The 209,064-nt window shown below is 43.2% G+C and overlaps 17 protein-coding genes and 1 long non-coding RNA gene across 18 annotated transcripts in view; 10 read left to right on the plus strand and 8 right to left on the minus strand.

Annotated features, from left to right (window-relative positions):
* Positions 1–9,617, minus strand: part of caskin1 (CASK interacting protein 1) — a 54,198-nt gene extending 44,581 nt beyond the window's left edge. The window contains exon 1 of the mRNA XM_068749863.1: positions 9,524–9,617. Coding sequence (XP_068605964.1) covers positions 9,524–9,617 — 94 coding nt within the window. The remainder of the gene's footprint in view (positions 1–9,523) is intronic.
* A 4,409-nt stretch (positions 9,618–14,026) lies between these two features.
* On the plus strand, positions 14,027–23,902 carry LOC137905286 (phosphoribosyl pyrophosphate synthase-associated protein 2). The gene is made up of 11 exons (XM_068749506.1): positions 14,027–14,053; positions 16,186–16,346; positions 18,096–18,148; positions 19,692–19,758; positions 19,896–20,068; positions 20,192–20,307; positions 20,829–20,884; positions 21,775–21,923; positions 22,019–22,089; positions 22,682–22,828; positions 22,926–23,902. Exons 2-11 carry the CDS (start codon positions 16,264–16,266, stop codon positions 23,082–23,084), a joined length of 1,074 nt encoding a protein of 357 aa, XP_068605607.1. The 5' UTR covers positions 14,027–14,053; positions 16,186–16,263; the 3' UTR covers positions 23,085–23,902.
* A 2,647-nt stretch (positions 23,903–26,549) lies between these two features.
* Positions 26,550–44,611, minus strand: LOC137905276 (neurabin-2-like). The gene is made up of 14 exons (XM_068749495.1): positions 44,290–44,611; positions 43,789–43,985; positions 42,956–43,312; positions 42,200–42,871; positions 36,404–36,536; positions 35,928–36,048; positions 35,220–35,324; positions 34,790–34,925; positions 32,906–33,049; positions 32,766–32,819; positions 32,497–32,628; positions 30,800–30,897; positions 30,525–30,621; positions 26,550–29,619 (listed from the first exon to the last, which is right to left on the minus strand). The coding sequence occupies exons 1-14, from the start codon at positions 44,609–44,611 to the stop codon at positions 29,566–29,568; spliced, it is 2,622 nt and encodes an 873-aa protein (XP_068605596.1). The 3' UTR covers positions 26,550–29,565.
* Positions 44,612–50,923: 6,312 nt separating this feature from the next.
* On the minus strand, positions 50,924–57,559 carry carhsp1 (calcium regulated heat stable protein 1). Its single transcript, XM_068750071.1, has 5 exons — positions 57,459–57,559; positions 54,079–54,197; positions 52,756–52,864; positions 52,334–52,456; positions 50,924–51,107 (listed from the first exon to the last, which is right to left on the minus strand). Exons 2-5 carry the CDS (start codon positions 54,167–54,169, stop codon positions 50,945–50,947), a joined length of 486 nt encoding a protein of 161 aa, XP_068606172.1. The 5' UTR covers positions 54,170–54,197; positions 57,459–57,559; the 3' UTR covers positions 50,924–50,944.
* A 3,708-nt stretch (positions 57,560–61,267) lies between these two features.
* naa60 (N-alpha-acetyltransferase 60, NatF catalytic subunit) lies at positions 61,268–66,421 on the minus strand. Its single transcript, XM_068750256.1, has 6 exons — positions 66,330–66,421; positions 64,781–64,896; positions 63,368–63,497; positions 62,690–62,786; positions 61,538–61,772; positions 61,268–61,424 (listed from the first exon to the last, which is right to left on the minus strand). Exons 2-6 carry the CDS (start codon positions 64,888–64,890, stop codon positions 61,268–61,270), a joined length of 729 nt encoding a protein of 242 aa, XP_068606357.1. The 5' UTR covers positions 64,891–64,896; positions 66,330–66,421.
* A 3,824-nt stretch (positions 66,422–70,245) lies between these two features.
* Positions 70,246–75,600, plus strand: dnase1 (deoxyribonuclease I). Its single transcript, XM_068749866.1, has 8 exons — positions 70,246–70,386; positions 71,012–71,100; positions 71,229–71,315; positions 72,199–72,314; positions 72,808–72,920; positions 73,052–73,206; positions 74,458–74,551; positions 75,514–75,600. The coding sequence occupies exons 1-8, from the start codon at positions 70,246–70,248 to the stop codon at positions 75,598–75,600; spliced, it is 882 nt and encodes a 293-aa protein (XP_068605967.1).
* A 960-nt stretch (positions 75,601–76,560) lies between these two features.
* On the minus strand, positions 76,561–80,239 carry eci1 (enoyl-CoA delta isomerase 1). The gene is made up of 7 exons (XM_068750097.1): positions 80,198–80,239; positions 78,873–78,989; positions 78,472–78,599; positions 78,141–78,287; positions 77,931–78,052; positions 77,642–77,820; positions 76,561–77,084 (listed from the first exon to the last, which is right to left on the minus strand). The coding sequence occupies exons 2-7, from the start codon at positions 78,934–78,936 to the stop codon at positions 76,918–76,920; spliced, it is 807 nt and encodes a 268-aa protein (XP_068606198.1). The 5' UTR covers positions 78,937–78,989; positions 80,198–80,239; the 3' UTR covers positions 76,561–76,917.
* A 1,904-nt stretch (positions 80,240–82,143) lies between these two features.
* Positions 82,144–87,492, plus strand: LOC137905626 (growth hormone secretagogue receptor type 1-like). Its single transcript, XM_068749868.1, has 5 exons — positions 82,144–82,279; positions 83,253–83,428; positions 84,505–85,270; positions 85,931–86,061; positions 87,367–87,492. Exons 1-5 carry the CDS (start codon positions 82,144–82,146, stop codon positions 87,490–87,492), a joined length of 1,335 nt encoding a protein of 444 aa, XP_068605969.1.
* Positions 87,493–96,572: 9,080 nt separating this feature from the next.
* Positions 96,573–99,299, plus strand: LOC137906153 (protachykinin-1-like). The gene is made up of 5 exons (XM_068750461.1): positions 96,573–96,695; positions 98,144–98,240; positions 98,927–98,959; positions 99,064–99,117; positions 99,271–99,299. The coding sequence occupies exons 1-5, from the start codon at positions 96,573–96,575 to the stop codon at positions 99,297–99,299; spliced, it is 336 nt and encodes a 111-aa protein (XP_068606562.1).
* An 8,491-nt stretch (positions 99,300–107,790) lies between these two features.
* LOC137905601 (histone acetyltransferase KAT7-like) lies at positions 107,791–118,118 on the minus strand. The gene is made up of 15 exons (XM_068749843.1): positions 118,028–118,118; positions 116,710–116,854; positions 115,185–115,376; positions 113,361–113,642; positions 113,172–113,254; positions 112,838–112,924; positions 112,572–112,670; positions 112,384–112,494; positions 111,091–111,282; positions 109,954–110,043; positions 109,164–109,304; positions 108,915–109,008; positions 108,432–108,578; positions 107,994–108,100; positions 107,791–107,915 (listed from the first exon to the last, which is right to left on the minus strand). Exons 1-15 carry the CDS (start codon positions 118,040–118,042, stop codon positions 107,817–107,819), a joined length of 1,884 nt encoding a protein of 627 aa, XP_068605944.1. The 5' UTR covers positions 118,043–118,118; the 3' UTR covers positions 107,791–107,816.
* A 510-nt stretch (positions 118,119–118,628) lies between these two features.
* aldh16a1 (aldehyde dehydrogenase 16 family, member A1) lies at positions 118,629–131,038 on the plus strand. The gene is made up of 17 exons (XM_068750084.1): positions 118,629–118,718; positions 119,773–119,872; positions 120,665–120,791; positions 120,868–121,025; positions 121,108–121,185; positions 121,447–121,634; positions 121,725–121,883; positions 122,026–122,184; positions 122,944–123,100; positions 123,356–123,431; positions 125,203–125,308; positions 126,077–126,213; positions 126,357–126,527; positions 128,092–128,296; positions 128,416–128,601; positions 129,283–129,408; positions 130,183–131,038. The coding sequence occupies exons 1-17, from the start codon at positions 118,629–118,631 to the stop codon at positions 130,360–130,362; spliced, it is 2,403 nt and encodes an 800-aa protein (XP_068606185.1). The 3' UTR covers positions 130,363–131,038.
* Positions 131,039–133,128: 2,090 nt separating this feature from the next.
* Positions 133,129–134,919, plus strand: fthl27 (ferritin, heavy polypeptide-like 27). Its single transcript, XM_068749482.1, has 4 exons — positions 133,129–133,392; positions 134,092–134,238; positions 134,332–134,457; positions 134,534–134,919. The coding sequence occupies exons 1-4, from the start codon at positions 133,291–133,293 to the stop codon at positions 134,687–134,689; spliced, it is 531 nt and encodes a 176-aa protein (XP_068605583.1). The 5' UTR covers positions 133,129–133,290; the 3' UTR covers positions 134,690–134,919.
* Positions 134,920–138,957: 4,038 nt separating this feature from the next.
* On the plus strand, positions 138,958–141,672 carry LOC137905354 (ferritin, middle subunit-like). The gene is made up of 4 exons (XM_068749582.1): positions 138,958–139,205; positions 139,357–139,503; positions 141,150–141,275; positions 141,354–141,672. Exons 1-4 carry the CDS (start codon positions 139,053–139,055, stop codon positions 141,546–141,548), a joined length of 621 nt encoding a protein of 206 aa, XP_068605683.1. The 5' UTR covers positions 138,958–139,052; the 3' UTR covers positions 141,549–141,672.
* Positions 141,673–145,347: 3,675 nt separating this feature from the next.
* Positions 145,348–149,813, plus strand: syt5a (synaptotagmin Va). The gene is made up of 9 exons (XM_068749626.1): positions 145,348–145,507; positions 146,215–146,229; positions 146,928–147,109; positions 147,442–147,528; positions 147,636–147,803; positions 148,869–149,036; positions 149,127–149,244; positions 149,320–149,453; positions 149,604–149,813. The coding sequence occupies exons 1-9, from the start codon at positions 145,348–145,350 to the stop codon at positions 149,811–149,813; spliced, it is 1,242 nt and encodes a 413-aa protein (XP_068605727.1).
* Positions 149,814–150,748: 935 nt separating this feature from the next.
* On the minus strand, positions 150,749–153,995 carry LOC137905627 (proline-rich protein 14-like). The gene is made up of 7 exons (XM_068749869.1): positions 153,966–153,995; positions 153,777–153,833; positions 153,413–153,574; positions 153,232–153,320; positions 153,072–153,143; positions 152,860–152,990; positions 150,749–150,828 (listed from the first exon to the last, which is right to left on the minus strand). The coding sequence occupies exons 1-7, from the start codon at positions 153,993–153,995 to the stop codon at positions 150,821–150,823; spliced, it is 549 nt and encodes a 182-aa protein (XP_068605970.1). The 3' UTR covers positions 150,749–150,820.
* A 9,641-nt stretch (positions 153,996–163,636) lies between these two features.
* nbr1b (NBR1 autophagy cargo receptor b) lies at positions 163,637–189,213 on the minus strand. Its single transcript, XM_068750051.1, has 24 exons — positions 189,112–189,213; positions 185,999–186,061; positions 185,852–185,870; positions 185,729–185,751; positions 184,045–184,233; positions 183,612–183,689; positions 183,192–183,453; positions 182,907–182,952; positions 182,521–182,646; positions 179,726–179,929; positions 179,064–179,223; positions 178,325–178,408; positions 178,003–178,188; positions 177,711–177,827; positions 175,815–175,890; positions 175,115–175,225; positions 173,574–173,765; positions 170,970–171,227; positions 169,220–169,400; positions 168,595–168,864; positions 167,900–167,985; positions 167,338–167,416; positions 166,062–166,155; positions 163,637–163,810 (listed from the first exon to the last, which is right to left on the minus strand). Exons 1-24 carry the CDS (start codon positions 189,211–189,213, stop codon positions 163,637–163,639), a joined length of 3,180 nt encoding a protein of 1,059 aa, XP_068606152.1.
* A 1,728-nt stretch (positions 189,214–190,941) lies between these two features.
* Positions 190,942–197,147, plus strand: LOC137905628 (apoptosis regulator BAX-like). Its single transcript, XM_068749870.1, has 6 exons — positions 190,942–190,969; positions 191,243–191,273; positions 192,091–192,234; positions 193,169–193,307; positions 194,168–194,272; positions 196,745–197,147. Exons 1-6 carry the CDS (start codon positions 190,942–190,944, stop codon positions 196,886–196,888), a joined length of 591 nt encoding a protein of 196 aa, XP_068605971.1. The 3' UTR covers positions 196,889–197,147.
* A 7,736-nt stretch (positions 197,148–204,883) lies between these two features.
* On the plus strand, positions 204,884–206,064 carry LOC137905326 (uncharacterized). The gene is made up of 4 exons (XR_011105854.1): positions 204,884–204,961; positions 205,050–205,121; positions 205,203–205,333; positions 205,525–206,064. It is a non-coding gene; the product is annotated as an uncharacterized lncRNA (long non-coding RNA).
* Positions 206,065–209,064: the final 3,000 nt, after the last annotated feature.

A 209,064-nucleotide genomic window follows, 5' to 3' on the forward strand; every position in this document is an offset into this window, starting at 1 on the left:
TTAGCAGTCAACGGGTATGACTCAATACTGTGGGATTATAGCATAATCCCATGCAACAACACGGTGGAGGGTAAAAACATCTGACTGGACCCAGTGGTGCTGATCTTTTCCTGGGCCAGCACAGCATGCTTGTTGCCATGGAGATGACTCCACGAAGAAGGAAGTGGGAAAGTAAGAACAGGACAGTAATGAAAGAGAAGGAGAGGGATGGAAAAAGGTGGAATAAAACTGATGCCAGAACCAGGCATCATCATAAACACATACACATTCAGTGTTTCTGCACACACAAAAGCGCACAGAGCCAAACCCACAAGTCCTGCATGTGTTGGACAGCTGCGCACTACAGACCCATTAGCCAGAACATACAAACACATCGCCCCACTACTGCTCCCTCATTGGCTGATACATCTCAAAACATCCACCTCATTGGCTCAACGTAAAACACTGAAGTGGATGGATCAAAGGAGGCGAGTTCAGAGAGCAGGAAGTTGGTGAGATGCTTTACGAGGACACACATCTGCACAAAGGAGGACACATCAATTTAAGATAAACACGGCACAAACAGAAAGATGTTTTAGGCCTCCTTGCTCATTTGTACATTATATTTTAAAACAAAGGTCTCGTGTATAAATTATTTTCTGTATCTATTTAAAACTAAGATACAATACAAAAAAAAGAATCTGGTTTTGATTATGCTCTCAGTTCAGTTTTTCTGGTTATTTTATTTAACTTTAGTTTTATTACTTGTTTTTTTATTTTTTTTATTTTAAGAAAATGGGAATATTTGTTGTTTTACAAGCTGGGATAACAAGAACAGTTTATAAATGAGTTTTATTCCAAGCTCACCATTAACGAAGTATCAACAAATTATTTGACAAAAGTTTATTTTGCTCATGTTAAATCATTCTAACATAGCATCCATTTTCAAATGAAGCTTTACTAAGGTGGGTCATTTTATTTATTTACCTCAGTCATTGCTTTGGTGATTTTTTCACAATATATCCCCTTTAAGGCGCACGGCGGCCTCAAAGCAAGAAGGTTCAATTCCTTTCCGTGTGGACTTTGTATGTTCTCCCCGTGCCAGCGTGGGTTTTCTCCGGGTTCTACAGTTTCTCCCACCTCGAAAAACATGCAACGTAGGTGAACTGATCACTCCAAATTCTTCGTAGGTGTCTCTGTGTGATTCGCTGGTGACATGTCCGGGGTGTACCCCGACTCTCGCCCATTGTCAGCTGGGATAAGCTCAAGCAACACCTGTGACACACAAGGCCATTAAAGTGGTTGCAGACGAGACGATTGAGGTCTTCTCCTCTACAAGAAATTGAATGTTTGAACGGATGAGTGTTAGTCGTGATCGACATATGCTGAGATAATTTTAGTTTTTACCTGGAAAGGTTTGCACTGTAATGAAAGGATATGAAATGATAATCATAACTAATACTATTTGATTTTTTTAGAATGCAATGATTAATCAAATATTAAAAATACATGTGATACATGTGCTCAGGAAGTTTCATTTTTTTATTGCATTTTATACTTGTATCATTCTTTATTCCTTCATTTTTACAATGTCCCAGCCTATTTGCTGGCTAAGAGGGAAACACTATTCTTCTAGTCTTTTCAGGGACAGATCCTATTACAGACGCTGGACAATCCTTAAGATTCAAGATTCAAGATTCTTTATTGTCATTATGCTAACATTATAAAATTATGTGAAGGCCCACGGCTTAAGGCACACCAAAGAACATCAAACAAATTAAAAAATCTTTTAAAACAAGGAGATATATACACAGCAATGGAATCAAATAACAGTAGTGCAAAGCAGCAAGAGCAGCACAGCGGAACAAGACTCATCTGGATGACTGTTGTGTTGTTGGTAACCCTTCAGGGTCCTTTTCCACTCAAGCTTTATGTCATTCTCCCATCTTATCTTTCTACTGGAAAGGTTGAAATACAACACAAAGAGAGAATAGAGAGAGGGCAGCTATTGCTTTGGTGGAATTTTCCAGAATCCTTCTTTCCTGTTGTGAGCTCATGCAGTCCAAATCCTGGCCCAGTTCGACGTGACTACTTTCGCTCTCTGGTTCCCCGACAGCACACTGTCAGCCGGACTGATTCACCGGGCAGCAGAAAGAAACGGGAGTGTTGCCAGTAGAAAAAAGGAAACAGAGATAGATGGAGGCAGGTAGCATATAAGACAGGTCCTCAAAGAATTTATGATGGGTGCAACCACTCTATAAAATTCATCCTGCAGGATGTGACAACATGCACCTTTTCCATGTGATCTTCTACTTTTCTTCTAGCGTAAATTTCCCCCTAGATTTAAGCACAAGGAATAATCTGACATCTGTCTTGGTCTTCTCACCCATTAAAGGAGACGCTAATGAAGTAGTTTCATATTTATTCAGACATTAAGAATGAACCGGAACAATATTAGAAATTCCCTGTAAATCACTCATCTGGAGCCTCGAGATGTTATTTCTCCAAAACTAAAACTAATGATGTTTCACTCTGGTGCTAATCAGCAAGCAAGAGTGCCAGACCTCCACCAAGCAGCTCATTCCCCTCCTAACTGGATCTACACCGTCCACATGCTGATCTGGATCATCATCAAAAGGTTATAAATTGTTCTTGGTATCTTTGTACACCAACCATGAAAAGTAAAGGTTTTGGTGAGTAAATGGAATGCATGTTTTACAAGATAAGATTTTTTGAAAAAGCCTCCATTATAAGTAAATGGGAAAATCCGGATTTCTTTGTATCGCGACAGTATCCGCAATCTCAATCCAATCCGAATGGAATTCTGTGGTAAGATAGAGGCCCCCACTGTACATGACTGTGTAGAATTTCATAAACATGGTCTGATAATGACTCAAGATATTGAGGAATACATTTTGAAGCTCCATTGACTGCAATGTTAACAAAAAATTCAAAGTGATAGAGAATCCAGGATCTCTTCTGGATCATCACCAAAATTCGTCATCTGTTCCTGGACACATTCCCAACATTTCCTGAAAATTTCATCAAGATCCGTCCATAACCTTTTGAGTTATGTTTCTAACAGACAGACAGACAGACAGACAAACAGGCCGCCGCTGATTAGATAACCTCCTCCTCTGCAGAGGTAATACATTGGTAATAGCAGTAGCTCTGTTAACACCACCAAATGTTAATTTCAGCATGCTAACCTGCTCACAGCAGCAATGCTAACATGGATGGACCCAAAAAGACAGACAGATTTGATATTGTCCAGTCACCAGTCCTCTAATCATCTTCACCAGTCTACATGTATATATGAGCAGAGTTCATGCTTCCTGGAAAATAAATCTGGGCCAGCCCAGATATCTTGCTCCAAACCAGCAGGGGAGGGCTGGAGTCAAGAGGCTTTCATGGATGAATTATTTATGGGCTCGGTGAAGGGGCGGCTTTCATCCCCTGCCTCAGCCTCTGCTTTAAACATCACTGACACAACCAACAGACGTCCTCTGAAGACACAACCTCAAACAGTGGCGCAATAGCAAGTGGGATCATCCTCCAGGTTACACACACACACACTGTAGGCCAGGTTAATCATCTGTCCTACCGGTCTCTGACTGTATTCTCCTGTATGCATGTTTTGAAAGAAGCAGATATTTTGATGCTCCACAGGGTGACACGACTGCAAACAGCAGCGCTATTGGATAGTTTTTTTTTTTTATAGTGATCATGCAATCATTTTCCGAAGCAATTAACTCAAAATCTGTTTGCATTGAAATTTGAATGTTCTCACAAAAAAAAAGCCTGGAACAAGCAATGCCAAGATATCCATAAAATGGTAACTGAGAAAAAAGTAATTAAAAAAGAAAGAAAAAAAAGATGAAAAACTAGAAACATACAGACTTTACAGTCTACATTAAAGGAGGAGGTGCAGTGGAAAGCAGTGAGGAGACAGAGGACACTTTAAAGTGTAAGACAGAGAAATAACGCATGAACCAGATATCCCATGCAGAAAGGCAGAGACAACTTTAAAGCTCCAGATACTCTCACACACACACCTTCAAGTCTGTCAGTGCGTGACGCTTTGCCAAACAGTGGCTCTACTTTGTGTATCGTGGCCTGTTTTGTCAGTCATTTGCAGAGAAAGAGCTCCAGCATTCATTCAGAAGGTCCCAGAGCGACGCTGCCTGTATTTAATGAGGGTAGTTTCTCATGCAGGGGACAGTAGAACCTTGTCCGTACCTTGTTGATTTAAGTGGAATGGTCGAGCATAATTTCCTGTCTTTTTAAGCAGCTCATGCTTTCATTCAGAGCGGTGAGAATACCGTCAAAGTTACGAATTCAGGGTGTGAGTGGAAAACTCCTGCAAAGCAATGCAGAGGCGCCGGCCCACATGGACGGCTACCAGAGCGGATCGGGAGAGCAGCTGGCCTGAGAGAGAAGATCACACTGGGGGAAGTCAGCTACCTCCTTCTTGCAGAGGAAAAGAAAGAAAGTAACATCGAAATCTCTACTGGAGGATGAAAACACAGCAGTGCAAAGTATCCCTACCGCGAACATCACCGAGACCAATCAGCTGATATATGCATGCAGCAGCATCAGTAATCCTCGAGACGCTTGGCTACAGGATGAGCAGCATGAGCAGCAGGAAGGAGCTGGGACCTCCATGGAAAAGCAGGCTAGAGGCAAAACTCATGGCAACACGAACGCCCAATGGCTGGCAGCCTTACGGTCAGAGCATAGCAACATCCCACTGGGTAGTCTTTAAATACCTTACAGAAAAGAGCAATAAGGATCATCCACAAAGCTGGTTGTCAGAATCACACAAATCCATTATTTTTAAAGTCACAATTACTTAAGTTTACTGACATTGTTCAATACAAAAAAAAGCACAGGTAATGTTTAAAGCAAACAATTATTTGTTACCAGCAAATATACAACAATTGTTTAAAAATCATGAAGACTGCTACAATTTATGGAGAAAATGTAATTTAAAGGAACCAAGATTTAACCAGAAAACGTTTTTGTTTATCACCGTGTGGGGTGAGACTTCTAAGGGGATTTAGTGTGGAATTGATGCAAAGTACAAACATGAGGCAGTTTAAACTGCTGTATAAAAATATGATTTTCAAAAGGTATGAGGATGAGGGAGGTGTGGCCAATCACTAGTTGTTTTAGGGGCAAATATCAAGTTATTTTTTTTTTGGTTATTTCTATTTATTTATTTTTCCTTGCTTTGGTTAGTTCGGCTCGTCTCTTTTCTGAAGTTGTGTACTTTTGAGTTATCTTGCAAAGAGGCAGACAAACGCTGGCGATTACAGAACCTCCGCCTTGCCTCGCCGGAGGTAATAACAGAACTACAGCACCAGAAGCATCCTGGACACTTACAGTCCTATAAAGTCCATCCCATAATATAAATGCTCCAGCTCAAAAAGGGCAAAGAACAGGCTTTTTTCTGTCAGCAGACCAGCTGACTAGCAACCAGAGAGCAGTTAGCCGAAATGAAGACTCCTCCCTGCCGGCTCCTTTGTGGATGTGCACTAGTGTGGATGCAATCTCCTGCTCTACTCTGTGGAAATAAACACAGAGCGATGGGGGTGGGGGGGGGCAAAAGCATCCCTCCTGACACTCACACACACACACACACACACTCACACATCATCACTATACACCACGAACGGCAACAGAACCCTTTACAAATTAGCCTAGTTTAAGCTATCATGTATGTAACAACATGGGTAACAATAAGGTTTAGTGGTTACATTTACATTCCTCTTGTTTTGGGGGGGGGGGGGAATTGCCCAACACAAAACCGGTGCGTGTCAGGAAAAAGGTTGTGGACCCCTGCTGTAGGGGGTGCGAGTGAAGAAGAGCTACGGAGGGGCAACAGAGAAGAAGCTGGAGGTCCTGGCCAGCAGGTAAAGACAATGACAAACATTCCATAATTGTTTGATAAAAATCACATTACATAAATAGATTTGTGACAAATTTAAAATTCCATATGTAAAGTGACACTTTTGGAACGTATTACGGAGATCTTGCCCACTTTGAAACACTAAAATTTCTATCTAGTTAGCTAATTAGACTATTTTTAAGCACACGATGGAGCAGACAGTCATGGGCGTGGTAAAGCGGCTCACTGCCGCCCCCTATAGAGCAGACACCTTGGTACGTTCCACTTGCACCTCAGCACCTTTTCACGGTCTCATCTTCATCAGAAATTAAAGACAGCACAGCACGGTGGCGCAGTGGTGAGCGCTGTTGCCTCGCAGCAAGAAGGTCACAGATTCAAATCCTGGTGTGAGTGTGTGTGTGTGTGTGTGTCTCTGTGATGAACTGGCAGCTCGTCCAGGGTGAACCCCGCCTCTCGCTAACCGACAAAGCAGTTCAGAAGATGAATGGGTGAATGAATGCGTTCAGTTTGGCTGTGATCCACCGTCATTTTGTTGGACGTTACCTCGCTGCTAACAAGTATCTGGGGATTCCTAACATGTTCAGCTGCAACAGGAAACCCCAGCGTTAACATCCTAGACCTTTAAACCATGAGAGGATTATTATTAGTACACTTCGGGACAAAAGCCTGAGTGGATTTGTGTATCGCAACAGATGCACACACACACACACACACACACACACACTCACAGATGACAGGTATATAGATAGATAAGTACAAACACTGACGGCTGTTACAACTGAAGCACACAGCGTTTATGATCAAACGGAGGATAATGCCTGACCCCGATGCTGCGTTTAAATACCCACGATGAAGCTAGATGCGCTTCAAACCACGTAAGTGCGCTGTTAAAGGAAAGCCTCAGGACAGAACCATTAAAGGTTGGTCAGCCAAGACAATATGTGAAGCTCATTGAGTGGTGACGGCTGCTGTGTCGTTAGATGCCAGAGGATTGATTGATCACACATCATGTCTGTCTGCATGATGCTGGTTAAAGACGAGCAAGCAGGATGCAGATCACCTCATGCTAATTTACAAGCAACAGCAAAGGTAGCATGTTTATGTATTCACATTTTCAATATTTGATCTATTCATTTTGCGGTTTTCTTCAGCCTCTATTTATTCCGGGGGGGTGGGGGGATGAGAAAACAAACTAAGCTCGAGTGACAGCAGGGAGCTTTGGCGGAGGTTTCGACCGATGACTAATTACAAGGGAAGTCACTCTCCCGCCGAAAACAACAACTCTATTCAGCCTGGCGAACAGAACACATTTTACTGAACCCTTTTGATCTAACATCAGCGCCTATTGCTTGTCCATTTTCAGTCCGAGAACATGACGTAAGGATACTTCTGAGGAGCCTAAATGGTCTGCAATATTGTGCTTTCAAACTTGCTCCTGATTTCACAGATCTTTACAACTGGTCAGTTGTAAAGACACAAATTGTTCCAGGTTGCTTTAAATCTGCTGTAATTGTACCAATAAATCTAACCCAAACTGTTTAAATGACTACAGGCCAGTGGCCTGAACATCGGTCAGTTGAATTGAATTAAAAAGTACACTTATGTGTGTAATTTAGAATTATTAAACATCTGTATTCTCTTTTCTTCCATACAGCAAATCTCAGCCCCGTACTGATGGCTGTTTGATAATGTATTGCGATACTTGATACAGAAAGGATTCTTGTATACTTACATTTAATCTATATATTAATTTTTTTATACACTGTGAGGCTTCACAGTGTATAAAAAAATTAATAAGAATTAAAAAGAAACGCGCTGCTGCAGCTGTGGTCCAGAGCAAACTGTTGCACATACTGTACATTGAGTACTTGCGTATCTCTTTCAGTTCAAATACCACAGGTTGCCACGACAACACATCATTTATTTATTTCTTTGCTGTTGGCATATCGCTGTGCACAGATGTGCTCATGTTAGAGCTATTGATGCAGATCACTGTAATTATGTCAACAGTCGAAATAATCAAAGCTGGTCAGAAGGGGGGGAAAAACTGATTTAAATAAAGAGGAAACAAACACAGCCTAAAGCGATGTTCTAATCTGCTCCGTGACATCATAGTAATCTGTGATATTCCCACAGATATAACCCGAAGCTCTTCTACTCTGGACTCTGCTTTTTCTCATGCAGGTGATTGTAACATAATTTCATCTCCCAGCATGCACCACACCCCACCGGTCCCTCCGAACCGTTCTACACCTGTTTTGCTTTCCGTACCGATCGCAGCCGTACTCTGATTGGCTGTGGCCACCCCAGGCACACCTGACGCTCCTTTGATTCTCTGCTTCCTCTGCTTTCCTTGTCAGATCATTTCCTCCTCTTCCTCGTGCCATGCTGATTCACGCCGCCTCGTCCCAGCTCTTGTCTCTGCTTTTTGAGGTCCCCTTATATTAGTCCATAACAATCTGCTCCTTAACAAGTTAGCATCGTGACGCTTTCTGTGCAGCTGGATTTTCTTCCATTCCGGCAGATTAATTTGACAATTAGACCTATAAATATGTTTAAAGAGAACCAGATCAATACAAGTTTAATAAGTAGACATCAAATCTATTTTTCCTCCCGATCCGATCTTATTCATATTCAATCTTATTGTTTTCTTCATGCCCAGAATATGAATAACGCTCTGAATTTGCCGCATAATTAAAAATCAACTCATCAAAGCCATCATTTTGTTCAATTATTCGTCAGCAACAGCGGCTCATTGAATTCAAACGAGGCCCACTTGCTGCTCGGAGCCTGTCCAGAGTGAGCGCCAGGTCAGACGCTGCCAACCTTCCAGAACTGACCGTGAGGAGAGTGTGATGCCTGGACCCGAGCTCATCCAGCGACCCGCTGGGAATCTTTGTGTATTTTTAATGTCATTTTCCCACTGTGTATGAAAATTCTTAACCGTTTGCAGAAATTGTACTTCATATACTGCCATCCATCCCGATTACCAGCCGGTTATTTATCAGTGAAGTATCAGAAGTGCAGCGAGTGCTCCTCCACAGAATGATCCATCCGCAGCTCGCTCTGTGTTGCCCACACATTGAAGTGGGCTGTGGAAGCGGTGGAAGCTACATCGCCTGCAGACAAGTCATAATTAGAAGAGCACAGTTCTACAGAAGAGAGTAGCGCTTTTACTACACGCGCACACGCACACACACACACACACACACACATGCATGGGACTCAATCTCTGGATGTCCTTGTGTTGCATTTGTCACTGAAGGTGAACCTTCATAAGGCTGCTAGCAAAAGGTCACACAGTGGCCCCATTCAACATAAGAGCCCCCCTGATTCATCCCAGCCCCCCCCCCCTGATTCATCCCAGCCTCTCCCACTCTCCTGCAGTGCACTCAGGTGGGGGGGTCTCCAGCCCACCAACAATCCTCTCTGAAATCCTCCGCTGCATCGTCTCCCTTTCTCCCATCCATTCTCACCCACCCTCTAGCTCAGAGGAAAAACACGCAATACTATAAAGTGTATGCACATGCAGATATCACCATTATATTAGCATATATTAGCATATATTAGCAGCAATACAGCAGACATGTTGGTCGCACTAGAAACGCATTTTGACGGGACGGACTCTCTTACTCGCTTTCCCCGGCCGCGGCCTTTGCAGCAGCTTCTGCACGGCGAGCAGGTCCTCGGTCTTCACCGCCTGCAGCAGCTCCTGGTCCTTCCCCATCTTCCGCTGTGAGCCGCGCTACTCCCGCAGCATCCTCCGACACGCAGAGCGTGCGTGTACCGCGGCCGACAGCGGCCTGTGCCCGCCCCCCCTGGTCCCCTGGTCCCCTGGTCCCCGACTGACTGAGACCCGAGAGCGCGCGTAAAGATGGGAGACACTGAGAGGAGGGGGGGGCAGACAGCCTGGGATTAGAGGGGGTGCTCTCGCGTTCCCCCTGCTACGGCGCCACGGGATGGGGGGGGGGAGGACCGTGCGCTCTGGGCCGCTCCAGATTCCAGCGCCGGCGTCGCGTGCGTGGCGTTTTGACGGCTGAGATGATGAAAGGGCGCCTCTGTCCACGGACACGGCTGCAGGAGACAGCGCCGATCCTCTCCGGAGGAGGACGCGCCAACGGGGCCGATCCAGCGAGACTCACTCGCTCGAAGCGCCTGAAAGATTGCGCGTAAAAAACAATCGCGTGCGTGCGCGCGCGGGGGGGGGGGGGGGCGCGCTTCTCCCGCGGCTCTGCGCCGTAAACACAATCCGGGCCAACGACTGCTGCAGCCGTCGCTCAGCGTGCGGCGCTCGGGTTCTGTATTTGGTAATGATTTTCACCGTGCGCGGGGGGGGGGGGGGGGGGGCAGAGAAGGGGTTTACGCACGCATGCCCGCGCGCGCTACAGCTGGCCCAGCTCTTACTGCTAAATGGCTCCTGCTGCAACGTGGGCGGAGCAGAGCGCGGCGTTGTCCCGCCCACTTTCCCATCTCTGGCTCTTTCCATCGTTCTTTGCGAGAGAGGCTGCAAAGGACGCAGGGAGCCCGATAAAGCCGTGCTGACTGTGAGAAGGCATCACAGGTCTCAGACAGTGACGTCATTTGAGACGGTGACGTCACATTTCCATAACAGGCCTGCTCTGTGTAAAAGGGAGGTGGGTTTAGATCCTTCTGCGTTTTCTTGTGACATTCAGGTCAGCAACAGAAGTGGAAGCTGGAATGAAATAAAAGACACATTTGCAGGACTCACCAGATAGATCCATCTACTACTTCTCCTACGTCTTCTTTCTGAGTAGAAACTGATACGTAAGTAAAATGACACGACAACAAAGGTTTCTCTCTCCAATTAAAAGCATTTCTATGATGTGATACTTTAAAATATTCATCCGATATTGACAGAGATCAATTCTTCTGAATAAAAAAGAACCCAGACTTATTCTCCATTTGCAGTTTGATTAACTTGAGTCACACTTTTATTCATTTATTCATTTATTTTTGTCTACTATAATATTTAAGTGGGTAGATCTTAAACTTATACATAGTCATATTGCTTTGAAAAGCTCCTGTATCTATTTTTAAATGGGTCATTGTTTTATTTCTGAAAGATTTTAAATCAGCGATTCGAAATATTTTACCGTGACACTTTTCACAGTAATTTTAATTTTAATGCAATATTCCATTTAATGAATGGCAAAAAATCCAAGTGACTGTGAATGAGACTATTTTCCAAAATCCTGAACTCAAAATGAAAATGATCAGTGTGCTCAAAGTATTTATAATTTTAAATTTTAAATCTTCGAAAATTCGAGTCTCACACACAAACCTGTAATACCTGTGTATACTGTGTGTACAATATTCCTCCAGTGAATGCGTACATCCTGCTTGCATAGAGAGGATTAAAGACGAAAAAGTGAATATCAGTTCATTTGACCCTGCAACATCTGATTTATCTCTCTCTGTCCAATTCCATCCAGTACAATTTTTTAGCTTCTCTTTCTTCTTCAATTTGTGTGTGTGTGTGTGTGTGTGTGCGCGTGCGGCGGTGTGTCTGTGTGTGTGTGTAATGCTTGGATGAAGCTCTCTGCCTCCTCCAGATATCAGTGAGTTATGCAAGAACACTAAAGAGTAGCCCATATGGTAGTCAGAGTGTATTTATAAATCTGTTTCTGTATATGCAAATGAAGCCCAGAGCTGTGTTAACCCTAACACTCATATGTACTGTAAAATCAGTACACTCTCATGTCCTCCCTCACTACGTCCATGTATCTTCTCCTAGGTCGACCTCTAGTCCTGTTCTCTGGCAGTTACATCCTCAGCATCCTTCTACCGATATAGTCCCTGTCTCTCCTCTGGACATGTCCAAACCATCAAAGTCTGGTCTCTCTGACCTTGTCTCCAAAACCTTGTCTCACCTTATCTGTTCGTCTGTCCATCATCATGGCAAACAAAAAGGGGCTCAGAGCTGACCCCTGGTGCATCCCACCTCTACACGAAACTCCCCTGTTACTCCTACTACACACTTCACTGCCGTCGTACGACTGTCATACATGTCCTGAACTATACTCTGACATACTTCTCTGCCACTCCAGACTTCCTCATGCAGTACCACAGTTCCTCTCTGGGTACCCTGTCCTACAAATATCTACAAAGACACAATGCATTTGTGGTACTCTTCCTCGGCATGAATAAAGCAATACTGCTGCTCACAAATACTTATGTCCTTAGTCTACTCTAGCCTCAACCGTGAATATGAATATGAATACAGGACACACCACAAAATCAGCAACATCTGGAATGGATCCACAGCTGTGTGCCAGCAGCAGTAAAAATTAACACAAATAGAAAGGGCATGTTTCAGGTTGTAAAGTGTTCAGGAGTCCGAGACATAATTATTAAGTGTCCATGAGGCTTATAGCAGAGGGGAAGAAGCTGTTCTTGTGGCGGGAGGTTCTGGTCCGGAAGGACTGTAGCCTCCTGCCTGAGGGGAGAGGGTCAAGCAGTCCGTAGCCAGGGTGAGAAGGTTAAGTTAAATTTTTGTAAAAACATTCTTATATTTAATCTTTTGTAACTTTTGAAATAATTTGTTTATCTATCTATCTATCTATCTATCTATCTATCTATCTATCATCTATCTATCATCTATCTATCATCTATCTATCTATCTATCTATCTATCTATCTATCTATTGTTGCAGTGACTCATATATTATATGATCATGTATAATTTGACAGTCACACCATTTGATAAATGGGAACAAGAATGTTGACACTGTGACAATTAGCAATCGTGAGCTAAATGTTTACTTTTTCGTTGTTTTTGTTTACTTATTAGGGAAAGTAGTTTGGATTAAAATTAACAATCAACCTTTGGGTGTTGTTGAAATTGATTCTGACGATAAATGATTTCTTTTCTGAAAAGTGTTTACAGATTTACAAAGAGACAATGCATCTCAGAACTCATCTTTTCTATTTCCTGCTCTGTGATTGGTCGAGCTTTTACGTCCATCAAACCAGAGCACCGCTCGTTTTCGGAGTGAAAGGAACAGGTTGAAAAAGAAGCGGGAAGCTTTTACGGTCTGATATTGCTGGTTACTAGTGATGGGTTAATGATACCTCAAGGAGCGTATTGACATATTACACAAGCTGTGTCGACACTGTATTAGTTAGTTAGTTAGTTAGTTAGGTAGTTATTTCAGGCAATGGCAAAAAAGCAAAAAAAACAACCTGTGCCACATTTAAACAATAAGTAATATGCCAATTCTGCCTGAAAGGGAGTGGGAAGAAGAAAACTTATTTAATCCCACCCCTATTTCTCATAATATATAAACATAATACGCTCCACAGTTTCAAACTCTAAATCATATCAAACAACAACTATAGACTTTATGATTTCGAAAAATACAATAAAAAATCTGATGAAACTGTAGTTAAATTACAAAATAATAATAATATTAATAATAATATTTATTTATTTTTATTATGGTGTTACCACAGGTAACAGATGGCTGTTTAAACAGTACTGGATTGACACTGTGTTGGTCACTCAACAGTGACCTCTGCCTGCTGTAGATCTAAAATCATTGCAGGTAAACAAAATGAAAAAAAGATGGAAAAACCTGCATGCTGTAAACCCAACATTAGCCCGTGAAATAATATTTAATCTTTATTCCATTGCTAGTCTCTTGCTTACACTATGACCATCTTTGTATAATCATTTTCTCCACTTGTTTGCTGAGTGAAGTTCTTCATGTGAAGGTTCACATTTTGCTTGTTTGTGTAAATGCTCAAGAGTTGGCATGTAAATTATAGTAAATTTGTCTGTAATAAAATTCAGAGTTAAAATGTTTATGTGGGATTTTATTAACCAAAGTGTTCAATCATATGAAATAACACTAAAAATGGATTCATTCACACATTTCCGAGAACGATCCATGAATGGGAGCAAAGCGGAAATCCAAACACGTGATCTCCATCCACGAACCCGCAACAAGTCGATACATTTTGTTTCCGTTTGTCGCGGCGCATCCGGACGACGCAACTCCTGTGTCGGTCACGTGACCTTTTGTTAAAGCGATACGCACCAATCCGGGGTTTCACGCATGCGCACTCGACACAGTGCTGACGCGCCAGTGTTGTTCGTCCCATCCCTGCTGGTTACGCTTTATAGCGGGATATAACAAACCTGGTGAGGAAATTCATGTTGCTTTCTCTAACCTGATAATCGTTGTGATGTTTTTACTTTCTGCGCACAAACACCGGCTTCGTTTCGTCACATATAAAGCATGGAATCCTGCAGGCTGAGCAACACGAGGAAGCTACTGTCGCGACTCTCCGCTGGTTCGGATTCACGGAGTAACGTCGCAATATCTCGGTGTGTGTTTGCGTGTTAAAGTTATTAAACAGATTACAGATGCTAAAATAGTCAGTTATTAGTCAGACATTTGGTTTAAAACGCAAACATTCCGGTTTCACATTGTTCCATATGCGCACATGTGGCGTGCTGCCTCATTCTGGCTCTGTTATGGTTTCACAAGTTTACTCATGGATACATTTACTCCAGCAGATTACTTATAGACTACAAATTACTTAGTTTTAGTCACATTAAAGCCCATTAACTATTCTGATTGGTTTGATCTTGCAGACATAGCATCTATCATTTAAGTAATTATAGGGAATTTGATCTTAGTCCAAATAAATACAGTAAAAATAGCATTAAGAAGCATTAAATTTGACTTGTACATAAAGCCTGGATATGTTGCGTTAATGTTGGTAAACAGTTTTCTATTTGACCACATTTGAGTGCATTGTTTACATTTTTTTTTTGCCCAGTGCAATGTCACTTTGTTTACGGTTTTGAAAAATATGACAATTTTGGAAATGCCTTGAGTTTAATAATTTATTAAACTTACTGAATTTTTTTATTCATTTCTATAAAATAACTACATTGTTCACTTTTATTATCATTGTTAAAAAGAAGATGGAAATGAGTGTAGAGTACATATAAACCTAAAAAACCTAAACCACTGAAACCATCATCTTGACCAGGCAACGCTGAATCCAGATGCATCATGGGAAGTGTTTAAATCAAATCGTATCGATGGCTTTAGCAGATGTTGAACTTGAATTGGAATGCATCTTGAAAGAATCGGATCGTGACGAGTGTATCAAGATACAAATTGACAGAGATTCCGTTCCACTATTCCTCGTCGTGGGCTTCCGTAGCACGCGCAACACAGAAGGTAACAACATCAGTCCAAAGAAATGGATAAGTAATTCGGTCATTTGGAACTGGTTCGGGTTTGATCCCGCTGATGATCAACAGGCGAAGCCGTGCTGCAAAACCTGTTTCAAGAGCTGTTGCTGGAACAGATTTGTTGTTCTCCTGCTGTTGTTAAAGATCAAATGTTTACAATTGTTTACCTTTTGACTAGTAGGATATTTCTACCACAGGCACTTAAGCATGTTTTATGTCTTATTTGCTATTTTTTTTTTTATTGTAATATTAATGTTGTATGTTGTAAGACATATAATAGACATATAACCTTAATCGTTTAAGCTAAAGTTAAGTTACTGTTGCACTTTTGCTGAAACGTGATTTAAAGCTTGAATTTTTGAATGACAAAGCCTAGTTTGAGATTATTTGTATGTATTATAGACTGAGGACAGTCACAGCAATAAACCAATGCACTTTTAACAGTATTTATTTATAAATGCACAGAACAAAATCATCGAATCAAACATTTTTTTTTTTTTTTTTTTGCCAAAATCGCCCATCCCTAATGTAAGGTGATTTCCATGTTCAATTTTGGCACATTTTCCCGCCGGATGCCATTCCTGACGCAGCCTTCTGCATTTATCTGGGCTTCGGACCAGCTCAAGGGAGAAACTGGCAATGCTACATTAGCTCGTGCTAACTGCACTACCCGTGCTCCCTATAAGGCTGCATTCCAGGAAGTATGAGGTAGTCAGTGTGGAAATAGAGCAACCCATGACTATTTCTTCACAATGACGTAAAGTTATTCTGAGCGCCTGATAAACAACATGCTGAATATGATTATTCAGAAGAACAATAATCATTTCTATTTGCGTCACAGTGTGCAGATCACCCTAGAAAGAGTCTACTGCCTGCTTCCAGTAGTAATACTACTGCTACCGTTACTACTGGTACTGCCGAGTGCCAGTAGTGGCGCAATGATATTGCCATTAATACTTGCTTGGAACTACCAATATTAATGTAATGAAACGGAAGTAAAGTTTTATTTTAGAGTTATAATGAAATGTGTAAACCCCCCCCCCCCCCCCCCTCCCAAAATGCAGGCTGGCCTCAGTGGAGCGTGGGTTCCCAGGGATCCACTGCCAGAGTGTGGGGATAGCAACGCCAAACACCCCAGTGACATGAACCACACTAAAGGCGGCCTGGCCATCTTCACGGCCAACTCACACCCCTCCGGCCGGGAGCTGGGCAAGAGGATCGCAGAGTGAGTATACGGATACAGATACGGATGATTTGCCAAAACACACAAACATGAAGAAGTGCAGTAATACAGGCAAAACAGTTTTAGTTCAATTACCCGTGTATTTCCAGGAACCGGTCCAGCATCTTTCAGGAAGTATTCTTCCATTGAGCCACTTTAGGATCCAAGGAGAAAATGTGGAGGCAGGGTAATAAATCTGACACTGTTCAGTTTTACTTACTTTGCAGGCAAAGTCTGGACGGCTTAGAGACAGTGTCTCTGAGGAAAGGACAGGAGGCGGAGCTAGAAGTGGAGGAGATGAAGATGCTGAGGTTCTCCTTGGGAGTGACCAGGTTGGACAGGATTAGAAATGAGACAATGAGAGGGACAGTGAAGGTTAGACGTTTTGGAGACAAGGTCAGAGCAATGTCCGAGCAGTCATTTTGACTGCTCGGACATTATCATTTCGATTATTGTTATAATGCTAAAATAAATAAATAGGTGGAATAGGTAAAAAAAAAAAAACATCAGGCCACTAAATGAAAACTATAATGATTGAGTGTTTTATTTATTTAATTGACACAACATAACGTCTCTGCAATGACAAAAGGCCAACTCGACCTGCAACAATGATCTCTGTGGAAAACAAAACAAATGTTTCCTGCTTTCAAAACAGGTTTGTGCCATCATTAGACCTTAACAATTATAATTATTAACTGTTATGAACATTTCAAAATGCCGGGAGGGGGCGGCCAGCCAACTGAAGACACTCTGCTGTTGCGATGCCAATTTGCTTTGCTTATGGCTCACAATCATTCACAGTGAACACAGGTAACCTGCGTGATGCCGGATTTGAGATAAAAATGCTGTGCAATCCCGCACGATGCGGGACGACTGGTCACCCTCCATCAGAGTCTTCCTCACCAAGGCTCTGAAGCCAGGCTAAAGCCTCCATAACGTTCGTTTTATTTCTACTTGTCATTTTCATCTCTTTTGGGTTCAGTGTGAAGCTCTAACTAAGTTTTAGCTTCACAGAGCCTAAAGAACAAACAGACAATAGAGCAGGAGAAAGAGCAGGACAATGCAGTGACACACGACGCCCCGTAAAAAGTATGCAGTCAATCTGACTGCTATGGTCATTCGAGGGAGTAATAAAACAATGTTATAATAATATATACACATATTTAGGAAAAGTCAGGATCCCATTGGTACATCTCACCGTTAGCCGGTCACTCACTGGCTCACATTGAAAAGTAGCACAGGATGAATTTTTACATGTTTCTTTTATTTTCAATTCAGGTTGGATTTTGTTATTGTGCGCTGCGCAGATTTTCGCTGCGCACACGCGCTGTGCTGACGCGGTGCGCGTGCGCTATCACTGAACGTTGGCTATCACTGAACTTCCTATTCGTAACCTCAAAGGTCTTTTGCATGTTGTCTTCCAACAGTGTCCATATCTGAAGGGTGTCAGATAAAACATTGACAGACTGCAGAATGGACACTGTGCATGCATTCATGGACCCCATGAAACGAGCAGCATTGAGCGCTGCAGATGCCACGAATCAACGTGGAGAGGAGTGACCGACCGTTTACAAGGAGACAGACCACAATTAAGTTTGTTTCAATAGAAACTGAGTATTGAATGTCAGTCACAGGGTCTTATTGTGTGTACTTTCCTCTTTATTGAAAGTATTTCTGTCCTCCGTAGGAATGCCATGCTAGTAATATCTCATCTGAAGCGCCTCCTCCTTTCTTTGATCTTTTTTGACTCAGGCGTTTAGGGGTGGAGCTTGGCAAGGTGCAGGTGTACCAAGAAGCCGACAGAGGTGAGCTAATATCTGGACTCCCCGTGCTTTTGATAAGCCTGATTTCTTTGTGTAATCTTTTTTTTTTACATCGTCTGTTTGCAAGAGAGACCACTGGACGGCAGGACATAGATGAGACACCCGAGTAGCTGCAGGCATCAGAAACCATCTTTGCATGTCATTCACTCAAGGACAGTGTTTTCTTTAATTTAGTTTTATTAGACTTTAAATATCTAGATCGGTCAAATGCTTTTGCTGGCGACTGAGGTGGCTTTTTTCACACTAGTAAACTATTTTCATTATAAAAGTACACAGTTCTCCATAAGAAAATCAATGAAATACAATGAAACTAGGGGGAAACAATCCAGTATTAACTCATTCAGTACCAGGCACTGACGTATGCTGGTTTCCGCTCATTTTGCCCTACATTTTCAAGACCCACAGAATATCATGTCCTATGACTATCCAGACACCGAACCTACCAAATGGAAGATTAAAGTCTCATCTTTCATCGGAAATACAGCGTTTTCCGCTATTGGCCATTGAAAAGAGGCAGATTTCACCAAAATCAGTGTTTTCCAATAGAAAACGGACACACATTTCTAGCTGATCGATGACTTTAACTTAATATTTCTTGCTTTACTGACACATCACGCATCTCAACAGTTGTTTACTTCTAGATAACAATAAAAACAACACTGAAAATGAGCATTTGATGTTGTAATAACTAATGTATTTACAAGCAATATATCATCGTACAACGGCTGCTCCTCGGTGATCCAGACGGGAACCGCTCGTCTGACGAAAACCGGGTCAGGCTCACTAGATCCTTCCAAACCCAAACCGTGGGGAAAGCCTATTAGAAAGGTGACCGGGCCAGTGGTGAACCGTAGCGGGCTTTGGGCTACGCTTCCTCCGAACAGTCACCCAGCCGCCTTGGTGCTGGACGGTTAGCGGCTCGGTCCGCACCGCTAAGGGAGGTCTGGCTAGCTATCAAAGCTACTGCATTCGCGTCTATGGTGCGGAACCGGGTCTCCCAATCCTTTAGCCTCGCCTCCAACATGGCAAATAAACTGCACCTCTACATTTTGTTGTCAGTGAAGCAGTGACGGTCCTCTGTTAGGGGTTAGGCTGGAGCCATTGTGGCTTGACTCTCTCCCAGTTGCTGCCTGTCCACAATGCTAATGTTAGTTCGACAAAACAAACATCAAAGATTGTGCTCTGTGCTTTGGAACCTACTCAGAATGTTATAATATATGTATATGTTCATACTTCAGGGGCAGAATAATGCAAACCTGCTCCTTGAATGTTTCTGAGCTGCATTCACTGGTTCTTGTGGTTCCACCGGACTCTGCTCAGGAAGCCTTTGGGTTTCTAATCTCTGGACTGGGGGGGGAGACACATTTCTGGAATGCGAGTATCTACAAATTCACACCGCGAGGGAGGGAGTGTGTTTGTGGGGAACAATGGGCTCAGATAGCCCTCCGTAGAAACTAGTGTGCCTTGCAGGCTTTGTAACGAGCATGGAGTGTGTGCTCTTCTCACTTTCATCTTGTTTCCATAGAAACGCGGGTACAGATCCAAGAGTCTGTGCGAGGCAAAGATGTCTTTGTGATCCAGACTGTGTCCAAGTAAGAGAACACACACACACACACACACACCTAACTAAATGTTCCAACCCCCTGACATATGTGGCTCAGACCATTCGCTCTGTTGTTGCCTCCTCCCTCTCCTCGTCCTCCTCCTCCCTGCCTCTTGCTTATGTCAGAGACGTGAATACCACCATAATGGAGATGCTGATCATGGTGTACGCCTGCAGGACGTCCTGTGCCAGGAGCATCACAGGCGTCCTCCCTTACTTCCCCTACAGCAAGCAATGTAAGATGAGAAAGAGGGGCTCCATTGTCTCCAAGCTTATTGCCTCCATGATGTGTAAAGCTGGTGAGTAAGAGCCAGTGGTCGTTTCTACAATCCAGCATCAAAGAATCTGTCAAATGAGTCCAGCACTCCACCACTTGTGTAACTGGCAGTGTGAACGCTGTCTGGCTGCTGGTGTATGTGCAGGGCTCACCCACCTGATCACAATGGACCTCCATCAGAAAGAGATCCAAGGCTTCTTCAACATCCCAGTGGACAATCTGAGAGCCTCCCCCTTCCTGCTGCAGTACATCCAGGAAGAGGTTCAAGCCCCGGCAACACGCGCACATAATTACAATATTGTAGGAGATCCACATTTGTTTCCTTTTCACCTCACAGCACTCGGAGTCCTGTTTGGATTTGTCTGCTACAAGATTCTATTTTTTTTTTCTTCTACATTTTAAATTGCAGAAGGGTTTAAGGTTTTTTTCAGTGCTAGTGCTCCCCGCTTCGTAAAGCTTGTGTGTTTGGATGGGGTTGCTTTCCCTAATCTAATAAAGAGGACAACGCTGCTAATGTTAGCCTCCAGACAGTCTGTAAACGCTGTCCAGAATGAATGTGGCTTTTTTCCTATTAAGGTGAACCTCATAGGATAAAACTGTACTGCAGAATCCTTATACGTAATGGTGAGTGAGTAAGGACATGCTAATGCTTGCAGCTAATGCTTGCAGCATGACAGGCCTGTGACCCTTCATTAATATGAAGGGTCACAGGCCTGTCGTGCCCATACAGTTGCCATGCTGCCTGCATCACTGAGGGATTTCTGTTTTCCATCAACCTGCAGATCCCAGACTACAGAAATGCTGTGATCGTGGCCAAATCGCCAGCCTCCGCCAAAAGGTATTTCCTCCACCCAAGTTACTGAATGTCACTTCCAGCTGCAGAGCCGTAGCTCATTATATGGTTGTGTTAGCTGACTGGCTAATCATGAACCCCTGTTCTCTTCTGAAGCTTGGTTTCTGCCGTTTTGTCTGCTGCAGCCTCTTGGCAACACCGCTAGGGGGAGCCAGAGCTGTATTATAGAAATGATGACTGTCAAATGGAAACATTTGGGCATTCAACTTTTAAAGCGTCCTCAATGTTCTTTTTTCTTCTTAAAGAAACAGTTGTCATTATATTCTTACTCCCTTGTTGGTGGGAAGCGTTGAGAGTTTATTTTTGCACAAAACAGCATTCCCCTAAAACACTGAAGATGGTAAAAGTTTAGAAAATAATAATTCAATTCATTTACAATTATTCTTTATTTATATAGTGCCAGATAATGACATAAAGTTATCTCTAGGGCTTGACGGGGGTAGCAGGGAAAGCTAGAACCCAACTTGTCCCACAAGCGCAGGCACTTTGGCAACAGAGGCAAGGGAAAACTTCCCTTTAACAGGCAGAAACCTCGGACAGAACCTGAGACTAATGGTGGGCGGCCATCTGTCATGAATGGTTGGGTTGAGAAAAAGAGAGAGAGGTAGAAAGACAGAGAGACAATCAAATAGAGGGCGAGACAAGAACAGGTAGGAGAGTCAAAAACAAAGCGAGGGGGAGCGAGTGACAGAGAGAGAGAGCAGCAGCCGACCAAAACATAATCTATTTACACATTCAGTGATTCACGACAGCTGAAGCCTAAAATGACTCAAGTCTACGAGCGTTGTGTCACACACTAGCGCCATCACCTCTAAGTTTCAGCTTTAGGTCCTGTGTTACAGGAAGTGATGACAGTCCTCCCTCTCTGCCTGCAGGGCTCAGTCATTCGCCGAGCGGTTGCGCCTGGGCTTGGCGGTGATCCACGGCGAAGCTCAGGATGCAGAGTCAGACCAGGTGGACGGGAGACACTCCCCACCCACCGTCAAGATCACCGGAGCCTTTCACCCCAGCATGGAGATCCCACGTAACGCGAGAACGCACGAGAACAATGAATGGAGTTGACGCCACGCGTCCACAGTGAGATTAATACCAATTTAAATGGACCGCTGTCATTTCCAGTGTTGATCCCCAAAGAGAAGCCTCCCATCACTGTGGTCGGAGATGTAGGAGGACGCATCGCCATCATCGTGGTGAGAGCACGAAGTTTAATGCTGACTGGATACACTTTTTGATCCAGAATGAATTATGGTAACTGTGCATTTTAATATCTTCTGATCTCATCTGCTGAAGACTCTTGTTTGGTGTTGCGTGAAATATTTTATCCTGTGCAGAAATAATCAGCTGAGACCTTCAAATCTGTCTAAATATGTAAATTTTGTCAGCACATTTAAGGGACGAGAATTTCCTGATGATGTGTGGTGGTGTAGTAGTTAGCGCTGTGGCCTCACAGCCAGAAGGTTCCGGGTTTGAATCCTCTCTGTGCTCCGTTTGTATGGGTTTTCTCCAGTTTCCTCCCACCCCCCAAAACATGCAATTTGGAATTGATCATTATTCCAAATCGTCCATATTGTATGAGTGTGTGTGTGCGAATGTTTGTCTGTCTCTATAAATATTCCGAATGTTTAAGATACGAAATCAAATTTAGATATTGAATACTGACAGTTTTATGAGGATGCCCGTAAAACTAAAAGTGTTCCTTCATCAGAGGATGCCGCCGTGGGTTACAGGCTACCAACAGCGCCGAGTCATTCTGAGAGCTGATTAGCATTGGTTGTTCCGCAGGATGACATCATCGATGACGTTGACAGCTTTGTGGCAGCAGCGGAGACATTGAAGGAAAGAGGGGCCTACAAGATCTTCGTCATGGCGACACACGGCCTCCTCTCCTGCGACGCCCCCAGGTTCATAGAGGAGTCAGCCATAGACGAGGTGAAGCCACGCTTTAAAGCTTCCCTCCGGGGTTAGCCTAAACTCCCGTCTCTCTCGCCTCGTACTCCTCCCGCGCTTTCTTTTTCCCCTCCCTCAGGTGGTGGTGACCAACACGGTCCCTCATGAGCTCCAGAAGCTCCAGTGTCCAAAGATCAAAACGGTGGACATCAGCATGATCCTGTCCGAGGCCATCCGTCGGATCCACAACGGAGAGTCCATGTCCTACCTGTTCCGCAACATAGGGCTGGACGACTAAGCGGCCCGCCTCACGCAAACCGTTTTCCTGTTAAGATTTCCTCAGACACACGGGACTGAATGTTTCACACTGAAGTTACTTAAACATCAAAGCCCTCCTCTGAGGGAAACAAACACCAGTCCTGTGTGTTTCCACACCCTGCGTTTTACTACCTGCATCTCGTCCTTTGCCCTGTTTTTGACCAGCTTGTCCACATTTTCCTCCATTTGTGCACCCGTAGCAACATTAAACATGTTAGGACATGTTTGCATTTCAGTACAATCTCAATGAAGCCACTCGACACGCAGGCCTTCAGTACACAGCCGTGTCGAAGCCAAAGGCTCATGCATTATGTATGATGTATGTCAATAGAGAACATCAGACACCTGCCAGCTAGCCATGTACCTGTGCTGTTGCCATAGCATTTATATGCTAATCTGAACCGGAAATGAGTCAGGATTATATTTCCTAATCTGGGCAGGCAGTTCGGGCAGTTCATTATTTGCCTTCATCCATGCCATCATTTCAATGTTGGTTCACGTGAAACGTCTTTACATCAGAAGCTACTAAATAAAGCATTTTCTCCAGCTACCAGTTTAAACCACGTTAAAAGTTGCTGCTGGTTTGTGTTCTGTTCTGAAGCAACATTTGTATAAGTGAGTTTATGATCCTGAATTTCAACACTCATTTCCCAAGTTTCGAGGTTCCAGACGGCATCTGAAGCTCAAGACAGTGAATAGAAACTTCTTCTGATGATTGAAGCAGGTCTGTACTGGATGTGTTCCAAAATGTTTTGTATTTATTTTCACATTTAATATGAATAAATATGAGAAGGTAAAGAGTGGCTTTTCTTTTGGAGTCTGTTTCTGCTTGTACAATTACAATGCGCTAGTTTTTAAAGTGACAATCAGCATCTTCATTTTGCATGCTGGCATACTTGCACATTGTGATTTTATGAAAGGTTGGTTTGATAATGCTCAGGCTGATCTGAACTACCTATGGAGCTGTCCAGTGCTGATCCTGAGCTCCATATGTAGCTGGGGTTAACATTTCAGCACATGCTGGAGAAAAAAAAGTGCAAATAACTTTCAATAGTCACCGCCAGCAGATTATTAATTTCCTGACTGCAGCGTGTTGCTATTGTTATTGCCATGTTGCTGAATTTTTCCATTTGAACTCGGGTCAATTCTTGCCTGAGGGTCAAGATGCCATCAAGTTTCTCAGTGACAAGAAGGAGTTAATCCAAGTAGAGGGCAACATTGTGGACGTCACAAGTCTCCAAAACGAGCTCAGTGGCATCAAAGCCAAATATGAGAAAGGCATGTTGGCCATGGATGAGCTGCAGATTAAACACAAGCAGCTGATGGAGGCCACTGAGCAAAAATGGGTGCGGGCTTCTGAGCAGGCGGAGCAGGTCAGAAGGGAGCTGATCGCCGAGCAGGATGAATATTTCAAAAAGATGCTCGATGACGAGGCTAGTGCTCATAGGAGAGCTCAATGAGACAAGGAAGAAGTTTGAGGAGGAGCTAGTTCAAACGAGAGAGGAGGCACAACGAAATGAGGAGCTCCTGAAACAGGGGCGGAAGAAAAAGAACTGGGCAAAGCACTGGTGGGCTCGACTATTCTCATGCAGAAGAAAGAAACCAGCAAATGAGTGACGATTGTGGCCAACTTGGATGAGGTGCAAATCACTTCCAAGGAGTTTGTACGAATGGTGCTGACTTGTGAGGACAAACAAAAAAAAAGAGGAATTTTGGCACACTGAACAAAAAAAATAAAAATAATAATAAAATAAATTCTCCACTTGGGGCAGGATCTCCTCCCCGACCTGGAGGGTGCCACTCCACCCTTTTCCGGCTGAGAACCATGGCCTCGGATTTAGAGGTGCAGATTCTTGCTCATGAGTGAGGGGAGGATGGAGCGGGAGATCGACAGACGGATCGGTGCAGCGTCTGCAGTGATGCGGACCCTGCACAGATCCGTCATGGTGAAGAGAGAGAGAGCTGAGTCGAAAGGCGAAGCTCTCGATTTACTGGTCGATCTTCGTTCTCCTACCCTCCCACCTATGGTCGACCGAGCTTTGGGTAGTGACCGAAAGAACGAGATCCCGGGTACAAGCGGCTGAAATGAGCTTCCTCCGTAGGGTGGCTGGGCTCTCCCTTAGAGATAGGGTGAGAAGCTCAGTCATCCGGAAGGAGCTCGGAGAAGGAGCAGATGAGGTGGCTCGGGCACCTACTCAGGATGCCTCCTGGACACCTCCCTGGTGAGGTGTTCAGGGCACGTCCCACCGGGAGGAGACCACGGGGAAGACCCAGGACACGCTGGAGAGACTACGTCTCTCGGCTGGCCTGGGAACGCCTCGGGATCCCCCCCGGAAGAGATAGAGGAAGTGGCCGGGGAGAGGGGAAGTCTGGGCTTCCCTGCTTAGGCTGCTGCCCCCGCAACCCGGCCCCGTATAAGCGGTTGAAGATGAAGATTCTCATCCCGGCCGCTTCACATCCGGCAGCGAACCGATCCAGTGAGAGCTGGAGGGCACGGCCTGATGAAGCCAACAGGATCACATCGTCTGCAAAAAGCAGCGACCCAATCCTGAGGTCACCAAACCGAACCCCCTCAACGCCCCGGCTGCACCGAGAAATTCTGTCCGTAAAAGTTACGAACAGAAAGGGCAGCCCTGACGGAGTCCAACCCGCACTGGAAATAGGTCCGACTTATTGCCAGCAATGCGGACCAAGCTCTGGCACCGGTCATATAGGGAGCGGGACACCCCGTATCAGGGGGTCCGACACCCCATACTCCCAGAGCACCCCCCACAGGACTCCCCGAGGGACACGGTCGAATGCCTTCTCCAAATCCACAAAACACATGTGGACTGGTTGGGCAAACTCCCATGCACCCTCAAGGACCCTGCCGAGGGTGTAGAGCTGGTCCACAGTTCCACGGCCCGGACGAAAACCACATTGCTCCTCCTGAATCGGGACCACTACCCCGGTCATCCAATCCAAAGGCACTGCCCCCCCCCCCCCCCCCTGATGTCCATGCAATGTTGCAGAGTCGTGTCAACCATGACGGCCCTACAACATCCAGAGCCTTAAGGAACTCCGGGCGGATCTCACCCACCCCTGGGGCCTTGCCACCAAGAAGCGTTTTAACTACCTCGGCAATCTCAGCCCCAGAGACTGTGTAAAGTGACTTTGAATTTCCAGAAAAGCGCTATATAAATAAAATGTATTATTATTTATTATTAATATCAGTTTCACGGAATTACATTTAAAAATATGTGGTGTTCATGGCTCTCTCAGCCAAAAAGGTTCCCGACCCCTGAAGTAACCAGTAGGACGTCCCGTGGGCGGGAATGGTTGTGAAGTAAACACACGGCATGGTCAGTACAAAACTAGAAATCACTAAATCAGAAAACGCTGACCTCCTCTGTCACATTTAGCAATATGAGCTATATTACATTCTAATTTTCAAACTAGAAACATATTTGTTCAAATTATGTTGCATTTATTAATATGTTAGTAGATTCAACTACCAACGGAAACATGTCACATGTTAGCAAGTAGACATTTGACCATTTTCAACATTTCAGTTTAGCTAGCTGGTATGCCGAAATTAGCTTTCTAGCACTTTTCTCCTGAATTTTATGCAATTCAAATTTTAGATGAGAAGACACTGCAGATGGGACCACGGATATCTGTCATTGCCGTCCGTCTCATGGAAACACCAGGGGCCAAATCTGGATCAAACTGATCCAGATATAGAAATCTCTTTTTCCACTATCCAGGTTCAAACTTTTCAGGATTACAAAATCTGGATTACCTGTGGTCTAAATGGGATCCTCACATCCTCTGAGAACAAAGAATGTTTCAGAAAGGAATTAATCTGATCTGTCAAATAATTGTTCAGACTTTTCACTGGCGAGCTGCTAAATTTTAACTGCTGATCTGGCTACAAAATAAACACCTGAAATCCATGCATCACAAAATGTAGTGCTGATTTTGTAAAATTGTGATATTCAACATCTTACAGACGCAATTCTATGCAGACCTCTCCACTCCACGGTCCTGGTCATATTGGCCATTCTAAGCTTCTGCATGGAAAAAGAGAATCAAATTTGATTGCCTGATGTTTTTAATAGTTTTCTTATTCAATGTTTTCAATGAATGTAACCTAATCAGAGCTTGCCAGCAAGCTGGATGATCTCAATAGACACATGCAGTATATGAACTCATAAAAATACAGGTGATGAAATGAGAGCAGCAAATTACACAGATAGCCTGTTGAACACCTTTTAGAAGTCTTGCATGAACCCTGCCTATGAGCACCATTTTTCAATCCACATGCAAATATGAACGTCATAGTTGGAAGAGCCATCCTCAAACACTGGATAAAAGGTCAAGTTATACGTTTTAAGACATAAAATATGGTTAGTTACATTTGTTTATTCCCTTTCCTTCAAAGGGAATAAACACTTTTATGATTACCACAAGCCAATTATTACAATTGTTCTCCATGCAAGTCAGTTTGACGCCTCAGAGACAATCTATTATAATGACTCTTATTCCCATCTGTAGAAAATATTTGACTCAAAGAGTTGTCCTTTGACTAACGGGCTTTGTTTTAGTTGCCTCAATAGTATTGATCATAAGTGCATTAAGAAACATTCTTTCTTCTTCTTTTTCTTTCCTCTACCGGTGGTTTCCTGAACAGGATCTTTAATGATTATAGTAACACTTTTTATTTAAACTATTTCTAGACCACATCAACTTTGCATCGCTAACTTCACCTTCTATAACTGTTGACATGTATCAATGCTGTAGCTCAGATTCATTCTCTGAGTTAAAATGACCCATCAGCAAGAGAAGACTGATTCTGAATACTGATCAATGTGTGAATAAAATAATAATAAAATAACTGATTCAAGGTTCAATTCATTCCAATCGTATATTATGGGCCAGCTGTTCCCTTTGCTTGACTGTCAGGCGGAGAGGCCTGGCCGTTTCTCACCTCCACCAAGGAGGTGAAGAGAGGGTCGCTTAACACGATCATAATTATCATTATTACAGTGGAACCTCCCTTTCAAAGGAATAACCCTTCCCTCCCTCCACATCCATCCACATGTCATCACACCGCAGCCACAAAGGAATGTCAATGATAGAGAATTGGGTTAAATGCACTTTTTATAATGCCTTTTTTCAGATTATTTATAATTGTATGTATTATCTTTTTCTTTTTTTTCTCTTCGTGATTTATTTGTATTAATGAAGAATTTATGTAAAACGATGAAAAATAAATATTGGCCCCAAAAATCCAATATAGTCCAGGAATCTTTGGCACTTTTGCTCCAACGATTTATTACCTCAGTAACTGAGATTATTTCTGCCTCCAACTAATGCACCTCAGCTGATCTGTTTCTGAACACTGACCACACTCGCATGTTGCCTGAGCTAATCCAAATAAATAGGTAGCCTCAGAAACACAGTAACTAGCACACGACATACTGTTCCTTTAGCGACCCTGGATAAGAGTAAATATCCTAACACCCTGTACCTACTGCATGTAAACCCACAAATACTGCAGTAAACACCAACAAATAAACACCAAACCTCTGTATGCACATGTACGACATTTCACGCCCTGTTTTCCACTGACTCTGAAAGAAAGAGATGAAACAGACTGGATCTGGACTACAAAACTATTTCACCCTCCACAGCAAGACATCATTCACTCATCGCGTTGCCTAACTGTCCACTATCAGAACCAACTCACTTCTTAATTAACACTTTAAATATATGTATAGAATATATACAAACAGTGTGAAACACACTTGCTTGATTCATTCCATCACTTGCGGAGGCTAGAAAAGAGAAAACAAAGAATGAGGACGGAGTTCGGTTTTTTTCACAGTTTTGTCACTCAGAAATTCACCTGCCATCTTGTTCAGCAGGTTTTATTACTTGGATATCAGCAGGCGGTGGCTATTTCCTTTGAAAAGTTATCCTGTTTGGACTTTGTGTTTAGTCTTGAGGTGAAAACATGAGGTGGCGTTTTTCTCTGTGGTCTTTGATTCGGATGAAAAATGGCCTTACGACACAACATGTTAGTCCGGTCCTAAAAGACCCCCCCGCCAAAAAAAGAGAGAGAATGGTTTAGCAAACCTCTAGTTCAGAAATGGTCTTTGCCACTCTATAAAGCACTTTGTGACGAGCCTGTTTAATCAGGGCGCTTTTGAAAATAAACTGGAAACAGAAGCAGAACTCCGATCAGACACTGTTGTTGAAGAGCGGAAACGGCGATACATGTAATCCACAAGGGGGGGGGGCAGACGGGAGGTTGCTTCTTTCCTTGCCATCTTTTTTTTGAATGGCATCCCAGTTACTAATGTGACGAATTGTTTGAGCAGTAAATGATTGATTGGAGTAAATTACAGCCCAGGTCAGAACGAAGGCAGAGCTCCTCCTCTTCCAGTCGCAGACAGAAAGTAGGAAGTGGCAGCAGTCTAGGAGGGCTGGGGGGCCTTCAGGGCGTCCACTTTGGTCTCCAAGTCTGTAATCTGCAGAAACAAGCACAGTAATTCTTCAACATACGAGCGCTTCGACACACGAGTGTTCCGAGACACGAGGAAACCTGCGAGCGGTAAAGATGGCAGTGATAAGAAAAGACGATGATGACGATGCAGAGGAAGCATGAAATTATTAATAAACATGACCGTGGTGTCCGTAAGTGATGGGACACGCCAGTACGAGCGCAGTACATCGACGATATGTACAATCCTCAAACAGAAGGATGCTATCAAGAACACAAAGCATTCCATTATGTCTGTTTATGTAAGTACACGTGTAAGGTACAATTACAATATCAAGTGTCTACAAACCGCCCAACCCCCCCCCCCCCCCCTCCTCTGCACGGCACGCCGCCGTTAGCCGTTACGGTTTGTCTCAAAGGTAAAACGCATAATAAAACCACATTTTATTTTACATTAATACTGTACATAATTTATGATATCATTTTGTGTGTGTATCTATATAGCAATTAAAAACGGTTTTCTCATTTTTATTAACGTTGATTAGGGTGTTTTTAGATGCCAAAATGGATTAAATTGTTTTCAGTTATTTTATATGGGAAAAATGTATTTGACATACGAGTCATTTGCGTTACGAGCTCGGTCCAGGAACAAATTATATTCGTATGTCAAGGTATTACTGAAGTCACAACTTTATTGCACAACAATTTCTCATTAGTCAGTAGGGTTATGTCTTTATTATTATGTTTTTTTGTAATTTGGGTCATTCATCCCTTAAGAAAGCAAAGCAACATTAACCGACCATTAAAAAAACACACATAAAATATCAACAAGGAGGACAGAACTGTGGCTTTTTACTTGTTAAGTAGAATAAAATTGGGAAAAGGCAGAGGTGATGTTTTCTGTGGGAGGAGCTGCGTGAGTGTTTCTCAAACCTTCTCCTGCAGGTTGTCCGTCTCCTCTTTGTGTGTTGCCTCACTTTGTTCTTGAGCTTGACGCTGAATCGTCTCATTCTTCAGGTGCTCGATCTCCCTGCGACACACACACACACACGCATGCACACGCACACGCACACGCACACACACACACACACACACGCATGCACACGCACACGCACACACACACAAACACACACACACAAACACACACATTTAAATGATCAGTCTTAGACTCCTTCTCTTGGACGTTTGATGCATCCCTCCTTCCTTACTTCTGCTGGTACTCTTTAATCAGTCTCTTGGCTTTGCTGTACTTCCTCTCTAGCGTTTGGTACTGAGTCTGGGTTTCTTTCAGGTGTTCATCCACTGCCTGCAAAAACACACACAAACATTTTAGAAAAAGGAAACTAGCTCCTTTGGTATCTGAGCTGTTAAAGTGATCCCTGACTGTTTTGACAAATCGGGCTAAAAACACAAGAATATACATCTACTACGTAAATACATAGACAAAAATATATAATTATGTCTTATAAGCTATAAAATCTGTTTTTTGGGGGGAGTCGCCAGTGTTGTTTATGTCGCAAGGCATTCTGGGTGTGACGTCAAACGGCTGCAGCACCAAGCTCACTGCTGTTGTGTGAACTTCAGTGTGAATGTGAACTTCAGCACTGGACAGCTCCATTATTAGCCGGCTACATATGGTGCTCAGGATCAGCACTGGACAGCTCCATATGTAGTCGGCTACCTATGGAGCTGTCCAGTGCTGATCCTGAAAGTGACGTCTTTTCTGCTGCATTGACTCGGGGAATGTTCTTTATCTTGCCCACTTTGGTTGTTTTTTTTAGTTTCTGCATGTCCATGACAAGACAAGGTGGTGGCTTTTTGGTTTTCCTTTGATTTTGTATCGATTATCTTTGTTCCTGCGTGATGATTGCATTTGAATGGAACTTTTCCACATTATTAGATGTGTTAATTTATTCCCATCACAAACTTTGGTTCATACTTATGATTTTTCTCATTTACAGTTTGGCTTTATCTCTAACAATTTTTAAGTTACAACCTTTTAAAAAAGTGATATCAAAACTGAATATTTTATTGTAATTACTAAAGAGTTAAATAAAAATTAAATAGTTATTTAACAGCATGTTAAGGAGTAGTTACATTTATTTTACATTAGATTACATTACATTTAGTTACATTTTTTACAGTGTTACGGTTTACATTTGGTCTTTGGAGGGCAAACATAATGCTAATGTGGCCCTTGGAGAAAATGAGCTTGACACCCCTGCTTTACAGTCTGAACCACAGAATCAGCAACAACGTGAGACAGACTCCGGCATCTTCCCTGACCTGCTAAAGCGGGGAAAGTGTTATAAAATGAATCTAAGCTATTGAAGAGTAATTAATTTAAGAATGTATGTTACTGATTCTGTCTCTCGTACTCCGGTGACTGTAGGTCCTCCGTAGCTGAAGAAGAATCAGGCATGTTTAGTTTTCTAATGTTTTGTTAATTTGAATGTTTTGTGTTACTGTAATGTCATCTCTTCTGACCTGCCAGGGACTACAGATGGAAAGTAGCCTTTGGCTAATTCTGGCATATTTACATTTATATGTTCATTAATATACATTGACCCTTTTAAAGCAGAGTTCACCTTGGATGCATCCCCGGCGACAAACACTTCACACACACAAACACACTGCGGCCATTAGTTTGCTGCTACGCTCCACAGCAGTGAGCTCGGTGCGGCAACCATTTGACTTCACACCCAGAATGCCTTGCAACGTAAACAACATTGGCGGCCCCCAAACAAAACGGATTTTACACCTTATAAGAAATACTTATATATTTTTGTCTACGTATTCACGTAGTAGAGGTAAATGGTTGTATGTTTAGACCGACAGTCAGGGATCCCGTTAAATGATGACGGGATGTTTTGCCTCCTTGGATGTTTTGTCTGTGATCAGTTACCTTACACAGGGACTGCGCCTCCATCCAATAGCCCTCCAGTTTCTCCATCCTCTCTTTGCTGTCTCTGATATTTTGCTCCAACTGAGCACGCTCCATTCGCCAACGCAACTTATCCTGCTCCGCATGAGCCAGCTGGAAGTAAGGGGGGAGAAGGTGCGTCAGGAGGAGGAGGAAAGTGCGAGTTAGTCAAATGATAGTACAGCGAACCAGTATATAGTGTGTTTTATCTGTTAGCGCTAACTCCAGACTGAAAGCTCAGCAATTCTCACCTTTCTCTTCAGCAACTGGATCTCTGCCTGGGTTACTGCATGTTTGATTTGGAGCTACAGACACACAGGTGGACAGAGTGTAAAAACAAACATGAAAATAGAATAATGTTCAGGATCCACATGATCAAAGTCATAAATACCTCCTTGAATTTGTGGGCCAGCTTCTCCGGATCCAGCTCCACAGGAGACAACATGTCCTGGTTCTCAGCCAGGTCAAAAACCTCAATGCAGTTTGGAAACACTGGACTCATCTCCTCCTCCTCATCGGTTGCATATTCACCTGTCTGCAGGTAAACACAAGGAGATAGAGGAGATCAATTACATGTATAATAGGACTATGTGAGTTGCTAGAGTGAGAGTAGGTTGAAGACACTTGCACGCTTATCCTGTTGCTAAGATTTAGCATGTTACCTTAGAATAATTTCATTTTCAGCTTGCCAAGTTTACCAAATCTTTGCATACCAGCGCCACCAGTTAGTTAAACCACCCTTACGAGCTAAAGGTGGTTTAAAACTATTATATTTAAACATAATTATTATTTGTTCAATATGTATAAATAACTAAATGAAAACTTTTAGTTTAATGGGGGTTGCAACTGCTTTATTTGGACAACTTTATCAAGGCTAAGCTTCTGGTAGCTGTGTAGCATGCTTCCTGTGTCAGGGCTAAGCTGGCTGCTGCAGTTTGAAATCAAAACAGACGAGACTTTGTTATGTTCCCATAACAAAGTCTTTCAAATTTGCGCCTCACAATGACACAAAATTAAATTTCTCTTTCTATTACAAGTTGATGCATAATTTTGATGTCCAGCTACATTATTGTAGAGCAGACCACATAAGTATGAGATTACAAATCTAATGAAGCTCGTCTAAAATATTTTGATGCTCAGAGACATTTTCCCAGGGAAAACTGTAATAAATCAAAAGTATGATAGCGTATAATTTACTCTGACATGATCAAACTTCATCTTCAGCTTTGGTTACGCTAGTTTTCACAGGCTAGCGCTTAGCCGCTGTTTATTATTAGGCTACACCCAAAGGAAATTAATAACAAGAAATCGACTAAACAATATTTGCTGAGTATTTGCAAATTACATATTGACATTTTTTTGAATGTATTTGCTGTTTCTATTTTAAACTACAGTATGATGTCAGGTGAGAAATTAATTCAACTGGAATTGAATGTGTATCTTCTAAAATTGACATTTTAGAATAAATTAAACTCAACCTTTTAAAATCCCAACAAGTTTATGTGTAATGCCTGAACGTACACTCTTCTTCATGTCTTTTTACATTTGTGGATGTACGACCACAAAACACAAAACACAGTCTTGTCATCTCAGTGGGAGCGAGTCTCCTGGTGATGAGGAACGATGGTGACTTTTTAGTCATCACTTTAATCGCACTGGACCACATAATTTACTCATTAGTTATGCTAATGATTTATTGACAGAGACAATAAATCAAGTCTGATTCTCTGCTCAGATCACGTTTGCTTATCTTGACAGCTCCCATAAAAAAAAAACCCAATGATCTGTATCTGGCTTTGAGCATGTCTGTCCAAACGGCACGAGTTATCTGTGAGGTATCACAGAGGTCCATGCCTCTGTAACACGCTGAATCAGGTCTACCTATCTGATCTGGGACCACATATGAAAGAAGACATAGCAAGCTCATCAGATGCTCACATCTGTAAAGTGCCTTATTATCTGGCACTATAGAAATATAATAGAATTAAATTTCCCATAGGTGTGTGTGACTGTCTGCCTGTCTCTGTGTGGCCCTGCAATGAGCTGACGCCTTGTCCAGGGTGTACACCGCCTCTTGCCTGATGACATTTGGGATAGGCTCCAGGACGAGGGACTATGTGGTTCAGAAGATGATTGAATAAATCTTCTATACAGTTCAGATCAGTGCATTACTCTCTCTGGCCACTAGGTGGCGACGCTCTACTGAGTTTCAAACCTTTGGCCATGTGGTGACACACAGACCTACATTGTCCTATCTCTTCATCTAAGGATGTACCTCCTCCTCGTCGTCCATGTACTGCTTGTACCTCTGCTCCATCATCTCTCTCTGCCATCGCTCCTGTTCCAGAGTCTGCTGGATCAGCTGAGCTACTTCACTCTGCTCCCCAGGCTTCTCCCGACCAATCACAAACCTGGAAAATCCGCCAGTAAAGTTCATCAGCTCAAAAAGCACACATTCATAAATCTGAATCAAAACGCACGTCAACTGCACGCCTGAAAACAACACGCCACATGCATAAAACACAAAGGCGGAAGATCCACACCTTTTAAACGGACCCATCAGAAACCTGAACATTTTTAGCACATACCAACCAAAAACCTGCAAAATCTGCAAAGAATTTACAGTTCAAAATCAGAAAATGAACTGTGACTAATAAAAAAGCAGAATAGCGAAGTGTACAGGAGTTAGAGAGTGTGTGTCAGACCTGACAGTGCCGCTGGTGTTGCGGAGGACCGAGGCAGCGAGGCTCTGAGTGACGCCCACCAGACTGGTTCCATCAACCTCCACTATCAGGTCGTTCACCTGGATCCTACACAGTGGAGCAAGCAGAGTTTGCCATGCGTTGCACCAATCACAGCAGCCGCACGCATTCAGCCACACTTACATGTCATCAATGTCACATCCTTGTTTCCGGTCGCATGTGTGCCGACATTAAAATGTCATACCTACCAACATAAATACGAGCTCAGGGCTGTGCAATGTCATTCTCTCTTATTTCACATTGGAGGTAAAAAATGTTTTTAATGAGAAGTACACTCTGGAATTAAGTTGACTGTCAGAACAATTACACTATTGCACTTCATCGTAGACCATAACAACATATTTTATTATAAACACATTACCGCCACAGTTTAAGAGTCTTTTTGACTGTAAGTCAAATGGAACTTTTAATTGTCCTCAGTGAGCAGCAAGGCAGGGTCTTGCTGTGAAATGTGTATTAATCCACAGTTAAAAAATAGTCCCTGCTTTGCCTCAATTTCCCCGTTTGCTTTGGTAAAAAACACCAAAGGCAGCTGTTAAATCGGGAACGGTGCTTGTGTGGTTCTTTGTCATGTGACCTGCTGACAGGAAAACATCCCGTCTGAGGAGTAGAGATGGAGACAGACTGGTGGAGGGCAGGTGAACAGGGTACCTGCCATCTCTCTGTGCGGCTCCACCCTCGGTGACGGTCTTAACAAAGATCCCCAGTTTCTCCAGGCCCATATCAGCTCCTGCCCCCATCCCGATGATGCTGATGCCCAGGCCATCACCGTCTGAGAGGCACACAGACATCGCGTTGATGCTGACAGTCTGACATGTTGGCATTTATTATACACCGAAACTGATCTGGAGTACAAGGTGTTAGTAATACTAGTTCTTATTCTATGCCCTCATCTATTGTATTTTGTATGATGCTGTGCTGGGAGCAGCCACCGTGGATGGTCGCTGGTTCTAATCCATTACCTCCAGAATTATTAGGTGCTAATTAGGCTAATCCGTGCTAACTTTAATCCCATTACAGGATAATAGAGAAGCAGACAGACAGAGTGCATCCACCAGCAGCACCCTGCCAGTTATATCCGGTGAAGACGTGTGCGTGTGTATGTGTGTGTGTGTGTACAGGTATACCTTTCTCCAGCTCTACAGGAAACAGGTCCAGCTTCTCGACTCTTTTCTCCAGCTCGTACTCAGCTGAGGCCGCCATGGGGTCGACATCTTCATTGCGGCGATCGTAGTCTTCGTTGGAATATGTGGTGAACACCTATAAGCAGGGCAAAGGTCAAAAGTCAGAGCCTTCCTCTCTGGTAGCTTAGCTCTTAATTCATTGTTAGCCTCCCATCATGGCCCGAGGAATAAACCATATATATATATATATATAGAGTGTTAGTTAAATGATCCAAAACTTATCCTATGTTATTAAATAGGATCAGTGTCCAAACCTCAAATCAAGAGCTCTCCAGTTTCAACAGGAATATTCACTAGAGTCAGAGTTCCTGTACGAGACGAGACTAGACAAGTTTCATTCAGCTGACTAAACCAATCCTTCGCTCCATATCTACAATAAATAATATATTCTTCATTTAAAGCGGTACAACTTGATTTACCGACCTCCAGGTATCGACGGGAGCAATCTGTCAGATGTCGATATTGCTAACATGTTCATATTTACACCCAAAATTCCATATTATTAAGCTCTAGCCTGTCTCCAACCTCTGGGTGAGAATGTTGGCAGTGACTCAAAACAGCAACGCTGTTAGCCGTGAAACCAGAACGGCGTGCTGACAGAGGCGAGTGAGGCTCAGAACCGAGGGCAGCTACACCGTCTGGCGCCTAATAAGAGGACTTTGTAGCAAACACGGATTCCTCTTCACTTCTGTTCTGCAGCCTTCCGTGGGACACGCGGGACTGGACACACACACACACACACACACACAGGGTCAGAGGGTGTGATTGTTAAACTGCTTCCTGGAGTCACATTTCCTTCCTGTTGAGTAACTTTAAAGCTAAGACGGCGTCAGGCCGCTCTGTGTCAAGAACAGTCTGCTCTCCAGACAGCGACGAACAAACAAAGTAAAGCAACAACCACCGACACATGCTGGTATCCTTAACTTGAGCAGCTGCGTGCTGATTGGATAAACTCAGATTTTGAGATTTAACATGACTTTAAATGGATGTAATTATGATTTCTGTACATTTAGAAAAAAACAAAGGTGAATCAGCAGTGGTCAATAGTGACCTTTAATCCCTAGTTTAGGCCTCGTCCTATTTTCTGGCCTAGACGTCGCTCCGGAGTACAAGTCGCATAAACAATAAATGTGTCTTGAAGAAGAAAAGAAACATGAATAAGTTGCACCTGACTATAAGTCGCAGGCCCAACCAAACTATGAACAAAGTGTGACTTATAGTCCGGAAAATACGATACTTCAAAAATGTTACATCGTAAATAATGCAATTTTACAGCATCTGCCAACATCTGTACTGCTAGTTAAACCCAACCCAACATTTATATTTGTTAATATTTAAATTTGCAGTCTAAACTCTTACCATGACATTTTTAGTATTTTTCATTGTCAACGTGACCAGTACATTTACATAAATCTGTATAATCAAGATAGAGATTCTTTAATCTGGATCCAGCTGTATGTCCACACGTAGAACAATCCTGACCCCACATTCATTATACTGCCATGTATTACATTTCATAAACTATAAAACATTAGTCCAACACAATCAGTTTTCACACTGTATATAGCATTTTAACCTTTTATTACAACACCTCCTTCTCCTTCCTGTTTCGGCTTGTCCTGTCAGGGGTTGCCGGTTTAAAACTGGAAAGGTTTTTCATTGTCAACGTGACCAGGAAAAGTTTTAAACCGGATGCCATTCCTGCCACAACCCTACACCCCACACTTAAACATTAATGTTATTCATGTTTTATTCATGTTTTAGTGTGGGTTGACCAGGAACAAATGCTGCATCCACCTCTCAGACCAATCAAAGGCCACGATCTACTCCATTGCAGTGGTGGACTCAAGCAAAAACAAACACACTGATGCCATTAGTGTTGGTATTCCACGTTAAAGAGTGGAAAACCAAATCCTGGATCAGATCCAGAATTTCAAAGGGTTCTTCATGAAAACCCATCAAGTAAATGGACAGTGACAGAGGTTAAAACTGCCGTTGTTATAGAAGTTCTCTGGTTCTTTATTCTAGAGTACACTTCCTACCATTTTAAAGGGCTGTTCCGAAACACTTCCGGACGTTTCTGCCACCACAGATCCCCAAACACGCTATTGCCACTACTCCTTCTTCTCCTCCACCTCAGCACGAACGACTTAAGTCGGGTTCAGGTACATCCTACACCTGATTGTTCATTTCACACAGACACACACACACTCGGTTCCATGCAGTGATTCTTATCAGCTTCATCTTATCAACACACCCTGTCACATTCCAGCTGCTTTCGCGGACCAGCAGAGGTAGCGTTGTGCACGACTCGATGTAGACGAGTCCAGTGTGGCAGTAAAAGCGAGAGAAAGACTCATTTTATTCTTTTCTATGCCGGCGCTGGAACGCCACCACGTCCTGGAAATACGTCTAATCCATGTTGAAATCGCAGTTTATTCGTTTTTTTTGAAGCGTTTCATGAGGATGAAACTGGACTAACACCCTGAGGCTTCCGGAGCGCTGAGAGGAGGTCTGAACTCTGCTGGCTGACGTCTACATGTTGAGGTAAAGCAGAACAACAACAACCACCAACCGGTTCCGAGACTGAATAACACCCGACATGTCCAGGCAGTGATCCTCTATGCTTAACCCGCCTGAACAAGCTGTTACCGAGTCGTGTCCCAACAAAGCAGGTCAGTGAGAACTCCACCTTCAGCTGCAGGACTCCGTGCACGCCGCAGGCAGGTCATGTTAGATGGATTTGTTGCGGATGTTAGAAGAGCATACCTATCATCCATTAAAATCGCAGGCTTCACTCATGTGCCGAGTAAATAGCCTGATTCTGACCTGAGGAGGCACTGGTGTTCTCGTGTTGGTGTTAAAACCAGTTAACAGAAAACACCATATTGATTATGTCTTCCACTCTAATGCATCCTATGAATAGGAAGTGGTTCGTCGGATGGATGATGCAGACTCTGATTCACTTGTTTGAAGATACCAAGAACAATTTATAACCTTTTGATGATGATCCAGATCACCATGTGGACGGTGTAAATCCAATTACAAGGGGAATGAGCTGTTTGGTGGAGGTCTGCGCTCTCTGAGTGCTTTTCTAGTGTTAATAGTAGAGATGTCCCGATCCGATCGAATCAGATCGTGATCGGAAATGGGGCCCGATCACAAGCTGGCGGACTCGATCGGAATCGGGCTTTAGCTCCCGATCAGGACTCGGATATATGGATAGATATTTTCATTACTTTTTTTTAAATTAGATCTGGAGTTACGCAGTGGCACAAAAAGAGCCCTCTCTACTCCACACAGAGACGGCAGTACGTGCGGCATGACATCACTTCCTGTGACACTGTTGGTTGAATGCTGGCAAAACACGGAAGCCAGCTTGAAGCTCGTCGTGCGAGTACATCTGCGTTGTGGAAGTATTTTTAAGTGGATGACAAAAACCCTGCGATTGAGCTGCTGTTCATTTTATTTTAAGTATTTGTGTTTACTATTTCCTGTTGCACTAGTCCAAGTCCAAAGTGAAGAAAGTATTTTATTTATTACTTGAATGTGCTCTGTTTCAGAGTTAAATGTTGAAATAAGATGATAAAATAAAAAATAAGCGACATCCTGGATCCTCTTCTTCACTCGTCTTTATTTTTATTTATTTTTTATGTATTATAGAGATTATAGTTCAAAATCAAATGACTCGGACTCAGGGGCAAAAAAACCTGATCGGGACATCCCTAGTTAATAGTGTAATAATCAGAATGAAGGACTTTTCTGCTCTTAATTATACTAAGTTTACTTTTTTCAACGCTGTTAAATATGTGTTTTTATGCCAAGATTTCCAATGAAGTGCTAACGTTTTTTTTATTTTTATCTTCATTTAAAGAAATTGGGATTTTGACAGGCCACTGTCTAAGATGATGAAAGCTCAGATGAGCTGTTGCTTAGAAACAGAAACAGCAACAGTAGCCACAATTAGGGGAGGCCAGTGGCCAGTGAACGGATCACCTACCAATCTCCAATCTACATTGCGGTAATGAGCTCAAAGTGAGTCTAAGCTGTACGCTCAGACAAAATATGTACTCTCTGAGCATACACTGCTTCTGCTAGCGTATCTTTATAAGTAATCTAGCTGTTGTGCATCCAAACCTGCTTCAGGACACAGCTCTACATTTAGCTGCACTGTGGCGAAAGAGGTCAGTGGTTAAAGAAGCTGTAAAGAATCCCTTTCTGAACCTCAAATCTGGACTGAAATAGAACATGTTCCTCCTCATAACGCTCCGCAAGACTGAAGAGGGAATCTGTGGTTTCTATCCTGCCTGGTAACACTGAATTCTGAGAAAACATCCAAAACCAAACCTGTAAAATGACACTAAACGTTCTAACTCTCCTCTGTTGCACGGTGAATTCACTCTGTGTTACTCAACTCTCTCTCTCTCTCTCACAGAGGAAGTATACTGTTAAAGCGACAGCTTCATCACGGCGAGCCGTGAAATGTTTCACAATCCACAGGCGACCGTCATGAAATCCAGCAGTGAGGGGGCGGGAGGCTGGTCGAGTTTCAGGAGACAAGCAATCTAGTTCAATCGAGGTCTATGCACACGCACACACACACACACACACACACACACCATTTTGAGCTAGCGTCAGCAGGATATCCTGTGGCGTGACAACGACTTTGTCCCACTTCACTACATTTCAGAGGGACAGCTTTTTATTTGCTAGCGTGTGAAATGCAGCTGTTGAAGGAGAAGATCTGAACGCTTCATCCATGCAATACCAACGTGCAAAAACATCTCGCACAGCAGTGACCTGATAGAGCCCACCGATTACATGTCATGATGCAGGAGCCAGAGCAGGATCAGTTCTAGCATTTTAAACATTTTTCACGATAACACAAAAACTACTCTGCCGGTTTTCCACAAACTCTGTGCATGCGTGTCCATGAATCATGATGGATGGAGATGTGTGCTCTGCCATCACTTAAGCTTTGGCTCTGTTTTGGTCTCCACAGCAGTGAATTAGCGCTCTCTCTGATAGCAGCTGCAGACGCAGAAAGCACGGCTCAAAAAATGAGAGCACCAAACCAAAACAGGAAGTCTGTGAGCAAGAAAACAACAAGCTGAAAGAGGCTGAATAGAGACGTGCAGTTGGGTGACAAAAAGGGGCTTCTCTCATTTTATACAAAGACATTTCATCTATTGTCAGTATCTCAAACACACCACAGCTGCCTTTAATAATAATAATGATAATAATGCGTTGGTTTTATACAGCGCTTTACATTGTGTATTATTCATTCCCTCCATACTTGGTGGTGGTTTCAATAAAGAAAGGAGGAAAAAAGTAACTGGTTTGTCTGTTAATTGCGATTCTTGGTAATCGTGTCAGAAGAAAGGAAAACGCTTTAAAGTTAAAATACATAAATAACTAAAATGGTTAAAAATGACAAAATATCAAAAAGGTACTTATTTTATTATGCTGGAAAAAAATCCCGCCTGAGACAAAACCCGGCCATAGGTTGAACCTAGACTCAAGTCATAACTAAGGAAACACCCTGGCGGCTGAAGCCAAAGAGGAAGTCCCTCACGGACTTCCCGTTGTGGGAACGCTCCAATAAAACGCCTTTACAACACGATTGATTGGCTCCTGATTACTGACGATGAGGTTGATGAAGGCTGCTCGATGGAGGACATCGACGTCTGAGAGCATTTTGAAAAGTAACATCACTTCACACAACAAAATGTGACTCACCTTGATGGGCGCCGTGCTAAACTGGATCTTCCTATTAGCAGGCGGGGGATCCTCTTCTTCAGGTAGACCTAAAATCTCAGAGCAGCTGGTCTCCGGCTGATATACTTCTTCATCTCTGTCATCCTCATCATCATCATCGAGCTGGCTGCCCCCAGAGTCCTCCTCTCCGAGCCCGCTATACGCACTGATGTCTACCACATCCCCCTCTGAGTAATCATCCTTTCTCGAGCCGTCGTCGTCATTCTCCCCCTCTTCTTCCTCATCTCTTCTCTCAGAGTCTGCTTCTTTCTCCTCTGAGGAGGGAGAGGTAGATGAAGGCTCTTTTTCTCCATTTTCCAGTGGGGCATGCACCTTGGCTTGCACCAAGGAGGTGTCCTGCTCCTCAGCCGGCGGCCCCTGCTCGGTAATTGAATCCTTAGCTTCAGTTGTTTGTGGCCGGACCGACAGCTCTGGTTTGACCTCTGAAGAGGAGCAGGAGGAGACAGCCACCGAGGATGAGGAGGAGGTGTTGGAGAGCTGGTCTCCTGATGATCTGGACCCATCCTCCTCATTGGCTGTTACTCCTCCTACACTCCTCTGTGGAGAACCTGTCACCTCTGACTCCTTGGTATTGACACCCTCTGCTGCTGCCAGCTCCTCCTGGTCCTCCCTACCTGGAGGCAACACCTTCATCTAAGAGAGGGCGACATGGAGAGATGTTAGCACTTCCCTTCAACCAGCTTCTTTCCACTCTCAAATGCATCCTATTCTATTCACCTTCCTCCCGACAGCTTCTGTCCTCGCCGGAGGTTTCGGTTTTGGTGCGAGGGCGGGACCAGAGCGGTGCTGGGGGAGGTAGAGGTGGTTTTGCGGTTCGCTCTTCTCAAACACAGCACTGAGCTGACTGACAGTGGGGCTGACGGCATCACCGGGCTCAACCAGAGCTGGGTCAGGGTGAGGAGTAGTAGGAGCAGGAGATAGCGGAGGAGAAGGAGGAGGAGCGGAGGGCTCGTCGAGGCGGTCCAAAGCCTCAGTTGAGCCATTAAAGCGAGCTACAACATCCAGACGGCTGTCCTGGAAGCCCGAGGCCCGCTCCTTCTTCAGCAAGATCCGGTTCGTGGCAGCTTGCTTCTCCTGGAGGAGACAAGTTTTCTAGTCAGATGGTCTTAAACACACCGTCCACATGGTGATCTGGATCATCACCAAAAAGGCTACAAATGGTTCTTGGTATCTTTAAACACCAACCATGAAAAGTAAAAGTCAATCAGAGTCCATGTGTATTTTTAACAGATTTTTTTTAATCCATAAATGGGTTTTTCAATGTTAGCATTTAATATTTCATCCTGACCTCATTCTGGATTCGATCCAGATGAAATTCGGTGGTGAGATAGAGATCCCCAACCTACATAACAGCCCAAAATTCCATAAACATCGGTCATTAATGAACCGAGATATTCAGGAATAAATCTATTCCTGGTAACATTCCCAACATTTCCTGAAAACTTCACGAGTTAGCGTGAGAACAAAGAGACAAACAGACAGACAATCAAAACAAACCAACGCCGGCGAAATCACAACTTCCTCCGCGGCGGTAACAAAGATCCTCCTACCTGCAGAGTTCTTTGTTCGAAGATCCGCCGGGTCTCCTGGAGTTTGGAGAACCCCACGGCATCTCCGCTTGGTTTCGAATCAAAGCGGTTGACCCTCTCTGAGACGGTGGTCCCAAGTTTGAGCAGTGCGCTGTGGTCTACATTCTCGTTAAGGCTGGACGCCCTCGGCAAGGACAGTTTCATCATCTGCTCTTTACCTGCCCACATCAGGAAGATCACAGAAAGACAGGTTAGAGCAAAAAAACACGTGAAGTGGATTGTTGAAGGAAAGACTCGGAGGTCTGTTGGCATGGTCCGTCACAACGCCTTAAAGTACAACCACGGTTTCAGGAGTCTGGCTATTGATTAAGTACTGATAACTGTCCCAAGGTCGATGCAGTTTCCTTGGTGAGCTTCCTACTAAGCTACTGGTGTGAGAATTGTTCTTATCCTTGTGTGTAATCCTATGTTTCTTTAGGCTGATGTAGAAACAGCTAAAAAGAATCAGTTTTGCTGAATTACCGATCATTTTGGCTCCATCCTCTTCATCACCTGGAGACTGCATCTGCATAAACATGTTCTTGATGCGGTGAACGTTTGATCCATATTTCCGACCCCTCCCGGTTGGGCGGGGCAAAAGAACGGGCTTTGAAGTAGGATCAGAGCCTCCTTTGGTCGCATTGTTGAGGTGGTCGGTGGCCTTCTTGAGTGCCGCCAGCCCCGCCTGGTAAGCATTGCGGTGGGGCGAGGGACTCCGCAGATTTGAGTTCCCGCTCCCCCCGCTGCTGCCACCGGGGGTCGTCCCGTTGCCCCCTGTGGCTGGCGGGGGCTCAGTCTTCATCATGTTTGGTAAATCAGATGCCCTTTGGTGAACAGCCGATGAGCAGGGATGAGGACGGTAGCATCCTGGAGCCGTTTGACGTTCACCTCCTGAACCAGAGAGCGGCAGACACATTAGCAAACACTGAAGATGAAGATGTTCAATTTACAAAATAGAAAATGGAGGAAAAACATCAAACCCTCAGATTTAAGAAGTCATTATCAGGCTGTTTGCACTTCAGGTGTTTGGAAAGGTGACAACAGGAAGACATTGGTTTATGATCTTTTTTCCTCTACTGGCTAAAATGCAACAGGATGCATGATTGACAAATAAATGAACATAATCCAGATTAAACCCAGTTGCATTTCACCTTTTATTAAAGGGCACACTGCTCCGGCGTGGGGTTCGTCTCGGCCACCTGGCAGTCACAATAATCCCATTAAAGCGGTGACGCACCGCCGCCTCACGCGTCGCCTGTCTTTCATGTTGCTGCTCTGGATGTCAAACTCACTTTGGGACAATGTCCAGGGACAGACGCAGAGGACTCCTCTGGCCCTCGGAGATCACTCGGTCTAACACGACCAACATCTAATGTCTCCCCTGTCTCCCACCTGCCCAGGCTGTATCTCTGGGACGTCTCGTCAAACGAAGGCTTGTAAGGCCCCAAAAAAACATTCAATAATGGCAAATAGCAGCTTCCATCTGTCAGAGAATGTTGGTACTTCAAATGACTCTGTGTACTGTGAGCTACATGGCTAACTCGCTATTTTTAAATTAGCATTAAACTATGTAGACACTTTATTCCGTAATTGTACCTTACATAAACTTAGGTTTTGTGTTCTTGGTAGCATCCTTCTGTTTGAAGATTCTACATATCGTCGATGTACTCCGCTCCTACTGGCCTGTCCCATCACTTACGGACAACACGGTCATGTTTATTAATAATTTCATGCTTCATCTCCATCGTCATCATCGTCTTTTCTTGTCACTGCCATCCTGACCGCTCGCTTTCTTTGGACCCATCACTGATCAGGAATACTCACAGACACAGCCAAAGTCACGTAAATAATGGAAACACAAAACGGGAGACGAGCAGGAGGCGAGTTCGGAGGCCGGTGAATGCCTGAACTGAAAAATTGGAACATCTGGAAGCTGCTCGTATCTCAAATATATGCTTGTGTCTCAGAGCAAAAATATCGCTCGCAGGTTTGCTCGTGTCTCGGAACACTGATTATTTAAGTAAATGTACATTGAGACAGAGATGCAGCTCATTTGTCCAACAGACTGAGACGGATTTGTGTGAAAGTCCCACCTGAGGTGTGAAGACTGAGAATGTTTAGTCAAGTTTTCCACCACGATTTTGACCAAACAGGCCCGAACGAGTCGTCAGCAGCCATCCAGTCTCGAGAGTTTTTAGTGAGCACTTTCTCTGACTTTAGGAACCGTGTCATTATAGTGACAGTGAAAATCTAGAGCAGCCGTAATATTCATTATAAGCCTCTTCCCTTTCTTTAGCAGTGAAAGATGGGCCTCTTCTCAACATTACTGTCCATCATAAACCACCAGACAGATCTTGGTGAGACGGCAAAAACCAAATCAATGTAAGCGTGGATCTGGATAAAGGGGTGCGTGCATTCAGTATTTAGTTTTTAGCAATGCAAGATAAAGTTTTTTTTCTCCATCTGTGTAGCTTGAGTTTTTGCAAATAACTAAGAAGTTTCTCCTTCGCACGAAAAAAAAAAATCCGCATTCATTACAATATTGTGAAAACCGTCCTCCACTGTTCTCGTTGTTCTGACACAACAGCTCCTGTATGTCACAGTTAACGAGAATTACAGTTTGCTGCTTATATAGTCACACCAAGGCGCGGTCCTTTAAGCAGGAGAGGCCGGGTGGCAGGTCGGGGGAGTTAGCTCCATTGCATATTTGTTTAGAAAAGGAAGCAGGGCCACAATTTGCATTAAGAAGCGAGCTACACGGGGGTAAACGGATGAAAAGCACATTCCCCGTCTTCAGTGTTTTACAGAAACTTGAGTAGCTGAGGCTAGCACCATTAGCAGATTCATATTGATCACCTTCAGTGATTTCAACAGCCCACTGTTTGCGTTGCCATGTCAACGAGCAGAGGAGCGACCGTTGGCAACACGACAGCAACAAGCCGCCGCACGCATCCGAATGGAAAGGAAAGAAACACATTGGGTCCTGCTGCCGCTGTTTGTGTGACGGTTTGCATCCGTTCCCATGACAACCCAAACCCCACTGGATGCTGATCGCTTGCTGTGTTGTTGCAGAATAGAAACCCTCGCTGAATTCAAACTCCTGACACAGCTGACCGCGGTTTGTCTTGTGACGCCGTCATGCCAAATTGTAGTTTCTCTCTCTCTCACACACACGCACACACACACACGCACACACGCACACACGCACACACACACACACTAATCATGTGAAGTTAAGTAAGCAATGCGGGGCAAATAACCTTTACGGGCCCCTCAGACACTCGGCAAACACCGGCCCTGGCCTGTTTCCTGCTATTGTCAGGACGACTGCGCTGGCAGGCTCCTGGTTGCACTGATAAAACCCACACTGACACACAACCCTAGAACACAACACGCACACAAACACAACCCGACTACCGTCTCCAGGAGCCATCGTCTCTACGCTGCAGAAAATAAACAGTCATTTCGACTTCCCGTGGCGCTGCGATGATTTGACGGCGTGCAGGAAGACGACATGAGACTCCCAGAGGCTGCAAAACCTCCAACATGGCTGCTCGTCCTCATGATGACATCACACTGTAAAAGGTGTCCTCTCACGATTGACCCACACAATGTGACTCCGTCATGGAAACCGGGCCCTAGAACCTGAAGCCACACTAATATTAGCTTGTCCAAGTGTTTCAAGCGTTATCCGAGTCAGATGGACAAACACGGCAAATAAAACAAACAAACCAACAAACAGATCACGGATCAGTTTTAAATGTTCCTCTTCACGACAAGAGGACCGAACAGAACAGACATTTGGCTCATTCTGCTCTTTTGAGCCGCCGCCACTGATTCAGCTCCTCAGCGCCCCCTCTGTCCTCCCCCTGCCTCTCAAACACATCTGTCTCCCTCCAGATGTTTCCCACATATAGTGAGAAAATACAGAAGTCACAAGCAGGGATCCTCATCATGTGGACATGAATGACTATTGATTTCCCCCCTGGGGATCGATAAGGCGTGCACGCGCGTACACGCTGCTGATGGGCGGTCTCTGAACAGCCCCCCCCCCCCTTCACTAAAAGCAGCGTCACAGCGCAGCTCCTGCTTATGGTCCGTTTCCCGATGAGAACCGGAACAGCGGCGACTCAGTCTTTGCGCGCCTCCGTCTATGAAACGGAGCCGGTCCCCGTCCCCGTGCCCGTCCCCGTGCCCGTCCCCGTGCGCGTCAGTCTGCGTCACTGTCCAACAGAAGGCGCATTATTGCGACGACAATGACTCCATCTATTCCCATCACAATCCCCGCGTCTGTCGGGGAGCCTCCCGGCCTGGCCTCGGGCAGCGCCGAGCGGGTCCGTCTGGCGCGCTGCGCCCGCTCCGGACTTCTTCCATGCCCAAAAGCCGAGCCTTTGGATGCGGCGTCGCTTTTTGGAGTTGCTGCTACGACGCGTTTGTTACCTCGACTCCACACAGAGCAGCTTTTATTTGTGTTTACGTCCCGTCACAGACACGCCGGAGCGGCAGCTCGACGTCCTAATGAAATTAAAACAAATAAGAACCAAAGGATGCTACTGAAGCCGAACTTTCCCGAATTGCTCCACGTCTCTGAATAAATCTGACGCACCGCGAGCAGCGCCGTTTACTGCAGCCTACATGAACTGAGATTAAATCCAGCGGGATTAGCGCTGGAGTTCTGCGCAGCAGGGCTGAGCGCGACATCCCGGGTGTTGTTTCTGACCAGACGATCACACCGCTGAACCGCAACCCGCGCACGGTTCCCGTCACCGTGTGTGTGTCATCACGGGCCGGCGTGAGAGACGGGAGGACGGCAGGCCCCGCCGGGTGTCCGTGCGCCGCGCCGCGCCGCTTCTCTCTCATGGCGGATTTAAACGCACCTTAAATCGCAGCGGAACAGAAACGATCCGAGGCCCCGCTCCGTACCGACCTTACCCTAAATCCACGCGGGTCGTAGACCTCCCGGCGTCCGTTAGGAGCCGCACCAGAAACACTCCATTGTCCTGCTGCTGCGCGTTCCTGCCTCTCCCCTGCTCCTCCCTCTCCTCCTCCTCCTCCTCCTCCACAGCACTTCATCTTTCTCTCCTTCTCTCTGCGTCCTCATCCCTTCTGCCTTTCCTCGACCCCCCCGCCCCCCCCTGTGATTTTTCCTCCTCTCTCACACCACGTTCCACCTTGTCTCCCACCAGGTGTGTTAGACCTGCGCCCCCCCCCCCGCCATTAGATTCACATCAGCATCTTACATGATGAACTGACCCACTGGACGACGGTCGGATGTCCTTGGATGGGCAGCAGCCCCCCCCCCCCGGAGTCACTGTTGGAACTGACTGGTCAGCCCACCTGCGGAGGTGACTTGCGGGCTCTCCAGGGTGTTTGTCGGAGGTGACGAGTAGCGCCTCACCTCCAACATGGGGATCCAGCGACCTCAGCTGGCCCGAAGCAGAACCATAGGACCCCCCCCCCCCGCCCCGCCCCGCAGCCAGCACAGTGGCAACACACTTGAATTGGCGGGGCGTCAGAAAAGTCCGTCCCTTCACCAAAGCCCAAAAGGTCACTGACATTAAATTGGATCCCAACCCAAATGTGAAACACAGGAGGGTTAGCAGCACCTGCAGCTCGGATGATCTAAATACAGACAGGCCGTCCAGTCCAACCTTAGAGCAGATACCCGATGGGGGAATCGTAGCCCATTCCTCAGACAGAGGCGGTCCTGAATATTCCTCGTTTACCTGCAGCCACCTGGTTCAAATCCCACCAGAGTTACTCTATCAGGTGACTATGAACAAAGCACCGGTGGAGTTTGAAGTCCGTTTGGAATCATTGTCCTTCTGGGATGTCCAGCAACGTCCAGCTTAGCCTTCCTCAGAGGGAGACGTTTCTTCCATGTTCTGATGCTTGATGGAATCCATCCCCCCCTCTTCACGGTAGTCCCGTGTCATGATAACCATCCTCTGAAGGGAACGTTTCATTCACATTCTAAAACTAGAAAGACAATCAGAGATTGCAGAGCCTCGCCTCCAAGTGCCCTGCCTCGCAACGTTAAAGAATCCTTTAAAAAATTATAGAATCTGGACCCAGATCAACTTTTAATTACAGTCCTCGGTTCAGCAACGTCAAGTAATATTTTTGTCTCCTGCGTACTACATCATACCTTCTGGACTCTTTTTCCCCATCATGCCATTCGTGTCCCTCCCTCTTAAAGTGACACTCCCACGTTACAGAACAGGCACAATTCCAGATGAAAAAACAATTCTAGAATCTGGATCCAGATCCGGATCAACGGCATTCTCGGGGAGGACCGAGCCACGGACAGAACCTTGCTTGTGTAAAAATTTCAATTCGATTGGGTTACTAGTTTTTGAGTTATGCGCGCGGACAGACAAACAGACAGACAAACGAACAGACAGACAAACGAACCCAATTGTCAAACACACATTTGTGAATAATAAAGCAACGCACAAATGTAAATAACTCAAATGCCATTTATTGATGAAACATCCCTCTCATCAATAAATGAACGGCCACTGCTTGCCGATTGAGTTCGGTCAACGTTTAAATATATTCATCCAAAAAAAAGAGAAAAACAAAGAAATAAAGAAAAGCCACCGAGGATGAAAATGTTTTAATCCAGGTGTTGGTCCCTGTAGACGCGGACGTCTGAGCAGAAGTAGGCACACAGTTTACCCAGATAACACCCCCCTGCCCCCCCCCCCCCCACACACACACACGGCAGGACGCTACCATCCCACTCTGAAACTCTCCTGCATCTAAAATGTATTTTCTCAGCAAATGAAATGCAGTTTCAAACAATACACGCACCATGTAGTCTCAACTCAGGGATATACGTTTAGGGATATATAGAGTCACTGCTTATATAAACATCAGCTTAAATATACATAAGCCTCTTCTCCCTAGAAATAACAGTTAAACTAAGTGCAGAATTTCTCCCCCTGAACTAAACCCCTCCCGACACGAATGTATCTGACCTGAGCTATGAAGCAAAACAACTAAAAGCAAACCCAGGCTGCCCCCTGCCATCCATGTTTGGGACCAACCCAAATGTGTAAATCTTCCAGTATTCCCTTTTTATACCCCCCCCCCCCCTTCCTCACAGGGCTTGACCCGCCCCACGCCTGAGTGTTCAGCTGCTGACGACGTGTCCCGCCCAGGTCTCATGCTTGCTTCCCGGCTTGAGGTGAGTGATGGTCACCTCCACCGCCTGCACCTTCTCATTTTTGGGAGGGATGGAGCATATTTTGTAGCTCACCTCGTCGCCCTCTACTGGCACGTACTCACCCTCGACGCTGGATGAGAAGGAAGAAAGAAAGACACTGACAAATTAGAGGAGAATGGAAACGATAGAATTCATCCACTATAATTTACTTGCAGACATTTGCGGCTGAAGACAAAGCACTGAACTGCTGATACCTAAAAACATCTGTTCCCGTCTGCGCTGCCTCCACAGATGGAAACAAAGGAATGGCTGCATTTGCCAGCCAATAGCAGCAATGCAAATCAGAGCAGCTGAGCTGAAGTCAAAGTCTGCACACCAAAGATTGGTTTCATGCTTCCTTTGCTAATATTGCGCACGTGTTGAAGCGGACGCTTCTCCAATTCAAGTCAGAGCTTCATCAACATAAATATTCAGTGGTCTTTTGAAAGAGTCCATTATTGGTACTGGTACTTGAACAATCTCTCGTGGTCTGCAGATAAAAGAAATGATTCTTGATACTTGTGTTTCTTTTTAAAAGTCTTTATGATTTCTGAACTGTGACTGTTCAAAACAAATTATGAATAAACTAAACTAAAGGAGTTCAGGCCTCTACAGAGTATTCTATCGGCCTCATTTTGCTGTCAGAGAGGCATTTCTCACAGTAAGGTGAATGAAAATACGCTTCCCTTGGAAGCACCCAACCTCAGAAGACCTGAAGTAAGCCTTTAGGTCAGGGGTGTCAAACTCATTTTCTCCAAGGGCCACATTAGCATTATGTTTGCCCTCCGAAGGCCAAATGTAAACCGTAACACAGTAAAAATGTAAGTAAATGTAATGTCATTTAATGTAAAATAAATGTAACTACTCCTTAACACGCTGTTAAATAACTTAATTTATTTAACTCTTTAGCCGCCACAGTAATTACAATAAAATATTCAGTTTTGATATCACTTTTTTAAAAAGTTGTAACTTGTAAAAATGGACATGCGCAAACCAAAAAAAACAACCGAAGTGAGCAAGATAAAGAACATTCCCCGAGTCAATGCCGCAGAAAAGACGTCACTTTCAGGATCAGCACTGGACAGCTCCATATGTTACTACCTATGGAGCTGTCCAGTGCTGAAGTTCACCTCCAGGATCAGTGTGTGTGTTTAATGTTAAAAACATTTTAATGCATGATGAAATACCTTTTTTTCTGAACACTGCCATCTTCTAAACATGTTGAAGGAGCTTTGTCCCTCTTAAAGACGGCAACAGAAACACACCACTACACACTCCTAGATCAACTTATTGCACACAACACAAACACACACTTACTCTGAGATGTGGACAAAGATGTCGTTGCCCCCGTCGGACGGCGTGATGAAGCCGTGGCCTTTGGAGCGTAAAAAGTATTTGCAAACACCGGTATATGATGGACCCTCTGATGCACGGACCGTCCTACACAGACAGACACACAATAAGGTGGACAGTTGTGTTACTGGCAAAAAATAAACATAAAACCTTGAACTCTGAATATTTACAAACAAACAGAGCTGAAAACCCTGCAATAGTCATTAGTGCAGCACAAAACAAATACCGGTACTTGTGCAGAATTTATAGTCCCTGCAGTTACTGTGAAAAGAACCGCGTCTTTCAGGTTAGCCTTAGAGACACAACGTAAATGAAAAGGTTAATACCTCAGCAGCTAACATTTCCCTCGCCTTGCTAACAGTTTTAGTGCGTGTTTGTGTCCTTACGCCGAGCAGGTCCTGGTCCTGCGTGTGGGCAGTGGGCTGGGGATGAAGTAGCCTCTACTGGGGGAGGGCGAGCGGTCTCTGTGCCTGCAGGCTGGAAGATGCAGGGACTCTGATGGAAGAGAAACGAGCGAGCACCATCACCGCGATCAGCACGCAGCAGTAAGGGTCATTATCGAGAAACCTCGGTCGGTATGGGATCCGAGGCGCCGTCTTTCCCTGGTTTAAAAGTTATGTGGAAAACCATCAACAATATGTTCAATTAAAAACTACAGTATCTGATGTCAAGAACATACAATCTGAAATACCACAATGTTCTGTGATTTTTTTTTATTACCTTTACCAATTATATTTATAATCTATCCTACCTGCGTAAATTCATTATGTTCGCAGACGACAACCATAGTTTGTTCAGGCAAAAGATTAAATGAACTTTTGGTGTTGATAGAAAGGGAATATTGTGGGGCCCATATTGCCCCACCAGAACTCCTACTAATCCTGTGAAGTGCCTTGAGATAACTTTCTGTTGTGATCTGGTGCTATGGAAATACATTTTATTGAATAAATGTTTTAATAATTTATTAAATTCAAGGCATTTTAAAAATAAAGATATTGCTAAACAAGTGACAGAAATTGTAAACAATACATTCAAACAAGGGTTTACTGTCATTAGCAGTAGCATAACCACGGGTTATGCAAGCAGCATCAAGTCAAATTAATGTTTTTATATCAGACCTCTCCTATGCTGTATCAAGAGACGAGTCGGATTCATCAGATGATGTAGGTCCTCATTACAGTACAGGAGATATCTGATTTTCACTGAGGACATGGGCAAGACTGTCCCCTTGCCCCCCTGCGAAAAACCGCAATTGACGTCTTCAGATGTCAACGGCATTGAATGAGTTAATGAAAAATTATGTTCAGGAGGAGCTGCTGGCCGAAGTCTCTAGATTCCAGATGTGGATCATGTCTATAGCAGAAAAACAGCCCCGCTGTGTAAACACTGTATTCATGTTTGAGAAGGCCTATTGGCACTTCTTCCTAAAATGGGGGGACGACAACATAAACAGCTTGGGCTCAGTTGAATAGTGAGACATTTCAGAATCAGAATCAGAAGTGGTTTATTGCCATTGTCAGTGAGGGTCCACAGACTAGGAACGTTTCTCGGTGAAGTCGTGCTACATCTGACATTAATGACAAAATACAAAGACCATACAAGTACCGACACATCAACAGCAGCCGGAGTGGTTACACAGATGTGTACTAGCAGCAGTAAACTAGCGTCATCACGCAGCGCAAATGGAAATTGACGGCAGTCCTGTTTACCTGCTGGCAATGGAGAATGTGGTGATCCTGCAGAGTTCAGCGGTGGGGTCACTGGCCTTGAACCCTGGATGGGTGTGACTTCTGATGACATAATGGAAGGAAGGAAGGAGACCAGACACCTAGGAGGAGAACAGAATCAGAATATTGCAATTGTCAATGAGTGTTCACAGACTTGAAATAATAAAACGCAAGCTACAGTGCTATGCCGTAAAATACACAAAGTTAAAAATGCATAGATAGTTGAGAACACAGGAAACCGTAAGTCTTTTCAAATAGCCTAGTCTCTTTAATCTTCAGAAACCATGATGCCATCGCAACACCAATTTGAGGACAGTGACATCATCTCATTCACTCAGCCCAGGAATTACATGGTCTATTGCATCACCACCCCTGCCAACCAATCAGAAAACTGCAGACAACTTCTGCTGATTTCATCCTTCATGACTGAAAGCGCTTCAAGTCACGGAGAGAGAGAGAGAGAGAGAGCTTTGAGACAAAAACACAAAACAACGATAGAAACTGAACTACCGGTGTCCGTCGATGATAATCACAGTTCAAGCTGAAGGTACGAAATTGTTGCGTTTTCAAAAAAACTAATCTTCCAACTAGGGGTGTCAAATTATCGCATTAATTGCAATGAAATCCAATCCTATTTAGCTCGTTTAAAAAAAATGGTGTCAATCTAATTTTACTGCTTCTGTATTGCCTTTTTATAAAATCCTTTGATGCGTCGGCCTTTTTGTGCTCGGGTTGTTGGGGGACGCAATAGTCAGTGACACCCTGAAGTGGACATTGATTGGCTGTCATTCTTTGTAAGGACTTAGTCTACCACCCAAGCAGCTCAAGTTTAACATCAACGCAAAACACCCAGTCACGAGAGCAGCCAGAGCGAACGTTAACGGTGAAGACTTTAGCAACTTAGCGAGCCACAGCAGAGCTCTTCACCAAACTAAAGTCGAGGAGAACAAGATTTATACCGGTATATAAAAATGATCGCCCAGCCCTATTTTCAATGACCTTGCCGTCCACCCAGGGGCCCTGCTGATGCAGCAAATACCAGACCCCCAAAGACAAATGCACTCTCATCACCTGCACCCGCATGCGCACACATACAATCAGCCCACATCAACTCGTTCCTCCAACAATGGTTTTTACGGGGTGGGGTTGTTAACCCCCCCCCCACCCAACCACCAGCCTAGAGGGGATTTGCCTAGGATCAGCTCAGATATATAACGGCTAACATCCCAGAGGACTAGGGCTGCACGATTATGGCCAAAATGTAAATCACAACTATTTTTAATGGTTTTATTGCACTTCAACATTTAAATCAACAGAGCACCGCTTCCACAGTTCAGTGTTGTGCTACATTCTTGCTCATGTTTAAATATTTCCATCAAAATAAGACTTAAATAACTATATTCTTCACATGAATTCAGTGCATCTCCTAGAGGCAGAATATAAATACAATTGTACAGGCCTCTGGTTTTTATCTCTCTCTCCTGTGATCTGCTCCCACAACATGCAGTAAAGCTTTAGAGTTTTTCACACGTAGGGGTCCAGCGGTTTGAAGACAGTCCCGTAGAGCAGAGGAACTTGGAAGAACTCTAAACCTTTTGTTTGTTTTCAGTAAAATAAGATAGCAGACAATGGGTAAAAGAAACAAGGCGTATAAGTAGCCAGTTCCTCTCAGAGGCAAACGATAAAAGGAAGCTACTACTGCAAGCTTTTGGAGCTTAGCAGGAGGACCTGGACGGGGACACGGAGGCCCCACGGGGGGGCCCCCACAGAGAGGGGACAAGACTTCAAATGGACTGAGGGATCTGAACCCAGAGCCTTCCTGCTGGGAGGTCACGGCGGCGTCCGGCGAGACACGAGGCTGCCACTCGTTTGCAGGTCGAAGATGAAACCAAGTTTCATGTAAGAAGAAGAATCAGGTCAACTTTGGAGAAGTTAGTAAGAATTAAGACGTGCATCGTTTGAATATAAAAACAATTACCAAATATGTCTTTGTAATTTACCGTCATACGTAGCTTCTATTCAATAAAAGAGCTCAAACCCCCCCCCCCCCCCCCCCCCCTCGTGCTCGTGGTTCACCCCTTCATTACCCACGAGAAAGGGTTCGTGTTGACGGGAAACCTTTTAGCGCCCCCCCCCCTCCCCGGGAGGCCCCACACAATTAAATAAATAAATAAATAAATGTAATTGAAAATGAAAGAAAGTCGGTGCGCTTGAATGCAGCCAAACAAATTGACGAGCGCAACCAATAAGCGAGCAGCACGGCGGGCAACGTTAAACAGAGTGAATAACTTAAATGTTGCTTTAAACACAAACCCCACGAGCAGCAACGTCAAACAGAGTGAATAACTTAAATGTTGCTTTAAACACAAACCCCACGAGCAGCAACGTTAAACAGAGTGAATAACTTAAATGTTGCTTTAAACACAAACCCCACGAGCAGCAACGTTAAACAGAGTGAACAACTTAAATGTTGCTTTAAACACAAACCCCACGAGCAGCAACGTTAAACAGAGTGAACAACTTAAATGTTGCTTTAAACACAAACCCCACGAGCAGCAACGTCAAACAGAGTGAATAACTTAAATGTTGCTTTAAACACAAACTCCACGAGCAGCAACGTTAAACAGAGTGAATAACTTAAATGTTGCTTTAAACACAAACCCCACGAGCAGCAACGTTAAACAGAGTGAACAACTTAAATGTTGCTTTAAACACAAACCCCACGAGCAGCAACGTTAAACAGAGTGAATAACTTAAATGTTGCTTTAAACACAAACCCCACGAGCAGCAACGTTAAACAGAGTGAACAACTTAAATGTTGCTTTAAACACAAACCCCACGAGCAGCAACGTTAAACAGAGTGAATAACTTAAATGTTGCTTTAAACGCAAACCCCACGAGCAGCAACGTTAAACAGAGTGAATAACTTAAATGTTGCTTTAAACACAAACCCCACGAGCAGCAACGTTAAACAGAGTGAATAACTTAAATGTTGCTTTAAACACAAACCCCACGAGCAGCAACGTTAAACAGAGTGAATAACTTAAATGTTGCTTTAAACACAAACCCCACGAGCAGCAACGTTAAACAGAGTGAATAACTTAAATGTTGCTTTAAACACAAACCCCACGAGCAGCAACGTTAAACAGAGTGAATAACTTAAATGTTGCTTTAAACACAAACCCCACGAGCAGCAACGTTAAACAGAGTGAATAACTTAAATGTTGCTTTAAACACAAACCCCACGAGCAGCAACGTTAAACAGAGTGAATAACTTAAATGTTGCTTTAAACACAAACCCCACGAGCAGCGGCGTGACTTTAAGTGAAGCGTGTTTCCGGCTGGTTGGAGGAATCACTCACCTCTAACTTCACTGAAGAATGTCCCCCGGTCGAAGCAAAAGCGTCAAAAACAGACACAAATGAAACTTTGCGTTAACAGATGTGCGCGTTTGAAGGCTGACGGGGCGGCGCGTTTGTTCTTGTTTACTCCCTCCGCGGGTTTCTGGGTGCGTGACGTGTGCAACGGTGACGTCACAGTTGAGTATATTACCGTAACAGACGCTTCAATGCGACGGAAAGCACCGTGTGGTATTCTAGTTTTATACAAGCTGATATCTTAGTAGTTTTTCATGTGGAACATGAAATTAGCATGGAGAAATGATTTCTGCTGATTTTAAATACATCTGCACCCCGGAAAACCCACGCACATATTAAGTGTCTTTGTAATTTATTGTCATTCATTGTCATCTTGCATCGGTGGTGTAAAATCATTTTATTTTTCTAATGTTACTTTGCATCAGTTGAGTAACTGAATATTGGTTTTATTTTTATTGTGAAATTTGTACTGTTAAATGTCGATGATTTATGTACGAAGGACTTTCAACGGAAACAAGACCGCAAGGGCTTTTTTGAAATGCTCCTCTTAGACAGGATGTTTGACCTTATTTGTACTGTAATACATGCTACTGTGTGACTGTACTTGTACTGTAATACACACTACTGTGTGACTGTACTTGTACTGTAATACACACTACTGTGTGACTGTACTTGTACTGTAATACACACTACTGTGTGACTGTACTTGTACTCTAACATTCTATCTAATAAATATATTCATCATCATCAATCACATTTGTGTGCAGCATCACACGATAACCGTACCATTGATTAGTGGATTATGTGCAGTAACTACAACAATCATTAAAAACAATCAACAGAGAATAGTAAATAAACATAAGATGATTTTATTGCTAATAAAGCACTGAATACCATTAAATGATGGCTTTTAAAAGCAGATAATGCAGCTTTCTGCATGCTGAAACATGAAATTGGCCGATACTAGTATAGACTTAGTCTATAGGTAGGATATACAGCATTCACACACAGGACTGAAAGATGGTTTCAGCTTGATATCTTAAACTAGGGCTCTTTCAGAAAATGTAAAAGCTGTGTAGAAACGTATAGCTCAATGTTTCTTATAAAAACTATTTGAAACAATAGAAAAGGTTCACATTTAGGAGAGAGATAAAACTATTTTTATTAAAGCATAACTTTTTTTCCAGCAGCAACTGCGGTAGATAATGATCCTTGCTTCTATGAATGTATAATAATTATTATTATTATAAGTCCTTTTTCAAATCGGTGTCTTTCATCACCGCCACAGACGTCGGATCCCTTTTGTACAGCCTATGAGGAAAAAAAAAAGACAAAGCAACAGCAGTAGTAATGGCTGCTGCTGCAGTGCACCGTGAAGGATTGTTCTCTTGGTCTTTTAAAATGTCCAGATTAGAACAGGAAGACAGCAGTCCACTTAAAGGGCTCTCTAACATGCAACCAGTTTAAGAGAACAAAAAACAAGCTGGACATAATGAATGTTTCCAGATGTATGATTTCAACATTTTATTCTGAAGCTGTATATCCCAAAAAAATTATTTCTTTTTTTTATTATTCGCCAAAAGATCCAGAGCCAAAATGTTATCCGTGTAGAATCAATTTTAGAAGTTTTTACAAGACGTCATCAGGTTATGATGGGTTTGTGAAATCTGACTTATTTCGACAAAACAAAAATACAAACAGATCAACAATGGTTTTAGGAGGCGTTCTAGAGCACATGCAGTCACACCCAATCATTTTAGAGACCCATATTTTCTTGCGAATATTAATACCATCATCTGTTACCAATTATCCTGTTTTGGCTCATTGTCTTGAGATACGGTGACATCAAATAAACGAAAGCAACCACTGACATGGATGAGATAACGCATTAGTATATTGTATTTGTGATATTTTCAACCGAGTCCACGCAAAAAAGGGTGACTCCATGTTCACACTCTGTTTTACAGTGTTCCAACTTTATGGAATCCGGGCTGTAAAACAGAGGACCTGTAAGTCTATGCTGCGTTAACGCGGGTCAACCTTCCCCAAACCTACCCGCTCGTGCCCGAGCAAAACAAATATATCCAAATACAAGCCACTTTAAATAAAGATGAAAGCAAGGCTCAGGTTTACAGCAGCGTCATGTGATGCAATGCAAATAGTCACACACCAGGGATCCTCAGACAGACAGAGTCTCTACAATAAGTCAAAAATGAAACACATATTCAATTCACCTGCACAGGTGAACTGAGAAAACATACCTTGAACTCATGGCACAAACATTTTCCACACTTGCCCTCTCATATAACGATGTTATCTCAAGTATAAAATCGAATGCTTGCTTCCATTGGATCAGTTTTATGATCCGTAGCGATATAATGGAGAAACTACATCGTTGCTTATTGACAGTTACCAGTCAGCGCGTTGGTCGAGCCGTGCTCAGCTCATCTTCCAATGACAGGTCAGACCAGCATTTGGCACTTGCTGGTTGCTAAATTGTGACGCCCTGCACACAGAGACACACGCAGACATGCACAACGGTATGTGCATGGACACCCAAGGTGTACCACCCGTGTGTGTGTTTGGGAGCATTACTTTTTCTCATTTCCTCCACCGGCCACGATAAAAATCTGTGCCACGTTTTTACATTTGGACAAATAGACGTTTCTCTACATTAGACGGACGGACAGACGGACACACCGGGCAGAAGCCATGAAAAACCTCTGAGGAACCCCAAGCAGATCCCCCGCACTCCTTTACGAGCCATACATGGGCAGCATTTGGAAACAATGCAGAGCTCGGACCACAGGGTTAAGTAAGACTTTGAAACGGGACGGCGTTATACGTGAGGTGGCTGTAAACGTGTCTTTCAGTGATGTCACTAGTAGAATGACCGCACACAGAAATCATACCATGCGATGACTCTTCAAATCCTTTCCTCCGGTTGCTACAAAAGAGTTCATCCAGCGACACTGTATCTCAAGACTTCTACATATAATTGTTTTTTCCATCCAACTAGCTGGTTAGCACAGCTAGGTTTACAGTCAAATTACAATTTACATCGTCCATTTTACAAACTAGAATTGACTCTGGATTCAGTGTATTCTCAAAAATAGGGAAGAAATGTGTGTTATATTCAACAAGGCCTTCTGACAGCATAGAATATATATATATATAGTATATATATTAGCTTAGTATATATAATATACAAGGAATATACATCGTCTCTGTGATAGTGATAGACAGGATGAACCCCTGGAGGCTTGTGTGTTGACCCTTTTTGTGCCGGGAGCTTTATCTGAACTGGGCCTTTTGCTCCATTCTGTGGCTCAGGCTTAAACCGAGTCTGATTCTGGTTAACCCCATAATGACTGGGTCAGCAGTGGCTGCTGCAGCAACTATGGGATAGCGAACTGTACGTGGGCCAGCCTAAAAACGGAATTATTGTCCCATAGATTTTAACTCGTCAAACCAAATATCACACTGTGTGTGAAGTAAACAACAACGTTTAGCAGTGAGTCCAGAGAAACAGCTGCAGCGTGCACAAACAGGAACAAACAAACGCACTGGAAATGTGTTCCAATGTGTGAATGGTGAAACAGAGTGCTGTGTCAAACAGTATAGGGACATCGATATGAGGTGGAGAATATGATTGCATGTGCACATCTTGTGTTCAGGGGAAGACTGATGAGAAGCGGAAGTTACACTCCTGAAAAAGAAAGAAAAGAGAATCAGACATCCGAAAACACAATCGTGTACGCTCCTGATCACAACTCCTACCCAACCCTGTTGTGTCACATCGTTCGGCTGTACTGTATGCCGGTCTTGGAGGCGATGTTTGACCAGGGCAGCAGAGAGCGCAGCAGGGACTGGGCCTGCCGGTACAGCCGCTGAGGAATGGAGCAGGGGCTCAGGCTGGCCAGGGTTGATCCGATGTGCTGGATATAGTCAGTGGGGAAAGAAGTTAAGGAAAGATTCAGCATGACATCTCAAAATCAAAGATTCTCCTCTCTGCAGGGCAGGTGAATGGATGAATCCTAATTCCCAGTTCCAATAAAGGATATAATATCGTCCAGGGTGGATGACCACCGTTGATGTAGAGCACGTATGTAAATCCATCCTTGAGGACGCCTCGTATGGAATAGTAGTAGGGCAGGTAGTGGTGCTGCCTGAAGTCCCTGTTCTCGTAGAAGTGGATGGCAGTGTTGTTGGTGGTGAGGACGTGTAGATAGATGGCCTTACAGTGGTCCTGGGCTGTGGTTGAGATGTGCTCCTTCAAACTGTCCAGCAGTAGGGAGCCTGAAAGTTGGAGCAATGAGAATACCCAATCACCAAGACGTAATGTGCTCAGCTGTGTGACCTACCGAGATGACCGCTACACTAAAGACAGGAACAAATCAAGCGAGTCACAGGAAGGGGGATTTCCTTTCGGCACTGACAGTGGAGAGAAATCTATCTGAACATAATTTGCTTTGTTTCTAGTGAGTGGCATGCAGGCTCGGTGTGCCGAGCGAGTGTTGTCTCTGGTCAGTGGAGCAGAGATAGTAAGGCAGCGTCCTACTCACCGGCGTCAGCTACTGGTAAAACTCCACATGTGTATTTCTCAGTCAGTTTCACCTGAGCTGTTTACTGTGGATCTTTGTCAAAATCCTTAACTTCATTTTGACTTGTCTTTCTTCTCATGGTTATAAACTACACTACTTTGTGATTGAAGGAAACATAGACTATTTGCTATGAGGTATTACCTTTTTAACTGTGGCTGAAAACATGCAAAACATCGACATCCTTGTCAATAATCTGTTGCTTGTAGCGCCTGTTGAAAACTGAATGAAGTTTTGCTTTTGGAGTCCTGGAATAGGATGCCTAGAATTCATTGTAAGTCATTAACACAGAGAAGTGCTTTTTAGAATCTGCACCCTGGAATTATGCTCTCTTTGCTCCATTAAAGAAGGGATGAAAACCCGAGACAGGCTTTCATTAGATGGTTCTAATTAAGATATCCTCAATATAAAACGAACATTAATCAATACAAAAAGCAAAATAAACAACAAATCTCTTAGTCGTATTGTCATCATGTCTGTCTGTTCTCGCTTTAGTGTGTGTTATGACTCTGATAACTGATGCATGTTGGGGGCAAAGTGCTTTTTAAGGGTTTAAATTGCGTCACCGAGTTGCGTATCACAACCACCTGAGCTAGAGGAACAGGGAAGTAATACCTATGCCATGTTTCCTGAACTCTTTGACCACTCCCAGGCTGAGGATGTAGGCTACCTGTGTGACCACAGGGAAACTGGAAGCCAGGATGTCTCCATCCTAAGCCAGATACACACAAAGAGAAATTCACTAAGAGCGCAGTCCGATGGTACTCCACGCACATAAGCACACTGTTTTACCATGCAGCATGGGTTCAGGAATAATTAACAACATTTGATTTATTACGGATTCAGACAATATCAAATGTTCACTCTGAGCATGCATCATGTGTTCCCCTGAGACTTCGCCATTAAACATCCTTCATCCTAGCTTGGGCAAAGTTCCCCACGCGTTGGCACATTCCAGAACGCTAATAATCAACAGAGAAATGAAAGTCCGGCCAGCAGTTTACAAAAACCACAGCGTAACGTGCTAGAAGCAGATTAATGATACCGGAGTGTCGTCACTTTACATCTTATCGTTTCATGTCGGTAACTCTGCTGAGGACATCCGATAGTCTAATAATCAAGACCAGAAACAGACTGGATTTCGCTTGCTCCATTTCAGATATTTCTAGATGCCAGCGGAGTGATGAAGTGATCCAACACTTGCTGGCACCATTGTCATAAAAGACATTGTCGAATTCAATGTGTGAAGCCCTGTGTTTTGTGTGATCGATGGGGTAATGGTACCAAACATACCTCCTTATGCACTTTGGTCCGGCCTTTGATCTCGGCCACAATCATTCCCACGATGCCTCCACTGAAGGTAGCGGCGAGAGAGAAGAACTTTTTGTTGGAGGTGATGTCCTGATACCACGAGTCTGGGTATCTGCAAAGGACATCAACGTTAGCGCAGATGCAGAGGAATCTGTTTAACGACCGAGCAAAGTCTGCAACATAATGCGATTCCCAACAAGTTTCCGGTTTGTGGCTGACGGGAATTGCTGGAGCCTATCCTATTGCCTACGGACGAGAGGCGGGGAACACCCCGAATGGGTCGCCAGCGCAATGCGGGGCCACACATACATACACGACGAACAATTTAGAGTCGCCAATTCACCCAAATCGCACGTTTTTGGAGGTGCGAAGGAACCTGGTACCTTCTTGCTGTGAGGCGACATCACTAACCACTGCACCACTGTTCCGCCCTTTCGATAAAAATCATTAACATATAATTGTTTTAGTAACATTAGAACATTTATATAAATATTCATCGTAATTGATGAATATAAAAAATTGTTCGAGTAAAAGTAATTCTTGCATAAAATTAGTGTTTGACACCTACTAACAAGCAGGAATTCTCTTTTTTAAGAAGCTTTTTGAGCCTCCACTCGTTACCTGCACTAATGGCACCTGTTTGAACTTGTTATCTGTGTGATCAGGTGTGAACAGGTGTCTGTTCACACCTTCAGACTCCAATCTTGCTTGAAATGCCCATCTGTAATGGTTTTTTTTTTTTTTTTACTGTAGACCCAGCTGCAAATGCTCTATAATTAGAAAATGCATTTAGCATTCTATAAAATGAAGTGGCCACTATGAAAAGCTTTTTTTTATGGTGGCATGTGGAGGACAAGAGTTACAATAAATAAAAAAAATAGAATTTTCTGGATATAATCAACTTTAGGTGCTTTTTGTGGGAATTAGGATAGTTTTTCAGCAATTAGGTGAAACATAAAATACCTTGCAATGTAAAAAAACAAAAAAAGAGTGGGGAAATATGTGCTGGATCTCCTTTATCCAGAGCAGCAGCGCAATTTAATTAGCTCTTTACTGGCTGAGAGACAAATCCTCCACACATTTTCATGAAACCCTGCTACCTAACAAACATATAACAAATGGATATCATTTTTTAAACAAGGTAATAATATTTATATATTGGGCCTATTTAGAGGGGTGGTATCTATGACTGGATAAATATAATATAATGATATATAAATATAACATTTGTTCACATCAGAACACACAACATGAAGAAATGCTAAAAGGTCCTACACATTTTCAGTGACATCCAATTTAAAAGGTACAAATATACCTGAAACATTTTCATCATCATTCAGATTTGATAGAATACTTCAAACCTCAACAGGTCCCATCACTGAATATGATTCTTACTCGATTGGGAACCAATCACTACAGAGCAGCTTGACATTTTCTATGTCATCATGGCAGAGGAAGCGGAGCTGGACTTCACTGAGAGTTGTGGGAGGCACCACGTCACTCATTCACACCTAGACGGAGCAGGAGAAAGCACAGACAGGTTGGGTGAGTAAAACTGACTGACATTTTTGGCCTACGGCAACAAGGCGAATCAAAACACCAGTCTTCAAAAAGTGACAGACCAGCAGGAAGTTCAAAGTTCAGTGAAAAGCAGTATTCACACACTGAAAATAATCAATCATCAGATTTGTGTGCACAGTATAGACGTGCAAAGAACACTTCAGACAGTAACAGCTTTGCCGGAGTAAATCCTTTAATTGATCACCTATTTAACAACATAAGTTAAATTTAATGTTGCCCAAAGAATCCCGAATCACACCACAGGAGCATTGCTTGAAGCAGAGCAAAGTTGGGTTGAATAGTTTGGAGGGAATAAAAGATAACAAGAGAATATTTTCTAAAAAAATATTTAATGATACTAAAATTCACTAGAATGAGAGACAAATTCATGACTTTTCAATTTATGCTGTTGAATTTATTGATTACAGAACATTAACTCTGTATTAATGATGGCATTACTTCTCCTCAAACACTGTGTCTCGGTAAAGGATGTAATTTAGAATAAAGTGTATTCACTTTATTTAGTGATCTAACCCTAACCCCACCCCCCCACCCAATCAAGATTCACCAACAGAATGACATTTTCTTTTATAGATGACACTCGGCTGCATTTTTAAATCAACTGAGTAATTTGACCCGCATAACCACCCAGATCTGTTAATATGGAATTGTTTTTAGCAAAACAGGAATGTTTATTGTGGGTCCTGAGCTCACTCTTTGTCAAAGTGCTCTGCTCTCAACGTGATATCCAGTGTCCAGTTTAAAGTAACTTTACAGAAGAAAGTTGTATGTTTTTTTAACTTGGTGTATTTTGCATACCCTACTGCATAGCACTGTAGTTTTGCATTTTGTTGTTACCTTAATGTTACATGTTGCACGATTGGACCAAAACAAATTCCTGGTCTGTCTAAAAAAAATGTTAATCTTTACTATGCAGGTTCTGTTTTAATTTTACTCCTATTATGATCATTGTCTTATTTTGACACTTGGTATATAACTTCTAACAATCAATTTGCGTTGACATTCTTGCAAAAAGGTGCGACTCAAACAAAGTTTATTATAAATAAAAATGTAAAATGCTTGCTTTGCGATACTGACGTCATCTCAAACGTATCACATTAGCTGTGCTCCAGCGAATACCTCCCGTTAGCCTGCTGACATCATGCCCATCTTAGCTTGCTAATGGCTCATCACGTTACCCATCTGACCTTAGACGTTAGCTAAATTACAGTACATGCTTGAAGTACTCTGGCTTTTTAATGTTGTTAGACCCTGCCCGGACTACGTAATGCTAAATGTTACCAAAACACGAGATTAAAACAAATTTGTAATAGAGAAACCGCTTCCTGCAAATTAGCATGTATGCTAACGCTAGCTAATGTACCTTGATTCAACACTCAGACCGGAGGAAAGTGGAGGATAATCGTTTCCCTTGGGCACCGATCAGCACACTCCCTACGCCGGACACAGCATGACATAAAGCCAGTCTACTCCCAGCTCCGAGGGCCCTTTCATTACTGTTCCACAGCGACCGTTGCACTAGCCCGAGCGCTGCGCTGGTACAGGAGCAGCCTAGCGTCGGGATGTTTTCTTCCGGTTTGTGACGCGATTTACGTCATCCGGAGGGCCATCAGCCGATTGGTAGAAAGTCGAAGCTCCTCGGTGTTCACAATGCGAGGAGTCAATAGGATGATTTTTGTCTATATCTGGAGAAAATCTATCACCAAAAAAAAAAAAAATAATTAAAAGAAGTAGATGACAAAGTAGTCTTGGGGTATTAATGTACTGCATCATTTTAAAGATATATTGAAAATCCTATTATCATGAATATAAAAAGCATCTGGAATATTTTCACAACAAATTGAATTCAGATGATGATAAAAAAAAATGGATATGTATATAGTCTATTGACAAAATCAAATAGATTTTCCTGGTCATAAAGCATAACGTTTTTCCTCAATATTGAAGTAGAAGTTTTTCTCTTTCACACTGCTCAAACAGTATGCCTTTAGTTCTTGAAGAACTTGTCATCTAAAATATATATACAAGATACTGACATTCTGAATATACAGTTCAGACAGATACATTAGACAGGTACTACACTTTATTTTACTCCCTAATGAAAAGTTGACTCAGACAATATGGTTCCAAAGGAAACACAAAAAAAACACTACTAAGATTTACAAAATGGTACAAGTCTTATATTTTATTTGAATTTCAAACATCCACACGCAGTCTTTTCAGAATCAGAAAAAACGTTATTATCCCCATGAGGGGCAATTTGTTTCACAGCCAGTAGAGACACACCGCAATTCAGTCATCGCACAAACAAAACATAAAACGTGCACAAGTGGAATATAGAAGCTGGTCATAACAAGCTGTTGATAAAACCAATGGATGCAGGAAGAAATGACTTTTGTAATCTGTTTGTCCTGCACTTTGGTACCGACGACCGGAAGGCAGCAGCCTGTATTCAGAGGACAGCTTGTGCTTTCTTCTTTACTCTGGCTCTGTACAGGACAGAGAGCTCCTTAAAACTGACCCCCACCATCTTGCTGCACCTCTTAACGATGCTGTTCAGCCTGTTTTTGTCCTTCACAGTAAGGGACCCAAACCAGCAAATAAAAGAGAAGGTTAAAACAGACTCAATAAAACAAGAATAAAACATCTTCATAAAAGAGGTATCCACACTAAAACTTCTCAACTTCCAGTAAAAGTACATGCGCTGGTGGGCCTTAGCACAAACAGCATCTGTGTTTGCCTCAAATGTCAGCTTGTTGTCCACGATGGTACCCAGGTATTTGTACTGCTGTACCGTTTCTACTGCCTGGCCATGAATAAAAACAGGGTGGATTGGTGGGGGCTTCCTCCTAAAATCAATGAACATTTCCTTTGTTTTTGTTTTGTGCTCTTCCTAAACACTGAACATACAAATGTCAATTTCTTTAACTTGTTAGCTCATCTACTGAGGAAGACGAACAGCAGATGTTGAAGATGTAGCTACCACCCAAACCGTATACTGTACATGACTAATTTATAATCACCACAAAAAGAATGAAAAAAAAAAATCTAATAAATGAGACTGTTTGCCATAGTACTTCTTGGTATTGTAGTACTTTGTTCTGTGTTAAATGAAACCCTTAGAGTTTTTGAAGAGCGACTGGCCCGGAGGTGCAGGTTCAAATACTGATAAGAGGTCCTGGTTAGAAATGCCCAAAAACATAAGAAGTCAGTGGGTGCTTGAGATATTACGAGGATTTGTCAATCGCTGGGTTACGGTCTTTTATTAGCTATTAATTTATAAGTCAGCAATATGGCAGCCTGCACAGCTCTCCATTGTTGGAGTCAGTTTCACACACGAGTTAGGCATGCATCAGCTGAAACTTGCCATCCCATCATCAGCACACTTCCTCTATTCAGCCCTCCCCAGATAAATGTGGTCACGTGCACATGCAGATATATAAAACCCGATGAGACACTGCTGGTGGTTCTCTTCAGAAGTTCAGCAGAGCTGCCGTGATTTCACACAGGTGAGTCTTTGTGCTCCGCAGGCCTCTTTGTCCGTCGCTCATAGAAGCAGGAAGACCAGAACAAAGCTTTTGATACAAAGCAAAAGGGAAGAAATATTCTGTATGTTTTGTTCAGATTACCGCCTAACATGTATGTAACACTATACTAAATAATATATTTTGTTAAATGCAACAACAGGATGCTACAATAACACAATGCTATTTTGGTGACTTAATGACTAATAGCGTTGTTTACTGTACCAAACATCCGTACGCTTGAGCTACCGGGGGAGCAGGTTAACATAGTTCCCTACGGGTGTTCCGTTTCATGGAGTGGGTGGTTAAACATAAACTTGCCGTTGGCAAAGGCTAAACTGATGACTGGAGTTAGATAAAGTTTATCCAGAGATGCAGGTGTTACGTTCAGCCCCGGTCCCACGCTGAGGCTGAGCGAGGGTTAACCCCCCCCTACTTGGTCTTGGCACTTGTCCCTATCCATCTAGCACTGTCTTGTGTCCAGATGAAGTATTTTCAGATGCAGACTAAAAACAGGGTAGTAAATAAATCCCTGGATGCTTTGCGAATAGAGGCAAGTAAAAGAAAAATAGTGACCATTCTGGTAAAAGGAATGCATAAATGTTATATGTCATCACAAATGACCAAAAAAGAGAAGAAGAAGTTGGAAGACTATCAGATTGATGTAGACGTGTATTCATGCATTTATTACCTCTGCCGAGATGGAGGTTATGTATTCACCAGCGCTGGTTTGTTTGTCTGTCTTTTACAAGATAGCTCAAAAGGTTGCAGATGAATCTTGATGAACTCTTCAGAAAGTGTTGATAATGTTACCAGGAAGGAACAGACGTTTACATTTGAGTGATTATCCAGGATTATTTTGACATTTTCATTAACATTGCAGTCAATGGAGCTTGAACATTTGTTCCGATTATTGACCGATCTGTCTGGAATTTGACACAGTCGTGTAGGGCGAGGACCTCTGTCCTCCCACCGATCGGATCCAAAATGAGGTCAGGGCTAAAATCTTAAAAAACATTTTAACATTGAAAACACCATTTATGGATTAAGAATCAGTTAAAAATACACATCAACTCCGATTCCCTTTTACTTTTCAGGGTTGGTGTATAAAGATACCAAGAACAATTTATTTAACCTTTTGATGACGATCCACATTACCATGTGGACGGTGTAAATACAATTATGAGGGGAATTAGCTGCTTGATCCGCGCTGTCTGAGTGCTTTTCTAGTTCTAATCTCTATTTAGGTGTCATTTAACACATGATTAATCACTGATCTCAAGCAGTTTTGGACAGTAAACTTGCATATATTACCTGAATCACGAATGAATTAGTGGAATCCCATTTGTCAGGTCATCAGTAGATAGTCAAGGTCAAGGTAATTATCACTGACAAACAAATGCAACCGTCAGGTCACTCCTATAGCAGTTTGGCAGCATATTTCTTCTCTGCTGGAAATGAGATTAGCTATCTGGTTTGTTCAGGTCTCCCAGAACAAAAGAATAGGCAAATATAACATGAAGTGATAACATGAAGTTTTTAGTGTCCAAACCGGCATGAGAATAGCCCGAATAAAGATCCTGATTGCATGTTACAACACTTTGAATAAAAACACATTGTTTGGAAGGCTGTATGGAACAAGAAAGGCACTCAAAAAATGAGGCATAGGGTTAAAAACAGGGACTGGCAATGGCCCTTGGAACTATAAAATTCTTCTATAATCATCTTTTTTGAAGGTCTGACCTTTGACCCAGGATGCGTGTCGTCGTGTGTGCTCTGGGTGCGTGTCTGGCCCTGCTGCATCTTTCCAGCGCTCTGCTGCTGGGAGCCTTTAACATCAAGTCATTCGGAGACAAGAAAGCCTCCAACATCACTCTGATGGACATCATCAGCACGGTCGGAAACGGCTTTTCTGTTACACAGTTCCTTTTCTCTCATGTTGGAACTCATCACAAATGCTTCAACACACAGTTTAAACATATAAAACAACAGCACAAATTCCTAATTCAGACATCCCTTTCATCGTAATCAGTTTGAGATACAATAACAATAAGAGGAAGGTATTACATTTTGTTTGAATCCTGCATTTTTCAGGGGAATTTGGATATTAAATAAATGAAATTCAGGATTTTACATTCACAAAGTTGTGGCACTCAAAAGATATAGATTAAAAAAAAGGAACAGAACCAGCATACCGGAAAATATTTAGAATTGTACTTACTGTTATTCTAACGGTAGAGATCCTACAATGAAGCATCGGTATTTCAGAATTTCAGAAAACTGCTCACGGCTTTCTGTGGTAGTTTGTAATTAAGGGTTCGTGCTTTGAATCCGAAGCTCTTAGCACACCAGTGACATCATCACCACATCATTGGGGTTATTTTGCCCTCCCGATTATTAGCAGACGCTGTTTTCACAGGCACTATAATTTAATGTTGAAACAAACACAAATGTAGTGGAAAACAAGCTTTTGACAATAACTTAATTAGACACTGTCGTACTCTGTGGCGTCATCTTTCAGATTGTTCATCGCTATGACATCATTCTGATCCAGGAGGTGAGAGACAGTGATCTGTCAGCAACCCGAAAACTCATGGAGCACGTCAACAAGTAACATACATCATGCTAAATACAGCAATACTACATCATTAGTGGTTTGTAAACAGTTCACAAAGTCATTTTATGATATTTGATGCAACAATATGATGTCCTCCATCTACATGTGTGTGATTCCTTAGAGGGGCGCCCCAGTTCAGGTACAGTCACATTGTCAGTGAGCCTCTGGGCCGCAGCTCCTACAAGGAGAGATATCTCTTTCTTTACAGGTAAGAAGAAAACACCAACAAAAACATGGCAATGAGAAAAATACTCTGTTAAAATGTTTCTATAGGCGTTATTTACTCGGCAGGATTTTGATTCTGATTGTTGCAATGACAACTAGAAGGAAGGTCCTAGAATATCTGTAACCATGAAACACTGCTAAAGTCCTGCATTTAAAATCTACCAGCAAATAGTGCTTCGTCATACAAATAAGTACTGGGCTGTAATATTTACCAAGATATAAGATTTTAGAATGGATAACTTCATTTGCAGGCCTCTCAACTTGAAAATTAATCTGACAATTATGGAAATGTAGCTTTGAATTTTAATTATTTATTTATGAAAACTGAAAGTTTCAAGGTTCACAGAATAGCATTTTTAATGCAAAATGCATGTGTTGTAAAGTTTTCATATCACTAAAATTCACAGTGCCACATATTTGCATCTTAATGGTGTCAAATGTTTTCAGGCAGAGCAAAATCCACAGATACATCGCTGACGTTATTAAACACGTTATTCATATAAGAGAAAATTCAGTAAACTATAAAATGGAGTATTCCAATTAAAAATTATACACGTATGAATACTATTTTGAAAATAGTTTCAACAAATAAATAATCGTGCAACCCCCCCCCGCTCTGCCCATTATATCCTATTTCTTATTTAATGATCAACATCTGGATCAAGATCTGCCTAAAACACTGTCCTTAGCAGATGTAATGAAAACATCTGCCCCCTAGAGGTCAGACAAGCCAGATATATAATGCTTCTAGTTCTGCAGAGCCATCGGGAAGAAAAAGGAATAACACAAAAATTAGCAACTCCATACGAATACAAAGACAAAGTACAAAAATATTCAGTAAAAACACATGTATCTGTCCTCTCCAGGGAGCAGACAGTGTCCGTGGCTAAAAACTACACCTATAATGATGACCATGGGGTCTGTGGGACGGACACTTTCATGAGAGAACCCTTCGTCGTTATGTTCTCCTCCAAACATACCGGTAAGCGTCGGGAAAAGGCCACTGCTGTTTCAGCAGCAGTCAGAGATGAAGATTTTCTCATTCATTAAGTCGATCAGCTAAAATATAAGGTAAAATTATTATTGTCATAATTTAATTTATTATTGTACAAAGGGCATGCCCACTCAGGATTCATTTAGTCGTTTTCTTGTTTGGGCATGTGATGTATGTGATGGTACCTGACATTTTACCATTCTTTAGCCAACAGCCAACATCCTGGTGGTTATAAGGTTAAAGGGCAAGCCTCAGTTCAGCACTAATTACAACACGAGTTGGATTTTTCTTGTGCAGTTTGAACTTGGTTTGTTATTTCTTTATTTTAAATAGTCTGAAGCTATAGCTCCTAATGAGCATTGAGTGAATTCCTTGTTCCATGTGTGCATAAAGCTCACTATTTTTTAGGTGAGCTACATCTTGAAAATGTGCCTCTCCTCATTCCAAGCATGTCTTCCTTCCTTCCTCTTTTGCCATCCAGTTGTGCAGAACTTTACACTGATCCCTCAGCACACCTCTCCAGACTCAGCTGTGGAGGAAGTGGATGCCCTCTATGACGTGGTCAATGATGTCTTCAGGCGCTGGAAGAACAACGTGAATACACCTATGCAGCCACACCCACACAGTCACATATTCAGTGGAATTACAAAATGCTGCATGCAATGTGAACGTGGTAAAACAGCAGCCGGGGATGAAAATGGCCGACGATTCCAATCGCCATGCAGGACATTGTGTTGCTGGGAGACTTCAATGCCGGCTGCAGTTATGTAACGGACTCAGAATGGGAGAAGATCCGCCTCTTCACTGACAAGAGTTTTCACTGGCTGATCCCTGGTGAAGCAGACACTACAGTGACACACACGGATTGCCCATACGACAGGTACACACACGCACAGTTTGCATGCACGTTAGCTCATTAGGGGATGAAAAGGGACGAACATAAACCGGTTTTAATTGGTTTAGTAAAATGATTTAACACAAATTCAACCTTTAAGTGACAACAAAAGGAACAAAAACTAAGACTTGGGCGGTGGGTGCTGCTCAGAATAAGAAAACAAATGGCTCATTGCTCAAAGGCGGAATAATTTAAGTCAGCACCCGGAGACCTCGTGTTTCTAGACTGAATCAACTCGCTGTAAATGGAAGGGAATCTGGATCTGTCCTCTGCAATATGTTGCCATACGAGCGGAGTACATCGACAATATGTACAATCCTCAAACTGAGAACACAAAGCCTCCCAAAGGCAGAACTATTATGTCTAAGTTTAAGTAAGTGTACGTGTAAAGTACAATTACTCCCTCCTCCTCCTCGCATGGCCCACCGCTGTTAGCGCTGTCATCTGTCTCGATGGTAAAACTCATAATAAAACCACATTTTATATTACAATAATACTGTATATCATTTATTATAATCGTGTGTGTGCATTGTCACACCGCGACATGCAGGGCCCCTAGAATGTGGAGAGGGAATAGGGTGAAGATGATCAACGCACCCGGAGCAGTTTGGGGGGGGACGGTGCCTTGCTCAATGGCACCTCGGCAGTGCTCTGGAAGTAGATTGGCCCCGCTCCACCCACCAGCACATACTCCACAATTAGAGAGAGAGAGACGATGACAGGTAGGAGAAGAGTCAAAAACAAAGAGAGCGTGATAGAGAGCAGGAGCAGACAAAAACAGAACGTAACATACAGGCTGCTGAACAAGATACTGACCAGCGCTGCTTTATAAAACTATAGATGCTAATGTAGCGATAAGGACATCAGTGTTGCGGGTCACAGGTTCAGGTTCTGCAGCATCACGGACAGAAGGACCTGCAGACAGAGACAGAAAGAGGGACAAACAGAGGGAGAGAGAGCACAGGACTATTCACCTTCATTATTCAGTATTGGATCTGTCCTCTGGGCCCAGTTATGTTGCCATAACTCACCAAATAATCAGGACAGGTGGATCCACAACAGAGTACCGCGAAGGCAAGTTACAGATTCAAAATCAGCCGCACCATGAGTGACACAGCAGGAGCTTAAATAGCTTCAGCCGAGTTCCCTCTGATTGGTGGATGAGGGTCCTCACTGTGGGGGCCGCAGCGGCACATAAATGGGCTCTGAACCTCACTCGCCCGCCTGCACTTTCAGGATCGTTGTCACCACCGACATGATGAGGGGAGTGGCGCAAGGCAGCCCGGAGGTCTACAACTACATGGAGGACCTGGGTCTCAGCCACGACCTGGTAGGAGTTTGCGTCTCTCTTGCACACTTCAGGTACAGAAAGGCGGAGCGTGGAACGGGCAACATAGTGGAGATCTCGTTTGTGCTGACAGCTGTGAGTACAGGTGGAAATAATTAAAGGAGCTTCCGGCAGTGTTCCTGAGGAATCTCTGCACGTTCCTCACACATTCCTGGTTTACCTGCTGCATCCACCTTCTCCAGATCCCATTTAACCAGGTGACCGTGACCGTGCCTATGAGAGATGTAGAACTAGTTCTAGAACCAAACCAGCTTAATCTTCCTCGCAGATGAAGATGTTTATCCGAGGCTTGCAGTTTTCCAGAGACCGAAGGAGCAAAAGCAGCTGAACCACCGCCATGTTTCACTGCAGGTCGAGTGTTCTCTACAGGATAGCTTTATTCTTGCTGATCCGAAGGTCCCCAGAGATACGGGTTTGTTTGTAATTTGTCCACAGAACAGCTTAGTGAAACGTCTTTGTCTTGTCTGGATGGTATTGAGCCACCTTTCTTGTACTTCTGTCAGCAGCGGTGGATGTCTCTGAGTTCAGATATGGAGTTTTGATGCGAGTTTAGGTACCTTTGGGCCTTTTCTCCTAAATTAAGTCTCTGTAGGTCCGAGTTTGAAAAACATCTGCTTTATAAATGTGTCCATTATGAGGGATGATGATAAGTTGCAGTAGCCTTAAAGGAAGCGTCTTGCGTAGAACATGATCAGTCATTCATAGACTGACTGAAATGCTCCAGCACCTCTAAAAGCTCTACGTTTGACATGCTCTATTTTTCATCAACAATCCACCATTGTACACGGTTTTCACGATTCTTCATGAATGCTGGTGAACAAATGTATATTAATAAGCTATAGAATTTCACAAGGTGCTGTTTTGTGTTATTGAAAACAAACATTTGTAAACAAAACTAGATGAACAACAACAAGCCTCTACAATAATGTTTCCTTCCCTCTCAGGCTCTGGCTGTTAGTGACCATTTCCCAGTGGAGGTGACGCTGTCTGAGAAGCGACGGTCACGCGTCTTCAACAGGCCTCCATGCTGAGTCATTGTGATCACTATTGTGAGGAACCACACACCAACGTGCATGAATTAACTAAATAAATAAATCTGCCAAATGATGTCATCAAAACTTGTTTCTTGGGAAATGTGTTGAGAGCATTTTGTAAAACTTTTTTTTTTTTATTATGGTAGTAAATCACCACTAAAGGAGAAACCGTGTATCCAGATTACCTGGGATAAGGATTACTTTTTAATTCTTCTTTTTGTTTCCAAGTACTCCTGTTTAATTCCACTCGGCATGAAGCCAGTAAGGGAGAAACCGAATATATATTGACGGTCCATACTAATGACACATTCTGTAATCAATGCGCTGTCTGATGATTTTGTTTTGCAGTTTTAGTAACCTGAAATGAATAATCAACGATGAAAAATGTTAAACTGTTTATAAAGAGGATCGTTATGACTGAATAGTAAAGACTAAAGTCAGCCCGATTACTTTAGTAAGACATTCAAGTGTGCGGCTTTCAGAACCAGCTTGTCCTTTTAGAGTAGAATATTTTTGAATCGGTTATACTGATCGTTGCATTTCAGGCTCTTTGCTCGAAGAAATTTAAAGTTGTGTAGACAATACATTTTGTGCTTTTTACAGTTAATCTTTTTGGGTTTGCTGTGACAAAGTAATTTTACGGTTATTTGCTGCGTTACCCAAAGTGATATCGATAGACCCTTGGGAGTTATTCTCTCCTGGTCCAGCTTTCCTTATGGATTATGCTGAGGAGAACCTCGGGGATCTGGCAATGAGAACGTGATTCTGACCCTTCAACTCATTCTTGAATCACACTAATTCAAAATTGATATGTTGACATATCTGTTTTGCCCACTTTTCAAGTTGGGCAGTCACGGGCTCTTACAATATACACAATAGAACCCGCCCCCAAACACAATGTCCAATCAAGTCAAGCCCTTAGAACTTAAGAGGTGAAGCTTCCAAAAAACAGTTGCTTAAAATAATTTTATTACAAGCTTGAAATGTTTGTCAGGTAATATTATTTCATGAAACAGATACTGCAAGTTAACGTTTGACAAACCCATTCTCTGGTCAGAGGTGAATCTGCACCGCCGTAGTGAGCAGCACACGAGCTGTGCTGGGAAAGAAGCTCAACAAGCATTGCCTCCCTGAAATAAGTGCCCGGCTAGTTTAAAAAATACTTTACTTTACTGATAAATCACTGTTAGAGAATTTTAGTAATTGCCAAGAATGTTAGCACAACAAGCACAAAACACTGAAGGAACCTTCGTTTCACAAATCCTAATCAAGTCCCTTTGATGCGTTTACTTCTTAGGTTTCCAGCTATCCTCTTCAGCTCTTTCTCTTTTTAAGCATCTCCAGATATATTCCAAGAGACTTCTGAATGGAGTCTTTGCTGATGAAGTTGACAAAGTGTTGGATGTCGTCTTCTCGGTTGGAAATGAGCTTGTCGAGCGTTGGCTTCCTCATCATGGACTTGGTTAACTGTCTGGCGTGATCTGGAGGAAGTGGAGAGATGAATTGTTAAAGCACAGAGGGTTTGGATTGCGATCTTTAAATACAAACCGAACATAAAATTCAAGTTCGCCCAAGAAACTAAAAGACCGCATTTGGTCTAAATTATAATAAGTATAAATAACAGTGTGTCTGGGCAGGCACTGAAAGTAGTCTGCTATATTCAATATACAGAATAATCTGCGCCAAGCGAGGGGCCCATGAGCGGATCCAGAGCATCGGCCAAATACATACAGACGGATGAGGCAGAGGTCGAACGAGCTCCATTGTGGAGCCTATCCCAGCAGTCAACGGGCGACTTGCACACCCTGGACAAGTCACCAGTTCACAGAAGGGCGCCTCTTCAATTAGATCTGCTCAAAACTTTCACGAGTAAAGTGCCCGGTGCATTACGGAAATCTATTCTGCGCTTTTTGGCCAATTTTGCTGACAAATAAACCAATCAAATGGGTGAAAACATGGAGGTAATGTCCACCACACAGTACTTCACAGTACTGCAACTGCAGACGGTCTCTATATTTTACTCATCGAGATAGAATACCTGGAATAGCCAACCACTTGGCCATAGTCTCCGTGGCTGCAGTGAGGATCTGGTCTTCAGCTACCAGCTGGTCCACCAATCCAATCTTCAGGGCCTCTGATGAGTTGTAGAGCTTCCCCAGCTGCAGAGCCATCTCCGTATTTCGATGGCCAACTGTGTTGACCATGTTGTCCTTAAACCTGCAGACACAAAACCAGCAGAGCTGCTGACTCATGACGAACCCAACGCCATTATCACCATGAGCCTAACAGCAGCTGCCATTAGTGTTGCCATCGTAATTACTCCTCACCAAAAGGGGGCGACGATGCCGAGCAGCGTCTCATTGAGGCCAATGCTGTAACGAGGGTTGTCTCCCATTATCCTGTAGTCACAAGCAATGCTCAGCAGACAGCCGCCTGCAGGACAGGAACCCTGTGTGTGTGGGGGGGGGAGGGGGGGGTGAAGCGTTACAAACGGGACACGCTGCCAGGATCTGCTTGCGCGTCTGATCAATACGCACATTGATCGCAGCTATAGTGGCCATGCTGCAGCCGTAGAGCTTCAGCCACATCTCCTGAACGGATTTCCAGAACTCTGCGTAGTGTTCTGGACTCTTCCTGTACATCTCCATGATGTCCAGCCCCGCCGAGAACACCTTTGGCTGTTTCTGGATCGGCGCAAAAACAACCACGGTAAGCAAACGAGCACATGCAACGTCAAAAAACGATCCTACAGTCCAGCAGTAAAGTGTTAGCCCCCCCCCCCAATTAAACTACATTCTTAAAAAGGTCCTTATTTGTTTGCGAAAGACAAATGCCTCATCCCTGCCTCTTTAAATAATGCTACTGTACCGAGGTGATGATGAGACCTCTGCAGCTCTTATCCATCTCCAGCTTCTCCAGGGTGATGCAGATCTCTGTAAGGAAATCTAAACTGAGGCTGTTGACCGGTGGACTCTGCAGGTGCATCACGCTCACGCCTACGGGAAGACAGAGGATGAGCCGTCACCCGAAAACCCGGACCTCAAGTCTCAAGAAATCAGAACAATCCTTCAAAGTGGTTTCAAAGTGTAAGGATGGAATGTCTCAACTCTCTGGAAGACCCATGTCAAAGAATTTTTATATGAATGCTGAATTATTGAAACCAAAAACTGAATAAAATAAAAATAAAAAAATCCATCAATTTAGAAACAGATTAGCAGGAGCAACGACAGGAAGAGAAGAGAAATGGTGATGACAACGTTTTACTTTACCCGTGCTTTGGTCAAAATCCAATTTGATTTTTGATGAGGTGGAGCTGTTCCTCTGCATCGCCATGGTGACAGGAGACGCATACACTTTCCCATAACAGCCGCAGGACGAAAGAAGGCCTGTGCACAAGTACAGACAAACACAGGATCAATACTATAATGCTACAATATTTAATTTGCAGGTGAAGTGTTTGGTGACTGATGCAGCAGCAAGAGTAGAGTGGCTCCCAGAGACAACCTGCCAAGTGAATGCCTCAGGCAATCATGGAAGGCCACGCCCCTGCATGGGATGTACCACCGACAAATCGAAGGGGTAGCTGACATGGGAAAAGCATACCAGTGGCTCGAAAAGGCAGAACTGAAAGACAGCAGGGAGGCACGAATCATGCCAGCACAAGAACAGGCCCTCAACACAAGGTCAATAGAGGGCGGGGTCGACCACACCAGACAGCCCCCCCCCCCCCCCCCCAGTGCAGTGCAGTGCAGCACGTCACAGCAGGGTGTCACATGCTGGCAGGCCCTTAAGGCATGCATTGAACAAACATGAATAAGAGTGGGACCGCAGAGTCAACCACAGATTGCAGCGTAATTGTAAAACCTGTCAAGCCCCGCCTCTTCCCAGTTTCAATGAAATCATTCACGTCGTTCTGGAAGAAGTGATGCGAATATGAGCTGAGAATTACATCCAGAAATAAGTTTACTGATGTTTCATTCAAACAAAATCCTGCTGAAGTGGGTCATAACACGAACATCCACCAGGGGAGCTCAGCTTGCCCACTATATGCGCCTGTAATCAATAGTCCAAAATGATTGACCCTATTAATGAGCATGAAAACCTGCCCCTGAAATCTGGAATTAGTGTGGATCAATAAAAGCAATATTTAGGATCCAGATCCACTAACATTTTAAAGACAAATTAGATTTATAATTGAATCAGCCCAGTGACACTGACTGGGTTAAATCCGACTTCAGTCTGCAGCATATAAATATTCTGGATTAGAGCAGGAATATTTCCTACGGATTTGGTAACTTCCGGATTTTTCTGATTAAAGGTCAACAACCAATCGATCACCCTCTGACCCAGCTGCAAACGTGGCGCACCAGCCCGTAACGCAAACACTTTTTAATTTAACAACAACGGAGCGTCATTTCTCTGCCTGGGCGCTCAGATCAACAACAAAGACCCCGACAGTGACCTTTGACCCCACTGGTGACAAACCCCGTTCATCCTGATGAGTAAACAACTTTTCTGGCCTAAACGTCAAATGCCGGCGGATATGACGACAGTAAATAAACTCTTCGTACTATTTCTAAACACGCAAACCTACTCGTTAAGCCGACCTTGCTCCGCAGCACAGCTCGAGCAGACATGATTGACACTGCGGGTTCCTTCTTCGTCTTCTTCGGTGGTTTCTAACCAGTGTGGGAGCGAAGTGCATTGCTGCCACCTCCTGTCCGGAGTGGGGACCAACCAACTTTTAATGTTTGTATGTTTAATACTATGGAGGACCAAAACTTCCTCAATTAAAAATGAATATAAACGGGGAAACAAAAAACGGAAAAAAATATAGACATAAATAAATAAGCAGTTAATATAAATATAAAACAAGATTCAAAAATCAAAAATAGATGTGGAAATAAATACGAAAATAAATATAAGATAAGATAAGATAGAACTTTTAATTAAATATCAAACAATAAATAAAAGCTCTCTGCTCTTATATTTATTTTATTCATGCTGCAGACAAAAAATGCAGCAAAATGTTTTATTCAAATGAGGGGCCGATCGTAAGTCTAGTCTAGCCTCATACACCTTTTCCCATAACGTCATTGTATCTCATCAGCTTTATCCTCCAAAAGTCAACAACTCTGTTTGTCTCCCTTCTTTTTGAATATGGGCACCAGCACACTTCTCTTCCATTCCTCATCTTGACATGCACTAAAACACACTAAAAAATGTCACACCAAGTTAAAACCCAAAGCATGCACCTGTCAATAAACGAACCCCGTCACATATGGATAGCTCTCTGAGGAACAGACAGGAGGCAGAGCTAGAAGTGGAGGAGATGAAGATGTTGAGGTTCTCCTTGAGAGTGACCAGGTTGGACAGGATTAGAAATGAGACAATGAGAGGGACAGTGAAGGTCAGACGTTTTGGAGACAAGGTCAGAGAGACCAGACTTTGATGGTTTGGACATGTCCAGAGGAGAGACGGGGACTATATCGGTAGAAGGATGCTGAGGATGGAGCTGCCAGGGAACAGGACTAGAGGAAGACCCAGGAGAAGAGACATGGACGTAGTGAGGGAGGACATGAGAGTGGCTGGTGTTGGGGAGGACGGTAAGTGGAGAACATTGATTTGCTGTGGCGACCCCTAAGGGGACAAGAAGAAAGTACAGTAGTAGTAGTTCTAGTACTACATAGCCTATTTCCCACCTCAAATTTCAGATTTTAAAATATCTCAAGTGAGCACATAACAGATAGTAAGAGAGGAGAGGAAGACAGAAAAGGAGAGTGAGAAAGGGTTGAGGGAGGGAGTCGTTTAGCTGTGTGTGAGTGAAATCTGAATCAAATGTGTGACTGCAGCAAGAGATACAGCAGGAGAAGCTCCTCCCCAGTAAGTACTACACACATTTGCTTTGACTGAATAAAACTGAGTAATTAATCGTCCACACTTTTGGTACTGTGTAATGATGAATTGACTTGTAAGTGGTCTATCCTCTTTAAAATGTGTAATTTCAGTAAAATAAACTGTTGATATTAAAGACGTGCTCCCGTTTGAGGACAATTGTTGCTTTAAATTCTCACTTCCGTCCCCCAGCACATTTTTCCTGTGGGTGTGCGGAGTTCTTTACAATACTTGGGAGAAAATATTTTGTATTTGCATGTCTAAGTAAGTACGTTCAACTGGAAGATAAAAATATTTAACCACCATTCTTAATTTTGCTTATCTTTAGTGTACAGTATATGCATTAGAATGAATATGTACTATTATTTAAGCTACACTGAACAAAAATATAAGAATTTGGCAGTTCCTGTCGAGACTGCAGTATTCATATCTGCTGCATTGAGCCGTTAAACTTTGGAGGTTTAATACTTTTGTTTTCAAACTGTATGAGTTGTATCTTGAAATCCCTTTTCCACTCCAACCATCCCCTTTGGTGTGAGTTGTGATCCATCGGTGCGCGTCACATCTGTGCTGTAACCTGGAACACGTCTGCCCCGAGCTGGACACGACGCTTTCTCTCTGTGTCCAGCCCCATACTGAGTCACCATGGATTTTCTGGAGTTGGGAGGAATAAGTGGTGGATGTGAAGATGAAAACTGCACCCTAACATCTGCCCCTCTGGAGAGCTGCTTAAATCAAGAGTGCCAGTGGGAGGAACAAGTGTTTGGACGAATCGAGTTAGGTAGGTACCAAACAGCAAAGATGTTCTATTGAATCATGTTTTGTAAATTGAGACAGCAGAATGAAAATGTTGTCATTTCAAAAGAAACAAGTTTTCCCTGTTCTGTCTGATATTAAAGGACTAGTTCAACATTTCTTGAAATATGCTTTCTTTCTGCTAAATGACAAACACTTCCACATATTTTTACCACTGCATGATAAACATAAGGCTACCACCAGCAGCTGCTTAGACTGGCTTTGAATTAAAAGCCCATTAATGATTTAAATATATATATATATATATACACACACAATGCCAGGGTTTGGAATCTTTTGTGTATCCTTTATTTTGCCTTTGTTTTAAAGCTATAAGACCTGGTAGACCGGATATATGGAGATTTGTATAGAGTGATGGAAAGTTCCTGTAAATTCAACTGTTGATGTGATAGAAGTTACTTGAAGGAGAATGAGATAAGTGCGGAGCTGTTTGGTTTTCTTAGCCCAAGATAAATATATGGCCTGTACGCATCATTTGTTTAATGATGATATAATTTAGTGACGTGTTCTTTGGAATGTAACTCCATCGTTAAGTGAGGACAACCTGTACAGGGAAATTTGTTTCCCGTCTGTGCACTTTGAATCCTTAAAGAATATTTTGTGTCCTATGTTTGATCTCTCTTATTTGTTGTACTAGCGATTTTCCCTGATTTCCCCTTTGAGCTAAACTAAGTTTATTGCCTGCTGGTGGTAGATTTAACCATAGAGATATGAGAGAGGCATCAATCAAATCAAATCTCAGCAGAAAAGCAAATTAGTTCACAAAAATTAAAAATAATTGATGTCATTGTTTACAGGGTGGTTATATAAATTATACATGTGTGGTACAGTAAGATTCAAAATAAAATAAATAAATAAATAAAATAAAATAAAAGTGTCCACACTTGTAAAATAAATACAAAGTGTTCCTGATCACTTTGTAATTTGTTCTATTTTAGTGCTTGTGACTGTCATTTACATCCCACTGATGCTGTTCGGCCTTTTGGGAAATACGTTAACAATCCTGGTGGTTTGGCTCCGACCTGACATGAGGAGCTCTACCTACCTCTACCTGAGCAGCATGGCTGTCAGTGATCTGCTGATACTGCTGCTGCTGCCTCTAGATCTCTATAAGGTAACAGCTACATTGTTCATGCATGTTATGGTGCAAATACAATCTCACTAGATCTGATGTCTTGGCACAGCAGAAACAGCTGTGACAAAGACATGATGCTATGAGAAGCGAGATCAAACAAGCCTGTGATGTCTTTGCCTGAGGGAAATCCCTACTGCCAAATTGAGTTTTCAGCTATTTCACTCCAGGGTCATGTCACAACCAGAGGGCTCTTCGATCACTCATATAATTTCCCCGACAGTCACAATGGAAGGTCAGATGATACAATGCATATGAACATACAAACATTATTGTAAATTATACAATTGTTTATTCTTCATTCAACCACTGGTTGATATACCGATCCTATCAAAATATCCTATTAAAAATACTTTTTCGGTCTCAGCTGTGGCAGAAGTGGAGTAAGAAATTGTCAGTTCAAAACTCCAGTGTGTGTGATTTGTGGCAGCAATTGTCAAAGTTTGTAATATATTTTTTACATTTTCCAGATGTTTCCTTATCATTTCCTATCTTGCTTTAACCTGACTCTGAGTCCATGTGCGTTTTATCTTTCAGTAAGTTTGTGAAAATGTTATGGTCCTGCAGTTTTCTTGGTAACTGTTTCTTTCTGTTCCTGTTCTGCTTGTCATCTTTAAATCTTAATCTTTAATCTTGTGTCATTATGCATGCAAATACACTTAGTACAAACGCGCAATAATATTATGTGTACACTCTGTAGTGGGCCCCTGCAAACAGTCCACAAACACACACATGCAAATACGCCGTATGTAGGGGCCCCTTAACATGCAGAGAGGGTATAGGGCACATGTGTCAAACTCAAGGCCCAGGGGCCAAATGTGGCCATCCAAGTCATTTTTTGTGGCCCCCCGAGAGCCACTGGACAGCTCCAAATGTAGCCGACTACATATGTATGTACATTCTGCACAATGTACATACTGTTAATTATTCTGTTTCTTTGTTGAGAGGAGAATTGTTGCTGATATAATTTCCCTATGGAATTATTAAAGTATTCTGATTCTGATATATATAGTCTCCATTGTCTAATTTTAAATCCACACTGTGGTTTGTTCTTGCAGCTCTGGAAGCCAGTCCCCTGGCCCTTAGGAGACCTTGCTTGTAAGGTGACAATGTTCCTCGCAGAGTGCTGCACTTTCTGCACAATCCTCCACATTACATTCCTCTCTCTGGAGAGGTACCTGGCAGTGTGCTGGCCAATCACTGCAAAGACCCTGGTGACACGGGTCCGAACCAAGGCTGTTATTGGCTGTCTCTGGCTAGGTGCAGCCATCAGTGCGGCTCCGGTGCTGGTAATGTTTGGAGTGGAGGAAGTTGGGGGAGAGGAGCAAGGGGTTGGTGAATGGATGGAGGGTGGAGGGTGGACTGCCAGGGAAGGAGAACAGGTACGGTTTATGATAGGAGAAAGAGGATATGAGCATGTGAACTTAAAAAATGTAGGACTGGAGGGAATACAGTGGGAAGAGGAGAAAAGGGGATGGGCTGAGATGGACAGAGAGATAAAGATGGGAATTAGGGAGGGAGAGGAGAGGAAACAAGAAGATGGAACTAAAACACGACAGATGGACAATCATCGAGAAGAAAATAACATGAGAGAAGATGAGGATGAGAGTCACAGAGGAGAGATGGACAGGAGAGAGTGCCGCTGCTCAGATTACGCTGTCTCCTCTGGTCTGTTGAAGGCCATGATGATTCTGTCCAACCTTTACTTCCTGGTACCGCTCTGCATCTTGGGCCTGGTCTACAGCCTGATTGGACGGACACTGTGTCTCCGTCCACAGAGCAGCCGCAAAGACCAGAGTCACCGGCAGACCATCAAAATGCTTGGTGAGAGTCACACTCATAGCAAACACAAAGACATCTTAAGGCACTGGCAGCTTCACACACACTACTGTAATAACACCGTTATAAAGCTAATCCCTGAAGAGAGGAGGAGGATTAAGACACCTATCTATTATCAACATACAAAGCAGTATTGACCTCTGTCCCCAAAATCCACAACCTCCAGCCACACCTGGGTGCAGCAATAATAATGAAGTCCATGAAGGTTGAACTAAGTTTGCGATCCATATCTCCATCAGCTAGCAGGTTAATAGCAGAAGGTCACAGCCACAACACCAGGTAGTTGGGAAACTGTAACTCCAGGGAGAAAACTGGATCATGGCAAAGTAAGAGACTCGAAGTAGAAGCAGAAAAGTAGAGGGGCCAGGATATCATGAGAAATCTATAGCAGCATTACTATGGGCCGGCCTGTGCTGTCCCTAACTGTAGCTTTATCAAAAAGGAAGGTTTTTAAGTCTACTCTTAAATACTGAGAGGGTTTGAACTGGGAGGTTGTTCCAGAGACGAGGGGCCTGATAGTTCAAAGCTCTACCTCTTTTTCTTGTTCCCGTCATTACTGGGCATTCCAAGCTGATTTATTTTAGTTTTAACAATCTCAATTGATGATTCCGTGTTTCTTTCTCCATTCCTTCCCTTCTTCTCCAGGAGTGATTGTCTTGGCGTTTGTTCTGTGCTGGCTGCCCTTCCACGTGGGTCGGACCATCTTCTCTCTTTCTCTGGGTACCGACCAGGAAACAAACACGGACCCAAACTTACACTTAAACACTCGCTCTAATGTCAGTGGAAACACAAATGGCAACAAAAACAATTTCCCCAAAAATCCCATTAGCCATTGGGACTCAGAAGCACACTTCAAGTCTGCAAAAATGTATTTCAACCTGGTGTCTTCTGTTCTCTTTTACCTCAGTGCTGCTGTCAACCCTCTTCTTTACAACCTGATGTCTGCCAGATATAAAAATGCAGTACTCGGCCTCATACACACACACTCTCACACACACTCTAACACACAGTCGCAGACAAACTCGCATACACACTCTCACCATGTACCTACAATCACGGCACGGGATTCCACAACCACTGTGTGAGCAATCAGCTGTGTGAACAGTTATACATTTGGAAGGAAAATCATTTAACTTCATTGTGTATGAGGTTTACTGGCAAAATATGCTATTTATCAACTGTTTTAAATAAGCTCTTTCAATAGCTAAAAAAATATACATTACATGTTGTTTCCAAAAATAACACAAAAGTCTGTTGCTGCAGGTGTGAAACTCATTTTCTCCAAGGGCCACATTAGCATTATGTTTGCCCTCCAAAGGCCAAATGTAAACCGTAACACAGTAAAAATGTAACTAAATGTAATGTAATCTAATGTAAAATAAATGTAACTACTCCTTAACATGCTGTTAAATAACTATTTATTTTTTATTTAACTCTTTAGCCGCCACAGCAATTACAATAAAATATTCAGTTTTGATATCACTTTTTTAAAAGGTTGTAACTTAAAAATTGTTAGAGATAAAGCCACACTGTAAATGAGAAAAATCACAAGTATGAACCAAAGTTTGTGATTGGAATAAATTAACACATCTAATAATGTGGAAAAGTTCCATTCAAATGCAATCATCACGCAGGAACAAAGATAATCGATACAAAATCAAAGCAAAACCAAAAAGCCACCACCTTGTCTTGTCATGGACATGCAGAAACCAAAAAAACCAACCGAAGTGGGCAAGATAAAGAACATTCCCCGAGTCAATGCCGCGGAAAAGACGTCACTTTCAGGATCAGCACTGGACAGCTCCATAGGTAGCCGACTACCTATGGAGCTGTCCAGTGCTGAAGTTCACCTTCAGGATATATTTGTCTAGCAGTATTCCATTGTTTAGCTGCAATGTCACAGCTTCACGTCTCACTTCTCCTTCCAGTGGAATCTTCTTGCTGTCTCGGTTTACAAAAAGAGATGTTCTAAGCTGGTGCTATACTCTACAGAGACCCATCAATCCACAATCTGCCTTTTAACAGACAGAATACTTGAGCAGATCCTTGACTCAAGGTGAATAGTCCTCTCCTTTGACCAGTTTGATGGACAAGAGGGAGTGACAGAAATTATTGAAGATGAGGACATAAGGATAGAGAGAGGGATGGGACAGGGACACAGACGTGGGACCACAGACACGTGGGACGGATCTTCTTCCGGACTTTGACGACATTTTTTCCTCTTTCTCTATTCCTGCTGTTCCTGCTTGCTGCATTTTCTGTCTCGCCTCGTCTGTCTGTGACTGATGTATGTAATACAGGCTATTGTGTTTTTATGTAATATCTGTTCTATTACGTGTACTGATGTGTCAAGATTGATTTACAGGATAATTATTGTCACCTTTTTGAAGGAGGTATTATATGGACCAGTTTGTTTCCATGTCTGTCAACAGTAAAAACCTGAGAATGGTGCCTTGGCAGAACAAGTACAACCAATATGTGGGTGATTGTTTGGTAACTGAGGTAATTTCTGCACTGAGATTAGGTCTGTTTTTTCTACATCTCTGTGCAGTCATTTCTGCACACACAGAAATGCAGCTTCAGACTGTACACTGTAAATACTCCTAATCTTAAATACATATTTGTGGTGTCTCAAACTGTGAATGTTTGACAATATATTGGACAATATTACTACGCATTTATATATTTCTGACTGATTTGTACTTTTGTTGTCAACTATTATGAAATTCTTTATAATGCATTTAAATCTGCCCTTTTTAATTTATAAACAAGGCATGAATATGTTTTTGTATAATATATCGTACAAGTCTTGAATTTAAACACACCTTCTCTTTGACATATTCACTTATATTATAAGGGTTATTTAAATGAATGTAAAATAAATCCACCTTAATAAATACTTTGCATTGCCTCATGTCTTCTGTGAAAAGGTGGACGTGAGCACAAACGCTACGGCTGGCAGCCATCAGGGCAGGTGAGCGTGAATGGGTGTGTTGCCAAAGTGAGCATTACAGGCAGGTTAAGGGCTGTAAATTTAAACCTTGAAAAATATCAAGTTTAAATATTACCTCAGTCTTTGTCCAATGCTGATGGATCATAAATTATTTCATTTTGTTGCCTTTTGCTAAAACATCCAGGCAAGACTCAGGTAAAAATTAAAAGTGAGGTCAGCCTATTATCTGTGCAGTACAGAAACTTTACTACCAAAATACAACAGTATATGTCTTTGAGCATTGTTTTATAAGTATTTATTCGGAGTGAAACTCTCCATAAACTGCAGTGTGCATGCAGTGTTTAAATATAATGCTGGGATTGCTGAAGCTTCCCTAAATGTCTGAATTCACTGATGGCTTTTAATGTTGTGCTTAATGCCATAAAACTCTGCTCCTCTCCAAGGTGAAAAGCATTCAAGCAGGACCCTTTGACCTCTTGATTGTAGGAAGGAAAGAGGAAAACAAACCTGACTTTATAAGCAACACAATTATTTGCCTAATGCCTTAATGTGATCTTGTATACACTAAATATACATTTCTAACATGCATGTTTTATTTTAGTGGAGGAGTTACTCCTTAATTTCCATGAGTATACAACGACCTATGCCTTATTTATTCTCTGAAAGAAATACACTTTTAATTTGTGGTAGAATTAACAAATTCGTTCACCGTTCACCAACAGATCTCCTTCCAGAAGACACACCCAATACTCTCCTAGCTGTCTGCTGTTGTATTCCAGTCTTCAGAAAGCCTCTCTTGCCCACCCAGCTCCTGTCTCACGTCTTCCCTGAAAACCACATAACACGCTTCGTTCTTTAACAGCTGGTTTTCTAATATTACACTTTAAATTTCTCTGTCAGGTTTTTGCTGCAGCCCTCGGACATGATTCTAATTCGTTTTTTCCCAGCAACACTTTTGACAAATGCTTTACAGTGATGTGATGATGACTCTTTTACCTGTTCTTATCCTTTCATCATCTGCCTGTGGCGCAAGGTAAAAGCCAGCAGAGTATGCCCTGAAAATGAAACTACATTCCTGTTTTAAAACAACTGGAGTGAAATGAATGCAGTTTAAGGGGAAGAGATTTCACAACCGTAGATCTGAGAAAAGTAAAAACAAATGTAGGAAGTTTACACCAAGCATTAATTCCTCATGAAAACCACCAGAGGTCAGTATCATGCTGTCTACAGCAGTACAACTTGCAGACGTAACTCTGCAAGGTAGCAGGAATTATGAGATATGACTCCTAATTATTGACCTGATGGGCTATTTGCAGTTGTTCATCAAACGCTGAGTCATACTGTTGGAAAAAAAAATCAATCAGTACTAGAAAAGCACTCCGAGAGCGCAGACCTCCGCCAAGCAGCTTATTCCCCGTGTAATTGGATTTACACCATCCACATGGTGATCCGGGTCATCATCAAAATGTTATAAATTGTTATTGGTATCTTACCAGGAACAGTATACACCAACCATGAAAAGTACATGTGAATCTGAGTTGTGAATAAATGCGAATAAATATTGATAGAAACATTACTCCACATGTTACTGAGTTATAACAGCCCAGCAGTGAGCGATGAAGATGAAATGTTCTGCTCAAGCTGAAACATAGTCTCCTAATATAGACTGATCTTTTGCTAAATATTGTTTTTTTTTTGGGCTGTTCTTGTGTCCTGTCTAAATAGCCCTTCACAGGAAATGTTAACTCACTTTAATCATAACTAGACAGTATTGAGAGTGTAACCCTCTGCCCAGGCAGATCAATTCCCTAAATTATGTCATTATTGCTATTAGCAATACTCCCGCAATAATTTGACCCTAATAATGTGACTCCTGGACCATGAAAACCTTTGGAATCACATCACAATAATCCTTGCGAGAGTTAATATTAATTGTTTTCTCTACAAGACTTGACTTCCTCTGTCTGGTGTGTTTTATCAATTTAAGAGCCACTTTATTTTGTTCCACTATCTGGTACAAAGACACAGTTAGTCATTCTAATCGTGTGCATGCGTGTGTCAATAACTCTCTCCACCTTCCTCTCCTCACTGTTGATACAGCTGTGTGCATTTTAAATTGAGCTAATAAATGTAATCATTCCTCCCAAATGAAGACCTCTTCCGTCAAATATAATTAGTCAACAGGCGAAAGTGCGTGGTGTCGGTGGAGGCCGAACTCCCAGACGCCTCAATTTAAAGAAAGGAAAATGTCGTTTTTTTTGTTCCTTGTTGAAAGATAAGGGGGAAACCAATCTCAAATCAATCAATCAATCAGATTTTGTTTGTGTTGCCCAAATTGAAATTTTGCTTTTTAGTGTACAATCTTGTTAAAGCGTTCCTATTCTTTGTGGACTTTCCTTTTATTTGTAAGTTTGACAGTACCACTTATAGTGATAACTTCTAATTGCTGATGCAGGTTTATTGATTGAGGTGATGCAACACCCAGTATTGCTAAGTGTGTTTCTGTATAATATTTCTCCAGCCGTGGTGTCAAAAATAATGGTAGTATGAGGGGTATTTAAGTCGGACTAAGTAATACATCACTGAAGGCCTAGGTGTGAAATGCATGGCCAGATACTCAGTTAACTCCATATAAAAAGGAGGCAGCAAGCCTGGTTGTCTAAAAAGGAAAGGATTCTAAGAATATTAGCATCTCTAAAGCTCTCTTATAAGCCGGCCTGTTCTTAGCAGCATCTTCATATTTGTACCATAGAGACATTAGAGTAGAATGGATGTTCTCATCCATTATCTTACGAGAAATTTAAAACCATTCCTTAATGTTCAAGCTTATTGGGTGAAACCGCAAATTCTCACACTAATATGTACATGTCAGTTTTAGGCAGGAAGCCAGAGGTTTCTGCAGCAAATGATTGAGAGATCTAATTATGAAGTGGGAGAAAGCACCCAGTTGTATTTAGCAGCAGTATTCATTACAAGTACTTGCTGGTTAACGGGGGATTTCAAGAGACACCTGTAATTTATGGAACAAATTAATGCAATATGGCCTCAGAGTTTCCAGGCTAAAATCCTAAAAACCTTGAAACAAGAGCACTTTGTCACATGCATGCATAAATGTACAAGGGGTTGTACAATATCCAAAAAAAATAGGTGTGTTTACTGCCATTTTATAGCCTCAGAACCAGCTTATATTGCTTTGAAATATAAATTTTTTATGTACCTTTAATTGTAAGAATAGATCTTAAAGAAGATGTTCAGGGTGGACATGAACTAGGATAGAAAAAACAACACTACAATGTAATGTGCACAGGAAAGGCAAAGACACACAATGGTTACATATTAATGACAAAACTGAATTGCGATGTACGTGATGAAGTGAGTGTGATGGGTTTTCCTTAAATACATGGTTATATTATTCTATTTGTTCATTTTCATCATCATTGTAAAAGATGCTATAACTATATATGTATACGTACATATATATATATATATATATAAATAAAGAAAGGTAGATAAATTAAGTAAAGCATAAAGCATTTTATATAATAGTTTACTCTATTTCCCAGAAGGTCACATCAACACTACGGGTGGAGAGGTGTACTCATATCCCCACGACAAATTCACATATTTGGAGGGATTACTACTACTACTGTATTATCGGCTTGTCCTGTGAGGGGTCGTCACAGCAAATCAACTTTCTCTACTTCACCCCGTCCTTTGCATCGTCCTCCCCAACACCAGCCACTCTCATGTCCTCCCTCACTACGTCCATGTATCTTCTCCTGGGTCGTCCTCTAGTCCTGTTCCCTGGCAGCTCCATCCTCAGCATCCTTCTACCGATATAGTCCCTGTCTCTCCTCTGGACATGTCCAAACCATCAAAGTCTGTCCTCTCTGTCCTCGTCTCCAAAACGTCTAACCTTCACTGTCCCTCTTATTGCCTCATTTCAGACAGGGAGAACCCAAAAGTACGACAGGAAAAGGGAATTCAGTAACTTTAGTGTTCCAGCAGACATATCAGAATGGGGTAGGAAGTCCACCAGTTCCAAGAGACAGGCAGAGTTCATAAACCTGATAATCAATTAGGCAGACAAATCCAATAGAGGATCTGGCAGAGGGTAATGTGCTGACCATTATTCCTGCGGCCGCAGTACAGACCTTCTCTGCTGTGTTTTGGTGACTGAACTACTTTGCATGGAGTCATTGCTACATTGTGGGTTTAGCGCCACCCAATACAAACCTGGCAGATGATTTGTTTTCTCCATACCAGGAGAACAATAGGATCAACCAGACATTTCTACTGGATTCTCTTCCCCGTGGAAGTGCTATATCCTACCACACCACAGTGACGCATCAACAAGACAGACGTAAGGAATAGACAGTGTTCTGAGGAGAAAGTGCTGTGGATATATTTGTGCTATTTGTTTCACCCCCTTTCAGTCAACCACAATTCCAGGAGCCATCCCTAAACATCAAATTTGCAAGAGTCTCTAGACGAAAGTCTGGATCAACAAGGTCTCAGGAGATCTGAGGAAGAAGAGGCAGAGCTGAGTGAGGGCCACAGACACTGACCCAGCAACCTCCACTGACTCAGAGACCGGGGGGAAGGACTAGTATTGAGTTTTGATTGGTGCTGGTGTGGTGGATCTGGCATGCATGAATCCTTCACCAAAGGAAAGAGCTGTCACCTCGGGCCCGTCAAGGGCAGCAAGGCCTCCCTAGAACATCCCAAGCCGCAACAACAGCCAGATCACGACCCCCGGTGACCCACGGGAGCCACCCGCCAGCCCAGGGCCTCGGAGCGGAACCTGCAGGTCACGTCCCAATCCCCACCCAAAGTCCTTGAATGCATCTGAGCTAAAATATCAAGAGCACAGCCGGCTAATCCCCAGTTTCTCATCAGGAAACGAGAGCAGGTGTCGGTGACTCACCCTGATGATCCAGCAGAGAGGCCTGCTCAAGGCTCCATCACTTATCTACAACCAGGAGATTAAATGCTAACAGTTAGCAGTTTTTTAAAAAAATGTCAATTTCCCAAACAGTTCATTAATCACAAAGTAGATCTCTATTTTCTTATATTTTCAGATTCAGAACATATCCTTCACTAAGGTTTTGGAGCATGTCAAACTTTCAAATATTCACATAAGTGTCACTGTTTTATATATGAAATTGTTGTTTCCACTCCAGGCACCATGATGAAATGTAGAAAGTTTAAGCTGAGAGTTAATGTAGGACGCCTCAAACTCGCACACACTGGACCCCCCACTATTACTATTATCGGTCACCTAATGTGTTCCTCAATGTCTCTTCCGAGGCCGCTCCCAGCAAGCAGCTGCTGAAAGTGATTGAAATGCAAAATAGCTGAAAGCAGTTTCCACAATATGGACAACCACCAAGTGGGATCAATATGGTCCCCGAGAGAGATGGAGAGAGCTGGAGAGGGAGACAAACAGACTTTTTATTGGTGTGTTAATTCAGAGACGGTCTATAAAATCCAGACTCACACTTTTGGGAGCCTGAGGTCAGTTCAACATGACTATTAAGACATTTTCACTTACGGTGTTTATAAAGGTTGATCATTCTTTTAGTTTGATTGATGACTGGGAAGCCTGATCATTGATAGTCCCCAGGCCCAGAGGATGAACTCTGCTGATTGATTTTTTTTTTTTTTTATGAAATGCCACCAACAGGTTATGATATTTACCTATTATATAATAACATTTCAAACCCTGGTTGATGCTTTATCAAAATCTGTTTTTACAGCAAGTCATGGTCCCCAGGGGATGAGTCTAAAACGTTTTTGTAATTTACAGGGGCCTGCTAAATGATGCAAAGAAAGGTGAGGCTGGAAGACAAGCATCTGACTTGAATGAGCCTAACAAACCAATGAGTCTACTGGTACGCAGATTAAAGTCATGCACCGTAGTAAAGAAGCAACCACATTTAAGTTTAAAGACAGAGAAACAGTTAGTGGTAAAAGTAAATCGGAGTTGATGCGATGTTTGATTGATATTTGTAACAGACTTTTGAATCCGTGAATGAAGTATTCAATGTTAAAATTACATATTTTTTACTGACTACATTTAGTTTTCAATGTTCAAATACATTTTATTTCTATAGCGCCAGATCATAACAGAAAGTTATCTCGAGTCACTTTACAGAAGTAGCAAATAAAATCTTAATAAACAAAGATAATTTATATTTTTAGTAATGAATTTGTCAAGTTTCAAGTTTCTGCATATTATTCTGAATGGTCAGCACATGAAACTGTAGGGAAGGGAAGACAGATGTGTCTGTGACTTGGAGGAGGATGAAATGAGATGATTAGCAAGGATGCAAGTGAAACAGATGATTAGGGGAAATTCTGATTGGATCGTTCACTGAAATCTGTGATCACTGAAATCCCCCATCAATCCATCCATACTAACTCCCAGTGCAACAAGAGGAGCAGATTCTAAAGAAGCCCAGATGTTTCTCTGGTGTTCTCTGGTCCCTCCACAGCTGTTTTTCCAGATAGATTAGGTTGAACAAGGGAAATGGCGAGTTTGTGTTAAATGGATTCAGTCTTGGCAAAATGTTGAAAACAATATAAAAAATATCTTCAACTCTTCTTTCCTGTAATCCATCTTTCATATGTGTTAATATTTAAGAAAACAACAGCAACAAGAAGTGAGTTGATCAAGTATTCTAAAAAAATAAGAACATTTGTTTCCAAGGATGCAAAAATGCTACAAACAAACTAACCAACAGATTAAACCACATTACACAACTTCCTTGGTGGAGTTAAATATTCTTCAGATTAATCCCAGACTCCTTTTGGGGTCTGACCCATTAGAGAAGGAACCATTGTTCGATAATAGTCAGTATCCTCTGGTCATGCAGGACATCGCAGCGATACCAGAGCTGACATGCGCGGCGGTTTTCTACAAAGTCTCACTGAAATGCTAGAAGTGCTGCAGTTTCCCTGCAGCTGCGTGCTGCGGCCAGACTGATGGTGTCAAACACCCCTGTGGCAGTAATTATTTAAAGCATAAATTCATCATGCTGCTGACCAGGAACCTGCAAAGCCACACAAACAGAGAATGAAGGCATCACAGCTGAAATCAGATTGCAGGTGATGAAGGAGATACAAGCCATAAAGATGAGACTGAACAGGAGGTGAATGGACTCAGCGGTGGCGTGATTATGTTCAGCTGCAGTCACTAGTGATGTGCAGATCGATACTGAAATATCGATATCTCCGATACCAGACTTTACAGTCTAGAATCGATTCAAAAACCACAATATCGATACTTTCGATATTTCTGTCATTTCAGTTAATGTGGAAAGTAAGTAAATTATTGGGATCTCGTCCAAATGGTACGCGATTGGTGAGAACTACTTCTTCTTCCGCCTGGATAAGTGTGTACTATGGCAAGCGTCCCAGTCACTCAACTCTGACTGCGCTTGACACTGTACTGATGGAGTTCACATTAATAAATATGATTATAAAATAAGTAACTAAATGAAGAAATGTTTCAACAAATAGCTGCATGTCTCCAATTTGGAGGGCTATGTAACATGTGCATCACTGTGATTGTCTCACATCTACAAAAAAGCCTAGATTTAGTCACGTAAGGTTTCCTGGAGAAGTGAATATAAGTAATATATAAAATGTAGGTATTGACAATCTTATGCAATATTTGTGGCATTTATATAATTAAATATTTTACTGGCAATTTCAATTTGAGACACCCAGTATTATAAAACAGCAAGTGCTTGTACCCCCTTGCATGCTAGTTGGAGAGACTATAGTATAATAAGTATACTAAGTATAATATATATATATATATATATATATACACACCAATAAAAAATATCGGATCGGAAGGGAAATCTATAGTATCGCACATCACTACTGTAAACTAAAGCGTTTACAGCCCTTTGTTTGCGCGTTACGGTTCATCGATTTGATAAACCCACTGGAGTGTCCTGCCTCGGCTTTCACGAGCCACTCTGTTCCTTCACACCACATTTAGCCGCTTAATGAGATCATCAATCAATCATGTGGACAAAATGAAAAGCGTCATCCTTCACAGTCTGGGAAGTGGTCAGATGAATTTAGATAAGGTCAATATCTGAAACTAATTACACACGTCAGGCAGAGATATAAAAAAAAAGTGACCTGCAGGATATATTTACCGTAAAATGAGGTTGGGGGAGGAGCAAGACTTTATAAAGGACCCTAACCCGGGAGCTGCGCGTAAAGTCCAGAACCAGACGAGCTGTTTTTTCTGAAGCTATTTTGTCTCTTGTATGCGTCCACATCAGGGTACTTCTGGACCAGCTACAGCTTTAGATGGTAATGGATATGTTGAGGTTATTACTTGTGCTGCTAGTGGTCGTGCTCGTCCAGGTTTTCGGCGCACTAGATACCCCGCTCTCCAGCGAGGAAGAAGTCTGGACGGTGGAGAACTGGCAGGTAAAAACCCAGGAGACGAGTGCGCGGCTTGATTTATGTCATTACGCTTCGATAATGAGATGAGTCATGATTATGGCTTCTACAAACAAAACAACAGCATATAACAGACATGTTGGTCTTTAACACTTTCAAACAGGTTTCATCTGGACAATGTTAATTATCTAACCCATGTGTGATTCAAGCCTTATTTGTTCGCTTACGTTGGCTAAAAATTGATATGGTTGTGCACCTTATAATCTTGAGATATCAGATAAAATGTCTGAAATAAACATTATTATAAAATCCTGGCTATTTTCTGGAATGACTAAGAGTTACCCGGAAAACGCAGAGGAAATTTCTCACTACATCAAGAACTCAGCTAACTAAACTTTAAGATTGACCATTTCCTGTCAAAACAGATGTTGATTTTCAGCTGAAGAATAATTTTGGCTTGAAACTCAAAAAAGAAAGAGGAATCTCCTCTTCTTGCGTTTCTGCTGCACAGACATGGCAGTCAGGTTTCAGCACCATGGAGAGCTACAGGTCACTTCCTGCTTTGTTACGGAAAGTCAGAGCATTCCCAGATGAATATCAAGTAAGATTAGATAAGCAGTTTATTAAAAATGAATAGAGGCAACAAAACTTTATCCTGTGATGATATATCCACTCTGTGACCCTGCATGAGTGTTTAAAGCAAAGAGGATACAGTAAAAAATCAGTTATGGAATGCGAATAGAATTAAGTGAACATTTCACATATGTGAATTTAGAGAAAGAAATTGTATTATATTCCTTCCACATCAAGGGCAATATAAGAAAAGAAATGCAAAAGTTATTCAATTAGTTTAATCAATAACATTATTATTAATGAACATTATTTAGTTTTTTTCCATGATTTAAAAAAAAAACATTATTTATTCTTTATCTAGCAAATAATTTTAAATGTGCATCAGCTCTTTGTTTAATAATTGATAGGAGTTTTATTCTACCATCTTTATTTGGATGGTGAGTTGAGCGGGCAGCTGAGGATGATCATCCAATTATTGGAAGGTGAGCTCCAGTGCCCCGAGTCTACACACTAATGTATCCTAAACATGCTCCTGGGATAAGAGGAAAATGCATCTCCTCTGAATCAATAAAGTACTAAAACAAATTAAATACATAATTATCACATTCTTTACAGAGCCATGCCGTAAGTCTATCTCTCATGCAGCAGGTGGAACCTCCACATATCAGAGGATCAGTGCAGCAAATAATGCAAATACAGTATTCACACTGTACTTGTCGCTTTGAACACACAGTGAGGATGACCGATGGACAGTGTTTATGTTTTTTTTTAGTTTTTAAACTATAATACATTAGACAGAAAAAAACGTTTTGAAAATGAGGGGCAATATCATTGGACAACACCTGCAGTGACTCACCTGTGTGTGTGTGTGTGTGTGTGTGTGCGTGCGTGCGTGTGTTCAGGACTACCCACAAGGAAGAGGAATAATCATTCGGCTGTCAGACATCACCAAACGATCCAAATCACAGGCGTTTCATGGCCTGATGGGAAGAAGCTCAGGTAAACAACAAACAAATGATTGTACTTGACAATAATAGTAATCATCATAATAATAATAATACTTTTCTTTGTAGAACAGCTTTCAAGAAATGTAGCTCAAATTGGTTTACAATAAAAAATAAATAGAACATTAAATAATAAATAGACAATAAAAACACAGTTATTAATGGTAAAAATATTTTAAAAACCAGTAAGAACTTCAACAGTTCCATAGTTTTGAAGTGTAGCTAAAAATAAAGGAATGCTGTGCTAATATTTTCTTGTGTGCATAATTTTGTGAATTTAAAATGCCGTATTAGAAGATCTCATAGTTTGTGAGTGATTATTAAACTACAGACAATGTGGGGTCGTCCCAAAGCAGGAAGAGCTTTCTAAACTTCTAACAGAAGGTTGGAGTCTTCTCTGAAGGGGACTGGAGAGAACAAAGTGTAGTAATGTGGGCTTTTTGGTTTAAGTTAAAGGCCGAGCAGCACAGTTCTTAATAAATTGTTATTCAGTTGGCTGCTTTGGGGGAACTATAATAATCTAGTAGACTTATGTTTTTACCATCATTATGGGAATTCTATAATTGCTTTATACTAATATAGTAGTCATGCTCTACCTTGTGGCACCTTTTCACCATGTTTTTCCCCAGCTGTACTTTTTTTGATTGTCACGACCACATTTCTATCCCTTCTTAAATGTAGGCACATTGCAACCTGTGAGACTGGGAAGGAAAAGTAAGTATAAGAGCAATGACACCATGAGAGATCTGTGAAGAGTTGTCCTGTCTTTATGCTTCGTCTCCTTCGAGCCTCATGATCTCCTTCTGTCAATTCCTCAGGAAATAAAGGAGACATGTTTGTCGGACTCATGGGGAAAAGGGGTTTAGGTGGAGGTAAAATTTACCAGCGATTATTTGCACAATTATATTACAGGAAATTATTCTTATTAGAAAATCCAACTTTCATTATCGTGAAAAAGTATTTCGTATTTGAGTTTGTGATCTGTGTTAATGCCTGAGCCAGATTTGTATCTCTTTATTCTCCAGATAATGAAGAGGATTGGAAATCGTACTAAAGATGAAGAATGAAACCAAATTCACCTTGATGATTATCATGCAAGCTCTGATTGAACTGTAATGTCCTATTTAACAGGACATATTGTTGCACAGTCTGACCAGACAAATGGTCAACACACCTATTGCTACTAAATGAAATGATTATAAGATGCTGCAAATCACTGAAATCATCACATATCCAAATGTTTTGAACTCTATATTGTATCAATAACATATATTCATGTCTAAATCTGTGTAACCTGTGTTTTAAGAGTTTGCTTATTTCAATTAAATCCATCAAAGTTGAAATTAGTAGTGTATCTTTACTCTGTATTTAGGGAGAGGGACATTAAAATAATTTTATTTGAGATGAATGTATAAATAAATATATACTTGAGACGTCTTCCTTACTGTATTACAGTATGTTGCTGACTTGATGAAACTTGAAAAGCTGGGGCCCACATTTCCCATAGTGCAACATTTAACGTCACGTTAAAATCAAGTTAATATGTTACAAGCAGCACCAATGTAGCAACAGGATACATAATATACATACTGTACAACTAAAAGGGTCTGGGTATGTTGGTACTGATGTAAACGTGTGGTTTCATATGAAGGGGAGGCTTCATTCATTCATTCATTGTCCCAACCGCTTAATCCGTTATCGGGTCGCCGGCCAAGCTGGAGCCAATCCCAGCGGTCAATGGGCGAGAGGCAGGGGACACCCTGGACAAGCCGCCAGTTCACCGCAGGGCAACACGGAAGACATACAACCAGCCACACACACACTCACACCTACGGGCAATCTAGTGTCACCACTAAATTGCATGTTTTTGGTGGTGGGAGGAAGCCGGAGAACCCGGAGAGAACCCACGCAGACACGGGGAGAACATGCAAACTCCTCACAGAAAGGCCACAAGTCGGAGACGAACCCACGACCATCTCGCTGTGAGGCAACAGCGCTTACCACTGCGCCACCGAGGGGGAGGCTTCATATGAATTTGAATTAGGTGTCACGAAGGAGTTATAATTATTAGGGAAATACATACATTAAAAATATTTTATGCAGTGAAACAATATTCATATGTAATAATTTTATAGCACTGTTTAAGGACTGAAATTATTTGCACAAAGGGTAAAACATGATTTTATGTAGGGTGAGAGGGTGGAAAAGATCAGAAAAATTCCTTATTTGTCATTTTATAATCATTCACTCATTCACCTTCTTTTTTTTTTTTTTTTTAATCTTTTTATTATTTTCTTACATTGAAGTACAGCATTTACAAATACTCATACACATACAATGCACACATATCCATACACACTTACATAGATAATTAAAATAATAAAAACTGACTCTCATTCACCTTCTTAACCATTTTGTCCTTTACCTTCCTCAGTCGCTGGAAATGGGATTTTATTCAAATCATGCCTCTAAGAAAGATGGTGGAAATGTCCAGACCAATGTATGTCATGAAGGGGTCCCAAATTCTGTGAAATACTTCATCTCTAATGTGCAACTTGCTAGTTAAATAATCTACGGACACATATTTCGGTGCCATTGATTTTTGCCTGGTGCTTTATCTGTAATCCAATTCAGAAGGACACATTTCTTAGCACAAAATGTCAGTATCCTGTAGAGTTGCCTTTGATGTTTTCCAGTAATAGTGACATTTGACATTTATAGCAACATAGTTAATGGATCGCATACTGTGGCAGTAGAGACAGAGAATATCTTATCCAGTTCACCTCTGCGGACTCAGCGGCACGTTGGAAGGAAGAGTGGAGCTGTCCTGTAAAGAACTCTCTACCTACAGTGAAACATGGCAGTGGTTCAGCGATGCTCTGGAGCTGCTTGGCTTCCTCAGACGCTAGAAACCTCCAGCAGGTAGAGGTGAGCTGGATTCCATCAAGCATCAGGAAATTCATCCGTGACGAAGATGACGCTAGACGTTCCAAAAGACCTCAAGATCCCAAGCAGACCCCAAAGTCCATGATGGATTGGTTCCAGAAGAAGTCCTGGATCTTTAAAGAGGCCACCGCAGTCACCTGATTAAATCCACATAACATCTCTTGTGGGAATTGAAGAAGGTGGATGCAGCAGGTAAACCAGGAATGATCCAGAACTGGAGGATTTTGTCCATGAGGAATGGGCTAAGATTCCTCAGGAATGCTGCCAGAAGCTGGTTTCTGGATGTGTTCTTCACGTTAGCAGCAGGTGATAGCAGCTAAAGGGTCTCTGCAAATAAGCAGAGACCCTTGTTAAGGGTTGAATCATTTAAAAACTCTGTAGTAGTATAAACCGTTGGCAGTCAATTGTGTTTGTTTACTTTTTTGTACCTTATTGCTTTCATACTTTAAAGCTACTTCTGGTTGGAAATGCGTTTCAGCTTTCTCCCAGAAGACCTGTAATATTGGCTTTATTGAGCAATTTAATCAGTTCTTGTGTGCTGTGGTTATTGGAAACACCTGACGTATTCATTTTACCTTTCAGCTGACGTATGTTTAACTTTCATACATTCTTAAAATGAAGTGTGTTGCTGCTGCACTCTGCTGTTATCTGCGCCCAAAATGTGAACCCCTAAATTTAGGATATGACAAATTTATACCTTATAAGATGCGCTTAGGTTCAAAAGTCTGGCTTCCTTTGAAGTCAGCCGTTCGTTAGAAACATTGATATCGGCCTTGTGACTGGTGCCGATCTTTCATTCTGAGTGGATCTTGTGTTGTGGGACAGTTGCACGTTCACCTTATAAACTATTAACCGACCAATGATGTTGCCATGGTAGCACGCAAATAATATAAGGACTGACAGTGAGGTTCAAAGTTTGCATTTATTGAAGAGGAAGGAGAAGGGGAGCAAGTACAAAATCACAATGTTGCTACACAGGGAAGTCACACTAGTTCTGTCTCTGCATTCAACGCTTAGCTTAAGGAGAAAGCAGGTTGCAGTGTTACAAAAGGTCACTGTTGTCTATGGATGGCGATGAAATGCCTCTGGTTTCCCTAAGCAACTGTGACACCAAGACGTGTTCATGACTAGTAAGGAGGTCTAAAGCCGCCCATCTATAGCTGCCACTGGCACAGAGTAAAACTGTAAGAGACCACAATGAAAAACAAGAGTGTGTGGTGGAGAGGATCATTTAAATGAGTGAATCCCTTTGAGATGCTGTTGTATGATATGATAATCAATTTGCTATATCCCAACTTTCCTTTTGGATCAATACAATCTTTTTTCTGTTGTTAATGAACATATTAAATCTTTTTTTTTACAGGTTTGATGTGTTTCATGCAGTAAATAATTATCCCTTTTTGGTCACGTCACATATAGAGCATCATCAAGAGTTATGTCTCGGACAATTCCTTTAAAATAAGAGCACTTTGCTGTAAATAAAGTTGACATGAATGATTTACAGTAGGTCAGCAGACCATTTCAGACAAAGAAAGAAATGTACACCTTGGAAATAATGGCCACTAAAATGAATGTTAGTATTGACTGTAGTCGCTGACATTAGTCGCCTAATGTCCGACCAAGGAATCAAAACAATTAAGAAAAGAGAACCGTGTACAAACTCAGATAAATAATTCCACAAATGGTTAAAAAAAAATCTTTCCAATTAAAAAGGAAAATGAATCACTTGATTAAAAGGCAACAAAGACAATCAAACGTCATTGGAGGCTATTGTCTCCAAGGAAAAAACATTAATCTACAAATTAAATTGTGATTAAAAAGCTGAAGATCTTTGTCTTAAACAATGAAATGGTTGTTTCGATGAGACACTGTGGCCAAACTGCTGTTTGAGCTTACTCACAGCACAAGCACTTATTTGCTGCTTGCATCAATTTAGGTGAGAACACTGGAGCCACTCCTATTTCCTTTCACTAATAACTGAAACTCATTCCTGGTTTCAGTGTAACCTTAATTTTTGTACAGACATGCAAGTGGAATCAGTCGTCTCATCGAACTTTTTCCCCCAATATCCCTTGAATAAATCTTCAAAACTAGTAATCTATGATCAATAAATATGGCGATTGTCAATAAAATGTTTTCAACCAAACATTGCGGGAAACAAAGGTGATACAATCGTCTTACGGTTGGGCTTGGAATTCCCTAATCGTTTGAAGCAGCATTTATGGTGATAACAAGAATGCAAAAGTGATTCATTTGGATTCAGTCATGTGACCTTTGATGACCCTCTGAAATGTAAATAACTTCTGCTACGGTCTTTGTTGGGGGTGGGATTTTGAGAGAATACCTATTTATTAATTTTTATTTTATTGTTAAATGTCGATGATTTATGTACGAAGGACTTTCAACGGAAACAAGACCGCAAGGGCTTTTTTGAAATGCTCCTCTTATACAGGATGTTTGACTGTACTTGTACTGTAATACATGCTACTGTTTGACTGTACTTGTACTCTAACATTCTATCTAATAAATATATTCATCATCATCTCCATTCAAAAGGAAGTCGGTCCCGTTGAATAGACATTCCTCCACCTGACTCTTAAATCATAGGATGTTAACTTATTTCCAGGTAAATAAATAGCATTTTTAAAGAAAATCTATTTAAAAAAACACATCTACATAGCTTCACACGTGAACATACTGGATAAAAAAGAAACACAAATAATGGACTGTTCTAGATTTCATACAGTGACAAAACTTAGAGGTAGAAAAATACAAAATATCTTTGAGAACTTGCTAAACCACCAAAGAGGACAGAAATAAGAGTTTGATATTTCAGACAGTATGGATTCCCAGTGTGCTTTACTGTTCCATCATAAAAGACAGCACAGCCATCACTCATGTGGTTAAAATGTTAAACAAGAAGGGAAGACAAAGCACAGGTAGGTGATGAGGACAAAACACTGTCCAAACAGGGCCAGTGGCAGCTACAGCATCATGGCGTGACGAGTTAAATACGAGAACAAGTGTACGTATTTGTGTTTTGTTTGCTCTGGGTTCAAACAGCTACTGACTGTCGCAAAAATGTCTGTTCATTCAATTCTGTCAGGCTTTTCTTACAACCCCAAAGAGTGTCTTTGTTAGTTGTAAAAGCGCTGACCTGTGGCCAGTCAATGGGATCTACAGAATGATCGACACACTTCACATTCACATTATGTGCCATGATATAGCTAATGCTTGGCAGTACTTTCATTATGATGACAGTTGAATATCAGAATTTTATATTTTCCTAATTTTGTTAGGAACCCTAAAGGAAATTCAGTCCCAAGTCTTTTCCAGAGTGTGTTAGAACTCACTTAGTCTCTCCTCCAGTGTCATATCAAGGGTGGGGCTCTAGTTCTACAAACAGTAAGCCCAGGCCATGTGCTGTCTAATCACAGCCAGCTGGACTGCGTCTGCCTAAATGTGCTGCGTGAGTCAACGCAGTGCTGATCTGCGTAGTGTTATCAGTCTCAAGAGGAGAATGAAGCGTAGCACAGGTTCAATCCTGGCTACGTTTCATCGGATTAGCGATGTGTCTGGTGCTCCGTGCTAATCAAGTGTCAGGGAAGAGGCCAACAACAATGGACCATTACTCTTATTCAGGAAACAGATTGGTTGAGGTGGAGGAAATATCAGCGTGATCATACAAAGACTGACATCACTGGCTAATGTGTGTATGTATATGTATATATAGACACCATATATATACACATACAGTATATACATACATATATATTTTACTGATACTTGAATTAGATTATAAATAATTTCCTGAGTAAAATTTTGATGTGAATGTAAAAGTGGTTATAGCAAAAAATAATTATAATTAGGCCCGAGCGCCTATCCTAGGCGTAAGGGGCTATTGGTTTTGCAACGCAGAAGATAACCTACAACAACAAGCACAGAAATCCGCTGCACTTTCTCCTCAGAACAGTCTATTCCTCGCTTTTTTGTCTGTCCATCTTGTTGGTTCCATGTTTCACAGGCCTTGATGGTGCAAAGTAGGAAACAGGACGGTCACCATCCCGATTTTTAACGGGATGGTGACCGTCACCTGCCCCACTAAAAATTGTCTGCACATGAGGTTGAAAATGACAACGTCTCATCTCATCTGCTTATCCGGGGCCGGGCCGTGGGGGCAGTAGCCTAAGCAGGGAAACCCAGACTTCCCTCTCCCCGGCCACTTCCTCTAGCTCTTCCGGGGGGAACCTCGGATTCAGGAGGAGCAATGTGGTTTTCGTCCGGCCCGTGGAACTGTGGACCAGCTCTACCCCTCAGCAGGGTCCTTGAGGGTGAATGGGAGTTTGCCCAACCAGTCCACATGTGTTTTGTGGATTCGGAGAAGGCATTCGACCGTGTCCCTCGGGGAGTCCTGTGGGGGCGGGTGCGCCGGGAGTATGGGGTGTCGGACCCCCTGATACGGGGTGTCCCGCTCCCTATATGACCGGTGCGCAAAGTCGGACCCATTTCCAGTGCGGGTTGGACTGCCCTTTCTGTTCGTAACTTTTATGGACATAATTTCTAGGTGCAGCCAGGGCGTTGAGGGGGTTCGGTTTGGTGACCTCAGATGACGTGATCCTGTTGGCTTCATCAGGCCGTGCCCTCCAGCTCTCACTGGATCGGTTCGCAGCCGCATGTGAAGCGGCCGGGATGAGAATCAGCACCTCCAAATCCGAGGCCATGGTTCTCAGCCGGAAAAGGGTGGGGAGCACCCTCCAGGTCGGGGAGGAGATCCTGCCCCAAGTGGAGGAGTTCAAGTACCTCGGGGTCTTGTTCACGAGTGAGGGAAGGATGGAGCGGGAGATCGACAGACGGATCGGTGCAGCGTCTGCAGTGATGCGGACCCTGCACAGATCCGTCATGGTGAAGAGAGAGAGAGCTGAGTCGAAAGGCGAAGCTCTCGATTTACCGGTCGATCTTCGTTCTCCTACCCTCCCACCTATGGTCGACCGAGCTTTGGGTAGTGACCGAAAGAACGAGATTGCGGGTACAAGCGGCTGAAATGAGCTTCCTCCGTAGGGTGGCTGGGCTCTCCCTTAGAGATAGGGTGAGAAGCTCAGTCATCCGGGAGGAGCTCGGAGTAGAGCCGCTGCTCCTCCGCGTTGAGAGGAGCCAGATGAGGTGGCTCGGGCACCTATTCAGGATGCCTCCTGGACACCTCCCTGGTGAGGTGTTCAGGGCACGTCCCACCGGGAGGAGACCACGGGGAAGACCCAGGACACGCTGGAGAGACACTCTAGCTCAGACACGGGCAAACTAAGGCCCGGGGGCCACATGCGGCCCGTTAGGCTTGGAAATACGGCCCGCCAAACTTGTCCAAATTATATCATAAAATGTTATTTAATTATAAACCTCATTCATTTTACCTTTTCCCCTGTAATGCTACCTGTAAAAGGCCAAATCCTTTCATGTCATAGCTTTTACATGCCTTTTATATTAGTTCACATAAACACTCCATCCATCTGTTCCCGGCCCGGCCCCTCTGTCAAATTTTAGAACCCATTGTGGCCCGCAAGTAAAAAAAGTTTGCCCACCCCTGCTCTAGCTGCTAGAGGAAGTGGCCGGGGAGAGGGAAGTCTGGGCTTCCCTGCTTAGGCTGCTGCCCCCGCGACCCGGCCCCGGATAAGCAGATGAAGATGGATGGATGGATGGATATTTTTGAGTTGAAAAATAAAAAATATTTTTTTATTTATTCTTTTTCTTCTTCTTTCTTTGTTCTGCACTTTAAACAGCAAATTGACCCCTTTCCCATAATCGAAAATTTTGAACCAAGCTCAGCGGCAGGTCAGCTCATCGAATACAACCTCCCTGACTCTTCAGGAGACACAGATTCAGTCAGCTAGCTCTTGTTAGTTACAGCACAATCAATGTTGAAGTAATTCAACCAACCTGCTGATGTGAATAAGCACAGTACCGATGTTTATCCGAACGTTTTTAAGGCTTACTTTAAAAAGTAAGTGGCTACCTACTGCCGTTAGGATCACTGGAGGCTTTGCAGACAAAGATCGCAGAATTAGCTCGCTTCTGTTTGCTTGAGCGACCACAGAGAAATACTTTTTCTCTCAGGAGTTGTTTAAGATTAAAAACATGACAGAAGTAAATCTAAATCAAAGATTCAATTTGCATGGTGGACAGGGCTCTCTACTCAACAGATTAAAAATCCTTTTAATGTAAACTGGTGAGATTTTTTATTTTTATATTTCTTGGTGCTATCTAGCACGTTTGAGCGTCTTTTGATCAACTTGGACAACGACTTAGAATTTTGCAGAACCAGATTCTTTCAATCTCCATGAAGTGTTAAGCATTTAATACATTTATAATTTATTTCTGGATTATGTATATTTGTTGCATTTTCTATTGTCAGCTAGATCCAAAAACGGACTGGTACTGAACTAATGTTGTATTTCCCGAACAGTTTCGTGAGCGATGAGAGTGGCTGCTGGAACCCAGAGTAAAGGCTGTTAGAGACTGACTGTACTCCAGCTGCATACTGTATATGAGGGTTTACGCTCAGGGTCTAAGCATGCCAGTGCAGCAGAGGATTTGCCTGTGTATGTATGGGGTTGGAGCATAAGAGGACGCTCCTCTATGTTCCTTTAGGTGGTGTCCATTTTAAGGCTGTGGAGTCAATGGTCTTGCCATTACCACGTTTGATCTCCTTGGCCTTCCAGTCATCGATAAGGTCCTAAAGAAAGAAGGTGCACCTTGGTGATCGACAGCTAAACAGACACATGACAATAATTGTGACTTTTTTGTTTCCTACCTGTCTCTTTAAAACAAGGTGCTTTCCCTTCCAGTATTTTAGCATCTGGAGGGATTGAAGTGTGCTGACGATATCCACTGGATTCACTGCGGTCTCCTGGCTAATCTCTGAACACACAGGCGGCACAAGAGGAGATCAGATTGATGGGATCACAACTGAAATGAACTGACAAATGAGGATTTTGCCTCAGTCCTCCGAATGTTTTTGGTGTGACCCAGTTTTGCAGGCGTTTCTCTCGTCCACCCACCTTTATTCATCATGTGAACAGTGACAATGTGGTGACCTCAATGCTCTTTGATTCGCATGAATGCCAGCATGCACACATCAACTCCCACATTTACTTTCAAAATGTGTCAGCCTCTGTGGGGCTTTCAGAATACCTTCTCATCTTTTTCATTTCTCTTTCCTTCCTTTTGGAGAATGTAATCAAGTTCCTACCTTTGATAGAGATCTCCTTGCCCTGAAAGTTGTTCAGATAGCGCAGCAGCACCTCCTTCCAGTAACTTCGGTAGCTGATAAGTCCCAGGTCAGACAAGGGGCGCTCAGGTGAACCCACCTTCTCCTCCACCTTGGACAGCAGGTAACCTTAGAGGACAGATTAGACGGTGTGGCTGCCGGCTGTCACTTAATACTTTCTATTTATTTATTTAAAAGGGACAATGCATATTAATGAACATATAAATGTAAATATGCCAGAATTAGCCAAAGGCTACTTTCCATCGATTACTAAGCAGACAGAGAGGGGTCTAGAAATATGATCCAAAAACTGTAATAAATAAACAAGTCTTTGTGGGGGATCTTTTCCGCAGAAGAGCAGCTGCTTCAGACAGCCTCCTAGATCTGGTGTCACTGTGCTGTGTGAAAGCCCTCGGCTAGTATTTAGAACACTGAATCAAATACACACCGAGTGCCTGTACTCACTAAAGTCTATGAGCATCTTGCCATAGCCCTGCCTCATGTACTGTGGCATGGTGAGGATGCAAGACACGTTGTAGTTCAGGAAAGAGTTTTTCTCCTGCAGAAGAAGCAACAACCTGAAATGTGATCATCTGACAGCCAGGATATTTTTATCAGTACACACATTTGTCAAATATCTTTATTTGAAATTAACTTAATACTCCCTAACTGGAATCCTGCTCTTATCGTAATCCAGGTGCTTTCTCAGATTACCTTAGAGAAGTATCCAACCAGATGGCAGCCCGTGTTGTCAGCTTCCGTCATGACATAAAAGAGGAAGGGTTCAACGTCGTAATACAGAGTCTTGTGGTCCAGGAAGAGTTTTGCCAGCAGACACAAGTTCTGACAGTAAATCTGTGATGAAGAGAATCACAGACGTTGTAGTTTTTAGAGGGAGAAGCTCAGGAGGTAATGCCACCAGTGCTGGCCTATGACAGCATATTGATTACTGTATTGATTAACTATAAGCTTTGTTAAAAAGGAGTCTTTAGTCAGGGAGCTGATTCCACAATAAAGGAGCTTGATAACTGAAAGCTCTGCCCCCCTGTCCGCCTTTGGAAATGTTTGGAACCAACAGCAGGCCAGCATTTTGGGACAGCCGTAGGGGGGCAAACATCCAGGTTATCAATGCCTGTAACAATTTACGCATGTTGAATGTACCACTAGACGTCAAAATGGTCACAGGTTAGAGGATGACAAATCTGGGGAGGACAAGTTGTGATTTAAATGTCCCGATCAGGGCGCGATGGCCGTGACATTACCACTGTCTGCAAAAGTCTGCCGGTGCAAACAAAAACGTAACCCCAGAGTTTTCAAAGGAAATGTCAAATATCTAAATCTTTTTGTCTCCTTGGTCTCTGTGACAGGCATCACATCTTTGGTCCTCCTGTGTGTCTGAATGTGACTACTGACAATGCTGCTCAACGTCATGAGTAGGAAAAGGTTCCTGCTTGGAGCCCAGTTGAACCTTCTGGGACTGGGCTGTTGAGCAGTGCTCCTTCACCTTGTTTTTCTTTCCATCCACCTCAAAGACAGAGATGTTCCCCTTCCTGTAGATCTCATCGCCTGGAGGGTGCTTCCACACACACTTGGCCTTAATGGAACACAAAGAGGAGAAGGCAGCAGCTGTTAGTTTAGATACAAGGGAAAAGCATTTCCCCCATTAACTGCACAAAGTGGCCACTCTGGACTGGGATACATTTCCAAAAGGTCTCTGGTCTCTAAATGAGGAGCTCACAGGACACAGATTCAAAACGTTAATGAGTGTAAGAGATTTTCAGACAAGTAAAGTCTAGAATGAGTGAAGCTGAACACCAACGGATCCCCTCTGACGGCTCGAGGATTGATTCCCAATGACAATGATTGATTCCCAATGACATCAGGTATTGAGCTCGTGATTTAGAGCTTGACCTAAAGTAACAGTCCAGATTATTTGGTGCTACAATCTATTAGCACTTTACTACTACTACTGTACTTTCGTCTTATCCCATCAGGGATCGTCACAGAAAATCAACGTTCTCCACTTCACCCTGTCCTTTTCATCGTCCTCCCTCACTACGTCCATGTATCTTCTCCTGGGTCGTCCTCTAGCCCTGTTCCCTGGCAGTTCCATCATCAGCATCCTTCTACCGATATAGTCCCTGTCTGTCCTCTGGACATGTCCAAACCATGTCCAAGCCGCTCCTCCTCCACGTTGAGAGCAGGCAGATGAGGTGGCGCGGGAGAGAGAAGTCTGGGCTTCCCTGCTTAGGCTGCTGCCCCCGAGACCCTACCCTGGATAACCGGTTTGAAGATGGATGGATGGATGATTCAAAGCATTTTTATTCCATCCTGAGTTTATTCGTGGATCATTGCGCCGTGTGTGTGTGTGTGTGTGAACTGAGTCTCTCCCTTTTGCTACCATTTCTGAGAGAGCTGTCTGAGACAGGAAAGAGGGACACTGTCCTGCACCATCTGTTTGCTATTTTGACCAAAGACTGTCACAGATATTTCATATAAGTGCCTGAGAACTGCGTTAATGTGGAAAAAAGGGTAGAATATGGGACCTTTAAAACACAATGCACCTTAAAGATGATAGGCAACCATTCTCTGATTTGTAAAGACGTGCAGATGCCTCCATAAATAGAAAGGGTTGTCTTACCATGTGCCGGCGGAGAATGGTTTGGCTTTTCATGTACTTCAGGCAGAACTCACACATGTACAGCCTCCCTAGGCGGGCGTACTCCTCTGGGTATGGAGAGTGATACCAGGTGTCCAGCTCGTAGCGCCCAAACACGATGTTTTTTATCATGTTACTGCCTTCTGATACCCGACCGGCCAGACGAAGCTTCTCCTGTACAGATTAGGATAGGAGGGAGAAAAAAATAGGGTAAGGGGAAGAGATTCAAAGAGGAAAGGAGGAGAATAAATAAATAAAAACTTCAGTGGGAGCCACAAACTCAAAAGAGAAAAAGTTAATTAAGTTATTTCAAACAATGAAGTACCGGCACAAAAATAAGATGAGGAACAAATAGGAAAACGCTGGATAGGAAGGAAAAGAAAAATAAAGTTCACTGTGAAAAACGGAACTTAAGACTTCCATCCATCGATTTTACGACTGCTTTTCCACTTTGCGGGTCACGAGAGTTGCTGGAGCCTATCCCAGATGGCTATCGCCGAGAGGTGGGTTACACCCCGAACGCGTTGCCAGCACATCGCAGGGCCACACAGAGACAGACAACCATTCACGCACACACTCGTACACTACAGACAATTTTAGAGTGACCAATTCACTGAAGTGGGAGGAAACCGGAGAACCCGGAGAAAACCCACATGGACATGGGAAAATTCGAACCCGGCGCCTTCCCGCTGTGAGGCAACAGCGCTACACACTACGCCACCGCACCACGATCGATAGATGATGATGACGATTGTCTCATGCATACGGAAAGATTGCCCGGCATGAGACCGGTCCGTGGCAGGAAAAAGGTCGGGGACCGCTGCAGTAAAGTATATCCTTCACGTTGGCCATTTTATTTTTGTCCGACTTACCACCAGGTGTCCGGAACCAATCTCAGTCGTAACTCGGATAGTACCTGTACTTACTTAATATAGTTAAAACCAATCAATCCAAGGAATGCAAATCTGGTGCTCGTTTAGGGGATTGTAGATGGAGTATTTTTAATTAACTGAGATTGCTTAAAGTAAGTCTAATGTAAAATTATCATCTGAATTTGAAACAAATAAACAAAGCAGAAGAAAAAACCAGCAGAAAATAACAGGGAGTGTTTGTAGTTTGGACAACTACCAAAAATGTCTCAGACTCCTGGTGTGGCTGCACGGAGGGTTTGTTCACCTAAACACAGAAGAAAGGGAATAAAGGAAAGGGCAGGAACGGAAACAAAAAGGATAAAGAGAACTCGGGAGGGTGGTGATGATGAGTTTTCTCTCTTACAAGGTCATCCGATGCACGTGCCTGCGCTTTCCTGAACAGCTCGAGGTCGTAGTCGCTGGTGATGTTCTCTAGCAGCGGCTCCCTGCTTGCCCCGTGGCTCTGACGGTGATCCTGGCAGCGAGGGCAGAAAGGCAAATATAACAGGGAGGTACGTGACAGAAGCAGGGACATAAAAGACACACACTCACCATGTACTTTTCCTTCTGCTCCTTATTGAGGCTGGAGTTCCGCGTCCTCCTCAGCTCTGTCACCTTCTCCTTGTAGCGCAGCTGATGCCCTGCCGGGGCCTGAGACCGCACAGATCCAACACTTTCACAGACAGCATTTACAGTCACATGTCACCCATTAACCTTTTGAGTGGTGACAACGGTGGAACGAAACAACACATCACAACCTTAAATGTAAATATCTAATAATATTTTATTTAGCAGTGGATGCCAGATGTTTCTGTCACCTGGTTCCTTGTCGAGTGTCTGTTCTCATCCTGGCGGTGTGACAGCGTCCTTTCCTCAGCATGTTTGTCACGCGTCGATACCTTGCCCTAACAAAACATCGACAACGTCCGCCTCAAACAACTCAAAGACATCCCCTCACAGCAGAAACTTCACAGCAGCCAAAGTTCCTGGTGGCTTCGCAAACTTCACAACTTTGCTTTCAGTCTTCTGGTTTCGCTAGGTTTCATTCAGTAGACACTGAGGCACAGATTTTCACTTTATAAACCGAAATGCAGGATGAAAAACAGACAACCTCCATCACAAGAGACTGCACGTAGTGCTGTGTGTGTGTACCTTGCATTCATCAGCAGAAAGATTGTGGTAAAGAGGGCATCCCGATATGGAGAAATGTCTCTCGTGTCTCCCCGTTAGATGACCTGTAGAAAAGAGATGAAGAAAGATGGAGGGAAAGGGAGGAGTGTAAACCGAGAGCTCGGGGTTGGAACAGCAGAGCAGGAAATGCTGCAGTCTATATGCCCTCACCCAGTGAGTTGCACCCAGGTGTGGGACACTTCATGTTGAAGTTGTAGCTCTCGTGGAATCGTCGGCGTTTGGGTCGATGAGAGAGATCGTGGGCGGCAGCCTCTTTGAGTGACAGCTCTTTAGCCAATCGCTCGTCTTCTTCTTGTGAAACGACTATATCGTTGCTGGAAGACACGAGGTCGTTGCCAGGACTGGAAACCTCAATGTCGGACTCTGAGGACAGGGCGTTCCCTGTTGGGGTGCGAGGAGGGGTCTCGTCCCGGTCCGCCCCCTGCTTTAGGTCTGTTGAGCCAATCAGAACGAAGGGAATGAGACAGAAAATTGGAATAACACTGAAAATTAGCAATCCCAGAATAAAGCAGGTTTATTCATCAGAAAAGCTGCTTATGTATACAACAATATGGATGATGATGAATATATTTATTAGATAGAATGTTGGAGTACAAGTACAGTCACACAGTAGCATGTATTACAGTACAAATACAGTCAAACATCCTGTCTAAGACGAGCATTTTAGACACAGTAACTATAGTAACTATAGTGAGTCCGTATACTTACACTACAAGAAAGCTACAGAAACTACACGTCTGCTACCTGTGAACTCAAGCTTTATTTTGCTTTAACATGTGAAACAGTATTTTTGTTTGGTTTGCAAATTTGATTCATATTAGCTAATTTGTTTTGATGTTTGCTCCTCCCCTTTTGTCCTGAGCTGCACAACTGTTAACAGTGTATGATTATTTCATTTATGTAGGAGTTTCTTAGAATTTTGACTCATTAAATTATACAATTGAATGAGCATACAATATAAACACAGATCCATCTATTTTTAATTGATGCATATGACTGCTTCCTGCTGTGTCTGAAGTTAGACAACAGATTCTTTATTCATCCATCTCTGTGACATAACAGAAGTCCAGGATATCAACTGAGCTACATTTGTCTTTAGGGCTCAGAGAATTCATTATAAATTAATAAATGAAAGTAAGTCCAACTCATCTTTATATCATTCCTTCTCTTCTCTGACCTCAAATTTCCTCCTCAAGATCTATTTGTTGGTTTTTGTTTCCTCTCAATTCGGTGCGCCCCATCATATTGATAAAAACTGTTGAAAGTAGGGATGCATCGATCGATCGGCTGGCTGATCAAACGGCGCTGATTTCCTTGATTTTGCGGGATCGGCCGATTCCTCCATATGAAACCGATCTTATCCACCGATCTTATCTACCTCCGCAAAGTTCTGAAAGTCAGCCACTGTCCCCTTCTGCTCTGCCATGAGATCACTGACAGGCCCGCCTTCTTGCCTGAGCCTCTCCCTTTTGTCCTGTAAACCATTGCAAGTTATTTTTAGATTAAAAACTTTACATTGAAATATTCACAAAGCTTCTGCATTTGGGTATTTTTTTCTTTTTGCACTACAAAAAAGAAAACTTAAAACTCAGGACACCTTATTGGTGGTTGAGGTTGTTTTGTTAGTTTGTCCTGTAGATAGTTAATTTATTTAATTACCTCAAACCTTGTGTTTCCCTTGTATTTGTAAAAGCAAAATACTGCTGTAAACTTTATTTTTGGTGAGAGGCCCAAAGTAGGTCTGTAAGTGTAACCTGTTGCACAAGTTTTGTTTGTCTTCAATAAAATAATTTTTGAACATTGAAGGTGTATGTTGTCAGTTCTTTAAAACAATCGGTATCAGCCAAAATCAGAAAGATTGGTGATCGGCCAGAAAATTGCCATCGGTGCACCCGTAGTTGAAATTCTTCTAAACATGATGGAAAATCTAGGAAAAATAAAAAAAAACAGGAGGCAATACAATACAAGTCTCACCATTTGTCTCATTATCTGAGCCGGAAGACCTGCTCTGACGTGGTGGGTATGTTTTAGCTCTAGTGTTTGCTGCCCCCTGCTGGCTGCGTGTGATCCTGCGACCAGAGGAGAAGACGGACGCTGCTGCTGAATCCAGGCCTTCCTCAGGACCAGGGTCTGCAGGAGAACTACTCTGAACTGGGCTACAGTTATCTGGGGGGGAAGAGAGAGGAAGGGAATAAGAAGAAGAGAAGATCAGAGAAGGGAATACACAAGAGAGAAGAGAAGGGAAGAGCACAATCAGGAGAGGAGAGGTTAAAATTCTAAATTGATTTCCTACAACTGAGCAAGCCTTTAACCGAGCAACTCCAATCAAACAGGTAAGAAGAACATGCTGCTCTTTCTAATTGTTCTGAAGAGGACAATCCTTTTTTGAGGAAACTAAACTCTGTGTTTAGTAAGCCTGCAGCAGCAAAGCGAGCTCCTCCCCATAATAAATCACTGAGTAAACAGCGTCTGTCTCTCTAGCTCTGCTGTAAATCCCGTCTGGCTGCCACAGCAGAAGGACGTCACACATGGAGCGGGAGTATCGAGTGTTGTTTATGTGCAGGGGCGGGTCAGGCTCTCTAAATCTATTCATACTTTGAGGCTAGATAAGTATAATAGCCACACTAAGTGGAGGGGGGGGGGGGGTATAGTCTCTCTGTTGTCCCTGAATACAAGCACCTGTTCTTGTTCAGCCGGCAAATAAAGACAAATTGTATATGCAAGTGTCTGGCTAGACAAGATAAAAAATAGAATAAGAAAAAAGAATAAAATAAAATAAAATAAAAATCAACTAATGGTGAGAAGAGGGCTGGGCGATTCACTGAAAGTGCATCCGAAACGACATTTACAAACATTCCAAAGACTTCATGTTTCTTGTGTCAGTTAAAGGTCACACATTATACTCTTTTTTCCACAAGTTAACGCAGTTCCCCAACACTTACATGAAATAGCTGTGACAGGCTTTGGTCAAAATAGCAAACAGATGCTGCAGGACAGCGTCCGTCTTTTCTGTCTCAAACCGCTCTGTCAGAAACGCCTCTGAAAATGAAACCGAAACTACGTTTATAGCGGGCACACGCGCAACTACACGCTACCATGGTAACTGGTGAGGTGACTGTTTGAGCACACACTGAAACATTTTTGCCAATTTTCGCCAGAACATTACCACCAAAAATAAACGTTATCCACCTCGGTTCTTCTTCTTCGCCTCACGCACGAGCCACATGTAGAGCGTGGATGTACGGAGCGCAGACATGGGGAGAGTGCACACACACCTTGTGGACACCTTACTACGCAGGATTGACTGGATGGTTTAATTCAAAAAAAAATTGGGTTGGTAATGACCCGAAACCATCAAATATGAATGTAGAAACATGGGAAAAGTGATTTTTTTTTTTCATAATATGTCCCCTTTAAATGGCAAAAAAAATTGTAAGATGATCTTTTGCAAAATAAAAGAGGCTACCATGCATATACTGTATAATATATTTATGTTTACCTTGTGAGCTCCGGCTGAGGCGCAGCGACGCGCGAGTCAAGCGAGCGCTGCTGCGCCTGCACACACTCTCCGTACCATTGGCTTGTTCAAGATCAGCAGAAAAGTCTGAATCCTCCGTCCCGTCGGAGCTGCTGCCTGGAGTCCTCTGGAAACATCAAATAGAGGCCCGTTATTTAACTCCCACATGGGAATGATTGGGGCTATAGCGCCGAGGTGCAAGAGCTCTCATACCCCATTGGAGAGCAAAATCTGGCATGGGGTAAGAGGACTCATTGAGGAAAACAAAAGTCTGATCAGGGCCTCTTCCTTCCTCTGGAATAACAGCCCACATATGATATGATATTTATCTTCAATAAAATAATAATAATACGAGAAAATACATTCAAATAAAGCTACATAGTATAAAGGAAGTCAATAAAGACATATACATGTGCAAAGTGTTTTAAAAAAGGCAGAAAGATCATGAATAAATGAAAACGTGATTATACTGATACACGTAATTATTAATGCATAAAAATATGGACATAGCAGATGCAAGATTTAAAAGAGAATTACAACAAAATACAGAATTATAATACATAAGTATGAAGATCACACAATGTTTGTGCATTTTGGTTGTATAGCTTCAATATAATTTTATTTTTAAGGTTGCTTGCCTAAATAATAATAACAACAATAATAACAAACATAATAACAAACGAATGGAATCGATAAAAATATTAATCTACACAAGAGCATGGCCTCCAAGCGCGCCGTAATTGTGTTTGACAACTCTACGAGAGGCTGAGCATGTAATTTACATACATCCAATTACGTTGAAGAGAAGGCGTGGCTTGTAGAAGCTCGACCAATGAAGCCAACGGTGAACGAGGACCTGGCCAATCACTGCGTTGTTTTGGTGCGGAAGCTTCGTCCCATTCTAATACTCAAACATGTACTGCAAAATGTACTGCATAAGTATAACCAAAAATTGAAATGAAATATTTTAACCCTCATGATTTAACTCTTACTGGTTATACCACCAAGTAAAGAAAAGTGAAACTTGATATATATAAAAAAAAAACCCGACTCATTCTTTCAGACAGAAACGAACATTGGCTATCGCAGATTAGCCCATTTACCACAACACAAAACACAGATCGGTGTTTGATTCTGTTCTGTATCTACATCCTTTAGAGTCACAGGTCGCTTATTTTTCCACAACATGCGAATTTTACCTCTACGTCGGCTAACATTAGCTGTGACGATATGTTGTGTGTCCGAACTGCAGTTTGCCGTGACGCGTGAGTCTGCAGACAGCGTGCGCAGACTCGCTTACCTTTCTCCGAGGCATTTTCAACAGCGACGTGCCAAATGTAGCGAATTATTATCAGCTTTTGATTGAGTCAACTCAGCTGAAAAGAAGCACTTCTGTTTGCCTGCACTTCCTTGTTTGTACAGCGCAAACTCGCAGGATGTTAGGGTCCGTTGACTAAATGCCTCCGTGTGAAACATATAGCAATGGTGGAACGCAGTTTTTTGAATCTTGTTTTATATTTTTGTATTTACATTACCTTTGATTTATTTATCCATGTATATATATTATTATTATTATTATTATTATTATTATTATTTACATTTAGATTTATTGTTGGACTTTTTGGTCCTGAGGAAAGAGCGCCTGATCCACACCCCGGATCAGTAGGAGGCGGTAATGCGCCCTCGCAAAGGTGGCCCCGCCGTTAAACACCAAATAGAAGAAGAAGCGCTATCTCGCCGTTTTTGCCTTGGACTGACAGTTCAGTAGCTTTCCTGCCTGTCCTTCATCTTTAACCTCTCCCCTTGATACGTTTATAACTTGTTAGAATAGTTACATTGAAGCCAGAAACGAACGTAAAACGCAGCAGCGATTTGTTTCCTTTTTGGTTTAAATAAATATTATGGCCGGCAGCAACATTAGGACTGTATATGATATTTTTCAAAGCATGGAGTTCGGACCGGCCGCAGCTTCCTCTTACGCCGTTGCACAGGTAAATAGTCTCAACCTAATTCACTGCAAAGTAGATTATTCCACGGTTGTGGTGTCCCCCCCCCCCCCCCCCCCCCAATGGGTAAATGGTAAATCTAACTTGAGTTTGATTGGACCCATGTGAAGTTAATTTACTGTTGGTTAACTAACTCAAGGCCGACATGTGACAGACTCTGTACGGCAAATAGTTCAGCGTGAAGACACAGAGGCTGGAAGAAAACATATTCAATGCGATTCTTTTGCAAAATAAACAATCAGCTCTTCTCAGAATGCATCAAATCACACAAGTTTCACAACGCCACAGACACTGTCATATGTTTTCCACAGTCAACACAAAATGCTGCTGTTATTACTACTTTAAAGGGGACATATTATGAAAAAGTCACTTCCCTTTTTTCTACACCATTATGGTGACTCTGGGTCCTTATCAACCCCAAAACGGCTAAATAAACCATCCAGTCAATCCTTCGTAGTTTGGGTAGGTCTGTAATCAGCTCCTGAAACACGTCTGGAAGAAATTGCGCCCCTTCTGAAGTCAGACGGGGCAAACACTCGTGCGTCCATGTGTCTGCGTTCTGCTCGTCCACGCTCTACGGCATTTTCCCTGCATAAAGTTTATTTTTGGTTGTAAATGTTCTGGCAAAAATGACTTTTTCTGTTTCATTTTCTAGCTAATTTTTACTTTGTTTAGATAGGACAGCTGAGATTGTGACGGGAAATCTGGAGAACGAGTGGGAGGTTGACGCGGCACCACTGCAGCTAACTGGTAGCTTTCAGATGTAGCTGTATTATCTGCCCGTATAAATAACTGCTGCATCTGTAGCAGAGGTTTCAATTTATTTTTTCTTATGTCTTCCATCCTGATGATTGGAATGGGGATATAAAATAACGTTTCTGAAACACTGCTGCTCATTTTGTTTTAAGATGGTGAGAAAATTGGAAATCAAATCTAGCAGGATACCTGACGAGGCAGTCCGGTCATTTTTGCTGAACTTGCTCCTAACAACGATGTCTGGTTGTCTTCATGTTGTCTACTTCTTCTTCTCCTCCATCAGGCCTGGTTGGATCACCATTCTCTTTCTCTGGGTCTGTTCATCGACGGACGATTTGTCTGTCCAGCCGACAGACAGAGTTTCTCTGTGGTTGATTCTAGAGGTGAGAGCAGATGAAATGTTCCGAGGAGCAGAAACATGGATAAGAAATCGGATCTTCCCGTCAGATTAATCACATTCTTAAACTAGAAAAGCACTCGGAGAGGGCAGACCTCCGCCAAGCAGCTCATTCCGTTTGTATTTGGATTTACACCGTCCACATGGTGATCTGGTCATCATGGTCCACATGACACACTGACAATTTTGTGTAATTATAAACACTTATTAATGAACCGGTTACATTTACCAGCTTTGTACTTACTGAAAACCTTCAGTAAACTTGATTCGTTTGATAGATCCTGACTCATTATTGAATAAACACCTCCAACACGAGATATAATAAAAGAACCGGGGGAAAAAGGAGAAACCTAACAGCTGGTGCCGTGACCCGGATCTCAACGGAGGTGGCAGCTCCTGTGCTGGGCCGGGCAACATCTGTAATGCGCATTTTGAAAAAATACTATTGTACTAATACAACCAATAATTACTGCACAGAAATATCCCAAAGTGCTAAAATAATAAGCAGAAAAGACATTTTGGGCCTGTGGCGATGCCAACGCACTTTTAATGGGTTATAAGTATAAACTGAGCAGTGATGCAGGTACTTTAAAAACTGTAATGCTGCATGTAATAGGCTGCATGTGTAGGTCTGCATATCACAGAAGAGTAGATTATTAGTACGTGCTGAACTGCTCCTGATCTGACTGCATTGTCTCATGTCTTCCTCCTCCGGTGCCCCTTGTTCTGCCCGTCTTCTATGTCTGAGGTCTTAACTGCACAGATGTTTTGCTTGCAGGTGACTCTGTGTGCAGCGCAGTCTGCGCTGTGGAGGAGGATGTTTCCCAGTGCGCCTCCTCTGCTGTCAGCGGCTTCAGGGTGTGGAGTGGCCTGAGCTGCCACCAAAGGGCCAGAGTGCTGCTCAGGTACGATAAACCTAACCCTGGCGTCTGAGCCACTGTCTAACGCGGAGATGTTGGTCCGCGTGCTTCCGTCCAATAGGCTGGTGAGTGTTCTCGGGCAGCACGGACAGTGTTTGTCAGAGCTGTGCGAGCTGTTTGGCGCCTCCTGCTCCGCCTCCACCGTCATTAGACTGCTGCAGTACTACAGCGGCTGGGCTCAGCTCAGAGGCACCCTCATCACCAATTGGACACCTCTGGGTGAGGCGAAGAGGGTTGCAAATGAAAAGCATTTGGTTTCATGTTGTTTTTTAAATGTTTTATGTTTTATCCCCCCCCCCAGGTGTGGTTGCAGTAGTAAACTCTGATGACTGCTCTCTCTATTCCCTTCTGCTCAAAGTCCTGCCAGCGCTGGCCATGGGTAACCCACTCGTCTTCCTGCAGTTATTCACCTTGAGTGTTGTACTCTGTGTGTAATACTTTGTGTGTATACAGTTCCTCCAAAGAATGTTGGAGAAAACTACTGCTGCTTTATGTATGGCCCTTAATTTCAAATGTGCTTTTACGTGCATAAACACATGAACACTCGTTCTCATCAACCAGTATGAACATTGCTGATTAAACTTCTTAATTTTTCTGTTTAATAATGTTGTTGTTTTTTTTATAATTGAACATTTTTTAGGAAACTCTGTCATTGTTGTCCCCGGCCGGAGAAGTGCCCCTCCAGCCCTCCTACTGGGTCAACTCTTTATGGAAGCAGGGCTTCCTGCTGGGGCTCTGAATGTTTTAAATGGAGGTGACGTTTTACTAGGTGCTAAAGTGGCTCAGAGCCCCGGCGTCAGCTATGTCACCTACAGCGGAAACAAGCATGTGTGTTTGATCCCTCTGCGTATTTCTGAGCACCTTCCTGTACATTGGAGCTAAAGTTAATGTCCATTTCGATGCTCCTCCCCCTGTCAGGATGCGGCGATGCTTTGTAAAGCCACAGCAGGGATGGGTGTTCCTGTTTCTGTCTCCCCCTGCATCGGAGCTACGTGTCCCTTCATTATCTTTGAGTCAGCTGACCTTGACAGCGCAGTGGGAGGAGTGATAGAGGCCGCCTTCAAAAAGAAGAAAGAGGTGATTTGCACAAATCTAGATAAAGTGGATAAAGGATGCCGTATCAAGCAAGAATGCCACCAGCCCATGACTGGATGGTGTCTCATCTTGTCCAGTCAGCACGCCACTTCTCTCTAACAGCGATCTCCCCTTCTTCCCTCAGATGCACTGGCTGTTGTGTGTGCAGGAGAGTGTGCTGGACGCTGTCCTGGCCCTTCTCAGGCTCCATGTGACCGGTATGAAGTGTGTGACCCTGGACAATGATGAGGACCGGCTTGTGGTGGACGCTGCAGTGCGTGAAGCTCAACAGCAGGGGGCAATGGTTAGTCTGACGTTTATGATGAATGAATGAACTTATTGCATCGAACGCAGTTATAGTAATACCGAATCGGTCGAGGCCCAGGTTAACGGCGACAGCCGGCGGCGTTGTAAACCCACGGGACGCTGCTTATAACGTATCGATGGAAGGATGCTCAGGATGGAACGGCCAGGGAACAGGGCTAGAGGACGACCCAGGAGAAGAGACATGGACGTGGTGAGGGAGGACATGAGAGTGGCTGGTGTTGGGGAGGACGATGCAAAGGACAGGGTGAAGTGGAGAAGGTTGATTTGCTGTGGCAAAGCCTCAGGGGACAAGAAGAAAGTCCAGTAGCAGTAGAACTTACTTCACAATATGGATATATAACCCATATTTACTTTGTCAAACTGTAATCATTCCGTCCATCATACCACAGAACCTTGCCCTCATCCTGATTTGCAGCGAGGGCTACAGCTTGAATTGAAGTGAGTCTCAGTGTTAGCATCGAAGCTGAAGTGATTCAAGTCAAACAGACTCTGACTTGTAGGACAATACTTTTGACCTCTTGTCCAAGATGCGCCTTCAATGAAGAGCTGAGGTTTGTAAATGAAATGTAGATTCTGGAAAAATGGAGTGAAGAATTGGAAAGTTCCAGGAGGTCAAAATGGAGAACAAACGCAGACCAAACGAATGGAAATGGAAATGTTTACGTAATTATCTGTAACCTGCAGCTGTTTAGGACTCTTGCTTATTATTTACATATTTTCTTTCGCTGTCTTCCAGTTGGTACAATCCTGCGCTGCCCCTCCTCCAGGAGCTCAGTACCCTCCAACGGTGGTCTGTGGGGCGGCCCCCTCCTCTCCCTTTGTGGTCAACCCCTCTCCTGGACCTCTGCTGCCTCTCCTGACCTTCCGAAGCAACATAGAAGCAGTGACCCTGGGTAAGAAAGCGTTTTGTGGCTGTAAATGTAGGACTGAAGCTCTGTGGTTTCACTCATCAGCCTGATGAACATAAACAGAAGCATGTTTTTAGTCCTTCAAAGCTTAGTGTGAGACATGTGCAAGACATGATTTGTTGCATTTTATCCTCATTAGTTAATGGCCACAGTGGGGTCTATTCTGTTCCACATCACGGAAGATTTTTCTACATTTTATTGCTAAATTCCATTGAACTTCAGACCGTCTGATCTCCGCAGGAAACCACAGTCCTCATGGCCAGGCAGCTTCCATTTGGACGGAAGACCTCACCCTCGCTCTGGAGACGGCAAAGAGGTCTCTCACATTCACATACTCTGTAACATGTCTTTCTCTCAGCATCCTCATCTTTCTCTTCATCATCTGCCGCAGCTTATAACATAAATTCTTCCTCCTAACCAAAGTGCATTTCATCAATAATGCAGATGACTCATTGTTATCCTCATAAAAGTCAGGGATCTTACTTTTCAAACCCAATTCTTGCGTCCGATGTCCGACGAACTGTTGGAAAAAAAAATTGATTTAGAAGCATCTGATGCCATTGAAGAAAATGGCGTGTGTGTCATTTTGTTACTTTGACATTTGACTATTGGTAGCCAACCACATGTGGCGCTCAGGATCAGCACTGGACAGCTCCATATGTAGTCGGCAATATATGGAGCTGTCCAGTGCTGATCCTGAAAGTGACATATTAGATGTTAATTTATTCCCATCACAAACTTTGGTTCATACTTATCATTTCTCTCATTTACAGTATGGCTTTATCTCTAACAATATTTAAGTTACTTTATTTTACTGTAATTACTGTGGCAGCTAAAGAGTTAAATAAATAAATGGTTATTTAACAGCATGTTAAGGAGTAGTTACATTTGTTTTACATTAGATTACATTACATTTAGTTACATTTTTACTGTGTTACAGTTTACATTTGGCCTTTGGAGGGCAAACATAATGCTAACGTGGCCCTTGGAGAACATGAGTTTGACACCCCTGATCTACATTCTTAACCACAGCATCAGCAACGACGTGAGGACAGTCAGGAAGAAGCCATAGATGAAAATGGAGATTAAAATCGACGGGAGAACTCTAGATTTGGTTGTTTTGTTCTCTGTGGCGTCTGCGTCGCCATGCCTACAGAGAGAGAGAGAGAGAGAGAGCGTCTGCTGTAAAGGGCTCCGCCTCTCGCCAGCAGCAAGCTGAGACAGACTCCGGCAACTTCCCTGATCCGCTAAACCCGAGAAAGCGTTGGAAAATGAATACAAGCTATTGGAAGAGTCATTGATTTAAGAATGTACGGTAAATGACTTTATTCACAGATCTCCCTTCTATCACATCGCATCCACATTCTGATGCTGCTACCTGAGCCGGTCGGTCACAGCACACAGACACACGCATCCGCTCACCGGAGCTGCCAATCCGAAGGCAGCGTCTCCATCGGTGGAACGTGGAAAAAGAAATGAAACTCTTATGCAGGTTTCTACAAAGCGGGACCCTTGGCCATCCCAACTTTATACATCAAATTAACCATAATAAGTAACTATTCCCTTTGACATTTTGAATTCTGTTCAAATTTTGTTATTTGCCTTTTAGCGGTAATTATCATGCAAATCGCATTTTCTGAAAGCTGGTTATTTTCAGTGTTTTTGGGGAACATCAGATTTCTTCTCTGCTGGAAACTGACTTGGATGCCAGTTATGCTCAGCGTTCTTTTGAAAACATGAATGTTTTATAGTTCCATTTAAGCTTGTGGCTGCTGCCATTTATCAAATAGTGAGAAATTTGACCTCATTTACAGGACAGAACAAAATCATTTCTAAAAATAAAACAAATGGTGTGCACTCAAAATGTTCAACATTCTTATGCTTATCTTTTACTTGCGAAGTATTCTGGGATTTATCTACTACGGCTTTTAGTCTGCATCTGAAAACATTTAATCCGGAAGGTCGACTGTGGGGCTATGAGCATTATTCCTCTATCCCCTGACTATCCTTCAGGGGGAATTGGAAACTCTGGTGTGAAAGGATCTTTTACTCCCTACTGATCTGCTCTCTTTCCCCTCTCTCTTCAGCCTGTCCGTTGGCTCAGTGTGGGTGAATTCTCACTCTGTGTCGGATCCCTGCATGCCAGTCTCGGGTCACAAAGACAGCGGCTCCTGCACTGACGGAGGACAGGAGGTACGTTACTTGGGTTAGGGTTGTAAGTAGCATTAGCTCGTTAACGTAGGACATGTCAACTTGTTGACTGTAGTGCTTTAGAAACGGTTACAAGTCAATGAGCAAAGCACTTAACACGTTAAATTTAAAATGTACTCGTTGGTAAAGTTTAGAAAGTCGTTTGCTCTGTTTTAGCCGCTCAGTGCTCTCAATGTTAGAAGAGGGTGGACAGGAAAGCCTTCTAATATTTGTGTTTAATTTTGGTATTTTTAGTATTAAGTGGTGAGATAGAGGAGAAGGAGAAGTTCTTACACTCCACAGGTAGGAGGTGAGTTAGAGGAGAAGGAGAAGTTCTTACGCTCCACAGGTAGGAGGTGAGTTAGAGGAGAAGGAGAAGTTCTTACGCTCCACAGGTAGGAGGTGAGTTAGAGGAGAAGGAGAAGTTCTTACGCTCCACAGGTAGGAGGTGAGTTAGAGGAGAAGGAGAAGTTCTTACGCTCCACAGGTAGGAGGTGAGTTAGAGGAGAAGGAGAAGTTCTTACGCTCCACAGGTAGGAGGTGAGTTAGAGGAGAAGGAGAAGTTCTTACGCTCCACAGGTAGGAGGTGAGTTAGAGGAGAAGAAGTTCTTGCGCTCCACAGGTAGGAGGTGAGTTAGAGGAGAAGGAGAAGTTCTTACGCTCCACAGGTAGGAGGTGAGTTAGAGGAGAAGGAGAAGTTCTTACGCTCCACAGGTAGGAGGTGAGTTAGTTTATTTTCACTTTTATTTTCACCCTTCTCTCATCTCTCAGGGTCTGTACCAGTTCCTGTGCTCGTCTGCTTCCTCCTCTCCTCTTCTACCTCGCTCCTCTCCAGTCTCTATGGACTACTCAACGTTTGGAGCAACAGCAGTCCCGCCTGTCATTCCTATTGGTTCAGGCCATGCCAGGTGGGATTTCGGTGCTTATTGTGCTTTAAGGCATGTCTATCAAGTATTATAAAGGATCATATCTGCATATAATATATTAGTGTTTACATACAACATTTGAGCGGACACCTGTCTCATTCCCTTCCTCTCTCCCGTCCTCTCAGTGCTCCCAAGTCCTACCTGCAGTTGGTCGGGGGTAATGCATGTAAATCAGTGTCTGGTGGCAGTGTGGCTGTGCGGGCCGCAGGTGGAGACAGTGTGCTAGCCTATTGTCCAGATGGAGGCAGGAAAGATGTCCGTAATGCCGTAGAGGCTGCTGTCAAAGTCCAGCCTGGGTGAGCTTTGGCACACCTTCACACACACTACGGAGAAACTTTCCAGCGCAAGCTAGAAAAGCACTCGGAGAGCACAGACCTCCGCCAGGCACCTCCGTCTCCCTATGTGGCCCTACGTCAGGGTTGCCGTGGGTTTGTTAAAGCTAGTAGAGTGGCTCCTCGCTATATTGTTCATCTTTCGCGGCCTCGCTGTTTCGTGGATTCTTTTAATGCGATATTGCATGTTTGTTTTTTTTACAGTGCTTGAACGCGCATCGTGTTTTGCTGTAGCACAGCCACGTCAAATCAGGAGAGGATGGACCTTACAACAGTAAAGATTAACAGTTAACACAACTTTATTGATACACACAAAACAGAACAGGCTGAATAAATGTAACGGCTACGTGTCTTTAGATATTTGGGGCTAATTTCATGTTTTAACGCTATTCGCTAACTTACCAAACATCTGTCCTCTCACACAAACTTCGGGACGGAAGGAAATGGCGCGTCGGGTCGAGGGTTTTGACTGACAGCTCACGTGTCCAATAGCATTCAAGAAAGGGACCAGAAACGTTCCAAGCAATTATGAGAGAGCCAATTAGAGGGCGCAGGGGTGGAAGTCATTCTGGCTTTAACGTGTACAATATAATGTGTGTGGTAAAAGGTTTATTTGATGTGTATTTGTAACAGTTTTTTTCATCCATAAATCGGGTTTTCAATGTTAAAATTAAATATTTTTTTACTGACTCCATTCTGGATCTTATTCCGATGACATTTGGTGGTTAGATAGAGGCCCCCACCTTACATGACGGTGTCAAATTCCATAAACACTGGTCAATAATCAACCGGGATGTTGAGGATAAAATGTTAACGAAAATCTCAAAGTGATCCAGAATCCAGGATCTCTTCTGGATTGCCACCAAAATGTAATCCTTTGTTTCTGGTAACATTCCCAACATTTCCTGAAAAATGCAATCAAGATCCGTCCAGAACCTTTTGAGTTATTTTGCTAACAGACAGACAAACGCCGGCGATTAGATAACCCCCCGCCTCGCCTCGGCGGAGCTAAGCATAAAAAAAGTCACGTTGTGTTTTTTTCATTGAGTGACTCATCAGAATTTGTGTTTTGTGTTGTCAACTAATCGGAATCTTTTGCTTTGCTGGTAAATTTTTTTTTGCAATGATTTGCATGTGGTAATAATTGTGTGGTTAAATAGAGATATTAAACATTCAGAGTAGACGTTTTTTATAAAAATGCTTCGCACTTTGGAATCCATGCGGTGTGTGTTTTATCACCATTCAAAGTTCACTTTGACTCGTTGACCATGTCACATAGAGTATAACAACAAGGTGCTTTGAACATGATATCAGCGGTCTGGCTGTAATAAAATCCCATAAAGATATAACTCTTCTTATCAGTACATATGACCATTAAAATATAAATCCTTTAATGATTAGACTGCAGGGCATTTACAATTGAACTTTTTACTCACATAAGATAATTAAATCTAACTTGACAAAAACATAGAAACTTATCAGCATTTTTCATCAGTTTTATTTCTATTCACATCTTTCTCCCCTTTAGCTGGATTAGAAAGGGCCTCTCTGTGCGGGTTCATTCACTCTATTCTCTGGCTGGAGGCCTGGAGGCAAAGAGGCGGGACATAGCCTTGTCAATCAGTGCTCAGACCGGTGTTTCAAAGGAGGAGGCTGACGAGGAGATGGAGCTCAGCATCAACAGGCTTCGTGACTGGGCAGCTTACTGCGACAAAATCCAAGGAGGAAGTCTGGTGGGGATTTAAAAAATCATGTCTGAAGTTTCTAAAAAAAAAAAACCCATCTCTAATAAACAGATTAGATTGTTAGAGGCTTGGCATCATTTTCTAATTGTTCTATCTCACCCTTTCAGCCTATGCCACAGTCTGGTTCTGCGTTTTCCATCCCTGAAGCCCTGGGAGTTGTGGGAGTGGTCCTCCCTGACAAGAATCCCCTTCTCTCTATGGTAACAGTTCTTGGTGCGGCCATTGCCACTGGCAACGCCGTCATCATGGTCCCCAGTCAGAGATATCCCCTCCCAGCTCTGACATTCATTCAGGTATTTGCTCTGATGGTACATTTGTGACCACACCTATCCAGGTACTCCTTGTTTCACGAGTTTGTTACAACATTCTATGTTTGTTCCACCATCTAGCATTAATTACTACAATGAAAAGGTGAATTCAACAAAACATTACATTTTTTTAGCACTTTCAAAGTATTAAATATTCCTGACAACAGACTCATCATTACTTAGAAGCAGCATGATTGGACAAGTGTCTTAATGTCGGTTAGAACCGAAACCTCCAGACACGAGTCTTTTGTGTGACAAGAATTCTCAGCCAACAGTTCAGTTTTAGTAATATTAACTCTTGATGGCTTCAACTTCATCCTTATTTAAACTGGCACATTCCCAACACTGTCTGTTTCAGTTTTGAAAAACCAAATCGGTAGTAGATGGGGGAAAAAAGCTCACATTCACATTTTCTATAAAAAAAAAAATATATATATATATTTTAAATTGCTATAATTGGATGTAATATTTATATAGCTCATGCCAATCTTTTTGTCAGAACATTTGAGGTTTGACAGTTCAATACAGCTGAGGATTGTCTGAATAGAGGTTGAAAAAATACATTGACTCCACCGCCATGTTCATGGAGATGGCACTGACTTTACCCGTTAACATGTCTAGAAACACTGATTTAGTCTGAACAGCACTTCTCTTCCTCCTCCTCAGGTGATCCAGTCCTCAGACCTCCCACCAGGTTTGGTAAATATTGTAACTGGCAGTCGAGACCAGTTGACAGTTGCTTTGGCTAACCACAGTGTCATCAAGGCCATCTGGTATTGGGGCAGTGCTGAGGTGAGGAGTCTTCCCGAGTAGGTTCTTGTTTTTTTCAGCTTTTTTTTCTGCATATAAGCTCACAAATCACTACATTTATAAAGTCAGTCATTGTTCCAGTTATTATGCAATTTATTTTCAATGTGATTGTGAGCATCAGCTGCCCTCTTGGCAGACGAGCCTATTGTGTTTTTTTAAGTTCTGTTTCTTAGTTTGTGCCATTGAGGGCTGTGCACACCCCGGTGAAACATGAAACCAACAAGACGGTGAGCTAGACGGGAACCGCTCGTCTGACAAATCCCAGTCAGGCTCACTTTATCCATCGAAAAACGGAACCCGAATCCGAACCCAAACCCGTCAGTGTGTGGTGACACCTGGGTTGAGCGGCGGTCGTCGGTCCGCTTCGGTAGCGCCAAATCTTCAGCTCCGTGATTTCACCGTGATCGTTGATGATCGTTTTGAATAACAGAAACATTCGCCATTATCCCTCCTCCTCTCTCCGTCCTTCCTGCTTCGTCTGATTCATTACATTCTAACGACCGACTGCGATCACCCCCCCAAAAAACAGCAGCACTGCCCCCCAACAGGGGTGTAGGTCACCATTACAGTGGACAAATGTCCGCTTTATGTTCGATAAACGAGGTGCCGCTGTATTAATTTCTGATGTCTGACTCTGAAAGCGGGATTCGGTTCATCTTTGGTATTTGGTAAAACTTTGGCCACTTAAGAAACAGACAAAACTCGTATTAGTCCAATCTGCCACAACATTATTATCTGTCTCATTTCCGGCCATAGGGCTGTCAGTACCTCCAGTACACCTGCGCCAACCCCCTCAAAACCCTGTGTCTGGAATGCCAAAGGGACGAGGAGGGCAAGGATGGAGGAATGGACTGGACCCGGTGTCATTCTTCACTCCTGGAAGAGATGTGGAGAAAAGCAGTCCAGTGGAAGAGTGTCTGGATTCCAACAGCATAAGGAGACGGAGGATCCGAGGTGTAGATGCAGAGAGATGCAGATATGTGTTTTTTTAAATGCGAGTACGGGATGTAGAGTTTAACTGACCAGTCGATAGACATGAAGAGAAGTATTGTAAGAAGTAATGGTGAACAAACAACTGATGGAGCCACTTCCTGTTTCTACCTGTTAGTTACTGCTGGTAACTAACAGGTAATTAGAGGTAATTTCAATAGTATGTAAAGGGTTGAATGAGCTATTAGGTGAAGGAAGTCTAATTGCCATTGAGAATCCAATTACAGATGCATTCCTGAATTTTTAGTCACTTTCTACCCCTGTCTTTTTCCATTTTTTTGCATTTGACATCATACCCCTGCTAGCTCTATTGCTAATATTTTTCGCATTATTGTTTTATCCAGGGAGACATGCATCAGAAATTTATTCACATTGTTAAGTGATAAAATGTCAGAGATAGATGGTAGAATCACCGAACTTAAAATGTCTTCTTTTGTCACTGATCTTTAACTTCTTTCCGTGACTTTAACTTTCATTCATGTCAACGAAATTAAAGTGTGCCAACATACTGTACTGTATAACTGTTCACTCTACACCAAGTCTTCTTTTAGCCTTGTTTTGTAAGTAGAAACATTCATTCATGTTTCCACAAAATCAAAGTCTACGAGCCATGATTAAAAAGATTTACAGTACCGGTACTTGTTTGTGTATTTGACCTACATTAAAATAACTTCTTGGATCCTGATTTTTACCCAGGTGTCGTACCTGAACCAATGGCTGGGTGTTGTGACGCCCCTGTAAAAGAAGTCAGGGCCTTGCTTTCCACCTCTTCCATATACAAGTTGGCTACTATCGGAGATACCGGTGAACCCATTGCACAACCGTGTTTCTGCCTGTAGTAGTTTTTCTCTGTACTGGAAGTAGGTGGTGGTCAGCCTACTGACCAAATTCAAGGATTCGAGGACAAATTTCATGACTGCCAGGGAGCATTAGCATTCATAAAGAGAATGCTAATAGTCCTGGGGAGTCTGATTGCCTTGGTGGTTTCGGTCCCTTCGTTGTTCCTTTGTTTTCTGCTCCGACAGGAGTATAAGCATCTGGAGCCTCGGCCAGTCTCAGAACTGAAGAAGCCTCTTGGATGAGAGATGAAACATCTTCAAACAAACTTGAACAAGTCGAGTTGATTCTTCGTTTTTTGCGCTTCGTGATTTACCATGACCTGGATGACTGAGAACCTACAGTCATATCTTATTATTGCCCAGTTTAACCTTGGAGGCAAAGTTATTCAGCTCCCTTATTGGTACAATAAAACCAACACAAACAAGAAGAGTTCAAATGGCTCAGTACAACAGATGGCCCTTTCCCAACATTCAGTACAAAATGTTATTTTCTTGAATACTGCAGCCTCTAAATGACTCAGACATTGAAAACATTTCCAGCACCGTGCTGTTTTTATTACTTCCTCAAAATTAAATTAGGCCGAAAACCGGTTCAAACCAGCAGAGCACTGAAAAAAGCTTCCAGATATTTCCTGTCGAAAAACAAAAAGTAAAGGCGGGGCTGTGGAATGCTGAGTCACAACGACACAGCACAATCTCTAGCTGAGCCTGACACAACTGTTGCACAAGTGAGACTAGCACTAAAGAGATCTCCGCGGGTGCATATTGCTGAGTCACTGGCTACATAGAACATGAGAACGCCAAAAAATACACCTAAACCTGCAAGAGAACAGCAATTAAAACGGATTAAACCGGAGGCCCTTGGGGAAAAGCATATTGTAGGGTGTTCTGGCAAGTGAAGCAGACCTGAGCAATCATCCTGATTTGAGAAGCCTGTTTGTGGAGGGATAATACATGATAAAGTCGTTTTCACTGAAACAGCATTATGTTAGTGAACTAAATAGAAACTAGATAAATGGGAGCGAAAATAAATACACAATAAAATGTAGTGCATAGACTAGATACTTGGTCAAAGTATAGTTAAATGTGAACATCTGTGTATGATGTCTGAGAATTTAACATTTCATGTAAGATTTAATTTGAAAAATGAGGCAGTGGTAGGATTCAGAGGACAGAATCATATGAAGAAAGCTAGTTCAACACACCCTGTGAGTTCACCTGATGGAAAAAACGTGCTTCAGAGTGCTGTGTCATTTTATTATGGTTTGATAAGCTCAATAAAATCAAATATAAGTCATGTGTTTCTCTGAACCCACATCAGAAACAAATGGGCTGTTTGCCACAGAAGCTAATCATTAACATAGCTTGAGATATTATTTTAGGATCAGTCCAACAGGTCATCTGAAAATAATTCAAACTATTCTTTTCAGGAGGCCAAATGACGAAACAACTTGCTCTTTCATTAACAATGTAGAAGTAATAATGGATGACGTTTCCTCAAAGCAGCCTGTTTCGGGCCAAGTAGGAAATTGTTTGTACAGATAAATGAATCTGTATAGGTAGAATTGTTCCTTTTTTTTCTTTTATTACAGATTAAAATACATTTTTAAGGATTTGTTTTTTACTAACTTCACATTTAAATAAATTAGATATTTAAAACTGCGTTTATCCAGCCATGAATATGAACATTGTTAATTCTTGAACTGAAAAAAAACCGTTTCGTCTTTCAATAAATGAATGGAATGGAAAAAACGAAAAAATAATTAATGAATAAATTCATAGCGCCTCCAGTGTCACGTGAAACCTCTGAGCCCAGCGATTGGTGAGAATGCATTACGTAACCCCTGTCACGTGGTGTGCCTGAGACGTATAAACACGCTGAGCCCCCCAGACGCGCTTTAACGGGAAGACAGGCATCGGGAGTTCTTGCTTCAACAGTGTTTGAACGGAACTTCGTCCTTTGCTGTTGTATAGATTTATTTTCCCCGAAAAGATTTATTTTTGTTTAAAAAAAGCGCAACAAACGCCAGCCAAAATGGAGTCCCAAGTCCGCCAGAACTACCACCGCGAGTGCGAGGCCGCGGTCAACCGGATGATCAACATGGAGCTGTTCGCTTCTTACACCTACACCTCCATGGTAAGACGAAGCGCGATCAATATCAATGCGCGTGTTGTGTTCTCCACCCGCAGCGGCAAATAGTTCTGTTTAAACTACTAAAGAATATATTTGGTAAACATGATGATGAATATATTTATTAGATGGAATGTTAGGGTACAATACAGTCACGCAGTATTACAGTAAAAGTACAGTCAAACAGTAGCATGTATTGAAAGTCCTTAGTACGTAAATTATCGACATTTAACAATACCAATAAAACTAATATTAAATTACTCAATTGATGCGAAATGACAATAAAATAAAAATAAATTACACCACAGGTGCAAAATAACTAACTTAAAAGGACACATATTTTGTACGATGTAGGTGGACAAAAAAAAAAGTGTGTGTGTGGGGGGGGGGATTGATCCGGAGAGAGTCGTGATGACTATCTCCGTTTCTGTCCCCCTGGTAATAACGTACTGCATTGTAGTAATTTAATTGCAGAACGAAATTAATTAACCCGTAATATCTTGGACAGATTTATGTGCTAGTAAACGGCGTTGTCTACTTTTTTTTTTTAATGCTGTCATGCCGGTCGTTCGTCTCCCGCGGGTCGCCGACTGTAATCCCTGACTGCTGTCTCTGACCGCTCTCCAGCAGCATAAATGCAGTTCATGCCGAATAATAACGGGTGATGTCCTCTAATCACTGTTTTTACCCTCCCGACCGTCGCAGGCCTTTTACTTCTCCCGCGATGATGTGGCCCTTCCAGGCTTCTCCCATTTCTTCAAGGAGAACAGTGAGGAGGAGCGGGAGCACGCCGATAAGCTGCTGTCCTTCCAGAACAAACGAGGTGGACGCATCTGCCTCCAGGATATCAAGGTTGCTATAAACACTGCTGTTTGGATTATGAGCCGTTGACTCCGAATCTTGTGCCTTGACCGTCCGGTCTTGTGGGGATTTGTTTGTTTGTAGAAGCCAGAGCGTGACGAGTGGGGGAGCGGGCTGGAGGCCATGCAGAACGCCCTGCAGCTGGAAAAGAACGTTAATCAGGCTTTGCTGGATCTCCACAAGCTGGCTTCTCAGCATCAAGATCCTCACGTAAGTCCTCTAACCAGTTGGATTTTGAAAAGTTCACACAAATTATGCTTACTGAACTATACATGTTTGTCTTCAGCTGTGTGACTTCCTGGAGACCCACTACCTGAATGAGCAGGTGGAGGCCATCAAGAAGCTGGGAGACTACATCTCCAACCTCAGCCGTATGGACGCCCAGACGAACAAGATGGCGGAGTACTTGTTCGACAAGCACTCCCTGGGAGGAAAGAGCTAAATGTGCCAAGAGGAATCAGCATTCGGCACATGCTTCTGTTCCAGCTGTCGATCTTTGTAGCTAATCTGTTCAGTCTGAGGTTGGAGATGCTCACGTTTGTGAGGCAGTTTATAAATGTGACCCCAAGTTGTGGTTTCACTTTGTTGCCAAGAAGTGTGTACGTGTGACAATCAACAATTCTGAAAAAAAAATTCTTGCCTGGTTAATTTGAATAAACATTTTGAGCTGGAGTCTGTCTGCATATGTTGCATAACTTGATCAAAATTTATAAAAAGCACTAGCAGCTCACTTGGTGAGACAATTCTCTCACCAATTTAAGATGGGGAAGTGAATGGCAAGTAAGGGGTCATCGGAATCATGTGGACCTTGATCACGGGTTCAAATGCGTTTGCCTAAATAAAAGGCCTTAGTAGACAAAGTGTGGTCACAAGCATTTGATTTGTTAGTGTGAGGGTTTGCTCAGGTTCCAGTTCAGAGGATAACTTTAGTGGCAGAACCTGTTTTACAAGGTGGCTTTTCTGAGTAAAAGCGTGTGGCACTAAGATCTGTCAATCAGATTGATCAACCTCACGCATGTAACGATGCATCTGTCTCGCGCATGACCAAGCAGAGCAGGATCCTGTTAATTCCAAATTAATCAACTTGAAATAGAATTTCAGAGTTTCATACTCCATGGAAGTGGACCTTCGCTTCACTTTAGTCCCTCAGAGGGCAATTTGGTTTGCAAAGGACATAAGGCATGGGATTTGAGCAGTATCATTGTACAAGTGCAGGGTAAATCGTCTACAGCACATGTGTCAAACTCAAGACCCGGGGTCCAAATGCGGCCCTCCAAGTCATTTTCTGTGGCCCCCGAGAGCCGTGTGCAGACATTTGTTTTTGTAAAATGCTGCATCTGGTCTTAACAGCCCACATGAGTGCCAAATGTAGCCGGCTACATTTGGAGCTGTCCAGCGTTGATCCTGAAGGTGAACTTTAGAACTGGACAGCTCCATATGTAGCCGGCTACATATGGAGCTGTCCAGCGCTGATCCTGAAAGTGACGTCTTTTCTGCGGCAAACCCAGCACTATGACGCCAAAAAAAAGTGAACAGCAGGCCTTGACGCCCAGAGAGAGTGTAGCCAGCCAACATAGGCTGGTGGTGAGGAAGATGACTCTAGTGGTGAAGAAGATGAAGAGGACAAAGGCAGAGCAGAGGACAAAGTGGTGGAGGCTGAAGAACGAAGAGTGTTGTGTGGCTTTCAGGGAAGAGGTGCTTCCAGAAGACTGGAATACAACAGCTAAGGTGATCAGGGAGACAGGGAGGAGAGGACTGGGTGTGTCTTCTGGGATGAAAGGAGACCTGGTGGTGGAACCAGGAAGTACAGAAGTGTATACAGGAAACGAGGTTAGCGAAGAAGAAGGGGGACATTGAGAGGACAGAAGAGAGTAAACAGGAGTACATTGAGATGAGACGCAAGGCAAAGGTAGAGGTGGCAAAGGCCAAAGAGCGGGCATATGATGGAATTGGAATTTGTATCCCATTCCTCAGGGATAATGGTCTCCAGTTCTGGAATATTCCTGGTTAATCTGCTGCAGCCACTTTCCAAAGTCCTGTAAGCAAGACTGAGTCGTATCAGTGTATGTTGTAAACTCTTACTAACGTTGGTCCAGCTGCGGGCTTTTCTCATTCTTTTTAAATTTCTTCCCTTTTTAATGTCACGGAGTTTGACATTAAAAAGGGAAGTACTGTGGTATTGAGTAATGCATTTAAGAAACACTCTTTGTTGAAAATGCCCTCCCAACAGTTGTTTTTCCTGTTTCCTGTTTCCTGTTCCTGCTTTGTGATCCAGATTTGGACTTTGATTAACCCTGATATAGTGGATCCTTTATATAGTGGATCATTATAGCTTCTTCCCTGGCAGTTGTATTTCAGTCAAATGGTTTTATATTCTTTCATTGCAATATAGAAATAAGATTTAGTCGTTTGATGAAGGGCAGCTCGAGTTCACAAAGTTGTGTGTTAGTGTTTTACAGAAGTTCTGCGGTATTGAGTAATGCATTAAAAAAAACTCTTGATTGAAAGTGTCATCTCAGCAGTTTTAAGAGTCATGGTTTATTTTGGTAAATATATAGCAGCTATGCAGGCCATATATTTATAGTTAATTTTAGTTAAGACAGTAATACCTACGAGTGTTCAGCAAACCTGCGAGCAATATTTTTGCTTTGAGACATGAACATAAATTTGAGATACGAGCAACTTCCAGATGCTGCCGCTAACTGGCCGAGCGCTGCGCTCACTCCAAGCACGCTTCACTCATTCAGTGATTTTCGCTGTATTTGTAAATATTCCTCATACAGTGATGGGTCCAAAGAAAGCGAATGGTAAAGATGGAGATGAAGCATGCAATCAATCAACATGACCGTGGTGTCCGCTAAGTGTTGTGTGCATCAAAGATATGTACAATCTGAAAACAGAAAGATGCTATTAAGAGCACAAAGCCTTCCAAAGGCATAACTATTATGTCTAAGTTTATCTAAGTGTACATATAAAGGTACAATTACAGTATAAAGTGTCTACGGTAGGGCAACTTCGATATGACTAGAACATATTGCATATAGTCGCTATCTTGGAATGGAACAAAAGGGAATGCTTTTTGTTATTGTCATTGTCATAACAACGAAACATGTTTGCGCCGCCGACGCAAAACTCTCTTCCTCTATTACATTGCAATGTCCTCTTAGAAAAGGTGTGTGCCTGCAGAGCCTTTGTGTCATCGGCTTTCAGTGATGAACATGAAGGAGCCTTCTCCATATAAGCTGTTTCTATATTATGCTCATGGCCAAAATGTTCCTGAAGCAGGTCCAGGGCTCATCTTGGGGGCCCTAAGCAAAAGGGTCCCTTGCTCAAGGGCACCTCAACAGTGCCCTGGAGGTAGACTGGCTTCTCTCCAGGCACCAGTCCACACTCTGTATTTTTTTCTGGGCCGGGACTTGAACCGGCGAACCTCTGGTTGAAGCGCAATGGGCAGACTGTTTTGTTTGTCCCATTTTATCATGAGTTATGTTTTCTTGTTATTTCTACATATTTCATTTGCTGATGCTCTTCTCACTGCCATTTTTTTTATTCTCTGATTGTAAGAGGAATAAGACTTTATGTAGTCGTTTGATGAAGTGCAGCTCGAGTTCACCAAGCTGTGTGGAAGTGTTTTACAGAAGTTCTGCGGTATTGAGTAATGCATAAAAAACACTCTTGATTGAAGGTGTCCTCTCAGCAGTTATGGTTTATTTTGGTAATTAAACAGCAGCTATACAGGCCATATATGTTTATTATATGACTCCCAAAGTTCTATAAATTGCACATATTAACTGTAGAAGAATTGTACAATATACAAATCCATGTTTGTAATTTATAGCTTTAAATACTTATATGTCATGTATTTGGGGGCTTTTAAGAATTTATTTGTAGAGACCAGAATTTCAATTGGAATTTTAGTTAAGACAGTAATACCTCGACTTACAAGTGTTACGAGACACCAGCAAACTTGCGAGCAATATTTTTGCTTTGAGATACGAGCAACTTCCAGATGCTGGTGCTAACTGGCCGAGCGCTGCGAGCGCACTTCACTCATTCAGGTCAGGTATTCACCAGCTTCCGTACTCGCCTCCTGCACGTCTCCTGTGTTGTATTTCCATTATTAAGTGATTTTGGCTGTATCTGTGAGTATTCCTTAGAAATTATGGGTTTATTATATCATTTTGTGTGTGTGTATCTATACAGCAATTTAAAACGGTTTTTTTAGTGTTCATTTGAGCGTTTTTTGACGGCCAGAACAGATTAAATTATTTTCAGTTATTTTATATGGGAAAAATGAATTTGAGTTACGAGCTCGGTCCAGGAATGAATTATATTTGTATGTCAAAGTATTGCTGTATAGAGGTTTTTTTGTAGAATCTTTGAATTATTTACTTTTTTTAAACTAATTCTTTTCAAGAAAAGCTGCATTTCTATTCTACCACCTGCCTTAACATATATCAACTACCTATTTAATGCTGTAGCTATTCTGTTTATATTTCACTTCAAATAAAATGCAGCATATTGATTAATGAAATAAAAACATGCTTCATCATTCCATACGTTCACAATCAATGAATAAAAGTTGAACATCTCATAGTGACTAACAACTAACTCTGAGCTCAGTGATGGGTGGAGTTATGCAACACCTGGCGTGGGGTATAAATACGCAGCGCAGCCCTTCCTACATTTCATATTGGGGTGAAAAGCTCATGAAACTCGTGCTTCAGTAGTATTTCATCCTTCTTTCTCTTTGACTCATCTGCATTTCAGGCACAGAGCATCTTCTTGACCACATAAAAAGAAAAATGAAAATCTTTATTCTTTTACTTGTTTTGTTGCAACAAACGCCAGCCAAAATGGAGTCGGAGGTACGCCAGAACTACCACCTGGACTGCGAGGCCTTAGTCAACCGGATGATCGACATGGAGCTGTTTGCCTTCTACACCTACACCTCTATGGTAAGACATCATTATTTTAATCGTCACGGAAACCGACTATAATTCATGACTGCTGTCTCTGACCACTCTCCAGCAGCATAAGTGCTGTTCATGCCAAATTATGATGGGTGATGTTGTTTAATCACTGTTCTTATCCTCCTGACCGTCGCAGGCCTTGTACTTCTCCCGCGATGACGTGGCCCTTCCAGGCTTCTCCTGTTTCTTTAAACAGAGTAGTGAGGAGGAGCGGGAGAACGCCAACAAGCTGCTGTCCTTCCAGAACAAACGAGGTGGACGCATGTTCCTCCAGAATATCAAGGTTTGTATTTAAATACTGCAGTGTACTGTAAATTAAACATAAAAGTTCTGGTTTGGATGATCCATTTCTTTTAAAAGTGTTAATCCCAATTTAAAGGTGTTTGTAAGAAACTTGTTTGGTCACATCAGAGCCATGTTAGACAAAGGTTTCAAATCCTGTCTGCACCGACAAGTGTCTTCCGGCCTATCTCTAACATAATTGATTGAATAGATTCAAGATTCAAGATTCAAGATACTTTATTGTCATTATGCGAGCATAATAAAATCGTGAGAAGGCCCACGGCTTAAGGCACACATCATAACAAACTAAATTCTCTCTCTTAAGAAACAATATATATACACACACAGAGAGAGTGAGAATCACAGGCAGTAGTGCAAAATAGCAGCAGCAGCAACAGGACCGGCATAAAGTGTCCCAGATCGCTACAAGGGAACGACTGCTTTCACAGCTCGGGGGAAGAAGCTGTTCCTGAGCCTCGTAGTGCTGCTTCTTAGTGTCCTGAACCGCTTCCCTGATGGAAGCGGGACAAACAGTCTGTGGCCCGGGTGGGTGGGGTCTGTGGAGATGCGTCTGGCCCTCCTCTGGACTCTGGAGGTGTAAACAGAGTCCAAATCAGGCAGACGGTGACCCACAATCCCCTGAGCTGTCCTCACCACCCGGGATAGGTCCTTCCTGTCCTGCGCCGTGCAGCTGCCGTACCACACGGTCGCACTGAGACACAGGATGCTCTCTATCGTGGCCCGGTAGAAGTTTGCAAGCAGCACAGAGGAGAGCCCAGCCCGCTTCAGCTTCCTGAGGAAGAAGAGCCGTTGCTGGGCCTTCTTCACCAGGTGTCTGGTGTTGAGTGTCCAGGAGAGGTCAGAGGAGATGTGGATGCCCAGGAATTTAATGTTCTCCACACGCTCCACTGCTTCCCCTCGTATGCACAGGGGGGCGTGTTCAGTCTTTCTGGACCTCCTGTAGTCCACTATGACCTCCTTGGTCTTGCTGGTGTTCAGAACAAGGCTGTTACTCGAGCACCAGAGCATCAGGTTCTGGACCTCCTCTCTGTAGTGGGTCTCATCGTTGTTGGAGATGTGACCCACCACAGTGGTGTTGTCCGCAAACTTCACAACCATGTTTGTGGAGTGGATGGCAGAGCAGTCGTGGGTGAAGAGGGTGAAGAGAGCAGGGCTGAGAACGCAACCCTGGGGGGTCCCAGTGTTCAGGATCAGAGGGGAGGATGTGGTGTCTCCTATCCTCACCACCTGGGGCCGGTTGCTGAGGAAGTCCCTGACCCAGGAGCACAGCGGTGGAGACAGTCCCAGGCTGTGGAGCTTCAGAGCCAGCATGTCCGGTGGAACGGTGTTAAAAGCTGAACTGAAGTCCACAAGGATGAATAATGTTCAGAATTTCAAATGGAATTCAATTTTAGTAACAAATTGTTGAGAAACTGATCCTAATGTTCAAACCTATGTTTACTCACATGGAGCACGAGGAATGACAAAGACACTGCGACATTAAAGTTTGAGCGCAAGCTCATTTGTTCATTTAAGAAGTCTCTTGATGATTTAAGATGAACAACACAGCGATGGCTGGACATTTGCTGCTGACTCAGACTTTTGTGCCATGAGTATTCGGTTGTGTGGTGATTTTTTTGTTTGTAGAAGCCAGAGCATGACGAGTGGGGGAGCGGGCTGGAGGCCATGCAGAATGCCCTGCAGCTGGAAAAGAACGTTAATCAGGCTTTGCTGGATCTCCACAAGCTGGCTTCTGAGCATCAAGATCCTCACGTAAGTCCTCTAACCAGTCGGATTTTGAAAAGTTCACACACAAATTATGCTTACTGAACTATACATGTTTGTCTTCAGCTGTGTGACTTCCTGGAGACCCACTACCTGAATGAGCAGGTGGAGGCCATCAAGAAGCTGGGAGACTACATCTCCAACCTCAGCCGTATGGACGCCCACAAGAACAAGATGGCGGAGTACTTGTTTGACAAACACTCCCTGTGCGTGTCGAACTGTGCTAGCTGTCAATCTTTGTCGGCAATCTGTTCAGTGTGATGTTGGAAACGCTCTTATTTTGGTGAGGCTGATCATAAATGTCGCCTGAGTTGTGGCTTTACTCTGTTGCCTAGAAGTTTGTACCTGTGTGACATTTTCAACAATTGTGACAAAATATTTCTGATCTGGTTAATTGGATTAAACATTTTGAGCAGGTCTCTGGAGTCTGTCTGCTTCTGTCACATTCGTAATTTGAGTTTATATTAAAATGCAATCATCATGCAGGAACAAAGATAATCGATACAAAATCAAAGCAAAACCGAAAAGCCACCACCTTGTCTTGTCATGGACATGCGCAAACCAAAAAAAACAACCGAAGTGGGCTTCGGTTGTTTCTTCGGTAAAGAACATTCCCCGAGTAAATGCCGCGGAAAAGACTCACTTCTAGGATCAGCACTGGACAGCTCCATATGTAGCCGGGATCAACATTTCAGCACATGCTGGAAAAAACAAAAAAGTTCAAATAACTTTCAATAATTCACCGCCAGCAGATTATTGATTCAGTTTGTTGTTAGCGATAGAGCTGACGGGACAGTCAGTAGAGAGAAGGGATATTGTGGAGATTAGCACAGAATGGGGGAGGGGAAGAGAGCGTAAGGGGGGGGACTTTGAGAAAGACTTCTCATCAGTCAGTGGTGGTGGATTCATTCAGAGGACACTCATACAAGTATAAAAAAAGATTGAGATAAATAAAAGGCAAATAACGGAGAGGGCCTGACACCAAACAGGGTGAGTTCTAAACTCTTTTCACTTTGAATAAAAGTTTAGAGGAAAAGCTATGAGTTTAACTGTCATGAATGTTATTATGATTAATTTTCAATATATCAATTAATAGCTAATTTCAGCTTCACCTTATTTATTTATTTTTTGTCACCATGTGTTTCAGCTGCACTGTAAATCTTATAAGACGCAGCTACATTCACTTGCAGCACAAGGTTACTGTTCATTTACTGGATTTTATACCTTGATGCTGAGTATGTGGCATTATTTATAATTTGATGATATGTGTGTCACAGGGAGAAACATTTGATTTTTATTTAGAGGGGAGGTGTATTTCTGTAGTGGAGAGAAGATTAGTTAAGTGGATTATAGGTTGCCAATGCAGCTCTATTTACAGACCGTCTTCACAAGCTTTACCCCGACAGCATGTATGTCACGGATTGTGTGTCTCATAAAACCTTTATCTCACAATGCTTACGTTGGGAATGGACACTGTCTATTTGTTTCCACACAGAAACTGCAGGAGGTTTTACTGGGCTCATGTTGTTGTTTTTATCCCCCAAAATAAGAGCGCCTTAATCGCAATGAGCAAAAAAGGTTTTTTGGAAGTTGTCAGCAAAACCAGTCAGTGGTGTTCACATGTAAATACTTCAGTGATTCAAGCTATTTAAATGATACGTTATACATTTATGTTCAAATATATTTCAAAACTATATTTAGTAAATCGCACAATAAATGTATTGACTGACTGATTGATTGATTGATTGTAAAACAACTTTACCTCTTCCTCTTCATAGAACCAACCGATTTATTTTTAGTCTCTTAATTATTTTTGTGGGGAGTAATTTTTTTTAAATTGTTTTTACTTGCAGCTTTTTGTTTTATTGACTAGCAAACACTGACAGTTTACTCTTATTCATGGTTTATATTGTGTTCTTGTTGATTTTTGTCACCGTATTTTAACTAATCATGATATGACCATTTTTCACTTTATATATTATTAAGTGTCTTAAAATCCTTACAATTTAGGCTAACACCAGACTTTTCTGAGCATTTCACCTCCCAGAAACTAAATTCAATTAGTGTTGGGTTTGAAACCATGTTAATATCTGTCAGATCATTATCCTGTTTCTCAAATGATCTGAAGCAAATTCCACTCTATAATTTAACATTTCGTTACTGAGGCCAAAGTCACAATGTTCAGTTTCAATGAGAACCAGGTAATTCACAATGCCTACTCAAATTTATCTGGTCATCTTTTAAATCTGAAATATTTATTTATTTATTTTCACAAACACACACACACACACACACACACCACTCACTCTCTAATACCCTATCCGAGGGAATGAAAGCGATAAAGGTTAATGAGACACAGCATGGCACTTAGAGATCAGCTTTATGTAATGTGTATGTACGTATGTGTGTGTCTATGTCTGTCACGAGACATTACATGTCATGACAGACCGACAGACAGCAGAGGAAGACTGGAGGAAATGGGATGAGAAAGGGCAGGAGGCCCACAGAGTCAAACTGTCCTTAATTTGTTTAAATTGAAGGATTTAAAGATTACCGTTGGCAATTAGAATGCCTGTGTTTGTGTTTAAATGTCATTATGCGTGAGTGTGCACTGACATACTGGATGCTTACAAGGAACAAATTACTTCGGTTCACAGACAGATTTATGATAGCGGGTAAGCCATGTTTATATCGGCAATCCATAGCATGTACATGATACATGCTCGTATCACGATGATAGGAAGTCATTTTATGTCTCATCGAAGGATAAAATTGATAAAGATGTTTGAATGTGGTGTTTGGAAATAGAAATTCCCATTAATACATTACAGAAGATAAAGAACAGATTGACATCATCAAATGGTTGAATTATATTAAACATTTTACTTAAAGAAAGAACAGAAAAAAGCAGGAAAGGAGGAGTTGAAAAGGAGGGTACAGTAGTATAAATAATATTTTGCCATATGAAAGATGTATAAATTGAGGTTGAAGTTATTGACTTTCAATTGAGAAAAATATATTTTTTCATAAAGATTGCCTTTGTAGCGCAGTAAACTCATCGATCCTTTAATTTTTGGATCAATATTATTATCAGCCTAGAAATGAGTTGTTCAGTGCAGACAGTTCTTGTTGGCCAGCGAGTTCACGTTCCCTATGTTGACCGAGGGAATCGATGTTTTTGAAGCACCTCAGCTTAGCCCCAGCCTTGCATCCGCTGCATCTCCCCCTTAGCTCCGGTGGTATGATGTGGCTCGCGTTGTTGTCCTCATCACCAGGAGCTCCTCTCTTGTTTACACCAGATAACCAGCTCCTGGTTTCGTGGTGAATGTGAATGTTTGTATCAATTGGATATAGTAGGATGAGTTACCCATGGGATATAAAAGAAAGTATAGAAAGAGAAAAAATCTAAAACTAAGCTGAACTAAGTACTGCGGAGCTCCGAGAAGGCAGCCGCCGCTCACAGCGCCGGAAGCCATGAGCCAATTACGCTTCTCCATCTGGCAATCTGATGGAAGAGTCTGGGTTTGGTGGTTGCCATGAGAAATTTACTTGGTCTGATTGGTTTGTGCCAAGCGTGAATTTCTGGAGTTGGGCTTGGCCTTTTACTTCCAACGTAAGGAACAAGACATTTTTGACCATTTCTTCCTCCCAACTTTGTGGAAACATTTTGGAGCTGGCTCCTTCCTGTTCCAACGGGACTGCGGTCCACTGCACAACACAAGGTCCATAAAGACCTGATTGAGTTCGTTTTGTGTTGAAGAACTTGACTGATCTGCACAGAGTGCTGACCTAAATCTCATAGAACAACGGTGAGCCAGGCTTTCTCATTCAACATCACTGGTGACCTTGCAAATGTCCTTCTGGAAGAATGGTACGAAAAAAAGAAAAGAAAAACGCTCCTAAAACTTGCAGAAAGTCTTCCTTTAGAAGAGTTGAAGCTGTAAGACTTGAGTTGAATACTGTAAATATCATGGTTTAAGAACGGGATGCCGCTCAAGTTCATATCAATGTGATCTGAGTGCTGACCATTCTGCTCTTCTTCGCCCTGATCAGAGCGGCGATGCGACTGGTCAGCACTGTGATGACACGGGTCCGCAGGGCGGCCGAGGAGGAGGAAAGGGAGAAGGAGCCTCCACCTGTTCAACCCCCGTCACACCACTCCAACCACCAGTTCAACAGCATGAAGAGCAAGTTCTTCAATGAACTCACACATCTGCCAAGTGAGCACTCTGCGAATACAGAGAAATACATTCGTTCACTGCGGTTGACAAGAAAGTGGTTTTAGTAATACGTTCAGCATTTTATCTTCAGGGTTCGTACACATGGACACAAATGCTCCAATTAAAAAATAAAATAAAAAAGGCAGTTAGTGCCATTGCTTAAACTAGGTTAGTATTTATTGAGGCATTTGGCAAATTCTAAAGGCATAAAGGCAACACAACATGCTTGTGTTTTCATGTTTAGAGCGTTTGATGGGTTTTTGTGTTAAAAAAAAACTGGGCTGTTAACATGTGTCATTTTATCTCCTGAAAGGAGCCCCCTCATTCCGTATTTCCGTGAATGATTTTTAATTAATAAGGGAGACAAATGAACAAACAAGACATTATCTGGTAAGCATAAAATACTTAACTGCATAGAAGTTTAAAAGTCATTAACATTACAAGGAGCTGCCTCGCCCAACATGCTGTCTAGCAGGGCTAGAGGACGACCCAGGAGAAGAGACATGGACGTAGTGAGGGAGGACATGAGAGTGGCTGGTGTTGGGGGGGACGATGCAAAGGACAGGGTGAAGTGGAGAACATTGATTTGCTGTGGCGAAGCCTCAGGGGACAAGCTGAAACCATAACCATTCTGTCCTCTCATTTTTATATCTTGTGTGTTTTATCTCTTCATTACCTCATGTGACCACTCTGCTGCACTCTTCAAGATCATAAACTTGGCAGTAAGTCCATAATCTTCTCCTTTTTTTTCATTTCCATGTCTTCAGTATTTTCATGCATATTGACCTCATGTGATGCTCAGATTTGATTTGAAAATATGTCTCAAATCCATCCAAATAAATGAAATAATTAAACTCCAAAGTGTCACAAATCCACTGGACCGCATTATATGATACTGTTACAGGACTGAAATAAGCATCGTCATCATTTCAATACACAAGTGCTCACTGTATTTTTTCACACAATTTTTATTTATTAAGGCAGTTACTTTAACATGCAGACAAAAAGTTAAAAAAGTTAAGAAGATTATTCTAGATTCAACCCTTTTTTCCAGATCCACACAAAAAGATTATTTGATATATTTTGTTCTGACAAATAAGCATACACATAAACATCTACCGGTAGCCTTGCTAGCAGCTCTGTGAAGAAAGAATGCAAATGTACCTTTGACATTTGTGTTTATTTAGTGCCTTAGCCTTCAAAAAAATCTATTTGCAACAATCACAAAGGACATGTGAGGGCGTGTTAGCCTACATTTGGCCTTGACGTTATCATTGCTCATGGAATATTGGACATCCAAGAAGGTATGGTCGTGGTCTTATACCAGCTCACCTCAGTATGAAACAAACTTTTTACTAAAAGTGGTGACGCTATCTGGGTGACCACACTACAAATTCACAGTTCTCCATCCTTCCTCCAGTGCCCCTTTGGGCCATAGGTGCCATTATAGCTGTGGTTCTTGCCCTCTTCGCCTGTTTGGGATTCTGCATCTACAAGAAGTGCTTCAACAAAACCAAAAAGCCTAAGAAGGCCCGTGAGAGGAAGGCAGGACGAGGGCGCAAGAAGAAGGACAAGGAAGGAGAGGATGGAGAGGAGAAGAAGGTAAGAAGAGATAAGGAAGGCAGGTCCTGTTTATCTACTTCCAGCCTGAGACTGGATAAAATGACAGCGTCTCATAATACCATTAACACAAAGGGTGATATAGCAAAGTGCAATATCCAAATTCCAGGAGTTACACTTCTCTACTATAGGTAAAACATATGAGATGTGTATAAATGCAGCTTAGTGGTTCTCACCATATTCTCCACTCTAAACACATAATCAGCAGTTTTAGATTTGTTTTGTGAAAGTACAATACAAAAATAAATCAATGACATGAATCTGAACATAAAGTTTTTGATTATTCAGCAAGTTTTTCCATGCGTCTCTTCCAGGAAGGTGATGAAGGGAAGGAAGAGGAAGAGAAGGAAAATCTGGGCAGGCTGGAGTACACACTGGACTATAACTTCACTGAAAACCAGGTTCAGACATGCGTGCAGAACCCAAATATTCAGAAACCTACCAGTGATAAATGAATGATTCCCATTGAGGCCATACAGATGAACTCACCTCCCCTTCCATTCTCCAGCTGATAGTCGGCATCCTACAGGCTCAGGACCTCGCAGCCATGGACATGGGCGGGACATCAGATCCTTATGTCAAAGTCTACGTACTGCCCGACAAGAAGAAGAAGTACGAGACAAAAATCCAGCGCAAGAACCTCTGCCCCGTCTTCAATGAGACATTCATATTTAAGGTTTGTCCCTCACGACTCTGCAGTAGTTGAATATAAAACCTTGCAGTTGTTTTAAAGTAGAATTATTCCTTCAGTAACATAGTGAACACACTCATACTGTAGCTATCAAGAGGGGTTGGTCCATTTCTAATTTTCCCACAATGCATTGCGTGCAGCCATACTTGTAGGCTGTGTTTACACACGTTGATCATTTATCCAGCGATAAAGCCGACTATGTGCGCTATTATAAACTGTCACAATCGGTGTGGGAGAGAGAAAAAAGCACTTTTATTACGTTCTTAAGGTGACATATGACTCTCCAGAATCACCGTATGAGCTGAGAGAGCAATAAAAACACAGCTTTCTTAATAAAAGACTAAATAAACAGAAAGATCAACGAAAACCATTCCGCTGCTAAAATGATAACAGAATGCTTTGGATCATTTCAGGCAAGTTATATTATGCAAGATTTGCTAGATGTCGCTGTAATGTCGTAATAAATGAAGCCCACATTCCAAATTAAATTGATGTGTCCGTTTGAAAAGTATTTTGGATTATGTGAGCAGAGCTGGGACCCATCCAAAACAAAACGATTGTAGCTGTCAAGAACGATAATTCCGAGTCCTTCAAAGAGTAAAATGGGCTGGGATGTAGGATTCGGTAATTTATTAAATCCTGGTAGGAAACATCAGGGAACACGAAGTGGTCATTACTCCACTCGGATTTGTCGCTTTTGCAAGGATCTTTGAACCAATCACAGCCGGTTCTCCTTGTAACAAGTTAAAGCCTTCTTGTCTCGTGACTCGGAATACTTCTCATGTTACAAAATCCAACAAAAAGTTAATATCCATGAATACTATGTAAAATATTTGCGGTGTGATTAGCAATTGTGTACGTCTCTATAAATGCTGCCCGCAAATATATATGAAACATCTGTGCCAGTCTTTGGTCAAAATAGCAAACAGATGTTGCATTGTAGGATACTGTTACGAAAGAGACGAACCCCTCTCTTCTTATTGCACATCTGATTTTCTCCAGTGTCAAAAACACTTAAGAGACAACCTCTTTTAAATTCTCACTCTGCAGATACCCTATACTGAGTTGGGAGGGCAGACTCTGGTGATGCATGTGTTTGATTTCGATCGTTTTGGTAAGCATGACCTCATTGGTGAGATAAAGATCCCCATGAACTCTATAGACCTTGGACAGCCAATACACGAGTGGAGGGATTTGATTGGAGGAGAGAAAGAGGAGGTACATCATCTTTTTATGTCTATTAAAGATTGTCGTGAATTTGACCAAAGAGGTAACCGATTATTTCATGTGAATGCTCCGTCCGCACAGCAAGAAAAGCTAGGTGACGTCTGTATCTCCCTTCGTTACGTCCCCACGGCTGGCAAGCTAACTGTTAACATCATGGAAGCCAAGAATCTGAAGAAGATGGATGTTGGAGGACTGTCGGGTAAACACTCAGACGTGAATACCTGAGGCAGGTTCTGATGCTGAATCTCGATCTCTCATTTAATATCTCTCTAAGATCCCTTTGTTAAGGTGGTGCTGCAGCACAACGGGAAGCGGCTGAAGAAGAAGAAGACATCAGTCAAGCAAAACACTTTGAATCCTTACTTCAATGAGAGCTTCAGCTTTGAGATCCCCTTCTCCCAGATCCAGGTGTGTGCATAACACTTCTTAGCGCCGGCGTGCACTTCTTGTTGCTAATTGTTAAAGCTGTATGAATTTAAAACTCTACATCTGTCCTTCGGCTTTAAATTGAAACAACAGAATAACGTGTTCTAGTTATGACTCATCCTCCACCAACAGAAAGTCCAGGTGGTGATTACTGTGTACGACTACGACAAGCTGGGCAGCAACGACCCCATCGGCAAATGTTGGATCGGCTATGGTGCCTCAGGTGTTGGACTACGCCACTGGTCGGACATGCTGGCCAATCCCAGGCGTCCAGTGGCCCAGTGGCACATCCTCCAGCCAGAGGAGGAGGTGGATGCTGCTCTGAAGGCCCCTATCCGCTAAACAAAAATGACTTTTTATAGTTTGTGGGTTATCCCCATTTCATACTCTTTTAATCTCCTCCAGTATTACACTAAATACAAATCTAGCAACCTTACGTGACCTTAATGGCAACCTTAGCAGGATTTGTGACTACTTGTGATTGTGATTACTCTCATATAAGAAATTTCAGGTGTCTTGAATTTTTACCAGGTCATAAGAGCATATTGTTGTAGGTGTGAGAGAGGTTTAGAGTGTGCCAAGTCTCCGCTGTCGCCACAGGGTAAATGTGTGTTCTCTCAAATCCATTAAAGTTAGTGCTGATACAAATATTGTAAGCGCCCATGTTGTTGAGAAGAAGCCAGTCTCCGATGTGCAGCCCAGGAAGCCAGTAATTGTCCGTTATTTTGTCACAAACGTTACATGTTTCCCTCTAAATCCTCCACCAATATCTAAGAGATTCATTTGGAAGCCCAGTAACCTCTGTAAACAAAAAAGCAAACAAAAGGTAAAGATTCAATGTGGTGCTCTCACTTTAGATACTGTCCTGACAAAGTACCGGTACTTTGTTCATCCGAATCTTAAAGCACCAACTCGATGAAGAAAACAGTGCAAGTAACACTTCTTTTAAATTTATTTTTGGCTTGCATGTTGCATTTTTTAAGTACTCCTTTGAATTTCAGCAGTTCATATAATGCAACTGAAAATTTCTTTTTGCAATAAATTGCATTAATAAGTTCACTAGAGTCACCTTGATCCTAATCATCACAACAAAACAGATCAATGGCTAAAACATTTTAATGTACTTTTTATTTCCATGTAAGATGTAAGTCAATGACTTACTGCAATATCAAAGGCATGTCGGGCATCTGCTATCATCTGCTTGAAGACAAAACTGTCAATGCACCCACTGCCAACATGAAAGCTGACGCCAACGACCTCTAAGGCCAGTTCTTTGGCGAGGAATGCGTTGAACAGGAAACCAGGTCACAATCCAGATCTCAGGCTGGTTCAGGAAAGGACTGCACTCACTAAGCACCTTGGGGAGAAAGGGGGAGACAAGTCAGCTTCTTCAGCATCAGCACTGGGATGTCAGTATTTGGGTAAGCTGAATGAGGCCTTGTTTAAGCAGCAAGGGTTTTGCTGGTAAGTGAAAAGTTTTTCTTTTGCATTTCAAAATATTTCTGTGTTCACACGAGGTTTACAAAATCATACCAAAGCTGCTAAAAGCATTAAAATCATTGCAAAGAGCTCGTTGGGGTAGAGGTTGACAATGTGCTCTCAAAATCATAATCATATTTTCAGCTTGCGAGGGGTCGGTACGGTGAGAGTCTGTCCTGGTGCAGCACCACCATGATGCATTGCGCCTCACGTGATCTCGCGCGATCGCTACAATATATATATATTTTTTTGGAAAATTTCTCACGGCACACCTGACGATCTCTCGCGGCACACCGGTTGGGAAAAGCTGAACTAGAGACACACACACTGGAAGCCACATTAACCCATGAACCAAAATCCACACGCAATAATAACTCTCACACCCAAAATCAGTGTCTCTCCAGCATCATCACAAAGTGCAGAGGCGAAGAACGACTGATCCAACACAGCTGCCGAGGACCAAACAACAAACCTCAAATTCTTGTAAAAAAAAAAAACGACACGCTGCACCCCTTGGTTTTGAACCCAGGACCTTCTGGCTGGGAGTCAAGTGTGCTACCCACTGCACCACCAAGAATGCAGTATGGCGTCACATAAGGAAAAAGCACAGCTCCAGTGCAACACACTGTGGTCTGAAATAGCACCTCATCATCCGACAAGTATGGCTTTGTTAATGCCTCGACTTTCCTACCCCGCACTGTGGGGTGGTTGGTATTGCTACCAACCACCGTGTCGGAGGCCCCGGGTTCGAGTCCCGCTGTGGGAGTGGGGTAGAGCGGGGGTAGCAGGGTAGGCCTGGGGCCTTGCCTGGGCGGGGTGAACTGGACCGGTCCACTTCACCCCGCCCAGGCGGCCCTGGGCCTACCCTGCTACCCCCTCTCCATCCCATTCCCGTAGTGGGATCTGAAGCCGGGGCTCTTTGAACTTTTCGACATTGCTACCAACTATCCCCCCACCCCCGCGCACACACCGACGCACGCACTCATACGCTACGGACAATTTGGAGTAATCGATTCCCCTAAATTGCATGTTTTTGGAGGTGGGCGGAGACAGGAGAACCCCGACGCAGACACGATTTGAACCCGGTACCATCTGGCTGTGAGGCCAGCATAAACTCGACCAGCTGATAACCAGCCATTAACAAATTCTCAACACCAATGATGATATCACAGACAATCTGAATGTAAATATACATACTTTAATCTCATGTCCACAAATAATCAACAACAAACCTAACTGCAGGCACAAATTGTATTGATCCAAATATAGACATTTTGCCAGCTGAAATATATTACATTTTAAAAAGGTCCAAATATTTTAGATCTCCAGTACTCACACAATACTGCCGTAGTACTCATTCAGTACTGCCCCAGTACTAATAGAGTATTGATGTTAACAAACCTCTTGAAAATATAAGCTGCCCATTATGGGCTTTTCTTCCGAGCAGATCAGCAATACGAAGAAAATGTACATTTATATTTCTATCCATCTGGTTCACGTTTCACATCCAACACTGTAAAAAATAAAACAGCAAATACACTGCAAAAAAAAACCCATGTGTTCATTTGGCCTTTGGCTTGCTGACTGGATGTGATGTCACAGATCACACATCCAAGCCCCGTTGTATCAGAAAGTCGCTCCACCAGCATCACATCCACGTCCGACTCGTCCCCATGAGGGACGCTGCCATTGCACTGACGGAGAGACGCTTTCCGCTTCCCGGGTCGACAAACATTTTGAAAAAAGAAGTGTGAAGAACAAGATGATGAAAAGAGAAGTGCTACCTCTATGTAGTAATAATGAATACAACTGCGTAGTTAGAAATAAAATACAAAATAACACGAAGGAGGGACATAAATAAGGAGACTACCGTCGCTTTATCATGCTCTCAATACATTTCCCAACCCACCTTGCAGTCTCTTCCTTTTCCGGGGCTGAGTAAAGTCAGGAAAAAGGAGAACCCTCCGTCTTTTCTGCCGTCCAATCAGGAGTAGCGCTCCATTCTTCTCCCGTGGCTCCTCAAATATTGTTTCAAGACTCCTGTGGGGTGAAAAACAAAACATGGTAGAAGACTGGAGATTCAGGGAGATTTGCATTATTCTTTTTAAAGGTTACCATTACCTGTTGCTTGAGGGGGAATTGTAGTTCTTGTTCGTATAAATCCCCTCCAGACTGAACTCTTTCTTCTTTAACCTGAAAAAATGTTTACTGATGATTTTGGAATATGGTCAATGTGTTTGTAAATGACTGTGTTCATTTCCTCCACACCCACGCGACCTACCTTTTGACCTTTGGCAGTCCCATTGGCGTGAGCAACGTTTCACGCGGTGATGCCCGCCGGATTCGAATCTGTGAGACGCGTTTGGCTCGCTGACATAAAATGGACACAGAGATCCAATCAGTGGAAACTATGAGTAAAAATGACTTGACAATAAAAAATAGGAAACAAAAAAAATATCCACCTCTCCATTTGTGCTGAGAAACTCTGGGCCTGCTGTCGATTGGCTCGTGGAAAGCAGAGCAGACAGTCCATTGGCTGAAGAGACCGTCGCCGGGGGAGGCGTAGGCAACGGGAGCTGTGATTGGACCGCTGCTTCTGAAGTCCCCGGGCGGGAGAAGCTGGGCTGTCAGAGATATAAATTACTTAAAATGCACGAACCGCACACCGATTAAAAATGACGCACAAAGAAATAAGACATTAAAAAAGGGTATATTTGCACATAGCTGCAAGGAGAAAGGAAAGTTATAGTTAATGCTCTAAGTGCAATATTATGATGTACTAATACTCATGAATATTAATAAGGGTTAATATTAGAGCCAACCAACCAGTGGTCGTTGTTCAGGCCAGGCGGGGCTGTCCAGTCCTTCAATGGCCTCAGGGGACTCAAACAAGTTACGCCCCTCGCCGACTCAAATATCGTCTCCATGGCAACTGCTGAGAACCGCAGCATGGGGGCACGGCTACAGGAGGCAGTGCTGAGGGAAAGGTAAAAAGCTCTGCGATTGGACGAGCACGCGTTTCAGACGCGCCGCCATCGGCCTCATCGTCAGCCGAAGGCCGAGCCGGATGCGGCGTCGCCGTCGCCGCCCCCAAGCCCTGCCGCCTGCCATCGCTGTCCTTCAGGGTCAGAGGTCGACTCCGCATTTTTGAGGACTGTGAGAGAGACAGAATAACATCTAATGACAAAAACAACAACAAAAAGAGTTCTGGGCCTCCAGCCGAGGAAGGTTGAAGTCACCTGAAAGTTGTTTGTGCCATTTGTTCCACGCACGCGCACACACACACACACGCACACACACACACACACACACACACACACACACACGCTTAAAGAGGAGTTAAAGAAGCCATTTCTGGAGAAACCATCTCTGAACAGAGGAGGAGGATTAAGACACCGTATATTATTATTGGAGAATCTTCCTAACACCAAATCCGTGTACGTAACAAGTGTAAAATCTTTTTAACCTGAATATTTGTCTCGTAATTGCACTTCCGGTTAGATGCTAAACTGCATTTCATTACCCCCCCCAGCCACACCTGGGTGCAGCTCAACAAAAGAGCTCACCTGAGGGTGTCTAATTTCTCTCGCGGCTCAGAATCCCATAAACATTCCTACAAGGTAATTCATCGTCATTTGACGAACAGGAGTTCCTTTTTTTTTTTGGCCTTATTACTTTCTCACATCGGTCTTTTTTATGTGACATGAAACAAAGGGACACTCACAGAAAACGAGCGGTATTTAGGATCGGCGTGAGAACAAAACAGAAAAAAGGGATTTGGAGAAAATACAAAAGCTGCTCGAGCTAGCTGCGCCTAGCTACCGTTAGCATATTATATTGCGCGTGAATCGGCTAAGATGTCATAAATCGGGAAATTCATTTTACCTTTTCAAAGCCTTCGGATTCGTTTGGTCTCCTTTAACTCCTCTTATCTCATTTTAAGCGCTTTCGACGCTAGAAAATGCCAAACCTGGCCGTGCGGTCCGGTGCAAGACACACTCCTGACGTCACTAATGCCCGGCGTTAAATAGCGGAAGTCACAATCACAATGATGGAACTTCCGCTGAAAGTTTCAAAATAAAAGTGTTAGTCTAGCGCAGTGTTTCCCAACCTTTTTTGAGCCGCGGCACATTTTTTACATTTACAAAATCCTGCGGCACACCCCCAACCAAAAATATTTCATATAAGTGTCTGGAAACTGCGTTAATGTGTGGAAAAAGGGTATAATATGGGACCTTTAAATAATTAATTATCATTTCTCTCTCCGGGTTCTCCGGTTTCCTCACACCACCAAAAACATGTAAATTAGGTGAATTAGCTACATAGAATAGAAAGCCTTTATTGTCATTGCATAGTGGATATACAACGAGATGAATGTTTACCTGTCTATGTGTGGCCCTGTGATGAACTGGGGGCTTGTCCAGGGGGTACCCCGCCTCTTTCCCGTTGACGGCTGGGATAGGTTTCAGCACGACCCGCGACCCGGTAGAGGACAAAGCGGTTAAGATGAATCAATTTTTTCATTAAGTCATTCAGATGGGTTGTACTGGAAGTGGAAGCGACAGACTGTGGGCCAGGTGACAGGTGATCACTAGTCAGAGGAGCTGATGGCTGAGGTTGGGAATATATCAGGTTGCTCTATTATCAGATCGGGACGCAGACAGGTGGAGGAAGAAGGTGTGCTTCTAAATAGTCTTGTGCGGCAAGTACAAAATTGTTAGTAAATTTGAGTGTTAAAATATTTAGTTTTGCAGATGTTTCTTTTTTAAATATTCTATATTATTGTTCATGTGACCTAAGATGTAAAAAAAAAAGTCAAATATATTTTTGTTTCCCAGCGAGGATCAGAAAGCGCTACAACAGACGGGAAAATCATCGGGACTGCTGCCCCAGAGATTAGTACCATCTACATTCTACAGCACGCGCTGTCTGAGGAGAGGAAGGAAAATCCTGCGGGACCGCCATCACCCTGCTCATCATCTGTTCCGCCTGCTGCCCTCAGGAAGAAGGTACAGGTCCATCCAGGTTCGTAGTGCAAGAATGTCCAACATTTGTGCGTTTCAAATTATGCAGTGTTGCTACTTGAACATAATTGTGTTGTACTACAATGACAATAAATCTTTTGAAATCTTGAAATCTAGGATATGCAGATGCAGGAAGAGTTTGAATCAGATGATGATGATGAACATGGATCTGTTTTTGTCTCCAGCTGCTGCATATCAGCATGTCAGCTATGCACTGGGAGGCCAGGCGGCGTCAGAGCGCTCTGGACCGAAGGATGGCCCGAGACAAGCAGGTAAATCATAACTAATGAAATTATAATGTCAGAGGGGTGATGGAGGGGTGATGGAATCAAGAACACTTTCTCCATTAGTGTACCTTTCATCATCCTCATTCCAATGAAAGGCAATGCAACAACAATAACAACATTAAAGCCGCAAGCGGCGTTGTAGGCCCTCGCCCGCCGACAGGCCGTTGAGCTGACCCGCCGACGCGCGCCGCTTTTGTCCTGAGTGCTTCGCAAGTGTTTAGATTTGAGCTGCATGAGTAGCTCACAGTTTAGTCAAATCGTTATTTGGATTATATGGCCATCTGCCATCAGGAGTTTCAATCCAATATGGCCGCCTTCCTGTGTGTCTGGGGGCGTGGCCACAATACTTTTTTTTTTTGCCCTGACATGACGCACGTCTGTACCGAATTTCGTGGCTGTCCGACAAAGTTGGCGTCGGACCCCTCCCCATAGGAGGGGTTGCCATCGCCACGGCAACACCGTAAAAACAACAACGTGGTTACAATTGTGTTTTTTGATCGGGACCACGTGAGGGACTTTTCTGGTAAGTTTCAATCATTTCTGGCAAAGTATTTTTTTAATTCCCATTCAATTTATGTTATCGTTCTCTAGGGGGCGCTGTAAGGCTGATTGTCAAAGTGTCCCTTTTAAAGTGTCCAGGTAGGAAGGGTCAATAAGTGTTTAAAATTTGGTTTGGATTGGAGTGTGTGTGTGTGCAAACGCTGACTCTGCAGTTTTTAAAATTATATCCAATATGGCCGCCTTCCTGTGTGTTTGGGGGCGTGGCCATAATTTTTTTTTTTTTTTGCCCTGACTTGACGCATGTGTGTACCAAATTTCGTGGCTGTCCGACAAAGTTGGCGTCGGACCCCCCATAGGCACAATGCATTGTGATTTTTGTAGGTGGCGCTAGCGCGCCACTTTTTCATGCCCAATTTTAAAACACATAAAATAATTAATTTTTCGCCGGTTCTGAGCTTGGTTCAAAGTTTGGTGAGTTTTCGAGCATGTTCAGCGGGTCAAATTGCCGTTTAAACAGCAGAACAAAGAAGAAAAATAAAGAATAAAGATAAAGAAGAATAAAGAATTTTTGCAAAAACAATATAACTTTTTTTCTGAGTGTGCGATTTCTACAAAAAATACATTTTCGGAATGGTCTCGACGAGGGCTACGCGTCTGTGGGGGCACACAAACACGAGTTGACGAGCTTCGCTCGTCAACTCGTGTTTGTGTGTGTGTGTGTGTGTCTGCGTGTCTGTGTTGTTTAGTGTCGGGGTGTGTGTGTGTGTGCTGTTGAGTGTCGTTTGTGTGGGCGTGGGTGTGTTGGTCGCCCGATGGTTGACTCGCTGCGCTCGTCAACCATCGGAAGACAGTTACAAACACGAGTTGACTCGCTGCGCTCGTCAACTCGTGTTTGTGGATCTCTGTGTGTGTGCATTTGTGTTGTTTAGTGTCGGGGTGTGTGTGTGTGCTGTTGAGTGTCGGTGTGTGTGTGCGTGGGTGTGTTGGTCGTCCTCAACAGCATGGCAAAGTTGGATGCTGAGGGTTGACGAGCTGCGCTCGTCAACTTTGTCGAGGGTTGACGAGCTGCGCTCGTCAACTTGTCGTCTTCTGCGTTGCAAAAGCAATAGCCCCTTACGCCTAGAATAGGCGCTCGGGCCTAAAAACCTGCAGGGTAAATATATTTGCAGTTACCCTGCTACTGCTACTGGTCTGATGTAAGCAATCATTTAATGTCTGTAAGAGCCAGAGTCCTGTTCAGTCTTTGGTGGCTAACTGATAGAACAATGCACAGTTAAACGAATTGGTTAACTAAGCGTTCTAAATGAATGGAAGAACTTAATGTATTATAAACTCAGATCATCTGTGGTAGGGCTAGGGTTAATCCTAACCCTGATATAGATCCAGCAGTCTGGACTGTCTACTTCATTATTCAACAGCTGGGCTGATGGAAACCCAGAAGAGACACGTGACTCCCCAGTATGGGGTCTAATTCGTTTCCTGTGTGAACCTGTCAGCTTGTATCCTGTTGTACATTTCTAGACTAGAAATTTGTTTTGGTGTAATTGTGCAGCATGTAACACAAGGCAATGACAATAATAAAAAGCAAACGACAGCGCAATGCTACAGGGTACGCCGTAAAATCACACTAAGTTATAAAATATATGGATAAAGAACCCACCACAGAAACAGCAGCATCAGGAGTGAACCCACAGATGTGTACCAGCAGCAGTAAAACAAACACACACGCAGTGCAGATAGAACAGTGCACGTTACCGGTTGTAAAGTGTTCATGAGTCCGAGACAGAATTATTGATTGTTCATCGATCCGATACAGAATTTGTTCGTGAGTCGTATAGCAGAGGGGAAGAAGCTGTTCTTGTGGCGGGGGGTTTTAGTCCGGATAGACCGTAGCCTCCTGCCTGAGGGGAGAGGGTCAAACAGTCCGTGTCCAGGATGAGAAGGGTCGCCTGTGAAACGACCTGCACGCCTCCGAGTCCTGGAGAGCTGGCAGTTCAGTATCAGCGGCACGTACAATGCACTGCTGTTAATGTCAGCGAATCTCTCTTTACAGCTGCTGCAGACAGATACAGAGACCAGCAGGAATGTGACCAAATCAAATACAACTAAAGAACAAACAGGTATCAGATTCTTAATTAATTGCATTGTTTATTTTTCATTTAATATCTCTGAATTTTCACATTTATGGTTCAAACACTAAGAAGAGACGTGTGGCGAGGTACTGACAGTGTGCTTTTAGTGAATAACTTCTAAACTAATAATGATCTAAATGTGAATCCAATTGCTAAACGTTTGTTTATATGGTTAAGGCATCTTAAAGTATATATAGAATAAATATAGGGCCATTATATTTGGCGTAAATCACAATATCCGGGGACTGAGGTGCTTGGTGGTGGTCTGCGCTCTCTGAGTGCTTTTCTAGTTACTTTCCAGCTTCAATGGTTAGCGTAAACAGACAGTAATCCGCAGCCCTTCCACAGAACTATTGGTTAGTGCTAGTCCAATTTGAACACGATGGAGGTTTGCTAAGTATGCATCATGTTCCTTGTGTTTTTCCAGCTGAAATCTGCTGTCCCCACTGTAAAGGGAAGCTGAAGACACCTGTCCATCACAGTGCCAAGCTGTCCAACCGTTACTCCGTAAGCATCAGCTGGTCCCTTATTCGTTTGAATCTTGTTCAGCACCTCCTCTGTATGCACGGTGCTTGTACTGTCTGCAGTCTGTACTTACATAATCCTGTTTATCTCCAGGGTTTGCAGTACATACAGCAATGGTGAGAAAAAGGAGTCACAGCCCTGTTCATTATATACCTCGCTGGATTACTGGGATCCATCAGTGTGGAAATATCACGAGTCTACCTTAATGGGATGGATGTAGTTAAAAAAAAAGCATTCTGCACACAGCTCTCGCGAGCCACAAAAAACGACGTGGTGGCCCGCACCTGGCCCCCGGGCCTGGAGTTTGACACCTGTGCCCTAAGAGGTCAATTAATCAATTCTATGGTTTTAGTTGAAGAGCTCAGCAAGTAGAGGGTCCAAGAAAAGGTCAACAGGCAGACGAAACCAGACAGAGAATGCAGCAGATGGGGTGCAGGCAGGAGGAGCAGTGAGAAAGAAGTCTGCTCTCGTCAAAGTCCGGAAGACAAGTGTGTCGTTCATGCATGTTTGAAGTCTAACTGATGGGTTTTGTCTGGCTGAACTGACAAGTATAATTGTGCGTCATCTGCAGATGCCATTTTCACCATGAAATAAAAATAATCAGAAATCCTCATGAGTAGAGTGAATTTAATCAGACAGTAATTTGTACATCATAACAATGCTCATAAAGTGCAACACAGGGAAATAAAAGCTTAAGAAAGGCAGCTTTTCCTTTCCTCCTCCAATACTCCATAAAAGAATCCCTCGTAGAACACATCCACATTAGTTTAAAGCAAAACAGCCAAAAGTACAGTGTGTAACACGCTTCAGCAAGTGCACATCAGTCACAGTCCATTCGTCACGCAGGAGTTAGGGTCAGAGAAACAATGGTTTCAGCAAAATAACAGCACAGATAAGATAATGTATACATCATGCAACGGAAATCATTCAAAACAAGATATTCTTGTTAAGTTTCCAATTGTTTTTTAATTTGACAAAATTGAAAGATGAATAAAACTTTAATCTGTCTCATATATTCATTGCCAGTTGCATTTTTTTAGCACATTAGTCTAAACTTTGTGCCTATTTTTAGAAAACTTTAGTAAACTGAGCACGCATGGATGAAAATTTCCAATTAAAATCTCAATCATCATTCTGCCAGAATCAAGTTTGTCAGGAGATTACATATTTGGTTTGTGACAGAGAAGCAAAGATTGAAATCTCTGTTAAACTACCACCTGAAACCGAAAACAATGAGTAATAGATTGACATTGTGGGCTATATGCTGATTGGCGGTGGATGAGTGCTATCAAACTCATCCAACAAAAAGTACAGTAAATTCCAAATATCAAACTTTAAAATGTCATCATAGAGATACTGTTTAATTGTGCAGCCTTTCAGAAAGAAAAGCAGAATTAGAACCTCTCCAGGTTTGGGTGAACCAGTGATTAATGAACTACAAATACACAACATGAATCATAATCCCACAACGAGGGCTGTGTCATTAAATTATGTCTTCAATTCTAACCCCAAATCCACTCATTTACAAACAAAAAGACAATATTCAACCAACACTAACACACATACAGCAGAGCAAATGTAAGCACCACAAAGTAAGCCTAGAAATACAACATCTACAGCTCTAGTTTTCACATTTCCAAACAGCCTTCAAGTACTCAAAGCAAAACATCTTTAATAACCTTAATATAAACCAATGATGTCAAATGATAGTAATTGCTTCCAACTAGGAGGATCTTCATATGTGTAAAAGGAACACAAATATTTTCACATTGTTTTTTCCACTTCTAGTCTGAAATGACCTTGCTGGTACCCTGCTCGATGTGTTCTAAATGTACTTTATGTCCTTTAGGAGCCTCAATCCCTACATTTGACCTCTTAGTCTAGGACGAGTGGAAGCCTCAGTTTTCTTTGGGTTGTAAATGTTTTTCTGTTGCAATTGATTTAAAAAGTTGACCATGTGATGAACTGGCGACTTGTCCAGGATTTGCTGCACCTCTCCCCGAAAGCCAGCTGGGATGGGATAGTGCTCTCTGTATCTTAAAGGTCCCATATTATACCCTTTTCCACAAGTTAACGCAGTTCCCAAACACTTATATGAAATATCTGTGCCAGTCTTTGTTCCAAATAGCAAAAAGCTGCTGCAGGACAGCGTCCCTCATTTCTGTCAGAAACGCTCTAAACCCAGAAGCAAAAGTACGTTCATAGCGAGCACGCCCGCATGCACGCTGCCATGGTAACCAGTGAAGGACGTTTTTAGCACACACTAAAACATATTTGCCAATTTTCGCCGGAACATAAACCCCCAAAATAAACTTTATCCACTCTGCTCTTCTTGTTCGACTCATGCAGGAGACAGAGGGAGAGCTGGACATGCGGAGCACAATCAAGGGGAGAGTGTCTCTACACACACACACACCGTGATGACGCCAATAATCTCAGGATGTAATAAAAATATTTTTAATCATCAAGGCTTTATTTTACTCTTCTCCCTCATCTTCACCAAGACAAAGATCTTACAGATCTGAACTAATACAGCATGCTGTTTCAGCTCGATCTGCCAATGAACCCACACACACACACGGCGCCATGATCCGAATAAACTCAGGATGGAATAAAAATGCCTTGAATCATCCATCCATCCATCTTCAGACAGCTTATCCGGGGTCGGGTCGCGGGGGCAGCAGCCTAAGCAGGGAAGCCCAGACTTCCCTCTCCCCGGCCGCTTCTTCCAGCTCTTCAGAGTTCCCACGACACGCCGAGAGACATCGTCTCTCCAGCGCATCCTGGGCCTTCCCCGTGGGACCGGGTAAATGCTGGTAAACGCAGAGCTTTGGCTCAGCTACCTGGTCACAATGACGGTGGAGAGAGCGCAGACACAGGGACGCATGCACATCTTGTGCACGTCAAGCCGGGAGGGATTTCTTCCAGACCTTTTTTCGGGAGGTGATTACAGACCTACCCAAACTACGAAGGATTGACTGGGTAGTTTATTTAGCTGTTTTTGGCTTGATAACGACCCAAAAGCACCATAAAAGTGAGCTTTTTATAAATATGGAACCTTTAAGAGAGGAACACTGAACCTCGGCTCTGGACCTGAACCAGGTTCGTACCTGTGCCTGGGATGAAAGACCCAAATTTGCTGTGAAAGACTACGGTCCCAGGCAATGTGAAAAAGAAAACATGTTCTTAATGACATTTGAAAATAAATTTAAAATGACTTAAGGTTACTCATGCCTGCATAGCAGAACTTTAATGAAGACCAGGTTTCAAATCATCAAGCGCACACTCAATGCAGAAAATCAAAGACTTCCATCTATGGTTCTGTCTTTTGATCAGCCTCCTGCTGAGCCTACAAGCACATCCTGCTCATGAGCTTTGGATGCAAACAACAAACATCCCAAAGGAACCATCATGCTCACACAAACAGTCAAAAGCAAGTATATCATTGCTGTGTACTGTGTGGTCAAAGCAAATCATAGATTCAGTGGAGCTTTTTTTCACTCAAGCATGTGAACACGTTCGGATTAAATGTTAGATACCAAACCAGCCTGTGATGGTTCAAATGTCAGTACCAAATATTATCTTGTTACTTTTTACGTCTTCACTGTCCAGGACAAAAGGGTCCAACAGGACGATGCTATGTGTAGTATTTAAATGCTAGAAAACCTCAAGCATATTTTGTGGGTACTTTAGTCTGTTCAATTACTTTACAAGAACGTAAGTGGAACTGTTTAGTATCTGAAGCAAAAAGATCTCCTCTTAAATCTTAGCCGTTGCAAGCAGCTTTTATCAGCCTTTCAGAACAAACGGGGCAACGCAGTGAGGCTCATTGGCTATGTGGTCTTCTTTGAGCAAATGCTAAATGCTACAGATAGCTTCTTTGAGCCCGAGGGAACATCTCTCTTTTTACATCTGTCTTAAATCCATCATAAAGGCAGCTGCTTTGGCACACTCGCGGCCTCAGCTGAATGTAATACTGCAGACAGTGGGTGTTGGATGATCTGACAGATATCCCAGAGAGTTTGATGGAATGTCACCTTATATGGTCAGAGACAGGACCATTCGCCTGAACCATTTAGAAGAGAGATAGGTAGGAGGTCAAAAAAGGTTGATGAGCAGAAATTCACTTCTCCCTTTCAGTCTTTCCTCTTTTCTTTCATCTTATTTTCATTCCATCTCCCCCCCCCCTTCCTACACCTCTTCCTCCCTCTCTCCTGTCAGTAGCGTGTGGCGTACCAGTCATTGTCTGTCATCTGAACGAGCTCATTGACCACATCTAGCAGGTTGTAGTTGTATTTGTTTAGTAACTGCTGGTTCAACGGCTGGTCCCCAAAGCCCATCTCCACCAGCACGGCCATCATGGTGTCCTGGGTGGATGCGTCCACTGGAGGCTGCGAAAGAGCAAGACTTCAATACAAGAATCATATTAATCATGACTGCTAATCGAACCCCAGCCGATCTACTTACATCCGGTTCATTCCCTATTAATTCCACTGAACTAACCCTCAGCAATTCACCTATAGAGGCCACTCACAAAGGAGATCTCGATGAATGGGAGTGGCTGACGCTAGACAACTAAAATCACTGTTATTTTGGACTACTTTGGGGCCACAACCTGCTTACCCATAATTTCTGAGAATGGTACTGTATATCCCTCAGCTATTTGGTATATCTCTGATTGGGCCTCGGGCTGGGAAGCGGAGAAGTCCACCGGTTCAAGTCCCAGCCCAGATGGAATGAGGAATGTGTGCTGGTGGCTGGGGCAAGGTTTACCCTCAGAGCACTGCAGAGGTGCCCTTGAGCAAGGCACCGCCCTCCAATTGCTCCAATTGCACCGATCATGGTGGCACCTTCACCCTATGGCCTCTCTGCATGCTCTGGGGCCCCGATGCATAGATGTGCATGATGTGTGTGATTGTATCAAGGGGCGCTAGGGTGTAAATGGAATTTTGTTGTGTTTGCAGTGTAAAAAGTGTAAAAACAAAGTGACAATAAAAGCTAATATTAATCTTAACCTTGAACCACAACATCATAACAATCATAACTAGGCACAAGAGGCCTGGCAGTGAATTCCTCCACCCATTCTCGGAGTGTGTGGCTAGTTAACATGGATTTTATCAGACTGTAGGCTAATGTTCCCAGCCCCATCTTGTGCTGTTGAATTTGGAAATATTTGTCCATCCAATAAACTGGCCGGCTTCTTACCTACAGTCGCAAGGCATGCATAATACAATAATTGGGTTTCAGGTGAAGCATAGCTGTGTATTCTTCAAAGCCTCGGGTAACAATAGCAGCCCTGTACAATTCTATTGGATTTGGACATGTTTAGTCTACAAATAACCCAAACAACTGCTACATGATATAGACAGTGTGGACAGACTGTGTCTTGCTAAGCAGCTCAATGCCCCCTCACTATTAATGTGGAGTGAATTGACTTGAAGTATTTACCGATTCAATTCAATTCAACACAACTTTATGCCTACAGTGTCAGATCACAACAGAAAGTTATCTCAAGGCACTTTACAGGAGTAGCAGGGAAAGACCTGCAGGGAAAGACGTTGTTTTATTAGGCAGAAAGCTTGGACAGAACCTAAGGCTCATAGTGGACGGCCATCTGTCTTGACCGGTTGGGTTGAGAAGGAAGGGAGAGTGAGAGAGACAAGGACAGGTAGGAGGAGAGTCAAAAACAAAGAGAGGGAGAGAGAGGGATAGAGAGACAGAGCGCAGGAGCAGACAAAAACATAATGTAACATATCGGCTGCTGAACAAGATACTGACTAAAGAGCTGCTATATAAAACTATAAATGCTAATGCTAGAGATAGGGACAAGTCCAGGTTCTGCAGCGCCACGGACAGAAGGACCGGCAGACTGAGAGACAGAAAGAGGGACAAACAGAGGGAGAGAGAGCATAAGACTACAGGGAAGAGAGAGGGATTCCTGACATGTATTTATAACACGTAAATAACCAGATGGAGAGGGAGGAGCTCAGTGTGTCATAGGAGGTTATGCCACCAGCCTTCCCCTATGACAGCATATTTGAAAAAGTAGTCTTTAGTCAACTCCTGAACATAGAGATGGTGTCTGAGTCACGAACCGAATGAGGGAGCTTTTTGGGGCCGAGGGCCCTAGTGGGGTAATATGGCATAATAAGATAGGTCATTGGTGACTAATGCTGTCTCTGTGCTATGAGCTCTGAAACCAGACTGAAAAACCTCAAATAACTTATTGTCTTGTAAGAATTCACACGGCTGACTGGCAACTGTTTCCTTTAGAATCTTAGACAGAAATGGAAGGTTTGAAATTGGCCTATGTCAGCACTAACTTCAGTTTTGAATTGTGTTACAGATTATGGAATGTTGGATTTAGTTATATCTAAGCTCCAGAAACCTCCCAAACTAATTTTTGAGTTTGCAACAAAGAAAATACATTCCTTGACTCTGTCTCCTTACAGCAACAGGAAAGGTTTGCATTGAATAACTATTGGATTTAACTAATTGGTAGGTTTCTCATATTGAAGGATTCAGCTTTGTCAAGGACAAAACAAAAATTGGAAAATCCTTAATTTAATAGTGGGAGGACTGTGAGACAGTAGTTCTGAAGATAGTTCAGTGAAATTAGTGAGATATAAAGTGTTTGCTGACCTGTGTGGGGCCGTGTCCAGTAAACAGGGCCTTGTAGGCAGAGGCAGCGACTGACAGCGCTCCTTTCATCAGACCGCTGGTGATGCCTGGGTGCCTGACGAGACACAACAGACGCTACTTTCGAATTGTCAATATTACCTGAATGCAATGGTTGGAATTGAAAAACAAAATAACTCATAAATCCTACAATCTCATAAAAATAAAATATTGTGGGACTTGAGAAAGCTGTAAAACACTGTCCAATCAGGATAATCAAGAAATAGTGATCTGGCTATCTAGTCCATGTCTAAGCTCTACTTTACTCTACTTTAGGCCATGCAGCCATTACATGACAAAATATATTGATATAACTATAGATTTATTTCATAAGAAGAGGCACCATAATTAGTCTAATTCAGGAGATCAGGATTGGAGATTGTTGGATGATTTATGCCTCAAAAAAAACATGTACTCGGAGCACATACTTTGACGAGTAATCCACCACATCCATTTAGCTTGCCTGATCAATGCCCTACTCCTCCATCGTAGGATTCCCTGCTTAGGCTGCTGCCCCCGCAACCCGACCCTGGATAAGTGGATGAAGATGGATGGATCTAGTCTGTGATCCCTCACTGACAATAGCAATAAACTACTTCTGATTCTGATTCTGATTCCGGATGGATGATTCAAAGCATTTTTATTCCGTCCTGAGATTATTGGCATCATTGCGCCGTATGTGTGTGTGTGTGTGTGTGTGCATGTGTGGGGACACTCTCCCCCTGACTGCGCTCCGCGCGTCCAGCTCTCCCTCCGTCTCCTACATGAGTCGAAGAAGAAGAGCAGAATGGATAAAGTTTTTTTTTTGCGGTAATGTTCCGGCGAAAATTGGCAAAAATGTTTTATTGCGTGCTAAAAACGTCGCCTCACGGGTTACCATGGTAGCGCTGCTGTGGGCGTGCTCGCTATGAACATACTTTTGCTTCCGGGTTTAGAGCGTTTCTGGCAGAGCTGTTTGAGACAGACATGAGGGACGCTGTCCTGCAGCATCTGTTTGCTGTTTTGACCAAAGACTGGCACAGATATTTCATACAAGTGTTTGGGAACTGCGTTAACTTGCGGAAAAAAATTGGAATATGGGACCTTTGATGTAATTTTTATGATAGTGCGTCACCTTTAAGCTGCTGACCTTCCGAGAGAATGCTCAACAAAAGTCCCGGTCACAGGTGTATCACTCTCAAATAAACACATTTTAATGAATAGGTTTCAACACAACACAGTTGCTTTGTGCATGTTTGACCTGGGGTCCTCGGTGTTGTCCTCTTCCTTGTCTTCAGTAGCTTCAGGTTTATCTTTGTGTGTCTGCTCAGGACTTGATGCTGTGGGACAACAAATGTCAAATTTTTCTTGACTCCATCACATATCTATCCAGTTTGAAACATGAAACAATCGATCTTCACATCTATAACTCTCAACATCTATGACATGTTTGGCAGAAAGACATTAGTGACAAGAAGCTACAAGCTGCCACGCAGTTCATATCGCTAGCATTAGCATTTATAGTTTCATATAGCAGCTCTTTAGTCAGGATCTTGTTCAGATACATTTTGTTTTTGTCTGCTCTCTCTCTCTCTCTCTCTCTCAACCCATGAGCCTTAGGTTCTGTCCAAGGTTTCTGCCTGTTATAGGACGTTTGTCCTTGCCTCCGTCTCCAAAGTTCTTGCTCTTGTGGGTCAAGTTGGGTTCTGTCTTTCCCTGCTACTCCTGTAAAGTGTCTTGAGATAACGTTCTGTTGTGATCAATAAAATTGAATTGAATTGAATTAACTGAAGACAGTTATTGCAATGTATTGATGAGCTCACCGTCCTCGGTTTCATACAATTCAGGGTCCTTTGCGTCTTCCCCAGATGCAGCTGGGTCATCATCTGCTTCTCCACTGCTCTCTGGACTATTCAACATGAAGGGGAAGATAATTTAAAGTATTTAAAAGTAGTGCAACTCACATTAGGGCACCCAAAAAACCTATTATCCAAAATAGTAAAACAATACTCCCAATGATGTGCAGGTTATAAAATATGTGCATTGACTGATGAGAGCTTTCTCACATGGTGTTATCGAAATCCTCTTAGATTCAATATCAGAAAACCCATGGGCAAGTGGTAGACGACAACACCAAGATATATCGATGAATAGGGGAAGAAGCTCAGAATTCTGAAATGCGGATGCTTCTTAAGCATCTTCATCCTGGATCAGGTCACACATCTGTTCAGCCTGTTCGATCAGCTTGGGATTCAGTAACAGACAGTCTACATTATGATTGACTGCACATCAGTGATTGTACAGCAAGTGGATGTTTTATTTTGAAACAAAGAGTGGATTAGTCATGTTGTTTCAATCAGCAAGAGCGGGATGGCAACAGCATGTCAAATCTAAAAGTACTGAGGCATCTATTTGTACCAAAATAAAATATACCTCAAAAACAGAGATCTAAAGTGAGCAAATAAGGGCCTACAGTTTTTAAGAACATTCAGGATGCTGTCTTTTTAATGCCACTGACCTGGGTGTGAAGATGGATTTGGGCGGTGCCACCACTTCAGGCGTCAGTGGCTCGTCATCCAGCGTCTGAGACGTACAGAGCATGTCGTTGGCGCTGCTGGTGCCTGACATCCCTGCCCCTAGAGCTGATGCCTCTGCTGCTGCTGCTGCTGCTTCATCCGCCGCACTCAGGTCACCGACTGTGATGGTGTTGCCTGAGTGGTCAAGAGATGCAATCTCTTGGCCTGTAAGACTCTTGGCTTGAATGTCACCTGGCTGGGACAGGGCCGAGCTGCAAAGGGAGAAGGGATAATGGATGGTACTGAAGAATCATGTGCAGGCAGGCTGGAACGGGTGGAGGAAAGCATCAGGTGATAGGAGAGTCTCGCCTCATCAACAAAAAGGGGCACAGATTAAATAGCCCAACTATTGTATATATGGCCCACGGGCCTTAGTTTGCCCATGCCTGAGATAACCTATTTTCCTGTCTACACTTCTGCACTTCCTGGTTCCACCACCAGGTCTCCTTATCTCCTTTTCTTCCAGCAGAAAGGCCACAACAATGTATAATTAAATTAGTAATGTCTGCAGTACATATAAAAGGCGACACAATTTACGTGATAACACTAGCTAAACAGGTCATGTACCTGTACATGGACTCCCCCAGGGGTCGACTGGTGTCAAAACAGTCAGGGAGGATAATGATGTAATCCTCTGAAGAGGTGGAGGAAGAACGACTCCTGTTTATTTCTCTCTTCTCTTCTCCCTCTTTCTCCTTCCCCTCCTGTGCACCCTTCTCCCTTTCCTTTCCCGACTCCTCACCTTCATCTGTGATGGGATGAAAGAAATTGATAATAGGATACAATATTAAAAAAAAAGGGAAGAAAGCACCAACAGGGCTACAAAGTGAATCAAAAGAGCTTGAAAATAAAGAGGCTTATTCAGTTCTATTTAGTAACAACACACTGTACTTCCGGCTCTCTCAACTTTATGTCATTAGGAATAGGTGAAGAGTATTTTATTTTCCCAAAGTCTCATGTTGATCCTCTTCTTTAACAGCTGTCTGTATAACAGTCTGTTTGGCTATAAGACACCAAAATGTAATTGACCACTTGTGGGTTATTTGCAGTCCAGAGACAGCCTCATAGGGAGCACGGCAAGCAGGAGCTTGCATAGCACTGCCAGGGTCTCCCTTCAGCCGGTCCCAAGCCCAGATAAATGCAGAGGGTTGCAGCAGGAATAGCATCCAGCATAAAACTTTGCAAGAATAAATCACGCAAAATACCTTAAATAAGAAAGTCAAACCGGATCGGTCGAGGCCCGGGTTAACAACGACCGCCAGCAGCGTTTCCACATTATTAGATGTGTCAATTTATTCCCGTCACAAACTTTGGTTCATACTTTATGAACTTTAGAGCTTTAGCTCTAAAAAAGTGATATCAAAACTGAATATCTTATTGTAATTACTGTGGCGGCTAAAGAGTTAAATAAAAAAAATAATAGTTATTTAACAGCATGTTAAGGAGTAGTTACATTTATTTTACATTAAATGACATTACATTTAGTTACATTTTTTACAGTGTTACGGTTTACATTTGGCCTTTGGAGGGCAAACATAATGCTAATGTGGGCCTTGGAGAAAATGAGTTTGACACCCCTGCTGTAAAGAGATCGGCTTTGAGCAAATAAATAAATAAATAAAACAGCAAATGAGGAACACGTATCTTTTCGTTCTTGTTAATATGGTGAGATTGGATATAATCTGAAAGGATCATTAATTTCTCAAAAAACATTCTTATACACCTCAGTGGGTGTAAATTAAATCAAATCAAACAAACATAGAAGGATAAGTATGAATTTGGATCCAGAGCAGTATCCAGGAAAACGCAAATACAGTAATACCTCGACATACGAGCGTTTCGAGATACAAGCCAGCCTGCGTGCAAAATTTTGCATGGCGATGGAGCATATATTTGAGATACAAGCGCGTGAACCCACTTTCAGATGCTGCCGCTAGATAGCCGAGTGCTGCGAGCGCGCTTCACTCGTTCAGTGGTTCTGGCTGTACCTGTGAGGATTCCTGATCAGTGATGGGTCCAAAGAAAGCGAGCGGTGAGGATGGCAGCGAGGAGAAAAGACGATGATGATGATGGAGATGAAGCATGAAATTATCCATCAACATGACTGCGGTGTCCGTAAGTGATGGGACACGCCAGTACGATCTGAGTACATCGACGATATGTAGAATCCTCAACTAGAAGGATGCCATCAAGAACACAAAGCCTTCCAGAGGTAGAACTACTATGTCTACCGGTAAGTTTGCCAAGATATCTACAACTTTTTCCACAGGAAAATGCTGTAATCATGGACTGAAATTCATCTCATGCACTCTGTCACCTGTAGTTTTGCGCTCCTGCAGAGTGGAGGCCCTTGGCGGAGCATGGAGCAGGGCCGGTACTGAGCTGGGACCAGGACCCAGGGTCAAAGCCACGGACTGGGGAGCAGACAGGGAGGCTTTCAGCGGGGCAGAGAAGGCAGCTTTGAGCATAGCAGGAGGTTTCAGGGATTTTTTAGAGCTGCTGGGGCTGCTCTCTGGGCTCTTCTCTTTCTTCACACAAGATGAGGAGAAGCCTCCCTGAGCAGGCAGACACACAACTGAGAGCAAACAGAGAGTCCACTGTTACAGGCTGTTTTATGAGGCTGATCCATTTCTGTGGCACATTTCAAAGACAGAACACATGGCAGACACAGTCGTTTTGAGTCTTTCTGACAGCCGTTCCCAATGGGAGAATATTTAATCATCTTAAAAAGTCACAGAAAACATTCCAATGACCAAAATCAGAAGAAATTTACGAGCAATGGATCATGGATTTAAGCTAAAACCTTTGTGGTGCCGCAGAGCTTTACAATTTGGCCTCACACTGGACAACCCGCACTACCAACTGAGCCAGAGCCACCCCCATAACATAACAACATTACAACAACATAACAGCATAACCATAACAACAACATAACATAAAACATCACATTCTATGTTCAAGAGTAGAACAATAAATGTGCAACAATACTAAAATAACGAGAAAGACAATCAGAGATTACAGACTCCGCCTCCAATAGACTATTGGATCTTGTGAGACAGTAAACAGCGCTTCCGGATCAGAGGGGCCAAACCTGCTCTAGCTTGCTGCTCCGGAACGTACTACAAGACTCCTTCTGGACTCTTTTTCCCATCATGCCATTCGTGTCCCTCCCTCTCAAAGTGACACTCCCATGTTACAGCACAGGCACAATTCCAGATGTAATAAAAATAATTCTAGAACCTGGATCCAGATCCGGATCAACGCCATTCTCGGGGACAGAACCTTGCTTGTGTAAAAATTTCAAGTCGATTGGGTTACTAGTTTTTGAGTTATGCGCTCAGACAGACAGACAAACAAACAGACAAACAAACCCAATTGCAATACCCTCGCCTCCCCTTCGGCGAGGGTAACAAGCCAGGCTTGCCGAAGACATTATTATCTCACTGCACATTAATACGAGAAGGCCGCTTTTAGCTCGCTAGCTGCCCCGTTCAGAGCACACAGACACACACTACACACACGGGGTGTGCACCTGTAAGCCCTGCACACACTCACGCACTCGCATGCCATCAGATTCACTTTGTCTATTCATGCTGACGCTGCAAACATGATAAAATATTAGAAATTTGCGAGTGAAATATAGTAAACAAAGCGAGCAAACGAAGCGGATTGCCTATACAGATGCCGTCTGACGGCGTCTCCAGTGGTGGTCACGTAACCTGTGGGAACTATGTATAAAACGGTGCTCTTTACAGCAGACGCTCTCTCTCTCTCTCTGTCGGCATGGCGACGCAGCTAACACAGAGACACCGCCAACAATGACCAACTCTAGATTCCTCCCGTCGATTTTCATCTCTGTCTTCTTCCTCACTTTCCTCATGTCTTTGCTGACGCTTCAGCTGAAAATACAAAAGGCTGAACAGAGAAGCTCATTGCTGCTAACCAATCGCTGCTAACCGATCGCTGCTACATTCCACAATAGCAGTGAGCTGGGTGCTGCAACCATTTGACATCACACCCAGAATGCATTGTGATGTAAACAACAATGGCGTCCTACATGCAAAATATGTTAATACAAAAATATAACATATGGAAATTATTTGTGAAATTTTAATTTTATGGAGCTGTCCAGTGCTGATCCTGAAAGTGACGTCTTTTCCGCGGCATTGACTCGGGGAATGTTCTTTATGTTGCCCACTTTGGTTGGTTTTTTTGGTTTCTGCATGTCCATGACAAGACAAGGTGGTGGCTTTTTGGTTTTGCTTTGATTTTGTATCGATTATCTTTGTTCCTGCGTGATGATTGCATTTGAATGGAACTTTTCCACATTATTAGAAGTGTTAATTTATTCCCATCACAAACTTTGGTTCATATTTGTGATTTTTCTCATTTACAGTATGTCTTTATCTCTAACAATTTTTAAGTTACAACCTTTTAAAAAAGTGATATCAAAACTGAATATTTTATTGTAATTACTAAAGAGTTAAATAAAAAAAATTAATAGTTATTTAACAGCATGTTAAGGAGTAGTTACATTTATTTTACATTAAATTACATTACATTTAGTTACATTTTTTACTGTGTTACGGTTTACATTTGGCCTTTGGAGGGCAAACATAATGCTAATGTGGCCCTTGGAGAACATGAGTTTGACACCCCTGCACTGGACCCTGAGGCTGTTTAACATCATGCTTCCCTTGACCGTACAGGGATGTAAAATCACAGACTGGAATGGCATCGTTCCAACCTTATGTTATTCAGTGTGAGCAAAGATGCTGAAGAGATGGGAGTTCATTGGAATGCTGTAGTGTAATCTCTGTGTCAGAGTCTTATGGCTGAAATGTCCAGGTTCGATTAGATAACTGTGTCATGTGACAAAGAAAAACAAATCCCCCTTAAAATACAAATCAAAGTTTCAGACCTGTGGTGCCTGCAGACTGACCTGTCCTGGAGCGGGTCCCTCTTAGAGGGACGTGGTGAGGTGCCTCTTCCGGTGTCATTGAGCGAATGACAGTCTCACAAACAACCTGACTCGCGCTGGTGTCCTCCTCCCCTTCCTCCTGAGCAGGTACTCCATCTGCTTCTGCTCCAGATCCTGCACCATGAGGGGCTTCTAGGGACAAGGAACAAGCAAACCAGGGGCTTCGTTTGTCTTCTTAAGTCTAACCATAAAAAGGGGATGCAACCAGACTCATCACTTTCTCTTCCTGTTCACATTTAGAATCACTGTTGACCAACAAACCTCCAGAGGTGATTTCTGAATACAAGCACAAAAATATCTTTGAGAGGGTAAAGAAGGCTTTAGCGAAATACTCTACCCAAACCAACTGATTTGAAAAGATTATTTACATCCGATTTTAAGATGAAATCCTCACTGAGGCTAAAAAGCCTTACTCTGTGCCTCATAGCAAGAAGGTCGCGGGTTCAAATCTGACTTGAGCCTTTCTGTGTGGGTTCTCTCCAGGTTCTCCCCATGTCTGTGTGGGTTCTCTCTGGGTTCTCCCTGTGTCTGTGTGGGTTGTCTCCGGGTTCTCCCCATGTCTGTGTAGGTTCTCTCCGGGTTCTCTCCGTGTCTGTGTGGATTCTCTCTGGGTTCTCCCTGTGTCTGTGTGGGTTCTCTCTGGGTTCTCCCTGTGTCTGTGTGGGTTGTCTCCGGGTTCTCCCCATGTCTGTGTAGGTTCTCTCCGGGTTCTCTCCGTGTCTGTGTGGATTCTCTCCGGGTTCTCCCTGTGTCTGTGTGGATTCTCTCTGGGTTCTCCCTGTGTCTGTGTGGGTTGTCTCCGGGTTCTCCCTGTGTCTGTGTGGGTTGTCTCCGGGTTCTCCCCGTGTCTGTGTGGGTTCTCTCCGGATTCTCCCCATGTCTGTGTGGGTTCTCTCTGGGTTCTCCCTGTGTCTGTGTGGGTTCTCTCTGGGTTCTCCCTGTGTCTGTGTGGGTTGTCTCCGGGTTCTCCCCATGTCTGTGTGGGTTCTCTCCATGTCTGTGTGGATTCTCTCTGGGTTCTCCCCGTGTCTGTGTGGATTCTCTCCGGGTTCTCCCCGTGTCTGTGTGGGTTCTCGCCGGGTTCTCCGGCTTCCTCCCACCACCAAAAACATGCAACTTGGTTCCAGGTTGTTATTGAAAAAGAGAATTAATTATCAATTAAGTTATCTGGTTAAATAAAGGTTCGCATTAATTCTGTAAATCCCTGTTTGTCTGCATATTTATTCTATTCTTATAAATTTTCTGTTCTTGTGAAGCTTGAAACGTCTGCATTTACTCTACGCTAAATGAAGTTATCTTTATTGCTATTAAGATGTGTTATCTACATGCAAACAGCTGAGATGTATGACCAATCTTTGCAAGAAGATATAAGTACATTCATGTTCAACCTGTCAATTTCTACACAGAGATTTAAACAATGCTCTGAACATGGTTTGTTTTTCGGCTTAAGATGAATCTCATGAATCCAAAGGAACTATTACCCATGATACTATTGATGGCTTCAGTCTCTTCCTGGATGAGACCCAAAGAGGGACTGCTCTTGTCCTGTAGTTGGCTGTCTTGAGGCAGAGGGGACATACATGGCGTCATATCTGCACAAAGAAGAGATTCATTGAAGTCTGTTGATCAGTCAGGCAGTGACCATCACCAACACGTCACAGTAAGCATTTATCTGTGAGTATTTTAATGTATACATTTCACGCAGGCATAGATACCAGCACAAGTCTGCACACGAGGTCTAAGTTAGGGGTGGGCAAACCTTGACTCGCAGGCCACAATGGGTTCTAACATTTGACAGAGGGGCCGGGCCAGGAACAAATGGATGGAGTATTTGTGTGAACTAACATAAATGAATGGGCCAACGGTGGCACAGTTGGTTGAGAATGTCGTCCTATGATCGAGAGACGGTTCGATATAAAACCAATGCATTATTATTATGTACCGTAAAAGCCATTACAGGACAGGATTTGGCCTTTTACAGGAAGCAAAGCATGAATATGCAAAGTTCATTGTACAAATTACAAGAAAAATGTAAAATGAATGAGGTTTAATTAAGATATAATTACATTTAATGATAGAATTTGGACCAGTTCGGCACCGCGGGCCGTAGTTTGCCCATGCCTGGTCTAAGTGATCACGGACCAGCCACCGACAACAGGAAACCAGTGGAGCTCTTCTTACCAGCGGGGGAGTTGTTTGGGACGTTTTCCAACTCTTGAACGATGTTGATGTCCAATAGTTCAAAGGACAGAAGATCCTGCGCAATCAGAAAAAGCTTCGTGAACTCAGGATACTTCCGAGGATCAAAGAGTCAGCTCTTTCTTTTCTTATGAGCACACCAACTTTATGAAAGTGGACAGTAAGTCACACGAGTACCAGGTACACCAATCAAAGGTTTGTGTATTTAGTATCTGGCGTTCTTGTCTGTTAAAACATTTTTGGACCATCGGTTAGAAAAACGAAATAAACGTCTGAAAACCGGGCATTTTTTTACAATATTTGCTGATTTACAGACAATTACTAATTAAATAAATTACAATTATAAGCAAATAGATCTGAGATGGGTCATCAAAAACACTCAAATATTTACAAAAATGACAGGAATGATTTCCTGACAAATGTGAAAATCTGTCCAAGAGCTTTTCTGCAATCCTGCAACGACCCAACCAAGACACGGGGGGTAAAACATCACCCTCTCAGCTGGGGAGACAAGCAGCGTGGGGAGCCTGCGTCAGAACAGAGCTTCTCGTCTGACTGCCAAAGCTGCGTTTGCGTCCTCCAACATGCGGTTAGGCTTTAGTTTGAACATCGACCTTGTGAAATGTCGACTTTCATTACGTCAGCATTACGGCTCATGCCAGTTAGAACAATGCTTTAAAGCAGATGAGTTTTAATGTTTAGTTTATGCATTTAGAACTCTGCATGTTCATATTTCACTTTATTATGAGGATGTTTGTCCATTTCAGTATACTTTGCGTAAAATAAGTAAGTGCACATGGAGTTCACTTTTACTTATGGAAAAGTATTTGCACTGTGTGATACTATAATTTCTACTGAAAAAAAAGTCTGGTCTTAAAATGTGCTCCACATAAAATAAGAACATGATTGTACGGCAGTGACCAGTGAAGCTGATTAATTTTAACCACACAATTTCATTAATAAACAGTACCTACCAACCCAACATTTAAATTGTGTAAGCCTAAGAGGTCCGTCTGTGCAGGGTCTCAGTCGTCCAGTCGAGGTAAATCACCAAGAGCAAACGAAGGGTCACCGGGACGTGTTTACATTTGGTTGAAGACGTTGGTGGTTTTGAACCGATCTTCGTTAGTTTTCTGCTCCAACAGGAGTAGAAGTATCTGGACCCTCCAACAGGAGTAGAAGTACATGGACCCTCCAACAGGAGTAGAAGTACCTGGACCCTCCTACATGAGTAGAAGTACCTGTACCCTCCAACAGGAGGTGAAGTACCTGTACCCTCCAACAGGGGTAGAAGTATCTGGACCCTCCTACATGAGTAGAAGTATCTGGACCCTCCAACAGGAGTAGAAGTACATGGACCCTCCAACAGGAGTAGAAGTACCTGGACCCTCCAACAGGAGTAAAAGTACCTGGATCCTCCAACAAGAGGTGAAGTACCCGGACCCTCCAACAGGAGTAGAAGTATCTGGACCCTCTACCAGTCATTAAGAACTGAAGAAGACGTGAAAAATCTTTAACCAGACTGAAACAAGTTCAGTTGATTCTTCGTTTGCTCTTTGTGATCTAAGAGGCCTGCTTGATGTTGATGTTTAATCATCTTTGCATCTTATGGAGTGAACTGCCATTACAGCCCTCACACATACTTCCATTAGTTCCACACACCAACAACATGAATACATTTACATCTTGCACCTTACCTTGAACCCTTGCGGCGTTGTGCCCTGTAACTTGTAACAAGGGAATTAGACCCATCCTAAATTAATGTCAGTCAGTGCACTTTAGATTGTTTAACCTAAATTATTTAAATGGGCCCCAGAGAGTTCAGGGATTTTACATTTTGTAACAAACAACCCTAGAATACTAATTGGAGATAATTACTTGTGCAGTGAGTAGGTCAACAGAGGGGATGTAGTATTCTTCCTGGTCCGCTGACATTTGTGGCTGCTCTCTGGAAGCTGCACAAGCTTTTCCATCCTTTGCCGCCGGGTTCTTACCCTGCAGGCAAAGTTAATATAATTTATAGTATCTCTCCATGAGTCAGTATGAACTGTGCTCTCATCCAGATAGTTATGTATGAGACATGTTTACTCACAACCATTAATGTATTTATTTTATTATCTATTTTCCACAATAGCAGTGCTGCCATCACTCATCCACCTATTCCTTCTACCTGGGGTGTGACACAAGGAGACACTAGTATCCCATCAGCCATCATGGGTGCTGGGGCAAGAGGGTCGACCACGATGCTGCACCAAACCCTCGGTCCAAACTGCTCTCCGGCATGGGCCAGACGCCAGTGGGAAGTGTAGGAGCCCTCCACAGAGGGGGCACACAGTGCTACGTTCACGATTCCAACCTGGACACAAAGAAAGATTTAAAGATGTAAAAAAAGCAGAAAAGGATCGTGTGGACCATATTCATGTAAGCTAGAGTTAGAGAGAGTGAAAGCTGGCTCAACACATTAAAATAAACTGCTCATGTGGACCTCTCACCTGTCCTGGCTGAAGGAAGGGAACAGACACTTCCCTCCAACGATCCCCGGATCCCACGGCCAGGTTTCCCCACATGAACTTGAGCTGCAGGCGGGAAGCAGGATAAAAAATATGACGCACACTGTGAAACACCTTCTGATGCAAAGCTAGGGCACATCCTTAGAGATGTTTGCTGAGATCAGGGGGTGTTCTGGGTAATCTCAACATGAGACCCCCTCACTCAGCTGGTGCTCAAACAGCACTCGACCATGCAGGGATCTGCTCGCTTCATCCAGAGACACCTTGAGGCTTTCTCTGCTGCAGATGGCCCTGCTCCCCTTCGGCTCCGGCCACATGAGAAGCTGAAGGTTTTTCCTGGGAGTCACCGGTTCCTCCAGTCTGACTGTCGTAATGAAACATCTCCCGATGCAATGGTAGGGCAGATCCATCAGCGATGCACGCAATAAATTATGAACCCATTTGTCCGAGTTCGCATTGTAAATAAAATCCTTTATAAAACAGTGAAAATTGAATACCGTACATGATTCATTATTGACTAGAGTTCTTTCACATGCATTTAACATTATCTTGTAGATCACTAGATCACGGTTACCGGTACTAAGTTCCATCAGTAGAGATGCTGCTACTGAACTGTTAACCCTTTACTGGAGATGTGATGACATGTGTGACCAGGAAGAGATTCACAGATATTTGGCGAGAGCAGAACAGAGTGCGCTCATGCTTCGTTCTTAAACTGTACCTTTGTTTCAGTGCTCCAGCTGATTGTTCCGGTGTTCCTCATTTTCCAGTACTTGATAAACTTGGTCCCGGGACGCAGTCGGGTTCCATCGGGAAGGTTCTCATCCAGAAATGCAGCTGTCATGGCTGGAACCACCAACGGACAGGGACGCTTTGGACGTCTGGAAGCAAAATAATGTCCCGTATCTCGTGTTATTCTTTAATTTATTATTATTATCTGATCAGGTGTTGGATCTGAGCAAATTCAATACACATTTGAAACCTGAAGAGTTAGATTTAAATGTAATGTTATTTGGAATTTCTCTATGTATTACTTGAAGCAAACTATTTCCTTGTTTGATCATTACCTTTGGATGACATTTTTGATTGTGTTTGTGTCAATTTCTCTGTTTATATCTGACTTTAAGTCCATTTCTTAACTATTTCTCAATCACATTTAGCTATTAATTCAACCAATAATCCATTACTTTAAACCGTCTTTTCAACCATTTACCCACAAGAGTTGCAAACACTCTCAAGGTTACAACTGATTCATTCTAAAAATACATTTATATTTTAAGTGAATATGTAAACTAAATTTCATTTCTAATCATATGTATTTTTTTAGATACTTCTTGCTGGCCTGCCATGATGATGACTCACTGTTTAATTAAATTAACTTACTCAGGACTGTGCTGGGTGGCCCGAGGCTGCAGAAGTACAGGGGAGGAGCTTCCATCTGCATGGGAGGAGCTCCACTGTATACCCCGCCTCTCCATCCTTAGCTGTTTCCTGATTTCTTTTACCTCTGCTTTCAGAAGGCGTTTCTCTGCTTTCAGCCGTTGCTTCTCAGCCTTCCGAAAGCTGCGGTCACCTCTCCTGTAAAACCTGGGAGAGATCACACAGAAGTAGAAATAGACAAAGCTGATATCATGATGATATCACAGTGGCCTCACAGCAACAGGTTTCAGAATTGTCTGTAGCGTGAGTGGTTGTCTGTCTCTGTGGGGCCCAGCGATGCACCGGTGACTTGTCTGGGGTGTACCCCACCTCTCACCCATAGCCAGCTGGGATAGGCTCAACTCGAAGATGAATGAAGGAGTGAATAAATGAATGATGAAGATGCTGACCATGCACAGAATGGTGGCCAAGTTCCTTTGAAGTCACCCTAAAACTATGGGATAATATCATAGGAGCCTCTCACCTTTGGTGTCACGTCAGAGGAAAATGTCTGCCACATAGTGACTGTTGATTCTAATAAATTCATGATTTATCATGAATAGATGCGTCTGAAACTTGACTTACAGTGGTACCTCGACTTACGAGTGTCCCTACATCCGAAATTTTCAGGTTACGAAGTTTCTGAATGGGAAAATATTGCCTCTTGTTACGGAAGCATTTCAGGATACGAGGTGAACTCTGGGAGCGGCGAATAGCGCTATTCGCCGCTCCCAGAGTTCCCCGAACGTAAACAAACTTGTAGCTGCTCTGCCATCTGCCTGGCAACCCGTTGCGTATGCGTGTATCTCAGCATGCTATTCGTGTCCCCCTCGTGTCACCCGGAAAAAGTGTTGACAAGTCGGGCTATTGCTCATTATGATGACGTCTGCCTCGCACATTTCCGACGGATTGTCAAAAGCCGGCAAAAGCAGACGTCATCGGATCAGTTTTTCAAGAAACGCGAGGCAGAAAACACCGCAAAGGACCAGTAAACAAAGAGGACAAAAAGTAACAGCTAACAGGTAGATTAATATTTAAAAAAAATATCATAATGTAGCGTCCGTCGGACGCTGGAATAAGCACACGACGGGTAACTCTCTGTGTGTGTGGGTGCCGCGAGGAGGAGGAGAACGGGAGAGCTGCGTAGCTCCCGCAGCTCTCCCGCAGCTCTCCCGTTCCCCTCCTCCTCCCCGCGGCACCCACACACACACACCGCCCCTCCTCCCTGGATGCCTTTGCGGACTCTCTGCAGCGTAGGAATAATGAACACTCCTAAAACATGAACCGTTACAATACTTTTGCGGGGCTTGGAACGGATTAGTGCATTTACATTCAAAATGCGTCTCTACTTACGAAGTTTTCACGTTACGAGGTTAGTCCCGGAACGGATTAAATTCGTAAGCTGAGGTACCACTGTATTTCTAAAGGATATATAGGATAATAGGAAAAGGCATAATCTGAAATGTAAATGTGGCGTTTGGAAGATATTGGCTGACTGTCAGCATAAGCGGAAGGTAGTAGTCTGCCTTCGGGGGTTTCTGTCACAAGGTCAATTGTGGAAGACTTTTGAACATGCGGGTAACATTGCAGAAATGTAAATTTTTTAAACCATGATATGTGCTGAACCTGAGCAAGGAATTTGTTGTCTAAGAATGATCAGATCATAGTCATTTTAAAAACTGAAAACAATAAGCCAGTACAGTAATACCTCAGCATACGAGTGTTCCAAGACACGAGCAACATGCAAGCTAAATTGTGCTTTGAGACACGAGTAACTTGCAGATGCTAACACTAGATGTCTGAGCGCTGCTAGCTAGCTTCACTGGTTCAGGTGTTCTCCACCTTCCGTCCTCGTCTCCTGCCCGTCTCCGTGGTGCGTTTCCAGTATTGGCCTGATTCTGGCTGTACCTGTGAGTATTCCTGATCAGTGATGGGTCCAAAGAAAGCGAGTGGTGAGGATGGCAGTGACAAGAAAAGACGATGATGACGATGGAGATGAAGCATGAAATTATTAATAAACATGACCGTGGTGTCCGTAAGTGATGGGACACGCCAGTACGATCGGAGTACATCGCCGATATGTCCAATCCTCAAACAGAAGGATGCCATCAAGAACACAAAGCCTTCCAGAGGCAGAACTGCTATGTCTAAGTTTATGTACGAGTACCTTACAGGTACTCGTACATAAACTTAGACATAGCAGTACCTGTAAGGTACTCGTAAGGTCCTCTTCACCGCTGTTATCGCTATCGTCTGTCTTGAAGTTAATCTCATAATAAAACCACATTTTATATATAATAATTTATATTATATTACTGTATATTGTTTATTATATCGTTGTGTGTGTATCTATAAAGCAATTAAAAACATTTTTTTTCATTGTTATTAGAGTTGATTTGAGTGTTTTTAGATGCAAGAACGGATCAAAAAATGTCCAGTTATTTTATATGGCAAACATTGATTTAAACTACGATTGATTTGAGTTACGAGCTCTGTCCAGGAACGAGTTATACTTGTAAGGTGTTACTGTATGGGCTTCAAATGAGATTCCGATATCTCCTAACTTCCTAATACCATTACAGAACAACGCTTTCTATAAAATGTAATATTACACTACAGTATAATAAGTAAATACAATAATAATCTGATTTCATGATGTTTAGGAGTGAATGGTTGCAAAAGGTCTGCACAATATATATATATATATATATACACACATAAAAACAAGGCAGCATTAAAGAAGCATTGCGGTGTCATACCTGCTGTGGTCTGGGGCAGGTGATCCATGCTCAGGGATAGACAGAGGAGTCCTGGCTCTCACCAGGTTGTGGCTGGGGTCATGAGAGAAACTGCAGGGCTCACACAGGGTGCATGAAGTACATACGCTGAGCAGAAGCAGAAGAGAAAGAGAACGTAGCTGGAGTCACACGGTTCACACAATTAGAAACTGACTGAAACCTTTCAACTTTCAGCTATCAGAGAAAAAAACCTTTCAGCCAAGGTCCACATAACACCTGAACACTGGATGAGCAAATTCCATGACACCCCAGGAAGATTGCAAGGGCCCTCTGTTTCATGGCCTTGATGGTCATGAGGTTTGAATATAAGCCGGAGCCTCTTTTCCAGCACACTGGAATGCATTGACCTTGGAGGCTGAGAAGTATGACAACCCAATAACTGTAAAACAACCTCTGACCCATTTGGAAGCAAGAACCAAAACCTTAGTCTACCATTTTAAAAAAGGGTTAGTCAATAAAAACAAAGTCTTCACCATCTCATCCAAACACTGATTATCACTGGGGTCTTTGTCAGGGATATGGGTGAGACGCTGAGCCTACACAGGCCCCCTTTCCCTCCAGAGCCATCAAACAGGTGATGTGCTGAATAGGTACTGGAACTAACTAGCCACGTACAATGATTTAGAGTTAGCTGCTGACATACCTACACTGATATCCTCCTCCAGTGGTCTGCCCCCTGCAGGAGGAGCAGGGAGGAGTGGAAGAGGATGGAGCTCCAGGCAGAGCGGAGGAAGAAACCTCAGGGACCTGCTGGGCCTCCGCTCCTCCTACTGCTTCCCCTCCACCTCCACCCCCTCCTCCTGCTCCTCCTCCTAGGGGCTTGTGGATGCAGCACTGTCCAGAGAACTCCCGGCAGATCTTCTCAACTGCCTCACGAACCACCTGGTCCTTAAACTAGAAGGGAGTGGAAGAGAGACACAGGCGGTTGGGAGAGAGTGTTCTCTGTTGTGGCGTTTCTGAACTTTAGTCTCCACTCATCATTTCCTGTATCCGTCACCAAAGGTCTAACTCGTGCTGAAAGATACTCCTTACGTCTATCAGATTGCTCTTACCTTCTCCATATAGGAGGTGAACCAGGCTGGAGGAGTCTTGTCTTCTTCTTTGGTGCCCTTTACCTCTTTCATGATTAGCTGATAAAGAGAGAGAACAAATATTCCTTAAGTAAAACCAGCAGTCCAACATCTAATAAATGCACTTTAACATTTCGCAGAAGCAACCAGTGATTATATCATCACGAGAAAAAAAAGAAAAGGAAAAACAAACTGTGTTTGGATCCCTTCTTCTACAAAATACCTACTGAAAATGCCATAAACAGGTTACCAAAAATATTTTGGAGGCTCTTGACCAAATTACAAGTTCCCAGTAACAACAGCGGTGGAAGATTGATGGATGAATGGATATTGTTTTTGCACTATTTTAAATTGATTGACTAGGATTATCAAATCATTCTGAATGCATGTTTGAAAAATGATGTTGTGGTCTTACCATGCCCTGTTCTGGAACCACAGCCTGGACTTTGCGGCTGACAACCTGGGTCAAAGCAGGGCAGTGCTGTGGGGGTCTGAAGCCCCTCTTGGGCTCTGTTCCACTGGCCTTAGTGGTGGCGACTCGCGCAGGTTGGCCCCGAGTCTCGTACACATTCATGTGAAGCCGGTTCCCTTGCCTTGCTGCACTCTGGAAAACGAACTGACAAGTTAGTCACCCTGAATGGTTCCCACTTTACTTCTTGTAACAACCAAACAGGTTTGTGACCGTTTCCTTCCATAATGACCAGAGACACACTGCGGCATTTAGGATCTCTCGACAGTGTAAACTAAAAGAAAATTACAAGAGGTCAGAAAAAGAGGAAAAACATAGGCAAACTACAAATGTTACCGATCATTTCAAAGTGATCCAAAATCCAGGATGTCTTCTGGATCATCACCAATATTTAATCATCTGTTCCTGGAAACATTCCCAACATTTCCTGAAAATGTCATCAAGATCCGATCCATTTTGAGTTATCTTCCTAACAGACAGACGGACGAACAAACGCCGATGATTACATAACCTCCATATCAGCGGAGCTAACAATGGCTATGCTAACTTTTTAACATGAAGAAAATTGAGGAAAAGACCAGTAGGGAAAAGTATAATTAAGCATACATTTTCCAATGCAAAGGTTATGTGAAGGTCAGTTGGTTGGTTTGACAGCATTACACAAAAACAACACATTTTCGATATAACATAGCAAAAGGATGCGGCGTGGGCGGTGTAAGAGGCCACATCTGTTTACATCTAAAGTGATTCCTCTCTCAGGTTGAGCTGGTCACAGGATAACGTGACCCCTGACCCTGTACTCTAACTCTGATTCAATTTTACTTTTCATGATTGGTGTATAAAAATACCAAGAACAATCTAGAACCTTTTGATGCTGATCCAGAAGAGATCCTGGATTCTGTTCATTTTATTATAAATATTCGTATTTAAATATTTCCTGTTGCACTAGTCCAAGTCCAAAGTGAAAAAAGTATTTTAATTATTACTTGAATGTGCAAGCTACACCACAGAAAAAACGTTGAGTTAAACGTTGACATAAGATGAATAGAATAGAAAATAAGGGACATCCTGGATCCATTTCTTCACTCTTCTTTAATTATTTTTTAAATGTATTATAGAAGTATCGGATCAGGACTCGGTATCGGTTCAAAATCAAATGATAGTCATCACAACTCTCTCCAGATCAATCAATCTCCCCCCCTTACCTTTCCCCCATTCCCCCCTTTTTTTCTCCACCTACGTTGTACATATTAGGTGTCTTTTGTTATTTATTGTTATTTTGAATCAATTGAGTTAAAATTTGTATTGGTATTTTTAAATGTCGATTAATTAAATACGAATGTCTTTCAAAGGAAACAAAATCGCAAGTGCTTTTTTGAAATGCTCCTCTTAGACAGGATGTTTGACTGTACTTGTACTGTAAAATACATACTATTGTTTGACTGTACTTGTACTGTAAAATACATACTATTGTTTGACTGTACTTGTGCTGTAATACATTATATTGCTTTGAATGTGCTTGTACTGTTCTAGTATTCTATCTAATAAATATATTCATCATCATGACTCGGGGGCAACAAAACATGATCACTGAAAATAATAGTGATAACTGAAAATAAAATCAACTTGCCTTCAAAGCCTCCTCATAATCTCCTGTGTAAAGCAGAAACAATTAATTTTTAATACAATTAAAATGTAACTCTCTCTAAATCTTAGATTGTGTCCCATTTAGCAGCTATGGCTGCTTCCTTACCTTGGCTGTTAATGGACACCTGAAGAGGAAAAGGGAAGATTAATCATGTATTTGTATCGTGGCTTGCAATAATCAGTACTACTAAGTATATGAAAACAGATTTTGGCGACGAGGTTATCTACCCAGGATTTGCACTTGGTCCCTCACCTCCTCATTCTCCTCATCAAAATAAGTCAGCTGAAGATTGCAGAGTCCAAACGAGCGCTTGACCTGCACCAAACACACAAAAACACAGCCGAGATCAGGACAAAGGCTGAGCGGCAAGCTGGCATTTCTGGATGAGACATATGAATATCAGACATTACAGCAACACGGATTCACGTGAACTCTGCAACCGCTGTGACTCGGTTTCTCTTGCTTCAACAGGAAATAATAATAATAAGCATTGAATATATCAGTCAGGAACTGACGCCATTGGCAGAACAATAAGTCAAAGTGAGGTCTGCTGTCTCAGCAGCACTCAGACAGATGAAGTCTCTCAAGCCACTGAGGCCAGCAGATGGAACATAAATCCAGTGGTGCAGGTCTCCCAGCCTCTAATTCACCTTTTCCTGACAGCAGCTACTAACAATGTCAAGATTAAAAGATCGTCCTGTTGTTTGCCTTTAGAGCTCTCAGTGGTGCCTCCGTATTCTTTGCCCTTTTCCAAATGCAGGAACCTGGTATAATTCAAGATTTGCTTTATTGTCATTTAAACACCATCCAACAGACACATTGCCGAGCGAAATTCCGTTTCAGCGGCTTGCAATAAAAACAAGAAGTATAAAAACAACTTAGCAGCCAAAAATATGTAGCGGCGCCTGTCAAAGCAATAAGTGAAATGGTAAAGCTAAAATGTGCAGTACATTAAAACCGCAATATAAATATAACAAGTAATAATAAATAGAGAAGTGGTAAAATAATTGCACATAAACCAGCATGGCACTAAAAGGTTATTCCAGAGATCAATTATTTAAAAGTCTGATGGCAGTTGGGAAGAAGCTCTCACAGAAGCGTGCAGACCCGGTTCTCAGGCTGCGGTACCTTCTACCTGAGGGCAAGAGGGAGGACAGGCTGAGTCCTTGATGATGTCGTTGGCCCTTGACAGACAGCGTTGTTTGGCCGGGGCCGCAATAGTGGACAGCGTGACCCCAACGGCCCTCTCGGCTGATCCCAGCACTCTCCTCAGAGCTCTTCTGTTCCTCTGTAGAGGGTGGTGAGCCTTCCTAACCAGCGAGGAGATGTGCAGTGACCAGGTCAGCTTGTTCATCACATGACCCCCCAGGAATGTCCTGTGCTGTACAGACGCCACCGCAGCGATGTAGACCTGTGTGTGTGTGTGTGGGGGGGGGGGGGGGGTCTCTCCTTCCTGAAGCCGATTCCTGGTCGACATTCAAGAACAAGTTGTATGTTATCTGGTCCTGCAGCCTTCCTCAGGGTCTGGAAGATATCAGCTGGGTCAACACACAGCACTTGCTCTCATTATGGAGAGGGGTGGCCTTCACTGCTGGTGTGTTGTTTATTGTGTCAAACCGTCCAAAGTAATGCTGTCGATTCTCCATAAACTCACGTTCAGGTATATTTCACATAATAAAATCCATCCATCCATCTCCTTGTCGACGAGACGACCTCTATTGTCTTGTCTACAGCTGCGTCATCCACCTTGTGAGTGACGGGTGTTGCTGGAGCCTCTCCTGATTCCCTTAAGGCAAAGAGGCGAGGTACACCCTGGATGCATCGCCAGCACATCACAGGGCCACACATAAACGCATGCAGACACGGGAAGAACATACAAACAGCAGTAGCAGCACGACCAACTTGTTTCAGCACCTGAAAAACAATGTTTACGAGTGTTTACCTTTTGACTAGTAGGATATACGTCTACCACAGCGTGTTTTATGTCTTATTTGCACTGTTTTTTTATTGTAATAGTAATGTTGTATGTTACAAGACATACAGTTAGCTTATTTCTTAATCAGAAATTTAAGATAACTTCAAGTTACTGTTGCACTTTTGCTTAAAGCTTGAATTTTTGAATGGCAAAGTTTTGAGATTTTTTTTTTGTATGCATTATAGACTGTCTTCTGTTTTCCTGTTTCATGGAGGACCATTAAATGCATGCAGGTGTAACAGTGGTTGAACCCATTTTATATGGGTTGTGGTCACAGGTAACCGGAAACAGCGGTAGCTAGCCGCTAGCTGCAGCATTTACACATACTTTAAATGGGTTATTACGGTCACAGGTAACCGGAAACAGCGGTAGCTAGCCGCTAGCTGCAGCATTTACACATACTTTAAATGGGCTATTACGGTCACAGGCAACCGGAAACAGCGGTAGCTAGCCGCTAGCTGCAGCATTTACACATACTTTAAATGGGCTATTACGGTCACAGGTAACCGGAAACAGCGGTAGCTAGCCGCTAGCTGCAGCATTTACACATACTTTAAATGGGCTATTACGGTCACAGGTAACCGGAAACAGCGGTAGCTAGCCGCTAGCTGCAGCATTTACACATACTTTAAATGGGCTATTACGGTCACAGGTAACCGGAAACAGCGGTGGCTAGCCGCTAGCTGCAGCATTTACACATACTTTAAATGGGCTATTACGGTCACAGGTAACCGGAAACAGCGGTAGCTAGCCGCTAGCTGCAGCATTTACACATACTTTAAATGGGTTATTACGGTCACAGGTAACCGGAAACAGCGGTAGCTAGCCGCTAGCTGCAGCATTTACACATACTTTAAATGGGCTATTACGGTCACAGGTAACCGGAAACAGCGGTAGCTAGCCGCTAGCTGCAGCATTTACACATACTTTAAATGGGCTATTACGGTCACAGGTAACCGGAAACAGCAGTAGCTAGCCGCTAGCTGCAGCATTTACACATACTTTAAATGGGCTATTACGGTCACAGGTAACCGGAAACAGCAGTAGCTAGCCGCTAGCTGCAGCATTTACACATACTTTAAATGGGTTATTACGGTCACAGGTAACCGGAAACAGCAGTAGCTAGCCGCTAGCTGCAGCATTTACACATACTTTAAATGGGCTATTACGGTCACAGGTAACCGGAAACAGCGGTGGCTAGCCGCTAGCTGCAGCATTTACACATACTTTAAATGGGCTATTACGGTCACAGGTAACCGGAAACAGCGGTACGTCAATAGCAAACCTTCGCATATCAGCAGCGTTTCTGCTGCTCGTGAGGCTGCGCCCCGAACACAGCTCTCCGTGTTCCTCCCTCGGCACCACGCACGGTCACAGCGGCCTCTCTTACCATGGCCTCCATCGACTCCCAGCTCTTGGTCTCGGATCCCGACAGGAGGAAATTTTTGGAATTTCCCCTGAAATTCACCCTCAGGTTAATGTAGAAATCCATGGCGTGGCCTGTGTTCGCCTTAACGCATATTACACTGGACGGGCACGGAGCTCGTTCCCTCCCGATGAAGGCTATTTTGGTTTAATCTCGCCCAATTCGCTCCACTGTAATTTACCCGATTGGAGATGAGGCGTATCTTGTGTTTACATCAGCGCCGCTGGTCACGCCCACCATGCACCACGTGTCCGGAAATAGAGTTGCCTGCTTCCCGCTTGAGAGGAAAATAAAAGCTGAGTGACAGACGCGTTTGTTAACCATCTTGGGATATAAAATGTGTGTTCTGTCTATTTCCACATTATTTTTAAGGTTTGCCACAAAGAGACAAACACATTATAAATGTTTGCATCACAACTATGGCCAATTTAGAGTCATAAATACATCTGCATGTTTCTGTGAGTGGAAATATAGGGAATCTAATTAGAGATTATAGATCACAAATCCTTGTGCAAAAGACAACCAAAATTAATTAATTTTATTACGACGGCTGATCTCTGAAAAAGATAATGAAGCATTTGTGAATGTTGTCAGGCAGTAGTTCACTGTACCTGACCTTCACATCGGAATTGTTTCACAAATATTTCTACCTCCACCGAGGAGGTTATGTTTTTGCCATCATTTATCTATCTGTTTGTCTGTTAGCAACATAAACTCAAAAAGTTACAAATGGATCTTGATGAAATCAGGAAATGTTGGGAATGTTACCAGGAACAGATTATTACATTTTAGTTCTGATCCAGAATAGATCCTGAATTATGAATCACTTTAAAGATTTTGTTAACATTGCAGTAAATCGCCTTGGTTTCGTCGGCTGTGTCAGTGACTGTCGCTTCCGGGCCCTGGGCTGGTTCTTCTACAGGGGAGGCGCTGGTGGGGCTCCGGGGGGGGGGTCGTTCTCGGGGTCCTGTCGCGGCTTGGGGTGATCTGGGGGGGCACGTGCTGCCATTGTTGGTCCCGGGATAACTGCCCTGTCCTTAGGTGGAGGTTTTACGCATGCCAGGTCCACCACTCCAGCACCTATCAAAACTCAACATTAGAGCTAACTCCTCCCACCGGTCCCTGAGTCAGTGGAGGTTGCTGGGTTAGTGTCTGTGGCTCTCACTATGCTCTCCCTCTTCTTCCTCGGATCTCCTGAGACCTTGATGATCCAGACTTTCCTCTAGAGACCGATAAGAACCTGGTGTTCTGGGATAATTCTTGGTTATGGTTGGATGCGAGGGATAGAAACAATAAGCACAAATAAATCCACACTCACTTTGTATTTGCCACTGTTGTTTGTCCATGTTATATGTTTTGTGTTTCACTGTGATGTGCACGTCCTCTACGGCGCAAAGCAGGAAAATAAAACATAATAAAATATAATAGGCTCGTCTGCCAAGAGGGCAGGTGACAGTCACACTCACAATAAAAGTAAAATTGCATAAAACTCTAGCAGTGACTAATGTCATGTACAGTATGTTGTCACTCTTGAGCACAAATGCAGACAAAGAATTAGAGAGAAATAGAAAAAGAAAGAAAGATTTTATGTGTCATGATAATATCTTTGAGAAGTTTCAGTCTGGTTTTAGAGCCCTACACAGTACTGAAACAGCACTACCGGTACTCTAAGTACTACCGACTGAAAATGCATGTTTCTACACGGATGTATTCAAAGTGATGCACCGTGACGCAGCCCCGCCCATCGGCTCGTGGGCGCTGTTTGGTTTCGCTTTGAACTTGTCTGGTCGAACTATGGCGGCTGAAGGGAGCGGGACGTCAGGTCAGTTTGCTGCGTTTTGGTTTACCGACAGAAAAGGGGAGCCGGTTACGACTTCGATTCCTCCAGTCGTGTTTTCTTTACGAATAAATGTACATCGTTTCTTGCTACCGATACAAGCACGGCGCCATCGCTGCCGGTACGTGCGCTGGTTTCCGATTAATTAATTACATCTGCTTATTAAAATAATATGGTGTCACGATTTAAGAAAGCCAGAAGCCGTCTTTAAACGCGTGACGCGCGAAACCCACATTAAAGCTGTGTCTTCCTCCGCAGACGAGAGGATTGGGGAGGAGCTGATCCGTAGGTAAGCCTTCACTTTGTACGTGTTAATAAAGTTTTCCACAATAAAGGCGTTCACATTGTTGAAAAGAGCAACAAGTTCTACAAAAACCTAGATTTGGTCAAAATGGTCAAAATGTCGTAAAATAAGTTTATTTTACGACTTCACTATTTTTTTTTGTCGTAAAATAAACTTATTTTAGTTGGTAAAATTTTTTGCCAGTGTGAAGATGGCACACATTTTATCATTTTAAATGATGTACTGCTACAAATATTACTTGTTACTGGTTTGTTACAGTTTATCTGAAAATCAAGAGTGGGTCATTACCAGGAAGGGAGTGACTCGGAAGAAAATGTTTTGTTTCCTGTTCTAAAAATACATGAGCTTGTCCTTCGTGTTAGCAGTAACACCAAAATGGCTTCGTGTAATATGTACATTTATATTAAAGCTTCCATATTATGAAAAGCTCACTTTGTTTTTTGTGGTAATGTTCTGAAAATTGCCAAAAATGTTTTTGTGTGAGCTGAAACGTCCCTCACGGGTTACCATGGTAGCGTGCCTGTTCTCTCTGAACGTACTTTTGCGTCCGGGTTCAGAGCGTTTTCTGGCAGATCTGTTTGAGACAGAAATGAGGGACGCTGTCCTGCAGCATCTGTTTGCTGTTTGGACCAAAGACTGGCTCGGATATGTCTGGGAACTGCGTTAACTTGTGGAGAAATGGTAGAATATGTGACCTTTAAATAAATTTCACTGACAAGAAGCAGAGTAAATGCAGTTTTGTTGCTTCTTCTTCTGGCACTGAAGGAAAAGGTTTGTATTTTATCGTCCCGCTCTCTTGTAGGGTCATACGGGGGGGGGACTCCCCGCCTCTTATCCCGACAGGAATGGAAGTCAGCACGGTGCACGAGAGGAAAATCGTGGACCAGCTGACCAAAATGGTCCTCATCATCGGTGATCGGGTCAAAGACGATCAGGAGCTAAAAGAGTGAGTCTCTCAGCCACTCCAGAACTGTTTGACAGATGCCCGGCTGGACAGGTGAGACGCGTCCCGCTCACCAGCTGCTGCCGTTCTGCCGTTGAGCAGGAGAAGGAAGACACTTCAGTGAGGACACATCAGGTTTTTATTTCTCAGAGCAACTAAGTTGTCTCCTTTTTTTAAAATTTTAGCATCTACATATGCAGTAAAATAAGATTTCCGTCTGGTTCGACTCGTTATACGACGGTAGTAGCAAGGCTAGCAAGGTATTTTAATTATTCCAATGTGATCAATATTATAGTCAATGCAGCCTCATGGTACTACGGGTAGTGCGGTTAGCAGGAGCTAGCGTAGCTTGGCCAGTTTCTCCGTTGCGCCGGTCTCAAGCCGGATAAATGCAGAGAGCTGCATCAGGAATGGCATCCGGCGTAAAAATGCAATCGATGTAAATGCTTGCATTATGCAAATCAGTGTAAATTATTACAGGCTCAAACAATATATTGATTGATATGTTTGTCTGCTTCCAACCGAGTTCTATAAACACAGCAGTTCATTTCCTGATCTTTACCTTCCGTGTTTGATTATAACTGCTGGCACAGTCTCGCTTTCGGTAGCGTCTACGGTACGACACAAATGATGACGATGAAGAAATTAGGAATATTTCATGTGACGGATTGTTTTCCAAAGAAATGAACGCGTTCTGTTGACAAACCGATCAGGGCTTTCACTATGAAACAGATTTAGGAAGTATTGATTTGTATCAACAAGGAGTGAGACTAACGCTGTGTAGCAGGTGTCCTGAGAGTGACCAAGTCGTCTCTGAGGGAGGGAGCGCTTGGCCCAGGCTCCGTCCACCCACAACTGACTCGTGGCAGTAAAATCTACGTACTTAAAGCCGTTTAAACCTATCAGCAGCTTGCTTACACGTTTTTCTCTGTTGCAGTGCCATTGATGGGGTGGCTGCCTGCCCCAGCGCCGTGAGGGACCGATTTATGGAAGTGGCAAAAAACGTGTTTGAAAAGGAGATCAGCTGGGAGAACATCCTTGTTCTTTTCTACGTTGCTAGCAGGCTGGCGGTCAAGGTGGGTAAGCTTGCTATTTGCTGCTGATCACACTGGAGAGGTGGATCGATCTGTCATCCATTGTCTCGAGAGTTGTGATGTGTAACTACAAGCCGTGTAACGGTACACTAAAACGGAATTTGGGTTCGGTTAATTTTTTCGGTACAAAAACGTCAGAAAAAGAATTACTGACGTGTAAAATAAAGCCATGATTCAAAGTATTTTTTATTATGTCCAGAGAATATTGGCATCATCGTGCCATGCGTGCACACGTATGTGCGTGTGTGTGTGTGTGTGTGTGTGTGTGTAGATACACTCTCCCCCTGATTGCACGCCGCACGTCCAGCTCTCCCTCTGTCTCCTGCATGAGTTGAAGAAGAAGAACGGAGTGGATAAAGTTTACTTTTTCGTTGTACTGTTCACGCGAAAATGTGCAAAATCTTTTTTTGTGTGTGCTGAAACGTCCCTCGCGGTTACCATGGTAGCGCGCGTGTTCGCTATGAATGTGCTTTTGGGTTTAGAGCGTTTGAGACAGAAGAGTTTTGTTAGAGCGGGTCGTCCAGTGATCGGTAGGTCAGTTGTTCGAATCCCAGCTCTGACTGTCCGCATGTCAAAGTGTCCTTGGGCGAGACAGTGAACCCCACATTGGTCCCAAAATTATAAAGCGCTTTGGGTACTGCAAAAGGTGGAACAAGCGCTAGTGCAGTCCATTCACCATCTGAGGAAGCAATTGTTGTTGCTACCACAATTTCTTTCTTGATTTCTTTGAGTGTTTCTTAAAGGCAGAAAGTTTCCATTTTAAATGACTTTATTTTTGTGGAATTTCTGCGACTAAAACTAACAAATAGTAAGTCTGATATCGGTCTTTCTGTGTCCGGCAGGTGGTGCAGGCTCATTTCCCAAATTTGGTCAAGGATATCCTGAAGATGACTTTGGATTTTTTCCGAAGGGATCTCCTGGGCTGGATTCAGGCGCATGGAGGATGGGTATGTTCAGTCGATCATTCTTTCTTGTAGAGCGACTCCCATGTTGGGCCTGAGGTTACAGAAATAATTTAACAACCCTGACGGGTTTGCTCATTTAGCCTCTGTGACTTGCAGAGAAGTTAATAATTTTGTTGTTCTCGTTAAATGGATTGTTACGAAATCAAGAAATTAAGATATTTGTATGTCAGGGGGGAAGAATGCCGACTTTCAAACACTTTTAATGAACTAGATCTCGATGTTCAGTTCCAAGACGAGCCCCCATTTGTGTTGCGTATAAAGTCAAAGAAGCGTGCGTTATAAACGGGGCAGGAAGCGTGTCAGTCAGTTCAGAATGGGCCCCCCCACAAAGTTCAGCTCAGCGGCATCAAAACCAAACGAACAGTAAGTTTCACTCTTCATCGGCACAGTCCAAACCTCCATGCCTCGCGGTGCCGCCGATCCTCACCCAAGAAGAAATGCCTGTAGGCTTTATGTACAAGTCAGCAAAGCTGATCTGCTAGAGTCCAGTTCTCCTAGTAGCAAAGCGGGTGGATCTCCAGTCGCTCCTGTCGTCCACCGTTCAAAACTGCCCCTGCATTTGACCATTTCCCAGAGATTGGCTGTTTGACACCGAGTCTGCATACGTCACAATGGAAACACCGGAAGTCACGTGATTGATTCGAATATTTGCCGCTGCTTCATTCATTATAAGCAGGCATGACCTGCTCGGTGCGTCACCCACCTACATCACGTTTTAAATAATAAGTAGTAGCATGTAAAAAGTTCAAAATGTAGCACTTTAATGTGTCGACAATGATTCTCAGAATGAAGGCGCAGCTGCTTCAGACTAACTTTTTTGCTTTTGTGTTGGAACGGGAATCAAGATGTGTAAATCACTTGTAAATTCATGTCTGCTATAACAGCAGCTGACCACTAGATGTCACCGGTAGGCTCTTCACTTGAGGCTTCGAATGTGTTTTCGGTATAATCAGGAAGAAGCCTCAAATGCTTCACAAGGCTTCATCCAACCATCTCTGCTAATAACCTATGGAGCTGTCCAGTGCTGATCCTGAGCTCCATATGTAGCCGGGATCAACATATGGCGCCCAGGATGGAAAAAAAAAAGTTCAAATAACTTTCAATAGTCACCTCCAGCAGATTATTGATTTCCTGACTGCAGCGTGTTGCTAGTTATTGCCATGTTGCTGAATTATTCCATTTGATCAGTTCACTACTTAAGTTACAAACATTGCATATTCAATTGTATAGTTGTAAAATATATGGATGGATTATTGCTGTTATTATAAAATAAATCCTTTCAATTGATCAGGTTAAGAAAACCACACTACATCGATCAATAATAAATTTGCCTGAAAAAAATAAGTAACATGAAATCCTTATTTAAACTACAAACAAATCTTTGACCAACTGAACCATTTGATACTGGAAAATAAAATAAATAATAATTAAAATTGATCAGCAACATTAACTCGGGAGCACAAAATATAGAACATTTTAACTTGCAAACTCAAAATAAATAAACAGTTTGTACTGAATTTTTTTTGTTTTTATCAAAGTGAAGGAAGTCGGGATTAATGGCTGCAATGAGCACGTTTTGCAGAGCACAGCTTTTCAGGGCGGGTTTGAAGCATGATACTGCACCTCTCAGCCCCTGCTCAACGTTGAGCTGGGACCTAGTCTTCAGTGCAGCAGCAGCAGAGAAGCCAGTTATCAGATAGATTATTGAACAAGTATGATGGCGTTCATAGGTATGAACCAAAGTTTGTGATGAGAATAAATTAACACATGCTATTAAATAACTAATCTAATCTAATAATGTGGAAAAGTTACATTCAAATGCAATCGTCACGCAGGAACAAAGATAATCGATACAAAATCAAAGCAAAACCAAAAAGCCACCACCTTGTCTTGTCATGGACATGCAGAAACCAAAAAAACCAACCAAAGTGGGCAAGATAAAGAACATTCCCCGACGTCACTTTCAGGATCAGCACTGGACAGCTCCATGTACACTCTGACCGTTTTTGCCAGTGCTGATCCTGAAGGCAAACGCCAGCAAATTTCTCTTGTCCCAATTATCAACATATCTGTCAAAACGGGTAAATGTAAAAGGGATTGTTCGCATGAATGAAAGCATCACATGGAGGAAATAATGCTCTAGAATATTTACAGTACATGTTGAAAACAGCAACACAGTCTGATCTAGCAAAAAAAACATGGATGTAATTGTCAGACTTCTGTTGAACCGAAGGTGAGCTGGGCCTGGTTGGATAATGGTGGATAACACTCACCACTAACATGCGTTGCCTTTTATAGTACAATTTTATTCTGGTTATTTATCACAACTCTGTTTCCAAACACGTTTGGATGTTCTATAACATGTGATTGAAAACTGTTTTTAATGATTTGTAAGTAATTGTAAGCCCATCATACAGAGAAAATGTCTCACTGTCGAATCCTTACCGTCCACAGATCAGCAGTTTCTCGGAGCTGGCGGGGGCGTCCATGCGAGGAGTGTCTTCTATTCAGTCTCGCAGCTATGGCCTTGCTCTCACCTTCATTGCTGGCCTCGTTATTGGCAGCTTCGTCTCCTGGAGGATTAGCAAAGGATTCTGAGGCACACAGACACATTCAAACATTCCAGTTTGGTCAGCATTGAGTTTAGCAAACAGGTCTGGGGGTCTCACTTAAATCCAAATTCTTATTACGGTATTACTGTACTGTAGGACGCAGTACGCTGCCCAGCAGGGTTCACGTTAGTGTCTTGGTATTACTGTACTGTAGGACGCAGTACGCTGCCCAGCAGGGTTAGGGTTAGTGTTTTGGTATTACTGTACTGTAGGACGCAGTACGCGGCCATCAAATTCTGACTGTTTACAGGTTCCAGCCGTGAAAAAACTATGCAATAATTTTTACTTTTGTGGAAAAAATGACAGCAGTGGGTCCCTCCTCCACTGTTTCATCACCAAGTGAAATAATGCTGAAGTTTGACACATTTTCCTACCAGAAGAAGTTCTCATCAGCAGCTCTGTTTCTATCTTTCAATCACAAGTCTGTAAAACTGTGCCTTTTAAATTGTGCAAAGAGCGGTGTGACATTCCAGCACACCATGATGACATAACCACGTAAAAGCATACTTCTGTTACCTTTTGTTATACTCAGAAGTAGAAAATAATGTATTTGCTAAGACATTTTGTGCAAAATTTAAAGGAAATATAAAACAATATATTTAATGAAAAGCATGTGAAAGACAAACTGTTATTTCTGTCAGAGTAATGAGACCAAAGATTATCACAAGTCAAGTGTCAAGTAGTTGAACTAAATTGGTGCTCATCATTCTGACCGTTTTATGTAATCGCAGTGAACATTTAGTGACTTGTGGCCATGCAGGTACAGATGTACCATGGGGACAACTCTCGGGGGGGGGGGGGGGGGGACGACAGCTGGAATACTTGCAGGTTGTAAAGCCCCAAACGGCCTCCAAACTAGAAGGGCAATGGAGCGCCATCAGATCAGCTGACACAAGATCTAAGCTCTTACTAGCGCGGGAGAAGCTAAATGCTATCACTAGCTGCAGCTAACAAGCATTATGTGAGCTGATGTCCCTTTGGATTGGCGCGGTTTATGGATCATCAGATGATCAATCGGGAAGTGGTGAGCTGATAATGAATTGTCTCGTTAGCCGTTGTCGCTTGCACTCAGGAACACAACAGCAGGACATCGTTTCGTCTTTTGAGCGTAATGTCTGAGTAACATGGTTGCCATGCCAACGTTCTACTGTCCATTGATGTGCTTTGTGACGAAGTAGCAGATAATGTCGGAATAGTGTTGATGTTGACGCCGGTTGTCCAGAGTGAAATGTTCCACTCGCCACACTTCCGTTTCCATTGTTAAATGGAAAAATAAAAGGCTTTTGATTCAAATGATTCTTTCCATTCATTCATGTTCTACCGCGTTTCCTCTCTGCGGAGCCATTCCCAGCTTGCCATTGGTCGAATGCGTTGCTTTCGCATCGCGGGCCCACAGACAACCCTTCACTCACACACTACAATTTGGGGTAGCCAATTCACCAAAATCGCTCGTTTTTGGAGGAAAACGGAAAACCCGCAGAAATGTCCTGTGGCTTTTTCCACCTTTGCAGTGCAGTCCATTTACTATTCCATATACAAGTTGGCTACTATCGGAAATACCGGTGAACCCATGGCACAACCATGCTCCTGCCTGTAGGTAGGGGTCAGTCAGAGATCCAGCAGCACGCAGATGTGGTCTAGGGGGAGGTGCGTTCGATTCGGTGGGGTTTTGTTACGACGCAAAATGAGACACAACATATACGTATTAAGGACACAGAGACGACGATGAAGGTTTGTCATTCGATTCTATTGATGGTTCTGATATTAGAATAGAATAGAACATTTCCCTCTTTGCCCCTTTGCCCCTTCGCCCCGAAACAAAAAAAACCCCAAAGAACGCAACTCGAGATGGACTTGATGAGCGGGACAAAATCAACAAAAGGCCGTGTTCACAGACTAACCGCTATGCAGCCGTAGAATATTGCCACTGCCACCCCAGAGGCAAATGGTACTGCGGCAAGAGTAACAGCACGAGTGAGGAAAAGAGCGAGCGACCCGATGCACATTTGTGATGACATCATACATGGTGTCAGTAATTGTTCGAGGTTTATGCAATTTATTTTTAATGTGATTGTGATGGTCGCCTGCTTGGTAGACTAGCCTGTTATGTTTTATTAAGTTGAATTTCCTACTTTGGGCCATCGAGGGCTGTGCTACCCCACAGTGAAACATGGAACCGGCGAGACGGACAGACAAAACGTGATGAATAGACATCGTTCTGAGGAGAACGTGCTGTGGATTTACTTGATGTTCTCCCCCTTTCATCAAACCATAATTCCAAGAGTCATCCCTAAACACCAGATTCGCGAAGGTCTCAAGAGGAGAGTCTGGATCAGGTAGGTCACAGCACATCTGAGGCAGAGCAGAGTGACAACCACAGACACTAACCCGGCAACCTTAGCAGACTTTGTGAAAGGGGGAGCAGTTAGTTCTCGTATTGAGTTTTGTTAGGTGCTGGTGTGGTGGACCTGGCATGCATGAAATCGGGGAAAAGAAAAGAGCTGCCGCACGGGACCGACAAGGGCAGTACTGACCCCCAGAACACCCCAAACCGCAACAGTGCCCAGATAATAACCCCTAGGGCCCCGCAGGGGCCACCCGCCGAAGAACTAGCCCAGGGTCCTGTCAACCCTGCACAGTCGACGAACCAAGGCTAGCGTAGTGGCACTGGGCACAGCAAGCCTGCCTGAAGCCGCACCAGCACCCATCACATCCCGATCCCCACAATTTAAACACATAGCATGGAGTGTGAACTTCTCTTGAGCAAGGCACCAACCCACAGAAGTTACTCCCTGGCTGCGACTACTATTAATATGTCATTCCAAAAAATTGTATGTCGAGTGGAAAAATAATTTCCACACGCAGGATTAATACAGTAGTCCCTCATTTATCGCGGGGGTTGCGTTCTAAAAATAACCTGTAATAGGCAAAATCTGCGAAGTAGTCAGCTTTATATTTTTTAACAATTATTATATATGTTTTAAGGCTGTACAACCCCTCACCACACACTTCATACACTTTTCTCAGGCTTTTCTGCGGGCAGTTACAACCCTTTTTGATTCCTTGTTAAAACATATTGCTGCTGTCGTCCTTATCTTATTTTCCTCCTTTTTTATGTAAAGAACCGAAGACTCGTTTATTTCGTAATGGCTCCCTACAGCCACGTAACTTTTACCTTCCTTTAGCATGTCCAGAAGTCCGACTTTTTGTGCGATGGTTAGCGTCTTCCTCTGCCTTTTGGATGCGACACAGGTGCCTTTGTCGTTGCAGAAATTGTGGGTTTGTCGGGGAGAAAACTTGCAAATACAGTATACCAGGCATGGGCAAACCCAGGCCCGGGGGCCATATGCGGCCCGTTGGCCTTTTTAATCCGGCCCGCCAAACTTGTCCAAATTATATAATTAAATAAAATTGTATTATAATTAAACCTCATTCATTTGACCTTTTCCCTGTAATACTACCTGTAAAAGGCCAAATCCTTTAATGCAATAGCTTTAATGTGTCATTTATATTAGCTCACACAAATACTCCATCCATCTGTTCTTGGTCCGGCCCCCCTGTCAAATTTTAGAACCTATTGTGGCCCGCGAGTCAAAATGTTTGCCCACCCCTGCAGTATACTCTACTTCAGAGTCACGCTGCTGATGTCAATTTGGCTAGCTGAACGCATTCTGTGCTGTACAGGAGACACGAGGAGATTGATTGACAGTGGTATACAGCACAGTCCCTTAGCCAATCAGGACACAGAACACAATGCACGTTCAAGCACTGTAAAAAAAAAATACGTGCAAAATTGCATAAAAAAAAATCTGTGAAACAGCGAGGCATGAAGGGGGCGGGACTGGTTGTGTCACGGAAAGGTCAATTAGGTGTGAGTGGGTGTCTGTGTTTCTCTGTGGCCCTGTGATGAACTGGCAACTTCTCCAGCATGTACCCCAGCCTCCCGCTCGATTTCAGGCTGCGATAGCTTCCAGACGGGCAAGTCGTTGAAGAGCAGGGACCGCATCGAAAAAGTCACACGTTCCTAGAAAGCAACGCAAACGTGATGCATTGACAGAATTTAGGAAAAGGCATTGAGCTGATCAGTATGCAGAGCTTCAAGTGTGAGTTTGGGTGCATATGAGTCCTAGGGTATTGTAGTGTGTGTGTGTGTGTGTGTGTATGTGTGTGTGCGCGTGCGCACGTCCACTGCTGCAGTCTGCTACAGAGCACAGCACATTAGCACTGCACTAGAGAGAGAGGAGAAAGAGAGAGGAGGTCTAGCAGTAGTGATGATAGGGAGTGGGGGGGGGGGGGGGGGCAGCACTCATGATCTGATGGTCTGCAGTCTTTTCTCCCCGTTTTGTGGAGCTCAGCAGATCCTGGTTGAGCCCCTGTTCGTTCTGGAGGGACTACCTTAGAGAGGGAGCGAGAGAGCGGGTGTGAAACACTCTATCATGCCCCTCCTGCCCCACTCTAATTGAGCCAAGTGTTTTAGTAGATTGAAAGACAGTGTGGAGGAAGAGAGTGATGCAGCAGAGAGGGTGGGGGGGGGGATAGGGGAGACTCATTTTAATGCAAGACACCAGGCCGGATCCCGTTGAAGCATGAACGGGCTGAGAACTGTGGCTCCATAGTCACTCCTACTGCACACTTCACTGCGGTCGTACGACTGTCATACATGTCCTGAACTACTCTGACGTACTTCTCTGCCACTCCAGACTTCCTCATGCAGTACCACAGTTCCTCTCTGGGCACCCTGTTATAGTCTTTCTCTAGATCTACAAAGACACAATGCAGCTCCTTCTGACCTTCCCTGTACTTCTCCATTGCTAGCCTCAACGCAAACATTGCGTCTGTGGTACTCTTCCTCTGCATAAAGCCATACTGCTGCTCACAAATACTTACTTCTGTCCTGAGTCTAGCCTCAACCACCTTTTCCCGTAACGTCATGGTATGACTCACATATCCAGTCCTATTCTTTGGGATTCTGAATCAGGAAATGTTTCTGGAAATGTCTCTGAAGGGCAGAAATACATGGGATCACCGTGTTCTGCAGCTTGTTGCCTTCAATGAAGGATTTCAGGTTCTCAAATTAGTCCACATTTCCAACTTTCCCTCGCTGCATCCACATCTCAAGTTTTCTGATGAATGATGAGATTGTATCTGCCAGATATGGGAGGTGTGTATTTGTGCCCTGCAGCTGCAAGTTCACTTCATTGAGTTTCAGAAACATATCACTGAGGTATGCAAGTTTCATGAGGAACTTGTTACAGTAAAAATTGTCTGCAAGATCGCTACTCTGCCTTCAAAAAGATGCTAATTTAATCTCGCAGCTCCCTGGACAGCACCTCCCCACGTGACAGCCGTCGGGCTCGCTGTGAAACCGAACAGCTGTGTGGGCGGAGCCCATTTCCACGCGCAGTACCGAACATTTCCTGGCTTTGACAGGTCGTGTTTTATGTAGCTGGCCGTGGCGTTGACGTGGGTCATCACATCATTTAGACGCCAGTGCTCCACGGTGCATCGTGCAGTGCGTCCACTGCACATTGGGGGAGATGCGCTTGCAGCCCTCCCCTTCTCTGCAGATCCCCCCCCACCCCACCCAGTCCTCCCATTTCAGAGTAAGAGTCAATGATTTTAAACAGTTCTTCCTCTGCCAGGAACTTTGTTTGCAGAAAAGTAATTCTTTCCTCATATAATCTCCATCTATTAATCATACGTACGTTATCAATAAACCGTCTTTGTTACCGTCAGTGGGTTCATCCATCTGTAGAGCAGAGCGGCTGTCACGCACCTGAACATGATGCTGCTCCTCCCTGCTTTGACATGTGCTCACTGCGCCTACCGGTGGTGTAGTTGGACAGAGCGAGGGAGGGTGGATGCGTTTCAGGTGGTGAAACCAATGTGTCATCTGGGTTTTCAAACTTCTCTTAGTCTGACCCGTCATCCAGAACCTGCTTGCTTTGGTTTGGTTTATTGATGGGACCCCCGTTAGCGCAGCAGAGCTTCCTGGGGTCCAAAACAAGTCATGACATACAAAAAAGACAACATTACAATACACAGGATACGCAAAATAATCAATCACTCAATACATTGTAGATGCAATGATACACATTTTTCATACGCCTCAAGTTAATTTAATCTCAGACAATCTTAGTTAATAAAAATTGTTTCAGTATTGATTTTGGTTGGGGGTGTGCCGCAGGATTTTGTAAATGTAAAAAATGTGCCGCGGCTCAAAAAAGGTTGGGAAACACTGCGCTAGACTAACACTTTTATTTTGAAACTTTCAGCGGAAGTTCCATCATTGTGATTGTGACTTCCGCTATTTAACGCCGGGCATTAGTGGCGTCAGAAGTGTGTCTTGCACCGGACCGCACGGCCAGGTTTGGCGTTTTCTAGCGTCGAAAGCGCTTAAAATGAGATGAGAGGAGTTAAAGGAGACCAAACGAATCCGAAGGCTTTGAAAAGGTAAAATGAATTTCCCGATTTATGACATCTTAGCCGATTCACGCGCAATATAATATGCTAACGGTAGCTAGGCGCAGCTAGCTCGAGCAGCTTTTGTATTTTCTCCAAATCCCTTTTTTCTGTTTTGTTCTCACGCCGATCCTAAATACCGCTCGTTTTCTGTGAGTGTCCCTTTGTTTCATGTCACATAAAAAAGACCGATGTGAGAAAGTAATAGGGCCAAAAAAAAAAAGGAACTCCTGTTCGTCAAATGACGATGAAATAACTTGTAGGAATGTTTATGGGATTCTGAGCCGCGAGAGAAATTAGACACCCTCAGGTGAGCTCTTTTGTTGAGCTGCACCCAGGTGTGGCTGGGGGGGGTAATGAAATGCAGTTTAGCATCTAACCGGAAGTGCAATTACGAGACAAATATTCAGGTTAAAAAGATTTTACACTTGTTACGTACACAGATTTGGTGTTAGGAAGATTCTACAATAATAATATACGGTGTCTTAATCCTCCTCCTCTGTTCAGAGATGGTTTCTCCAGAAATGGCTTCTTTAACTCCTCTTTAAGCGTGCGTGTGTGTGTGCGTGCGTGTGTGTGTGTGTGTGCGCGTGCGTGGAACAAATGGCACAAACAACTTTCAGGTGACTTCAACCTTCCTCGGCTGGAGGCCCAGAACTCTTTTTGTTGTTGTTTTTGTCATTAGATGTTATTCTGTCTCTCTCACAGTCCTCAAAAATGCGGAGTCGACCTCTGACCCTGAAGGACAGCGATGGCAGGCGGCAGGGCTTGGGGGCGGCGACGGCGACGCCGCATCCAGCTCGGCCTTCGGCTGACGATGAGGCCGATGGCGGCGCGTCTGAAACGCGTGCTCGTCCAATCGCAGAGCTTTTTACCTTTTCCTCAGCACTGCCTCCTGTAGCCGTGCCCCCATGCTGCGGTTCTCAGCAGTTGCCATGGAGACGATATTTGAGTCGGCGAGGGGCGTAACTTGTTTGAGTCCCCTGAGGCCATTGAAGGACTGGACGGCCCCGCCTGGCCTGAACAACGACCACTGGTTGGTTGGCTCTAATATTAACCCTTATTAATATTCATGAGTATTAGTACATCATAATATTGCACTTAGAGCATTAACTATAACTTTCCTTTCTCCTTGCAGCTATGTGCAAATATACCCTATTTTAATGTCTTATTTCTTTGTGCGTCATTTTTAATCGGTGTGCGGTTCGTGCATTTTAAGTAATTTATATCTCTGACAGCCCAGCTTCTCCCGCCCGGGGACTTCAGAAGCAGCGGTCCAATCACAGCTCCCGTTGCCTACGCCTCCCCCGGCGACGGTCTCTTCCTTCGCCGTCATCTTCAGCCAATGGACTGTCTGCTCTGCTTTCCACAAGCCAATCGACAGCAGGCCCAGAGTTTCTCAGCACAAATGGAGAGGTGGATATTTTTTTTGTTTCCTATTTTTTATTGTCAAGTCATTTTTACTCATAGTTTCCACTGATTGGATCTCTGTGTCCATTTTATGTCAGCGAGCCAAACGCGTCTCACAGATTCGAATCCGGCGGGCATCACCGCGTGAAACGTTGCTCACGCCAATGGGACTGCCAAAGGTCAAAAGGTAGGTCGCGTGGGTGTGGAGGAAATGAACACAGTCGTTTACAAACACATTGACCATATTCCAAAATCATCAGTAAACATTTTTTCAGGTTAAAGAAGAAAGAGTTCAGTCTGGAGGAGATTTATACGAACAAGAACTACAATTCCCCCTCAACCAACAGGTAATGGTAACCTTTAAAAAGAATAATGCAAATCTCGCTGAATCTCCAGTCTTCTACCATGTTTTGTTTTTCACCCCACAGGAGTCTTGAAACAATATTTGAGGAGCCACGGGAGAAGAATGGAGCGCTACTCCTGATTGGACGGCAGAAAAGACGGAGGGTTCTCCTTTTTCCTGACTTTACTCAGCCCCGGAAAAGGAAGAGACTGCAAGGTGGGTTGGGAAATGTATTGAGAGCATGATAAAGCGACGGTAGTCTCCTTATTTGTGTCCCTCCTTCGTGTTATTTTGTATTTTATTTCTAACTACGCAGTTGTATTCATTATTACTACATAGAGGTAGCACTTCTCTTTTCATCATCTTGTTCTTCACACTTCTTTTTTCAAAATGTTTGTCGACTTCAGGGGCGGGACTTCCTGTTACCATGGTCCCCAGGAAGCGGGAAGCATCTCCGTCAGTGCAATGGCAGCGTCCCTCGTGGGGACGAGTCGGACGTGGATGTGATGCTGGTGGAGCGACTCAGTGCTCTCGAAGACTTTCTGATACGAGGCTTGGATGTGTGACGTCACATCCTGTCAGCAAACCAAAGGCCAAATGAACACATGGGTTTTTTTTGCAGTGTATTTGCTGTTTTATTTTTTACAGTGTTGGATGTGAAACGTGAACCAGATGGATAGAAATATAAATGTACATTTTCTTCGTATTGCTGATCTGCTCGGAAGAAAAGCCCATAACGGGCAGCTTATATTTTCAAGAGGTTTGTTAACATCAATACTCTATTAGTACTGGGGCAGTACTGAATGAGTACTACGGCAGTATTGTGTGAGTACTGGAGATCTAAAATATTTGGACCTTTTTAAAATGTAATATATTTCAGCTGGCAAAATGTCTATATTTGGATCAATACAATTTGTGCCTGCAGTTAGGTTTGTTGTTGATTATTTGTGGACATGAGATTAAAGTATGTATATTTACATTCAGATTGTCTGTGATATCATCATTGGTGTTGAGAATTTGTTAATGGCTGGTTATCAGCTGGTCGAGTTTATGCTGGCCTCACAGCCAGATGGTACTGGGTTCAAATCGTGTCTGCGTCGGGGTTCTCCTGTCTCCGCCCACCTCCAAAAACATGCAATTTAGGGGAATCGATTACTCCAAATTGTCCGTAGCGTATGAGTGCGTGCGTCGGGGTGTGCGCGGGGGGGTGGGGGAATAGTTGGTAGCAATGTTGAAAAGTTCAAAGTGCCCCGGCTTCAAATCCCACTACGGGAGTGGGATAGAGAGGGGGTAGCAGGGTAGGCCCAGGGCCGCCTGGGCGGGGTGAAGTGGACCAGTCCAGTTCACCCCGCCCAGGCAAGGCCCCAGGCCTACCCTGCTACCCCCACTCTACCCCACTCCCACAGCGGGACTCGAACCCGGGGCCTCCGACACGGTGGTTGGTAGCAATACCAACCACGCCACAGTGCGGGTGAGGAAACCCGAGGCATTAACAAAGTCATGCTTGTCGGATGATGAGGTGCTATTTCAGACCACAGTGTGTTGCACTGGAGCTGTGCTTTTTCCTTATGTGACGTCGTACTGCATTCTTGGTGGTGCAGTGGGTAGCACACTTGACTCCCAGCCAGAAGGTCCTGGGTTCGAAACCAAGGGGTGCAGCGTGTCGTTCTTTTTTTTACAAGAATTTGAGGTTTGTTGTTTGGTCCTCGGCAGCTGTGTTGGATCAGTCGTTCTTCGCCTCTGCACTTTGTGATGATGCTGGAGAGACACTGATTTTGGGTGTGAGAGTTATTATTGCGTGTGGATTTTGGTTCATGGGTTAATGTGGCTTCCAGTGTGTGTGTCTCTAGTTCAGCTTTTCCCAACCGGTGTGCCGCGAGAGATCGTCAGGTGTGCCGTGAGAAATTTTCCAAAAAAATATATATATATTGTAGCGATCGCGCGAGATCATGTGAGGCGCAATGCATCATGGGAGTGACTGGGTTGTGCTGTTAGCACCATGAGTCAGAATGGCTGACTATGAGGAAGGGGGGGCGCCCGAAGAGACCCGCCAAGCCACACCATCACCACTGCAGCTCCAAGGAAGACCTCCGCGCTTCCAGCGGGCCCCCCGCTCAACTGACCGTTGCTACCGGTGTGATGAGGTTGGTCACATCGCACGGGATTGTCCTGCTCCTGCTCCAAAGGCCAGACAGGCGGGAAACGACAGCGGAGTGGCTCAATGAGGGGGCTGCCACTCCGACCTCCATACCCCCTCCAAGGTAGATGCACGCTGGTGGGCCGCTGTGGCCATACCAAAGGACTGTATCTGAACTGCTGGCTTGATGGACAGCCCTGCCAAGCCTTGATGGACACGGGGTCCACCATCTCCCTGGTAGGCACCGACACTCTCGCCTTACCTTCCACTGCGTGGACGCCAACCGACACCAAGCCGATGACAGTGACAGGGGAAACGGTTGTCATGGGGGGGAGCAGGCGGCTGACAGTGAGGGTCGGAGACCAGGAGGTGATCCATGAGTTCTGGCTCGCCAACATCCAGGACCAGTGTATCATCGGCCTGGACCTGCTGAACCGCTGGGGAGCCCAGGTCGACCTGGTAGGGAAGGCTGTCACCCTTGGCGGAGAGCCCATGGAGCTCCAGGCTGGCCGAGAGAGTGGGAACCGACCGAGGAGGCGCCACCAATCAGCTGCAGTTCAACGGCGGCCCAGCAGCCTGGCACAACCCCAACCTGCCCCAGAACTGCCCACAGAGTCAACTGTCGCCCCATCTACAGAGACAACCGAGGCCATATACCAGCTATGGCTACGCAGCAGCGATGGCCTAAATCCCCAGCAGCGCCAGCAGTTGAAACACCTCCTTGATGGCTACAAAGACATTTTTGCTGCCAAAGATAAGGACTGTAAGCAGACTGGCCTGGTCCAGCACACCATTGAGACGGGTGATGTTCAACCCATTCGCCTACGACCTCATCGGCTGGCCTTTTCTAGACGGCAGACGGCGGAGGAAATGGTCCGTGAGATGCTTGCTGCTGGTGTGATTGAGCCATCAGATAGTCCATGGGCTGCCCCGGTTGTCTTGGTGAGGAAGAAGAACGGCTCCTGGCGGTTCTGCGTAGACTACCGGCGCCTCAATGCAGTCACCAAGAAAGACTCCTACCCACTCCCTCGCATCGATGACGCCCTCGACTACATCGCTGGGTCCAGCTGGTTCAGTTCCCTTGATCTCCGCAGTGGCTATTGGCAGGTGGAGCTGGCCCCCGAAGCAAGACCAAAGACTGCCTTTACCATCGGCCAGGGGCTATGGCAGTTCCGTGTCATGCCGTTTGGACTCCTGCAACGCATCAGCTACGTTTGAGCGGCTGATGGAGAGGGTGCTGGCCGATGTGCCGCGGAGTCGTTGTGTGGTGTACCTTGATGACCTGCTGGTGCATGCCACTGACTTCGACGGAGCCCTGGCCAACCTAGGTGAGGTTTTTGCTGCCATTCGCCAGGCCGGGTTGCGACTGAACCCTGCCAAATGTTATCTGCTGTCCAGGAAGACGGAGTTCTTGGGCCATGTGGTTAGCGCTCGTGGTGTGGCTACTAACCCAGCGAAGGTGGCTGCAGTTCAAGAATGGCCAACCCCAGCCAATGTCAATGAGCTGCGGAGCTTCCTGGGACTGGCTTCATATTACCGGCGGTTCGTCCAGGGCTTTGCCACCATTGCCGACCCACTGCACCGCCTCACCAACAAGGGCCAGCCGTTCAACTGGGACGACAAATGCGCAGCCGCCTTTGCTCAACTCAAGAGAACTCTCACTGAAGCCCCAGTGTTGGCGTACCCCAATGCTCAGCTGCCCTTTATTGTGGACACAGACGCTAGCAACGTCGGCGTCGGGGCTGTCCTCTCCCAGCAGGGGGAAGAAGGAGAGCGTGTGGTGGCCTACTTCAGTCGAGCGCTGAGCAGA

The sequence above is a fragment of the Brachionichthys hirsutus genome, chromosome 16, assembly GCF_040956055.1.
Source record: "Brachionichthys hirsutus isolate HB-005 chromosome 16, CSIRO-AGI_Bhir_v1, whole genome shotgun sequence".
Taxonomy (NCBI): Eukaryota; Metazoa; Chordata; class Actinopteri; order Lophiiformes; family Brachionichthyidae; genus Brachionichthys; species Brachionichthys hirsutus.

Excerpts from the sequence above, each read along its gene's own strand:
- LOC137905286 (XM_068749506.1), top strand. The coding sequence starts at position 16,264 with ATGAACCACACTAAAGGCGGCCTGGCCATCTTCACGGCCAACTCACAC. Across the intron at positions 20,069-20,191 it reads CTCCATGATGTGTAAAGCTG|GGCTCACCCACCTGATCACA; the intron begins GTGAGTAAGAGC and ends GTGTATGTGCAG. Across the intron at positions 22,829-22,925 it reads AGGAGTCAGCCATAGACGAG|GTGGTGGTGACCAACACGGT; the intron begins GTGAAGCCACGC and ends CCCCTCCCTCAG.
- LOC137905276 (XM_068749495.1), bottom strand. The coding sequence starts at position 44,611 with ATGATGAAGACTGAGCCCCCGCCAGCCACAGGGGGCAACGGGACGACC. Across the intron at positions 43,986-44,289 it reads GGATGGAGCCAAAATGATCG|GTAAAGAGCAGATGATGAAA; the intron begins GTAATTCAGCAA and ends TGATGTGGGCAG. Across the intron at positions 36,537-42,199 it reads TTAGCACGGCGCCCATCAAG|GTGTTCACCACATATTCCAA; the intron begins GTGAGTCACATT and ends CCCTGCTTATAG.
- carhsp1 (XM_068750071.1), bottom strand. The coding sequence starts at position 54,169 with ATGTCATCAGAAGTCACACCCATCCAGGGTTCAAGGCCAGTGACCCCA. Across the intron at positions 52,865-54,078 it reads ACATTCTCCATTGCCAGCAG|AGTCCCTGCATCTTCCAGCC; the intron begins GTAAACAGGACT and ends CTCTTCCATCAG. Across the intron at positions 51,108-52,333 it reads ATCTTTGTCCACATCTCAGA|CGTCGAGGGTGAGTACGTGC; the intron begins GTAAGTGTGTGT and ends CTTCTCATCCAG.
- naa60 (XM_068750256.1), bottom strand. The coding sequence starts at position 64,890 with ATGAGTGACGTGGTGCCTCCCACAACTCTCAGTGAAGTCCAGCTCCGC. Across the intron at positions 63,498-64,780 it reads AGTGATTGGTTCCCAATCGA|ATACCCAGACTCGTGGTATC; the intron begins GTAAGAATCATA and ends TGTCCTTTGCAG. Across the intron at positions 62,787-63,367 it reads GGACCAAAGTGCATAAGGAG|GATGGAGACATCCTGGCTTC; the intron begins GTATGTTTGGTA and ends TATCTGGCTTAG.
- dnase1 (XM_068749866.1), top strand. The coding sequence starts at position 70,246 with ATGCGTGTCGTCGTGTGTGCTCTGGGTGCGTGTCTGGCCCTGCTGCAT. Across the intron at positions 72,921-73,051 it reads TCAGGCGCTGGAAGAACAAC|GACATTGTGTTGCTGGGAGA; the intron begins GTGAATACACCT and ends ATCGCCATGCAG. Across the intron at positions 74,552-75,513 it reads TGGGTCTCAGCCACGACCTG|GCTCTGGCTGTTAGTGACCA; the intron begins GTAGGAGTTTGC and ends CTTCCCTCTCAG.
- eci1 (XM_068750097.1), bottom strand. The coding sequence starts at position 78,936 with ATGGCGATGCAGAGGAACAGCTCCACCTCATCAAAAATCAAATTGGAT. Across the intron at positions 78,600-78,872 it reads GGATTTTGACCAAAGCACGG|GCGTGAGCGTGATGCACCTG; the intron begins GTAAAGTAAAAC and ends GTCTTCCCGTAG. Across the intron at positions 77,821-77,930 it reads GGCATCGTCGCCCCCTTTTG|GTTTAAGGACAACATGGTCA; the intron begins GTGAGGAGTAAT and ends TTGTGTCTGCAG.
- LOC137905626 (XM_068749868.1), top strand. The coding sequence starts at position 82,144 with ATGGATTTTCTGGAGTTGGGAGGAATAAGTGGTGGATGTGAAGATGAA. Across the intron at positions 82,280-83,252 it reads GTTTGGACGAATCGAGTTAG|TGCTTGTGACTGTCATTTAC; the intron begins GTAGGTACCAAA and ends GTTCTATTTTAG. Across the intron at positions 85,271-85,930 it reads GCAGACCATCAAAATGCTTG|GAGTGATTGTCTTGGCGTTT; the intron begins GTGAGAGTCACA and ends CTTCTTCTCCAG.
- LOC137906153 (XM_068750461.1), top strand. The coding sequence starts at position 96,573 with ATGGTAATGGATATGTTGAGGTTATTACTTGTGCTGCTAGTGGTCGTG. Across the intron at positions 98,241-98,926 it reads CCTGATGGGAAGAAGCTCAG|GCACATTGCAACCTGTGAGA; the intron begins GTAAACAACAAA and ends TCTTAAATGTAG. Across the intron at positions 99,118-99,270 it reads GAAAAGGGGTTTAGGTGGAG|ATAATGAAGAGGATTGGAAA; the intron begins GTAAAATTTACC and ends TTTATTCTCCAG.
- LOC137905601 (XM_068749843.1), bottom strand. Across the intron at positions 110,044-111,090 it reads CCATTCTCCGCCGGCACATG|GCCAAGTGTGTGTGGAAGCA; the intron begins GTAAGACAACCC and ends TGTTCCATTAAG. Across the intron at positions 107,916-107,993 it reads ACCTTGTTTTAAAGAGACAG|GACCTTATCGATGACTGGAA; the intron begins GTAGGAAACAAA and ends TTCTTTCTTTAG.
- aldh16a1 (XM_068750084.1), top strand. The coding sequence starts at position 118,629 with ATGGCCGGCAGCAACATTAGGACTGTATATGATATTTTTCAAAGCATG. Across the intron at positions 121,186-121,446 it reads CCTGCCAGCGCTGGCCATGG|GAAACTCTGTCATTGTTGTC; the intron begins GTAACCCACTCG and ends AACATTTTTTAG. Across the intron at positions 121,635-121,724 it reads CCTACAGCGGAAACAAGCAT|GATGCGGCGATGCTTTGTAA; the intron begins GTGTGTTTGATC and ends TCCCCCTGTCAG.
- fthl27 (XM_068749482.1), top strand. The coding sequence starts at position 133,291 with ATGGAGTCCCAAGTCCGCCAGAACTACCACCGCGAGTGCGAGGCCGCG. Across the intron at positions 134,239-134,331 it reads TCTGCCTCCAGGATATCAAG|AAGCCAGAGCGTGACGAGTG; the intron begins GTTGCTATAAAC and ends GTTTGTTTGTAG. Across the intron at positions 134,458-134,533 it reads CTCAGCATCAAGATCCTCAC|CTGTGTGACTTCCTGGAGAC; the intron begins GTAAGTCCTCTA and ends GTTTGTCTTCAG.
- LOC137905354 (XM_068749582.1), top strand. The coding sequence starts at position 139,053 with ATGAAAATCTTTATTCTTTTACTTGTTTTGTTGCAACAAACGCCAGCC. Across the intron at positions 139,206-139,356 it reads TCTACACCTACACCTCTATG|GCCTTGTACTTCTCCCGCGA; the intron begins GTAAGACATCAT and ends TGACCGTCGCAG. Across the intron at positions 139,504-141,149 it reads TGTTCCTCCAGAATATCAAG|AAGCCAGAGCATGACGAGTG; the intron begins GTTTGTATTTAA and ends TTTTGTTTGTAG.
- syt5a (XM_068749626.1), top strand. The coding sequence starts at position 145,348 with ATGCGACTGGTCAGCACTGTGATGACACGGGTCCGCAGGGCGGCCGAG. Across the intron at positions 149,245-149,319 it reads GGATGTTGGAGGACTGTCGG|ATCCCTTTGTTAAGGTGGTG; the intron begins GTAAACACTCAG and ends TATCTCTCTAAG. Across the intron at positions 149,454-149,603 it reads TCCCCTTCTCCCAGATCCAG|AAAGTCCAGGTGGTGATTAC; the intron begins GTGTGTGCATAA and ends CTCCACCAACAG.
- LOC137905627 (XM_068749869.1), bottom strand. The coding sequence starts at position 153,995 with ATGAGGCCGATGGCGGCGCGTCTGAAACGC. Across the intron at positions 153,321-153,412 it reads TTCTCAGCACAAATGGAGAG|CGAGCCAAACGCGTCTCACA; the intron begins GTGGATATTTTT and ends ATTTTATGTCAG. Across the intron at positions 153,144-153,231 it reads GGACTGCCAAAGGTCAAAAG|GTTAAAGAAGAAAGAGTTCA; the intron begins GTAGGTCGCGTG and ends ACATTTTTTCAG.
- nbr1b (XM_068750051.1), bottom strand. The coding sequence starts at position 189,213 with ATGGATTTCTACATTAACCTGAGGGTGAATTTCAGGGGAAATTCCAAA. Across the intron at positions 179,224-179,725 it reads GCCACCCAGCACAGTCCTGA|ACGTCCAAAGCGTCCCTGTC; the intron begins GTAAGTTAATTT and ends TTTTGCTTCCAG. Across the intron at positions 166,156-167,337 it reads GACAACACCGAGGACCCCAG|GCACCCAGGCATCACCAGCG; the intron begins GTCAAACATGCA and ends GTGTCTCGTCAG.
- LOC137905628 (XM_068749870.1), top strand. The coding sequence starts at position 190,942 with ATGGCGGCTGAAGGGAGCGGGACGTCAG. Across the intron at positions 190,970-191,242 it reads TGAAGGGAGCGGGACGTCAG|ACGAGAGGATTGGGGAGGAG; the intron begins GTCAGTTTGCTG and ends CTTCCTCCGCAG. Across the intron at positions 194,273-196,744 it reads TTCAGGCGCATGGAGGATGG|ATCAGCAGTTTCTCGGAGCT; the intron begins GTATGTTCAGTC and ends TACCGTCCACAG.